The sequence below is a fragment of the Homalodisca vitripennis genome, chromosome 6, assembly GCF_021130785.1.
Source record: "Homalodisca vitripennis isolate AUS2020 chromosome 6, UT_GWSS_2.1, whole genome shotgun sequence".
Lineage (NCBI taxonomy): Eukaryota > Metazoa > Arthropoda > Insecta > Hemiptera > Cicadellidae > Homalodisca > Homalodisca vitripennis.
In genome coordinates, this window is record NC_060212.1 from 121,753,612 (window position 1) to 121,973,038 (window position 219,427).

Genomic DNA, 219,427 nt, shown 5'->3' on the forward strand with positions numbered 1-219,427 from the left:
ACTATTTATATTAGATTCAGATATGTACACCACATTTCCTCCCTTCCAAAGTTGAAAAAACACTGCAAAATAACACACTACATAGTTTAACAAAAAAAAACATTGTTGAAATTCAATTAACACATTAATACAGTAACATCAATAAATTTTCCTTAAACTACAATAAAGCAAATGGTATGAACGCTTTGGTTATCACAACTAAGACAAAATAAAACAATATAATGAAACAAACTAAAATAGAACAAAACAATATAATTTACAAGTTCAGCCTATCCACAGGATTTCTAATCCGCACAGGATAGCGTCTATCATTGTTGTTGTTTGGGAACAGCTGGCGCGGCATGACAGCTGCCGTCGCAGCCGGTGACGTGTTGCCACGATCAGCTGTATTGTTTACCGTTAGAACGGCAACGACACTGAGAGGGGAGGAGAGCGAGCCACACGGGCGCTCGGCGGAGAGTGGGGACTCACTGCTATTGGCTCTCGCCCCACCACCGGCGTCATGACCGGGGGGAAAAGAGGAACTGTCATCGAAAACGTCAGCTGATTCTACCTGTTTGTTTACATCAGCTGGCTCTCCCTGCACGGCTACAATCTGATCAATATGGCCGTCTGAACACAATGCCAGACGTCAATTCAACTTCGTATATAACATTGCTGATCTGCTTAATTACCGTAGCACTAATCCATTTGTCACGGGTGCGATAGTCCCTAACAATTACATTTTGACCAGGATAAAATAGTCTAATTTTAGTTCCAGAGAAATACTCCTTTTGCTTGTCTTGTCTTTTACTAACTGTCATTGACAGGTTAGGCCTTAATAAATCTAACCTAGTCCTTAATTGCCTATTAAACATCAACTTTGCTGGGGGTCTCATTGGTGGTAGCATGAACAGGCATTTCGATAATCAAACAATATTCTACTTAAAGCTATATTTACATCTTTCTTATCACGTAAAGCACATTTGATCTTATTCTTAGCATATTTGACAGAGTTCTCTGCCAAACCGTTACTCATGGGATGGTAATGGAGGACTCAAAGTATGTCTGATACCATTGTTTGACATAAAATTATGAAATTCGAATGAGGACAAATGGTGGACCATTGTCACTGTGGACAGTCTCTGGCAGACCAAAACCTACTGAACAAATCTCTTAAATGATTTATGGCTACATTGGCTGAAGTGGAAGCTACAGGAAACACTTCCAGCCACTTGCTGTGTGCATCAACAATTAGTAGATACATTTTTCCATTAATCGGACCTAAATAATCCATGTGAAGCCTTGTGCCATGGACTTGAGGGATAATGCCACGTATGCAGCTGACACTTGCTAGGGTTATTTCTCTCCATTAAACAGGAAAAACAATTATTTGCCAGGGACACAATTTGATCATCAATATTAGGCCACCAAACATAACTACGAGCTATCGATTTCATTTTGACTATACCCATGTGGGATGAGTGAAGCTCGTCCAGCACATATTTTCTCATTTTGCTAGGCACGACAACTTTGTAACCCCAAACCAATATATTATTTACTATAGACAACTCTTCCCCTCCTTGCAAAATATGGCAACAACTCCTTGTCATCCCCAGGGATGCCTATTGGGCCACCCGTGCCTTACATAACCAATAACTTTGCATAAAATTGGATCTTTTAGCGTTTCTGCTTGTACATTTTTCAAAAGTTAAGGGCACAGAGCTTTCCAAAAGACAATGCAAATAACTGCCCTTCCAGTGGTCATCGTCGCTCACTTCCTGCTCTTTCATTGTCAGTGGTAGCCTGCTGAACGCGTCGGCAATTACCGTGATCAGCTGATTTTATATATTCTATATTAAACTTGTACCCTGACAAAAATAAACTAATAGCGCTGCAACCTACTAGCGCTAAACACTGACAAACCCTTATGAGGACCAAATATTGATAGAAGCGGTTTGTGGTCCGTACATAAAGTAAATTCTCTACCATACAGATATTGGTTAAATTTCTTCACGCCCCAGACAATTGCTAGAGCCTCTCGATCGATCTGGGAATAGTTCTTTTCAGCATTAGTTAGCGTTCTAGACTGGTATGCTAATGGTGACAACACTCAGGACCGCACCTAGTCCAAAAGAACTCGCGTCTACCGCCAGCTTCAACGGAAGTTTGCCGTCATAGTGCGCTAGGATAGTCTCACTACTTAGCAGTTCTTTTACTCTATCGAATGCCTGAACACATTGCCTGTTGAAATCAAATGGAACGTCTTTCTTTAATAAATTGTACAATGGGCTTAAAATGCTTGACAAAATTTGGAAGAAATTTAGAATAATAGTTAATTAGCCCAATTAGCGATTTAATTTCTGTGACATTCTTTGGGATAGGTGCGTTCTTGATTGCTTCTACTTTCTTGGGATCGGTGTGCAAACCGTGTTTGTCAATGACAAACCCCAAATACTCTACTTGGTTAGCAAAGAAAGTACATTTACTCTTTTTTGACAGTTAAAGCCATTCTCATTCAACCTCTTACACACTTCTCTTAACTTCTCATAATGAGCCTTATCATTTTCAGCGGTTATTAGAATATCATCTAAAAATACTGCAATTTGATCTATACCCTGGAGAGTCTGCTCTATTTTCTTTTGAAAAATAGCACTTCCCTGACGTTATGCCAAAAGGAACACGGGAATAACAAAATAAACCTTTGTGTGTACTTATGGTACACAGTTTCTGAGACTCTGGATCTAACTCTAATTGGGTTATATGCTTGACACAAATCGATCTTACTAAACTTTTCGCCCTTTTGCAGGTTTGCGAAACAACTCATCTATTCTTGGTAACGGAAATTTTTCTACTTCTAAACAAGGGTTCAAGGTTACTTTAAAATCGCCGCAAATCCTGACTGAACCACATTTCTTTAATACAGGAACTATGGGCGTACCCCAATCTGAGCTACTTACAGGTATTAACACTTTCTCATCTACTAGCCTAGCTAGTTCGTTTTCAACCTTGGCTTTCAGGGAAAAAGGTATTGGCCTAGGTTTGAAATATTTAGGAACCCGTGTTTTCTTTTACTGTTAACTTTACAGGCTCGCCTTTAAAACAACCTATCTCGTCACTGAATACCTTAGGAAAATTCTTTGAACAACTTGTTCTTAAGTTCAAGACAACTATCGGCATTGGTTTTACTTATCTCAAATAACCTGTCATTAATTTTTAAACGAAATTTCAACCCCTAGAGCACTTAAACCATTCCCTACCTATAAGTGGATGAGCACCGGACTTTATGACATACAAGTCCATTACTTTGTTATAATTAACTTCAACTTTGATCTTGCCTACAGGTTGTGATAGGTTGATCGGTATAAGAGCTGAGTGTCAACTTACTAGGTTCTAATTTACACATCTGGAAATGAGAATTGTAATATTCCTCACTGCACAACACTCACAGAAGCCCCTGTATCAACCTCAAACGTTAAGCTTTTTACCATTAACAATTAAATCAAGCTGAATTGGGTCTACCTTGACCCTGTCAGTCACCTTTTCATTCATTCTAAATAAATTGGCTACAATCATCCACAAATTGATCAGTGTCCCCTGACACCTGATTACTGTCATCAACACCTTCTAGGTAGTTGTGTCTGCGATAATTTTTGAAATTCCCAGTGCTTTTACTATCTCTAAAATTAGTCTTATCTCTATTTACATTTGTACCTTGCCGACCATGCTAACTTAAGAACGACACCACTTTTGCTATGTGGTTTTGTTTACCACAGAAATGACACTTCACACCTAATAACCTGCACTGTGAACGGAAATGCCCTGTGAGGCCACAACATAAAACATTGCGCACTGCCACTGCCACCTGGCGGAGATCGCCGCTAGCCATCCAGAAGGCCCTGGTGACGTGCCGCCGCTGACCTTGGCTGTTTCCCCTGCTCCCTTCCAGGCCGCTCCAGCGTTGTCGCTCCGTGCTGTCTGGGAATGCGGTGCGCCATTTCCGAATCTCCCCCTCCTGGCCACCACGCTGCTCAACTGATGGATCCGCTCGGGTCTTCCGACTGATAGAGCTGCCGCCGATTTTTCCGCTTGCTCCATTGAAAGCACTATTTTGGTCGCTTGCTCGAACGTTAACGAGGCTTCCGATAAAAGTTTTTGTTTGGCACTTTTCACTTCTGATGCCACTTACCAGTCTGTCTCTCAAGTAATCATTTAGCGACGCGCCAAAGTCACAATGGGTTGTCATTTTTTCAAATTTTGCAATATACTCGGCAACCGACTCGCCTTCCAACTGTACTCGCTTACTAAAACGATATCGCTCCGCGATGAAGCTAGGAGTCGGGAATAAATGTTTTTGCACAAGTTGCACCAGTTCATTAAATGTCTTTTCCGACGGTTTATTAGGAGTGCACAGGTCTCTCAAACAAACTATACGTTTTTACTCCTATCACAGTTAAAAGCGTACTGACCTTTTTACCCGCGTCAATGCTATTACAGTCCACATACAGCTCAAAACGTTCGATGTATGACGCCCAGGTTTCAACTGACCCGTCATATTCCCCGATAACGCCTATTTGCGCCATTATATTAGTTACAGGAACCGGTAGTTCGTCTAATTGTACTTGCCACATCAACTAGTAGCTAAAATAATTTTGTTGCACACTACACTTCCTCCCACACTAATTGGTTTGAAACTAAAGAAAATTCGTACTGTTAATCTCCGTGATGTTCACTCGCCATTTTGTGATGTTCACTCGATTAAAACTGTCCTCGTGTTGTTCGCGCACGTGGTGTTCACTGTTGATGTCCAGCGGCGATGTACACTCGGAATTTCGCACTAATACTAATTTCCACAAATCCTCGTCGCCATTTGTGATGTTCGTGGCCAGTGGTAATAATACTGGGTAATAAAATTACACCAATTCAGGAAAACTATTGGACTACATCTTGGTCGGGAGGACGCGGGTTTCATGGACCGTGGTAAAACTGGACTGGGAAGAACACTCGCTGCTGGGAACGGTAAGGTACGTTGGCGGGGAGAAGTGGCGTGACCTCAGTAGCCAATAGGATTTATTCAAACAGTATGGTCTCATATGACGTCACATACATTATAACCGCCAACGGCCAGATCGATAATCAACAATTCCTATCTTAACAAATATATTTTAGATAGCTGACTATTTATATTAGATTCAGATATGTACACCACAGTAACAACAACCTATTATGTCTTCTTTTCAAATGTTTCCTTGGCATACATATGGCTGTAATATGTAAATAAGCATTTTCCGACTACAAATACGTATGCACGTTATTTTCTGTTATGATAATTTTATAAATTTGAGGAACATCCACAAAGTAAGGTCCAATTTCCTTATCAAAAATTAATAACAAATTTAAAAAAATCTTGTTCTATTTTGATTTCTGTGAGTCTTTTCTTTTCTTTAATATAGTTAAATCATTTTTTATTACAACGTTCTACGTGCTTTTGAATGCTGACATTGTAGAAGTCTGCCGCCCGTGTGGATAACCGATCTTGAACTGCTTCTTTCACCTCTTCATCATTGTTGAAGCCTTACTGCTGAGTGAAACTTCTCCCCCCCCCCACCCCCCCCCCCCCCCACCCCCCCCCCCCCCCACCCCCCCCCCCCCCCACCCCCCCCCCCCCCCACCCCCCCCCCCCCCCACCCCCCCCAAACCCTGTCAACTCTATCCGCTACAAAATAAATAAAATAATTAAAAAAATAAACAAAAATAAAATAAATAAAAATAAATTGTTGTTTGGATAAATATCTTATAAACAATCCAGCAAAAGTACTTTTAGATTTAACAAATATTGTGTGGTGAAGTATTGTAGATTGTGGAATATATTACCTACATTAATATATTCCAGGTAGAACGTGTCATACAGAGACTAAAATCAAAAAAAGACCAGTGACGCCAATGGGATGTCAGTGTGGCTACTCAAACGCTGCTTTAAGCATATTTTGAGTCCTCTAACAAAATTGATCAATTTTTCATGGGAGACTGGAAGTTTTTCCATCTCTTTTAAAGACGGCCAAGATCACTCCCAATTTTCAAAAAGGACGATCCTTGTCTCACTAAGCAATTATCGTCCAATCTGAATTCTTCCAGTTTTCAGCAAAATTTTTGAAAAACTTTTCTACGAAAGGCTTGAAAGCTTTCTGGAAAAATTCGAAATTCTGAATCCAGAGCAATTTGGATTTAGAAAAAACAGATCCACAATTGACGCTGTGAACAATCTATTGGACAATGTTGTCGATGGTCTGGATAGGCGAGAACATGTGCTTAGCATATTTCTCGATCTGTCCAAAGCCTTTGACTGCGTGCACCACGAGACACTGTTGCACCAGTTGGAGAAATGTGTGGCATTCGAGGTCTCCCGCATTTATGGATCGGTTCTTACCTTAAGGATCGACATCAGTGCGTGGAGATTTCGAACGTCATTTCAAACAAAATTAAATAGCCCACGGTGTTTCCTCAGGGTTCTATCCTCCGAGCCTCTCCTGTTTTTGATTTATGTCGGCGGATTGAATTCAGTTATCCAGCATGGAAAACTAGTTCAATATGCCGATGACACGACTCTTTGTTTTAAACGTAAATCAATACAAGAATTGGAAATCACATCTTTTATGGAACTGAACACATGCATTCAGTATTTCACTGAAATGAATCTAAAAACAAATCAGTCAAAAACAATAGTAGTAAATTTCGGCCTTCGTCAGCATGATCGAGTCGTGCGTCCGGCCGTATTTAGGACGACAACCTTCTCGAAGAAAATAATTCCACAAAGTTTTTGGGAATGATTCTGGACGAAGGACTGACCTGGAGCGATTCATGTTGACAGAGTCTGTGCTAGAGTTACCTCAGGTATTTTTGCTCTGCGCAATCTAGCAAAATTTTTGTTCCTCAGATGTTTTAAGAATGGCCTACTATGGCTTAATCCATCCTCATTTTGCGTATGGAATAAGACTTTGGGGAAGTTGTGCAAAAAACAAAATGGAGCGCGTCTTTAGACTCCAGAAAAAAGCTGTCAGAATCATTGAAAATTTGGAATTACAGAGAGTCGTGTAGGGAATCTTTCAGGGAGTTGAGATTGCTGACTTTTGCCCTGTCCTCTATATTTTGAGGTGATCATGTACTGAGCAGATCAAGGTGCACCTTGATTCGTGGCGGTGACGTTCATCAATATGAAACTAGAGGCAGGGACAACTTTCGAACGTCATCAACGCAGATTGACATTAGCGCAACATTTACCGCAAGAAGTTGGTGTCAGATTAATCAACAGGCTCCCTGAAGAAATCAAAATTTCCAATAATCCAAAATCAATTTAAAACGCGTCTCAAACTCCTATTGGTGTCCAAGGCTTTCTACTCTGTTGGATGAATTCATGATAAGCCGCTGGGATATTTGAGAGTGCTGGATCTGAGGTCAGTTGCGATTGTGTCTTGAATGATTGTGGGAATTGTGAGTATGAGGTTGCGTGAATGTGTAGATAATATCGTGTAAATTGACAAACTATTGACGATTGCGATACGATGTAAAAATTGTTAAAAGAATGCAATAAAGAGATTATTATTATTATTATTATTAAATACGTCGTCACGTTTGAGTTTAAAATCGTTTGAATATGTGAAAGTTCTCCATTTATGGAACTACAATAGGCGTACACCTAAAATATTTAAAAACTGAAAATAATGTATTGAAAGCATTTGCATTTTCATAGTTTAATACGTCAATACGATTCACCACGCTCGCATTCCGTTTCCTTGCGTCAAACACTCAAACTTTCCAATTAGTCTGTTTTAATGAACTTTCCAGTTGCTGGAGGTGACGTCACCGAAGCGGAATGCTACAACTGTGTTCAGACCAGTGTATTAGTTAGCGTAATTTACACCTTTTACCAGCAGCGTATTACATGAGGCGCCGGGTGTGGCGTAGAAGCTTCTGCGACAACGATGTACCCAATTACTTCAATCCGACACTGTAACAAAATTATATTTTAATATATTTTCTGCACTAGAAAATATATTACAAACTAAAAATTGATATGGAAGTGGTTAGATTTCCAGTGGGTACTTCCACCCATTCTTAAGGCCCACATGAAAACCTCTAAGATAATAGAGATCAGTGGAAATGAGACGGAAGAATTTGCGCTTTGAATTACGGCGCTTATTGTTGTTAATCTTCGTTACTTACAACAACGTTCTTATAGAGCGTACCACAACAATAGTGGTAATTATTCTTCTCCTATAGAATGTAATATGTTCGTAATCATGACAGAACAATCAACAGATAGCCTACTTAGACGACTCGATGCTACGTCATACTCATCACTATTCATCCTACAGAATGTTAATTCTCTAGACTATGATTCTTTTGACTTGAACGCCATTAACTTTTCTAAGACACCAATAAGAGTACGTTCTTGAGTGGCACAACGGTTATCGCAAGATAACCGTATCAAGCAACGAAAGCGTGGTGCTGCTGCTTAGATGGGTGACTGCTGAGTGACCCTGTCCTTGCAAACAGCTCGCTTGCTCGGCCGATGGTGGTAGTTAGGAAGTTACCTCTAAACCGTTAGTCCCCAGGTTAAGTGTTAGAGAGAGCTTCTTAGCCCTAATTTCGCCTGGTAAACTAAGACATCTTTACTTAACTTTTACGTCTTGAATTTTCTTCTTACTCCCAATCACATGATATTATTCCACTATCAGAAGAACTAAGGTCTGATGGTGGAATAAAATTATTGATGTTACCCTCTTAAGTTTGAGGACGTTTTATGTGGTAAACCAAACAATCGGGTTTGAAATGTTATCTTCGTAGTCTAATGGAAGAAAATTATCACTGCACACAGCAGTGCATCAGCATTCTTAACAGATTAGCAGATTAATAGGGTCATCCCATTAACACATCGCTCACATAGTGCAAGATGCCTGGGATACCAGTGATACTGCATTGGGGCCAAGATTTTTGTTCTCTGTAATAATTCTACACGTTGCATTAGCACAGGAGGTAATTTGTGACCAGGTCAATGTACTCATTACTGCACTAATGAAACATTTATACATCATCAACAGTATGTATTACAGCCGTCGCATGGTACTATCCATCTCGTAAATTTAATACAATACAAAGTGGTTTTTATATGATAGATTAAAAACTAGAAAAAGGCGGTAAAAGTTCAGCTGAGGAGTGACGTATACGCTGGCAGTATTTTCTTTACTCGCCTCGGAACGCTCGCTGTTGATTAATATTTTTCCGTAACATTTTATACACAATGGAAACATTAAATCGTGTTTTTTTTTTTTTCAAAATAAAAAATATATCAACCCATCCGGTCATATTTTAGATACTTAGTGTAAAAATTTGAAATCTTATCATCAGTCGTTTTCCATGATTATAAAATGAGCCAAAATGACTACTTAAATGTTTACAATTCCACGCGAAGTGACCAAAAACATGTTTTGTTCTATTTCTGCCTTTAGGAATGGTACCTTGAAGGACTGAGACTATAACATTTAATAAACTTTACTCAGCCCAAAATCGATTGCATTAAGGTGGGTTCAATACACGAGAGGGCTGGAAAACATTTTGTTTCTTAAACTCGTAGACCAATAACCTTCCTGAATACAGAAAAAGTTAAAAAAAAATGTTTTTATCACTCTTAGTGAAATTTACTATAGTATTTAAAATAGGCAATTTAGGTCATTTTGTAATCAGGTATATATAAAAATTGCTGAATAAGAACATTTGGCGGTTTACAGTGTATACATAAGTTATAGCTTCAGCGATTGTACACATTTGTATAGCGAAAAAGATTTAAAAACCTGTAATTATCTTACATTATACGTAATTCCAAAACCCATAAGGCATACATGAATAAAAAACTAGTTACTCCCTAAAGCTATAACTCTATACTGCAAAAAGTCACTTTTTATCTTTAGCAGTTTTTATTTGGACCCGATTTCAAAATGCCTGTAATTTCACGAGGAGTTACCACAAACTTCTTTGCTGCATTATATGGGTTCAGGGAAAGAGCTATGAATTAAACATTAAATTAAATCAAAAATCGAGCCCTAAGACTTTTACCAGCGACTATCTTGGTTTGAGCCCCATACAAAGATTATATTTATGCTATTAGTTTCGGTCGCAGAATTAATAGAGGTATTCCATTTTATAGATGTGATTAATACGTGCTCAAACGCATTTTACGATTTTTTTTGTTCAAAATTGTTACAGTACAAATTCGTTAATCCGGATTTCCGGGAATATCCTATTTATCACTTCACCTGAATTTCCAAAGAATTCAAGGGCTTTTCCAGTGTATTGTTTAAAAGAAAAAAAATTATGGTTGCCTGTAAAGTCGGTTTTACGGGCGAAGATTTTACGTGACAACGTCTTTTTCTCGGTAGAATATTTATTGATATGAATATTATTAAATTGCACAATAGGAACAAGGAATTGAATGAAAATAACAATTGCACAAATTTTAACTATAGAAATATATTTTGTTTACTAAAATATTGTACATAATTTGAAATTAATTAAAATTTGTTATTGTAAATGGTAAAGTTGAATAAAACATTTACTAAAATTGGAATTTGAAATTCTTGCTAAACACAGTTAAAATTCTAACTCCGCGCGTGGTGATTGGTCGGTTTAGTTCGTTTGTTTGGTCGCACTGTTATGACAGGTTAGAGGTTATAATTTGTTATTTTAAATGTTTGACTAGCAATACGCGCTGTTTCTTCTCAATCGACTGAATTACGATTGATTGCAGAGTGATTTAAACTAATAATTTACTTAACACTGTCAACATTTGTCAATAGTATTGACATAACCTATAAACTCAGTTTCTCAACTTTTGTGTCAATCTAACAATTAATCAATCATAGTTTACGATAATGAAATATCAGTGTACAATTATTTACCTTTATTGTTGTAGTTGTTGTAAATGACGAATCTAAGCACTCCACATTTTCACGAATAAACATAGTTATCTGCTTTATCCCGTGCGGCGGACCCACAGTTATCTGCTTTATCCCGTACGAATCCCGTGCGGCGGACCCAATGGACGGGCATCGTAACGTTACCGGGCGTTACACTTTTTCATGAGTGACTCCGAGCCGCAACCTAATTTAAGACGTTGTCACGTCAAAAACAAATACTGTACTGTTTGTGTACGTAATAAAATAAATTACAATAATAACAAACCTAAAAACTGTACGCATTGACGGAATTTCACGATTTGTCCACGGCTCTAATTCGAGGTGTTTTCTTTTTAGAAATGATTCGTGCAACGGCAACAGAGCGAGCAGGCAGAGTACCCATTGCCCAAAAGTCCGAGGGAATAAACAAGATGTGATGACGAATATGATAACTTCATTTTGTGAGTAATGCGTTTGACTTGAGAATAGACTTCGCATCCATGTGTGTGTATTGTGGGGGAAATGTGCCGCTCTGGCCGATCGGTGATGGGTAAATCTTTCATTTCGGACAGCAAGTTTTTAAAAAGTCTTTAAATACCTAAATCAATTCATTTAATACTATTACACTGAAAATATAGTGTAATGTCTTTGTTAGTAGTGCCTGAGTTTACTCAAGGTTATGTAATAGGCCTGGAATGGAAAAAGTTATTATCCCAGGAGGAGCTGTAAGCATTTACAGCAATAATAGAAAACGTGTTAAAGATAACGATAAGGATTTTGTATAGTATGATGAAAGGTGGCAGACGACTGAAAGAAATTACATTTTTAGTTAAGGATTAGACATGTATAATTGTCATAAATCATGTTTAATTTAAAAATGTAGTTTCACTTTTCTCGTAATTTTTTCAGTAAGTATGTATTATTTCCTTAACTAGTATGGTACATATATTTTCTCTTGGTTCTGTTTGCAAAATTGCCAAACAGTTTTATTGTCGTGTTGTCTTGGCTGATTGTCTGCAAACAAATATAATACTACTACATTAATGTTAAGTGAAGAATGTTAATTTTGATTGTATGGAACAACTACACCACAGACGATCAACTGGAAAATCCATCATGTAGAATGCCTAATACATTAACATAAGTACATTTAATATCCTACAACCAATGAGTTTGAACTTTTTGTACGATTCTAGGTAAAGAGCGAGAAGTAAAAATCCCCCGCACTATTTATACTTTTGTTCAAAATCGCTGGCAATGTCGGAATGGTCATTAAAATTTTGATATGGAAATTGGGCAACACCCATAAAAAATATACATTTATTTTTGTTATTGAAAACAATCTAAAATGTGTTCTTATAGATCTAGAACCAAACCAAAAAGACATTAAAACGCCAACTTTCCTTAGTTTAAATATTAAAACATTACGGAAATTTGTTACCAATTCAAATGCTTTTAAAATCAAATAATGTAGACGAAGGTTTCGTAGTTATCCACCCAATAACCTGTATCGCAAATTTCATATAATTTCAATGAAAAATGCCCAATTTTGTGTCAGTCAATTAAACATTTTAGCTTTAAATTATTCCAACACAGAAGAAAAATTAAACTTCTATGAATAAACTACTTACGCTCAAATTGATCTCTGGAAAAGCGCTTCGTTGTTATCCCTTGCTTATTTCCGCGAGCGCGAGCAAGGTTATTTCCTCGAAACACCAGGCGAGATATCTGAAACAAGGATGATAGTATAGAGATAGGCACTAATCGTTATGGAAATATTATACTGGTTCTATTCAAGTAGGGGACCGGCAGAAATCCATAGCTGTAAGCAGGAAACCGCAGCACTGCGATCTAGCGGTCAGTGTTGACTTTACCACAGCACAGGATGGCCTTTATTGGAAAACCTATTTTTTATACATCCGATGAATGTTTATTTATAGGGTGTTTGTAGAAAATATTCTAATTAAAATATTGGCAATATTGGAAATGGTATTACAGACCTTGATAAAACTAGAACAGTCATGGAAACAATATTTTACGATAACAGAAAACAATATGGTAACTCATTCTGTTTTTGAAGTATAAATAAGGAATATATTTGCACATACGGTACATTTTACGAAGTCATAACCAAAATGAATTTAGGAAAATTAGAGCTGAAAACAATTTGCAAAAATGAATCTCCAAGGTTTTTTTACTCTCAGAGCGAAAACCTCCTCCGTCACCTTAAATGGTCTAAAAATATTGTTCATAACTCAATCTTAATTTTTTACTAAAAAAAAAAACAAAATTCGTATGACTTTTTGTATTCAGAATGTGTTGACATTTCACAATCAGCTAGATGTCGGTATTTTTATCACGCGCTATATCAAACAATGCAGCTATTGGCGTGTCAGCTTGTTTCCGAGAATTAAATTCATTTAACACGAAATTACAGTATGAAAAAACAATTCGAGAAAATGATTTTTTTCCAATATGAGTTTAGTTAAAAATATAAGCTTAACTTTAATTGAGAGAACTAAAGCAAACTTTCTTTTACAGGTATTTTTTACTATCTTCAGCGAGTTATTAACGAGGGTCAGCGTCAGTGTTTATAGTTGCAGAAGGAAACTACTGCTCACTTTTCTTCCGTATATAAAAGACTTTTCACATAATTCCTTTGATTTTTGGAGTATATGAGACTCTTCACATAGGTTCTCCTTCTCCTTCCTTCCTTCCTTCCTCCTTTTATGCCTTATTCTGCCCGTCCTCATTGGCCACTGGCCTGTGCGAGGATCTTATCAAACAGAATAAGGGAGAGAGTCCATACAGTACAAGGTCGATGTTACTGATAAAAAGTGCAACAGTCACAGACAGGATTCGAACCTGCGCTTCTTTAACTCAGACTCAAGGTCTAACGTCTTAGACCACTCGGCCATCGGCACTCCCCAAAAAAATAAAAGGTTAAAAATGTCCTGTACAGGAAATCGTCATTTCAAAGAGTAGGGAATTAAATCCTCGGTTACTATGTTTCAGATGAAATCCCTATCTGACAGAATGGGAACGTGTGGCAGGAAAATTTGGGATGATGAATGTTCACAAGCTAATATCTTAAAGAAGATCTCCCCTAGATCATCAGTTGAGTTTGTGAAAGGCTGCCTCAGTGGAAAGCAGCAAGCAACCCAAATTTCCACTCCATTTTATTATGAACTATGAAGTGGACGATCGACAAATATAATGATAACGCGCGGCCCAGTCTGTCGCGATCTTGTCTGAGGAAAATCCGCTATCGAGTACATGTGATCAGTGTACACAAGCGATGTGTGCCGTACGGCGGGTGACGCGCCGTGACGTACTTGAGACTGACGTCAATACACGTGCCGTACACGGCCTCGCGACCTGCCGTCGCCGTGCGTCGTCGCGCCATTTCTCTATCAGCTGATCGCCATCCGCACATGCCATCTCAATACCGTCGCGTTCAAAGTCCAACACTATATAGAATGAGGACAGAACCTAATACTCTTATGTAACGACATGTTTTCCCGTAGCGCCGTAGTTGCTTGCGTATGATAATTGATGTGTTTGTTTTGCTTCAGCAACGTATTGACTTTGCTCGTTGTAAGTCAGCAATGTACTATAGCATAATTATTTCTCCTTACGATATCGGGTGAGTCAGGCTAGTGCAACTAATCGACTAGTACAGTTAATCGGCTTAATCAGAAATGAAGAATGAAATGATTGCTTCAAATCTTGCAATTCAAGCATGCTCCAACAACAATAACCAAAATTAACTAAATACTTCGTAGGTTCATACTGAATAGATTATTTTACACTTCAGCTTTGGCAACGAGAATGCAAGCATAAATACACTTTATTTTCTCCCAGTTATCTAATCTTGTTGTCGTTATGCTTTATGAAAAAAGTACTCAACAAGTATAGGCTAAAACATACCTCGTACAGTCAAAATTTTAAAAAGCAGCATTACGCGTTTTGGTATAAGATACCGTCATAGAGGATTAATGAATTACATAAAATGTACTTTAATAATAAACACTTAAAGCAGTACAACTATTGGAGCGAAAATTCAAAAGACCAAAGTAAGTAGCAGTTTAGCTTTATGTTTGCAAGCATAATACAGTTCCACAAAATAACAATAACAATTTTATATCGTACTATAACTAACTAAATTAATCAGGATGTCCCGTTTTCAGCAAATTAGTGTCAGTGCTACAACGCAAGTGCTTGGCAAAAGATGTTTGGCATCAAATTATAACATGGAATTCCTGATTATTTTTTAAATTTTATATCATATGTTTTTTCTAAACAGTGTATACTGGAGAGGATGAAAACCATTTAAAGTTGAACAGCATTTTCTTAATTACCAGTGAGACTGTTGCTTTTTATTTCATGAATAATAAATTATTACATGTTACAGCGTTTAAATTAGTAAAACGACTTAAACTCCTGTACGGTAACTAACTCTGTAACTAATAATTAACTTACTAGAAGATGGCAAAAAGGAGACTTCAAAGGCAGTGTTATGAAATAAACCTAATTATTCTAATTAAAACTATGTTATATTACATTTAGAGAACACGTTTAAAACCGGAAATTTAGTCTACACCAAACAACAATGAAATTATCTTTTGCTATTATTTATTAAAAGATTAGGTTTACGATTACAATATACTAAATAATGCTTGTTACAAACTAACGGCTAGCGAACTGCAACACACACAATGAACAAATTCAGTCTTAATATAATTGTATTTGTCTAATTCAACTACAGCTAAATTAAATCGTTGTGAAGTAATTGTTGCATGTTAATTAAATATTAAAATGAAAAATAGCATATATTACAATACTTCTGATAGCATATAATAGAGGTGTGAATGTTACTTTTCTTCTCTATCTTCACTTTATATTGCATTTGCGTTTATTTAATATGTGAAATAATTCTATGAAGGATTTTATACAATTTACAATCCAACCTCGTAGATATTTATGGCGTCTTTTGATGCAACTTTTTATTTTGAAACTTTCTTCGCCTATTTTCTTGACAAGCACTTTTAATAAAATAAGCCCTCCGGTTCTAAAATGTAATTCTGTCTTTTGTAATGTTATTTCTTGCACTGCAGAAAGGGCATGTAGGACGTCTGCAGATATTTCCAGCACTTGCCTACTATCGCACTTGTAATAAAAGGACTAGGAGACTGCTGGAACGCCCTGTAGAAACCTGCTTGTCAACGTTGCGGTCAGTTTTTTATGCTGTCAACTATCCATTTATGTATAAGCTAAAACAGTTCCACCTCACCTTGTTTAGTTACTGAGTTGCACGAAACTTATTCTGCAGATAGAATGGACTTTATATTTATTCTATTATAAATTATATTATTTAAAATTCTAGACTTTAGTGTTGCAAACTCAATTGTTTACATTAAGCTCTTTCTCTTTGCTAGCAAAAAACATCAATTTGTACTCATTCCAAAGAATAGACCTAATATTTACAGCAATACGAACTACTATAAGGTTTACAGTTGCAGGTTAAGTGCTGGGGATATATTTTTTTCTTTATCGTTAATAAGCATACAATAAATTAGGTAGTGTCATAACTAACCTAAGAATAAAATAAAATAAATAATCAGAAAAAATATATAAATTAAAATCAAAGGTTAAAATTCACATGAAAATTTGAAGTTTGCTCATCATATGTAGTTTTTTAAAACTCATTAACATCAAACTGATTTTCCAAAAACAGTTTGTGCATATCTTTTTAAATCTATTTTTATTCACAAGATGGGCTGATTAAAGCAGTTTATTAAAATACAATATACTAGTTACATTAAAACATGACATGGGTTTACTAAACCATACTATGTACCGGTTGTGGATGAAATAATTTGATTTGGTGTAACTGTGGATATGGCTAGATAGAGTGAGTTCACTTAAATTAGTTTTAACATGAGATAAACGGGTTAAATTTTTAAGATTTACAATAACTATACTTTTTTAACTTGTCTAAATAATTTGAATAAGTTAAAATCCTGACAGTCTTTTTTGTAATAAAAATATTGTATTTATACCCACATGGAAGGCAGCATTAATAGCACTGTTTCATATAAAAACTGGGTAAAACATCTTTTAAACGTCTAAGCAAATTTATGATCTTCGACAATTTGTTACAAACAACCTCAATGTGGGCCTCCCTTGAAAGCCTAGAATCAAAATGTATAGGTACTAAGAAGTTTTACACTCCTAACTTCATTAATGATATGGTTTCGCTAGCAATTATTGTTAATTGTAAAAGTCATACATTGAGATTTTCCTCTATTAAGTAAAACTTTATTGGCCTACCAATAACCTGCTTCATTCAGCTAAGTTATCCATCTCATTATTTAGCCTTACATTGACACTTTTCAGATTTAAAGAAGATAGCATCGTCTGCAAACTAACCGTTCTAGCTAATATAATATAGGCAAATCAGTAATCATAATGACAAAAATGGATGGGCCAAGAACCGATCCCTGCGGAACGCCGTACTCAACTCTGGCAATGTCTGACATTGAGTTATATAAAAAGATTTTTTGCTGCCGATTGGATAAACTTCAAAGACCATAATTTTGCTGCTAAAATTAACACAATATTCCAGTCTTCAAAAGTATATCCAACACAGCCAAATGCCTTGCTTAGAGCGCACAACACTGCTTAATACACAGCCATCCTCATAGCTCTTCTCAATAACTGAGGACATAAGACTTCCAAATGGTCCACCAGTGGACACACCAGACCTAAATGCATATTGAACTGGAGATATTAAAATATTAAACACAAAGTAGGTACTTACCTGGTCTTTGATGATAATTTCGAAAATCTTGGCCATTACAGAGGCTACAGAGATCGGTCTTTAGTTGAATGCCTCCTTCCTGTCACCATTTTTGTAAATAGGGACCACCTTAGAAATCTTCAGTTTATAAGGGACACACCCACATTTAAACAACTATTTATACATTGATACAAAGGAACCTGATTGCTACAACTATGATAGTTATACTTTCACACTGCCAGCAAACAAACAATTTTCACAAGATAAGTGGAGTGAACTGTAACCCTAAGTGGCGTCAGACACTCTTCTAAGATAACTCTTCTATTGTTGGCTGTGGCAGAATGTTTCACACAGCTGACAGCAGAACAAACCCAGGAATACAACATCGTTATAATGTATGTATTCGTGCAGATTTATACCGTGCGCTTTCACGTTTGCCTAGATTAGGCTTAGGCCATTCTTGAAATACATGAAACTCGCTCTATTCGTGTTTTACTCGTACATGTTTATAAATATGAAGTATCAATATAAATTTTAATGAATCGTTAAAGTCAATATTCTGTCACACAAACACGTCAATCGCCTACTTATAGAGATGTACTAAATTAAATATTTTATTAGATCTTTACCGAATTGCGATTTGAAACGTTATTGGTTATAATTAAAAATAATCAAGTTATAAATATATGTAACTCATTTCAGTTTTTTAATAAATTAGCAAACGACTGAATTACTTCAATATTTTGTGAGATTTAAACCCACATCTTCAGGAAGTATAACTAACAATATATATGTATAAAAGAGACTATACAGAACAATATAACTGAACTATTCCTTGGGGATAATTGTGGCAAATACTTTTTTTTCGGGTAAGCTAATTATGTTAGATAAAGCGTAGACAGCGCCACTGTAGTAATTCTCTACAATTCTCTCTCTGTATGTGGTTTTTGTAAGAAAATTAGTATCTTTAGTACATTTTCTGGAGTGAGTTCAAATTTGAGAGCATACGGGTGTGGACGGGAAGACATGGTCTTAAGCTGAACGGTAATAAATGCACTGTTCTCTTCATAGCACCAGCAGAGCTGAGCAGCTGCAGTGTATCAAAGAGAGCAACGCGTAAACTAGGATTAGCAACGAGAACTTGAGTGTAAGTTGTAAAGAAGCTTGGTGTTGTGCCGGCCCATGTGACGTTAACCATGTTCCTCAGAGAGCGCTGGAGAGACTGCGAGGCATGTTTGTAGACTGTGAGCCATCCTTCCAGAGTCCGTTAAGCTGGGTCTCGTCCTGTCTCTCGTGTTGTGAATTTCTATTACTGTTTCCCTGCATGTGCAATAGCATCTCAAAGGAAGACGCAGAACGAATTCAAAGAATACAAAACACTGCACAATTCAATGTGTGTACGGTCTCTGTAGAAGAGATCGCATGTTATCCTTTCAAGATGCTGCAGGACTCATGACTATGGAAGCCGTGTGTACGATGCAGACTGGCTGCCGTGTAAACAATGTACAGTTCAATGTACAGCCGCGGTACCTGGCAGAAAGACTGCGGTGGAGGCGAGATCGTTTGCCGCAGCACTCGGCAGAATAGTCCCACAAAGTGAGGTTCCAGATTGGTCGAAGGAGTTTTTTCCTCTTCGGTACAAAGTTGTACAACGGTCTGCCTGTGACCTTAAATCGCTCAAAGGTTGCCATTTTAAGGTTAAGCTCAAGAAACATCTTTTTTCACTTGAGTGAACGCTCTGTTCTGGTAATTTTTCTCAATAAGTTTTATATTGTAAAATATATCATATTATGTCGTTGAGGTGAGTTAATATGAAAAACATGTATCTGATAATCGCTCAAAATAAAAAGCATGTTTATTTGTTTATTTAAAAACTAATCAGTTAAATCTGACAGAATTTCGATCAAATTTGTATGGTAACAAGGTTACTACTGCAAAAATATTAATAGCTTTAATATGGCGGCCATTGAAACTTTTAACTTTGAATATATTAAAGACCAACAATTTTACTCAAGAATTAAAAGAAGCTTTCTTAAAAGTTTTCACAAATCTAATGACGCCATAATTACGAGTATTTTAAATCTAATATAATAAATAACTGATTTAGAGCAGATTTACTGTGACAAGATACAGCCCACATTGAGGTTTTCAGCGAACAACCAAGAAAACAAAAATTGAACAAACGGCAGCTTCTGAATATCTAGATATTATATATATATATATACTCGCCTTCGGCTCGCTGGGGGCTACGCCCCCAGGCCCCCAAAGTAAACGCTTGCAAATTCGGGGATAAGCGGAATTCGGTGACTGGTTAAGTCCGGACATTAAGTAAATGACAAGGGATTTAAAAATTGACCTTTTTCATAGATTTTTTTCCGGATTCGTAAAAACTTTTGACTTTGAGGGCATTTTGCGGTTAAACCGTTAGAGATACGACAAAAAGTGACTGGACCTTTCTTGTTGGAAATTTAATTTTGTCTTCCGATTGTGCCCTCAGATCTGAACTACGACCTATGGTTTAGCCAGAAATGAGCTCGGGAGAAAAGTCTGCACGGGTCAGCTATCTTGAATTGTTTAGTATAAACATAATAAAAACCGACCTCAAGGCAGTATTTTAAGTCGAACAGGGGGTTTAATATCACCAGGAGACTATCTAGTCAAGGCGAGAAATTCCCTGGGTGGGTGATTAATGTTAAGGAGGTTAAGACAAGAGGGGGTTTAATTTCGTCAGGATATTGTCTGGTCATATGAACAAATTCCCAGGGGGGGTTAACGTTACCGGGGGATAAGTCTCCAGGGGGTTATCTGGTCATACCAGGATCTTCCCAGGGGGGGGGGGGTTAAGAGATTTGGTGACTGGTAAAAATTCGGACATGAGGTCATGGCAGGAAATTCCCTGGGGGGGTTTAATGTTACCAGGGGGGTTAACACATCAGGGGGTTGAATGTACAGGAGGTTATCAGGTCATACCAGGAAATCCCCGGGGGGGGGGTTAATATTACCGGGGGTTAATGACACACTTGGGCCTTTTTTAGAGGGTAGTGTGTCTGTGAACATAATAAATATTCCTCTGTCCCTATCTACTATTGACGCTTAGCTAACGCTCAGCCAACTCCCGAAGTCACTGAACCTTTTCTGTAGATCACGTGATTTCCTAAATCCCGTTTAAAATTTGTTTTGAGTTACGACCAACCGTTTAGCCGCTATCAAGCCCGGAATGTAAATTTTTAGGCGAAAATGTCCAATATTTTCACTTAATCGCGGTTTGCGGTCAAACTAAGGGAAATATAGTAAAAAGTCACTGGACCTTTTTTGTAGGTCATCTTATTTCCTAAATAAAACGTTAGTCTTATTTTGACCTCCGACCAATGGTTTCGCCGCTATCGACCCCAAAAACAAAAGTTTCGCGTAAAAGTTACAACAAAATTGTACATAATCACGTTTTTCGGCCAAACCAATCGAGATAGGGCAAAAGATTACTGGACCTTTTCTGTAGATCGCGCAATTTGCTAATTTGATGGGTCAATCAGATTTGAGCTACGACCAACGGTTCGGCCGCTATCGGGCTTGAAACATTATTTTTATCGAAAAAATCTCTGGAATTTCAAATGTTCGAGCGTTTTGTCGCTTAACCATGGAAGATAGAGCAAAAAGTCATTAGACCTTTTTTGTAGTTCACTTCATTCCTGACCATGAATTTTCCGTCAGATCCGAGCTAGCTCCAACGGTTCGCCCGCTATCGGGCTTACAAAAAATGCTGCATTTGATACAAAAGTTATTATAAACTTTATTTGGATTTTTTTTGTAAAAGTACAGTTGAATCCAAGCTTTCCAAACTGCTCTACAGTCTCCATAATGGCGTGGTGGTGTAGATACTACACAATATAATCTCTATTATAGCGTCTAGTAACGGAAGAACTTCTTTTTGTCACAGGAGAAGTGACAATTTACAGGGTAGTTTCGTTGTGTAAACCAGTTGTTATCAGGCCAGATCGTCCCCAAAGTCATCACCAGCTATTTCCACACGAGATCAGGTTTCTGTGGCAGGTCACACACAGTGCGTGAGGAGCCGCGGCTACCAGAATAGCTGACATTGGTCCACAGGCGTCCACAACAACAAACTGGTGTCCAAATACAGCGCCGGCGGCTCGCTCACTCAGGGGTTAACACACTGTCAAGGTCCCGTCCCTGGGTCATCTATGTTAATTGTGTCACTCCTCCGCCCACTGGGTAGTTATCCAGTCAACTATTGTTAGACGCGTAGATCAGATTAAGGAGGCCGTCCTACGTCGTAGCTGAGTGGTTTCATTCATAGAACTCCACATTTTACTCCTTGTAGAAATTGAGCTATGCGTGTTGTAGTACGGTTGAAGTGTAAAGGCGATTCTGTCGTTTATCTCTGGTTTCTAATGAACCTTAGAACAAGCTCATCTGCTACACTCAACTTTAATACTAGTATATAAATAAATCACCGAGTCATAGCTAAATATTTGTAAGAAATGAAATTATACCGTTCCTACAGTTAAAGTAATTAACCCATGCGTAGCACTCTGGGAAAGTGACCAAATATATAGATAACCAATAATTAAGACTGGCTTGTCTCAGAAATCCAGTTAAAAAGCCAACAGCATCATCATCTTCTTGTAATGCACTGTCACTTGAAGAATTTCGTTCTCAGAATGGAGTTTGTGCCAAAATGTAGACTATTTTTCAGGGGTTCTTTAACGCTAATAACATTTTTATGAGTTTTTAAGTGAAAACGGTTCAAACCAATTTGCAACATTTTATTTATCACTACGGGAATCGAACTCGTGACCTCTCGGTTAGGTCTGCAACCTTACCTCAACGCCACTATGGAGGACTATTCTGACCACGACTAGAGTTCATCGTCCCTACAACAATGCTACCAGGAACTTCAACAGGCTGATTGACAAGACTGTTTGCTGTCAGAAGCTGTGAAGGTTCAGTAATCCTTCCGCCGTTGGATAAATTAAACAGGGATCATCGTAGATATGAGTTCCTATCCTGCTACTTCTTTCTTTATTGAGTTGTATCCTTACTCAATTTAGTTTTAGCTCATATTAGTTCAATTTACATTAAAAAGAAAACAGACAAAGATGTTAACATCTGTTAGACAACATTTAACACATGGTACGCATAATGCAAAAAAACGATCACCTTCACAGTGGAGGAGCTGTAGAAAGATGTTTACAGAACAACAACTTCTCAGGGGCGTACCGATGGTGGAGGGATGAACGGGAACTGCCCCCCCCCCTCCAGACCCTTTTATTTTACAAAACCGACCGCCTAATATTCTATTTTCGATTAAAAATAACATTTACGTTGGAACTTAGAAATCACAGTCAAATACATAAATTCAAACTTTATAACTAGTTTCATTGACGAAATACTCTAATTCCCAACTTCTATTTCTCAAGACGGTAAACTCGAACAAAACATACGCTTAATCTACTGTTGCGGCAAATATTATTTTATCTTCATGAAATGACACTGTTTTAACCAGGTTGTATAAAAGAATCGATGGCTTAAGTCTATTCCTGGTTGAAATTAATGTTTGAACTTGATTTCTTTTCTGATCTATCCAAACGGAGGAGTTCCCAACGGAAGATTTTGAGTTGGGGAACAACCCTGTTCGGTAATATACCCTCCAATGTTTGAACACACCAAAAAGAAAGTCTCATTAATCTACATGTTTTTGCAGGTTTCATTATTTAAAACCGTTCTAAAAAAATGAGTGAATGGCACACTTTTTAATCGCTCTTTAGTTCTGTAATTTATTAGATTATACTTTCTACTGTGTTTATTGTATGAAAACGTGTCATATTGAGAAATGGTTACAGATCCCTACTAAAGTTTGAAGTTTAAAGTACAATTATTAAAGTAACCGTAAGTAAAGGTGAACTATCTCTTCAATAAAAACGTTTATGTTATATGAATAGAAAAGCTTACGGAATTATAGTCTACTGTAGATGAGAAAATTGAAAATGCAAAACGAAAGTATTTCGCCCAGATCACAAAACAGATCAACTTTTTGGTTGATTTGAGATTTAGTGCATTGTATTTGTATCTAAATGATGTATTTTTCCTAAATGTTCTGAAACATAGACATAGGATTGCGTGAGAGCGACTAAACTGCACCACTGATTATTATGGCTGTTTGCTGTACATCTCTGTGATAAAACTGTTGACAGCTGTTACCACCTGTTGTAGGTACGTTGTCACACAACTTAACCACCAGAGATAAGGTATCTCATCGAGAGATAAGCACACAGCCCAAGGCGCCTCCCGCGCTCTTATCGCGGGAAAACAGCACCGTCACTTCTTGCGATCAAGTAATCCGTTCAGACTGAACAACAAGTAGATTCTACCTGATTGGAGATAACACTAACTTTGTTGCTCAACAATATTCAAAGATACATTAGCACGGTCAGAAGGGAAATTTTAGAGACTAGAATTTTAGAAGTGTTGTCGGTAAAAATAAAAACGTCCTTTGGGTATAAGGCAACGAGAAATAACAATGTCTAGCATTTATCACGATTTAATTTAGAAACTCTACAGCTCAAAAACATGTAACTTGGAAAAGTGAAATTCAATCAGGAGATCACAAAAAATGCGAAAAACCATACTTTTCCCAAGTTTAAACATGATATAAATCTCAATCTCAAAAAGCAAACTTGCAGAAGCCTAAAGATATACATAAGAACCATCACACTACGGTCTGTCCGGCATAGACAGTTATTGTGTCAATCATAAAACTATAGTTTTAGTATTCATTGGCAAAGGTACAGCCAAATAATATTTCATAGTCATTCTAGTTATTAGTTTTTTCAAAATTCGACGTGTTTAGTTTTTAAATAAAATGATAAGTTGAAGACAGTAACTTTTCGAACAGGAGGGAAAGTTCGTACTCAATGGGCGTCAACTATTATTAGTAATCTGGTAATTATTACCAGGAATAATTGAAACGCCTTTGAGCCCATCACGATTACTCTTTTTTACCGGTAAATGTACTCCGCGGCTCACCATTGATGTCAAACACAAGCGTGTGCTGTAAGTGATTGATTGCGTCTGCGTTCTGTATTGACACACACCGCGTTCCACGAACTGACCACGTATCGCTATCCATCCTACTGGTCGTGTCTTTGTACTTAAAACTGGATATTAAAAATCTGACCACTCGTTCAATTCTATAAAAAAGTCTATTTAATTTTGTAAATAATAATTTGTTTTAATTGATTGAATTGATAGTAAGAAAATTTATTATTATGACTTATAGGTCACGCTAAAAAAATATATTCAGAAACACGCATGTTCTGTTATGCGAAGTTTGGTGTTTAAAAAACATTATTCGCAAAATAAAATAGCTAATTTTGTAATTTTTAAAAATAAGAACCTGTTTTAAACACATTGATTTTTAACTTTTTCAGTTTTTAAAATTGGAGCCCAAAATTAGTTTGAAACCCCATTTTTGCAAGAAAACAGTTATAAAAATGTTTTGGAATTTTCTTTTAATAATATTTTGTTGTGCACAATTTAATTTCAATGAATAAGTAATTTCTAAATTCACCGCAATTACGAAGTTTTCTGTTACAGTCTGTATTTATTCGGAATGGCTTTGGGCGTTTCCAACTTCTGAGGATACGATAGAAATGTTGACATAACTGGAAAAATTAAGAAAATGTTTATTGTAACATTAAAATAGGAGTAAAAATACTCGTAAATACTTTACGAGTTGTGGTACAGCTCAGTCTTGAGAAAAATCAGTTTTATATAATACAAGGCTGTCAGATTCTCATCCTAGACGGCAACCGCAGAAAATTAAATGTTGTATACAATTTTAAATATTACAATAACAAAATAATTGTTATGCGCTTAATGTACGTTTTTATTTCTCTCCTTAAAAAGTTTGCGACAAACTCAAAACAAACCAGTGCGGAGCTACAAATGCTGTGGGCAAAATCTAGTTTCTTGTACATATATCCTGGCCGCAAGAACCAAGTTTCATGTTTCAATTATCTTTTTATATTAATAATAGAAAATAATTAATTTGTAAGCTTAGCTTGCTTTTACACTTGGGATACAAAGCCTTAGTAAACCTATTTTCCCAAAAGGCTTCATATTTCGTTACCACCAGATAAAACGCGCCGTTAAACATTGACTACGCCATAATGCTACTATTGCGAAGTACATGCATGTTCTAGGATACCAGCATGACTACCAGTAACTGTTTTCAATCAGTTGGCGGCTTTCTCTGGCAACTTCCGGTGACTTGTGGTGGTTCCTGGTGACGGTTGAAACTTTGGTTGGACCAGAAGTGAAATCATTGTTTATATTGGAATATTTAACAATATTCAAGTTCCAATAGCATCAAACGGTCAGAAAAAAAATCTCTATTTGTATATGCGTAAAAACAATTGTGCACAATTTACTGTGATACGTTTTAGTAAGCATGTTGCTCATTCTGCTGGTAGATGAAATGCTAGATATTAAACAGTCCCCGTGTCGGGTTTTTCATGAGCAACCTCTGGTTAATATTTCGTTTATCTAACAGGGACAACAGTGTTTAGGAAGTTCATCATGTTGCTCATTTTTAAACAATAGCATTCAGAAAGAATTAACGTGAATATAAATTTTAGATTGATGGAGAATATTTATTGGCGTATTCAAAAACTGTATTCCCCGAAAAAGGGCTTCACATAAAATTTTCATTAAAATGACTAACGAATTTTAGGACAGACCAGAGATCTTTTACTTTATTAGTTTTCTGGATATACCATAATGGGGTATATGAAATTCTATCTGCAAAACTATCAGAGGGGAGAACTTGATCGCCCTGTATGTATATTTCATCATGTATACGCTACATTATAAGTGTAAGAAAAGGATAACTGGCACCTCTGTGAGTGACTAATGTACTCCTACTGTAAGGACGAACAAAGGTTTCCCTAAAATCGCACAATGTTTATTTTCACGGGTGCCGAAATAATGATGTAAATTTCCCTGGGACATTTCATGCTCCCAGACCACCCAGTAAAATTCTTGATCCGCCCCTGAATGTAGGGTTGGTCACCGATTAGAGTCTAGGAAACTGCCCCGATTTTTTGCCCCAACAACGGTCCTAAATTATCGTGGCCCGTCTGAAGGGAGAAGAAACCTTTGATACAACGCGCGCACAGCTGGTATCGAGTTTTCGTTCTTTATTCATACAGAACAGCGTTGCCAAATTTCAAAGAAGCGCGAACTTTTCCATTACTATGCACGTACACCAGTATTTCCTAGAATATTGAAACTTTGTTTTCAATAACAATAACTTTGTTTTCATGTTATTAGATGTTATTACTCTATTGAGCAATAACATGTAATCTCTAGACTGGGTAGCTACTGAAAACTGATATCACTACTTTAACCAGAATTATATCAACGAGATTTAGTAGAACCTGCAAAATACGCGGACGAACTAGTCTTATCGACCATCCTAGCTACTTTCTGCCCGCCGGGTATCGATATCTAATTAGAAAAACAAACAATACCGCAAGTTCTGGGATTACCTTTTGTGACGTGTGCGTGCATTAGTCGAGAAATATCGCTTATCACAAACACACTGAAAACAGTCCTCACGTATTTTACTTATAAACAGTGAAGTACGAGTTAACATATTGTACAGAACTTGTCGGTAAATCTACACAACCTCCTTTCATTTATATTGATTGACAAATCTTTCTTACTAATGTACAAAATTTTATGACATGTTTTATACACGTTCGCATCATCTGTTACGTGCTCGCTAAGGAACAGTTTCAAAAAAATCGTAATCTTGGGTAACTGCAGAACTCTGCGAAAGGCGATGATCTTATAAGGCATGCTATACCATAGACATCATTATTGATATTGAAATTTAATAAAAATTTCGAAGGTCAAAACCCGGGGTTATAAAGTACCGAGTTTTGCCTGAAAACCAGGAAACGTGTTCACAAATGTGATTCGGTTCGCCAAGCAGTGTTTTGTTTCTAAATACTACAGGCCGAGTTAACCAGCAAAACCAAAAAGTTTATTTGCGGTACGCAAATAGCCCGTGCCATAAAATATCTGAGGTAACCAAGAAACGAGTACCTTCCTTTGGACCCATCCGTCAATCTTATACGCGTCGTCACGTTTTGCTCTATAACGCCATCTCCCCACTGACATTTAACGTTGGAAATTCAAGGATTCTGGCGTTCCTTTCAAATATAAACAAACCTTGAAATGTCGTTTTTACAGTAACGCTCCGACATCTACTGTATCATTATTTTCGTACGCGAGCAAAATAAAAACTCGAGTAGACACGCTCATAATATCTTTGATCCTTTTAAATCTATGAAGTTGCCTGACTTTTCTGGCCAGATCCGCTTCAATAAAACTAGTTTATTAGTTATGTTGTCATTTTACATAAGAAGGAATTCAGCACGCACGAGAAATTTCCGTATACAAACAATATTTTGGAATATCCTTACCAGACATTATTCAGTATATTACAGTTTGGAGTGTTTTGAGAAGACCATAAGTGCATATTTTAACATCACGTAGCGCCTAGGCGCGGCAGTATATATGTGTAAATCATTGTTCTTAATGAAAAATGTGGGTTCAAAATGAACCTATTTAGAGAGATGTACATTCATTTTGTGATTTTTTTGAAATTAAAGATAAAGTTGAAATTCAATGTCTTTTTTAACTAGTATTTTTGATGATTTGAAATTAATTGTCTGCTTAATCTTATTTAGCTCTATAAAATAGTTTGGTGGTTTATTAATAATTTTAAATTTATCATTATGTGATTTTAGTTTAAAGGATTATTAGTTATATCAAGTTAAATTATACTTAAGAAATTGGACTACTGTGAGGAAAGCGAATATAACCAAGCGAGTCAACAATGAAATAATCATAATCCGATATTTATGCGAGTACTCGAACATCCACTAAACTTTGGCTAGAGACCTTTTGGTTTATTTAAGTGCAGGCAACTTAGGGCGTGGTAAAAGCAACGAACTATACTACTGGAACGCGCGCTGTCCATAAGCCCTGTACTATGTTTTCCGGGCACACACAGCCGTGTGCTGCGGGAGTATCCATAGACTTGCAGGCGCTCGGAGTGGGCAAGAACTCAACCGCACTAATCGACTACACAGGTAAACCCGCTTTTACATGTCACAACATGAACTTTTCATGTCACAACACGAACTCATCATTGGACATACTTTACTTCAGTCTGTCTCAACGTCTGCTACGAGAAGGTCAATTGTTATTTTTAATCGTTTTAAAGTCAATTATTATTTTAATCGTTTTAATAGGTGTTTAAGAGTTACAAAATTTGTTTTATATTTGAGATGCTTTTTAACAATGGTAAAGAGTTGTGCTGCGTACAACTGTACTTCGAGATGGAGTAAAGGCTGCAACACTTCTTTTTCACAAGTAAGGACTTAACATTTTTAACCATAGTAATACATTTAGCAATTATAAATTGTAACATGATATGTTGTATTTTATACTTGTTTCATAAACTTGCAAGATTATTAGGACCTAACAGAAATAGTTCAGTAAGTACGACTGTTGATGGTATATAAATAAATAATTATGTGTAAGACTGATTATCCGCTAGTCAAAAATATATTTTTATATTTTTAAAACTATAATTTGATATTTCTGTAAACAATTTAAAAATCCAATTTACTCAAGAGAGTTGTTCCAAGTTAGCCTATCTATTCTTAAAGTAGATTTTAGCCTTTTTACACTATGCACCAAATTCCAATCCAGTACGAAAACTAAAACATTTGTTTTATGTACTTCAGAATTATTGTTATGTTTTGATTTTTTCAGTAAATTATACAGACTTTTTATGTTTTAGCTTTCCGTTGGATGATGACAAACTTTTAAAAAAATGGATTATTGCATTGAAAAGAAAGAAATTCAAACCAACAAAACATACTGTTCTGTGTGGTAAACATTTCAAAGAAGGACGATTTTCATTTAGTTTTACCAAACACAACTAAGAAAAGACTAAAAAATGAAGCAATTCCGACATTGTTTGACTTTCCATCAAATATCCAACCACCGCCAAAAAAACAGAGGAGGGTTGTCATCAAAAAGAAGTTACCCGTACCTATTCAGCCACCTAGTGCAGATCTTCGATTTGAAGCCAACACGTCTATGTCATCGGTAAGTTTAACATAATTATTTGTGTTGTCAAGAATCAAAAAGCAAATGTGTAATATGATAAACATAATTTTTAAAAGAACGTAAAAACTACTTTGCTCCCCTGCACAGTGTTAAAAAACATAAAATCATTATATTAAATTGTTATTATTCTATTAATACTATTGTAAGTATTTTTTATTTGATATAAAACTAATAAACAAATTTTAAGCCAGCCTTGTTGCCGCAAACCTCAGTTATAATGTTCTATTGTTTTTATTGTCTGCAATTTTGCTGCGATAGGGCTATATTCAACGCAGGTTAATCTAACAGCATTTTTGTTGTATTTTTTGAGGTTTCTGCTGCTGCCGTTGGAAACACGACCAGTCAGTTTCCACACCAAACGAGCAAAAATCAACAGTTGGCCTACATCAAACACCGGTAAGCTGTAGTATAGTTCGTTGGTAGACATAGACACGGACATCACGTAAAAGGTTTTTTTTAGAGGATGCGGCTAGATAAAAATGTCTCATGAATTGGAGTGGGGTTCTTATACAAATGTTTTTTTTAATAAGTTTGGGTTAATAATTTTAATAAATTCACGAATGATAATTACAATAATTTTAATTGTTGTAATTAATTCAATGCTAATGATTCTAGGATAAGCGGAAAACTGCATCACCATCCACATCTCTATCTCCCAGAAAAGTGCTATTGCGCCGGAAGGTTTAAAGCTCTAAAGCAAAAATTTAAAAAGAAGGGACTGTAAATTAAGGTCAATGAAAGAATTGATTTCAAATTTTGAAAAAACAAATTTAAAGCACCAGATTCGTTAATCGAAATTGTAGAGAAACAACTTTACAGGGTTGCCTTTCGAGTTTATTGTTGAGTAGCTCTGAAAAAACAAAGGAAAAAGTAAAAAACAAACATACCTTTCACAGAAAGTGTTAAGGAGTTTGCCTTAACACTATATTTTTATTCACCAAAAGCTTATAGATACTTGCGGGCTTCAAATTTAATTTTACCACATCCTGCCACATTAAGAAAATGGATTTCAAAATTTAATTGTTGTCCAGGGTTTTTGGAGGAGGTATTCATGGTATTTAAGACATACATTTTAAGGAACAGGAGCACCTAAGAAATGTAAGTTTGGTATTCGATTCCATGAGCATATTAAGAAAAGCAGATAGTTTATGACGAGCAACTAGGGAAAAATGTAGGATATGTAGATGTTGGAGGATTCAAAATAGACAACAACGAGGAGATTGCTACAGAAAGCTTTAGTATTTCAAATTGTTTTCTTTGAGAGGCCACTTTAAATGTATCGTAGGTATTTTTATGTAAAATAAAACTTCATCAGTTTTTCTGTCGCAGCTAATTAAAGTGGCTATAGTTAAACTAAGTGAAGTGGGCGTTAATGTACAGAGCGTGACCTTTGACGGAAACCAGCACGAATCTTAGCGCATTGAAACATTTAGGTTGTAAGTTCCCTGAAGCGCCATTTTTCAAACTCGATACTATGAATTACGATATTTGTGCCATTTTGGATCCTCCACACATGTTAAAAACTAGCAAAGAAATGCACTAGCGGACATAAAGGTTATAGACTCCGAGTCAGGGGAGAATTTGTTTTAAGTATATATAGAGGATCTTAATAATTTACAGAACAAAGGCTAGGTCTGAAAATGTGTAACAAATTATCAGACAAACATGTTTTCTACAAAAATATAGAAAAATGAATGTAAAGGTAGCTGCACAGACTATTAGTTCCAGCGTAGCAGACGCTTTACAATATTTGAACATTAAAGAACATCCACAGTTCTCAAGATTCAGATTGTCTAGCAACTGTAGAATTTTTTAAGAATAGTTGACAATCTTTTCGATTTTATGAACAGGTAGGGATCCATTTGGAAGAGGCTACAAGGGCCCGATGAAACTAGAAAACAAAGCAAATGATTGATTTAATGCTTAAAAAAAGCAGACAACTATTTGTCAAAACTTATAAATTGGAGGACAATCAATTTTAAAATCATGCAAGGAAGACGTTTCGCTTTAGGTTTTCTAAGTAATATTAAGAGTTTTTGTATTTTAAGAGACAGATTGTTAGTTTTTAGAGGATTTTAAATACTTGTTGTCATAACAAATTTAGTCAAGACCACCTGGAATTATTTTTCTCTCCTGTATTAGAAGTAGGGGTGGGAATAATGACAATCCTAATAACAAAACAGTTTACTTGGGCAGTAAGGCAACTAAATGTTTAGGAACAGTGTCAGGGCATCTGAAAATTCCAAACTGTCTTGAGTTTTGACCCCAACTCACACTTAGGCCTTCTTGAGTTAGGCCATGGTTTATGTGTTGTAGATGACATAGATGACGAGAGTGAAAATGGAGAGCGCCATATGTGTAATGGAAAATTATGATGACTCTATGTTTTAAGGATGAAATCTTGTATTATATCTGTGGAGTCATTGTTAGATACGAATGGAGAAACAAATCCAAAATGTAAAGATTGTTGTTATTGTACTCCATGCTAATGATTTCTGATCTTAGAACATATACACACGCCTTACTGATTTTAAATCTAAGGGCAAATTAATCAGATCAAGTGAGAGGATGTATTAAAGGTTGTTAAATATGCCTATTTTGCTCCAAGCTATCTGAGACTAATTTGACTACTGTAAATTTAACAATGAGAGTTTGTAACCATTTAACAGGTAGTGTATTCAAAGGACATTTAAGTAACGATGAATTTACTGGAAGGCCATGAATTATCCCCACCCCCCCCCCCCCCCACCCCCCCCCCCCCCCACCCCCCCCCCCCCCCACCCCCCCCCCCCCCCACCCCCCCCCCCCCCCACCCCCCCCCCCCCCATGTGACTATTAATGAATAATTTAGTTACTATATTAGTTAGTTACATTTTTCACTTCAAAGAAAAACAAAGATTTCAAAGAAGGGAAGGTAAACAGTAGAGTTATAGATAAAGTGGATAGATGGAATGACGCCACTCTCACAGGTCACACACTACAGGCACGGATGTCATTTTGCATCCTCCTGATGGGCCTTCCCACGGGGACTCAGTGCCCATAACAAGACAGCAGTTGGAATTACATATAACAATAGATACAGATCACAACAATAGTCACTGGCATCAGTAGGGAGAGAGACAAGTGGTTATAAAGGAATCCACATCCGTCCAGGGCTAAACGAACTCCACAAAATCTAACAAATCCACAAAAGGTAACGGGGGACATTGGGAGTTCTTGAGATACCCCTCACCATGAGTTTTAAATTGTGTAATTACATATTACAAATAACAGAGAGATAGAGATGCACTCTACACACAGGATCACATTTTAGACCATGCTAAGAGAGAGGGAGAGAGACCACCACCCGCGGGATCACATTTTGCATGACTGGGGCTGGGCTGCAGACAGGAGATGTTATACAGACTGATCAGTCCATGTCACATGATCTCGCATAGGTGATGTTAACTTGTTCCGGCCAATGGGGAGCAATCACCTGATTCTATGACATCGTCTATTGCTTACTTTGTTTTGTCAAAAACTAAACAACTCATGCCTACCCCAGGCTATGCTGCCCACGTAGGCATTTCCTTCTAAAATCAGTTTTATCAATAATGTTGATTTGTATTATATAGTATAAAGCTCTCTTGTCTTATTTTAAATATCTGTTCTTATGTATTTTCATTATGTAAGAATGATGAAAGAATCTATTTTATTTTATTAATAGACCTGTAGTGGTAACCCAACCAATGTAGCGACCAATATAATAATCCATGGCTAAGAGAAGAGACTAATTACTCAGCTATGGTATCTCAGATCTGTTGAGCTCATATACAATAATCTATTATTATATAACAAGGATTTTAAAACACATCACTATACTTCTAAACTGATTTAAGATGTTTTAACTTTTAAATAAAAAAAAAATGGTCACTTTTATACACTATTTAGTGTACTTCTAACTTAAAGAAATAAACTTGGACGCCATGATAAAATAATAAAACGAAGATTTTGGAGAACATTCTTTATTTCTCTGCCAATTTAACAGGATTTTATAATTTTAACACTATTTATTAGCATATCTAGTCTAACATATGACTAGCATATCTTAAATAATATTGCTGGTATAAAATTACGCTTAACATGTGACATGGGAATGCATTCTGAATTACAGAACTATAATTGATACAAATATGTACAGTAATACGTACTGAACAAACATTAACAATATAGTAAGCTGAATCTAACAATCTAATAATTCAAGATAAATTCGCAAAACGTAACAATCATTGAGCAATACATGATGAACAGTCTTGTTATCAGAAATACATATTTATTTAATTGTTTTTAAGTTAAATACCAAACAGCATTTAGTATTTTATAAAGATGGCTTTCTGTTAGAAAAACTATATACCTTTCTCTAAAATATACGCCACTGAATTTTAGGGTAATTTGTGAAATGAGATACAGCTATTTATTTCCTATTCAGTTAAAAATACAAATATGGTGTTTTTGAGGCAACAATATTTTACTTAATCACGTTAAAAATAAAATCATAAACTACAAAAAATTATATCGAGTGAATTTGGTTTATGTTATTACATTTAAAATGTAATGAGGCTGGTAGAAAAAAAAGATTAAACGGTTTCCATTCCATAAGGTCCCTATAATTATTTACAGAATCATTTTCAGATAAATAATTAAAAAAATCATAGTTCTTTGTAAAATGCATGAATATTTACAAAGTCGGTTAACACAATAACAATATTTTATTATTCTAAACACAATTACTGTACAACAGATTAACAGAATGAAGGTATAATGTCATACTAACTAGTAAATAAACTACCTGAGTTGATATTTGTGTAAAAAATAAAACTATTCGGTATCCTAAAGATGACTAGAGATTGAAAGCTTACCTGATAAAGTCTGACCTTACACAAAAATCACAAACTACATTACTTGTTATTAAATAAGGCTTACATCCTATATTTACATTTAAACTAAACTCTTTCACTCCCCACCAGTGGCGTATCCAAATTTTGAATTTGAGGCGGGCCAGAACCTATCACGTTATAATTCATGGAAGGGAATATATCACACTCTTTATTTAAAAACATGTTATTTCTTAAAAAAATTTAAAAACAAGCAGCACACTTTAAAGGAGTGATTAAATTGGCTAGAATTTAACATTTAATTATTTCTATAGTATTTGTATTAACATGTTTATGTTGACATGCATTGTGGAAGCCACAAGATATTGACCATAAATTTCAACAAACCCAAGGTGATGTGATTGCTGCTTTAGGATTTTTTGTGGTTTTTTGTGTGGACATTTATTTACTAGCGGAATTCCTTAAACATTTTGCATCCATGAAGGCAACGTAAAAAAATTATGGGTATGTCTGATGGGGTACGTGTCATTAGGTAACGAAATTATTCTTCACTGGCTTTGAGGGCACTGTAAATAGCCACGTCAAGTTTTTGGGGAATATATATCGTGGGCAATGTTCAGCCATTAGCTTGCGACATAGTTCCTTACGCAAGAGTGACGTCAAACTTGGTTTTTGCTATGAGGAGGCGTTCAGAAGCAACTTATTTGGAGCAAGACGAGATTTGGAGTTAACTTGATAAGATGTATGGTAGAGTAAAGCACTTTTGAAGTAGTACAGGAGTGATGGATAAGCTTGAGGAATTCAACCAATATTGATAAGTGGAAGAATCTGGTGATGGTTTTAATGCTAAAATGGAATATCGTTATTGACTGCCAAAGGACCAAAGGTTGGTTATACTGTCAATCAACCGATGATTGTAATAGTCAGGGAACAACCCAAAATGTGGTAATAAATTAGATCCCAAGATTAGTGTAATGACAAATGACAAATCTAATCTAAGGTTGTGAATGTCAACATTTTGTTTTTGCATTACAAAGTTGCTTACAGGCACAAAGTTTGCATCAAACATGATTGTATAATAGAATATTTAAGAGTTTAATTTCATATACTCTGGTATTGCTTCCTAATAAGTATCGTCTTTTAACACACAGTCTGTGTACCTCTGCCTGAACCAATAAAAAATATACAGAGGTTTTTGTCCTAGTCTTAGAGTTGGGTGGAAATTACCACTATATTATTCCTGAATAAATATTCTTGTTTATTTGAATTGTTTAAACTAAAAATGAAATAAAAAGTTCGATTTAAAATTTTTAATTATTAGTAAAAGCATAAAAGGGATCATTATATTCCCCAGACATTTTGGAAGGGTCTAACTCCTGGGCATGAAAGTGAATATGCCCCTCCTTGAATATGCCACTGTTACCTACACTATACAAATGTTTTTATATAAATCTCTGAACATTACTATTTTTTAAATCTAAATATACAAATATACCTGTACTGTCCTGATAAATGTATTGTGTGTGAGTCTGTGTTCCTTTTATTATCGAAATTGGCAAAACAAGTTCCTATTAACATACACAATTAATTCCCATACAATATGTATATTAAATTTGTATAAACGGCAATAGCCTGATTTAATTTTAATAAAGATTAAATCACAAAAAATACTTGCTCCACCAGGATGTGGTGTGGTTTGGGATCTGGGGATTATGTTCAGTGAATTTGTGTAGAAATTAATTATATGTAAGTTCAATCATGACTAAAATTTATTGCAATAGGTTGATTATGTACACAAATCTTCCTAAAAATGTTGAATGGCTGTTAACTTGAGACTTGGGGTGTTGTACCAATACTGTTTATGAGTTATTCAAGACTCACTTGAGTTGAACAAGACTCACCAACTTAGTTAAAACAATTCAGTTACACTCTGTATATAATTTTTTAAAGCTGAAGACCACTTTAGAAAAATATATGGAAACCGTTAATGTTTGATAAACGGTACTTTTCAACATTTAAACCTACCACCACCTCATAAAGTACAATTTTCAAACATTTGTATTTTAAATTAGTCTGCATTACATGCAGTAGTTTATGATTATTTTGCACTCGCCTACTAAATGACATAAATAAATAATGCCAAAATATACTACAATCATCCTCTGTTTACATTTTATATACTGTGTGTTGTTGAATTAACAATAGCTAAAAGTTTATAAAGCTAAGATGGAACATCTTATGGGTCCAAATATACACAGTAACCAGTCGAAACCAAAAGATGATAATTAAAGCCATAAACACTGGGAATAAAATGGGATTCACCAATTTATACATATATCCTGGTACAAAACCTGTTATACATTATTAGCTACGATGTTGTCCCACACATTATAACAAACTAGAAGTTTTAAATACAAAATTACAACTGAAAAAATATATATCCTATACTGGTGCTAATCAACAAAAATCTATTTTACACTCCTAGTAACATCATGTATGTACAAAGCACCCTACATTTATACATAATTACATAGAATAACTATATACACAGTATGAATAATTTTAGGTCTTCCTATTAACAATTTCATCTTAAAATATGACTACAACTAAAAATTAAAGCTAAAACAAGCAAATATTAATATTTATATAGGATTCCAAATGTACATTGATTCTCAAAGAGAAAATGGATATTTTATAAAATATGTACAGATAACAAAAATATGTATCAATATTAATATTAGTCATAATATTCACATTGGGAGACTATATAAACTTGTATATTTATAAAAAAATAAATAAAACTAGAACCAAAATATAAATTACATTAACAGTTACATAACAAATAACGATGGTGCAGCCAATTTACTGTAACATTGAGACACTCTTGACATAGGATTTAAGTCGTGTGAGAGCCCACACCAAAACTAGGAAGAAATACAAAATGGTGATAATGATTTACATTCCTTGACTGATAAGTTCTTGTCCATGATATGAATGATGACATTTCACTACTTCACTTGAAATTGGTGCAAGAAGGGAGTCCCGGTAATAAATGTTGTGTCAAACCAATAACAGTTCTTTTTATTGATTGTAGTAGAGTAAAATGTTATTTTAAGAGCATTTGTAATTGTTATGGTTTCTATTATCTATTGTTTCGAATTTGAGCTCAAAAGTTTTAAATATTTGAATTCTAAAATCATACTTCAGAATTATAACAATGGAAAACAGTATTAATGCATTAAAAAAACACCAATTCATTTTGCAATAAAATCCATTAATAAAATTATCAAATGGTCACAATGAACTCTAAGAATGCACTATAAAATTACCTTTTGCCTTATTTACTGCACTCACACTGAGAAATGTTCGTCCACATAAAGGTAACGCTAAAACATTAACTTTGTTTTATGCTAAAAAAATGTAACACATATCACAGTCTAAGCATTAATTGTAGAGATAACCCATTCCCACAATTTTGGTATCAATTAGTTCTTAAAACTACTTCTCTGATCACAGTAGCGAGTCTTCCTGAGAGGCTTCATAAGCCGTGTAATGATTGGAGGGTGGAGTTTTAACGACAACATACTTGTCTGGGGTGTTCAACAGAGGATGGTTCCACTCTGGGCCTTCCTCTCCCACAGGATACAGCTGACTGGGACTCTCCGGATCTGGTTCCTCCTGGGGAAATTGCTTATGAGTTTGAGAAGTGATATTTTGTCATAGTTATTCGTAGTGTATCTACTGACATTTTAAATTTCATTTGTATTAGTACAAACTTCTAGACAGTTAAATACTTTTTACTTATCAAATGTAAGAATTTGGTCTTAACCGGATCACAAGTTTCCAAGTTAATGAATTTTATAAGTTGCAGTTTGGTTGAAAAACGCCAAAAAGTGGTACCTTTTTCTGGAACCACTTTTTTTTTAACTGGAAATTATGCACACATAATGTAGCTAGGGTGGTTGGGGTTTCAGACGCTGCACAGAACGCAAGGTGAACTATACATTCGCATTGAAAGTTTGTAAATAGTTTGCTTTGTATGTTGAAACTCAAAAAAAAGATTTTAATCTAACTCTTGTATTTTAGCTCTACTAGTTAGTTTACGGTTGACGTTTAAACTCGGGTATCTACAATTTTCTAGGATAGCGGGAAGATGAACAACAAAATATAGTTCTCCTATGGATTCCAACCCTGTTTCAACAACTATGGATAGTTTATCTACATTAAAAATCTTTACATTTTCTTTTGAGAGCCACATTTACTGTAAATTACATCAGTCTAGACCATCAGGAAGATGGAAAATCTTGGTTTGGATATTCCAGTCTCTCTATGTCACATATAATAGTATAATAAAAGTAATACATCCAAGAAGGACTGAACTTAAAACTGTTTTTGTTACTTTCAAGGTTTACAATAATTACCTGGGACCATATGGCTGGTGTCCCGACCCCATTTGAGTTGCTTACTCCTCCCACAAATGGTGAGTTGAACACACCGGAACTGTTTCGCTTACGTAGCGAGAACGAGAATTTCCTCGTTCTCTCAGTGTGAAGCAGATCGACAGAGCCAGAGTCATCTATCTGAACAGAGGCCAGGGGTCCTTCTAGACAAGGCTGTAACAACCTCGGGTTGTTTGCAATAAATTCCACTATCTCCGACGCCTTTGGCCTCTTCTTGTAGTCAACATTCCAACAAGAACGCATCAATGCCTCTCTGCAAAATCAAAATAATTATTAAACTTGTCTTAGTTTAAAAGTATTAATTTTCCTACACCAAGATACATTACAGTTTAATTAATCATCTGAATACTTTATATTACAGAGCCACAATGAATACAGTACCATTCAAAATATGTAGTTAATTCACGGTAAAACAGATAAGTGATACATGATTTCAAATACATCTTCAGAGCTTTCTTTCCAGCTTTTTTATTCAGTTTACTGGTCCAACTAACTTTTAAATGCTTGCTAAAGAGGCTTGCTCAGAATTCTAGCGAATAACAAGAATGAAACCATAATTACTTGCTTTTTTACTTACTAAATGCTGTTATCTGTTGTGTTTTAACTTTTAAAAACTATGTAAAATTCAAGTTTTGACTGTTAACATATAATAAAGTATATTTTATTTTGGTTACTAACCAATGACCAATTATTTAACAGATTGTCCTTTAAAACATTTTGTATAATTATTTAACAATTTTTGTCTACACAAATATGTAAATTGTTAAGATTTCAAAATTGTATAACACTATGATTGCATAATTTTAAAAACTGTATTTTCCATTTTATCTTAATACCAGCACTTTTAAATATTAACAAATGTTACATTATAAACTAATTTAACTAACCTTAGGAAATGTTTGAATGCACAAACTGTTAGATTTGAGAACTAATTATTTCAAAAACATTAAAACTTAAATTATTTTCAGCTATACGAGAAAACAGGGATGGAAGTGAAGTGATTTTTAGTAGCTTTTGGTTTACTAATAATATAAACTTATTTCAGTGAAGAAAAGAAGTAACGAAATTTTAACTTTGTTGTAATTGTGTGTGAAATAGTCATTGAGAAAGCTGTTTTGTGAGTTTAGAAAAGTATTGATGTCTTAGAAGCCAACAAGCTGACTTTGTCATCTGGGTCATTCATTAATTTATCATACATAAATATGTCACCCTTTATATAATACTGCATTTAAATATTATAATGCAGGATTTCCACCAGAGATCTCCGAGGTTTCACAGTTAAATATTTAAATTAAATAAAAAAAATCAACTTAATATTATACACAACTTGAAAGATGACTATCAAAATTCTTTTAGTATAAAATAATTTAGTAAATTTCTATGCGAGCCATGTTAGTGGTACACACCCAAACCAAAACCAGTACCTCATCGATTCTCCCATATTGTTTGAGGTTTTTCATCAATAATTAACAGTAGTACTGTGGATTGTTTATTTCTGCACAGCAGACACTCATTCAGTATGTGCAGTGCAATGGCCTCATCAAAAGGCTCAATGTATTGTTTGGCTCATAGCAATTAGTTCAGTTGTTAGGGGACAGATGAAATTTTGATGCCATTATGGTGGTGATGCGTCTACGGATAAGATTCATTCAGCAATAGCTAAAAGCGTTTAAAGAAAATCAAGTGTGTTGAATCGTGTGATGACCCATAAAATTTGTTTGGCAAGATGTTGGATGTCAAGTAATAAATGAATGGAAATAAATGACATGTAGATTGAGTGAAGATGCCTTTAGTAGCACCTCTGTCAATGCTATATAAGGGCACAAGTCCTTAGACAGAGTGGTTTGATCTAGTGACCAGAAAAGTTATCATAAATAAATTCTTATATACTGATACACAAGGACCACCATTTTTATATGTTTTATTCCTAAACCTATCAATCAATTGTTTTGCTGTACTTTATAAAGCATTTTGAAATATCCTATTAAGACTCGAACTAAAGGAGCTGTAACAAAATGACACATACGCTTGTGGCTTAACACCGGAAGGAATGTCCAAAGAGTTGCCAGCCTTGACATGTTCAAGGACCTGGTTATTCCCCATCCCTTGGAATGGGAAACTGCCGAAAGTGATGATCTCATAGAGCAAGACTCCGTACGACCAAACGTCTGAGGCAGGAGTGAACAATCCCAGGCCAAGACTTTCAGGCGACATCCACCTTACTGGTAACATTCCTGGAAAACAACTCTTTATTTAAAAATATCTTGTATTTTTAGTTTTAATAATAATTTTAGTAGTTTTAGCTTACAAGCACGTCAAAATAATATATTCCATTCAGTCTAGTTTTCACATTGTAAATGTTGTAAAACTTAAATTCAAGTTTCATTTTGTTTTAACATATATATAACATTTTTAATTGTTGTTTTGATTCTAAATATTAGTAGCACAACTACCTTTTGCTCACCATTCTGATACATTTAAGTAGTATACTGTTTACAAATTTCAAACTACAGACTGAGCAAAACATATATAACATGTGGACTTTATGGAATAATTATTATCAAAGTTAATATGTCTGAGCTAAAAAGTTGCAGCTTCAAATTATGTCGGCTAAGACTAGCACTTTTATCAATATCGTCAACTTTGCACTGCTTATTCTATTTGATAAAACCATAACCCAGAGGCCAGGAGCCCATGAGGACTAAAAGGATGGCTTCTCCTTTTTTCAACAATAAAGAAAGCCTAAAAGTTTATCTATTTAAATTCATATAAATCAGAACAATCATCTAAAACATTATATTAACCTAAACGCTTTTGACAGTTCACTTCTCTCAGTGCCACACATTTCTTTGGTGTTTGTGTAGTGTTCTGCTAAATAATTTATAACTTTATCAAAAATAAACATGACGAGATGGTTTGTGTAGTATTATGTAGGTAGAAAACTGGGCTATAATCTAATATATCTCTTTGAATGATAACATAACGTAAACATTTTTAAATACTAAAAATAATAATAACTAATCTATGAGATATCAACTGCAGTACAGCAATGAATACTATGTAATAACAAACTGTGGATACATGCATTTTGTTGTTCATTTCTTTACATTTAATTTGAGACTAAGTACAATGCCATATATCTACAATTAGTAACAGAACAATAAATACTCGAAAAGCCAATCTAATCGGCCCTTGGCACTCAAAGTGTTAAGTGTTTGGTTTGATTGTTTTACCATGTATGATCTCCCCCTAAAGCTGGAATTTGTCAAACAAACCTTACATAAAACACTAAATCCCAATATTTAGTGCTAATTTTGCAGCTAATTTTGGTCAGGTCTTCATGACTTTTCACTCTCGTGACAAAATACTCGTAATGAAGCTCACAATAATATATAACAATATTTTTACTCTGTCATTATTGATGAAAGATTTTGAGTCAACCTGTCCATCATCGAACCACATTGAGACGTCAAAGGTAAAATTAGTATGGAATATTTTTTTTGGATGGATTTAAAAAATTAGCAGAGCATATTTAAAGTTTACTTTCATTAGTAAAATGTGCAAAATTGCATACATATGGACCAAAACAAAGAGATATTGTAGTTGTAGAAATTTGACACACTGATAAAAATGTACATGAAACTCTGTTAATAAATATGGAATGATAAAATATTACTGTATTTGAGAGACAGTTGTAATAGTTTTCATGTATATTATGTCTAAGAAAAAAACCTTAAAATAACATTTTATTTCTATGTAATGCAAAATTACCTTTCCGGCTAAATTTGTAATAGTCCTTCTCGAACATCGGCCTAGTCATGCCAAAATCACCAAGCTTCACCACTCTGTTACCGTTGACTAGACAGTTCCGTGAAGCGACATCTCTGTGAATGAAATATAAAAACTCACATTAATCATATATATATGACTAACAGTGGAAATGTTTTCATACACTGGAGGAGAATGAAAACTAAACCTAAAGAAAGAAATTAACCCTCCACAACCACATGTTAAGGGCACATTGCTGTTTGATGCACTATTTAAAACAGCAGGACATGATAAATTGCCTTTGAACCACTATAATATGTTCTATTAAACAATTGAATGTTTTTTCCTAACATAATTTATTCCATTCTTTTCTGAAAGAATTATTTTATCTTTATAACAGCTGGTACCACTGAAACTCTTCTATTTATTTTTTTCATATAAGCAGTGTTGGTAATGATGAATAGCTTAATTTAAAGAAAAGACAGTGTTCAGTTTTATGGAAAAATTGTGATTATTATAAGTCAGCTAATAAACTATATATTTCTGTATTTAGAAAAATATTAGTTTTTTGTATATGTGAGATTTTGTTTATATTGTAAAATAATATTTCAAGCATTGTTAGAGATTAGAAGACTTTTTTTAGTTAAATATTATTTTTATAAACCTACAGCTGGCATAAAGCGAATTTTCGTCGCCAAAGGTTCCTCTGAATTGGCAACAACGAATATTCGTCGCTAAAGTAGACATGTAGCGTTATTTAAATTTTAGGTATTAAAGGTCATATAAATGATTTTTATTTGATATATTCTGAAAAAGCATTAACCATAGTAACAATTTATTATTCTTATTTCGATTATTGTACAACATCGGACATTGTTCTCAACATACAGGTGACATGAACGTAATACACATCAGCCATGTGTTGTTGTGAAACTGTAAAAATGTGCCAAGTGTTGCATTTGCAGTTACGAATCCAATGGTATTTGTGGGAAAATGATTTTTATAGTGTTTTAGTGTTGTTATTACTGTGGTTTAGCTTTATTAGACTATAATTAGTTGTTTATTACGAGGTGTGTCCAAAAAGTATCTGACCTTGAGGTCTGGCATGAACTGACGTTACTTGGCGGCAATGGCAATCTGGTCCCCTTCAAAGTACTCCCCTCCACAAGCCACTACCTTATTCCAACGCTCCTCCCACTTCCGGAAACACTCCTTAAATTCATTTTGCGGGATGGCTAACAGGTCCTTCGTCGCATTTTGTTTTATTTGTTCAACATCGTCAAATCTTTTTCCTTTCAAAGGAGTTTTTAATATCGGAAATAGCCAGAAGTCACAAGGAGCTATGTCAGGACTGTAGGGAGGCTGTCGTAGTTGGTTGATGTGTTTGACCAAAAAACGCTGAATAAGATTTGAGGAATGAGCTGGGGCGTTGACGTGGTGCAGGATCCAGTCACGGCTTGTCCACAGTTCAGGTCGTTTCCTTCACACTGCATCTCGTAGCCACCTTAGGACCTCAAGATAATACTCCTTATTCACTGTCTGGCCTCTTGGAGCATATTCGTGATGAACAACGCTGTCCTGGTAAAAAAAACTGTCAGCGTTGTATTGACATTGCTTCGACTTTGTCTTGCTTTTTTCGGCCGTTGCTCTTCGCGAGTTTTCCACTGTGAAGATTGAGCCTTTGTTTCAGGGTCGTAGCCATAAACCCATGACTCATCACCAGTAATAACTTTTTTAAATAGCCCTGGGTCACTTTTATCAAATCCAGATTGTCCTGTGCGATTTCAAGTCAACAGTTTTTTTGGTCTTCTGTCAGCAGCCGAGGAACAAATTTTGCCAAAACATGATTCATTTATAAATCTTCGTGTAAAATGTTACAAACTGACGATTTTGGTATTCCTAAATCTTCTTCCAGCTCTCGGACAGTCAATCGACGGTTTTCATTAATTGCTGCACGAACACGTTCAACATTTTTAGCGTTTCTGGCCGTTGAAGGCCTGCCAGATCGGTCATCACTCTCCACTGATATGCAGCCATTTTTAAACTGCCTAAACCACTCTTTTATTTATGTATCGCCAATAGACACATCACCATAAACTTTCCGTATCATAGTAATCGTCTCTGATGCTGAATGGCCAGGTTTTTGGCAAAATTTAATGCAAATGCGCTGCTCAACACATTCAGTCATATTGAAATGCGACACACACACAGCGCGGAACAGAGCGCTGTGACTCACTGAGTGACCTGATCGTATTCATTGCTAATATGTGAATAAGTAGGCTCGCCCCTCCCCTCCAATAACCGGTTCGAGCCGGTCGGTTACGCCGCGGCCGCCTACTGGTCGGCGATCGGATACTTTTTGGACAGACCTCGTATAGGTAAAAGCTTTAGAGACTAATAATTTGATTTTAGAGAGCTTGTTTTAGATCATCCTATTTCTAGTGATGGCAAAGTGTATTCTGACATTGACAGACCATGTAGCAGACGTGATATCCTAGTTAGTGTACTCTTACAATTGTGTGAGTCAGACAGAGAAGTTGTTCTTCCACCTGGTGGTGTATCTGGCCCTGCTCATGACTCACAAAACTCCCCAACTTAAACTGACGCTTGTGTGCTGTATGTGAGTAAAACCTTCAAGCATATTACTAAGTAAATGATGAGAATTACATAATTATTGAAAAATTAAAATTAGTTTGAACTTTTTTACTCCAGTTTAGTTAAAACATTCATTTTCGTTTTCTGAGTTTTCTTGTTTATTTACCAAAGTAATAGGACACATTTTTTTCTAATTTTTACACCTTTATTCATAGTATAGAATTTATATCAGATCCTTAGAGGGGTTCACTTCTCACTGGTATACACCTTCCATTTGAACCTGCACTGGGTATAACCAAATCCAATGTCTCGCTTAAATATGGACAATTCCATGGATGTCCAGGAGCTGTACACCACTAACCTTAATCGTGAAGATATCAGGGTAAAGGGTAGCTCAATAGGTCTAGTCTACTACAGGATAACTGTTGGAGTGGGTCTCGGAGCTTCCTTAGTGTTAGAATCTGGTTCTAGCCTAAACATAAGACTCCTTTCACCTACCCATTTTGACTGGAAGACATTATAGCAGAGCTAGCCTCCACTTCTTCCATGGTGACATAACTTACATTATAGAGCCCGTTGTCCCTAGTATGGAATCTCGACAGGAGGTGGCGTTAGGTTATCAACAACCTTACCCATTCTGAATATCCTATCACTCCGGGAGCAAATAACTTTGCAAAAGAATAAAGAGATCAATGTTCACTCTAACAAAAATAATTAAGGAGGGCCTATTCAAACTCAATTTCAAATAATTGTTCAAATTAAAATTCACTGGTTCATGACATATTACTTTCTCTCTCTCTCTCTCTCTCTATCTATCTCTTACCTATGAACAAATTTGAGTTCAGCAAGGTAGCTGAGGGCCCTGGCAACGTCTAGAGCCATGGTAGTTAATTTCTTGCTTGAGACTTCGTCTGCCTCTTCCCCAATCTTTTCATTCACTAAATGTCTTCTGGCGAGGAGAAATGTCTTCAGATCACCTACAAGATTACACTCTTATGAAATGATTAAAATCTTCATTGCTTTACGTACAGTTCAAAGTACCAGAAGTAATCATGTATCAAGCAGTATACATTTTTCTATGTTTTTAATCTCATTAAAATAATAAGTATTAAATTTAACATAAGAGACAGTTTTTCTAGTAGCCATTTCAATTTGCTCCACAATATAAAACTTAAACCATTGTATTTCATATTTTAAAAGTTTTAGGAGATGTTTTCTTTAAAAGATGTAATTTATATCATAAAAATGTTCTTTAATTTTCCTGAAGTTGACATTACACTTACCCAACGTACAATCTTCACTAGTAATCACAAAGAGAAAAATAAATGTAAAAGTATGCATACTATTCATATAAAGCTTCACTCACAAAACTCTACAATCAAACATAAAGAATTTAGATTGGTTTAGGATTAAATTTGGTTTGTATAGGACAAACTCAAGGTCACTCTAGTATATTACCTTTAATATTGATCTCTAAGGAATCAATTATTTTACATACCATAAAGCATAAACTCCATGACTGTATAAACTGGTTCATTTTTTGTACAAATGCCAAGTAACTGGACAATATTTTTATGTTCAAACCGTTTCATGACCTCAGCTTCACAAAGAAATTCTAACTTCTGCTCAGGAGTGGATCCAATTTTAAGAGTTTTTACTGCGACAGCAACCTAAAAGAATATTTATATTAATTACAAATACAAATTTTTAATTTGAAACACTTTAGAGGAAACAGGTGATTATTATTCAGTTAACAACAAGGAACATGGGAACAGAGAGATGGAGGTCAAATCTACCTCAATAAAATTATCAATTTGGATAGTGCGTTCTTGTACTACAACAAGAGTCCTTTCTCAAAAAGCTTATTTTAGGTGCCACATAAAAGCACTTTTCACTAAAAATAAGCAAAAATATGATAATTTTAATACTACTTGATTTATAATTTTTTAAACACAAATTTCTTAAAGCTTGGTCTCTCAAACAATTTAGAGGAACGCATACTGAAGTAAATTTTATTTTTGAAGTAAACAAGTATGTCAAGGAGAAAAATTACATAGGTAACTAAGAACTTTGGAAGGAAGTCAGATGAATTCAAATAGCATTGATATATTCTACTGTAAGACTACAATCTTACAATCAAATCTTCTAAATAATAATAATATTCAAATTAAAATGTGATATTAATGAAATTTTAAAAATAGTAAAGTGATATTGTATAATTTTTTCAAACTATAAAAACATACCCATCCTTTGGAATCGAAGTAAGCTTCACCTCCATAAACATATCCAAAGGCTCCCTCCCCCAGTTTGCGATTGATAACAACTTTGTCCCTTGGAATTTCCCACTTTTCCAGTGTTCCAACATTCAGAAGGTCGAGTCCTATAGAATGCATGTACTGCTGGGTCAACTTAACCTTTCTGTCATACCTGTTGAAATGATAAAAGTTGTATAAATATCCTTTCATCGCATTAACATTCTAGCTATAACCAAGATATATAATAATACTTACAAAATATTCTCTTTATTCACAAGGACTTTCTGGAAGTATCATTTCCTGTCTAGAGTTTAAAGTAGAAGGCAGCAAAGTAGTACTTTAAAGTAGCTGCATAGTTGTGAAGACTAGACCGCTTAGGGTCAAAACACCCTTACTCAGCAGACAGTAATTTCTCAATTATAATTTAATTAATTACTCAACATACCCATGGAATGTGTGGTGTACCAGAGCCACAGTTTAAATAAAAGCTTTGAACTGAGAAATCTATCCTTACCTCCTTCCCACAGTAAACCTAAAAAGATGTCTTACATCAAAACTAAATTCTAAAATTTTAATACTTTATGCATGTACTGCTGTGTGGTAAACTAACCGTTTAACCCATTGGCCTTGTATCACGGAACGGTTCCATGACAGCTAGTCTGGGCTCAAAATTTATACCACGGAACCGTTCCGTGACAAGTACAGCGCCATCTAAATAATTTTTTTTTTAACTCCTTTTTCAACCAAATGTTAGTATAAATTAGACTAATATTGTTGTAACACATAAGAAAAACTGCAATACTACAATTAATTGAAATTTAAATGAATAATAAGTTACTATAAGAATATTAGTGTACTACAAGAGAAAAAAAATCAATAATTTTCAGTATTTAGAAAAAAACATTTATTCTGAAAAACTATGCATATATATATATATATATATATATATATATATATATATATAAACATATATATATATGCATAGTTTGGTATATAAACAACATATATATGCATAGTTTGGTATATAAACAACATATATATGCATATATATATATATGGTATATAAACATATTCTAGTATTGCTAGGTAGAGAAACACATTTAAAATAAAATAAAAGCAACAATAGGGTATTTTATTTTATATTATTTGAGTAAAAAAAAAATACTTTTTTAATTTAAAAAATTCTAAAACTTTTTTAGTTTGTATAGCATTATTATTTTTAAATTATAACCAAATATATCACTATCTATTTATTATTAAAGCCCATTTCATGTTAATCCAAAAAGATATAAAATATAACCAAATAACTTGAAAAATAAATTTTTTATAAACATATAACAAAACTCTTACGTTTTTAGCATTTTTAATAGGATAACTCCAGTTGAGCTGATGGTAAAAATATGTATAAGCCAATGGGTTAATTCATCTTAAATGTAAACATTTGATAGAATAGTTAACGTTTACATAGTATACTTAGTTAGATTGATCATTCTTGTTAGTTTCTAAACTAATAATTTTAAAGCTTAAATCCTTATCATTATTTAGATGAGGTATATTATATAATTCTTGATACCAATATTAATAGTGTAGTGTATCACATTTTATTTCCATCCATTTTACAGAACAAAGATTCAGTTTAAGCCACTAATGAAAAAGTGATCTGATTGAGACTGGCCTTTTTTATGAAGATGTGGAACTTTTATAATACAACATACTTCCATCTTAGTCTTTATGAGGTGCTTTGAACCAGTGTGTACAATTACTGTAACGTAATGTCTTTTATTATCTGGAAATATCAACAGGTGACCACTACCAAAACATTATTTGCTATCAAAAAATTCCTTAAAATAGATAAAGTTTTCGAACAATGAACATGTTTAAATCTTGTACAGTTTAACATTTGTGTGTTATTACCTATTTTTTACAACAAGGAAGCCACCAATGACGAAAAGGGCAAGGATGCACAATCCAATAACGTTCACTATTGCGAGAAATAAGTTGCAGTCGTAGACTCCAAAATATTCTGCCAACCCTAGGAAACATTGTATAGTGCCATCTTCGGGCTTTGTCTTCTCTGGATTCAGCCAGACAATCATAGATTCATTCAGGTACAGTCTGAAATCACACGCAATACATTATAATATGTTGTTTAATATTTTCATTGCTACCTTAATATGTGTAGACTTTCCTCATGTGATCACACCTTCATCACTCACTTAGGTTTCTGCACTAAATTGAAATAATAACTTAAGTACAATTGAAGCAAACAGTGACTTAGGTTAGTACTTGTCAAACAACACTGTAGAAACCATAACCTCAAAAACATTAACCACTGGCTACAAAAAAGGCAGAAACATTTACACTGTACGAGACTCACAAGTACGTCTGCTGTACACGGGTCAATAATATGCTAAGCGCACTTGTGTATTCATAGCAGTGAAAGTAACAAGTGCAAATAACAAAGATGTTTTTTTTTTTCAAGCAAATTGTCACCAAATTAACCTCCTCAGACCCATGAATTTGGTAGTTAATAATTTTACATGAAACTACTTGTCGTCCACTCGTTATTTAACTAGAAATAATATAAATTTTTTATTCAATTTTAGGTTTATGATTTATATGAAATATTTCATGTGGCCTATAGGCCACATTGGGTTATCCCGAGTTTGTTATTCACATTTTTCAAGTGGCCTATAGGCCACATTGGGTTCTAAATATATCTGAAATAAAACGTTACTTTTATTCAATAAATGATCTTTATTGTGCCAAATATAAACATTTTGGCTTCGTAATCATGTATGAAAATGGAAAATACAATATAATGACTTAATTAGTAATACTGTTAAATCTAAACAAATGTTTTATCGTGATATTGTTTTGAAACAATTGCGTTCAAAATGTAAAACACAGATGCATCTTGCAAGTGGAACAAGTGGATGCATCTAGCATTGTTGCTCGAACAACCGGGCATTCTGCAACGAAAGTTTTTTCCTTTTTTTGGGATTGTAGGCATGTGAAGATCATAGAAGTTCTCAAGTCATGTGGTGGGTGAGGTGTTGTCTTTTATCTTTTCTTCGCTCTTACTTCTTCCTCGTCATCTTCTATGTCTTCATACATAGCAGCTTGAGGTAATGTTGATGCATAAATTAGTCGTTCTGCAATTCTTTGTCGATATTGGAAAGAGTCAAGCTTATCTCGGTTTGGAGTCTGTTGTTGAACTTGTTGACGCCTGTAGGTTAGCCATGCAGCTACTATTGACAAGTCTACCAAATGGAAAAATAAGCCGAATGGTCCATTTCCTTGTTCTACAGCTGATCCGATAGTAACTAATCATTCGGTCTAGGAGATCTACACCACCCATACTACTGTTGTAGTTTTTTACTGCTAATGGACACTGTACGTCTACATAAACTTTTCATTTTTTGTCCCATCTTGTACATACATCACTTGGGATTGCACCCTTCATGAGATGATGAAATTACAACTCCTTTGTTATCAAAACATTTCATGATGGTTACTTGTCCATCATTACGGATGACTTGATCCCATGACCCTCTCCCTTCTTTTCGCTAGTTCTCTGTCACTTTTGAGGGTTACTTCATATGGCAGTTGATTGGCACTGAGAGTTCCAGTGCCTTGCATCCTGCGTTCAGAATGTAGTAAATCCAGGAGGAATATTGAAGTGAAATACCTGTCCATGTACACCAATGAACCTTCTTTGAGATTCTCAGTTAGTTTTCATTACCATTTTCCCACCAGTATTTAAATGAGCCACAACAAGGTTCAGTTGTTATATGAGTCTCCTTTTCCTTGATAAATAAAAAAATCAAGGGAAAGACCATCTACAGCTGTCACAACACAAGGTTTTTTAAACCACAAGGGTTAGGTTTTTTCCCCTCACATACTGTCTGGCAGGTCGACTACCCCAAAATGGGATCATCTGCTCATCAACAGATACTTTTTCTCAGGGCGAGGATTTTGCAAACAAGCATTTCGGACTTTATCAATAAGTGGTGAACTTTCCAAAACTTGTTGGTTTTTTATGTCTGGTTAGAATAGCTGCTAATAATCTCATATACTTCCTCAGGGGTATAGAAATTTTAAAAAATCCATAAGGATTACCTTCAATTGGTGTGTCATCTTCATCGTAAGAGAAAGGAGCAGGTGGTAATGGAAAAAAATCATTGCTGTGCTTCCAGTAAACACGTCTTACCTTCAGTTAGAGGCACTTCAGGCTCTGGAGAATTCTCAGATCGATCCTCTGCAAGTGATTCATCATCTACGTCACTATCTGGTTGGGTTTTATTTTTAGGGATAAATGTTGGGTCAGTATCATCGTCTGAGTCAAATCCATCTAAATCTGAAACATCTCCATCAACTGCGTTGACAAGATCTACGATGTCTTCTATGGATAGTGCAGTGGCAGATTTTTGGAACGCTTCTAGGTCGATCTTCTTGATGTACTTGTATCTAAAAAAATACAACTTTTTATAGATACTGTTAAAATTATTAAATAAATGAAGTTAAAATATTTCAAGTGCATTAATAGAATAGACTAGAATAAACAATTAAGTTAAAATAGGGATAATAAATAGATAGCAGTACAAGAAATATTATTAAAATAAAAAAAGAACTTCATCAGTAACAAAGTAAGCATAGAACCCCAAGACCCAATGTGGCCTATAGGCCACACTCATTATTATGTGTTGTTTACAGTCACAAGCTAGTGATAAATATCTATAAAAATATGATTTTGGGCAGGTTACTTCTTTTACATTACTATTATAGACATTTTAGCTTCGAACTTAAAGTAATTTTAATAGTAAAATAATAATTACCTGGAGTAGACATGGTTCATGTATCACCACAGACATTTGCCAAGTTCAAACCATAACCTAGTGAGCAAATCTCGAACTAAGTTGACAACTGCAGACACTGACATGTGGTGCACTCTCTCTCAGCTGATGAAATAAACTACTTGTAGCATTTCTAAATGAAGATACCATACAGCTGGAGGCAGAAAAATCAAATGTGGGCCTATAGGCCACACCAGGTCTGAGGAGGTTAAAACAAATTGTAATGATGACTTTAGGTACGATAACTAAACCATTTTTTTAAATACTACCATTATAGAAATAAAAGTAGGGATTTCGACACAATTATTTCCAATTCATCATCTACCTATTTTCATATTAAATAATACAATGTACACTTGATAAATCATATCCCTTGTGCAACAATACAAATTTGAAGTATAAGATTATTTTAAACACAGATATCTTAGTTCTTAAGATATGGTATTGATAAATCTTGATTCTTTTTTTTAAGGACATAAAATACATTGGTTATCAATGTTCGTGAATTATAGAGGCTTGTCATAAAATAAGTTCAAAATTCTATAGAACATTACACATGCATAGTAATTATGGTATAATATATGTACAATAGTTACTTTTAGTCATTTAATTCAATTATAGCATTGCACTAGAATACAATGAAGTTTATAAAATTAACAACAAACAATGATTAACTAGTTATGGTTAACAAGTTTATGTTCTGTTGCAAAAAAACAAAACAAAACAAAAACAATATCAGCTGTTATTAGACAATATACGTAAATCAAGTAAACAATATGTGATCATACCACATCATAACAGTAACACCTAGTGGGCAGTGGTAATATGACAACATCACTACAAATGTCATCAGACTACTTAGGCGCAGGTTACAATAATATTATATTAGAAAAGTATTATTTTAAGAAGTTCCTTTCCAGAATCACTCTTCCATGTATCAAAAATATTTACAGCTCCAATACATTTAAGTGTGTTAAGTTTTTATATTAGTTTACACACACTTCACCATCATGTAAAAATCTTAGGTACTCAATAACACAAAATACAACACAGGATTATCACTCTCACTAGGAATACCAAGACATTCTTTATTTTAACTATTTAATAATTCCCAACTATACTGGAGGAATAAATTGTATGACACCACACAGGCTCGAACATGCAAATTTGTAAATACGCCATTCACATCAAAATGTCGATGTTTCCTTTTCAAAACTTTGATTTGTAGAGGTTCCTCTACTTAAAAAAAAATGGTCAGTTTGAATTACTGAGATTTATTACTCAACAGTATGATTATAGAAGTAAAATAGCATGAGAAAAAATGCAAGATCAAAAGGTGCAAAGGTTTTTGAAATTATTAAAACTAACATTAACAAATAAATAAACCATTATTAGTAATACTTACGTTCCGGCCAGAGGATCTTTATTTAATATGGTCTTGTTCGGCTCGAATTTTCCCACTATTTGCGTAACGTTGTCAACCCACTGAATTACCTCCACAACAGAGATCCTGGAGGACCCACCTTTGAATTGAATATGTCCAGAGACCCCATAGAAGTCAGTTTTTTCCAGTATTTCCATGTACCGCCTTTAAAAGAAAAATATTGAAACAGAGTTATGAATACGACTTGAATACAAAGATATGAATTGGTTAGTTATACATTCAGTAAAGTAAAACAATCTCCTCTCTGTTATCATTGTAGTAAAAGTAGACATACCCTGAATTTCTATTTCCAAAAATAGTTTGTATTAGGTGGAGGACTATATAAGAAAACACTCATGTATCATATTGGTTGAGTTTGTTCGGTTGTAAATTGGATTAACCCTTCAAACTATGTTTCACGATAGTCTCGGGCGGCTAACTAACTGCACTGGAGTGACAGTATTCCTATGTGATCTATCTATGGCAGTTGGAACTATTTCTAGCAGTTATTTCTGTTGCTAGATACAGAACAAGTGATTCTATTGGTACTTTGGAATGATCTAAAGGCCACTATTTTTGTAACAGTTTTTCTTACCAGGCACCTAAAAAAACTATAATATTAGAAAGAACAGACTTTATTTGACTTACTGTGAAAATTACATGTCATTTTGACGATTGGCTCTTATTTTCTGGAAGTAATGTCGGCTAGAAGTAGGACACTCTGTTTTTATATACTTTTTATTATTACGAGATATAAGCAGGTTTAGATCAGGTTATCATAAATACATTACTAATAGTACCACAGTTACAGATAACCTTTACAAGCGCTCACATGATCTAAGCTTGAATTTGGGTACTATCTTGAGGGATATTTTTCTTTTTTTGTCAGAATTAAATGCATAGTGGTGCCGTGGCACCATTTAAGCAATCTGGCACGTGATCTGAGGTCAGGAAAGTTTCAATCGGAAATGCCCCCTGCCATCAGTGCAGGCTTTGGTCGACCTTTCAGTAGTCAAATAAAGTCTGTTCTTTCTAATAATGTAGTATTTGTAGGTCCTTGGTAACAAAAACTGTTAAAAAAATAGTGGCCTCCTGATAATACCAAAGCACCATTCTATCTTTTTATAATCTACAGTTTTGTTGGAAATATGTTTAGCTGCATTTTTAACCAAACAGATGATTCATACCAGCTGATCATTCCAATTATAACGCAATGTTGCTGCTGTTTAGAATGGCTTGGATTTATATTGATTTTTTATTAGAAAGTGTTAAAATACATCATTTCAGTCAATACAGATTATAGTATGAGTCTAAATATTTATTAACATACAATAAGTACAAAATGGCATGCAGCAATATCATATTTGTGTAGACTTTAAAGGCCTAGCCCAATTATGATATTTTGTTTTATATAATGTAAACAGTTACTATATTTTGAAACTCAACTTCTTAAACTGACAAATAACAACGATGACAGATAGTAGACTAATGTTGTCAGTGACAGAAGACTTACTGGGTATTGTTGTTTTCATGGATATTAGACAAAGCTGACGGGTCTTCCTTGTTCAATTGGTCCAAAGCCAGTGCAAACATCCAGACAGCGTCATAAGCGTAACCTGCGTAGGTGGAAATTGTCGTTTGATTCGTTATTCCCACCACAGTCTTCTTAAGATTCTCCTTCCACTCCCCCACAGTTTGTTTAGTCTGCATAATGGCATTGTCGAGTGCCCATGCAGCATGTGACAGTGACAAGTGCCCATTTATTGCCTATTTAAATACAAAATTAATTAATTAAACCCTATTACGTTAATACAGCCTGATAGAGAAGGCTTGGTAAACTGAAGTGCCCCAAGAGTGCTTAGCTTGAAGATATTTCAAGTTCTAAAGTTGATGTGGAGTACAATATAACAAAGCAATCATTTAATTTTTTTCTGGTTTGTAATATGTCTAAAACATTGTTAAGGCAGTTAAAAATCTTGAAATTGTTTGGTCTCAACTATCGAAAGCCATATTTAGTCATTAGGTTTGATCTTGACTGGCTTGATTGGCTCTCTTTAGCAAGGCCAAAATGTTAGCAATGTTTTGACTTGTTATGAACCAGAATACTTTTAAGATGATAGGTACAAAACCACTCATTTAAGCTAAAAAATTAAGATTACAAAACTAACATTGCCCAAATATCTGCAAGAACATCTTCTATTTTGTTACATAATGGTGATTATTCAACAAAAGTTATCCTATGTAAAATATAGCCAATGATATTTATATACGCATAAATAGTCGTAATTTACTACTTCCACCAGTGGGAGGGTTAAATGGTGTAATAATTCTTACAATTCTACTTCATTTAAGTTACTTAAAATAATCAAGGAGATATACTTAACTGTTTACGCATTTCATTGTTACATCTGAAAATATCCCGTCAAATTATCATAGAATAAATAAAGTTACTATAAATAATTGACTAACAGCTGAAAGTACACTTGCTATTCATTTTTATTACTAAGTAATAATATATAAATTATTAATTAAGATCTGAAACGACTATTCTTTTACAAAATATTCAAATGAATTCACTTAACATTTTTTAATTAATTTAATATACTTGTAACAGGATGTTTCAGAAAATAATGTTAGTACCTCAAGCATCTCTGCAGTAGAGCAAGGAACTGTCTCTGAGCTGTCACTTTTCTTGTTGTAACGGTCAGTATCGTACCAGTCTGGTGCCAGCCACGCAGGCAGGAACCACACATACGACTGATATGCCGTCATCTGCAGCTGGTAAGCTTGACACATCATTTCACGGGCAGCCGAGTCGTACACATCACCGATTATGATTCGGACAGATCTGCTCTTCATTTCTTCCAAATACTAGAAGAGCACGACTAGATTTTAATCAGTTATACGTGGTTTCGTGGTTAAAATATTCAAAATTAGATACAGGAAATAAAACCTGTTGCTGTGGAATAAAAACAATTATAGGTTACACCATAATTTAATTGTAATTTTTTTAATTCAATATTTTACATTATTTAGTAAGTTTTACTTTTAAATGCTACTCACAACATGAACTTTCACAACTTTTCATTACTACAAACCGAGTTTAACTCTACAACTGGCAGTCGCCTGATTATCAGTCGATATTAATGTTTCTGTAGTGGCAGTCGCCTGAAAATCAGTCGATTTGACACGTGCCCGTTTGACATCTGTTATAATCAATACACGAAATAAACTGCAATGATTCATATACCACTGGAATCAGAAATAGTTGCTGATTTGATCGATGTATTTTGTTTTGTTTTGTATGCCATGATTTAAGTATGACATATTGAAAACGAGAGTTGTTTGTAAACAGTCGGCCATTGTTGTTGTATTGTTACCCGGTCGCGTTATTCTTGTCCATCTAAAACGTAAGTGTATTACATGAAATAAGTGTTTTTATGTAATAAGTGTGTTTATTTATACGTATAAATTCTCGTAGATTGTGTTTTATCAGTTTATTTTGTGATGTTATGAAGAAATATATGTGAAAAAAATATATTAGTGAGCTTTTGTATTCTAGGCTATGTGCAGTGTTGTGATAGTTTTAGTTAGCTTTAGGATCATTTTCATATGCGATGATCATGATATAAAGCTTCTTTATTTATTTTTATAGGCTTACTTTTAATGTATTTTATGAATTTTTCTAGTAATAATTAAGGTTTTGATGAATTTTATAACACAGTCGTATCCATAGCAACGAATTTAGCCGTATTGTACTTTCTTCAGTTTAGAGTATTTCATAATTGTTTTAATAAAAAAAATGTAGTAAACTATACATTTTCTAAAACTATAAAAAATTTTCAACATATTGGGTATTTTGGAAATATTTTTTTTCACACAATATGTCTTTTATAGGTGCACCCCCCCACCACTTTTACATACCTTTTTTATTTTTTTGAAAACAAACTTAGTAAAAAAGTGATAAATTTCTTATATTTTGGGGTTTTTATTTTCATAAATAAAAAGTAAATTTTCTTGTGAAAACAATGATATATAATACATATAGGTTTATAATCAAATTATATTTTAAAAAAATTAAAAACCGATACTACTACTGCAAAACACCTCAAAATGGCCTGCCACTTGAGGACATTTCAACTGCCAGCTCGAGGGTTAAAGCTATGTGTATCCATTTATGGTATCCTAAATTATGCTGTTTCATACATTAGAATACCTTTACTGCTGCAAAGATAAAATCAACGAAAATATATCAGTGTTGAAGCTAAGAACTATTTTTTTCTTGCAACACATCTAATATGTTCTACTTCATGAGAAATATAAGAAAACTTATGATTCAAATTAAACAATAACCATCACATTTCCAATTATTAGCTCATTAATATATTCACTGCAGTACAAGGCCTCTGGGGCCTTGTATCACATGTTACATGGATGTGGGAATAAAATATTCAGTTTTTCCCATATTTGGGTTTGCAATATTTCAGCTACTAATTATCTAAAAAAAAATAATTGGTAAGCCAGAAAGCCTGTTTTTCAAAGTTATTTATCTGCATATTAAGATGTACTGAACTATCTCATCTTCTATGTATCCGAAACAAGATCTCTGGGCCTTGTATAGTATAATTGATCGTCACACGGAGTGCTATTGTCTGGTGTCATCAGCTGACATGTGGTAGATCATTACTATTGTGTTGTTTACCTTATATATACTTCTTAGATTCAAGTATAAGTAAAATGAAACCCATTTTTTTAAAGTATCTGAAGCAGTGTTGCAGTAAAAGAGTTTATGGTTTTTTATGATTGTCCAGTGGCACAAAACTAAAACCTATAGATATTTCTCCAGCATCTGGAATGATAATATTCAGGATGAGGAACTGTTTCTGCTTCCTACTGTGATCCCATTGAATGGACACCCAAGATATTGCTTCGGTTTGATCAGACACTAATTCTGATATCGAAAGGTTTTGAACACCTCATGGACACTGATGAGGAAGGGTTGTGCCCATAAGAAAGGGATGCTTTCTCTCCAGCCTCCACCTGTCCCTCATGTTTAGTTTAAGCTTGCTAAAACCTTTAGTACTACAGTTTGGCTCCTTCCACTCCAACACAGCCATCCTTCGCAGTAAACTAGACCTATCTATCAAGTTACACTTTTACTCCAATAAATAGACATTTGCATTGTGCCACTCTTGGACATTCACTGGTTGCCTCAAGGTAAGTGACATCCAGGGCTCACAACATTCCACTTCTAAAATACAATCAAAGAGAAAAATGTATTGAGAAAATGAATTCATGCTATGGCAATAAATCCAGTAGACAAAACCCTGATTTAACTGGATCATGAGGTTTTACTGAGGTTGTGAAATTTTCTGTATTTACAAAATACCAGTTAATTGCCATTTTAAAAATCTTGGCTGTGTCAGTGAATCACACGTTCTAATAGTTTACATAGTTGCTACTTTGAGAAAAATATTGTTTGTACAAAATTTGGAGGACCCTAGCTGTGAAGTGGTACATTAAAAATGTTGACCAAAAAGTTCGAGAGTGGTGCCTGTAATATACACACTATACAAGTTCGTCACATGAGATCGTAAATGTTCTGTATAAGTACTCTACATCCAACAATATTATATGGAACGTTCCAAAAAAACAACTCACACTTCTCATAGCCAGCTTGTCCCTGACAGCAGGGAACTTGCGGTTTATGACGAAACTGTAGTTCTTGGACGTGAGCAGGTCTTGCAGGTGTGACAGGTACTCCGTGTACTTCTGGCCATCCTCAGTCAGAGCAGCCACTCTCCTCCAGTTCAGCTTAGTCAGCATCTGGAGGTACACCTGTCTACCAAACACTTTCATTACTGTAGGTGGTACGATTCATGATCAAATTAATCGTAATTTGAAATCAAAAGCTAAAATAAAGATTTTACAATATTTTGAAACTACCAGTTTATGAGGCCAAGGACACACCACTACTACCAGTAACAACTGTCCTAAAGTTTATTATTATATAGCAAGGTAAATAGTGCTTACTGATATTGGTTGTTCTCTCCGATGGTCCGGAAAAAATAAGGGTACTTTTTGCGGTCAGAGAAGCTGGAGCCCTCTGCACTGTAACTGATGACCATGGTGTTGTAATGGTTGGAGACTCCAGCCAGAGGTTCCAGTGCATTGGAACAGGCAGGTCCTGTTAGAAAGGATTTATATTAGATCCAATGGCTACCTACAATATGCTAATATTTAGGTAGGCTCCACAGAAATTTGCCTGTTGCAATCACCCTCAAGATGGAATTTCTGAGAGATTTCTCAAATTGTTTCCATTCACGGCCCCCAGTGAATCCAAAACCAAAATAATTAGAAAATGTATGATAATATATCCTTTTAATAAAAGATCTTTATTTTGTAACTTATGTTTAGTTTTTATGTTTTAAAGTTTTTGTTTTGCATTAAACAACCATAAATAAGATCAGAACAAACAAAAATGTTATGTGAACATATGGTCTACCTCACTCCACTTTTGTCTATTTTTGTATGTGATGTTTACAAAAAGCTTAATATATGAGACATAACTTAAGATAAGAGCTTAAAACTTTGTATGTTTTTCTGTGATGATTTGTGTTAGTGTTTTAATTGTTTTCGATAGAGTTAATTTTCAATTACTACTGCTTGTTATTACTACTATTTACCTTTAACCCTCCAAGTGATAGCGGCTCAGACCGAGCCGTTAGGGACCCCGTCTGAATCGATAACGGCTCGGTCCGAGCCGTTCGTGAAAAACGACGTAAAATAATAACTAATATCGGAGTTCAGCTATATTTTATACTAAACGGTTTAGAAAGAGTTCCTTTACTTGATACTCTATGTCGTATATTTTCAAGCAGATACAAATAAACATTATATGGAACTTGTTGATGAAAAGTACATTTTTTGGCAGTTTTCGATTTGTTTATGCTGGTGAAAAACATATTCAAAATCAATTTTCATGTAAATATAAACTACAAGTGTTATACATCTTTGTGTTCAAACTTAAATTGTGAATCTTTTGTATATAATTAATTTCAAATATGTTACTATGGAAATTGTGAAAAATAGCCTCAAAAATATAATTTTTATTGGAAAAATTTGTTTTTCAAGGTCATTAGTAAATAATACAATGAAAAAATTTTCTTGGTAAGTTTTTCTGTATCATTACCATTTAGTACATATTATAGTGAACATTTTAATATATAATATGTTATATTTCAGGTATATTTGATATGTTTTATGAATTAAAACAAAAAACACTGCGTATCATCATAAAAAGGCCTATCACTGTAGAGTAATATGAGTATCACTTGGAGGGTTAATATGGTATATAATAATATAAGTCTTGAGTAGGTTTAAGGGGAACTTACATTTTTTCTACAAATTAAGACCAAAAATGGCAAAAGTATGTATTTATGAAATATTTGTTGAGTTCTAAAACACAAGTAAATCTTGACAAATCAGTTTATATACAATAATTAGTACATGCTGTTACATATAAAAATAAAAATAAAAATTACACCAAATTAAAATAATTGGAATTATGAGCTAAAGATTTTTAATTTTTTTTTACTCCCAATTCAAAATAAAAAATGTTCATTTTTAGTTTTTTTTTACAGTACCTGGAAATTTGTGCTCAGCATTATGCCTAGACAGAATTTATAAGCAAAGCATAATTATTTGGTAGTTCAAAAACACTATTTTATTTAAAACCATGAATTCTCCCTAAAAAATAAATGTAGGTAAGTATAATGGAACAACAGTTTCAAAGAAAGTGATTGCTAAGGGTTAAGGGTACAAACTTGATATACAGACTGTGTATATCAAACTTAAGAGTACACAAACTTAATAGTATACCATGCTTATCAGACTTGAGGATACACAATGTACATCAAAAGAGGTATCTACCTAGAATGCCGATGAGACTCTTGTACTGCTGACGCAGAATGAGGTCTATGAAGGCCTTAAGGACAGCATCCGCCTCACAGCGCCCGTCGTGAGCTTTCAATTCTAGGCGGTAATCACGCAGCACTGATTTGTTGTTGTTCACTGCCTCCTGTGCCAGTTGCGCAGCTGTGCAACACTTCAATTTCAATTTGTTTAAATATAGAAATTCTCTTATTGTGCCAGTATTAGCACTTTTAAAATAGCTCATAGCATTGTTACTTTTTGTTGTTGGTGCACATTACTTGCATCTTTTAAAACTCAAGAGGCATTGTGATGGCTATATAACAAATTAATTACTCTGGGACATTTTAAAAATGTTAGCCCTTTCACTACATAATTTTAAAATGTTCTTTAAAAGTGACCTGTAATGCAACATACCTATAATAATACTTGAGGCGTCGTAGGCAACACTCCGGACTGGGTGCACTGGGAAGATGCCGCCGATGTACAGCACATTCTCCTCATGGTTATTCCAGTACCTTCGGGTCTCGGGATTATTTTTAAGCCAATCACAGGCCACCTGTATCACAGCTTCTGTACTATTCTGTGAGATCTCCATAACGGCTTTGTACTTCATTAGGAGGTCTTTGAACTCCGACTGGTTAAAGTGCATTTTTGTGTAAGCCTGTGGAGGAAACAAATGCATTATTTTCAATTGCTCTTTTATTATGTTTAGTAATTTGTTTCTTATTAAGTTATGTACCTTGGAATCCAACTTGTTTTTTAAGACTGTAAATGAGGTGAATTAAGAGTATAATCGCTTTCTGAATGTTGTTACTACAATTAATAGATTTCAAACATTTTTTATCAAAATCTCTTTACTGAGTCTTCTAGGCTACCAAGTCAATCTTCTCCTGGTGCTTGATAAAAGTACCACAAGTGCATATTTTATAACACCATGCATCTAAGCTTGCTCTGGAGACTGTCATTTTAGGGAAACATGCTAAAAATTAAACCATATTAAAATTGTAATTTATACTTTAAATCATCATATAAGATTGTTTCATCAGAAAATTTAAAGCTTAGCATAATATTGGAAAACTGTAACCATTTTGAAAATGTATAATATCTTTACTATAAAGAAAAAAGTAGGTGCAGTTCCTCATTTGAAGTTTACTGTAACTCTGCATGTTAAAAATATTCTAATATCACTACACTTATAATCATTCTGTTTACTTATGGTATAATACAATAACCATTGACTAAAATTTAGAAAATGTTTCACATATTTAGCAAGTTATTGAGATTTACTTATAAAAGCTGCAGTAGATCTTATATTGAAGGGATTACAATTAAGACCAAAATACTAAAACAACATTCCTTCCAATTTTCAGAACCACTTTAGTCAATAAGACTTACATAAAAAGCAGGGACCGCACCGCTCTCGAACAAAGTGGCATACAACTTTGTGAGCGTGTGGAGATCGTATTTGCATCCAATGTCCTGGGAGAAATCATCACATGGGGGGAAAGCTACTGTGACGTAGTTCTGGTCGTCAGGAGGCACTATTATGCTAGGTGTGAAGGTGAGGAATACGAGAGAGCGTGTGGTGGAGGCGAGATTAGCAGTCAGTGTGGTGACAATGTTGTTGAGGTGTGGCCCCACCCACACCACACGCACCAGCAACTTCAGACGTTCTATGTGCAGCACCACAAACTCCGTAGAGTCTGTGAAAAGTGAAAAACATACAGTCATCAATCTTTTACATAATGTTTTTAACACAGTCTATACAGCTCACCCATATCAAATTAAATTATTTTATTGTGTTGTGATAATTTATCTATAAGCACTGTAAGAGGTGCAAACATTCTTTCTGCAGTTGTAGTATGTTCTAAAAGCAGTCACTACATGTGATTCTTATGTTCAAAATTAACATTTTTATTTTCCACTCTTTTAGAAGGTTTTCAAAAAAGCTAGTTTAATATTTTTGTATAATTTAGTTCCTATATATACTCTAGTAAACACACAAAATAATGATGTTATTTTGCCGAGAAGTTACTGCACTTGCAAGCCACACTTAGGAAATGAGATTTCATTTATAATGAATCTTGATACTGAGTAATACAGTGGACTAAACGTAGTGGCTTGGTGAGCTTAACTGTAAAATAGTGGATGGGAACCAGTCAGTGTGGCTGTCAGACAGGATATTATGATAATCCTCCGATCTGACAGAAAGAGCTGCCATGGTCATCAAAGCTTAGAATACAATTATATAGATAAGATCTAACTCTAAGGGTTTACATATGGTTAAATATCACCCTAAAATGAACAATTACTTTGCACTATACCATTCCCATAAGCTACCTTCCTCCTGGGCAAACCTGAGGTTGTGGCAGTGTATTCAAGATGGAAGGTTTTTTTTTGAAATAATTAAATAAAGAAAACAAAAATTAATCCCACAAGTAATGAATGAACTTCAAAGAAAAAAAACTTTTGGTAGAACCAGAAATGTGCACAATTTTATTATTTCTGATTCATCTTCCTTAAATATAATAATATTTACTAAGTGATGGCTTGAATTTAAAGACTCACTCTTTTATAAATAACACTTAAGAAAAAAATTACAAATAATAATGTTTAAATGACAGTAATAAATTTAAGATAGAGAATGATTTAACACAGTTAATTAGAATTTCTCTTGAATGCTCATTGCCCATGTCTAGTTTAACAACTCCAACAGCGACTAGTCAATTAACAACTCCAACAGCGACTAGTCAATCAACAACTCTGTAGCACTCAGTGAAAACAGAATCAGTTTCACACCAAAGTAGCACAATGTGTATGATTTAAGGTTTTTTTTCTTGTAAGCTATATCCAACTTGGCCCATAGATTATGCTGACCTGTGAATCCGGCAAGAAGGACAGCACATGTTTGTCTCTCACACTGTTGTGGTGTGTAGATCCCATTGTTGCAAAAATCCTCATTGCAGAAATAACTGGAAGCAATAATCTTGTTAAAAAAGTAGAACTGGATTACTGCAAAGCATTTTCAGGAGGATAGGTAGTTAATTACAAATTAGTGTGAATTATTTATTGTAGGACTGACACACACTGATACGTGCCATTGAAACAATTGTATTTTAATACCACATAAATATTTCTGTAACAAAATAATTTGTTTTGTTTATAACACATCTAATTATTTATTTAATTAACTTTGAGGTTTTGTGTACAATTTGAATCAAACTGAAAGAAAATTGAGGCATATACTAGTAGAGTTATACATTGACATTGACTTTTATAACTATTACTTGACGAACATTTGAACATGATCTGGCACTAAATAAACATGACAGAACATACTGTGGTCCTACATTATTTTGTTTTAACCTATTTAAAAAAGTAATGATATATGTTTTCTACATGAATGATAAAGGCTGGAACAGCAATAGCCTCCTAGTATAGGGCCTGTGTCATATTACATGGTTTTGTCACCGCTTTTGGGGAATGTGCCAACTGAGTTAGAGAATGCTCACCATTATAATAAAGGAGCCGATCACTTGGTGTTCAGTGATAGCAACAGCATTTTACAGTCGCTACAACAAATATGCTCACCATGTTAATTTATGGAAGCTGTCACTTAGCATTCTTGTAGCTACAAATCAACTCCCTGTACTACTCCCCATTCTACAAGTTAGACAGTCTACAAAATCTACTGTTCTCTTGTAGACTCTTTGATTTTTGTACCGATTATTGTTTTCTTCTATTATCCGAACTGTTTGTGCAAAGCTCTATATAGTCATTTATCAATCATTATAAAATAATTTATACATGAAATTACTAGAGTAATATTAAATTTTTACTAAAAGCAAAGTGTTTTTTTTTTCTTTTATCCATGATGCATGATGAATCCAGTATCAACCAGAAAAGCAACAAGCCAGAAAAAAATTAAGTGATACAACTCCACCAAAGGAGGAGTTAACTCATTGGACCTAATGTGTGGTCAAATTTCAACCAACAGAAAAACAGGACGCTGGCCTCTCTGCATCTTTTACGGAATTATCAATATCATTTTGGTTAATTCCTATGTCATATGTGTGCATAACAAGGTATCCAAAGGAGATGGTCCTCTTATAAGATAAATTGCAAAGGAACTCAGAGAGCTCCTTCAAGCTAGGATGCAATGTCGTTTGCAAATGCCCAACAGGAGCAGCAAACCTTTTGGCAAACAATTGCGAGAACTCAGGTATTATACCCAGCAGCTTATCCATCCCCAACCAACAGAAAGACCAAAAACTATGCAGCTTCTGTCCTGAAAAAATGTTAATGACAACTCACTTCTGCAGCTATTATTTTCAAGCGATATGTTGAGAGCATCAAGGACAATTTTGCAAAGAATGTACAATCTAGCGCAAATTTATAAATTTATGTGCCTAGTATCACATTTAAGTTTTGTAAGCAATAAAGCTCTTATTTATAAAAAAAACTGTTGATTTTAAACTGTAAATACAACATCTTAAATTTAGAATAGTAATTTAAGACTTTTATTCTTGCAAATTTTTAGATTTTCCTTAACGGAGATATGAGAACTCAAAGTGTTGAGATTCCTTATGGAGTTTAACATTGAGAAAACAACTTTACAGTAGGCATCAATTTTCATATTCTTTCTCAACTGTAAATCTAAAATCTGACATACAGGAATTTCCACTTAGTTCTAAAATATTTATAATATTTATGGTTGGTTGGAACTGAGGTGGAAAGTGCCATGGTATGACCAAAGTGTGGAGATAGAGCTAGCAGGGCATTGTTTCTGAGTTGTGTTAGGATGGTGGCAAATTCCACCTCCTACCTCATGAAATCTGTTCAGGTTGTTCAGAAAAAATGTTCCAAGATTTTGGATTTTGTTCTACACATAAAAATGAGCAAAAAAGTTCATATAAAGGTATGTCCTAAAACCTTTAATTTTCCATCCATCTGTGTGAATGTGTTTTTATAAACAATTATATATTTTGAACCAGTTATGAAACTTGAGAATTAATATATAGATTATAGCTTTAACATTAATATATAAAATTATATAAATCAATATACAAATGCAATTACATACATAAACCTACAACAAATTACAAACGTGAATGAGTTTTAGTGAGAAATTCCTCAATTGATTAAAATGGAGTAGGACAACATACTAGGACTAAGTGTAAAAGTTTTAACAAATCAACATTTTTATTAGAATATGTAAATCTTGTATATTTAATACAATTTTACACTATAAACTTAGATGGAGACTAACTTAAACTATACTATAATGCGTAATTGTTACATAATAAATAAAGCAATATTAACTTAATTTAAAAACAACTTATATTTTAACAATTCTAAATTCTTGTTGAAAGATTAAAAATGTACACCTGCAGTGTATTTTTGAACTTAAGAAGTTATTGCATATCCCAAGTTTTATACGAGAAACTTATGAAGAGAAACTCTCGTATCTTATGAAGAGACTAATAACACAGGACAGAGACATTTCTGTTTGAAAACAGAAAATTATCTTATATAATAGTTGTTAGTAAATGTCGGTTAATTTCTGAAGCTACAGGCCAAGAAAATACAACATAGTTCAGATGGCTTGAAATAGAATTTCTGAATTTGAGGTAGGCTATTCTGAGAATAATGGTTACTAAGAAAATGTAATTTTTAATTATCATTTTACAACTCCACACTCAAATTGAGAAAATTATGGTCCCTAGAATGAAAAACACGCTTACTGATTTTCCTTTTCAAAAAAGCAGTTACTTTTCATCACTCAATTACAGAACCTCTTTTAAATATATTCTAAATCCATATAAAATAATATATTAGCTAGAGTAAGAAAAAGTTAGCTTAAACATTGACACAGCTTTTTCTAACCATTGACATTATATTTTTTTATCTTCTCAAAATGGAGATGTACTTTAGTACAGAATACCAATATAAATCTCTCAGCTTTTCTATTTTTGGGTTAATGCAGATTCAAATTCTACCTGAATCATAGCCCATTTTAACAGTACTGTTCACATTAGACTGTACCCTTTCTGCATGCCAAGTTTCCTGTGCAAATCTGCAGTCTTTCAGGAATGAACATAATAAGGTCAAAAAATATTGCAGCATCTCCCTTTTATGACATAAAACAAACATACATACCCTGAGTCATCATCCTTACTGAATGTCTGCACTAACTCCATCTCAGAGTCTGTCAGCGCAAATAATTTTGCCTTATCCGGGGAAATGAAGGTCTCCCAGTACGCCAAGAGATTCCGGTTATTCAGGAGTGTCTTGGGGATAAACCACCCAAACCTGAAAAAATGAGTGTATAAAATTATGTTGCTTTTTGTAATAAAAGGTCTAGCCTGTATGTTTTCTTTGGTAGTTCGAAAGTATACATTGTGCAAACACATTCTCATTCTAAAGTGTTTGGATTATAGAAAACAAATCACAATACAGTATTTTCTGTATGATTACATTTTTAAATATTTCTTAATGAAAAAAATATTTTTATTAATTATATTTAAAACGTTTCTTTTGGATGTATCTATTTAGGAAAAGCTTTTTGAAAATGAGCTTTTTTGAGATACCTGAAATAGCTCAAAAACACATTCACAAAAAATAGTTTTATTTAATATGTCTATTAAAATAATATTTTTACATACCAGTAAGTATGATAAAAAATAATAATCAATGCCACAAAAATATTTTTTTTTTAAGTTCAATTAACTTTCATTATGAAAATTGAGACCTGACATTTTTAAATGGAAACTATCTCTAATCAGGAAGAGTAAGCATTAAAGTCAAAACAAGTTTAGTTTTTTAAGATTCATTACAAATCACCTGTCATAAAATATTATAATGTAATGAGTTGCTTAAAAACACACACAGACTTTCCGGAATTGAAGTTTTTTATTATTTTAAAACATTAGTAAATGTCATAATGTATTCAATGAAAATAATTTTATAAAAATACAACAATAATAAGCATAGGGAAAATTTAATTAAAGTAAAACGCATATTTGCTCTACTTTTTTGAAATAGTACTTGCATACTGACTGAACAAGGAGCAGTAACAAACTTACTTTCTTACAACATAAAATATGACTGTAGACTGTAATAACTACTGATTATTTAATATGAGTCACTGGTAGTGTACTGTACTACCATAATCTCTAAGTGATTAATCGACTCACGGTATAGTTTCTGTAACATATAGTGATCAGTCACTTATCTAATAGTGGTGCATTCAGTCACTTGAGTTGTAGAATAATGTGTGTCAGTTGTTTATCACTTGTTTACTAGTGCTGAAACATCACTATTGAGTAGTAATTATATCTTTTAATGATTAATATCTTGTGATGAAGTTTAAATGTAATGTCATTCAATCACTCTGGTAGTTTTTGTTGTAACCTTTCATTGACTAATAATTTATCACTTGCAGATTCCTATACTCTCTCGATGATTATTGTAATTGTAACCACTCAGTGAATAATTACATGCTGGGCACCGTAGTGAACTTATTACACATTTGGTCTGGTTTGCTTTAATCTCTCAGTGATTAGTAATTTGCAATAGTACTGAAATTTCTTATTAGTCACCTGTGTTGTATTGAAGGAGGAGGTCTTCTTATTGGAAAAAAAACTGTTTTCTATTATTTTATAAAAGAAAACTCACAATTATCCAATAATTGTAATATTTTCACACGAGGCTTTTCAAAATTAATGATGCCATCTTTCACACCTGAGGATGGCATCTTTGATGTCGAAAGACCTTGTGTGAAAATATTAAAACTATTGGATAATTGTAAGTTTTCTTTTATAAAATAATAGAAAATACCTGTGTTGTAGTTTATATAATCTCTTAGTGATTAATCATTGTGTACTATTACTCTTGATTATGAAAAATGGAGATACATCATCCTTACAGGATGAGTGTGAACAGCCAGTGTACATGATATGACGTAGTTCGCGAACTTGCCACCAGAGTTGCAACCATCGCTTCCCCAAAAGGTTTCATAATCAAGGGTAGTACTTAAATCTTTTAGTGAATACTCATTTGTGGTGTACTTTAAAGTGATTAATCACAGAGATACAGAAAACTGAAACACAATTGATTAATTAATCACTAAGAGATTTCATTACTCAGATCAGTGGCGTAGCGAAGGGGAGGGTCCAGGGGGTCCGGACCCCCCCCCCGAAATTTTAAGACATATTAAAAAATAAAGCATGGAGCAGGCGAAAAAAGGAGAGTTATCATTACTCTTGTCTACAAACATTAAATTGATTGAAGTGACCGTTTTTTAAAATATAATTGTCCTTTCGTTTAAATCATAAAGTATCAAACGATACTTTTGGGCTCGGCTTTTCGGATAGTGTAGTGTAATCACGGTATTTCTATAGGGCGTGGTCACGTGACGTCGAACCTGCACCGTAACACGGCGAACAGTTTAAATTAGCGACCACTTCATTCAAATTCGTCTTGGGGACGTAAAATGACTGCTTAGAATTAAGTTACGACGTTGATTTTAGGTGTCATTAAATTGTAAATGTGTATATAATTATCGAAAAAAATATAAAAAATCACTTTCAGTCGGAAAATACACTTGAAAAACTCTACTGATTAGAACTTCAACTAATTTGGACTTCAGTGATTGAGGTAAACGTGGTGTTTTCGATTGAGTTAGGACGACGATTTTTGTTATCATTAAACTGTACACTCTACCTATATAATTATCGAGAAAAAAAATCACTTCCAGTCGGTAAATACCGAAGAAAAGCTCTCTACAGATTCAAGTTTTGACGATTTTGGATTTCACTGCTTGAGTGGTTGAGGTAAAAGTGGTACTTAGAATTACGTTAGGACGGTGATTTTAGGTATTAATTCAACGCCGACTAATACATATATAATTATCGAGAAAAAAAAACAATTAAATCACTTCCGGTCGGAAAATACAGAGGAAAAGCTTTACTGATTCAGATTTTGACGATTTTGGATTTCACTGGTTGAGTCGTTGAGATAAACGTGGTACTTAGAATTATGTTAGAACATTGATTTTAGGTATCAATTGAACGCCGACTAACTTAATACCTATATAATTATCAAAGAAAAATTGAAAAACTCACTTCCGGTCGGATAATACACCGGAAAAACTCTACTGATAAGAAGTTCCGACTACTTTGGATTTCACTGACTGAGGTATTATTTCATTTTTCTTAGTATATTCCGATCGGAAGTTATTATTTTTTTTCTCGATAATTATATATTTATTAGTCGGCGTTGAATTAATACCTAAAATCAATGTCCTAACATAATTATAAGTACTAATTTTACCTCAACCACTCAACCAGAGAAATCCAAAATCGTAAAAACTTGAATCAGTAGAGAGCTTTTCTTCGGTATTTACCAACCGGAAGTGATTTTTTTCTCTATAATTATATAGGTAGTCGAGTACAGTTTAATGATAACAAAAAATCTTCGTCCTAACTCAATCAAAAATACCACGTTTACCTCAATAACCAAAGTCCGAAGTAGTTGAAGTTCTAATCATTAGAGTTTTTCAGGTGTATTTTATTTCCAACCGAAAGTGATTTTTTTGATTTTTTTCGATAATTATATACTCGTCTACAATTTAATGATACAAAAAAATTGTCATTATAACTCATTCATAAATACCTCAATCAGTGAAATCCAAAGTAACCGATTTTCCGGTCCATTCTCTGACCGTCAGTTTGATCTGTACCCGAGCAACGCTCGAAAATTGCCCTCCTTTTTTCGGCCGTCAGTGGCCTAATGTCCCCGAAGGGGTATTTCATTTTCTCCACAGAATATAGTTGTGTCAATTATACGCTTGAATGAAGCTCTGTTTTGTTCTTTTTCTTTCTTATCCAGTGAATCCAACATCACTTTGGTCCCTTCTACTCGGCCAGAATCAAACTTCGTAAAATTTCTGTAACCATACAAGAAAATTTGTGGTACTAGAGTTGCTGTGAGAGTTGAATTTGCCTATTACATTATTCCACTTTCTATAAGGCGTAGTTACTAAAGCTCCATATTTTTGGTATTTACCTTTTACCAGTGAACTCATTGGCAAATAACACACAAAACGTCCCCCGGATCCCCCGGTTTCGGACCCCCCCCAGAACGAAATTTCTGGCTACGCTACTGACTCAGATATGTATGTTAAGTATCATGTAATCTCTTTTATTACATGTGTATGAAAGCTTGATCTTTCTGTATAAAGACTGCAATCTCTAAGTGATTAATCTGTAATGGGGAAATATACTGATATATACTTCTATTTATATTTCAGCTATGGCTATGCAGGAGGGTTCATAATCACATAAGGTTAGATAGAATCTAAAGATAATCAATGTTTTTAAAACATCAATGATTTTAGTTGACTCGAAACAAGTACTTTACTACTAGAGAAGCATTTTGAAAGAACTTTAAACTAGTGTTTTACCACTTTTAGGGTGCATGAAAAGGTTTAAGAATTCCTGCTCTAGAAGTTTGAATTTATGACATATTTATAAAGGAAAATATTTACAGTGAAATTACCTGCCAGGAGGTCCTACAGGACCACACTGTTTGACTCTATGTTCCTCGAACAATGCTTCTGGATCACCTTCAGGGGATAACCAAACTTCGTTGTTCAAGACAGTTTCTGGGGGCCTGGAAAAAACCATAATTTAGGTTTGAATGCTATAGTGATCACCACACACATGAAAGTATTTTTCATTCAATATGTATTTTTTATCAACACGAGATAATGACTTACATTTAAAAGTTGCATAAACCTATAATCATGGTAATTCGGGGTTTCCTAATTCAAGATAAATGGTATGTAATTAATATACTACAATGACACTTGTTTTCCTTGTTTGTGTCTATTATTATTTCCAAATGTTTAGCCAAGGTTTTGCAAAACATTGTGTGATCATATTATTTGGAACAGGACATTATTTAGGGTCAGGTATCAGGTGTAGCCTATCAGTAAATATATGTAAGATTCCCCCAGAAATTCTCTTATAAGGTTTGTACTTTCCCTATGAAATCTACATGGGAAGGGGGTGGTGTGACAAAGAATTGTTTTACACAAAGTGGCAAAATAGCTAGTGCCGGCTTTTTTTAACCATGCCAAGGTCTTTTCGGTTATGAAGGCACGAAGAACCTGAGGTGACCATGCCAAATGATCATGAAAGATGAGAAGATTATGTTATTGGTGTAAACACTGCGAATGGTTATCTCAATACTTGGCCACTTTAGTAGCAAGCCACCACTTAAAAACAACAACCCTACAAACCAAATGAGTTCAGTAACATCTCTGTATCAAGTGATCAGCAGTCCCCAATATACGACAGCCAGTTTGTCACTGAAGATTCAATTTCCACCTACATCTTGTCATTCGTAATCAAAATTAAGCAAAATTTGATTTGAATGTGACAAAATAAACACAATCTCAACTCAGAATTCTGAGGAAAGCAGTAGTTATCCGTGCAGTGACACTTGGATTCTCTTTAAGTTCAAAACAAGATCCAACTCAGTGGCTCTAGCCCACAACTTCTCAGTAAGTATTATGTAACACATAATTGTCCTACATGATCACAGTGAAGAATATTCATATTCCGAGCAATTTGTTCTTGACCCACCCAGAAACATCATGAACACGCATCAGCAAGCATCAAACAATGGTTGATGAAAATCAAAAATGTACGCCTAAGCCGTCAACCCACATGGTAGCATTAAAACTACAGTCATCACATCACAACTAAGACAAGCCAAGCCTATTAAGCCATATCACCTTCTCGACTTTACTTTACCGAGGACAAAATTGTGGTAGAGAAAAAAAGTAGAAATGAGTTTGAACTTCCATACCCTGTAGGAGTGTTAAGGGAGCCTGCATTTACAATTAAGATACAAGTGAGTGTCTCCATTGGTCTCCTTTGTTCCTGACTTGATCTTAAAACAAAAAAATGCCATCCTCCGGATACATACATCTAAGGAAAAATACACCTCCTATCAAGAGAAAAAACAATATACATATTCAGTTTGAAGGTAAGCTCCTGCACTGAGATTATCTGAAGTTCCCAACCAAGAGCTATATGAAGACTTCACTTTGACTCAGAAAACAAGAAATCAGCAGTAAAATCAAAAGAATTACATCACCAGTTCTCAATTTATAAACCAGCACCTCTTGGGACTGGTCTTAAAAAAATCCAATGCAATTCAGCATGACGCCAACAAATCAATCAATACTTTAGTTCTGCCAAAAACTGATTATTGTTCCAGCTTTGATCCACAGATGTTGCTTTTAAATTGTTGAATACAATGTACAGAATATAACAAAAATCTCTACACAAGATTTAGTATATTGTTTCTTGTTGATGCAAAAAAATGCAATGCAATCAACCAAAATATTGAATCTTTTTTGTGTGACGAATGTCTGCTTGCTTTTTTTAAATTAATGTTTTAAAATCTAATTAATCAAATCCAACCAAACTTCGCTAAGCTCTTTATGTTATCAGGGTCTCCAATAACATGTTTTGTCAAATCTACAAATTAAATTGTGTTTGGTCGTCAACTAGTCAAATTAAAGGTATAGTGTCGAAATACAAGGGATCGTAACACTTTAAAATAATTAAACACCTACTTTTTCTCAGATATTTTAGCTTGACACATTTAAAACCAACCATCAGATATGTTAATAAAGGTTAAATCAGCGTTAATCAAGAATATGAAGAACAACTATTTGACAGAAAATGATGAATTTCCGGCTCTTCATTGGCTTGTGGTGATGAAACTATTAATGTTTGAGAACTGTTTTTAAATATAGCTGAAAAATATGATTTCTTCATATTTATAAATCAAGTTAACAAAAGGCTATTTGCTTATACAATCCGAATTGGTTCCTGGCTCCTAGACTGACACAGGTAATTAATGACAATTTATTGATCAAATACGATAATTTACTAAAACTATTAATAAACATAACAACAAGGTTGCTATATATATATGTGTATTTTTTTATTTTTTTATTTGGCCGTATCTGTTACATATGCGTTTAAATAAGCAAACTAACATATGATCGGAAGACCAAATAACTGTCAAATGACTTTTATTTTCGTTAAACTTTATAAATGGCAATAGCCTTATTACTTTTTGCGATTCAATGTTTATTGAAATTAAATAAGGCTATTGCCATTTATAAAGTTTAACGTATATATAAATAAAACAACATTAATCTTTTCATTATCAATAGGACTAACAATTGCTTACTGTACGATTTAAGATGTAATCATGATTAACGGTCAAGGTGGTTTCGGATAGGGGTGATTCGATACCACTTAACTTAAAATACCAATAGTTTAGATTCAATAACAGCATTTATCATTATTTTTAATTCAACAACAGTATCATACATACTAAAACCTGTTTTATATGATATTACATGAAATAAAATTACTTCGAATGCATTCCAGTTAATTTCCATTAAACGTTTCACATATGTGACAGATTTCTGGTAACAGATAAACAACAGCTGGATAAGCAAGAGTTCAGTTAACTTACCTGTCTTTTTCACCTACTCCTGCCTCCAACCTACTGCGAGTCTGTTTAGATTGGTTAAATCTGTCGTTGTTCTCCACAATGAGAACATCATTGTATCCGAGTTCTTCCTCCAAGAAAATCTTGAAGATGTACGACGTGATCTGGTGAGTAATCCTTCGGGACACGTCCAGAATGATAGGCATCTTCTTAAAGTCGTAGTTAACCTTCATGTACCTCTTGGGATTCACCTCTGGAAAAAAACTTGCTTGTTATATAAAATTAAATCAGTCTTATCAGACTTTTGAAGGCATAAAGACACAAAAAAGTACATTCTAGAACTTTACAATCAGTTTGAACTTGGACCTGACCGATACAGCTCCATTTGATTAAAAAAATGTTGATAATAAAAGTCAAATTAATAACACCAACGTTGGCCTGTTTCAAATATTTTGCATGCTAACTTAGTTTTACCTCTAAGTACATAAGTATTTAATTTTATAAGAAAAATTTTCAGGACCTTTAATAATACATTAGAAAGTAAATCATGGGTTAGTTCTGCACAAACAATACTAGGGATTTAATATTTAGATGTTTCATTCAGTCGCTATTCACCTCCAATAAGAATAGTTCTAACATGCATATTTATCAGCTATTCAATATTCTATTAAATGTGGTTTCTCTTAATAATTTAAGTTAACTGACAGTGAATGAAAAGCACATTTAGTTACGGTTATGGTATTTTATTTACAATAATTCACTGCCAAACAAATTGTCAGAAATTATGATAACAAAAAAGGTTCATACCGAAATCATAAAAATCATTTCATACGTAATTAGCTGACTAACAGAGATTAAAACGTACATTAGAGTACAATTTTTTGGAAACTACACATATGTAGGTTCTATTAAAGTATACATTTGTAAGATTTGTGTATTTTTTATATTAGAGCATATCGCTCACTTTATATTGGAACGCAGGAATTTGGACTATATGAGTCTGCGTCCATGCAGATATAGTAGACTAGCAGACAACCTGTACAACCGTGGGGGTGAGTAGGGTAACTGATCCATAAAGGTATAAGCAGATAAGGACACATGGAGGTAGAGCCAATAATGTTCCATTACCATCAGCCGACATCCTTTTTTTGATCAAAGAACACTGCACTGAAACAACCGTGATTTACAATAAGACAAAGGCTAACCCATCTACCCCCAAAGGCTAACCCATCTACCCCCAAAGGCTGACCCATAAATCATTTACCCCTCTGTTTGGTAGAGGGATTTTGCAAAATGTATGTACCTCTTTTGATAAAATTGGTAAGCCCATTGCTTTAAGATTTTTAATATGTGTATGACCATATTTTATATTAAACCATTAGACAGCTAGAAGCCTGTACCATCATAGAGGAATCTTTAATTACTTCACATTCAATCCTGAGCTGCCTATCACCCCAACCTCCCTACTATCCGGAGACAACTTCAACTATTTCATATCCTATCTTGAGCATTTGTCAGCTTGTGGGCTCTACTAATTTGCTGGTATTTTTAACTACTACAAATTCCATTTCGAGCTGCTTGAATACCAACCTCTATATAAATAACTATATTTTCATTCCAAAATAAAAAAAACTCATCCATTATTACACATAGTATGATCATCTGCACAAAGGTATGTGACAATACATAAAAATACTTTGTAAGTTGTAATATAAGTAGTGTAATGATAATATATAATATAATAATTAATGTTATATTATGCTGTCTTAGGGTTCATATTGAGGTTTTCATGTTAAATATTATCAACAATTTCTTGTAAAAATGAGTCTCCTATATGCGTTTCTATTACTTTCATAATGTATAACCCTCATTCTTAACTATTAATTTTAAGAAGTTTTTAGGACTATAGGACTTGAAAGAATCATGATTGCTATAACATCGGTTTTAATCTAATTATCCCACAATTTATTGGATGAATGTCTGTACAATGTTCAAGAGTATTATGACATAAACTTTCTTAATTATTGACTGTTATTAATTGTTGTAACTTATTAATTTATTGTTGTTGTTGTTGACACTTGTCCTGCATTCTGTAATGTGTAATGACAAATAAAGGAATCTGAATCTAAATCTGAACAATAAAAACTAACATTATGGGTTTTCATGTATATTAAAGCAGTATATACAAAATGTTTTAAATAAATTTGTATAAAATAGCAGGACATTGTTTAGTGGCCAACATAATTTTTGAATCATCTTTACTATAGAAATAATTTTGTCAGGGTAATTCAGGTAAACACCCCACTGTGCGCCTGTCACCCCACGACCCTAAACAGCCACTTTAAAATTTTAATAAACTTAAATGTACGAACAAAAATGTAAATTATTGTACAACGGTTAAGAGGTAGTGGAGTGTTTTACCTGGTACGTCTCGAAGACATCTCTCAGCACAGTTGCTATGAATGAGGCAAAGCAGTGTGGCCAACAACAGTCCCCAGTGAAATTCCATCACATCTGTTGGCAACAAAGGTGATGAGTTATTGTTGAACACTGCAAAAATTCCATGTCACCAAAGTGAGATTTCAGTAAATAACGTTGAAAAGACATTTTAATAAAAAGCGTTGCTCTTTTCATCTGGATGTTTTATGGTATATTTCTTATCGTTCCTTTCTTCCATTTAAGGAGCAATATTGTCAAATCCAAATTAGTAATAAAACTCACTAGCCATATTAACAGCTAAAATAAGTATATTAACTACAGTCAAATAGATGTTTGCCCTTTTACCGAACAAAGTTATGTTGTGACTGGCTGTTATTATTGCTTTCTACTAACAAAGATAATAGTGATAAGAGTTCAATAAGGGACACTAGAGAAAAATCCATACAGTTCTGGATACATGCGTATGATATTGCCAAAGTCTAAAATGCCGATAAAGGTGGCAGAATGAACCAGTTACTCCAGACATAACTGGAAAATTCAGCTGGAAACTCACATTGAAGTTTTGCACAATCAGACAATTAGCCTCTAAATTTTTCATTCCGAGCATGGTGAATAGAAGATGAAACTGAACGAAATGCTCCTGCCAATTCTAATTAACATGTGTTCTTCGCTTCAAAATGTTTTGTTTTTTTTCAACATATCAACTTAACAACATTAGAGAACATCCCTATCCACTTCTTGAGCCAGCCTGGCTCACTAATTTTGAAAATGTTATATAGTTGCAGTAATTCAGAGTTGTTAAGTTCCATGTGTTAATATTGTAGTGATACACAAACTTTTACACACGAGCCTCTGAATAAGACATTATATAAACAAATAAATTGAACCAACAAATATTTACCATGCCACCCATGGAACGGTTATCGCCCCGTATATTTCTCGCCTAGGGAAGACATCCTATAGGGCACAGCGTGATTTGGCACAGGCCTCCAGAGGGGTGGGTTCGACTCCATGAACCAATATTGCGCTGGTGTCGCCAATAGGTTATACATTGGAAACTATAGTAGTCGTTCACCAGTAGGGTTGTTATAAATCCAGATTCTCCCGGATACCGAATTTTGAAGATAAAAATATACATCCGGAAAAAAATATTTAAAAAAAATGTTGTTATGAAACTGCCTTAATTTTTGTGTTGAGATAGGTAATAAACGTATTTGATAGTAACAAAAGCTACTTATGTGTACAGCTTTATTACATCATGTAATAAAATTATTTCCAAAGCTAAACCCAGTCTCCATTTATACTTTCCTTGGTTTTGTTTCGGTGGGAAACTGCATTAGTTTGCACCTCATTAAATGTTGTCGAACGCCGAGGATAGGAAGATTTGCAAGCCAGCATCGACGAAGCGATCGAGTGAACCAAAACGCATTGAGGACCAAAGGAACCAAGACGCCTGTGCAAGTGCAATGCCAAATTGCTTATGACGGAAATTAGCAAACGTTGTAAGGCTTAATGTTTGTAACGTTTAATAAGAATTCTTTGTGACTGAGATGGAAGACAAAGAAAGACCCAAGCAATAAATATACAAATTAATACAGTTATTTTTAAATTCTATTTTTACATTTAATATTTACAAGAAAATTATATTTATTAAGAGGTTAATTAGTTTTAATTTTGTACATCAATATAGAATATTTATTAAAGACTCATTTGTTTTGCTCAATAGTATTTGAAGCTAATTAAATTACAACTAAAAAATATGTTTTTTATAAATTTTAGTTAAATCTTTTCTACAGTATTTTTGTTATTTAAAATTGAAATATACCAACAAATAATAAAAACATTTGAAAATTATAGGTATAATATTGGTAAATAATTTTATTTTTCTAATTAATTGTTTACGTTAAAATGCTATAAAAAGCAATAAACAGTAATGTTTCAGGAAGGTCACTCTCGGACCTCCTTCTCTCATAGTAGCGGTATGTCATCTGAACTCTCCTCCTTTTTTTAAGTACATTTCTGTCATGCAGGATAGCAGGATGTATACAATATATCCTTTGCGACTAATACATTAGTCTGTATACAATTCGCAAAAAGGTTTTACAATGTACAAAATTGAAAACAGCATTTCGCTTATTTATTTTGGGATGATTGTAAATAAATATTAGCTTGCAGACATTCGTAAATTCGTTTATTGGCCGAGCGTTAGCGAAGGGCTGGAAAAATTGTATTTATGTATCTGTCCGTTCACACTATATATCGCTAACAACCAACCTATTTCTCTTTTGTCCGCCGTTACTGTCCATGGTATGTATTTCTACACGTATACAAATTAAATGAGCTATAGACTTGAAATTTGCATGCAACATCAGCGAATCCTGTTACGTGACACGTGGTGTAGCGTATTCCTACGCCACCTGCGTACTCCCGGTGTAGCGTACCTTTTGATATTTGATTACACTGTATAAATACATTCCAATCGGATAAAAAGATCTACAAATTCTGCTAGTATAAACGTGTTATAATAAGAATAAGAATATATTTATTCATAAAAGTGTTACACACATATTTTTAAACAAAGCATAATTGTATGCTTAATTTTCAAGCATAGTTAAGATAACATTTACACATGTTACTAAGTATAAGTTTTAGCATCATTCAAAATCCCATTAATTCTTGACTGTAGTGTAAGATATTTAATCTTTTTAGTAAGAGTATTAACAATGCACGTTTTCATATTATGCTTTCAAGTTTGACAGAACAAAAAGGTTATTTTGACTGATCCGTAGGTGGCAACCAAAATAGTCTGAGGCGGTACGGTCATTGACTCTGACACAACAATGTACTAGTACTACGCTACTTACTACTTAGTTCACGGGGTTACATTTGATAGAATAATCTCAAGGCACGGTACTTTACTCGGCATAATTTCATAATCTCTTTATTGCGTGTTTGACAATATGTAACATTGTATTGCAATAGTCAAATGCATCATAAAATATATCCTAACTACACATTCACTCACAGTCATACTTACATCTCAGCATTCTCACGACACAATCACACAGACTTCGGATCCATGATTTTCAATCATCCCAACGGCTCGTCATGAATTCATCAATCGAGTAAAACGCTTTAGACACCAACAGGCGTCTGAGACGAGTTTTGAATTGATTGAGGTTGTTGGAGTTTTTGATATCCTCAGGAAGCTTGTTGATTAGTCTGACACCCACCTGCTGAGGGAGGTGTTGCGATAATGTCAGTCTGCGTTGATGAGTTCGCAAGTTGTCCCTGCCTCTAGTTTCATATTGGTGAACGTCCCTGCCACTTATCAAGGCACATCTCGATCTGCAGTACACGATCACCTCAAAAACGTAAAGGCAGGGCAATGTCATCAATCCCAGCTCCCCGAAAGATGCCCTGCACGACTCTCTATAATTCAGTTTTAAAATTATTCTGACTGCTTTTTTTTGGAGCCTGAAAACCCGCTCCATTTTGTTTTTGGCACATCCTCCCCAGAGTCTTAATCCATACACAAGATGTGGATGGATTAGGTCGTAATAGGCCGTTTTTAGAACTTCTAGGGTACAGAACATTGCTAGGTGCCGTAGGGCAAATATGCCTGTGGTAACTCTAGCAATAACGTCATTGCAGGCCATGGAGTAGTGGCATATGATTTTCAAAATTGAATAACTCCGTAAAGTCCATTGATCTTAGATTGTTATTCAATAGGTGGTTGGTAACAGTTAGATTGCAATTGCATACAATATATGTTTCGTAATTAATTAGTTGTTTATCTTATGAAGATAAACATTTTTATCTTCGGGTGCCTATGTAAGGTTTCAGAAAGGAGTTGTAACTCCCATAACCCTACCTTTGGAAACACCGCTGGTTGTGGGAAATGTTTACAGTTATGACAAGGCTATAAAACGTAGGAAGTAGAGTTAAAGACTAGGCTTGGATTGGTCCAGTTTTCAGCATAAATTAAAAGTTATCATCTTACTGAATGATTATGACGTTAAGCGTTAATTTGAACTCGTACACAGTGTTAAATATAATAATTGCGTCCTAGAAATAATTCCCGGAAATTACAGATGTGATATGAAATCAAGATTAAATCTAAACATAACTTTTTCGACTGATGATCTCATTGTTAGAACGTTTTTTCAATTAAAACTCCTCATACAGCAAATACATCATTTTACTATACAACCGTCACAACATCTAAGATAAACCCTAAACAAATGAGTGCACGTTATACTTCAATATAACGAAGACGTTATGGGGTTTACAAATAGCTTTAAAAGGAAATCCAGTTTCTTGATCTACGTGTTTTGACAAACAACGTTTTGGTGTGATTTTTTTAATTTTTTAACACCTGAGGAAGAGATCAGATTTTCATTTTTCACATTTAGGTTGTCACTAAGAAAGTGTCTCGCTTAACGACCTCATGCATCCGACACTCAAACAAGAACCCCAATAAATCGGAAGTACGCAGATAGAGAATTAATCTCCGGGTGACCAACGCTTTTCACAGAAATGCTTACGACGTAATTTAAAAGGCACCGCCTTCACATCCCTATTGTACTGGGCATGAACGTAGCCAGGATAAAATTTGGGGGGTGGGTCCAGACAACTGATATTTTACCGTAGTGGTCAGATAGTAAGGCCCCATTTTGTTCCTTAAAATGTTCTTGGCCGTTTCTTTGTTGAGAACGACTTTCAGTAGTGTGTATCAGTAATACTGAATCATTCAAATAACAATAATTGTTTAAAAAAAAGTAATTTAAACTTGTGGGGGGTTGGTCCGGACCCCTTGGATCCCCTTGCTAGCTTAGTCCTTGATACTGGGGATAAATTCGTCCGAAAACGAGGATACTAGTCATTTGGACCATTTGCACCAATCATGTTTGCGTAAATTTTCTGCTGCGAAAATATCTCATTTTCTTCATTAAAACCCCCTACTAATCAAACCGTTGGTTTGCAATTAATTATACAGACCTGCAAACTACTTTGTGCCTAATAATTCTATATTTGTCTTTCGACTGGTTAAACCCTTTATAGGGTAACTGTGTGATAGTTTGTCACATACAAACCCATAGACTGTACATTTCATTTTCAGAGGTTGGTAGTGCAGTCACCAGTTTCACTATGTACGATGTCACCACGTCCTAGCGACGATCTGTGAAAGTAAGTCTACAGTATTGCCACATAAGGCCATCAGCCGCGTACGTATTTAACTACTGAATACCGAAATAGCTTCAAACATTCTGCTGTGATAACGACTTTAACTTCCACATGCAAAAAATTCCTGAATGAATTATGACCTTTTTGTATATGATCTAATAAGAATAAAACGTTATATACTTTACGTCATTAGAATGATCTCTTTACATGACTTCAGATTTCAGGAGTCAAGTCTGCAACAGCATCAGATTTTAGACTCAAAATTCACATTGAATCAACCCTTCCCACCATAGCTGCGTTATGTGTAGAAGACTCGGTTGCTCCGCCGTGCTTTAGGATCGTCATCGCAGTGCACTTAATTGTGCACCTGATGAGACAATGAAATTAATGTTTATGGATTCCTTCAGATGAACATGACCAGATTTCAGGAGTCAAGTCTGCAACAGCACCATATTTTAGACGCTGCACGTAAGAGGAAGGGGATCCAACCATCGAGGAAGGACGTAACCATCGAGGGGATCCTAGGGGTCCGGATGGTATTTCTGTGAAAAGCTTTGGTCAACCCGGAGAATTCTCTATTTGTGTACTTCTTCCGATTTATTGGAGTTCTTGCTTGAGTGTCGGATCATGCGATCGTTAAGCGAGACACTTTCCTAGTGACAACCTAGATCTGAAAAATGAAAATCTGATCTCTTCCTCAGGTGTTTAAAACAATTAGCAAAGTTAATCTATTTTATATATATATATATATATATATATATATATATATATATATATAAACATACATACATACATAGATATTAAAGTATAAATGTGCCGTTAGAGGGAAGTTTCCAGAGCGTCGCGTCGGTGTGCAAAGCCTACTGAACAGTAAGGAAACTAATCCATCCATTGTAATTAATTAACGAACCACCTATGGAACTCTCAATTTCACAACAAAAACTTTTGCTGTAAATAAATACATCAGTAAATATAGCGTTATCTATTATTTCCTACATAATATATAAGGTGGTAAAATGGTATAGGTACATCAGCACATAAAATAACATATTGTGTTAAAGCTTATTTCTTAATTGGGTAATGATGTAAACATTTATTTACCCAATCAGTTTTATATGTACATATCGATCAATTACTTATAGCAAGTTACTTATAGTCAGTGGTTTACAAGCAATAGAAATCTCAAAAATTAAACCATATACTTCTGAGTAATGCTTATTTTTTTAATACGGTTCGACTTTACAATATTTATAAATACGAAATTGCCGAAAATCGATTAATTTATTTCAATAGTGACTCGGACTAATCACATCAAATGCAGAAACACTCACCCTGAAATAACTGTTTTATGTCTTAAATTTGCAGCAATCACAGGTGATTTATACTTGAATTTTTATATTTGATCAACTTCAAACATATACAGTGCTACATAGAGTAATAAACAACATACAGTACCCTTTTTATATGTATAACTTGTAATTAATATATAGATCTCAAAAAATTAAATTATGCTTTGTGATTTAATCACAAGTACTGCCCGTACTTTCAGAAATACGACTTGCTCTCTTTATGTTTGGGCTGGCAGTTAGTTACTACAGTAACGGAGTAAAGTTGAAGCAGTAAATTTGAAGCTCAATCGACGGAACTTGGCGCCGCCAGTCTAGACTGAGACCGTTTCTCCCGTTTTTGAAACATTCTTTAGTCTTTGAGTAATTTATACTAAAAACATAACAAGGCATTTCATCAATTTATCATAGAATAATTGTGTGCTGCAATGTTTTACAGGTCTTAAAAAATGTATATGGTGAAAATCAAATTGGATAAATCAATTTAAAATAGTAGCTTAAAAAACAGTTATGTTAAAAAAAGGAGAATACAAATATTGACCTGTTTTTAACAATTTTAGTACAAAAACAAAACAACAATAAAGAGTTTAAATTTATATAGTACGATCGATGGGTCCGTCAAGCGTTCGTTATGACGAGAGAATAGCCAAAAAAGCATGGTGCGAATGTTTTCAAGCCCAAGTCAACGAAGTTCTTTCTGCATTTTAGGGGGCTCAACAATTTAAAATTTTAGTCATCGTATAGATATATGCTACAGATACAGGGGTATATATATATATATATATATATATATATATATATATATATATATATATATATATATATATCTGTAGCACTGGAAGCTTTGCACTCCCCATTAGCAAAATACGAATGTCCTGTGAATCAGCGACAAACCCAAAATAGCAAGATTTTTCTCAAACTCCAAAAATATCTAAAGATCAATCTTTGAAAAACAACTCCGTGATCAGCTTCCAGAGGGGTGTTTCTATGCAGTCTTACAACTTATTGTGGTAGGTACTAAACAAATTAATGTTTAACGTTAATAAAAACCAACACACATCGTATCAAATGCAATTCACAATTAAACACACGGGATTAGCAAAAATGTATTTCTTGTTATTTTTAATATGGTTTAAATAAATACGACACCGAACTTTTTTCGTTTTATGATCTCTACCTTTTTGTGCTACTCTGATGTTTGGGTAATTTGATGAAAACGTTTAAAACCCGCAATTTTACAACTAATTGAAATAATTCCTTTACGTTTACTTGTAAAAGTCAAGTCTTCTTAAAACAAATAAAAATACAAAATATCAATTTTGCAATTCCAAGCGTTTATTAGTTAAACATTTTGAAGCCAAAATACAGACAAACAGATATACGGAAAACCAAGAACATTTGTACTTATTTTGATGTAATCACCTTAAAAAGTTAAACGTAATGTCACGAAAACACACTGTAAAGCGCTTTGGCTTCTCTGAAGTGTTTCTGCGCCATGCCAGGAACAGTACTGAAGTGTTTCTGCGCCATGCCAGGAAGTGTTTCTGCGCCATGCCAGGAACAGTACTGAAGTGTTTCTGCGCCATGCCAGGAACAGTACTGAAGTTTTTCTGCGCCATGCCAGGAACAGTACTGAAGTGTTTCTGCGCCATGCCAGGAACAGTACTGAAGTGTTTCTGCGCCATGCCAGGAACAGTACTGAAGTGTTTCTGCGCCATGCCAGGAACAGTACTGAAGTGTTTCTGCGCCATGCCAGGAACAGTATTGACAGTAAAATAGTTCATAAAGCCCACACGAGTTCCTGTTGTATCCGAACAGCATCCGGCTTTATCACAAATATTTTATCTGTCGTAAGTTAAGTTACGGGCAATGCTAGCTTCCGATATGGTTTCCATCTAAAAATAGAGAATGCAGACTGCAGACCGTCACGTGGTAGGGAACGTTAAATTGTAACCCACGCACGTTTAAAATAGATAGAGAACTTGTTTACGTACATGTTTACCTAACCACCCACAATCAAGGTAAGTACACACATAGGAACTGCGTAAAGTACGAGTCGATGCAGTATAACATGTTTTGAGTAACCGTTGGAAATACCGATTTAAAACAAAGTTGTGATAAATATCTGGACACAATTATACGAACAACATAAAGATTTATTTTAAAATTTACCTAATTCAAAAGGATATATTTAGTAAAAGACCTTCGGCCTCAATCCCTAACGATTTTAATTGTTTTCGCTATTAATTTCGTATTTAGCCCATTAGACTCTTTGACAAAATGGCAAAAAATGCATACATAAATACTAGTTCAAAGTTTATAAAAGATAAAATATTAATTTTGAATAAAATTTTATTAGGCTAAAATCGTGATGAATACTGTACCATACAATAAATTTTATTTTGATAAAATCCAATCGTTAACTCTTATTTATAAAACTATCTTCGGAAATTTTTAATTTTTTATAGTATCACAAAGTCTTAAACAGAGGTTATTTAAACTAAAACGAATCATGATTTTTGTAAACAAAATTATTTTTATAGACAACGATTTTTAATAACATTGTTACTCTACTTTATAAATATCTTCAGAAAACTTTTAATTTTTTATAGTATCGCAAAGTTTTAATCAGAGGATTTTTGAACAAAACCGAATCATGATTTTTTTCAAGAAACTATTTTTAGAGACAACGATTTTTAATAACATTTTACTATTTATAGCAAAAAAAGAGGTTAACACTCCCAAGGATAATAAACATTGGAGGCCTATGACAGGAAAATTTAAAAAAAAAATAAATCTAACACTAACATTACAAAACAACAAAACCAACTATGGCCTAGACCTAGTGTGGGGATGGGATTCTAGTGTGGCCTTGCCTAGACTTAGACATCAAAGAAATCTTACAATATTTATAACTTGCCCAGCTTGATATCGATGAGTACGGTAACCGCTATTATGATATGGAGGAAAGAATTCTCCTTATGTGTTACCAGGAGCAAACCCTACATGTTGAAGCCACTAAAAACTAATCTCGTCACTTATGAGATAATATCTCACATATTTTCCTTATATTCATCGCTATTTTCAAAGTCTCAAAATATTGGTTACTTCTTGCTGTTTATTGTTTACATTAAAATTATTATGACCAATGAGTTGCAATCCTAAGTTAAATAAATTGTAATATCGAATTATTCCTTTGGATAAAAACATCGAACCGTTCGAGAAAAACAACCGAATAGCGAGTGTAGGCCGCTTATTAAAGTCTACCCAATAACAGATACTGCGCAATACAAATGTAACAATGTCTGTAAACATCGCTTTAATAAATGTTTAATGCGGTTTCAGTTAACTCGATTGTTTTTCTGTACGAACGTCATTAAACCCAACATCAGTCATGGTTATAAAGTATACACAATACTCGACGCAGACGTAACTGCGGTAAGAATTAGTAATCCGAAATACTAGTATATGCCTACACTAGCGTGCAGTTGTGCCGCACGTAACCTTAGCCTAGAAACAAACAAATAACCTTAGAGCTATTCCTGGAACTCTTGTAAACGTTTACTTACCGCTTGCTTATTTCGGAGACCGTTCGCTGAAAGTCATTATCGTTTCATGTGGACTTCTTTGAAGCTATGTTAATATATTGAATTAAAATTCGCGCCTTCAGTCAACATCAGGTCCAGATTAGCTTTGAGGTTAGGTGGGCATTACAATTACCATGCGACATTATTTCAATTTTGATGTGTTAAATGTGTCCTAATGCGATGTAGGCTACTGTTACTGTTTAATTGAAGGCTAACTAACACTGTGAATGTGTTAATAGTCAGTGAAAGAGACTCCAGCATATCTATCGGTTAACGAATATACCGACTTAAATGGGTGCCCAAGTCAGATGGGCCACGTCAGATCTTATGTATATTACGGACATGACACACCAACATGGCGCTGCTGAAGCGCCATCTTTAATGGCAGTTCAGGATAAGTCCAACTACATACTTTGCTGGCACTATGTGTTTTTTTAATATTTTCTAAGGCCTCATGATTGAGATTCAAATGAGAAACTGTGTCCGAATAGCTTTGCATACTCGTGCGCCACTAAGACCTGCTCTGGTAGAGGCAAGTTCGCCCCGCCTTGAATTAGAAGCCAATACAAGCTGAATTTAAAATGTGTGAAAATTATTGAATTAGTTTAATCCACGCCATTGCACAGTTATAAACAACTTGTTTAATGTGTCCATGGGTTTTATTGACTAAACAAATAATATTGTTGTTCTCATCTTTCCACTTTAATGACTACTGTGAAACAAAGCTGCTGTCACTAACTTATACAGTCGGTCGAGTATTGTACCATATCGTGTCTACATCGTTTGTTTATCGGAAATATCGCATGTCCAAAATACTGTATGTACTACCTAGTATTGTTTAAACTATATATCGTCTGTCCGAAATACTGTATGTCAGAGTATTGTTCAAACTAAATATTGTCTGTCCGAAATACTGTATGTCCTAGTATTGTTTAAACGATATATCGTCTGTCCGAAATACTGTATATCAGAGTATTGTTTAAACGATATATCGTCTGTCCGAAATGCTGTATATCAGAGTATTGTTTAAACTATATATCGTCAGTCCGAAATACTGTATATCAGAGTATTGTTCAAACTATATATCGTCTGTCCGAAATGCTGTATATCAGAGTATTGTTTTAAACTATATATCGTCTGTCCGAAATACTGTATGTCAGAGTATTGTTTAAACTATATAAAGTCTGTCCGAAATATTGTATGTCAGAGTATTGTTTAAACGATATAATCGTCTGTCCGAAATATTGTATGTCCTAGTATGGTTTAAACGATATATCGTCTGTCCGAAATACTGTATATCAGAGTATTGTTTAAACTATATATCGTCTGTCCGAAATACTGTATGTCAGAGTATTGTTTAAACTATATAACGTCTGTCCGAAATACTGTATATCAGAGTATTTTTAAACTATATAACGTCTGTCCGAAATACTGTATATCAGAGTATTGTTTAAACTATATCGTCTGTCCGAAATACTGTATGTCAGAGTATTGTTCAAACTATATATCGTCTGTCCGAAATACTGTATGTCCTAGTATTGTTTAAACTATATAACGTCTGTCCGAAATACTGTATGTCAGAGTATTGTTCAAACTATAATATCGTCTGTACGAAATACTGTATTTCAGAGTATTTTTTAAACTATACATCGTCTGTCCAAAATACTGTTTATTAGATAGTTCCAGGAAGAAGGGAGAAATTTCGAACCTATCAATAACAACCTGTTGCTCACAAGATATAAGAGAGGGAATTATTTTACTGGTTGGCTCCTCCTTTAAACTGAAAAATGTCCAAACAATCTTAAAAAGTACGCACATTCTTTATTTATTGTACTTCAATAGAAAAGTACATTCGGTGGCGTAACTACGATTTGACTTTGGGAAGGTGGTGTGAAGCTGATTGAAGAGCACGCCAAACCAGGGGCGTATGGATTAAATATGAATAAATTTAAATAATTGAGTACAGTATTGAATACAGCCTAATTACAGTAAGTATTCGCTGTATTTCCAACAAGTTGGATTTCTTTTATACGTATATTGTTTAAATGTTAGGCTTTTCGTGGGAGGGGGAGGGGCTTCCTACCCCACTCGTCCCTTCCATAGTTACGCCACTGGTTTATATTTAGAATCTTACACAGTTTATTACACAATGTATTATTATGCTTTCGTTCAGAAAATATGGAAAAATATAATTGGTTATACTTGTTTATGTGATTAAAGAACTAAACTAGTTAACACTGGTTAAAAAATTGTTTAGTAAAATTTTAAAACTACATATAAAAGTGTTAAATTTTATAACAAATATTGAAATTTATCAAAACTTTAACTTGTACACGTTTACTGGGATTAAAACTTGATATAGTTTACCATTTGTTACAAAGGATAAAATGTGTTTTGGATACGGGTGGTTTATAGTTTCACGGTAAGTTTAGTGGATACGTTTTAAAACGCTCTGTCCTTCACGAAATGTGCAATGTATCCAAATACGTAGTACAATTAAAATTTTACTAAGTAAAGGTATATTTGATCAACATTTACAAGAGAAACTATACAATATAATATATAACGGGTTGGATAAGTTATGGTTGGGGGATACTATTTTCCCCATCTCTACTACGTACAGGTTACAATAGTCTCGGACAAACGATATGTTTCGTATAAACAATATTTAGGACAACTGATGTGTTGGAAAAACAATCGATATATCGGACAAGCAATATTTAAGTTAAACGGTATTTCGGCCAAGCATTATTCCCCAAAATGGTTTATAACATGTGCCTGAAGTAAGAGGTTATAATATAGAGTTTACTGAGCGTTATTAAAAAAACACAACTGTCCAAAGTCAGGTGCTCATAAAGCACAAGTTACTTACAGAGTAGGTCATATTACAAACAATTATTATTATGCCTACAGTAAGCGACAAAATAATATACAAACATCTTTGTATTACTACTACGTGATAACGTGTTGACTATGGATCACTTTTAGGAACTATAGCTGGAACATATTTGACTCAGAAGCAGACTTCTTAACAGAATGTCAATTTATTTTCATACCATATATCTTTAAATTGATTACTTACTTAAGATTAAATAATATTTCGGATATTACAAAATGTAAACAACAAATATGCAGACTACCCCAAAAATATCAACACATACCACACAAAACACTTACAAAGTAGGTACTAATTAATTAATTAACAATAACAAAAATATATATATATAAACAAAAGTAAATAAACATTCTTAGAATTTATTTAAAATTTGTTATTGGCGATAGAAGGTTTAAAAAAATAATACGATTTCGGAAATTTGCCTTCGTTATGTGATACAAAAGGTATAACACAACATTTCGAGAATTGGAAAGATGAGGGAAATCAGCTTTTGGGCATGTTTGAACCTTTTTATTTTCCTTCTTTTCTTCTTTCTGTTCTTCTTTTTTGTAAGTACGTATTACCTAACCCACCTGACGAAAAGGATAGATTCCAATTCTCGAAATGTTGGGCTATACCTTTTGTATCACATTAGATAGCAAATGTCCGAAATCATGTTATCCTTTCAATATAATTTATATGTACTGTATTGTCACTTTATGATACATAGCCTAATTTTTCATTTTCATTTTCAATTTTGGTGTTGATTCAAAAATGTTATCACTGTCCATATTTAATATACATCTTTTTATTATTTTAGAATAAATACAGCAAAACTATTTCAGTGCTATTTCTTTTACAAAAATTTAATAATTGTATGGTAACTATTTCCATGACGCTCGCGTATTTACTGTACCGTATATTCTTTTATATTACAATTATTGATATTCTTGTGTATATGAGTCACTAAAAATGGTTAAATTTGGTATTACGCGTTAGGTCCAGCCCAACAATACAATATTGAGGGTAACACCACTTGATTCTCCCAAGGGAAGGGCATGCACGCATGGCCTTGACGCGCAATCTGGATGTCTGAGCACTGTCTGTTGGTTTATTAGTCTGGACAATGCAGTCAAGGTTACTGAGAGAATCTGCGACTGAATAACAACCAAATGAACTTTAGTATCTAACTGATTCCAGGGCTGCAGGTGCTGCATGGAATCTGTTTCGTGCACATCTGCAAGTATGAGGCAGCGTGAGGATGTTCTGACTCACGAAGAAAGGCAAGTGTGAACGCTATTTCCAGCCTATCTATGGCTATTCTATGTTTCAATCCTTTCTCTTTAGTCTACTCCAACAGTTTCCGCAACCACTTAGGGTCGATGCTCCCTAAATGCCGGTCCCGGCGAATCACCCAACTCGAAGGGTGTGGTCGCTAATGCGGCAAGACATTGTAAGGTGACACCTTTGAGATAGGCTATCAAGGCCGCTCCCACTTCTCTCTCCGGTCAATGTTGGTGTTGTCTAGTTTTTGTACAGTCCGGGGACCGTATATATACATGACGTTGCCGGAGGAGGAAGCAGGTCGAACCGGTCGCGGCCCCGCCTTGACCACGCCCTCCTAACTAACCTTTCTCACTGCAAACTGGTCTGTTAATAATAAACCCGCGAAATTATACTTGTTATTTTATTTCTGTTTACCACGGCCAACAGTTGGTATGGACCTAGTGCGTTGTAAACAAGTCTGACAATCGAGATCCTGATGATCACGGGGTTGCCTTGTTCTTCAGGCACATCAGTACAGCCTGGTAAAAGACAAAACGTTAATGTTTTGGGTGAGAATAAGAACCTTTCCAGGAAGATTAGGGGTTTACGGAATATTCCAAAGAGCAAATTTTGGAATTCAAGTACGAGGCATTCTAGACTAGAGATCACAGGTTTACCATGTTCTTCGGGCACATCAGTACAGCCTAGTAAAAGACAAACAGTTGACGTTTTGGGTGACAATAAGAACCTTTCCGGGAAACTTGGGGGTTCCCTAGACTAAAGGCTAAGATTACCTTCGCGAGATTAGAGTTTTATTTTTGGATAGACTGAAGCTCTTGTTCGGGGAAGCTGAAGCACCAACTGTCTACTGCGATAGAAGCTGAAGTGGCTCATTTTCCTCAAAGGAATATACCAATGTGATGCAAAATGTCAAAACCCTTACGGAATCCTTCTGGAGGTTCTAGTCACGGCAGAAGAGTAAGGCCGCGATTCTAATAGAAATGTCACGGGATCGATTTCCGGGGAGGTTAAGGAAAATTTACAACCGGATTAAAATTATTTACCTTGAAATTGTTTAATATAAATAATTAAAATGCTATTGGTATAGGAAAAACACCCTTTAGACAAATTTGCCCATGTACAAGCAAGACATAAGTTTAGCTTCGGAGAATTCTTGCACTTTTGCTTACGTGTGTGTCCCTGTAGAGTGCACTGACCCTCCCCCTGAGGTAGCTACGGCCCTGAGTGGCAGATGGCCACGGAATGTCGCAGTGTCTGGGTTCCACAGCCGAGCAGTTCTGTGCCGAGCTATTTGTACCGATGCTCTCGGGGCCGTTGTATTTACAAACATGTAGGAAGAGTTGACGGCGTGGTCGGCCTTGGCGTGGCCTTGCCCCCCTCTCCCACCCATCGCTTTACCCATCATTACCCAAGTACGGTTACATCCTTATAGCGTCATGACCCGTTGTTTATCGCCCTGCTGTTGTAGAGTTACACGCGCACTGCGCATAGCTCACATTCTAACCTTTCGGATTCTTCCGCTCACTTTCACGACTGTCTTTACTGCACTTCTACATACATTCTACGTTATAAATAAATAAATCATTACAGAAAGAGTGTTAATATCTTAATAAGTAAGGTGACAGTTCAGGACCTTGCGACGTTTCCGTCTTCCCTTTTATTAAATTATAGGTTAATTAGTTGCCGACTAGCTCAGTTAATAATCACTACAGGAAATTACATATGAACTCAGAATCACAGTTTTATAATATTTGTTTTCTGTTATAAACAACCAAATATTATTAGCCTATACTAATTAATTTACAATTTTAATTTAACGAATCTTTTGTATCGTTTTGAAATAATAATCGACTTAATTGTATTAACAGTACCAACTAATTATTAATTAAAAAATCAAATATTATGAAACTTAGCTTAATAGTGGGTGACATCACAGGAGCCAGATTCTTCGATAGGCGGTCATGGCGAATCCCAGGTGTGTATGGCCTTAATAAGGGAGGGACGACACTGTAGATTAATAGAATTTCGTTAAGCCAATAAAATCAGAACGAAGCTACTCAATTCACCTCGATTGTTCTGTTATTTCGAGTTCCGACACACATCACTTATCAGTATCCACTTAAAATTTGTTCTCGGATAATCGAACTTGCTTCGTGTCCTCTGTAGCTAACACTCACGCCGAGGTTCTTTACGTGTACTATCCTCACACTCGGCCGTTCCAGTTACGACTCTAGCACCGTACAATACCGATAATTTGGTAATCCGATACACGGTCCTTTCGCCTCGAAGGTTTGAGCTAAGACTGACTTTTCTTTGTCGGGTCAAATTCCGTCATCCTAGAATGTATGTTGCCCTTTAGGATTTATTGCAATTTAACTGCTTCTAATAACCACAAGGTTAATTTGTATTCTCCCCCAACGCATTTCTTAGAAATGTTTGGACATCCGAATGCTCACGGCAGCAGGAATGACGTATCGCTGGAATTTCCCAGGTAGGTGGCCTGGGATCATTTTATGTCCGCGCCTCACGCTGAGAGCCAATTTTTAGTTTATAAGAACGCGACCTACTTTTTCTTGATATCGATAAAGAAATTTCCTCTTAGAAATAAATTGATCGGCAGCCACGTTAGTTTGTGAGGAAATCGAAATAGAAAGGTATCGAGAGGTTAAAAATATGTAATGATCAATTAATTTTTGTAAGCATGACACAATTAATGCCAATCATCAGACACGTACATAAGTGTTAAATCATCACAGACCCTTAAAGTATCGACTTTTAGTCCCTTTACTTAACTTGTCTGACGATTATATAATTATTATTTACGTGTCGGACGATCGGTGTTACGTATATCAAGCTAGGAAACATATAATCTGACAAAAAGTTATCGCTTTATATTTTTAACCCTTTTGATACCCTGCCATTTGAACTCAACCAAAATAAGATAAGCGTGGTTAACGAACGATTTCTTGTTATAAAAATTCCTCTATCTATTTCAAGAACACCCAGGTTGTGAGCTTTTACAATGCAAACTGGCTTTCAGCTCCTGGACTATGAACTTAAAGCCAGTGTATCACTTTAACTTACATGGTAATAATATTTGTACTTTAACTATGGACTATTTTCTTTAGAAACAATTTAATTTCCTTAGGGAGTCAAGACAATTTGATGTGACGTTAACAAATTAAACAAGAGTTATAACTAATTGGCTGAGCGGTAGCGAAGCCTATAACTCATGGGTTTGGAAAAATTAATGTCACTTCTGTCTGTCTGTCTCTCCGCACGATGTCTCGATACGAACTAACCTAGAGACTTAAAGTTGTGTGTCAACCTTTATTTCAATATGAAGAACATAAGTTCAATTATTTGCATGTCATTCCATGGAATTTGACTGAGCATTAGCGAATATTTTTACATTGGTCTTTTTGTTAACCATGATGACAACGATAAAAAAGCAGAATAAATGAATTAGTCAAAATCTCTATATACTCATAAATAAACGCGTGACATATTAACACATGTAGCCTAACTATCCCAACAAATACAAATGCATTTTATGGTATGTAGACTTTTAAACACTGATTTGAAACACAGTTTATTGGACAAAACTGTGAATGTATCATGTGGCTGGATATATCGAGAAAGCCAAATTTTTCTCTACTTCACAGATTAGTGAGGCGTAGTCCGGAGGAGCAATAAGAATAGGCCTATATTCATCCCAGGGACCGTACGAATGTACACGAAAATATTCAGTACAATCGGTTGAATAGATTACGCGTGAAAGCAAAACAAACAAACAAAGGCACTTTCGCATTTATAATATTATTAGGATGGTTTGCATTTTTCAGATGTTTCAGTTTCTTACAAATTTGCTCAGTGTGTCAAATCGAAATTTTTATTTTGGTATTTAAAACGATTTTTGATTTCGTGGAAAACAAAGATAAGTAAAAATTGCCTGCAGTGAAGTTCAGTTTGAAAATGCTAAGTTGCAGGGTGCTTCCTTTCAAGACGTCTAAAAATTTAAACACACCAAAACCATTGAACAAAAATTAATCCCTAAGCCTTCCTTATATTCGAAATTATCTAAAAACTAACAGGGATAGCTAAATTTTTTGATTGTGCTTTGTTGTTTTTCCAGGAGCAAAGTGAGAAGGAGGTGTGTGAGACACTATGTTGGAGTATTTATTAATATTGTAGCTGTTTTTACTAGAAAGGTCTTTTTTCTATAAATAGAATTATAAACCCATTTACTATCTTATTTTTGGTTGCGGAACTTCGAGACATCTCAATTTAAAGGTACTGCTTACATGTAGAATGCCTTTGTATTTTTTAAATGTATAAAGTTTTTTTCCATAATTAAGAGTTTTAAAACTTAAAATTTTTTTAAAGTTAGTATTTTGTTGAATGTCTAGTGGAAAAGTCGGAGAATATAAAGGGCATTTTTATTTATGTTTAAGTTTATCGTCAAAATTGGACATCTTAATAACTGACCTTTTGGAATTTTTATCATACGCCTGAAACTAAGAGTTTTATTTAAAAACAAGGGCGAAGTCTAAATATGACACACCTAAAATAAGGCAATAAAATTGTGTAAGATTTAACAACGTCCTTACAGGACAGCATTGGCAGATGGCTGCCATCGCTCTTGCATAACCATATTGATATAAGATTCCAGCTGATGAATAATTCATATCAGGTCATCGACAACAATTAATTTTAGAATGAACTCTGGAGCCCAACTGATGAAGGCAATGTGTAGTTACAGCCCAAGGTACACAAATTACAGAGCTTGTAATAATAATTGTGTACCTCCTTCCCTCCCGTACTTAGCTTACCATTGACGTAAAATTCCAGGAAGCTAAAACTGAACCTGTACTGCGGGTAGTGTCCGAAAATATTACCAGCCATTATTATATTAATTTCAAAAAATCTATTACTACTTTGAAAATTTTTTATTTATTTTTTAACAAAAACTAAGTGCTTAGTTTAGGTGTACATGTGCCATATTTAAATTTCCCCATAGTTTTCAAATTTAAATAAAGCTTTTAGTTTCAGGTATGTGATCAAAATTCCAAAAAACTTAAGGACAGTTATTTTTTTATTCTTGTACATTTTTATATTTGAGAACACAAAATATTACTATTTGTTATAATCTGCCGACTATTGTAATCTAATAATTTATTCAAAGATACATTAATATAAGTGAGTAGTATTACACAGTTTACACTATAAACCAAACAGACTTCCCTAAAATTTCGAAAAAGTTCACAAATTTGTTATTTTCATGAATTTATATTTTTTATACGGTGAAAAAACAACGGAAAATAACACATAGGCTATTACATGCTGTCTCTCCCAATTAAATTTCTCCGGCACATTTCACTAGACGTAGGGCTATTTGGATATTAATTAATTCAATATGTTTTATACAACTGAATTAACATTGACCGTATATGAATAAAAATAACAGAAATGTCAGATCTTAAAATGTTTTTTAACAAAACATTTATAGTTATAATAACATGCTGATACTGTGAAAATAAACATTTTATATGGTTTTTAAATTGTATAACTATAAACTGATTTATCTAAATTATAAATTAAAGATATCGTTCAATGGGGAATGTACTTACGTAAAAATACCAAAAATTAATGACTATAATAGCAAAATAGTTCTCTAAACATCTTACTTAAATGGCCCAACATATGAATTGAACTTCTTAAAATATAGCAACTATCTTAGAGTTAACTGTGTAAATGTATTTACTAATTCCAATTTTTGAGAAAGTTTATAACCCAAAAAAGTTTGATTATTTACGATTTTCAACTTTAGCTACTACAATATTATACCGACTACATTGTATACCAACCACAATGCCGCTATTTTATGGGAAATAAAAAATACTTATTAACCAAATGCCATTACAATCAGATTTGTTACAAATTATACGAAATATCCTAAATAAGGTATCTCACCGAAGCTAAAACCTATGAACCGATCAAAAGAATTCGCTGGTATATTGCGCTAGGCCTTGTCAATGCCAGTACTTCGTATGACCTTCAAATCGCGCTGTTAACAGCTGTTCCGGTTAAACTTATGTGTTTTAATTTTAGTGCGATTAAAATCTATATCTAAGAATAAAGCTTCATTAGTAAGTACGCAAAATTAATGCAAAAAATATGAAATAGTTAATCTAATAATTGTTACTTCAATAATTTGACAGAGCAAATTCTTTTTTCACTATAATTAAATAGTTAATGTTGAAAACAAATACAGAATTTTTCCTTATTGAAAGAGGCTCCAATTGACAACTCTGAGCCTCTAACATCAAAGAGTATCACAACGGAGAAGGCTGTAAACGGCTAATTAGTTGATAATTAATCTTATTTGATGTGCTCCCTTAATTCCGGTGATAGATCTCTCCCTTTGAGGGAGACAATTACTTCCGGTACGCGAAGTCCAATTATTGCTGAATTATTTACTGGATCAAATCTTGTACTTAGAAACTTATTTGTGGAACGGTATTGTGGTGTGTCTGCTAGGAGTTTTGCTGATGTTGGAGTCCCTCAAGGCTCCAGTTTGAGACCTTTCATTTTTCTATTTTTCATTTATTCCATTCATTGACACTCAATCATAAGATTTCAATGATACACACAGGTTATCGCCTATTTTATAGACCATGCCAGGCTTACAGTATCCCCAATCAGTACCAAACGACTACATACAGTGGCATCAGACACACGAGAACAGACTTAGGATGGGTCTTCCTCTTATCTTGTATGTTCCTGCTGAGAAACAGACAGTTCATATGAACGTGAAGGAATTGACCATTATTCCTACCTTATATTCAACGACAGGCAGAGCCCATCCGTACTCCACTATCAAACTTTGAAGTGCTCTACACCATCATTTTTTCCGTAGCTATTTGATAAACAATTAATGGAAACCATTTTCATGAGTAAAAGCCCTAGCATGACCCAGAACGGGACCGAAATAACATGTAATAAATATCTAACCAGAGTTTGTTAGTGTATAAAAGGCGACAATCAAAAGTTTGCCATGGTAAAATGTATAAACCATTCATATGCACATCCTTTAACAGTCATTGCTGCACCAAATGATCTAGCTATCTTAACTTTCCCATCGTTATTTTAATGGTACAAAACTATGATAAATACGGCACAGAAGAATGAGTGTCTCTTAAGAGTGAAATCTCTTAAGAGCTGTCTGAACTTCAAAGGAGTCTTCGTTATTCGAACATAATACCGATGAATGTTCTCTCCCATCTTCTTCAGTCCCGACTCATTCTATAATAAGACCATGCCGAGGTGATGCTATTGTTGGATACTTTTACGTGTTATAAGTAGGAGAGGAGAGCTGAAACTACCTTGGTCCTCTGGATATTTTGGATAGAACAAAATACAAAACACTGCAATTGGCTGGATTGAAGATAAAAGTTCCAGCTTTGATGCCATCTGCTGCACCCAATTCAGAGTTGCCTGAAGATCTCACTTCGGCTCGACAAACAAGAGAAGATCGTCAGTAAAAGACGAACGATAGACCCACACGATATCAATCGTAAGTCATCATCAACTCAAAGCATGGCACTCTAAACGACATTTATGACGAAATGACAATAAATCGACGGCATTCCTCACGGCTCAGTCCACACAAAAAGCGCACGATTCCTTGACTGCCATTCCAAACATCATCGAACTCCACTCAGAGAGGCTCATCACGTACTGTGAAACCATTCAGTACTCCTAACCCTGCCACAACGTTATAAACGATTAAGTGACTCACACAGTCATGCATTATCTTTTGAGGACTGTATTTGATCTTGGACTGGAATTTTACACAGCACGCAGTGTATAGCCAAATCCTTTATTTTTGCTCCAAAGTTAGAAATAAATTACGGCTGTTTTAGTTAATAAAACACCTGGTAATGGGAAAAAGCGATATTATTCGACATTAAAAATAACCATGAAGTTACGTAATAGATCGACAGTTATGAATCTTGTAATTGTAACTCTCAATAACATGGTAATTTGTAAACAACAACTCCAATTGAACAGTGTAAACTGCGCCTATCAAGTTTCTGGGAGATGGCACAGATCACGTACTAGCTACAGTCAGGTGACTCACCAGCCGGAGATTTATCTCTGACGTTGAAGGCTCTGTAAATCCTGCACGTGCTACACGGCCAAGACAAACATGACCGATGCATGCTTGGAGTTGGCAGTTGAAATTGTCTACAAGCCTACGAGCAGAGTCAGCTCTGCATGATTCATATCCCGGACCTAACTGGTCACAAGAGAAGTTCATTGAGAGGTCAAAGGCTAATAACATGCGTATTTGCTTAGTTAGCCTGGCCCGTAGGAAGTGAATCAAGTGTGATTAAGTAATATCGTAGCTTATTCAGCTCTTTTACGGTTGTTTGAAGGTTTATCGTTTTGAAAAAGGAAATCATTCAATGTTTGACTCGAGTTTTGGACAACGCCTGCAGCCGAAATGCTAGATTGAAATGTTGTACAATTTGTCGCTCCACGACTTTCATATTTCGTTCTGAATAAACATCCGTAATGCCCTCACTCGTGAAATGGAAGATATAAATATTTTCGAAAGACTTAGTGGTTAACAAATTTTAATATAATTATGAATAGAGGCAACTATGAAATATGGTGTTTGGCCATAGAGAATGTATAATAACGACATGTTACAGGGTTTTGTGCTAGACACTTTCTTGTTCTCAGCGGAGTGATTTGTATCGATAAAGCAAGATCGCACTGGCATGGCGTTGGGCCGACCAAAAGGGGTCTAATAAAGCACGGCGGCCACTGCGAGAGAGTCCGGTTCGGCCCGGCGGTTTTTTTTTACGATGAAATACACGCAATCAAAAGGACTCCCGCCCACTGCGATCGGCCCGAACCAGCCCAACCTGGGACCGGACTTTTGTACTCTGTCTAAATGCACGCGATCTAATGGACACTCGCCCACTACGTCAGGCCCGGTCCGGCCCGGGCGGACTTAGCACATGAGGCATGGCACAGTCAACCGAGGCCGGATACGCGCGGGCCAGGCCTGTCGTAGTGGGCGAGTGTCCATTTGATCGCGTGCATTTTGACAGAGTATAAAAGTCCGGTCCGTGCCGGGCCGGACTGGTCCGGTCGCAGTGGGCGTCATACTTTACAGTCCACCTAGTAACTTAGCCTAACCGGTTTTATAGTTTTAAAAGAAATACAATTTAAAAATATTAACTTTGGGGTCAAAAGCACCGAAATAAAGCAATTACGACCACGTTCATAGAAGAAAATGTATTTGACCCTCCAGATTACACTCCTAAGATATTTTGCATGTATTTAGAAACATTTTATATTACTTCAACGTTTTCAACACTGCTGCAGTGCTAAAAATAAATACTTGAACTACGAGGTTTTATTGTACCAACGACATTTTAAGAAGGGCTAAGTTTTCACTTTAAATGAATTTTAAAACAATATGTCGAATACGAACTGAGACTTTATGTATAATGTAGTTAAATATTTACCCACTGTTTAACTCACCAAGCTTGTAGATTATGGCGATATCAAAGTCTCATCTTTCTGATATTCCTGAAACAAAATATTTAATTTATTATTATGACTCAAAACAATATTGTACTCGTTTAACCCAACTAATATATTTTTGTAACTAGTATCTTAGTCAGTGACATTCAGAATAATTACATACTGTACCTTGCTGATCACGACAGATTCATGCGGACATTCCGACATTCCAGAATGAAGTATACAGCTATTCGCTGCATCTTTTACTTAATCAGTGCAGTTGTTAATATATTTAATTTAATTCTTTAGTTATTATTATTTGTCTATCTGAACGGAAGAAAATATAATGCCTAAACTGAAATGTCCAGAAATTGATCAAGATAATTATCTACAATGCTCAGTGAAACAAGCTGGAAAAGTTTGGTAATTTCTGACATCTTTTGTTGAATCCCAATTGAGAATTAATAATGTGGGAAAACAATGTTTGTCTAATTGTCATAATTGATGGATGACTCAACCAGAAATAACATCCTGTGACTGCCAACAGAGGCCACACATTAATTTATTCATCAAGAGTACGAACAAGGCCGAGTTTGGGTAACAATGGCAGGAACAGGTTGTTCTTAGATGGCTTCGTTGTTAACAACATGATGAGTACGCTAAACTGGTTGTCATTCTCATTTAAGAGCAGAGGAAGTACTTCTGGATGTGGACTCCTTCATCCGGTATATAAGTTTTTTTTAATATTTCAACAAATTCACAACCTCTAGAGTACACGAATAATATTACTCTTGGCTAATAATAGTGAGTGAGACTTTGGCATTATTAACGTACTAAAGTTCTTCCTTTGAAGGTATCATAATGAAATTGACGCACTTTTAACTGGAGATACAGACATATCCAAAAAGAATATAAATGAAAGAAGAAGCGAAAGAATAGACGTAGTAGACAAGGTGTGTAGACTTCTTTCTGGCTAAAACGACTTGAAGTGTTATTAATTACGACCCAATGAACAATGACAACCAAAGCTGTCTATGTGAATTCCAAACCACGTGGATTCCTGTCTTCCCTACATCACAAGGATAGTGGATACATCGCACGTCAAACATTGCAATTTTACATTACAAGGATGAATTGGTAATCTCTACATTGTTCGAGAGTTTAGTTCGAAGGTTTAGTGTGGTATGAGATACAGAACTAAACCATCACTCAATATAGTGGCGATTCGCAGAATCTTGTATAGTGGTGGTAGCCGTAGCGTAGTGGTAACACTGCGTCTCTAACTGAGAGGTCACAGGTTCGAATCTCGGGCACGTCAATAAAAATTATCTAATGTATATGGACAGTTATTCCTTAAAAACGTTACGCATAATGAATAAAAAATACCTTTAAGGCAGGAAGAACTCCCTTAAAAGTCGGGAATCAGTCACTAGTAGAAATAACATATTAATAGTAATACCGTTGAATAAATTTAATTCAATCTAACAGTGAACACCCCTGCCCGCTTTCACATATAGCACTCGCTAACTTTCTTACTTTAGGTACATACTGTAATTCCTAGTATGTAAGACTTTAATTGGTGCGATGGAGATTCATAAGCGTGTAAGACATGAGATTTAAGCTTTTAGGTATTAATAATAAATTTATTCGCAATTTGCAACACGTGAATATTTACTTGGAATTTTCTACTTCTTTAAATATTTTAACTCCAAAAACTTTATTTTTATACATCCTAAATTAATCAAATGAATAGAAAGTTACAATGGAGTGATTTTAAGACATGATGAGGTAGTCGTAAACACAACAATATAAGAAAATAGAAGTTTTACAATAAGCACCTAAGATATTGTTTTCGTTAGTTTTATTTTAATTGCTGGAGTTCCAGATTGAGACCTTCACTATGTTCGTAGTGTGCTATAAAATAACTATATACATAGTTACTGACATTTGTGTCAAGTTAATAAATATAGCTACCAAATGTTACGTATTAATCAATGACATTTTATAATAATAGTGTTTGACACCACTTTATGACACCACTTTGACATTATCCTACTAGTGCCTATATAGGACACTCATGATAGTCTCTTCAAAATACAGATGTCAGTTAATTATGCAATAGTAATTAATTTTAATTAACCTTATTATTTTCTCTTACATTTTCTCCCACCTGTTGTTAAATTGTATAACTGATTCGTGAAAATAATAAAGCATACATCTCCAAATACTGACAAACAATGGTAGAGACTAAGCAAAATTCAAGTAAACAGATCTGGTTTTTTATCTTTGTTCTTTGGCTTACGTGACCAGTGTCAAAACTGTCACTCACAGACGAATAAAGTAAAGTTTTGTATACTCTAGAATCCTTTCCAAAGGTAGAAAAATGTGAGAAGATGAGTGTCTTTAACTGGAAATTAGAGGACGAAGCCGCTTAAAGGATTCTATAAACAATTCAAATTTTGAAATATTTGGGCCTCGCAGTTGAGAGTCTTCTTAATTTAACAGATGACAGAATATGGAGTTTGTTAACTTAATCGTGATTCTCAAACAGCGAGCCAGAAATACTCGTATTTATTTTTTTTTTAATTGTGTTACTAATGTTCCGAAGCTGTGTGAACAAGAATACATACATTTACGTTGTTATTTCCTTATCGATCTAGCATCATTAATCTAGCTTTGTAAACTAGATTCTGCATGCGATGTCAACATGCTACAGTATCTCAGTTTTATTACAACGGGACCAGTTCGCTGAAAACTTGCCAAACGCCGACGCTTGGCAAGAGCCTCGCGTCTCTTTGCCGACATCGATTTATAAAATAAACAAAGTCGTAATTTATTCGTCGCTTCTATACAAGGAAATGACGGCGAATCTATTACACCAGACATATAACCCGGTGAACACTAAAGGGCAGGTGTCTGAGGTTATTTCTTCAACCCACAACGATCTTTAGATGAGGTTTGACCGCGTTATTATTAAATGCCTAAGAGAACAATTAAATATTAAAATATGTAGACACCTATAAAAAAGTTGGATTAGGTTGGAGTTGGTTTAGTGTGGGCTAACAAAAAATACCTGTTTTGGTTAAAGCGTATGCAGATGAATATTCAAGCCCTAGAAGACCTTGTGGCTCCTGGCATAATCAGTCCCAAACGCTGGAGACTTCTACAGTAAAAGTTAGGTAATCCTAGTTCCAGTAGCCAATACAGGTTACCACTACTAGAGGTTTGTAACTGTTAGGGTTCGCAATGAACACTTAGGGACTGATGTTTTAAAGAGCCAAAGTGGATTTGTAACTGAAGATTTCCCAACGCCAGATATTATATAATTAAGGAAATCAACTTTAATCTAGAGGAAATCAGCAACGAGGCTTGTTCCAAGTTTCTTGCTGCTGACCTCTTTTCTAAGGAAAATTGAACAATGAAAACAATGCGTTTTAGACGTAAAGCAAAACAAAACCTTCCAAGAATTAGTAACTTATGATTCCTACAAATCTATAACATATGCTTCACCAATTATACGGATAACACACAGCTACTTTAAAAAAGACTGCAAATGAAACTGGCGTTGATAACCATATTATACGCTGTTGTAGATACGATTAATAATAAATTGAAGCTGAACAGCCTACACATTGTACTAAGGAACGGCCTACGAGAGATTACTACGACGCAGCTACACAGACGATCTGATAGACCGGAGATAATGAGACAGGCGTCGCCGTTATCTCCTGTACAAGTGGGAGGCGCAGTTATCTCTAGCGCTGCTTGGAGTTCCCTGACTACCGTCCAACTATCTCATCTTCCTGTCATCAACTCAAATTCTGTTGATTCTATCAGCTTACATGGCAGATTGATAGAAATCACTTGTTTAAAATGTAACAGCGTGTTTGTTTTCACATTAAGTTTTAATTGGTTTACACCAAAGTACAGGGGGTACCAATAAATAAATCGCAACCTTTAGAAGGGGAATTATTGTAGTAATTTATTGTAATTTATTGTAGTAATTTATTGTAGTAATTAAGAAAAGTAATTTATTGTAACACCCTATATAATGTACTGGATACACTTGTCTGGGACGAATCATTGACTGGCTTTAAAATTTTCACAGCCTTTACAACGTTGTCCTATATCCCTGAACACTTCCTTTACATTGACGCTAAATTCCCAAATAAATGTCTTAATAAAAATATTTCCATTTAACTTGAACAAAATTACTAGCTTTACGAAGTAATGATGCTGCTACGAAGTCCTGACCACGAACCCACCAAAAACGATCCCAAACCCATTAGCTATAAGCTCAGACATTAATTAATTAATACAATAAAAACTGCTTCACTAGAAGGGTTAAGCATGCAAATTCGTTACTGACTTTAATCGTCTACACAAGAAGGTAGAACTCAATTGCTTGTATTATTTACTATACAATATGTTAATATCAATATTTACAAGATGTTTTTGGTTTGATTTGTACTATATTATGTAAAATTAATACTTACGGACACAGCTAGTACGAATTCGGTTCCGTGGATAAAAGATGTACCGGAAATGGATGTTTTAATAACTCAGCTACATATAAAAAATCGAAGGTGTTTAGTTGTATTCGTTTTCCTAATATATTATATTTCAGTACAGATTGATGATATTGTACCTTACAAATATAGTGTTTTAACGTCTAGTAAGTACAATTACTTAATCAAATGTTACATTGTCGTTCAATATAAGACCTAAATCTAGCACATCGCCAATTTCCTCACTGTTGTCGTACCATGCTTTACTTGTACCCGTTCACTTTGTTACTAGGGCCTTGTAGGACACATAATATAGGGGAGTATGCTGCATCTAGTTTTACACCATTTCCAATTCACCACTGGTTCATACTGCGAAGTTCAAAGGTGGTTTGTGACAGTCTCTTCTATCTTCACAGGTAGAAGACAAGTTAATTTAACAAACATTTGAATGCCTATACACTAATGGCACAAACTACTGTTGATTTGAAAATATGTAACAAAATAGGTTCAAGACTGTTACCCTGAGGAACACCTTCTGGTAAGAACCAACGTTAAGAAGACCAATTTCCCTTCGTTAAGCATGCAAGATGTCTAATATAATATATAATTTAATTTCAATAACAGAGTTTATGTACTTTTGCCATCAAAGATTTACTTGAAGTAATGTTTTTGGGATCTAGTAATTTAAACGTTGCAGTCGTGTTATCGCTATAATTCCCACGTTGACGAGGCCTAGACGCCAAGAAATGCCGGTGATATAGTCAGTAGGGAGGTCAATTTTGACAATAAACAAAATTAGCATTATGATTGTACTACAAATAGGCTACTGTTCCAAAAATAGAAGGAGCTGGTGGTATTTCTGACCATCCATTATTTATATATATGGTGGTTCTAGCTCACTTCTGGGTGCACGAAGCAAGACCACGAAGCCAGCTCACGAAGAAAGAGTTTCTGTTGCACCCAAAGTGCGCTAGAACCACCATATTACTATATACTTATATATACAGTATATATAAGTGTGTATGTATGTATTGCATACATGTAACAGGTCTTTAGCTAGTTGAGAGTTCCGCTCTCAGCCACTTTAGTAGTATTGGAATTCGGGGATAATCAAAACTTGTTTTTTATTCAATCCGGACGAAGGTTCGCCAGTGAGTGAAGCAAACCATGTCACAACACCCATGTTAACTATCCTTATCTTTTCCCTTCATTTGTTCGACAAAAGTACAGTAATTTGTAGAAGTTTAAAAATTATACAAGCACTTCAATTTATTTTTAGTTTTAAAGCACCCATTTAGTTTTAAAGCGAAAGATATTTCTACTTTACAGTCGTAGTAAAAAGTTATATGCGTTCAAGATATAACGTTTTGTCAGATTTTACAAGTGTTTGGTTTTGTGACTTAACCATTGGAGATACAACAAAAAACCAGATTTGTTTGTACGAATTTCAATTACCTGCCAGATTTGAGCTGGGAATTCTAGATTTTCAGGAATAATGCTTTACAAAACATACTGCAAAGGAGGTAATTTGTCAGCCACTTTGAATCTTCTTTGAAAGGTCTTGAAAGTAAAATGTTTCTACATTTCAAATGTTTACCTGTGGCCACACGACCAAAGATACAACAAGTAATATCACGTGTTACGTCTTAGTGGCTTCTCCGAGATTGCATGCTAATTTCAAATCCTCGAGATGTCTTGTGAAGATATTTACAGTCAGGCATACAGAAACTAAATGTTTCATCCCCCGGCAGACAAAATAGATACAGTGTCACCCCACTGAGTGGTAAGCCTCAATGACGCTTAGCCAAATTCCATGGTTGAAATGCACCATCATAAAAACCCATTCTTATCTATGTTTCAGAGGTGTACAGATGAAATATTTCTCGAAATATCTTGCAACATCACACATTCACATTACGTTTCATTGCAGTGTTCAAATAATATTCAAGTTCCGTTGATCTAGGGAGATACAACGCAAGAGTGCGCTGAAATCAAATCTTTACACCGACTTCGACTTTTCACTCTACTTTTTTTTCTCAGAATAAAAATGTTACATGTTCATATCTCATATGATTGTACTCAGTTTTTTTTTTTTTTTTTTTTTTTTTTTTTTTTTTTTTTTTTTTTTTTTTTTAATTCTGCTACTTTATCTCTTACTCATGAGACCAATGTACAAATATTCGTTAACGCTCAGACAACACTCATGGAGTGACCTGCACCATAATTGAACTCAGTGTTGCCTATACAAAAATGAAATATTTTAATATTTCAAGTCAATTAATCACTTAGTTTTCTAGGTATCGTGCGGACGGATAAACATAAATTAAATTTCTCCAGCTCCTCGAATTCGCTAACGCTTAGCCAGCAAATTTTAGGACAGCTTTAATCATATTACACTTTTAGTTTTATTTAAATTATTGCACTATCTAATAATGACGTGGTTCTGAATTTGACAATGAGGTAAGTTCCTAAAGAGATTTAATAAAAAAAACACTATTTGGTAAAATGAATTTAAAACCACTCTGTCTATATCTACTGGATATAAGAATTTGACAAAAAAATTAGTTTATAAAGAATTTGATAAAAAATGAATACAGTATTTGGTAAAATAAATTTAAAATCTTTCAGATCCTAATCCTATCTATTAATGTAGTAATTATCAGAGTTAGACAAGTAGATTATATTCATAAAGAGATTCAATTATCCGAAATGTTTTATCAACCACATGCCAATCCTATGCTGCGTGATATTTTAATATTTGCATAAAATTGTGGATAACTTAACCACAATTAAGATAATTAATTAATAAATAACAATTAATTCAAGATAAATGTTGAATAACTCGTTCTTAACGAGTCCTCAACAAAATATTAATATGTGTACCCCAAAATGTATATTTGTTTTTTTTTATAACTTGGTTGATTTTGACTACCATTTTATTTGTTTTATAATATCTTTACGAGACTTTGATTTACATTTTTTTCGAATTTAAGCCATACCATTTGCCATAATTTCAATACCTAAAAATGTTTTAGGTTTATTTTTATATACAACGCTGTGACCCTTACCTTAAGGGTCTTATCTATGTACAGCGATGTTTACATTACACTGTCCAAAACGTACACAAATGCTAACCTACATAGATAAGAGGTTACATTTAACGAGAACAGACAGCGTCCTTCGACAGATAACACAACAAAAGCAGCAATGTACTCGCATAGCCATTACACATATATCGGTCTCTACATTTTCAACCGTTAAGACGGGACGAAATTACACACAATAAAATTCCGCTGTTTTAAATCAATATACAATAAATTATTCATGGGTGTTTTTCAGAACAAGTACTGTTGTTCATTTAAATAACTAACGCTAAAGTCATGTTATCCACAAATGTTGTTAATGTACGAGTATACAGCAATAAATAAGTACTGATAATACAACTTTCAAACACACAACAAGTATATGTGATCAATAGTTTAAATATATGAAGCACAATAATTGTAATTCAAATTTTGAAACTGACAAGTTACAATGATAAACTTTGAATATCATTAAACGATATACAAAAATGTTTAACTAAGAAAATCAAAACATATTAACAATGCGAATTATTTAAGGTGAAAATAGTAAATTATATTTGTGCGTTTGAGACAATGTGCGCTTGTATATCGAAAACATTAGAAGGCCTATTCATCATAATGCTGAGCTCCTCCTTGTGTCAAAATCAAAATCTAGCACTACACAGATGAAATATTCAAATGGCAATCAATGGACATGACAATGCTATGCATATCGTGTGGACACACGAGACTCCATACACTCTTAACAGATTTAGGGCAATCCAGGAATACATGAAAAGTGTGAAATGACTAACAGATAATATAAGTTTTGACCGTAAACCAAACCGTTTTTTTAGTCTAAATACTCATTCTAGATTTTATTTATCATGGCTGTTTATAGTGTGAACTTAGATCTATATTCGACTTATTTTAATACCAAAGAAATTCATCTTCAAAACCTGAAGGGTGTAAAATCTTGCCCACCAATATTTTATTTACATATACACATATATGCCTGAGTAACATAAAAATGTAAAATAAAATAAAATAAAAAAACTGTAGAATATACGATGAGTACATGGTCATTCCAGGTCAAACCTATGGAATGTTGGTTAGCCTGTCCCCAGGAACCTCTCCACTCCTTCAGCATGCTCCAAAATGGCAGATTATTAACTATTATGTTGCAGCAGTATGATTTTTATTTTAATGCAGTCTTATACAGAAATATGACAGTGGAGTTGGCATTGTTTTCAAGTTGATCTCAGTCCAAATTCTCTTATGTGAAAAATGTTATACTAAGAATCGTGTTATCTTTCAATGAGTGATTGATTATCTGCCGAACAAATGCCATGACAACAGACATAGCTACTGGCAATCCCAGTTTTTTTAATATTAATTTTTATTGTTATACATTATTTAATTAGTTAATTGTTTTTAATACTAGGGAAATTTGTTAAGACCGTACAAATTTAGGAAGACGGGAGTACTGATTTGTATCTAGGTTCAGTTGGTACAATCTTTTAGTGGATTCGACATCAATTTTCAATTAGATTGAATATGAAATATTTGTTAAGTACTCACGCGACACATTGAAATTAAAAAGTTACTGATACTCATTCCTTTTAGTAATTTCACCTTAACTGAACGAAATTTCTTCTCAGCCAGCAACATTTCTTGTGGACAGATAATTTGTCTGAGGAAACCACGTATGAAAAATAGAGTAGTCTTGGGTCTCATTAAACTTTTTACTTTTAGAATTTCAGCGCTACACATTCCTTTCCGAATCAGTAATAAAGGTTAATCACATTCAGATACGAGCTCTTTTCCCTTTTCTGAATCGTGGAAGACCTTTATTACTTACATACATACAGAACCAGCACTCGAATCTTTGTTATCCTAGCAAAAGAAACAGTTCGTCTTTATGTGGACTCTCATCTGGGGATTCAATCCTATAACTATTGTTTATCTCGTCTGTAGTAATAAATCAAGTATAAAGAAGTTAAAAGCCCTTTGGATGTATCGAAACAGCTGTATAGGCTCTGTTGTTCTTGGAATCATCACGATATTTTCTGGAATGATTCCATGTTTTGGAAATCACTCGACGAACATGTTTCAAACTAGTGACACACAACAATAATCTATTACGGCTGCAATTCGTAGTAACTATTCCAGAAGATGACTTCAACTGAAAATAGCGTCGTTACTCACCAGTACTGTCATCTCTCTGACTTTACACCGATTTATGAAACCGTCCTCGGTAGAGACCAGAGCCTCTAGGTTTGAAATGTTATACGTTGTTAATTTAACTTGAATTGATACAAAGTGGATAACTGAATTTAAATAGAACTTTGGATAATGACCATAAGCGTATGCTGCCAGGAGCCCAAAGCCAATTTGAATTTTATAAGCACATTAACGTTCTGTGAAATGGATAGAATAAATCAATTCACTCAAGACAGAAGTTGATTTAAACCACGCCATTTTCATTTGATACATTTTACCACATGTCATATTCTTTTAGAATTTATATAAACACATATTAACTGTCATCAAATAAATAATCAGCGTTTGCTAAGAAGATACTGATTAACTACTTGGTTGCAAATTGGAACTATCAGCATATCCCCATGTCGTTGGCTGACGGAGGTATAATAATATTTAGGTGTCTGACGACTGGTATACGTAGACTTACAAAATTTATCATTTGTTATTTTCTTACACTCTTCATAGCCTTCTCTTTCTAATCTCACCATAAACTAGAACGGATCACGATCTTTTACTTTATCAAGGGAAACTCTTTTATCGATATTACGATAAACTAAGTCGGGTGCTTGTACAATGCAAATTGGTTCTTGAGTTCTTGATTACGTTCGTAAGTAAAACTAGCACTCTTATTTGTAAAAAACTTTAATTTTGTCTTCATTTAATTTTTATTTTGTAAAATGTTTGACGGTTAAACAATATTCACAGTTTTGAAATCGTGGTTCTGAAGCGCAGAATTCTGATATGAAACGATACATCATTTACAAAAATCCTGAATCTTTTATGCAAGTCTTTAAGTTCTCTTCTTAATGGACACATTCCGAAGAAAGGTAGACCGGAAACATAACTTGGCGCCCACGACCACAACAGCGCTGCGCATGCGCCGTGCTGCCTATAAACTGCGTATTGTCAATGCCCAGCAGACTAATCCATGAAGAGGTTCCATTTCTTTCTCTTAGCCAATAACACCCAGTCTGTAGCAAATAACGACAAATAAGTTAGGACGTATGTGTTTCTTGTTGAAATGTATGATGAACTCCTGTAGCTCTCGCCTCACATTGTGATTGTTGTGACTCAAATGTTTTCATTTTATGTATTAATAAAAAGAAATAGTAATGAGGCATTAAAGCACATTTCTACAACGTTTTATAAGTTTATACTCTTTATATAATGCAATTACATTAAACTCATTTTAGTAGTTATTCAAATGGGTTTTGAAAATAACACCTTCTAGTTCTTAAACAGCTTACTATTGTTTCTTATAACGTGTTTTATTGATAATTAACGTTTATTAGGCAAAACATGTATTTGCAAAAAGATTTCTATACTTACAAACATTTTTATTTGATTTATTTATATTTTAAATGTTATAAAAACATGTTCTTCTTTACTCATGCTATTTATACCAGTTCCTCGTATGTAGAAAAAATGTTTTTTATCAAAGAATTGTATGAGGAAAATGTTTTGAAAATCAAGTTATAACTGTAGTAAAGAAGGTCCGTTATGGAAGTAGGCATCTTAGATTTTTTAATTTGTTATCGACAAATAAACAGAAGTTTGTACATTTGTTTACTCTTTAATCCTAAGTTTTTCTAAATGAGAAAGCTCCACAAATGGGCGTCCTGCTGTATCTGGAGAAGAATCCATAAGTACCAATTTTTTCTTCGCTTTGTTCTACAAGATCATCGGACCAGATGACTCGCATATAGGTTACCATCAGACGCCGTTGCTGGATGATCACCAAATATATCTGAAGTTAGCTGTGACCACTGGAAGTAATTACCTAATCCTATTTTCTAATCCACCGGACAGGCCCTTAATCTCATCGCATCCAAGAAGGATAAAGTTAAGGCTTCTTCCTGTATAATGAGACACTTTAAAAACTCTGCGGTCAGACACAATGGAGATTAAGGCTAATACTCACCTCTACAGTTACCTAGTACTGGTATACTTGTGTCCTTCGACATGAGAATTGTCGTGCTTCCTTACTTGATGGTCATGATCGCGAAGAGGAATCTCCGTCTTATACTGAGATCTCACTTCTTTGTAATAAAGTTTCTTCAAGAAATCGATAGATGGATACCTCCTAAAATATGAAATCAATCGTGTGCTGCGCGCTAATTTTGGTGTGCGTTACAATGAGAGATACCCTTACAAACGTTATATCAGCGACTTGAATTGAGCATAGGCTATATAAAATATCGAACATGTTCACAGCGCTACATTTGATTAATTTACTATGAGAAATACTATATCTCAAACAAATCTAAATTGATTTTTCAAAGCAAGGTTTTCCAAATACTGCTACTTCGTTAATTACACTTTATTACGAATAGCTAGGTGTAACATGGTCGGTCACAGAATTTAGCACACACAAACAGAAGAAGAAGACAGAACAAACACAAGGCAGCCTCGGTAGTCTCCCCTCTTCTTCTCGTGCTCTCTCTCTCTTTACTAGGTTCTAATTACACACAACACAATATATATATTCCAAGTTACACACAACACAATACTTGTATCACTTGGATTAATTACCACACAATCACAACTATTGATTTTCACAACACAGCCACTTGTGACAGTTTAAACAAAATATAGGAAAACACAATATGGATAGGATAGTAAATTGTAAATGGATAGTTTAGTATTTATTTTTGATGAATTATGTCACTGAGTATCCAGAGTGACGCCGGCTAATGCATGACTGAATCAGGCACAATTTGGACAAACCTCTGTCTGAGAGCGAAACTGAACTTTGCTCTCTGAGCAGGTTAGACAACCAATGAAAATAAAATCACTGTTGGCCGGCGTTATTCAACAATATTTGGATATTCATAGAAACCTATCAGCTCTGGTACACGTCAGTAGTATTAAAAAAATAAATAAAATAAAAAGAAAACACTACAATTGGAGGCTCGATTTTAAATAACTACATAAGTTGCTGGACTCTAGATTAAGTGTATTAATATTATTAATAGATTATATCACTGGCCACACTACTGGTAATAGTGGTCAGTAAATTCCGAAAAAGTTATTGTGAATTATACTTTGTAAATTATTGATGGAATAAAATTATTATTATTATTATTATTATTATTATTATTATTATTATTATTATTATTATTATATCATACTATACGAATAGCTAGGTTTAACATGGTCGGTCACAGAATTTGACACACACAAACAGAAGAAGAAGACAGAACAAACACAAGGCAGCCTCGGTAGTCTCCCCTCTTCTTCTCGTGCTCTCTCTCTCTTTACTAGGTTCTAATTATATCATACTATACGAATAGCTAGGTGTAACATGGTCGGTCACAGAATTTGGTACACACAAACAGAAGAAGAAAACAGAACAAACACAAGGCAGCCTCGGTAGTCTCCCCTCTTCTTATCATGCTCTCTCTCTCCCTCTCTCTCTCCCCTCACTCTCCCCCTCACTCTCCCCCTCACTCTCCCCCCTCCCTCCCCCCTCCCCTCCCCCTCCCAACTACCCTCCCTCCCCCTCTCCCCCCTCTCTCTCTCTCTCACTCTATTAGGTTCTAATTATATCATACTATACGAATAGCTAGGTGTAACATAGTCGGTCACAGAATTTGGCAAACACAAACAGAAGAAGAAGACAGAACAAACTCAAGGTAGCCTCGGTAGTCTCCCCTCTTCTTCTCGTGCTCTCTCTCTCTTTACTAGGTTCTAATTATATCATACTATACGAATAGCTAGGTGTAACATGGTCGGTCACAGAATTTGGTACACACAAACAGAAGAAGAAGACAGAACAAACACAAGGCAGCCTCGGTAGTTTCCCCTCTTCTTCTCGTGCTCTCTCTCTCTTTACTAGGTTCTAACTATATCATACTATACGAATAGCTAGGTGTAACATGGTCGGTCACAGAATTTGGTACACACAAACAGAAGAAGAAGACAGAACAAACACAAGGCAGCCTCGGTAGTCTCCCCTCTTCTTCTCATGCTCTCTCTCTCCCTCTCCCCCTCACTCTCCCTCTCCCTCTCCCCCTCACTCTCCCTCTCCCCTCCCCCCTCCCCCCTCACCCTCCCTCTTCCCCCTCCCCTCCCCTTACTCCTCCCCTCCCCACTACCCTCCCTCCCTCCCCCTCTCCCCCTCTCTCTCTCCCTCTCTCTCTCTCACACTCTATTAGGTTCTAATTATATCATACTATACGAATAGCTAGGTGTAACATGGTCGGTCACAGAATTTGGCACACACAAACAGAAGAAGAAGACAGAACAAACTCAAGGTAGCCTTGGTAGTCTCCCCTCTTCTTCTCGTGCTCTCTCTCACTCTTACTCTACTAGGTTCTAATTATATCATACTATACGAATAGCTTTGTCATTATTATGTTATGAGCTACATCTTTGTAGATGGACAGCACAACTTCAGAGCGTGCAATAGAGTATTACAGAATGTCGGTGCTGAAGTGAATAATAAAAAATTAAGAATCTTTCAGCGTTAAGAAATTTTTTTTAATACGTTACTGTTTATAACAAACCTACACATTTTATGCATTTTAGTGTAATCAATTTTCAATTGTAGATTTATAAATTTATTTTGCTTTGAATTAAAATTGAAGAATGTTTATAAGAGAGAGCCGTTCTAAATTGTCGATACAAATAGAGAAAGAGAGAGAGCAAGGTCGTAGCGAAGTTACGATTCACATCTCCTCTCTCCACCAATATCCAAGCTAATAATATTAATGTTAATATAATTACATATATTAATATTACGCTGGGATTTCTTAATACCAAGAATCTATCACCATTATTTTCTGGGTACGGCCTTAGAGAGAGTAGACATTTTATTTCTCAAATTAGGTAACTGCTACATAATAAACAGGGCCTGATACAAAGCAAGGAATATATGGCGTAAGAATGTTTTAAATCTAATTCAAATAACAATTCCTCGAAAATTTGGATAACATTTTTCCCAGCACGTTTTATACGTATAGTTTCTCATTTCGAAGAGAAAATAACTACCCCCTCCCCCCTTTGATGGCATATGAGACTGTGAATACCCCCTCCCTCCCAGTTTAACCTTGAGGTATACTTGTACGTCACTGCCAAAACGAAACAATTCATTAGCAGGGGGCGTGTGAACAGACCACACATAGAGTCTCGCTATCACAACAATACTCCTCGTCCTCCTCGCTGCTTGACCTTCAGACCTACGTCATACATTAATAATGTCATTAACAGCTTAAGACGACCAAATTCCTAAATTATATAGTAAATTTTAAAGCGAATATGACAGAGTGTCGAGACATTTTAAAAACTAGAGGTGTTGCTTTGTAATTATCCAAGATAAATTCTTCTAAGCAAATGTCAGAAATAATGTAATAAAATGGTAACTGACGAAGTTCTGACGTTTCATATGGAGTTCAAACGATGGGAATTCGGATTTGGCTATATTGCTCAGATTCCATGTTGAATTATCCGTACTTTCTATCGCACAAAGATAGCCTCATGAACTAGGGACTATAGCAAACTTACGTGGTAAGCACAAAATGCAAATAAAGATTAAATCGGCGTCACCTAACCGCATGAAAACCGAACATTTAAAACAGTAAAGCTGGAAAAAAATGTATTCAAAGGTTAAATCGACGTCACCTAACTACATGAAAACCGAATATTTTAAATAGTAAGGATGGAAAAATGTATAAAAAGGTTAAATCGGCAACAACTAGCCATATGGATAACCGAATATGTAAAATAGTAAGGTTGGCTCGTAGACTGATCACATCACTTTTTACGTGTTTCACGTTTGTTTTAGGAATGTCCAGCTAAAAACATTACATAAGAACAGAGGTTTGTATGTTATCTTTGATCACTTCGATGCCCTCCCGTTTGACTTGGGTAAGGAACCAAAACTAGCGCGGATGTTGATTGATTTCTTTCAGACGTGAAATTCGTTTGTCGATTTCTCGAATATGTCATTGATGAACTCTCTAGAAATGTGGACTTCTTTGGTTCATCCTTTCAGCCTTTCCCCAGGAGCGTACTCAAAATCATGTGTAGTGCTAATCCGTAGGTGAGCGAGATTTAATCATAGTTTAAATTGTTTGCGAAGACAATTTGCCTATTGGGTTATTAAAATTGTATTTTAAAATTCAATTATCTGGCTATACTCGTACTTGTTATAAATTCTGTTAAATTTGTTTACCGTTAACTGTAGTTTTATTGCTTTATTTATTGTTGAAACTTTATAGTTTATTCTTGTTACATATTGTTATGGTTTATTTATATCTGCACTTCTATACATAGTTTATTCACCTTGTTATCTACCATCTATAGTTATTCTCCTTGTTATTTTTGTGAATAATTATTCTCCCTGTTACTTACTGTTACATAGCTTTTTCTCTGCTACGCTGCTATAAATAGTTTATTCTATGTTACTTTGTTAGGCACTTAATTTATGTTCAGGTCTTTTTTTTAAGCGTGAGGAAATTGTTTGAAATTGTCATAAATTTGAACGTGTATGCTTAGTGTTAAGCGTTATTATTCTATTTGTGTTGCAACTGATTTACTTTATTATGGTGGGTATCACTTGTTAATATTATAATTTATATTTATAGTTTAGTAAGTATGTTTTTGCAGTCTTTCTGGTCAGCTGTTTCTATGTCATGTATTGTCATCTATGCCATCTTATTGTGTCAAATGTGTTGTAAAATTATAATGGTTTACTGTTGGAAATAAATAAATAAATTGTATTAACATGCTCATGCTTCCTTTTATCTTTAGTTGCGTGTTGCTCATTGTAAAACAAAAATATATTTATTTAGAATTAGAAAATGCTATGAACATAATTAGATAGGACAACACTTATTTAGGTTATGAAGAATATATTTGAAATAAAACTCCAAAATAATAAGCAAACACTACACAAGTGAGATTTATTAATACTTATTAAATCCAAAGACTTACTCTTCACTGGATGAAAACGTTTTATTTGGGTAAAGTAAGGACTTCGGTAAAATCCTGTTAAACTTCAACAGTGATGGAAGTAAAACAAATAAATAAATACTGGTATGTACATACTGTGTTGGGTATTTAAGTGTTAACAGGTCTGAAAGGAAAACCCCGCTTTCAACTTTGTTAGTTATATGAAAAATTTCAGGTTAGGCTAATCGTACAGCGCTTATATGCCTGTCTCAGTAAACTTCGGAACACTGAATTTAACGTGATCAAAAACAGTTTCAAAATAGATGGATAATACACAGCTGTTTAAACGAACTAATTAAAGGCGACGAATTGTACCTCGTGTCCATTTAGAGTGGCTGGTAACACACTTTTTTTCGTGAGGTGGGAGCAGGTGGATTCAGATGGGCCGGGTGATCTTGGGAGACCTGCAATATGTAGGGGGGGGGGGAGGAATGAGAAAAGAATTTAAGTGCTGCGAAGGTTGATGACCCGACCAACAGTCCAGTAAAGATAAGGAAACGACGGAATTTTTACTTTCTGGTCAGAAAAGGGATTTTTAAAGTTTAAAATGTCATTGCGTTAGCGAATAGAATGCGTTTTACTAGCCATTAGCCCTGCGTTCATCATTTGAATTAAAAATAATATAACATATCTAAAAAAATACAAGTTTATTTTCACACATTTTGTGAATGTTTTCTCGAACAAATATTTGTATTACTCCTCTGTATTTGTAAAAGATTTCTCAAACTAGGAAGTATTAAGGTCCTTTAGAGGTTTGGACGTAGTACGTAGGTTCATCTTGGTCTACCGAAGAAGTCTAATTATTTTGGGGTAAAAAGCAACAAATTTGCAAGAAACTTTGTAGAGAAGTTGTGTGTTATTTTTATTTACGTTCTGTCGGACTTACGAAACTCACATAGCTGTGTATTCCATTTGTAAATAAATTAATATGTACGATCAATATACGGTATAAACTTTTTGACTTAACATTCAGAACCTTGTATTTCCTGAGTTAGGAAATTAGTTTAGACTGAATCTTATTTTTTTAAATTGATGTTCCTTGTATCAAATTAAAAGCAACTGAAAACTTCAACATCCTTGTAATTGTGTACGTGAGCCTTGTCCAACAACAGACCTGGATGTGATTGTTAGTTTAGACTGAATCTTATTTTTTTAAATTGATGTTCCTTGTATCAAATTGAAAGCAACTGAAAACTTCAACATCCTTGTAATTGTGTACGTGAGCCTTGTTCAACAACAGACCTGGATGTGATTGTTAGTTTAGACTGAATCTTATTTTTTTAAATTGATGTTCCTTGTATCAAATTAAAAGCAACTGAAAACTTCAACATCCTTGTAATTGTGTACGTGAGCCTTGTCCAACAACAGACCTGGATGTGATTGTTAGTTTAGACTGAATCTTATTTTTTTAAATTGATGTTCCTTGTATCAAATTAAAAGCAACTGAAAACTTCAACATCCTTGTAATTGTGTACGTGAGCCTTGTCCAACAACAGACCTGGATGCGATTGTGGGTGTACGGCGTACCCTAAAACGTGGCAACGTCGAACTATGACTAAAAATACTCCAGACTATTCAAACTTTTTTGAACCTTTCCCGAAGATATTAATTACAAAATTACAACCATTTTTTTGTTTGCTACAAAAAATCGTGTCAAAAATCGATCTTACTTTTAGAACCCACAAAATCTTTTATTTCGTAAAGTAGATTTTGAGTTCGGCAGGAGAAACGAATAGAAGGGAGTTTGTGAAGTTTTTATAATCCACTTGAATCTCTCCTACCACCGCGAGTAAAAGTTATTTGTGAGCTCGTACGAGAAGGTGAATTAGCTCAATAACTCAACTTGTTTACAACTTCGCGCACTCAGGATTGTTGCACGGTTACGTAACCGCAATGCTTATGTAAAGAGCAAGAGCGACCTGCTGGCCTTCCTAATACCGGCGCAAGCAAATATTAAAAGCGCTCGCCTCTTCGTTTAAAATCAACTCCAAATTCTACTATAGTACTAACGGAATAATGAAAAGTTATTCTTTACTAATTCAATTACTGTTAATTCGAATTTATTTCCAAACTTAACCCAGAACGCTTAATTAATATTGTTGATAATGTCAAGGTAGGAGTAGAACCATGCGCCGTATCGCGTAACAGGCTTCACTGAGGTTTGCCTGCAAATTTCTAGTTTATAGCTCATTTCGTTCGACCACAAGCATCCCTATGTCGAAAATTGTACGTTTGTTGACAAATTTTTTTATCCTGCGAATTTCTCTTTCCATCAAGATAATCCCATAAGACCTATTTTTAAATGTTCGCTGGCCCTCAGTCAACGTGGAAGGTGTGGCAAGCACCACCATCGAATCGATGCTGCTTAAATGAACCTTCAAAACTTCTAGGTTTGCTCGTTCTCGAAATATCGTGGGGAGAGATAGACAAAAATTAAATTTCAAGCTCCTTGAGTGATAAATTATTATGAAATATAACAAATATAATGATTTAATGTTAAGTAATACTAATAAGATTTTAATTAAATATGTATTAATGGAGGACCATTCTACTCAGTAGCCGTAAAGGTCTCGGATAATCGAGTTCCCAAAAAGGTTCTGGACATGCTGACCTTGAAAAATTACGTCTTAAAACTGACTTAGGCTTAGTGGCATATAACGGAATTTCACGAAACGTTTCATGTGGCATAATCATAATTCCTATACCATATTTCATAGAGTTCAGTGAATTCCTTTCAATTTTCTATGAACTTGAAAGTTTCCCACTGTACTTACTCGTATCTCTTAAGATAGTGAATCGTGTTTTGTTTGGGGAAATATTTTGTATTTTGATTTTATTGCTCTCTAATTAACATTCATGTAAACACGGTTCTCAAAAATTGCTTTTACTTCATAAGGAATTGCAGGCATTTCAGTTGAAAATGTAGGTCCAAGTTATTATCAGACACAAAAAGTAACCTGGGCTGAACCAAGATGCAAAATTGAAAATGTTACATTATTAGGGAAAGAAATGTAATTTATTCCTTTGTGAATCAAAGAAATTAAATTTGTAAAATAAAATGTTGTTTAAGAACGTAGCATGTTTTTTAATAATTTTTCTTGAGGAAAGTTTTTTTATTGTTAAAATATGTCACTCCCTCCAGTTATATGAAACCCGTGAATACTGTAAAAAGTCACTTCCTTATCTAGAACCGTTTTTATTAGAGACAAGATGCCCTTATCCAACCATTTCTCGTAAAGAGATTTAAAAAGTTGCTTCTATGTCCTGTGTTCAGATATTATACCTTAAAAAGCAGAAGCTAAAATTTCGGTCTGTACTACCAGCCGCGGTACGGTTATATTGAATTTTTAGTCCCTCAAAAACAAAGTCATAACTTATCGCTGTTAGGCCCTTATTTTTGGTCGTAAAGTTAAGGGAAGATGTTTCATTTTTTAAATATGATTAAAAAACAATTTTTGAGATCATTATTGGTTGTTTTTATTGCGCCAGTTTTTTATTAAAAAAGTATCCGTGTAAGAAACAATTATCAAAAGTATACGTATACATATACGTATTATTCACATATTTTACATAAGTCAAATTTCACATTTGTTTAAATACAAAAATAGATTCACATTTTTGTGGATTAATACAGTTTATAATGTTTTTATGAGTCCAAAATCAAGATGATCGCTACAGCTGACTTGATGTTGGCGCCATAATATGACAACGATTGATTGACACTTGTGTAATTTATCTCTCTTTGCAACACACCCATGCTCATTTGTTGTTCAGAGTTCAATAATAACCCAACCTAGAATGTTTGTTTAAGTGTTGATGTATTAATAGAAACGCTGAAAAGAAAGTATTTAAAAGTCAAACTCGATTTTGTCGTAAATAAAATATCTTTGTTTATGTCGGATTTAATTGCGATAAACTTTGTTTTGACCCGGTAGCCAAAAATGATTTAATTTTAACTAGCCATTTTAATTGTTATAATTTATATTTTAATTGTCTTTTTAATAGTAAATATTATGTAAATAGTGTTGTTATTACTTTTTTTAATTGCTCGATTTCGGTTCCGATACCAATAATTTAGATACAAAATAATAATATAGGTTACTGATTTGCCTAAATTGTCACTTTTTGCACACTTTAGGTATCTAGTTATAAACTTATTTCACTCATAGCTATAAGATTACTCAAACTGAAACCTCCAGGTAACGTTGTTAGTAACACAGAGCAAAGTAGTATTTGTAAAATGTGGCAACACAAAAAATGTCTACTTCATGTTTAACATTGTAACGGAAAACTAGTTATTTCCTTTACTAATACTTTTAACGGTTTGGATTACTCTTAAGCAAAATAAGTTAAATTTGTGAATAGACTAGTAAAGTGTGCGCTATCGATACAATTAATAGTAGTATTCGTTCTTCTACTTATGGGGGGGGGAAGGGGTGCTACCTGCCTCCCGAATTTTATGCTAAATACTTCACTGCTCTAAACTTACTAATATATTTCGTTTCTAAATAAAATGGTAGGTGTGGACAAAATGTTTCTGCAAACTTTCATTTTTTTCAAATTTACTAAATTGCATTTATCACCTACTTTTGTATATTTCTAATGTTCGTAGAATTTTGCCCCTCCTATTTAAAAAGTACGTAAATTAGTAAGCACTTGTAATTTTTAAGCATATAAGTAGCAATATCTGTGTTGATACATGACAAATATCTCGAACATACACGTTATTTTTGCCTTTATTACAAATTTAAACCAGGAAAATGTTAAGGTTATGGTATTTATTACACTTACTAGGTAGAGTTTATAAATTATCGTTATTTGTTACACAATTAAGTATTACAAATGTTATATTACCCCCGTTGTACTATACATTACCAGTAATTGAAGGACGATAATTATCAACAGAATGATTTATTTTAATGGCTGTCTTGACATAGCCTACATTTTCCCGCGCAATCTGAATGCTTTATAAAAACTGTTTCGTGACTATCTGTGTTGTAGTAATCTTTTTAAATTTATATCTCTCAAACAATAAGAATGAATATATAATAAAAGACTATGAAAACTATGCAGATCTCAACAAAATGTTTGCCTCTCACATACCTGCGCGTATACGTCAAGGTTGAGTGTGGAGGCCTTGTTTTCTAGGTAGTATTGACAGAGTAGCCCACTGTTCGTGACGTCACAGTTTACCACCTGTTGCGCCCACTTGACATAACGTTTCGCTCCTGTTTGTAGAGAACATAGTGACTACATCAGCTGACAATTCCGTCAGAATGACATCGGCAGTGTTGCCGTTCATATAGTTACATTACAACAGTAGGTTTCGGAGTTTCCTCGGAATAGAAAGGGTATGGGGTATGGGTGTTTCCTCGGGTTGGGGTGGGTATGTCTACTGAATACCACGCCAACTTAAACGAAACTTCGTCACCACAGAGAACATATTTGTGGAGGCTGCCAAAGATAAATTACGATAAGTATTCATTCGCACGCGAACCCACACACCGCGCGTCACTCTCGTGGTTATTTTTACACTCACACTTCCACTGTCTTTGACAATGGATATAGCTGTGAAGGTTTAACCGATACACATACCAGTTAAGAGCCGGTTGTATTGTCGGCTTTTAGGGATTTTACCGTCAAAAGAAGAATTTAAACCTCATGTATTTTTATGACCTTATTATTGGTAGTAGTAGAATTGTGTGATAAAAGATCTCATTGATAAAATACAAAAAAGTATAAACTCTGAGAGAAAAACTAAAAAGCGTTTGGATGCGTGTTAATGAGAACTTAAAAATGATACATCTCATATAATTGTGCACCTGATGAGACGTTGGTAAACCTCCTCAACTAGATTGCGCTGCTTTTATATGTTGTAGTCTATGTGTCTTTGATGGCGAAACAATGTAAAAAGATCGATTTGACTTTCTTCGTCGCCGACATTCTTTATCGCTTAAGACGGACATAACTCCAGATTCCAGGAGTAAGTCTGAGACAGCGTTGGATTCCAGACGCTGCGCTAAGAGGAAGGTGAACTGGAGCTTAAGTTAACATTCACATTGTTCTTATGTGGAAAAACTCAAGGTCGTTTCACTATAGTCGACTCTTAAAGCTCAGGCGCTTATAAGTCGTTATTCAATTCTTTTCTTTGTATGTTCCGCATTCTATTACTATGCACTATGGCATACTCAAAATTGATTAGAATATTGAAACTATTTGTTCTCTATACATATTCGTAAAGTGCGTTAAACGTAATTTTCAAAATTTATGGTAAAAATATTTCTTTCGAATTATAACAATAATTTCAAAACTTATTGAATTAGCTTTCAAGATAAAGAAATGAATCGTTTAAATCATAGAAAAGATTGAGTTGAGGTTGAGTGGTAGAGAGGGCTAAATAGCCCTAACTCCGCCTCTTGAATACAGGCATATTTCATTTCATTTCATTTTCATTTCAAAAGATTGCAATTTTACATTTTACAACTCATGCTTTTAAACGATGGATATGCAATGCAAATTGCGGCCTTTCACTGTTTAAGCAGAAAATTTCAAGATTTTTCGTATGTATACAAAGGATAGAGCGATATTTTCAAAATCAACGAAATAGGTTCATTAATTTTCTGTATTTTTATGAGTCCTATGTAGTAACGGGCATTGACGTTCGCGCCTAACATGACGTAATAAATAAATCTGATCCTTTGATTCTTGTTATTGTAGTAAATACATACAAAATAACATTGCAAATAAACACTATAACATTAACAGGTACTCCAATTTAACATAATGTAACAAAGAACATGATAACCTGTAATGCAAATATGAAAACATGAAGCAATCTTTTTAATATCCAAATACATTACGCTATACTTAGGCAAGTATTAATATTAACGATATTATTTATTAATTTATTCATTGAGAATGTATTTAATAAATAATAATATTTTTATTCAAAACAAAAACTGAGAGAAAATAAATTGTTACATAAATTTCTCCATATCTTGTTATAGTGGGAAAACAATTTGTTATACAACTATAGTCGTGTACTAGGCTTCGACGAAGATAAAATGAGGAATATCCCATTTCATGCCTCATTATCGAACTCACTCATAGAATTGAAGTTTCATGCCAAACTCTAAGTCAATTCGTTCACAAACTTTGACATACATAAAGTTCAATTGATAGAAGTGAAATTAGCCTGGGTGTATGCTGCTCTAATCCTACGTAGGTGGTTGCGTGGGCAGTTTATCCAAATGGTAAAGACAGTTTATATGGATTCTTACAACATATGAATGACATACATCCAACATTGATTTTCCCAAAGACGTTGAAAACAGTAGATGCAGGTGCTAATTGACGTAGACACCGAAGTAATTTGACGGGAATACATTACTTAATTGAGTAATTGACTTTGTATACAGAATGCAATTCGATTCGAGTAGGAGTACCTATGTTATCACTAGTATATTCTTATTGTATTTGTCATGCACGCTGTTATAATTTATTCAATTGTTACTGATCTATAAATAGTTACTATCATTGTTATCGTATTTAATACATTAGTCCAGAGCTAGTTAGTTTTTATTCTGTTGTACCACTTTTTTTTTTTTTTTTTTTTTTTTTTTTACAAATATTAGTATAACTGTTATTGCTTTGTTGCTATGCTCTTGTTATTATTTTAATTTGAACTTTTGCTTACTCCTAAACATTTACTGTAATTGTTCAGTAATTTCGATACTATTATTTAAGTGTGCATGAATTATTACACACAATTAACATATTATTGTTTCTTTCTATTACTAATGCTAGCATGATTTTCTTCGCTTGTTTGTTTTTCAATGCATCAGAATTTTTTTGTTATTTACTTTGTCAAGATTGCTGTGTGTAAGATTGAAACTCCGTTGGGATAATAATAATAAGAAAAACACCAATAATAATAACAATAAAAAAGACATAATATCAAAACGAATTCAAGCTGATTAAAAGTGAACTTTTTTTGAAGCCTATTAAGGACAGAATTCTACTATAGACGCTTGAACTCTAGGTAGTTCCAAATAGTTTGTCTCAGTCTACATTAGGAAACGACACATATGGAAATCGTCCATGTCGAAACACTGTTACAACACTAAACATGCAATAGAACCCGACAGTACAATAGTACTTGTAAAAATGCCATACTACTTTCCACGAACAATATCATAGACCATATAAGTAACAACAGAATAAAATGACTTCAGCAAAGAAGATAGCATGAAGTTATCAAAAAGTTTCCATCCTGTATTGAAGGAGTCATGTTGATCACGGTTTTGTCACAATGGTCGTTGATTGGTTACATTATAGTCAACCACGTTATAGCCCCGCCCCTTCAATTCACCGGTACAGATGGGTGCGTATTATAGGCAGTTTCGGTTTAACATATGTGCTCTTAAAAAACGATATTCACCGTATAGTACATCTCAAGTACTTGTAACAAGTAATTTCAATTAAATATGAGCAATATTTTAATAGAAATACAGTAATTCGCAAGAAACAAAACGGTGAAGTGTGTCAATATCTGAAGTAAAACACAATCAGGCCTTCAGGCCAACATAAACTCTAATACGCAAAGAAATAAACACAGCCACTTGGAGTCAATTTTTTCACTTTATTGTTGCATTTTGGGTATCGTGGGTGCGCAGTTGTACGTAAGCGGAACGGGCCGCATTACCATTGAATAGTGTCTTCCGGTGTCAGATGTTTATTAATGAGCAGTGTTGCCAACGTCTGGCCGTTAAATGGGGATTTTTATTGTTTAGTCTGGCGATACTGGTAACTTTTTATGCAGGTGCCTGCCCTGCCAGGGATGCCCATGAATATCTTCGGTTTACGCTTAAATACTGTCCAAAGCTGATTATCATGATTTGAAAAAAAATGATAATAGGTTAAAACGTTGCTGTTTATGTGGTTTTGTTCAGTAACGTACATTTAAGTCTCAAGTAAAATCAAGTATCTTCATTTGAAATCGTTATTTAGGTATTTAGGCAAAACAACTAGTGTGTTATGGTATCATCAGAATGTTTGTTCCTTGTATAAAACACTGGAGTAAAATTAACGATGTATATGAGTTTATTTAAGTCAATATTTTTGGTTCTCAACGAAACGTTAAAATTAGAGAGACCATCGCAGTTACAGCTGTTGATTGGAACTATGGTTTTTATTGGTAAACATTTTAAACCAAAGAAAGGCATGTCAGGTTTGCTAGGTTGTAATAACAGAAATTACACCTACAATAAAATATGTCCAATCTTATGTGGGCCAGAACCTAAATTATCCCAACTCAAGTACACACTAGTTTAACCTCAAACCATTCATATAGCAGCCTCGAGGTAGCTGGATAACAGAATGAAGCAACCATCCCCTGTTCCTTAATGGGCAGTCAGTTGGTTATGGGTGGTTCCTTAAGATTCTATTATATATACATATTATTATATTACATATAAGACCTGTATATATTATATTAAATTGCAGAATTTATATACACAGTAAAAAGTAAGTCGATCCAGAATTTTGGCAATTACAACGTTGAAAGTTGTCTTTGACAATTGAGTTCTCTTAACTCTAATGAGGTAATAAATCCTGAAGAAAGAGAAAGTTTGAAGCGCAAATGTCACTGCGTAACACCGTCTGGTTTTTATTAGCAATATTCAAATCATATAAGGTATAAAAGAGAAGGGAGGGTCAACTTGCAGGTCTCTTTTACAGCTTTTGCCATTCCAGCGGGACCTGTTGAGCCAGAATTTTATTCAGTTGACTTTTGGGCTTTTGCCAAAATGTCTGTCCGGATCGTTTACCCGATCGCGACCTGGATGTGGTTGGTTGCCCCTTCAGTCAGTCCCCGATCAAAATACATTACAGAATCAAAATAAATATTATTTAATTTCCATCCGTAAAAATGGAGCATTCAGAAATTAAAACTATTCTTGTTATTCTGATAATAATCTAAAACCTTCTGCGCACTTGAATATAAAACAGGAAAAGCTCTAGTCTTTAACGTTGGGGTAGGGAATGACATGATATTCAAAATTAACTTGGACGTTTCCTGTGAAATCTGATGGAAGATAACAAAAATACAACTATAAGGACGGTGGTGTCATTTTGGTTTTAGCCTTTATCCATTTCCTTAAATTTCACTTGATCAATTCGGGCACTGATAAGATCAGCTTATTTCTTAAGCGCTAAACTAAAGTAGATCAATGTCTATTGTGGCCTGTTGACTAAATAAAGAATTGCGGTGGCACGTCAAAGATTTGGCAAACGAGAGTATACAAGTGGAAAAGACGAACTTTATTATGTGGGATGAATGAAAAGCATCGTTGCATGGTTGAGACGCATTTCATTTTTCAAAGGTACAGTGAAAATGACTAGGCAATTAGGTATTCCGTAATCTCATAGTATAGTCCGATTTATACTTAAAAATAATATGGTTTAATCAATATTTTGACTGATTTTCAGTTCAAGCAATATTTATTTACGTTGCCACCAGGCCACCTCAGATATTACATGCCGATAGTGCGTCAAAAAGGCGAATTAGCGGATAGGACAAGTCGACCAGCCAGTCTGCCAACTTTCGAAAAACAAAAGCAACCGCGAATATAGATGGTGACCGGTGCGAACCGGTTTGCTAAAACCAAAGTTGGCGCCAGACGCAAAAGAACTGGCGATTGGTTCACGCGGAGTCAAGTGGCAACAGAACTGATAACAACTGATGGGACGCAACAGGCTTGTAACTTTCAACAGATGCGGTGCTTGCCGTTAACAAGGCCATATGTTCATTTATCCATCGTGCACGGAGAGATTGTTACTGTATAGTACAATAATAATGTTGTCAGTTGTTGAAAATAACACAATGTTATTGACGGATTGATACCGTTTTTACTCAGCTCGAGACTTTGAGAAATCGACCCTTCAACACTGTGATTTGGTGGGAAATAATCTAGTACAGTAATTTAAATCACATTGAAGTAACAACCATCAAGTGATGAGAATGTTCTCCAGTTCATTGTTTTTGTCTAGTGCCAGTGAAGGTGGTTTGAAAAAAACAAAGTACTTCAGTATTTTGAAAAAGTTATGAAAATTATAATTATGTAATAAAATCACAGCCCGTTAATGGAGGTATATATATCATGTCGAGCAGCAGAATGTAAGTAAACAAAATTTGCTGAGAAACTTGTTAAAAAATAATTTATTTCAAGTTATGGGTAATAATCCATATACAGATTTACTTCTCACTTACATAAAATAAAGCACAAAAGTAAAAAGTATAAACACATCAAACGTGAACTTTCCTAGTATTCAGTTTGATACCGAGCGGAGACATTTACAACAATAATCAAATAGAGTTAACGTCAAAAAATAAACAAGTATCATGTATATTTTTAGAAGCAAAAAGTACGTTTTGTTGTTATAAATAAAATAAAACTAATCTACTATTAAAAGGCATGAAGACCTTGGACCGTGAAATGCCAATAGAGATGCACAAGTCATATAATAAGAGGAATGAAAGCAGACCAAGCTATTCTAGGTAAGATCAAGATGGCACCTTGGCAGCAGCTGATTCACTGACTGTTTACCCAGTGTTGCCAATTACAAGAGGCTCGGACTGTTCTATATTTTTAGCTGCTGCCAACCAAAACAGGCCAATGTCTTAGCTAACTTGCGTGCGGAGTCAGCGTTGGTTTAATTCGTAAAATTGTTACATAAAGCATTGCGGGTACCAGGAAATTGTGAAATTCACAATTGGGTTTGTCCGAGAGGTACCATTCTGTAACTTCAGTCTTTGGTCAATATTTTCAGTTGCTTGTTTACTGTCAGCACCATAAATAGATCTATTGGAGAAATATAACATCGGAGAGGAAATGAATGAAATATACTTGCAACCTTGACACGTCCTCTTAAAATGCTCAAGTTCAACTTAAGATTGGTGAGCGAATACCTGAGACTAAGCGTATCATGTAACTCTGGTGGTAGTTTTTTTCCCACATACGTTCGTATATTAGTCTCTAAAGTTAGAGCTAAAATATCGTGTATGAGGAAAACCTACATTAAACACCTAACTCTGTTACAATTCCGTCTCCTGATTAATTTGATTTACTTTACTTCACTATATCTAAGCGATCGTGTAGGAGGAAAACCTACATTAAACACCTAACTCTGTTACAATTCCGTCTCCTGATTAATTTGATTTACTTTACTTCACTATATCTAAGCGATCGTGTAGGAGGAAAACCTACACTAAATACCTAACTCTGTTACAATTCCGTCTCCTGATTAATTTGATTTACTTTACTTCACTATATCTAAGCGATCGTGTAGGAGGAAAACCTACATTAAACACCTAACTCTGTTATAATTCCGTCTCCTGATTAATTTGATTTACTTTACTTCACTATATCTAGACGATCGTGTAGGAGGAAAACCTACATTAAACACCTAACTCTGTTACAATTCCGTCTCCTGATTAATTTGATTTACTTTACTTCACTATATCTAAGCGATCGTTTAGGAGGAAAACCTACATTAACACCTAACTCTGTTACAACTCCGCCTCCTGTTTAGTTTGATTCAAATTACTTTAATTGCACTAAGCGATCGTGTATGAGAAAACCCTACATTCAACACCTACCTCTGTTACAATTCCGTCTCCTGATTAATTTGATTTACTTTACTTCACTATATCTAAGCGATCGTGTAGGAGGAAAACCTACATTAACACCTAACTCTGTTACAACTCCGCCTCCCGTTTAGTTTGATTCAAATTGCTGTAGTTTAATAGAGCTCAAGCATTATTGAAATAACATTGAAGTAATTACCGTAAAGTGGTGATAATATCCTGTCAGTTTATTTCTTTTTTGTCACGTACCTCCAGTGCTTTGAGAAAACAATTATTCTAAACAAACTATTAACAGTAATTTAATCCCGTAATCTTACAAAGACCTTTGACGTGGCAATTTTAAATCCGTGGTGTACGTAGAATCATACATGTCTGGTTTAAATACTACCCAATCGGATATGTTCACTGTATCTAAAAACAACAGTAACATTACCGTTGAGATTTTGTACCAGTTACTTCGTAGACTATCAAGTCTCTATACCGAGTCCCCATCTGTTTCTCTTTTCGCCTTTCCTGTCATTAAATTTATCTTATGTTAATGGTTCTTGTTTGATATTATCCCTTACTACGTTTTTACTAGGTTCATTGTTAATCATAACAGTTGCCAATCTTTCTGAACCCTCAAACTGCCAGACTTCTGCACCAAACAAAATGCCGGCCAGTAACCCATTATTTTGAATATGAAACACCGAAAATATAGCAATGAGGATATAATTAAACTCTTGGGCATTCATCTAAAAATAATTAAAGCTAAAGATCTACCAACTTTTGGAAATAAATTGACTTATTCGTATAAGTTAAGTGGTTTGTTTCTCTTGTCCATCAACATGTTCTCAGGCATTAAGCCTTGAGTGCTGTAATATTTACTCAGATTATGCCACGTGTGTAATAAATACATAATAATGTATTATGTATAATCCACATATTTAACGATTTGTTCAATTCACGACTGGATTTGCAGTCATTGTAATACTAAGAAATTTCAAAGACTTTGCCTTCTCCAAGATAATTTCTTGTGGTGTTTGGGACTAGAATAACTAGATAGCAGTCAAATATGTGGTTTAGGTCCTTGGCATTTATCACACATTGTTTTTCGTATTGAATGTATTTATTAATTTTCTGTTCTGAATCGCACCGAGAATAAAATCAATATTAATTTATCACAAACACTATATTTGTTTTTGAAAAAAAAAAAACTCAATTTTTATTATGTTCTTTCATCAGATCATTTAGTTATTTAACATTTACATTTAGAGTGACAATATATTTAGCTGTAACTCTTTCTATAGTTTTAAAGAGGCCACTTGGGAACTCATAAAAGTCAGTATGTATTTTTATACTGTGCTCCTAATGAATCATTATTGATGTGTAAACTACAGTTTAATTTCATAACTCTCAAGATTAGCGTATGTCACAGGATTTTAATATAATGAACGTGTGTAAAAAGTACTAAAATACATGCGGTTGCCAATATATAAAGAGGCTATAAGCACTACACGACGCTGGTATCTTCTCACTGCAGCAGGTATTCTTGTAGGAGGTGGTTAGTAGGAGGCCCTCAGGGGCGGTCTTACTTTCAAGGCCGTACGGGTATTGGCGACCCCGAGGTTACCCTAGCTAATGCTCCAGATCCCTTCTCTTCTTGTTCTGGAGGCCTATGGCTGGCACACTTCTCTATGTGTCAGCCTATCTCTCTTCTTCACTCTCTTCTATCTGAGGTAAAGTTTCCTCAACTCTTTCGATCTAGTTTCCCTTTCATTTCTCCCACATAGGGGCCAAGCCACGGTTGGAACAGCGTAGGCCAGGGCTGAATGGCTGTGTGGCAAACCAGTCTATACTATGCGGACTCTGGACACCGGCGACCCTTCCAGTTTAAAAGCAGCTTACCCAGGCATGCGGGGCTCTGTCTGGGCGGACCTTCCATTCCCTAGCTTTCTCGTGGGAACAACATGGAAAGAAGCAAACACAAAAAACAAAACAAAACCAACCCTTGAAACAGCTCCTGAAGCTGTTTTCTAACCTACCTCTTCCTGCTGAGGTAGCTCCTGAAGCTACCTCGCACATACCACCACCTGGCCAAAAACACAACTCAAGAGGTTGTTATGCCAACAATCCCATACCTTCTCCTCAACAAAAGTGCCTTAGGAACACAGGAGGTTCCATTGCACACTGAAGCTCCTATACATGGCAAGGCTTTATCTGAGGAAGGCAGTACAAGCGCTGCTGAGGAAGTAAAATCCCTTCAAGATATAGAAGATCAGCTCCTCAACAGCCCAAGCACTCCCAGTCTACAGGTACGCTGGATGATGCCACAGAGCAACTCGGCAACCTCAGAATGAAGAGGCCCAATCTCACCACTGCTCAAAGAAGAGAAGCACTAAAAGGCTAAACTTCTTGAAAAAGGGGGTGAAGCTTTTGACCCTTCCAAGTGGAGGAGGGGAAAAAGAAGAAAGAAAAAGAATCCCGAACGGCAGGGTCTCAACTCCGGGCCCAACTGCGGGTACCAAGGCGGGGGGTGGGGTCGCCAAACGCCCCAGAGGCACCTTGGTCACCCCGCCCTCCGCTGAGGGACCCGCAAAGAAAGGCTAGGAGGGAAAACCAAAAAGCCCGAAGCCCACGATCCCGAGCCTCTGGTAGCACACCCAAGGCTACCTACAGAGAGGTCGCAGCGATTAAAATGGCCATACCCTCGAAGGCTACCCGGAAGCGAAGCTTAGTGCAGAGCAAGGAGAAGCCATCGAGGACGCAATTATGGAAGAAATCCAACCCCTGGAGGATGGTTCCGTTCCATCGTTTGCGGGCACCTACCTAGAGAAAGGTGTTTTAATTGCTTCCTGCATCAACGAACACACCAAACGTTGGCTGGAAGAAGTTATCCAAAGAATAAACCTCTGGGAGATGATTATCTCTCTGAGAGAGTGGGTCTGCGTAAGGACATCTTGAGGTCCACCAGTGTGTTTTTCAGAGCTCACCCGAAGCTTCTGAAAGAAGACACCTGAAAAGGTACTTGAGATGTTCAATAAGCAGAACCCCAACCTGAAATGTAAACGAGTGGAAAATCCTTCCATCCAAGCCAGACCCGAAAGGTTACGGATTCGTCTGCTTCCTGGACGAGGTCTGCTACAAGGCTGTGAAGGCTTCCAACTGTAGAGCCAACTTAGGACTCTGGCAGGTCTCAATTGTCTCCTCGACAGTCAAGGACAATGCCACGAGTTCTACAAATCAACCTCCAGCACAGTAGGGCTGCCTCGGCAGCCTTCTGCCAGTTCTTCCTCCAGGAGGGATTTGATCTGGCACTGATTCAAGAACCATGGCTTCACCAAGGGAGAGTGGCGGGCCTAAATGAAACCAAAGGTAAGTTAATTTACTGTACCTCTCTAAGGAATGTCAGAACCTGCATCCTGTTGAGGAGAGGCTTGGATTTTCTAACCCTCAACGAATTCTGCTTCCAGAGATCTCACTGTGGGCACACTGACCTGGAAGAATGGAGGTATAGTGGGCAGAGCACAATTGTAGGCTCCGTATACTTGCCATATGATGCCAGGGAACTCCCTCCATCAAGAGACCTAGAGCTCCGGTGGAAAGAAGCACAAGCCAGACGTCAACAACTTCTTCTAGGTTGTGACGCCAACGCCCATCACACTCTGCTGGATGGGGCAGCACCAACACTAACCCTAGAGGTGAGGCACTTTTACAATTTCTTCTAAGTAGGGACCTATTTATATGTAATAAAGGTAACCGCCCTACGTTCGCAACACGAATTAGACAAGAAGTTATTGACATAACAATCTGCACACAAGGAATACTTGGAATGGTTGATAAGTGGCACGTAAGCGAAGAGGCCTCATTATCGGATCACAGGTATATCCTCTTCAACTTGCAAGATGAGGCTGCAGAGGTCCTCTATCGTAATCCCAGGAGACTGACTGGTTGGGATATATAAGTCTGACCTTCAGTCACAGTTGGGATCGGTAGGCGGAAGGGTGGCGATGCTTCACAGACATAGATCAGATAGCTTCTGACCTGCAGAATGCTATAATCAATAGCTTCCATGACAATTGCCCATTGCGACGGGGGAAGAGTCGAACCAATAGTAAGTGGTGGACTGCAGACCTCGCTCGCAAAAAGGGCTAATGTCAGGAAGCTGTACAATCAATGCAAAAGGAGCCGTATCTGGGAGTCCTATCATAGAGCTCTAACAGAATACAGCCTAGCAATTAAAAAAGCAAAACAAAGTTCCTGGAGGCAGTTTACACAGAAGGTAAATGAGTTAAGCGCGGCAGCTAGACTGCAACGCTTGCTAGCCTCAAGTCCAACCGGTCACTTGGGATCTTTAAGGTCCCAGGGAGGTCAACACACTTCCGGGTCTAGTGATAGCCTCAAACTTCTCCTTGAGACTCACTTCCCTGATTGTATCTTTGAGAATGACGACACTGAACGTCTGGTAATCACGAGGCAGGCTCACGGCCAAGAGCTTGTCGTGGTAGCTGGGCCATTGCCAGAAGGATTGTCACTCTCTCTAAAGCCAAATGGGCAATTTCTAAATTTGCCCCTTTCAAATCTGCAGGGAGGGGATGGAATCTTTCCGGCCCTGCTTCAACAAGGGCCGGAGAATCTCCTTACCCTTCTATGTGAACTATTCAGGGCGAGCCTAGCCTATGGGTACATACCACAAGTCTGGCGTCTCAACAGGGTGGTCTTCATCCCTAAAAAAGGGAGAGCGGACTACTCTGTCCCTAAATCTTTTCGTCCCATCAGTTTTATCTTCGTTTCTACTGAAAACATTAGAAAGACTGGTGGAGAGGCACCTGAGAAAGGGAGTTCTCTCAGACACTCCCCTTCATCGCAACCAACATGCATACCAGCAAGGCAAATCCTGTGAATCAGCACTGCACCAATTAGTCAGTAGGATTGAGGATAGCCTGTCCGCCAAGGAATTGGCATTGTGCACCTTCATAGACATTGAAGGAGCTTTCGACAATGCCAAATTCACTGCAATGGTAAGTGGAGCACAGCGACGTGGCCTCGAGCCAGCTCTGTGCCGGTGGCTTAGGGCCATGCTGTGCTCCAGACGGATCAGGGCCGATCTCAATGAAGTATCGCTTGTGATCGCACCCACAAGGGGATGTCCTCAAGGAGGCATCCTGTCACCTCTACTGTGGAATCTAGTAGTAGATGGTCTACTTGAGGACCTTACTAACAACGGAATCTATGTCCAAGGATATGCAGACGACATAGTCCTTATGGTACAGGGAAAATACACAAATGTTGTTGTTGATATCATGAATACCAACCTTCAACATGTACACAACTGGTGTCAGGGAGAGGGACTGAAAGTAAAATCCCTCTAAGACAGTAGTTGTACCATTCACTAGAAAAAAGAACCTAGAGTCCTCTTTCTAGGCTGAAACTCGCATCCACTCAGCTGGAGTGGTCAAAGACAGTCAAATATTTAGGACTGACTCTAGACCATAAGCTTACGTGGAATGATCATCTTAATAATATCCTGCACAAAGCAAAGTGGGCGCTCATGACGTCCAGGAGACTTGCAGGAATCTCATGGGGCGTAAAACCCCATATAGCACTATGGCTTTTACAAAGCAGTTGTAAGGCCTCAAATCACTTATGGTTCATTATCTGGTGGACAAAGGTGAATCAGGTAACTGCCAAAGCCAAGCTTGAAAGCTTACAAAGGCTTGGCACAATCTTTGTAATCGGAGCATTCAGGAGCAGTCCCTCAGCGACCCTCGAGGTGGCTTTAGGACTTCTACCTCTTGATGTTCATATAAAAGCTGAAGCGCGTAAGTCAGCTTATCGGCTGATGGTTGCTGGCTTGTGGAGGAATGGCGCGTCTAACGCGAGCCATGGCGCCATCACTGAAGCTGTAAACCCAAGCGCTATTCTCGAATATGGTCTCCGACACAATGAGAACGGAGTTCGTATTCAATAAGCCATTCTCTGTTGACTTCTACTCCAGAGATGAGTGGAAATCGCAAGATAACATCCCAACAATAAGAAAGAGCTTTGTCTGGTACACGGATGGCTCGCTTATTAAGGGTAGAACTGGATATGGAGTGTTTAGTCAATCCCCTAGAACTGCCCTTAGCGGCAGTTTGGGTCGGAACTGCTCCATATTTCAAGCCGAAAATCTATGGTATCCTAGCCTGTGCCAACCTAGGCCTCACCAGAAGGTACCAGGAAATGAACATCTGTATAATGTCAGGACAGTCAGGCAGCTCTTAAAGCTCTTGACTCCAACAGCATTTCATCCAAGCTTGTGTGGGAGTGCTTTAACACTCTCTGCAAGCTTGGATCACGCAACTGTGTGCGTCTGGTTGGGTACCGGGCCACACAGGCATAGGTGGCAACGAATGCGCCGACAGAGCTTGCCAAAAGCGGAGCAAGCATGCCATACACCGGTCCAGAACCGAGTTTGTGGTAAATAAGGCAAGTCAGCCGCTTATCAAAGTATAAACAAATGGTCCAGGAAGACACACCGCTTGCGGTGGCAGAGTCACCAAGGACAAGCACTCGGCAAAAGACTGCTTGCCGATTCTAGCTCCGGATTCACCAGATGGCTGATGGGGCTGGGGAGGGATCGGGTTAAGCAAGTGATTGCCTTGATCACTGGACACGGCCACTTCAGGAAACACCTAAACACTCTAGGTTTACGAAATGAGGACTCGGAGTGTAGACTCTGCAATAAGTCTGAAGAGACTGCAAAACACATAATACTGGACTGTGAGAGACTGGGGAGCAAGGAGAAGGGCTCTTTTCGGTGATAAACAACCAGGCGACGAACCAGATGCTAGTATCGGGAAAAGCTTCTTAGCCTAATTAAGGGCACGAAGATAGGCTTACCCCTCTAACATCAAAGGGGCACACAATAAGCTCAGGTTGACGTGTGAGGATCTAGGAATCCACCCCAATATCCCAAAGGAAAAAAAAAAAAAAAAAAAAAAAAGGAGGTGGTTTATCCGAAATCTCAGTTCAAGGGAACATAGCAAATTAATAGTTCTTTTTACTACTACTGACAATGTTCTCTTCATTGCGGAATCGAAATTGTCTCACATTATGGTAAATATGATGGAGGACGAGATGATTTGCAGTTACCCAGCTAAGTGCATTGTTTAATTCGCATCCCGGCGGTAAAGTAAAGAATGCCAAGGACGTTACTACTACTACTATGTTCATTTTACGTCATATTGAGGTTTTTTTCTTTTATTTATCAAAAAAGGAGTGCCCGATCCCCTTTTAAGCCTTGTTCTGTACGTCCTCATGGGCCTCTGGCTTGTGCGAGGATCTTATCAAACAGAATAAGGAGGAGAGTCGATACAGTACAAGGTCGATGGTACTGATAAAAGGTGCTGCGGTCACTGACAGGATCTAAACCTGCGCTATCTCTTAACTCAGGTCCAAAATCTGACATCTTAGACCACTCGGTCATCGGCGATACCGAAGAAGCTGAGTGAGAACATTGAACTGTACCTTGAGAGAACTGGAAGGCTCCTTTGAAGATTCAGCAGCACTGAAATGTTACCGATTATTCTCATTTCTCATTTTTATCACAGTTGTGTTTGATAAAGCTCGGAAACTTGTAATCATTACATGCTTATGCTTCGGCGGTGAATCCGGTTGGCCAAAAGTCTGGGATTTTTCACGCTGCAGCGTGCGACGGAGGTGTTGCTCCAGCAGGTTGCACAACTTGTAAAAGTCATAATTTCTCATTTCGTTGAAGCAGTTTCCCATTCCGAATGAGTTAAGAGGCAAATCAAAGATGGGAGGGAAACGATGGAAAATAATATTTACTAAGGACCTGCAGGTAGTGAAGGTACAGAGCATTTCAAAATATAGTGAACCGTTTTAAACCCTAACAGAATCCATGTCCTGAGAAACGATGGAAAATAATATTTACTAAGGACCTGCAGGTAGTGAAGGTACAGAATATTTCAAAATATAGTGAACCGTTTTAAACCCTAGCAGAATCCATGTCCTGAGAAACGATGGAAAATAATATTTACTAAGGACCTGCAGGTAGTGAAGGTACAGAATATTTCAAAATATAGTGAACCGTTTTAAACCCTAGCAGAATCCATGTCCTGAGAAACGATGGAAAATAATATTTACTAAGGACCTGCAGGTAGTGAGGGTACAGAGCATTTCAAAATATAGTGAACCGTTTTAAACCCTAACAGAATCCATGTCCTGAGAAACGATGGAAAATAATATTTACTAAGGACCTACAGGTAGTGAAGGTACAGAGCATTTCAAAATATAGTGAACCGTTTTAAACCCTAGCAGAATCCATGTCCTGAGAAACGATGGAAAATAATATTTACTAAGGACCTGCAGGTAGTGAAGGTACAGAATATTTCAAAATATAGTGAACCGTTTTAAACCCTAGCAGAATCCATGTCCTGAGAAACGATGGAAAATAATATTTACTAAGGACCTGCAGGTAGTGAAGGTACAGAATATTTCAAAATATAGTGAACCGTTTTAAACCCTAACAGAATCCATGTCCTGAGAAACGATGGAAAATAATATTTACTAAGGACCTGCAGGTAGTGAAGGTACAGAATATTTTAGAATATAGTGAACCGTTTTAAACCCTAACAGAATCCATGTCCTGAGAAACGATGGCAAATAATATTTACTAAGGACCTACAGGTAGTTAAGGTACAGATTATTTCAAAATATAGTGAACCGTTTTAAACCCTAACAGAATCCATGTCCTGAGAAACGATGGAAAAATAATGTTTACTAAGGACCTGCAGGTAGTGAAGATACAGAGCATTTCAAAATATAGTGAACCGTTTTAAACCCTAACAGAATCCATGTCCTGAGAAACGATGGAAAATAATATTTACTAAGGACCTACAGGTAGTGAAGGTACAGAGCATTTCAAAATATAGTGAACCGTTTTAAACCCTAACAGAATCCATGTCCTGAGAAACGATGGAAAATAATATTTACTAAGGACCTGCAGGTAGTGAGGGTACAGAGCATTTCAAAATATAGTGAACCGTTTTAAAACCCTAACAGAATCCATGTCCTGAGAAATGATGGAAAATAATATTTACTAAGGACCTGCAGGTAGTGAAGGTACAGAGCATTTCAAAATATAGTGAACCGTTTTATACCCTAACAGAATCCATGTCCTGAGAAACGATGGAAAATAATATTTACTAAGGACCTGCAGGTAGTGAAGGTACAGAGCATTTCAAAATATAGTGAACCGTTTTAAACCCTAACAGAATCCATGTCCTGAGAAACGATGGAAAATAATATTTACTAAGGACCTGCAGGTAGTGAAGGTACAGAGCATTTCAAAATATAGTGAACCGTTTTAAACCCTAACAGAATCCATGTCCTGAGAAACGATGGAAAATAATATTTACTAAGGACCTGCAGGTAGTGAAGGTACAGAGCATTTCAAAATATAGTGAACCGTTTTAAACCCTAGCAGAATCCATGTCCTGAGAAACGATGGAAAATAATATGTACTAAGGACCTGCAGGTAGTGAAGGTACAGAATATTTCAAAATATAGTGAACCGTTTTAAACCCTAGCAGAATCCATGTCCTGAGAAACGATGGAAAATAATATTTACTAAGGACCTGCAGGTAGTGAAGGTACAGAATATTTCAAAATATAGTGAACCGTTTTAAACCCTAGCAGAATCCATGTCCTGAGAAACGATGGAAAATAATATTTACTAAGGACCTGCAGGTAGTCAAGGTACAGAATATTTCAAAATATAGTCAACCGTTTTAAACCCTAGCAGAATCCATGTCCTGAGAAACGATGGAAAATAATATTTAGTAAGGACCAGCAGGTGGTGAAGGTACAGAATATTTCAAAATATAGTCAACCGTTTTAAACCCTAGCAGAATCCATGTCCTGAGAAACGATGGAAAATAATATTTACTAAGGACCTGCAGGTAGTGAAGGTACAGAATATTTCAAAATATAGTGAACCGTTTTAAACCCTAGCAGAATCCATGTCCTGAGAAACGATGGAAAATAATATTTACTAAGGACCTGCAGGTAGTGAAGGTACAGAATATTTCAAAATATAGTGAAACCGTTTTAAACCCTAGCAGAATCCATGTCCTGAGAAACGATGGAAAATAATATTTACTAAGGACCTGCAGGTAGTGAAGGTACAGAATATTTCAAAATATAGTGAACCGTTTTAAACCCTAACAGAATCCATGTCCTGTTCAAGAACTCTGCTGACCTCGAAAGCTTCAATCGGCATTATCCTCGGTTTGTTCATGTTCGGAACAAATGTCAATCCACAAGTATCCAGTGTGGTGTTGAGTATCCAGTGCCAAGTTCCTGAGACCGCTGCACATGTAGTATAAAGCTACCATAGACCACATGGTAATCAGATGAATCGTCATGGTGATATATGCGACACGGAAGCGGCGGCTTCACTCGTTGTTGTCAGGAGAGTGGAATAGGGGCACCTATTCAAAATTGGTTGACTTCGTAAACCCAATATGGCCCGCAAAAGAAAAAAACGACCTGTTTTATTTAACTGGTAGTGACTGAGATTCGTACCCTGAGTGATTTGCACGCCACATTAGCGCAAAGTACAGACAGAGTAACTTATCGATGAGGTGGCCTCTGACCTTAAATCACAATAAGTACGCTGAAACTGTGTATTTTTCACGATTACTTGAAGCGGAGTTTTGCTCCCTGAGAGTTGATAAATACGGGTCTCATATTACGCTGATTTAGGAAATCGCAATAAGCGTTTTCCAAGACAGCCACAAACATTTTTATATCTGGAATGATATGTTCGCCAAAACTGCAGAGATTTTTGCGGGACCGCGTAAATCACCTAAATTATAGTTATGGAGTTAAGTGGAAGGTATCAGCGCCTTACCTATCATTCTTAACCTCACTTATTAACCTCATTGTGAGATTTGTAACTTAACTACCGTGGTAGGGTCTTATTTGACCTTATTTTTGCATTTAACAAATAAAAAACATCCATTACAGTTTAAAAATATTTAATGCCTCTTTTAAAAAACGTCACTTTATTCACGAATAAAACAAAATAATACAAAATAAAAATTGTATCTAATGTTTTGCAAATTAAAACTTAAATTTTCTTGTTTAAAAACCGAGTAAGGTTTTTCTAAAAAACGCTTTTCTAAAACGAATTGTTGTAATAAACATGTAAAACAAGTGGAACTGTTCGTGGTTTTTTATCTTCAAAGCTTATACGAGAAACTGTACTACACTATCCAAAATAATCCCACTAATATTATAAATGCGAAAGTTTGAATGTTTGGATATTTGGATGTTTGGAGGTTTGTCCTCGAATCACGCTGAAACTGCTATACGGATTGTGCTGAAATTTGGAACAGGTATAGCTTTTGGTCTGAATTAACATTTAGAGTGCTTTTTACCACCCATAACACATTCATTTCACCAAATAAAGTCGAATTCAAATTGAAAAATTAGTTTGTTTACATTCGAATGTTATGATAAGAACAAAACGTATTTTGACAGCTGTTGACAACTATAGTTCGACAAACTTTCTGAAACATCTGTTTACATTTGAATTTTATCAATAATGAGTAAACAGTGCTTGATCGGTAGTGTAATGCAGATAGTAAATAAAACATTAATATATAAATTTTACTCCAGATTGCGCCAGTGACGAATTAAAATCATCTAATGCATTAAATACTGTTATCAAACTAACCTTAATGAACAAAGTTATGAATGTTTCACATAAGTTACTTTAAACTGGTGGGCTTCCTTGACATTATGATATTACATTTTAACAATGGCTTACGGAAAAAACAGAGAAATGAATACTAACATACCTTAACGATTCATTGTTTCCCTGGGTACAGTCCAAAAAACAAGTAGCAAAACTTTAATAACGATTATTTTGGAATGTTGCATAACCTTAATACAGTAAGGATTTCCCCCTTATACCGGAAGTACATAAGAAGTAGGTAGGAATTCCCCCTAGGTCGTAATAGGGTGTTCAGTCCTAGCGAACTCAAATATGCCAACACGATTTTGGCCAAAATAGATTTCCGAGAACTATATAATCGAACGTATATAGTATTTTAACCGAGGCAATATGGCAAGCTAACCTGTGACATAGTAGGTAAGTGAATTTTAAAACGGTCTTAAGTAGGCACTTTTAACCGAAAATAGGCATCTCGGTCCTATGTAAATATATATTTTTTCTTCGTCAGAACAACAAGGCAAACTCTACTGTGGTACTGGAAATATCTTAGACCTGAAATATATGACAAGGACTGGAAATATACGCTTTTTGACCAAAGTAAGTTTCCGAGACCTGTGTGATCCGAGATTTGTGTTTTCTTGATCGGGATTACAAGGCAGATTCAGATGTGACGTTATCTATATAATTAGTTAGAACCGGAAATGCTCCTACACGTGCCAAACATGATATAATAATTAAGTTAAACTCTGATACTATTTACCACGTACTTAAATAATATCTACCTGACGTAATCCTACTTACGTTTTAAAATGTTTGTAGGACTCCCATCATATTACATCATAATTGCTTTTTATAAGGACTTCGGTTCTAAAAATTGCGTGCGAAGCCGCGGGTAACAGCTAGTATTACATAAAAGCTGAAATCTTGAAGTAACTTGTACAAATTTGCATTAAATTTTATTGTAATTTTTTTCTGTTTATTATGAATGCCAATCGAACAATTAAAAAAAAACATTTTATTTAATATGTTATTCCATGCTTCGTGGACATAAGGTGACATCTTTTCATGTTAGGTGTACTCCTCGAAAGTTAGGGCTCCGCAATTTCGATGAGCTCTTCATCGTTTCCACAACACATGATAATAAGTGATCGAAGTTCTATTAATATACAATTATCTTTTTTTATTATCATAATTAATTAGGGTGATTATTCCTTCAGAATCCAGCTTCCAAAAAACGAATAAGCATAAACAGAAATGTAAAATAATAAACCATAAAACCATAATAAACCATAGAGGGGTCAAAAAGACCCCAACTTATAGTTTAGTTTGGAAACTATAAGATACAGAGGTCTGAGTACGCATCTTGCAATGTAATATATAAATAGAAAAGAATTCATAAATTTACAATCTCCTGGCTCATACTGTTGATAGCACATTAAAGCAAAGAGATTGACTGGGATCAAAAAGTCCGGGCCATAGTAGTTAAGGATTCATTTCCCGTTTGTTTCCTTAACGTCCCTGGTAATATAAAACACTTTGGAACGATGTGGAGCCAATGTTGTGAGACAAACTAAACCAAACTCTCACCTGAAGAAAAAAGGAAGCTTAGCTGATAAACTAACTTACAACGTAGTTTACAGTAAAGACTGATGCAGCGTAGTAAAACACCCAGCGCTGTCAGTGATAGTGATAACACCGCCCTACATCGTTATCAGCAGGCTGATTACCAGCGACCACACAGTGCGCCACTGCCGAGCTATGTTGGCTAGGACTAGTATTTTTAGTTATTTATGATAACTCTATCTTATACTTCAATGTCAAAAACTCCGATAAGGAATATGTATTTTTATGAACCGCAACATTGTTTATTTCCTTCTATATAAAGATAAGGAGGGACATAAAATCTCCGTAACAATGCACTGACTATTTTTATCACACGGTCAACAATCAAGGCTAGTGATAACAACGTATTATCTCCAGGGGCGTGCCCGGAGGTAGAGAAGATGGGGGGTGGATACCTCTCCGATTTTCTGAAACTTTACTACATTATATAAATATGAATGAACAACAGTACAGTATATATGTATACTTGTTGTAAAATGGCAATGAAGAACACATAATAGAGTAATAATAATAGTGTAACTATTAATAATTATAACAAATATTAAATGCACTGGAAGACATGAAGGTATAGTAACGCCACCCTGCAAAAATGAAAACCGCCCCTGACGTTCGGGTATTCTATTTCATTGATACTTTTGTTGTCTGTCAACACTGCTTCTATTGATTTAGGCAATTTGCTTATGTTTTCCTTCAATAACAAATACAATAATAACCGAAATATTGAAATATTTAATTTAAATTGAAATAAGTGTAAATAATGCGCACGATCCCGATTGAGTTAAAGAGTGTGAATAAAAACACATATAGGTATTACCTTATATCCATATACAATACAGAGTTACCAATATTATTGATTAATTTGCAAGCATTGTCTGATCGCTGCATACATATTTTATTTGATTAAAATTAACGTGTTTGCGCCTTAATAAAATATAACATTACAAATCGATTTTGAAAAATAATTTGAAACAATATTTCTGGACGGTACATTAGCACGATATACTTACTAAGTTATTTACTACTGTTTTTAATTATTTGATAATTACGTGATAATTTATTTTAAGCAAACAGGATTTTTTACGAACATTTGCTATTGGTCAATAATTAAAAAAAAATCAGTGACACTATGTTTTGAGATCTACAATCTGATCTCGTCATCAGGTGGATGCTTTAATTTATTTACTAAAACATTAATTACTTTTATACGCTCAGTTTTCTAAAAAGATAATCTTAACTAAAACGCGCAGACTGGGGAGTGTAATCTATCCACTTTAAACTAAATCATTTTATCACACTAAAATGGCGTATTACATACATACAAAGTACGATACTCAGTTTTATTTGAATTACTGTTCAGAAAATAAAAATACAGCGACAGTGATGAGTAGCTAGGAGATGCACTGTGACGTAATAGTCGAGATGTGAGTGTGTGGGAGACTCGCGGAGCACGTGCAGTCTACAAAGATACGGCGAGCAGACTGAATTTCATTGGTTTTATCAGTGTGCAACAATGTTGTAGATCATTGTTCCATAACCATTCCAAACGTAACTACAATAATATCAAAACATTTATTTTCGAAACTAACGAGTAAAACCCCACCCCCCCCCCCCCCCACCCCCCCCCCCCCCCACCCCCCCCCCCCCCCACCCCCCCCCCCCCCCACCCCCCCCCCCCCCCACCCCCCCCCCCCCCCAGAACGAATTACGAAACAGTGAAACTAAAATTTTGGCAATTTTGCAAACAGAACCAAGAGAAAATATATGTATCATACTAGTTAAGGAAATAATATATACCGTACTTACTGAACGAATTACGAGACAGTGAAACTAAATTTTTGGCAATTTTGCAAACAGAACCAAGAGAAAATATATGTATCATACTAGTTAAGGAAATAATATATACCGTACTTACTGAACGAATTACATGACAGTGAAACTACATTTTTGGCAATTTTGCAAACAGAACCAAGAGAAAATATATGTATCATACTAGTTAAGGAAATAATATATACCGTACTTACTGAACGAAATTACGAGACAGTGAAACTAAATTTTTGGCAATTTTGCAAACAGAACCAAGAGAAAATATATGTATCATACTAGTTAAGGAAATAATATATACCGTACTTACTGAACGAATTACGAGACAGTGAAACTACATTTTTGGCAATTTTGCAAACAGAACCAAGAGAAAATATATGTATCATACTAGTTAAGGAAATAATATATACCGTACTTACTGAACGAATTACGAGACAGTGAAACTACATTTTTGGCAATTTTGCAAACAGAACCAAGAGAAAATATATGTATCATACTAGTTAAGGAAATAATATATACCGTACTTACTGAACGAATTACGAGACAGTGAAACTAAATTTTTTGGCAATTTTTGCAAACAGAACCAAGAGAAAATATATGTATCATACTAGTTAAGGAAAATAATATATACCGTACTTACTGAACGAAATTACGAGACAGTGAAACTACATTTTTGGCAATTTTGCAAACAGAACCAAGAGAAAAATATATGTATCATACTAGTTAAGGAAATAATATATACCGTACTTACTGAACGAATTACGAGACAGTGAAACTAAATTTTTGGCAATTTTGCAAACAGAACCAAGAGAAAATATATGTATCATACTAGTTAAGGAAATAATATATACCGTACTTACTGAAACGAATTACGAGACAGTGAAACTACATTTTTGGCAATTTTGCAAACAGAACCAAGAGAAAATATATGTATCATACTAGTTAAGGAAATAATATATACCGTACTTACTGAACGAATTACGAGACAGTGAAACTACATTTTTGGCAATTTTGCAAACAGAACCAAGAGAAAATATATGTATCATACTAGTTAAGGAAATAATATATACCGTACTTACTGAACGAATTACGAGACAGTGAAACTATATTTTTGGCAATTTTGCAAACAGAACCAAGAGAAAATATATGTATCATACTAGTTAAGGAAATAATATATACCGTACTTACTGAACGAATTACGAGACAGTGAAACTACATTTTTGGCAATTTTGCAAACAGAAACCAAGAGAAAATATATGTATCATACTAGTTAAGGAAATAATATATACCGTACTTACTGAAACGAATTACGAGACAGTTGAAACTAAATTTTTGGCAATTTTGCAAACAGAACCAAGAGAAAATATATGTATCATACTAGTTAAGGAAATAATATATACCGTACTTACTGAACGAATTACGAGACAGTGAAACTAAATTTTTGGCAATTTTTGCAAACAGAACCAAGAGAAAATATATGTATCATACTAGTTAAGGAAATAATATATACCGTACTTACTGAACGAAATACGAGACAGTGAAACTACGTTTTTTGGCAATTTTGCAAACAGAACCAAGAGAAAATATATGTATCATACTAGTTAAGGAAATAATATATACCGTACTTACTGAACGAATTACGAGACAGTGAAACTACATTTTTGGCAATTTTGCAAACAGAACCAAGAGAAAATATATGTATCATACTAGTTAAGGAAATAATATATACCGTACTTACTGAACGAATTACGAGACAGTGAAACTAAATTTTTGGCAATTTTGCAAACAGAACCAAGAGAAAATATATGTATCATACTAGTTAAGGAAATAATATATACCGTACTTACTGAACGAATTACGAGACAGTGAAACTAAATTTTTGGCAATTTTGCAAACAGAACCAAGAGAAAATATATGTATCATACTAGTTAAGGAAATAATATATACCCGTACTTACTGAACGAAATTACGAGACAGTGAAACTACATTTTTGGCAATTTTGCCAAACAGAACCAAGAGAAAATATATGTATCATACTAGTTAAGGAAATAATATATACCGTACTTACTGAACGAATTACGAGACAGTGAAACTACATTTTTGGCAATTTTGCAAACAGAACCAAGAGAAAATATATGTATCATACTAGTTAAGGAAAATAATATATACCGTACTTACTGAACGAATTACGAGACAGTGAAACTAAATTTTTGGCAATTTTGCAAACAGAACCAAGAGAAAATATATGTATCATACTAGTTAAGGAAAATAATATATACCGTACTTACTGAACGAATTACGAGACCAGTGAAACTACATTTTTGGCAATTTTGCAAACAGAACCAAGAGAAAATATATGTATCATACTAGTTTAAGGAAATAATATATACCGTACTTACTGAACGAATTACGAGACAGTGAAACTACATTTTTGGCAATTTTGCAAACAGAACCAAGAGAAAAATATATGTATCATACTAGTTAAGGAAATAATATATACCGTACTTACTGAACGAATTACGAGACAGTGAAACTACATTTTTGGCAATTTTGCAAACAGAACCAAGAGAAAATATATGTATCATACTAGTTAAGGAAATAATATATACCGTACTTACTGAACGAATTACGAGACCAGTGAAACTACATTTTTGGCAATTTTGCAAACAGAACCAAGAGAAAAATATATGTATCATACTAGTTAAGGAAATAATATATACCGTACTTACTGAACGAATTACGAGACAGTGAAAACTACATTTTTGGCAATTTTGCAACCAGTACTAAGAGAAAAATATATTTATCGTACTAATTAAGGAAATAATATATACCGTACTTACTGAAAAAATTATGAGAAAAGTGAAACTACATTTTTAAATTTAACATGATTTAAGATAATTATATATGTCTAATCCTTAATTAAACATGTGATTTCTTTCAGTCGTCTGCCACATTTCACCATACTATACAAAATCCGTATCGTTATATTTAACACTTTTTCTATTATTGCTGTAAATGCCTAAAGCTCCTCCTGGGATGATACGTTTTCTTCGTATATTACATAACCTAGAGTAAACTCAGGGACTACTAACAAAGACATTACACTATATTTTCAGTGTAATAGTATTAAATGAATTGATTTAGGTATTTAAAAACTTTTTCAAACACTTGTCCGAAATGGAAGATTAAACGCATCACCGATCGGCTAAAGCGTCACATTCCCCCCACAATACACACACATGGATGCGAAGTCTATTCTCAAGTCAAACGCATTACTCACAAAATGAAGTCATCATATTCGCTATCACATCTTGTTTATTCCCTCAGACGTTTGGGCAATGGGTACTCTGCCTGCTCGTTCTGTTGCAGTTGCACAAATCATTTCTAAAAAGAAAACACCTCGAATTAGAGCCTCGGACAAATCGTGAAATTACGTCAAAGCGTACAGTTTTTAGGTTTGTTATTATTGTAATTTATTTAATTACGTACACAAACAGTACAGTAACTGTTATTTTCTTTTAAACAATACACTGGAAAAGCCCTTGATTCTTTGGAAATTCACTTGAAGTGATAAATAGGTTATTCCCGGAAATCCGGATTAACGAATTTGTACTGTAACAATTTTGAACAAAAAAATCGTAAAATGCGTTTGAACACGTAATAATCACATCTATAAAATGGAATACCTCTATTAATTCTGCGACCGAAACTAATAGCGTAAATATAATCTTTGTATGGGGCTCAAACCGAGATAGCAGCCTTAGGGCTTGATTTTTGGTTTGAAAAACATTGTTTTATGATTAATTCATAGCTCTTTCCCTGAACCCATATAATGTCGCAAAGAATTTTGTGATCACTCCTCGTGAAATTACAGGCATTTTGAAATCGGGTCCAAATAAAAACTGCTAAAGATAAAAAGTGACTTTTTGCAGTATAGAGTTATAGCTTTAGGGAGTAACTCATTTTTGTCCATTTATGACTTAGGGTTTTGGGATTACGTATATAATATAAGAAAATTACAGGTTTTAAACATTTTTTACGAAATAAACCTTTTTCGCTATACAAACGTGTACAACGCTGAAGCTATAACTTATGAACACTGTAAAACTGTCAAAATGTTCTTATTCAGCAGTTTTTATATATACCTGGTTATAAAATGACAAATCGCTCTATTTTAAATACTATAGTAAATTTCACTAAGAGTGATAAAAACATTTTTTTTAACTTTTTCTGTATTCAGGAAGGTTATCGGTCTATGAGTTTAAGAAACAAAATGTTTTCCAACCCTCTCGTATATTGAACCACCTTAATGCAATCGATTTTGGGCTGAGTAAAGTTTATTAAATGTTATAGTCTCAGTCCTTCAAGGTACCATTCCTAAAGGCAGAAATAGAACAAAACATGTTTTTGGTCACTTCGCGTGGAATTGTAAACATTTAAGTAGTCATTTTGGCTCATTTTATAATCATTGAAAACGACTGATGATAAGATTTCAAATTTTTACACTAAGTATCTAAAATATGACCGGATGGGTTGATATATTTTTTATTTTGAAAAAAAAAAAAACACGATTTAATGTTTCCATTGTGTATAAAATGTTACGGAAAAATATTAATCAACAGCGAGCGTTCCGAGGCGAGTAAAGAAAATACTGCCAGCGTATACGTCACTCCTCAGCTGAACTTTTACCGCCTTTTTCTAGTTTTTAATCTATCATATGAAAACCACTTTGTATTGTATTAAATTTACGAGATGGATAGTACCATGCGACGGCTGTAACACATACTGTTAATGATGTATAAATGTTTCATTAGTGCAGTAATGAGTGCGTTGACCTGGTCACAAATTACCTCCTGTGCTAATGCAACGTGTAAAATTATTACAGAGAACAAAAATCTTGGCTCCAATGCAGTATCACTGGTATCCCAGGCATCTTGCACTATGTGAGCGATGTGTTAATGGGATGACCCTATTAATCTGCTAATCTGTTAAGAATGCTGATGCACTGCTGTGTGCAGTGATAATTTTCTTCCATTAGACTACGAAGATAACATTTCAAACCCGATTGTTTGGCTTACCACATAAAACGTCCTCAAACTTAAGAGGGTAACATCAATAATTTTATTCCACCATCAGACCTTAGATATACTTCTGGTAGTGGAATAATATCATGTGATTGGGAGTAAGAAGAAAATTCAAGACGTAAAAGTTAAGTAAAGATGTCTTAGTTTACGAAGTTAGGGCTAAGAAGCTCTCTTTAACACTTAACCTGGGGACTAACGGTTTAGAGGTAACTTCCTAACTACCACCATCGGCCGAGCAAGCGAGCTGTTTGCAAGGACAGGGTCACTCAGCAGTCACCCATCTAAGCAGCACGCTTTCGTTGCTTGATACGGTTATCTTGCGATAACCGTTGCACCACTCAAGAACGTACTCTTATTGGTGTCTTAGAAAAGTTAATGGCGTTCAAGTCAGAAGAATCATAGTCTAGAGAATTAACATTCTGTAGGATGAATAGTGATGATGAGTAGCATCGAGTCGTCTAAGTAGGCTATCTGTTGATTGTTCTGTCATGATTACGAACATATTACATTCTATAGGAGAAGTATAATTACCACTATTGTTGTGGTACGCTCTATAAGAACGTTGTTGTAAGTAACGAAGATTAACAACAATAAGCGCCGTAATTCAAAGCGCAAATTCTTCCGTCTCATTTCCACTGATCTCTATTATCTTAGAGGTTTTCATGTGGGCCTTAAGAATGGGTGGAAGTACCCACTGGAAATCTACCACATATCAAATTTAGTTTGTAATATATTTTCTAGTGCAGAAAATATATTAAAATATAATTTTGTTACAGTGTCGGATTGAAGTAATTGGGTACAGCGTTGTCGCAGAAGCTTCTACGCCACACCCGGCGCCTCATGTAATACGCTGCTGGTAAAAGGTGTAAATTACGCTAACTAATACACTGGTCTGAACACAGTTGTAGCATTCCGCTTCGGTGACGTCACCTCCAGCAACTGGAAAGTTCATTAAAACAGACTAATTGGAAAGTTTGAGTGTTTGACGCAAGGAAACGGAATGCGAGCGTGGTGAATCGTATTGACGTATTAAACTATGAAAATGCAAATGCTTTCAATACATTATTTTCAGTTTTAAATATTTTAGGTGTACGCCTATTGTAGTTCCATAAATGGAGAACTTTCACATATTCAAACGATTTTAAACTCAAACGTGACGACGTATTTAATGTAGGTAATATATTCCACAATCTACAATACTTCACCACACAATATTTGTTAAATCTAAAAGTACTATGCTGGATTGTTTATAAGATATTTATCCAAACAACAATTTATTTTTATTTATTTATTTTGGTTTATTTTTTAAATTATTTTATTTATTTTGTAGCGGATCGAGTTGACAGGTGTTGACAGAAGTCAAAAATATGGAGAGGAGTTCGTGAGAAAAATAATTTAGGTGTAAAGGCTCCTAACGTTAGCTTTCTTTGTTAAATAATATTTAGTAGTTGTCCGAAATAAATCGCTGATCCGTTGTCGTTCTTTAGGTTTATAATAAATCGTATACGTGCATTTTGATCTTATTTTAGTTCTGCCTCCAATTAAACTGTCCTATAGTTAACGGTGAGGCTGCTGTAGTAAAAATGGGGAAATATGGGTCCAATAAGCATCGATCAAAAAAACTGAAAAGTATAACAACTACGCGTGAATGGACTTACAAGCTTTTATCGTCCACGTTATTCAAGAGTCTATTCCAGCTTAAGTGTCTGAGGACTAAACAAAATTTGTAACATATACAGAGTAATTAATTTTATTTTAGAAACATTACTACTATGTACAGTGTAAAGGTGGGATTAACCAATTGTAATTGACTGTGTGTTATTCTCATTCATATAGAGGCCCTGATTTGCAGACTACGCTTAGCATTGCGATGTCATTCTTGTTTATAGGTGTTACCCTGTTCACAGATCAGTTGTGGCACGGTACAGTATATCTTCAAGTCATCGCCGTATAAATTATACTTGCTCGTCCTATAGCTACATACGTCGCGAACGTATTTTAAAACAACAAAGGGCCAAGGTATAATCCCTGTGGTACTCCATACCGATACGGAGCAAACCAATAATTGTTTCGGTTACAATGTGTATAACATATTCCTCCATGTCATGTTTGACTCTTAAGAAATAAAAAAAACTTCAATGTCGTAAAAAATACATAAATGATTTCTGAATCAAATGATTTTGGACGTTAAATAAAAACTATAATAGTAACTTCTCTGTTGTCATTTGCCATGCGACTATCACCGACATTGTAACTAATAAACTGGCATCGTGAAAGTAATTGCAATGTGTACATTTATTTAAACTTTACTAGGCTTCATTAATTAAGAAATAATAATTATACGGTACTTTAACTTCATTGATTACAACAAATGGTCATCAAACCTTTTGAAATGTGTTCTGAGCGTAAAAAATAACCGAATTTTCGTAAAACGGATTTTACGGATGTTATACAGGTAGAATGAGAATTCTTTATCAATTGCCTTATAATTTGCAAATAGTCGTCGGATAATATTTAAAACTCTAATATTAGTTACGTTGCTTCCCAATTAGAATATTGTTATAGATTACAGTTTGATCAACATTCTGCGCGGCGAAAAGGGAGCGCTGTGCGCCAATTATCTGCTGAACTCGATCCCCAATAGAAACCGACAATGGCATTGAGTACTGCAGCACACGTGTTGTGTTGTTAGTACTGCACATAACGAGCAGTGTTGCCACTACATCTGCCTACACGTGCCAGTGACTATTCAGTTTACACCTGCAGTTAAAACCCAATAAACTATAACTGCTAGACAAGGTGAACGTTACGATTGTTAAAGTTGTTAGTGTTACTGCTGTATTCAAAAGGAAACAACAGAGTTTATCTTCTCACTTTGTGAAGTTACGTTAGCCACCAGAGCTGTAGCTGCTGTTGTACTTATCTATTGCGAGTAATATCAGTATCAGTACTTACTCTACTTCTAATCTATATTCACATTTATTTTATTTTGTTATTACAGTTTTTTCAAGACATTCTCGTGTTATAAAAATGTAAATTGAATTGTAAATGTTGAAACTGAATTTGAATTTCAACACAGTATTGGTTGTGCTAACGTTTTCAAAAAAAGTGTGGTCATAAACAATTGGCAAATATTTTGTCACCACATGTTTTGCGGAAGTTTGCCGTCATTTTGTGATTCTACAACGAAAATTGTAATTACGGCAAAAACAGTCACTTACGGCCGAAGCCAGAAATATTTTCTGAGTGAAGTGCGGTAGGGAATGGAAGGCTTACTATACTTCTACGAAATTACGAAGCAGATATTTTTAAAATATACACGGCATTATATACATACATGAAAAATAAAAATAGGGAAATTCAGTAATGTAAATTTAATGTTCTTGTAATGCTATGGAAGTTACTTGTTTTCTGACGTGGATGTTTACTTCTTATTTACCAAAGGCCTTTATGATAAACACCTGTAATATTAACTCATATTATCTCACGATGTAAATGTAAAACAAATAACATTGTGTAATAACGAAATACGTGATTCCGTTTGGAGTCGCAATAACCCAAATGAAAGAAATGAAAAATATACTTTTCTAACAATAATTGTGAAATGTACGTAACAGACTACGAAGTTAAAATGTGCCCCACGTACATTAATGATACTAAAATACCCCTAGAGCCGGCCAGCACATATACAACTAAACAGTTTATTGTTTGGTGACTTGGTGAGTGAAGTGTTTGACTATCGGAGGAAATCGAATCAAAGTTCCCTTGTTGTTTGATCAAAAGACACGACTTCCCTTTGACACACGGTATACTATCGTGCTCCGAAAATGACGCTGTTATCCTAGCATCGAAATAAAATATTATCCCCCAAACATTATTTACTTTATTAATATTAATAAGTAATCTTAGGCAACGGTATAGGATTACGCTTGTATATATAGTTTATTTTGCCGTGCTCAACAACTTTTACAATTAAACTTTCTATTCACATGCTAAAATCAATTTTAAATTGTTCGATGCTTGAAATGTCTAAAATAACTTTTTAAATCTATTTTTACAAGCACTAATCTTAAGTCCTACATGTGTTTACTCGTTAGTTTCGAACATAAATGTTTTGATATTATTGTAGTCACGTTTGGAATGGTTATGGAACAATGATCTACAACATTGTTGCACACTGATAAAACCAATGAATCAGTCTGCTCGCCGTATCTTTGTAGACTGCACGTGCTCCGCGAGTCTCCCACACACTCACATCTCGACTATTACGTCACAGTGCATCTCTAGCTACTCATCACTGTCGCTGTATTTTATTTTCTGAACAGTAATTCAAATCAAACTGAGTATCGTACTTTGTATGTATGTAATACGCCATTTTAGTGTGATAAAATGATTTAGTTTAAAGTGGATAGATTACACTCCCCAGTCTGCGCGTTTTAGTTAAGATTATCTTTTTAGAAAACTGAGCGTATAAAAGTAATTAATATTTTAGTAAATAAATTAAAGTATCCACCTGATGACGAGATCAGATTGTAGATCTCAAAACGTAGTGTCACTGATTTTTTTTTAATTACTGACCAATAGCAAATGTTCGTAAAAATCCTGTTTGCTTAAAATAAATTATCACGTAATTATCAAATAATTAAAACAGTAGTAAATAACTTAGTAAGTATATCGTGCTATGTACGTCCAGAAATATTGTTTCAAATTATTTTCAAAGTCGATTTGTAATGTTATATTTTATTAAGGCGCAAACACGATAATTTTAATCAAATAAAATATGTATGCAGCGATCAGACAATGCTTGCAAATTAATCAATAATATTGTAACTCTGTTTTGTATATGGATATAAGTTAATACCTACATGTCTTTTTATTCACACTCTTTAACTCAATCGGGATCGTGCGCATTATTTACACTTACTTCAATTTAAATGAAATATTTTTAATATTTCTGTTATTATTGTATTTGTTATTGAAGGAAAACATAAGCAAATTGCCTAAATCAATAGAAGCAGTGTTGACAGACAACAAAATTATCAATGAAATAGAATACCCGAACGTCAGGGGCGGTTTTCATTTTTGCAGGGTGGCGTATTATACCTTCATGTCTTCCAGTGCATTTAATATTTGTTATAATTATTAAATTATTAATAGTTACACTATTATTATTACTCTATTATATGTTCTTCATTGCCATTTTACAACAAGTACACATATATACTGTGCTGTTGTTCATTCATATTTATATAATGTAGTAAAGTTTCAGAAAATCGGAGAGGTATCCACCCCCCATCTTCTCTCCCCGGGTACGCCCCTGGAGATAATACGTTGTTATCACTAGCCTTGATTGTTGATCGTGTGATAAAAAGAGTCAGTGCATTGTTACGGAGATTTTATGTCCCTCCTTATCTTTATATAGAAGGAAATAAACAATGTTGCGGTTCATAAAAATACATATTCCTTATCGGAGTTTTTGACATTGAAGTATAAGATAGAGTTATCATAAATAACTAAAAATACTAGTCCTAGCCAACATAGCTCGGCAGTGGCGCACTGTGTGGTCGCGGTAATCAGCCTGCTGATAACGATGTAGGGCGGTGTTATCACTATCACTGACAGCGCTGGGTGTTTTACTACGCTGCATCAGTCTTTACTGTAAACTACGTTGTAAGTTAGTTTATCAGCTAAGCTTCCTTTTTTCTTCAGGTGAGAGTTTGGTTTAGTTTGTCTCACAACATTGGCTCCACATCGTTCCAAAGTGTTTTATATTACCAGGGACGTTAAGGAAACAAACGGGAAATGAATCCTTAACTACTATGGCCCGGACTTTTTGATCCCAGTCAATTTCTTTGCTTTAATGTGCTATCAACAGTATGAGCCAGGACATTGTAAATTTATGAATTCTTTTCTATTTATATATTACATTGCAAGATGCGTACTCAGACCTCTGTATCTTATAGTTTCCAAACTAAACTATAAGTTGGGGTCTTTTTGACCCCTCTATGGTAGTTATGTTACATTTCTGTGTATGCTTATTCGTTTTTTTGGAAGCTGGATTCTGAAGGAATAATCACCCTAATTAATTATGATAATAAAAAAAGATAATTGTATATTAAGAGAACTTCGATCACTTATTATCATGTGTTGTGGAAACGATGAAGAGCTCATCGAGATTGCGGAGCCCTAACTTTCGAGAAGTACACCTAACATGAAAAGATGTCAGTTATGTCCACGAAGCATGGAATAACATATTAAATAAAATGTTTTTTTTTAATTGTTCGATTGGCATTCATTATAAACAGAAAAAAATTACAATAAAATTTAATGCAAATTTGTACAAGTTACTTCAAGATTTCAGCTTTTATGTAATACTAGCTGTTACCCGCGGCTTCGCACGCAATTTTTAGAACCGAAGTCCTTATAAAAAGCAATTATGATGTAATATGATGGGAGTCCTACAAACATTTTAAAACGTAAGTAGGCATACATCAGGTAGATATTATTTAAGTTCGTGGTAAATAGTATCAGAGTTTAACTTAATTATTATATCATGTTTGGCACGTGTAGGAGCATTTCCGGTTCTAACTAATTATATACATAACGTCACATCTGAATCTGCCTTGTAATCCCGATCAAGAAAACACAAATCTCGGATCACACAGGTCTCGGAAACTTACTTTGGTCAAAAAGCGTATATTTCCAGTCCTTGTCATATATTTCAGGTCTAAGATATTTCCAGTACCACAGTAGAGTTTGCCTTGTTGTTCTGACGAAGAAAAAAATATATATTTACATAGGACCGAGATGCCTACTTCGGTTAAAAGTGCCTACTTAAGACCGTTTAAATTCACTTACCTACTATGTCACAGGTTAGCTTGCCATATTGCCTCGGTTAAAATACTATATACGTTCGATTATATAGTTCTCGGAAATCTATTTTGGCCAAAACCGTGTTGGCATAGTTGAGTTCGCTAGGACTGAAAACCCTATTACGACTTAGGGGGAATTCCTACCTACATCTTATGTACTTCCGGTATAAGGGGGAAATCCTTACTGTATTAAGGTTATGCAACATTCCAAAATAATCGTTATTAAAGTTTTGCGTTACACTTGTTTTTTTGGACTGTACCCAGGGAAACAATGAATCGTTAAGGTATGTTAGTATTCATTTCTCTGTTTTTCCGTAAGCCATTGTTAAAATGTAATATCATAATGTCAAGGAAGCCCACCAGTTTAAAGTAACTTATGTGAAACATTCATAACTTTGTTCATTAAGGTTAGTTTTATAACAGTATTTAATGCATTAGATGATTTTAATTCGTCACTGGCGCAATCTGGAGTAAAATTTATATATTAATATTTTATTTACTATCTGCATTACACTACCGATCAAGCACTGTTTACTCATTATTGATAAAATTCAAATGTAAACAGATGTTTCAGAAAGTTTGTCGAACTATAGTTGTCAACAGCTGTCAAAATACGTTTCGTTCTTATCATAACATTCGAATGTAAACAAACTAATTTTTCAATTTGAATTCGACTTTATTTGGTGAAATGAATGTGTTATGGGTGGTAAAAAGCACTCTAAATGTTAATTCAGACCAAAAGCTATACCTGTTCCAAATTTCAGCACAATCCGTATAGCAGTTTCAGCGTGATTCGAGGACAAACCTCCAAACATCTAAACATCCAAATATCCAAACATTCAAACTTTCGCATTTATAATATTAGTGGGATTATTTTGGATACTGTAGTACAGTTTCTCGTATAAGCTTTGAAGATTAAAAAACCACGAACAGTTCCACTTGTTTTACATGTTTATATTACAACAATTCGTTTTAGAAAAGCGTTTTTAGAAAAACCTTACTCGGTTTTTAAACAAGAAAATTTAAGTTTTAATTTGCAAAACATTAGATACAATTTTTATTTTGTATTATTTTGTTTTATTCGTGAATAAAGTGACGTTTTAAAAGAGGCATTAAATATTTTTAAACTGTAATGGATGTTTTTTATTTTTTAAATGCAAAAATAAGGTCAAATAAGACCCTACCACGGTAGTTAAGTTACAAATCTCACAATGAGGTTAATAAGTGAGGTTAAGAATGATAGGGTCTTTTTCGTTTAAGGGCCAGCACAAAAGACCCTAGCTTGCCTATTCAAAACTCAGATCACGCAATGCTTGCCCGCTGCGCAGCGCGTTGCGCTGCTTGCTCTTTTAGAAAAAAAATTATTCGAGCTTGCAAAGTCCAAGCCCAGATCAACTCACCACGCTACACAAACAGCCTAACGCAGGTTTCATTCCAGGCAAAAGATAAGCGGCGCGCGTTTATCACTGATAAGATCAGACGAGTTTATACTAGAAGTAGTACCTGGAATACTGCCCTACGTACTAATAACACACACACAAAAAAAAATAAAACGATTAAATGCACTGTCAGTCAGGTATAGTATGTTTGTAAGGTGCTGGCCCTTAAACGAAAAAGACCCGAATGATAGGTAAGGCGCTGATACCTTCCACTTAACTCCATAACTATAATTTAGGTGATTTACGCGGTCCCGCAAAAATCTCTACAGTTTTGGCGAACATATCATTCCAGATATAAAAATGTTTGTGGCTGTCTTGGAAAACGCTTATTGCGATTTCCTAAATCAGCGTAATATGAGACCCGTATTTATCAACTCTCAGGGAGCAAAACTCCGCTTCAAGTAATCGTGAAAAAATACACAGTTTCAGCGTACTTATTGTGATTTAAGGTCAGAGGCCACCTCATCGATAAGTTACTCTGTCTGTACTTTGCGCTAATGTGGCGTGCAAATCACTCAGGGTACGAATCTCAGTCACTACCAGTTAAATAAAACAGGTCGTATTTTTCTTTTGCGGGCCATATTGGGTTTACGAAGTCAACCAGTTTTGAATAGGTGCCCCTATTCCACTCTCCTGACAACAACGAGTGAAGCTGCCGCTTCCGTGTCGCATATATCACCATGACGATTCATCTGATTACCATGTGGTCTATGGTAGCTTTATACTACATGTGCAGCGGTCTCAGGAACTTGGCACTGGATACTCAACACCACACTGGATACTTGTGGATTGACAGTTGTTCCGAACATGAACAAACCGAGGATAATGCTGATTGAAGCTTTCGAGGTCAGCAGAGTTCTTGAACAGGACATGGATTCTGTTAGGGTTTAAAACGGTTGACTATATTTTGAAATATTCTGTACCTTCACTACCTGCAGGTCCTTAGTAAACATTATTTTCCATCGTTTCTCAGGACATGGATTCTGCTAGGGTTTAAAACGGTTCACTATATTTTGAAATATTCTGTACCTTCACTACCTGCAGGTCCTTAGTAAACATTATTTTCCATCGTTTCTCAGGACATGGATTCTGCTAGGGTTTAAAACGGTTCACTATATTTTGAAATATTCTGTACCTTCACTACCTGCAGGCCCTTAGTAAATATTATTTTCCATCGTTTCTCAGGACATGGATTCTGCTAGGGTTTAAAACGGTTCACTATGACGATTCATCTGAAATATTCTGTAGCTTTCACTACCTGCAGCGGTCTCAGGAACTTAGAAAATATTAACAGTTGTTTCCATGCCGATTGAAGCTTTCGAGGTCAGCAGAGTTCTTGAACAGGACATGGATTCTGCTAGGGTTTAAAACGGTTGACTATATTTTGAAATATTCTGTACCTTCACTACCTGCAAGTCCTTAGTAAATATTATTTTCCATCGTTTCTCAGGACATGGATTCTGCTAGGGTTTAAAACGGTTCACTATATTTTGAAATATTCTGTACCTTCACTACCTGCAGGTCCTTAGTAAATATTATTTTCCATCGTTTCTCAGGACATGGATTCTGTTAGGGTTTAAAACGGTTCACTATATTTTGAAATATTCTGTACCTTCACTACCTGCAGGTCCTTAGTAAATATTATTTTCCATCGTTTCTCAGGACATGGATTCTGCTAGGGTTTAACCAACGCATATATCACTATTATTCATTGAAATATGTGGTCTATGGTACCTTCACTACCTGCAGCGGTCCTTGGCACTGGATACTATATTATTGTGGATTAACAGTTGTTCCGAACATGAACGAGGATAATGCCGATTGAATTCGAGGTCAGCAGAGTTTCTTAGGACATGGATTCTGCTAGGGTTTAAAACGGTTCACTATATTTTGAAATATTCTGTACCTTCACTACCTGCAGGTCCCTTAGTAAATATTATTTTCCATCGTTTCTCAGGACATGGATTCTGCTAGGGTTTAAAACGGTTCACTATATTTTGAAATATTCTGTACCTTCACTACCTGCAGTTCCTTAGTAAATATTATTCTCCATCGTTTCTCAGGACATGGATTCTGTTAGGGTTTAAAACGGTTCACTGTATTTTGAAATATTCTGTACCTTCACTACCTGCAGGTCCTTAGTAAATATTATTCTTATTTTTCTCAGGACATGGATTGGCTGCTAGGGTTTAAAACGGTTGACTATATTTTGAAATATTCTGTACCTTCACTACCTGCAGTTCCTTAGAAAATATTATTTTCCATCGTTTCTCAGGACATGGATTCTGCTAGGGTTTTAAAACGGTTCACTATATTCTGAAATATTCTGTACCTTCACTACCTGCAGGTCCTTAGTAAATATTATTTTCCATCGTTTCTCAGGACATGGATTCTGCTAGGGTTTAAAACGGTTCACTATATTTTGAAATGCTCTGTACCTTCACTACCTGCAGGTCCTTAGTAAATATTATTTTCCATCGTTTCTCAGGACATGGATTCTGTTAGGGTTTAAAACGGTTCACTATATTTTGAAATGCTCTGTACCTTCACTACCTGCAGGTCCTTAGTAAATATTATTTTCCATCGTTTCTCAGGACATGGATTCTGCTAGGGTTTAAAACGGTTCACTATATTTTGAAATGCTCTGTACCTTCACTACCTGCAGGTCCTTAGTAAATATTATTTTCCATCGTTTCTCAGGACATGGATTCTGCTAGGGTTTAAAACGGTTCACTATATTTTGAAATATTCTGTACCTTCACTACCTGCAGGTCCTTAGTAAATATTATTTTCCATCGTTTCTCAGGACATGGATTCTGTTAGGGTTTAAAACGGTTCACTATATTTTGAAATATTCTGTACCTTCACTACCTGCAGGTCCTTAGTAAATATTATTTTCCATCGTTTCTCAGGACATGGATTCTGCTAGGGTTTAAAACGGTTCACTATATTCTAAAAATGCTCTGTACCTTCACTACCTGCAGGTCCTTAGTAAATATTATTTTCCATCGTTTCCCTTCCATCTTTGATTTGCCTCTTAACTCATTCGGAATGGGAAACTGCTTCAACGAAATGAGAAATTATGACTTTTACAAGTTGTGCAACCTGCTGGAGCAACACCTCCGTCGCACGCTGCAGCGTGAAAAATCCCAGACTTTTGGCTAACCGGATTCACCGCCGAAGCATAAGCATGTAATGATTACAAGTTTCCGAGCTTTATCAAACACAACTGTGATAAAAATGAGAAATGAGAATAATCGGTAACATTTCAGTGCTGCTGAATCTTCAAAGGAGCCTTCCAGTTCTCTCAAGGTACAGTTCAATGTTCTCACTCAGCTTCTTCGGTATCGCCGATGACCGAGTGGTCTAAGACGTCAGATTTTGGATCTGAGTTAAGAGATAGCGCAGGTTTAGATCCTGTCAGTGACCGCAGCACCTTTTATCAGTACCATCGACCTTGTACTGTATCGACTCTCCTCCTTATTCTGTTTGATAAGATCCTCGCACAGGCCAGAGGCCCATGAGGACGTACAGAACAAGGCTTAAAAGGGGATCGGGCACTCCTTTTTGATAAATAAAAGAAAAAAACCTCAATATGACGTAAAATGAACATAGTAGTAGTAGTAGTAACGTCCTTGGCATTCTTTACTTTACCGCCGGGATGCGAATTAAACAATGCACTTAGCTGGGTAACTGCAAATCATCTCGTCCTCCATCACATTTACCATAATGTGAGACAATTTCGATTCCGCAATCAAGAGAACATTGTCAGTAGTAGTAAAAAGAACTATTAATTTGCTATGTTCCCTTGAACTGAGATTTCGGATAACCACCTCCTACAAGAATACCTGCTGCAGTGAGAAGATACCAGCGTCGTGTAGTGCTTATAGCCTCTTTATATATTGGCAACCGCATGTATTTTAGTACTTTATACACACGTTCATTATATTAAAATCCTGTGACATACGCTAATCTTGAGAGTTATGAAATGAAACTGTAGTTTACACATCAATAATGATTCATTAGGAGCACAGTATAAAAATACATACTGACTTTTATGAGTTCCCAAGTGGCCTCTTTAAAACTATAGAAAGAGTTACAGCTAAATATATTGTCACTCTAAATGTAAATGTTAAATAACTAAATGATCTGATGAAAGAACATAATAAAAATTGAGTTTTTTTTTTTCAAAAACAAATATAGTGTTTGTGATAAATTAATATTGATTTTATTCTCGGTGCGATTCAGAACAGAAAATTAATAAATACATTTAATACGAAAAACAATGTGTGATAAATGCCAAGGACCTAAACCACATATTTGACTGCTATCTAGTTATTCTAGTCCCAAACACCACAAGAAATTATCTTGGAGAAGGCAAAGTCTTTGAAATTTCTTAGTATTACAATGACTGCAAATCCAGTCGTGAATTGAACAAATCGTTAAATATGTGGATTATACATAATACATTATTATGTATTTATTACACACGTGGCATAATCTGAGTAAATATTACAGCACTCAAGGTTTAATGCCTGAGAACATGTTGATGGACAAGAGAAACAAACCACTTAACTTATACGAATAAGTCAATTTATTTCCAAAAGTTGGTAGATCTTTAGCTTTAATTATTTTTAGATGAATGCCCAAGAGTTTAATTATATCCTCATTGCTATATTTTCGGTGTTTCATATTCAAAATAATGGGTTACTGGCCGGCATTTTGTTTGGTGCAGAAGTCTGGCAGTTTGAGGGTTCAGAAAGATTGGCAACTGTTATGATTAACAATGAACCTAGTAAAAACGTAGTAAGGGATAATATCAAACAAGAACCATTAACATAAGATAAATTTAATGACAGGAAAGGCGAAAAGAGAAACAGATGGGGACTCGGTATAGAGACTTGATAGTCTACGAAGTAACTGGTACAAAATCTCAACGGTAATGTTACTGTTGTTTTTAGATACAGTGAACATAACCGATTGGGTAGTATTTAAACCAGACAAGTATGATTCTACGTACACCACGGATTTAAAATTGCCACGTCAAAGGTCTTTGTAAGATTACGGGATTAAATTACTGTTAATAGTTCGTTTAGAATAAATTGTTTTCTCAAAGCACTAGAGGTACGTGACAAAAAAGAAATAAACTGACAGGATATTATCACCACTTTACGGTAATTACTTCAATGTTATTTCAATAATGCTTGAGCTCTATTAAACTACAGCAATTTGAATCAAACTAAACGGGAGGCGGAGTTGTAACAGAGTTAGGTGTTAATGTAGGTTTTCCTCCTACACGATCGCTTAGATATAGTGAAGTAAAGTAAATCAAATTAATCAGGAGACGGAATTGTAACAGAGTTAGGTGTTGAATGTAGGGTTTTCTCATACACGATCGCTTAGTGCAATTGAAGTAATTTGAATCAAACTAAACAGGAGGCGGAGTTGTAACAGAGTTAGGTGTTAATGTAGGTTTTCCTCCTACACGATCGCTTAGATATAGTGAAGTAAAGTAAATCAAATTAATCAGGAGACGGAATTGTAACAGAGTTAGGTGTTTAATGTAGGTTTTCCTCCTACACGATCGCTTAGATATAGTGAAGTAAAGTAAATCAAATTAATCAGGAGACGGAATTGTAACAGAGTTAGGTGTTTAATGTAGGTTTTCCTCCTACACGATCGCTTAGATATAGTGAAGTAAAGTAAATCAAATTAATCAGGAGACGGAATTGTAACAGAGTTAGGTGTTTAATGTAGGTTTTCCTCCTACACGATCGCTTAGATATAGTGAAGTAAAGTAAATCAAATTAATCAGGAGACGGAATTGTAACAGAGTTAGGTGTTTAATGTAGGTTTTCCTCCTACACGATCGCTTAGATATAGTGAAGTAAAGTAAATCAAATTAATCAGGAGACGGAATTGTAACAGAGTTAGGTGTTTAATGTAGGTTTTCCTCCTACACGATCGCTTAGATATAGTGAAGTAAAGTAAATCAAATTAATCAGGAGACGGAATTGTAACAGAGTTAGGTGTTTAATGTAGGTTTTCCTCCTACACGATCGCTTAGATATAGTGAAGTAAAGTAAATCAAATTAATCAGGAGACGGAATTGTAACAGAGTTAAGTGTTTAATGTAGGTTTTCCTCCTACACGATCGCTTAGATATAGTGAAGTAAAGTAAATCAAATTAATCAGGAGACGGAATTGTAACAGAGTTAAGTGTTTAATGTAGGTTTTCCTCCTACACGATCGCTTAGATATAGTGAAGTAAAGTAAATCAAATTAATCAGGAGACGGAATTGTAACAGAGTTAGGTGTTTAATGTAGGTTTTCCTCCTACACGATCGCTTAGATATAGTGAAGTAAAGTAAATCAAATTAATCAGGAGACGGAATTGTAACAGAGTTAGGTGTTTAATGTAGGTTTTCCTCCTACACGATCGCTTAGATATAGTGAAGTAAAGTAAATCAAATTAATCAGGAGACGGAATTGTAACAGAGTTAAGTGTTTAATGTAGGTTTTCCTCATACACGATATTTTAGCTCTAACTTTAGAGACTAATATACGAACGTATGTGGGAAAAAACTACCACCAGAGTTACATGATACGCTTAGTCTCAGGTATTCGCTCACCAATCTTAAGTTGAACTTGAGCATTTTAAGAGGACGTGTCAAGGTTGCAAGTATATTTCATTCATTTCCTCTCCGATGTTATATTTCTCCAATAGATCTATTTATGGTGCTGACAGTAAACAAGCAACTGAAAATATTGACCAAAGACTGAAGTTACAGAATGGTACCTCTCGGACAAACCCAATTGTGAATTTCACAATTTCCTGGTACCTACCCGCAATGCTTTATGTAACAATTTTACGAATTAAACCAACGCTGACTCCGCACGCAAGTTAGCTAAGACATTGGCCTGTTTTGGTTGGCAGCAGCTAAAAATATAGAACAGTCCGAGCCTCTTGTAATTGGCAACACTGGGTAAACAGTCGGTGAATCAGCTGCTGCCAAGGTGCCATCTTGATCTTACCTAGAATAGCTTGGTCTGCTTTCATTCCTCTTATTATATGACTTGTGCATCTCTATTGGCATTTCACGGTCCAAGGTCTTCATGCCTTTTAATAGTAGATTAGTTTTATTTTATTTATAACAACAAAACGTACTTTTTGCTTCTAAAAATATACATGATACTTGTTTATTTTTTGACGTTAACTCTATTTGATTATTGTTGTAAATGTCTCCGCTCGGTATGAAACTGAATACTAGGAAAGTTCACGTTTGATGTGTTTATACTTTTTACTTTTGTGCTTTATTTTATGTAAGTGAGAAGTAAATCTGTATATGGATTATTACCCATAACTTGAAATAAATTATTTTTTAACAAGTTTCTCAGCAAATTTTGTTTACTTACATTCTGCTGCTCGACATGATATATATACCTCCATTAACGGGCTGTGATTTTATTACATAATTCTAATTGTCATAACTTTTTCAAAATACTGAAGTACTTTGTTTTTTCAAATCACCTTCACTGGCACTAGACAAAAACAATGAACTGGAGAACATTCTCATCACTTAAAGGTTGTTACTTCAATGTGATTTAAATTACTGTACTAGATTATTTCTCACCAAATCACAGTGTTGAAGGGTCGATTTCTCAAAGTCTCGAGCTGAGTAAAAACGGTATCAATCCGTCAATAACATTGTGTTATTTTCAACAACTGACAACATTATTATTGTACTATACAGTAACAATCTCTCCGTGCACGATGGATAAATAAACATATGGCCTTGTTAACGGCAAGCACCGCATCTGTTGAAAGTTACAAGCCTGTTGCGTCCCATCAGCTGTTATCAGTTCTGTTGCCACTTGACTCCGCGTGAACCAATCGCCAGTTCTTTTGCGTCTGGCGCCAACTTTGGTTTTAGCAAACCGGTTCGCACCGGTCACCATCTATATTCGCGGTTGCTTTTGTTTTTCGAAAGTTGGCAGACTGGCTGGTCGACTTGTCCTATCCGCTAATTCGCCTTTTTGACGCACTATCGGCATGTAATATCTGAGGTGGCCTGGTAGCAACGTAAATAAATATTGCTTGAACTGAAAATTAGTCAAAATATTGATTAAACCATATTATTTTTAAGTATAAATCGGACTATACTATGAGATTACGGAATACCTAATTGCCTAGTCATTTTCACTGTACCTTTGAAAAATGAAATGCGTCTCAACCATGCAACGATGCTTTTCATTCATCCCACATAATAAAGTTTGTCTTTTCCACTTGTATACTCTCGTTTGCCAAATCTTTGACGTGCCACCGCAATTCTTTATTTATTTTAGTCAACAGGCCACAATAGACATTGATCTGCCTTAGTTTAGCGCTTAAGAAATAAGCTGATCTTATCAGTGCCCGACTTGCTCAAGTGAAATTTAAGGAAATGGATAAAGGCTAAAACCAAAATGACACCACCGTCCTTATAGTTGTATTTTTGTTATCTTCCATCAGATTTCACAGGAAACGTCCAAGTTAATTTTGAATATCATGTCATTCCCTACCCCAACGTTAAAGACTAGAGCTTTTCCTGGTTTATATTCAAGTGCGCAGAAGGTTTTAGATTATTATCAGAATAACAAGAATAGTTTTAATTTCTGAATGCTCCATTTTTACGGATGGAAATTAAATAATATTTATTTTGATTCTGTAATGTATTTTGATCGGGGACTGACAGAAGGGGTAACCAACCACATCCAGGTCGCGATCGGGTAAACGATCCGGACAGACATTTTGGCAAAAGCCCAAAAGTCAACTGAATAAAATTCTGGCTCAACAGGTCCCGCTGGAATGGCAAAAGCTGTAAAAGAGACTTGCAAGTTGACCCTCCCTTCTCTTTTATACCTTATATGATTTGAATATTGCTAATAAAAACCAGACGGTGTTACGCAGTGACATTTGCGCTTCAAACTTTCTCTTTCTTCAGGATTTATTACCTCATTAGAATTAAGAGAACTCAATTGTAAAATACAATTTTCAACTTTGAAATTGCCAAAATTCTGGATCGTAAATTTAGACTTACTTTTCGCAATGCTTAAATTGTGCAATTTTGTGTGTGTGTGTGTGTGTGTGTGTGTGTGTGTGTGTGTGTGTGTGTGTGTGTGTGGTGTCCTATTATGTAACTAACTGACTGCCCATTAAGGAACAGGGGTTGGTTGCTTCATTCTGTTATCCAGCTACCTCGAGGCTGCTATATGAATGGTTTGAGGTTAAACTAGTGTGTACTTGAGTTGGGATAATTTAGGTCCCAACCCACATAAGTACTGGACATATTTTATTGAAGGTGTAATTTCTCTTATTACAACCTAGCAAACCTGACATGCCTTTCTTTGGTTTAAAATGTTTACCAATTAAAACCATAGTTCCAATCAACAGCTGTAACTTCAATGGTCTCTCTACTTTTAAAGTTTCGTCGAAAACCAAAAATATTGACTTAAATAAACTCATACACATCGGTAATTTTACTCCAGCGTTGCACACAAGGTACAAACATTCTGTTGATACCATAACACACTAGTTGTTTTGCCTAAGTACCTAAATAACGACTTCAAATGAAGATACTAGATTTTACTTGAAACTTAAATGTACGTGACTGAACAAAACCACACAAACAGCAACGTTTTATCCTATTATTATTTTTTTTTCAAATCACGATAATCAGCTTTGGACAGTATTTGAGCGTAAACCGAAGATATCCATGGGCATCCCTGGCAGGGCAGGCACCTGCATAAAAAGTTACCAGTATCGCCAGACAAAACAATAAAAATACCCATTTAACGGCCAGACGTTGGCAACACTGCTCATTAATAAACATCTGACACCGGAAGACACTATTCAATGGTAATGCGGCCCGTTCCGCTTACGTACAACTGCGCACCCACGATACCCAAAATGCAACAATAAAGTGAAAAAATTGACTCCAAGTGGCTGTGTTTATTTCTTTGTGTATTAGAGTTTATGTTGGCCTGAAGGCCTGATTGTGTTTTACTTCAGATATTGACGCACTTCACAGTTTTGTTTCTTGCGAATTACTGTATTTCTATTAAAATATTGCTCATATTTAATTGAAATTACTTGTTACAAGTACTTGAGGTGTACTATACGATGAATATCTTTTTTAAGAGCACATATGTTAAACCGAAACTGCCTATAATACGCATCCATCTGTACCGGTGAATAGAAGGGGCGGGGCTATAACGTGGTTGACTATAATGTAACCAATCAACGACCATTGTGACAAAACCGTGATCAACATGACTCCTTCAATACAGGATGGCAACTTTTTGATAACTTCATGCTATCTTCTTTGCTGAAGTCATTTTATTCTGTTGTTACTTATATGGTCTATGATATTGTTCGTGGAAAGTAGTATGGCATTTTTACAAGTACTATTGTGCTGTCGGGTTCTATTGCATGTTTAGTGTTGTAACAGTGTTTCGACATGGACGATTTCCATATGTGTCGTTTCCTAATGTAGACTGAGACAAACTATTTGGAACTACCTAGAGTTCAAGCGTCTATAGTAGAATTCTGTCCTTAATAGGCTTCAAAAAAAGTTCACTTTTAATCAGCTTGAATTCGTTTTGATATTATGTCTTTTTTATTGTTATTATTATTGGTGTTTTTCTTATTATTATTATCCCAACGGAGTTTCAATCTTACACACAGCAATCTTGACAAAGTAAATAACAAAAAAATTCTGATGCATTGAAAAACAAACAAGCGAAGAAAATCATGCTAGCATTAGTAATAGAAAGAAACAATAATATGTTAATTGTGTGTAATAATTCATGCACACTTAAATAATAGTATCGAAATTACTGAACAATTACAGTAAATGTTTAGGAGTAAGCAAAAGTTCAAATTAAAATAATAACAAGAGCATAGCAACAAAGCAATAACAGTTATACTAATATTTGTAAAAAAAAAAAAAAAAAAAAAAAAAAAAAAGTGGTACAACAGAATAAAAACTAACTAGCTCTGGACTAATGTATTAAATACGATAACAATGATAGTAACTATTTATAGATCAGTAACAATTGAATAAATTATAACAGCGTGCATGACAAATGCAATAAGAATATACTAGTGATAACATAGGTACTCCTACTCGAATCGAATTGCATTCTGTATACAAAGTCAATTACTCAATTAAGTAATGTATTCCCGTCAAATTACTTCGGTGTCTACGTCAATTAGCACCTGCATCTACTGTTTTCAACGTCTTTGGGAAAATCAATGTTGGATGTATGTCATTCATATGTTGTAAGAATCCATATAAACTGTCTTTACCATTTGGATAAACTGCCCACGCAACCACCTACGTAGGATTAGAGCAGCATACACCCAGGCTAATTTCACTTCTATCAATTGAACTTTATGTATGTCAAAGTTTGTGAACGAATTGACTTAGAGTTTGGCATGAAACTTCAATTCTATGAGTGAGTTCGATAATGAGGCATGAAATGGGATATTCCTCATTTTATCTTCGTCGAAGCCTAGTACACGACTATAGTTGTAAAACAAATTGTTTTCCCACTATAACAAGATATGGAGAAATTTATGTAACAATTTATTTTCTCTCAGTTTTTGTTTTGAATAAAAATATTGTTATTTATTAAATACATTCTCAATGAATAAATTAATAAATAATATCGTTAATATTAATACTTGCCTAAGTATAGCGTAATGTATTTGGATATTAAAAAGATTGCTTCATGTTTTCATATTTGCATTACAGGTTATCATGTTCTTTGTTACATTATGTTAAATTGGAGTACCTGTTAATGTTATAGTGTTTATTTGCAATGTTATTTTGTATGTATTTACTACAATAACAAGAATCAAAGGATCAGATTTATTTATTACGTCATGTTAGGCGCGAACGTCAATGCCCGTTACTACATAGGACTCATAAAAATACAGAAAATTAATGAACCTATTTCGTTGATTTTGAAAATATCGCTCTATCCTTTGTATACATACGAAAAATCTTGAAATTTTCTGCTTAAACAGTGAAAGGCCGCAATTTGCATTGCATATCCATCGTTTAAAAGCATGAGTTGTAAAATGTAAAATTGCAATCTTTTGAAATGAAAATGAAATGAAATGAAATATGCCTGTATTCAAGAGGCGGAGTTAGGGCTATTTAGCCCTCTCTACCACTCAACCTCAACTCAATCTTTTCTATGGTTTTAAACGATTCATTTCTTTATCTTGAAAGCTAATTCAATAAGTTTTGAAATTATTGTTATAATTCGAAAGAAATATTTTTACCATAAATTTTGAAAATTACGTTTAACGCACTTTACGAATATGTATAGAGAACAAATAGTTTCAATATTCTAATCAATTTTGAGTATGCCATAGTGCATAGTAATAGAATGCGGAACATACAAAGAAAAGAATTGAATAACGACTTATAAGCGCCTGAGCTTTAAGAGTCGACTATAGTGAAACGACCTTGAGTTTTTCCACATAAGAACAATGTGAATGTTAACTTAAGCTCCAGTTCACCTTCCTCTTAGCGCAGCGTCTGGAATCCAACGCTGTCTCAGACTTACTCCTGGAATCTGGAGTTATGTCCGTCTTAAGCGATAAAGAATGTCGGCGACGAAGAAAGTCAAATCGATCTTTTTACATTGTTTCGCCATCAAAGACACATAGACTACAACATATAAAAGCAGCGCAATCTAGTTGAGGAGGTTTACCAACGTCTCATCAGGTGCACAATTATATGAGATGTATCATTTTTAAGTTCTCATTAACACGCATCCAAACGCTATTTAGTTTTTCTCTCAGAGTTTATACTTTTTTGTATTTTATCAATGAGATCTTTTATCACACAATTCTACTACTACCAATAATAAGGTCATAAAAATACATGAGGTTTAAATTCTTCTTTTGACGGTAAAATCCCTAAAAGCCGACAATACAACCGGCTCTTAACTGGTATGTGTATCGGTTAAACCTTCACAGCTATATCCATTGTCAAAGACAGTGGAAGTGTGAGTGTAAAAATAACCACGAGAGTGACGCGCGGTGTGTGGGTTCGCGTGCGAATGAATACTTATCGTAATTTATCTTTGGCAGCCTCCACAAATATGTTCTCTGTGGTGACGAAGTTTCGTTTAAGTTGGCGTGGTATTCAGTAGACATACCCACCCCAACCCGAGGAAACCCCCATACCCCATACCCTTTCTATTCCGAGGAAACTCCGAAACCTACTGTTGTAATGTAACTATATGAACGGCAACACTGCCGATGTCATTCTGACGGAATTGTCAGCTGATGTAGTCACTATGTTCTCTACAAACAGGAGCGAAACGTTATGTCAAGTGGGCGCAACAGGTGGTAAACTGTGACGTCACGAACAGTGGGCTACTCTGTCAATACTACCTAGAAAACAAGGCCTCCACACTCAACCTTGACGTATACGCGCAGGTATGTGAGAGGCAAACATTTTGTTGAGATCTGCATAGTTTTCATAGTCTTTTATTATATATTCATTCTTATTGTTTGAGAGATATAAATTTAAAAAGATTACTACAACACAGATAGTCACGAAACAGTTTTTATAAAGCATTCAGATTGCGCGGGAAAATGTAGGCTATGTCAAGACAGCCATTAAAATAAATCATTCTGTTGATAATTATCGTCCTTCAATTACTGGTAATGTATAGTACAACGGGGGTAATATAACATTTGTAATACTTAATTGTGTAACAAATAACGATAATTTATAAACTCTACCTAGTAAGTGTAATAAATACCATAACCTTAACATTTTCCTGGTTTAAATTTGTAATAAAGGCAAAAATAACGTGTATGTTCGAGATATTTGTCATATATATCAACACAGATATTGCTACTTATATGCTTAAAAATTACAAGTGCTTACTAATTTACGTACTTTTTAAATAGGAGGGGCAAAATTCTACGAACATTAGAAATATACAAAAGTAGGTGATAAATGCAATTTAGTAAATTTGAAAAACATGAAAGTTTACAGAAAAATTTTGTCCACACCTACCATTTTATTTAGAAACGAAATATATTAGTAAGTTTAGAGCAGTGAAGTATTTAGCATAAAATTCGGGAGGCAGGGAGCACCCCTTCCCCCCCCCATAAGTAGAAGAACGAATACTACTATTAATTGTGTGGATAGCGCACACTTTTTTAGTCTATTCACAAATTTAATTTATTTTTCTTAAGAGTAATCCAAACCGTTAAAAGTATTAGTAAAGGAAATAACTAGTTATCCGTTATAATGTTAAACATGAAGTAGACATTTTTTGTGTTGCCACATTTTACAAATACTACTTTGCTCTGTGTTACTAACAACGTTACCTGGAGGTTTCAGTTTGAGTAATCTTATAGCTATGAGTGAAATAAGTTTATAACTAGATACCTAAAGTGTGCAAAAAGTGACAATTTAGGCAAATCAGTAACCTATATTATTTATTTTGTATCTAAATTATTGGTATCGGAACCGAAATCGAGCAATTAAAAAAAGTAATAACAACACTATTTACATAATATTTACTATTAAAAAGACAATTAAAATATAAATTATAACAATTAAAATGGCTAGTTAAAATTAAATCATTTTTGGCTACCGGGTCAAAACAAAGTTTATCGCAATTAAATCCGACATAAACAAAGATATTTTATTTACGACAAAATCGAGTTTGACTTTTAAATACTTTCTTTTCAGCGTTTCTATTAATACATCAACACTTAAACAAGCATTCTAGGTTTTTTTTTTTTTTTTTTTTTCTTTTTGCCTGTTGGCTGCCTTTATAATCTTATAATGCCGCCACGTAGTTACACTTGTTATGTCTTCTTTCTAGTTTATTTGCCGTATTCACTTTTTACATATGAACCTTGTGGTTGCCGGCCAAGCTATGAAACAATTAGTTAGTCTTTGCATTTTCCAATTCATGTGTTTTTTTTCTTTCTTTTTTTGTAATTTACTATATTGCTATTAGCTTATCAGATGTTTATTTCATTTTGTTTGTTTTTCTATGAAGGTTATGTAGAGTAAAAATCCATTACCCTAGAACCATAATTTCTAACATGTTCTGTGTAATTTTATGGTTAGTTAGGAGAAGGAAAAAAACTAAGGAAATCTCTTTGATTGGATTATATGATAGTGATTTTGATATTTTTCACTGCCACTGCATGTATTCTAAGTGTTCCACAACCTAATCAAATTTACATGGTTCTACTTACTATTTTTTAAAAAAATCATTAATTTCTTTATAAATTTGAGTGTCTGCTTTTCGCAGCAAATCGATTAATATAATATTCGAATTCTGTTGATTGGCTTTGTATCTTGATTGATTTACTTTCTTGTAACTAAGTTGCCTGGCATTAGAGTACTTGGGACATTCCAGCAAAACATGGTTCCATTGTCTCTATCTTAGCCATTGTGCAGTTTAGGCATAGCGGAGTGAAGTATTTTTTTATTCTGTATAGACATGAATTTACATTGCCCATGACCAAGCCTCAATCTACTGATATTAATGATTTCCCACCTGCTAAAATTACATGATTTAAACCATGGGTATTTTGTAAATTGGCTCTGTATCTGTTTAAACCACCCAGCTTTTGAGGATTGTTGTAAGAGGTTTGTAAAATTGTAAACCATAAAATTTTTTTCTGGAAGGCTTTAAAATCATCAATAGGTACTGGCAGGTATTGTGTTTCCACTCCATCATTAGCTGCTTCCTTAGCTAATTTATCCACCCTTTCATTATAGTGGATTCCTATATGTCCAGGTATCCACTGAATATATTTCTTTTCTGTGTTTCCACCAACAGTTTAAAAATCATCATGATAATACATTTTCTTTATGGTCCCTTACTGCAGTTTTCCAATGCCATGATGGCTGATAAAGAGTCAGTGCATATAACTATGCTGACTTCATTTAATGGTAGAACAAACTCAACTGCTAAATAAATTGCATATATTTCTGCAGAGAGTAACTCGACATATACTGGCTTAGCTTAAATTTGTGTTCTATTTGTAGTGATGGAATATAAACAGCAGCTCCAACCTTTTCATTGCATTTTGAACCATCTGTGAAAACTGCCAAACTAATCTTTATATTTTGTTACAAACATTCTATTTATTCCCTGATGGATTACCGCCGCATTACAGGTCTTTTTACTGTAACTTTCATTATCTATTAATGTATTAAATACTACATTTGGATTAGTCAATAAAATTGGACAGTCCAAATCCCAGTGGTTTGGTATTTTAAGTTTATGGTCAAAGTAATTATGATCCACTTCACCAATCTTATGTATGGGCTTTTATATACAGAGGGATTTTTCCTATTCTTCCAATAACTTGACATGCTGATTAATAGATTGAGATAATTAATTTTATAGTGTGCTGGATGTTCTTCATCATATATTATTTTGTATATGACTCTTTCTGCAATGGCAGTACGCCTCATACTTAATGGTAATGTAGAGGTTTCGGTTTGTAAAGCTATGATAGGTGTAGATTTAAATGCATCCATGGTTATCCTCAAGGCTTAATTTTGTATAACTTCAAGTTTATTTTTAGTAACTTTGCAGATACATGACCAAACAAAAAAACTACAATAATCCAGTTTAGCCAGTATGAGGACTTCTGTATACTTTAATTATGAAGTCCGGATGAGATCCCTGTCTTCCACATGCTAACAGTTTAAGGATATTTAAGTCTTTTTGACATTGGTTGCATAGGTTATTATATAGGATCTGAAAAATGACAGTTTATTATCTATTGTCACACCTAACAGTTTGATTAGTATTTTTAGGTGTTACTTTGTGACCATTAACATAAAAATATCCGTACTGTTCATTATCATTATTTCTTTTACTTGAAAATACTGTAATATTACTTTTGGTGGCATTAAGCTCAAGATATAGTTTATCAAAGCTTTTTAACAATGTTGTTGAGTGCAATTTGCATATTGTTTGAATGCTGTGTCATAGTTCTTATGACAAGTGTAAAGAGATATATCATCAGCAAACTGTACTGTCTGTATTTCTTCAGGAAGGATGTTCTTTAAATCAGAGACGTACAATGAAAAAAGAAGAGGACTTATTACACTTCCTTGAGGCAAACCTTTGTAGGCATGTCTGGTAATTGTTTCATTTGGAAGAATCAGATGTAGACTTCTTCCTATGAGCCATTTACTAAAATGATGTATAAACTTTGTTGGTATACCTTGCATGTATAATTTTCTCAGTAGGAGTGGAATAGCTACATTATCATAAGCACCTGAAATGTCAAAGTGCTGCAACAATAACATTTTCTCTTTTGAGTTAGCGCAACCTGTATATCTGTGGTTAAGGTAAGTAAATAATCTGAGCAGCCACGCTTCTTCCGAAATCCAAATTGATTTTCAGGAATTAATTTTTGCTTGTTAATTAGCCACTCAAACCTATTCTTGATCATTGTATTCATGATCTTCATTAGACAGGAGATTAATGAGATAGGCCTATATGACTGTTCATTACCTTTATTTTTATTAGGTTTAAGAATAGCTATTATTTTAATTTCTTTCCATTGTTTAGGTAATTCCACTTTATAGTTCCATATATTATTGTAACAATTTAGCAGAATACAGAGTGCACTCATTGGGAGGTTCTTTATCATACTATATGTGACTCCATCTAATCCTGGGGATGTATCCTTTTTCTTAGAATAAATAGCATTATGAAGTTCTTTCATATTAAAAACTATCTTCAAGAAAGCTTCCTTGACTGGTAATATTGATTATGGGGTAGTTAATTTCATTGACTTGAGCTACATAATCTGGAACAATATGACTCATAAATTTTTCTGCCAATTTCAGTATTATTATCAAATTCATGATTGTGGGCCATTGTGTTGTTCCTTAGTTTGTTAATAATTTTCCAAGCATAGGTTGATGACTTTCTGTCACTAATCTGATTGCATAGATTAGACCAACCCTGTTTTTTCGCTTGTTGAATTACTACCTGAGCTTTGTGTTGAGCAATTTTGATTAATTTCTATATGTAAGTGCAGTCATATTTTGTTTAAATATTTTAAAAGACAGCCTCCTCTGAGAGCAACTGCCAGAGAACACTGTTCAGTCCACCAAGTTTTAGGAAACAAAAACCTAACTTTTCAGCAATGTTTGCCTTTCTTGCACAAGGAGTTGCCATATTTATTGCCTCCGTCATTAAGTTATAAAATTTATTTATATCTACCGATGAATGGTCAGGGATATCCGCTAACACCTGCTCTATGTAGTTTGTATACACTTTCCCAATTAGCTCTCTTAACATTTCTAGTATAATTCTGGTTTAGATTTATGTTAGAATACAATTGACTAATTTGAAAGCTGATTGTAATTGGAAAATGATCACTCCCCATTGGATCATGCAATACATCCCAACTGAGCATCGTTGAGTATAACTTAGGTGAAACAAATGTTAAATCTATTATAGACTGTTGATGGTATAAAGCTGGAGCTGTGGTTGGATTATTTGAGTTTGCAAGTATGAATAGGGAGTTATTGTAATGGTTTGTATATATCATTACCTCTACTGTTAGCTTTATTGCAACCCCAAAAAGGGTGGTGGGCATTGAAATCACCGCACACTAGAGTATACCCTTTGTCATCAGAAAATAAATTTTCAAACCAAAATTCCTTGTTTATTTTCTTCTTGGTGCTATACAAGTTTTATGATTTTAATTGGATACTTCAAATTGGTGGTGGTAATACTAAGGGAGTTGGGTAGATTCTGTATTAATTTCTCTAACTACTTGAGTAGTTATGGCTTTGTGTACTATTAGTGCTATGCCACCATATCCATCAAAATCTGTCTAGTCTTAGTAGATAATAATTGTTGTCAATCAACTTGTCATGATTGGTTAGCCAAGTTTCTTGTACCGCACAATATGAATGCCCTGATTGGAAAAGAATTGCATTACCTCAGGCCATTTATGTTTCAATGACCTGGCATTCCACTGAAATACTTTTAAATTATGTATTTCCATTGTTGCTAATATTGTTAGTTTTAATAATTTAGTTTCAGTGTTCTCAAAATAGATTGATGAAGGTTAAGTAAGGATGACATTATTTATTTTTAGTAAAGCTATTGCCTTTACTATTTATACCTAATTTGTTCGGTTTTTCAGGAGGTCTTACATTTTCACCTTTGCTTGTGTTATCTTTATTTATGCCTATAAGGTAAGAAGAAAAGATCTCTTCAATTTGTTTTTTTGCTGTGTTAGTATTTGATAGGTTAATTTTAAGGCATTTACCCCTTAAACTCGTAAATTTTATCCTGCAAAAGGGTTTTTTAATTGCTCTCTATTACTTTCATTGTCTGTTGATAGCGTAGAGTATGTTTCTTCGATGTTGTCTGAACCTGTACTTTGATTTGGCTTGTTTGTGTTACCAAATCTATTTGAAGGGATTTGTCTGGAGTTCATGTTACTACTGTAACTGAAAGGTATTTACTTTTGATTTAGGTTTTCTGTATGTGTAGGCACTATAACTAGCACTATTATCATTTTCAACTAAATTACTCAGAGGTGAAAATCTATTATTAGGATGGTAGTAAGATGGTTTGTTATTGCCAGTTACAGGTAGTTCTGGATAATCCGAATCATTGTTTGTTTTTAATTTTTTCTGCATAAGATTGTTTTATAAAACGGTTATCTCTTGTTATTTTTATAGGTTATAGGATAGTGTGCACTAGCAGTAAAAAATAATCTTCCTTATTGACGCTCATTCTGTTTTTAATAAGTTTCTGCCTTTTGAACTCCGGACAAAACTTCGATGAACTACTATGTGGGACCATAACAATGTACACATTTCTTAGGTTGTGAACAAGGTTCAGATTCCGAATGGAATTTGTCTCCACAATCTCTGCATAATCTTTCATTTTTACATGGTGAATTAGCCACGTGTCCGTATTGAAAAGCATCTGTAGCACTGTTTAACAGGAATAACAAAAGTTTTCAACCTTCATTTACGAACATAATTAAGTTTAATAAAATCTGGAAGATTATCTGATTCAAATGTTATTTTTACAAAGTTTGTATCAACCAAATTATTGTTTACCCTTCTTTTAATTCTATGAACTTGAATTAGAGGGTGTTCACTTACAGATTCATTTAGTATTTCATCCTCGCTTATTTCAGGTTCTACATATACAACTCCTACAGAATAAATTCTGATGGTGGGTACAAAAACATTGTAGTTCATTAATTGATGTGAATCAATTAAGTTATTTGCAGCAGTGTAATTTTTGCAAATGACTGATAGATTATTACCAGCACGTGTAATAAAATCTATATCATTGTGGTGTTGTTTGATTATTTTTCCCACTTGAAATGGATTTAGTTTGTGATTATCTTTATGTTGAATAATTATTTCATATGGTCCTTTATTTTTAGCTGTGTAGTACCTTTTGATAAAACTTTTTTTAGCATTAGTTTTGGCAGCTAACCCATATTTATTAGAATTATACTCCTCATTGGCCTGATCTTCTTTTCCGTTTTAACTCTTTACTGTCAATGTTAGCATTACTACAATAAGTGTGATCTAAATCCATATTAATGGGGTCATTTGGATTCATAATAGATTCCACGGCTTTTTCAAGCTCCAAATCATTAGTAGCCATTTGGCTTGGATTGGCTGACCTGATTCGGACATCTCAGGTCCAGCCTAAACGTGCGCGGAATAAACTATTCTATAGGTTAAATTTGGGTGGACAGGATTAGATTATAACAATGTTTCTAAAAATAATGAAAGAAGGTTAACGAAAGTAAACTATGGAAGAAGAAAGTTTACAATGTAAACATAAAACTAAAATACTAGAAATATAAATATTTGGATAACGGTCTGTGAGGTTAGGTATGGATAACGATAGTTGGCAACCACAAGTTAATCTCACTAACACAAACGTCGATCTTATATCTTACACATAACCCATATTATGCTAGTTCAAAACGATGAGCTATAATTTATTGTCTGAACAAAAATAATATTAATTTTTTAAATGAACACCACACGTCACCCTGTTTCACTTTGTTTTGTTGTTTCAGAACTTTTGAGCATTCTAGGTTGGGTTATTATTGAACTCTGAACAACAAATGAGCATGGGTGTGTTGCAAAGAGAGATAAATTACACAAGTGTCAATCAATCGTTGTCATATTATGGCGCCAACATCAAGTCAGCTGTAGCGATCATCTTGATTTTGGACTCATAAAAACATTATAAACTGTATTAATCCACAAAAATGTGAATCTATTTTTGTATTTAAACAAATGTGAAATTTGACTTATGTAAAATATGTGAATAATACGTATATGTATACGTATACTTTAGATAATTGTTTCTTACACGGATACTTTTTTAATAAAAAACTGGCGCAATAGAAACAACCAATAATGATCTCAAAAATTGTTTTTTAATCATATTTAAAAAATGAAACATCTTCCCTTAAATTTACGACCAAAAATAAGGGCTTAAAAGCGATAAGTTATGACTTTGTTTTTGAGGGACTAAAAATTCAATATAACCGTACCGCTGCTGGTAGTACAGACCGAAATTTTAGCTTCTGCTTTTTAAGGTATAATATCTGAACACAGGACATAGAAGCAACTTTTTAAATCTCTTTACGAGAAATGGTTGGATAAGGAACGGTCTCTAATAAAAACGGTTCTAGATAAGGAAGTGACTTTTTACAGTATTCACGGGTTTCATATAACTGGAGGGGAGTGACATATTTTAACAATAAAAAAAACTTTCCTCAAGAAAAATTATTAAAAAACATGCTACGTTCTTAAACAACATTTTATTTTACAAATTTAATTTCTTTGACTCACAAAGGAATAAATTACATTTCTTTCCCTAATAATGTAACATTTTCAATTTTGCATCTTGGTTCAGCCCAGGTTACTTTTTGGGTCTGATAATAACTTGGACCTACATTTTCAACTTAAATGCCTGCAATTCCTTATGAAGTAAAAGCAATTTTTGAGAACCGTGTTTACATGAATGTTACTTAGAGAGCAATAAAATCAAAATACAAAATATTTCCCCAAACAAAACACGATTCACTATCTTAAGAGATACGAGTAAGTACAGTGGGAACTTTCAAGTTCATAGAAAATTGAAAGGAATTCACTGAACTCTATGAAATATGGTATATGCCACATGAAACGTTTCGTGAAATTCCGTTATATGCCACTAAGCCTAAGTCAGTTTTAAGACGTAATTTTTCAAGGTCAGCATGTCCAGAACCTTTTTGGGAACTCGATTATCCGAGACCTTTACGGCTACTGAGTAGAATGGTCCTCCATTAATACATATTTAATTGAGATTCCCATTAGTATTACTTAACATTAAATCATTATATTTGTTATATTTCATAATAATTTATCACTCAAGGAGCTTGAAATTTAATTTTTGTCTATCTCTCCCCACGATATTTCGAGAACGAGCAAACCTAGAAGTTTTGAAGGTTCGTTTAAGCAGCATCGAGTTCGATGGTGGTGCATGCCACACCTTCCACGTTGACGGAGGGCTAGCGAACATTTAAAAATAGGTCTTATGGGATTATCTTGATGGAAAGAGAAATTCGCAGGATAAATAAATTTGTCAACAAACGTACAATTTTCGACATAGGGATGCTTGTGGTCGAACGAAATGAGCTATAAACTAGAAATTTGCAGGCAACCTCAGTGAAGCCTGTTACGCGATACGGCGCATGGTTCTACTCCTACCTTGACATTATCAACAATATTAATTAAGCGTTCTGGGTTAAGTTTGGAAATAAATTCGAATTAACAGTAATTGAATTAGTAAAGAATAACTTTTCATTATTCCGTTAGTACTATAGTAGAATTTGGAGTTGATTTTAAACGAAGAGGCGAGCGCTTTTAATATTTGCTTGCGCCGGTATTAGGAAGGCCAGCAGGTCGCTCTTGCTCTTTACATAAGCATTGCGGTTACGTAACCGTGCAACAATCCTGAGTGCGCGAAGTTGTAAACAAGTTGAGTTATTGAGCTAATTCACCTTCTCGTACGAGCTCACAAATAACTTTTACTCGCGGTGGTAGGAGAGATTCAAGTGGATTATAAAAACTTCACAAACTCCCTTCTATTCGTTTCTCCTGCCGAACTCAAAATCTACTTTACGAAATAAAAGATTTTGTGGGTTCTAAAAGTAAGATCGATTTTTGACACGATTTTTTGTATCAAACAAAAAAATGGTTGTAGTAATTTTGTAATTAATATCTTCGGGAAAGGTTCAAAAAAGTTTGAATAGTCTGGAGTATTTTTAGTCATAGTTCGACGTTGCCACGTTTTAGGGTACGCCGTACACCCACAATCGCATCCAGGTCTGTTGTTGGACAAGGCTCACGTACACAATTACAAGGATGTTGAAGTTTTCAGTTGCTTTTAATTTGATACAAGGAACATCAATTTAAAAAAATAAGATTCAGTCTAAAACTAACAATCACATCCAGGTCTGTTGTTGGACAAGGCTCACGTACACAATTACAAGGATGTTGAAGTTTTCAGTTGCTTTTAATTTGATACAAGGAACATCAATTTAAAAAAATAAGATTCACTCTAAACTAATTTCCTAACTCAGGAAATACAAGGTTCTGAATGTTAAGTCAAAAAGTTTATACCGTATATTGATCGTACATATTAATTTATTTACAAATGGAATACACAGCTATGTGAGTTTCGTAAGTCCGACAGAACGTAAATAAAAATAACACACAACTTCTCTACAAAGTTTCTTGCAAATTTGTTGCTTTTTACCCCAAAATAATTAGACTTCTTCGGTAGACCAAGAGGAACCTACGTACTACGTCCAAACCTCTAAAGGACCTTAATACTTCCTAGTTTGAGACATCTTTTACAAATACAGAGGAGTAATACAAATATTTGTTCGAGAAAACATTCACAAAATGTGTGAAAATAAACTTGTATTTTTTTAGATATGTTATATTCTTTTTAATTCAAATGATGAACGCAGGGCTAATGGCTAGTAAAACGCATTCTATTCGCTAACGCAATGACATTTTAAACTTTAAAAATCCCTTTTCTGACCAGAAAGTAAAAATTCCGTCGTTTCCTTATCTTTACTGGACTGTTGGTCGGGTCATCAACCTTCGCAGCACTTAAATTCTTTTCTCATTCCTCCCCCCCCCCCTACATATTGCAGGTCTCCCAAGATCACCCGGCCCATGTGATCCACCTGCTCCCACCTCACGAAAAAAAAACTCGTGTTTTACCAGCCACTCTAAATGGACACGAGGTACAATTCGTCGCCTTTAATTAGTTCGTTTAAACAGCTGTGAATTATCCATCTATTTTGAAACTGTTTTTGATCACGTTAAATTCAGTGTCCCGAAGTTTACTGAGACAGGCATATAAGCGCTGTACGATTATCCTAACCTGAAATTTTTGATATAACTAACAAAGTTGAAAGCGGGGTTTTCCTTTCAGACCTGTTAACACTTAAATACCCAACACAGTAGGTACATACCAGTATTTATTTATTTGTTTTACTTCCATCACTGTTGAAGTTTAACAGGATTTTACCGAAGTCCTTACTTTACCCAAATAAAACGTTTTCATCCAGTGAAGAGTAAGTCTTTGGATTTAATAAGTATTAATAAATCTCACTTGTGTAGTGTTTGCTTATTATTTTGGAGTTTTATTTCAAATATGTTCTTCATGACCTAAATAAGTGTTGTCCTATCTAATTATGTTCACAGCATTTTCTAATTCTAAATAAATATATTTTTGTTTTACAATGAGCAACACGCAACTAAAGATAAAAGGAAGCATGAGCATGTTAATACAATTTATTTATTTATTTCCAACAGTAAACCATTATAATTTTACAACACATTTGACACAATAAGATGGCATAGCTGACAATACATGACATAGAAACAGCTGACCAGAAAGACTGCAAAAACATACTTACTAAACTATAAATATAAATTATAATATTAACAAGTGATACCCACCATAATAAAGTACGGTAAATCAGTTGTAACACAAATAGCATAATAACGCTTAACACTAAGCATACACGTTCAAATTTATGACAATTTCAAACAATTTCCTCACGCTTAAAAAAAAGACCTGAACATAAATTAAGTGCCTAACAAAGTAACATAGAATAAACTATTTATAGCAGCGTAGCAGAGAAAAAGCTATGTAACAGTAAGTAACAGGGAGAATAATTATTCACAAAAATAACAAGGAGAATAACTATAGATGGTAGATAACAAGGTGAATAAACTATGTACAGAGGTACAGATAGAAATAAGCCATAACAATATGTAACAAGAATAAACTATAAAGTTTCAACAATAAATAAAGCAATAAAACTACAGTTAACGGTAAAAAAAATTTAACAGAATTTATAACAAGTACGAGTATAGCCAGATAATTGAATTTTAAAATACAATTTTAATAACCCAATAGGCAAATTGTCTTCTCAAACAATTTAAACTATGATTAAATCTCGCTCACCTACGGATTAGCACTACACATGATTTTGAGTGCGCTCCTGCGGAAAGGCTGAAAGGATGAACCAAAGAAGTCCACATTTCTAGAGAGTTCATCAATGACATATTCGTGAAATCGACAAACGAATTTTACGTCTGAAAGAAATCAATCAACATCCGCGCTAGTTTTGGTTCCTTACCCAAGTCAAACGGGTGGGCATCGAAGTGATCAAAGATAACATACAAACCTCTGTTCTTATGTAATGTTTTTAGCTTGACATTCCTAAAACAAACGTGAGACACGTAAAAAGTGATGTGATCAGTCTACGAGCCAACCTTACTATTTTACATATTCGGTTATCCATATGGCTAGTTGTTGCCGATTTAACCTTTTTATACATTTTTCCATCCTTACTATTTAAAATATTCGGTTTTCATGTAGTTAGGTGACGTCGATTTAACCTTTGAATACATTTTTTTCCAGCTTTACTGTTTTAAATGTTCGGTTTTCATGCGGTTAGGTGACGCCGATTTAATCTTTATTTGCATTTTGTGCTTACCACGTAAGTTTGCTATTGTCCCTAGTTCATGAGGCTATCTTTGTGCGATAGAAAGTACGGATAATTCAACATGGAATCTGAGCAATATAGCCAAATCCGAATTCCCATCGTTTGAACTCCATATGAAACGTCAGAACTACGTCAGTTACCATTTTATTACATTATTTCTGACATTTGCTTAGAAGAATTTATCTTGGATAATTACAAAGCAACTAGTTTTTAAAATGTCTCGACACTCTGTCATATTCGCATTAAAATTTACTATATAATTTAGGACTTTGGTCGTCTTAAGCTGTTAATGACATTATTAATGTATGACGTAGGTCTGAAGGTCAAGCAGCGAGGAGGACGAGGAGTATTGTTGTGATAGCGAGACTCTATGTGTGGTCTGTTCACACGCCCCCTGCTAATGAATTGTTTCGTTTTGGCAGTGACGTACAAGTATACCTCAAGGTTAAACTTGGAGGGAGGGGTATTCACAGTCTCATATGCCATCAAAGGGGGGAGGGGGGGTAGTTATTTTCTCTTCGAAATGAGAAACTATACGTATAAAACGTGCTGGGAAAAATGTTATCCAAATTTTCGAGGAATTGTTATTTGAATTAGATTTAAAACATTCTTACGCCATATATTCCTTGCTTTGTATCAGGCCCTGTTTATTATGTAGCAGTTACCTAATTTGAGAAATAAAATGTCTACTCTCTCTAACGCCGTACCCAGGAAATAATGGTGATAGATTCTTGGTATTAAGAAATCCCAGCGTAATAATAATATATGTAATTATATTAACATTAATATTATTAGCTTGGATATTGGTGGAGAGAGGAGATGTGAATCGTAACTTCGCTACGACCTTGCTCTCTCTCTTTCTCTATTTGTATCGACAATTTAGAACGGCTCTCTCTTATAAACATTCTTCAATTTTAATTCAAAGCAAAATAAATTTATAAATCTACAATTGAAAATTGATTACACTAAAATGCATAAAATGTGTAGGTTTGTTATAAACAGTAACGTATTAAAAAAAATTTCTTAACGCTGAAAGATTCTTAATTTTTTATTATTCACTTCAGCACCGACATTCTGTAATACTATATTGCACGCTCTGAAGTTGTGCTGTCCATCTAGCAAAGATGTAGCTCATAACATAATAATGACAAAGCTATTCGTATAGTATGATATAATTAGAACCTAGTAGAGTAAGAGTGAGAGAGAGCACGAGAAGAAGAGGGGAGACTACCAAGGCTACCTTGAGTTTGTTCTGTCTTCTTCTTCTGTTTGTGTGTGCCAAATTCTGTGACCGACCATGTTACACCTAGCTATTCGTATAGTATGATATAATTAGAACCTAATAGAGTGAGAGAGAGAGAGGGGGGGGGGGGGGAGAGGGGGAGGGAGGGAGGGTAGTGGGGAGGGGATGAGTAAGGGTAGGGGAGGGGGAAAGAGGGAGGGGAGGGTGAGAGAGAGCATGAGAAGAAGAGGGGAGACTACCGAGGCTGCCTTGTGTTTGTTCTGTCTTCTTCTTCTGTTTGTGTGTACCAAATTCTGTGACCGACCATGTTACACCTAGCTATTCGTATAGTATGATATAGTTAGAACCTAGTAAAGAGAGAGAGAGCACGAGAAGAAGAGGGGAGACTACCGAGGCTGCCTTGTGTTTGTTCTGTCTTCTTCTTCTGTTTGTGTGTACCAAATTCTGTGACCGACTATGTTACACCTAGCTATTCGTATAGTATGATATAATTAGAACCTAATAGAGTGAGAGAGAGAGAGAGGGAGAGAGAGGGGGTGGGAGGGTAGTTGGGAGGGGGGGGGGGGGAGGGGGGAGGGAGGGGGTAGAGTGAGGGGTAGAGTGAGGGGGAGAGTGAGGGGGAGAGGGAGAGGGAGAGAGAGAGCATGATAAGAAGAGGGGAGACTACCGAGGCTGCCTTGTGTTTGTTCTGTCTTCTTCTTCTGTTTGTGTGTGTCAAATTCTGTGACCGACCATGTTACACCTAGCTATTCGTATAGTATGATATAATTAGAACCTAGTAAAGAGAGAGAGAGCACGAGAAGAAGAGGGGAGACTACCGAGGCTGCCTTGTGTTTGTTCTGTCTTCTTCTTCTGTTTGTGTGTGTCAAATTCTGTGACCGACCATGTTAAACCTAGCTATTCGTATAGTATGATATAATTAGAACCTAGTAAAGAGAGAGAGAGCACGAGAAGAAGAGGGGAGACTACCGAGGCTGCCTTGTGTTTGTTCTGTCTTCTTCTTCTGTTTGTGTGTGTCAAATTCTGTGACCGACCATGTTACACCTAGTTATTCGTAATAAAGTGTAATTAACGAAGTAGCAGCATTTGGAAAACCTTGCTTTGAAAAATCAATTTAGATTTGTTTGAGATATAGTATTTCTCATAGTAAATTAATCAAATGTAGCGCTGTGAACATGTTCGATATTTTATATAGCCTATGCTCAATTCAAGTCGCTGATATAACGTTTGTAAGGGTATCTCTCATTGTAACGCACACCAAAATTAGCGCGCGCAGCACACGATCGATTTCATATTTTAGGAGGTATCCATCTATCGATTTCTTGAAGAAACTTTATTACAAAGAAGTGAGATCTCAGTATAAGACGGAGATTCCTCTTCGCGATCATGACCATCAAGTAAGGAAGCACGACAAGTCTCATGTCGAAGGACACAAGTATACCAGTACTAGGTAACTGTAGAGGTGAGTATTAGCCTTAATCTCCATTGCGTCTGACCGCAGAGTTTTTAAAGTGTCTCATTATACAGGAAGAAGCCTTAACTTTATCCTTCTTGGATGCGATGAGATTAAGGGCCTGTCCGGTGGATTAGAAAATAGGATTAGGTAATTACTTCCAGTGGTCACAGCTAACTTCAGATATATTTGGTGATCATCCAGCAACGGCGTCTGATGGTAACCTATATGCGAGTCATCTGGTCCGATGATCTTGTAGAACAAAGCGAAGAAAAAATTGGTACTTATGGATTTTTCTCCAGATACAGCAGGACGCCCATTTGTGGAGCTTTTCTCATTTAGAAAAACTAAGGATTAAAGAGTAAACAAATGTACAAACTTCTGTTTATTTGTCGATAACAAATTAAAAAATCTAAGATGTCTACTTCCATAACGGACCTTCTTTACTACAGTTATAACTTGATTTTCAAAACATTTTCCTCATACAATTCTTTGATAAAAAACATTTTTTCTACATACGAGGAACTGGTATAAATAGCATGAGTAAAGAAGAACATGTTTTTATAACATTTAAAATATAAATAAATCAAATAAAAATGTTTGTAAGTATAGAAATCTTTTGCAAATACATGTTTTGCCTAATAAACGTTAATTATCAATAAAACACGTTATAAGAAACAATAGTAAGCTGTTTAAGAACTAGAAGGTGTTATTTTCAAAACCTATTTGAATAACTACTAAAAAATGAGTTTAATGTAATTGCATTATATAAAGAGTATAAACTTATAAAACGTTGTAGAAATGTGCTTTAATGCCTCATTACTATTTCTTTTTATTAATACATCAAATGAAAACATTTGAGTTACAACAATCACAATGTGAGGCGAGAGCTACAGGAGTTCATCATACATTTCAACAAGAAACACATACGTCCTAACTTATTTGTCGTTATTTGCTACAGACTGGGTGTTATTGGCTAAGAGAAAGAAATGGAACCTCTTCATGGATTAGTCTGCTGGGCATTGACAATACGCAGTTTATAGGCAGCACGGCGCATGCGCAGCGCTGTTGTGGTCGTGGGCGCCAAGTTATGTTTCCGGTCTACCTTTCTTCGGAATGTGTCCATTAAGAAGAGAACTTAAAGACTTGCATAAAAGATTCAGGATTTTTGTAAATGATGTATCGTTTCATATCAGAATTCTGCGCTTCAGAACCACGATTTCAAAACTGTGAATATTGTTTAACCGTCAAACATTTTACAAAATAAAAATTAAAGGAAGACAAAATTAAAGTTTTTTACAAATAAGAGTGCTAGTTTTACTTACGAACGTAATCAAGAACTCAAGAACCAATTTGCATTGTACAAGCACCCGACTTAGTTTATCGTAATATCGATAAAAGAGTTTCCCTTTATAAAGTAAAAGATCGTGATCCGTTCTAGTTTATGGTGAGATTAGAAAGAGAAGGCTATGAAGAGTGTAAGAAAATAACGAATGATAAATTTTGTAAGTCTACGTATACCAATCGTCAGACACCTAAATATTATTATACCTCCGTCAGCCAACGACATTTGGGATATGCTGAAAGTTCCAATTTGCAACCAAGTAGTTAATCAGTATCTTCTTAGCAAACGCTTATTATTTATTTGATGACAGTTATTATGTGTTTATATAAATTCTAAAAGAATATGACATGTGGTAAAATGTATCAAATGAAAATGGCGTGGTTTAAATCAACTTCTGTCTTGAGTGAATAGATTTATTCTATCCATTTCACAAAACGTTAATGTGCTTATAAAATTCAAATTGGCTTTGGGCTCCTGACAGCATACGCTTATGGTCATTATCCAAAGTTCTATTTAAATTCAGTTATCCACTTTGTATCAATTCAAGTTAAATTAACAACGTATAACATTTCAAACCTAGAGGCTCTGGTCTCTACCGAGGACGGTTTCATAAATCGGTGTAAAGTCAGAGAGATGACAGTACTGGTGAGTAACGACGCTATTTTCAGTTGAAGTCATCTTCTGGAATAGTTACTACGAATTGCAGCCGTAATAGATTATTGTTGTGTGTCACTAGTTTGAAACATGTTCGTCGAGTGATTTCCAAAACATGGAATCATTCCAGAAAATATCGTGATGATTCCAAGAACAACAGAGCCTATACAGCTGTTTCGATACATCCAAAGGGCTTTTAACTTCTTTATACTTGATTTATTACTACAGACGAGATAAACAATAGTTATAGGATTGAATCCCCAGATGAGAGTCCACATAAAGACGAACTGTTTGTTTTGCTAGGATAACAAAGGTTCGAGTGCTGGTTCTGTATGTATGTAAGTAATAAAGGTCTTCCACGATTCAGAAAAGGGAAAAGAGCTCGTATCTGAATGTGATTAACCTTTATTACTGATTCGGAAAAGAATTTGTAGCGCTGAAATTCTAAAAGTAAAAAGTTTAATGAGACCCTAGACTACTCTATTTTTCATACGTGGTTTTCCTCAGACAAATTATCTGTCCACAAGAAATGTTGCTGGCTGAGAAGAAATTTCGTTCAGTTAAGGTGAAATTACTAAAAGGAATGAGTATCAGTAACTTTTTAATTTCAATGTGTCGCGTGAGTACTTAACGAAGATTTCATATTCAATCTAATTGAAAATTGAGGTCGAATCCACTAAAAGATTGTACCAACTGAACCTAGATACAAATCAGTACTCCCGTCTTCCTAAATTTGTACGGTCCTTAACAAATTTCCCTAGTATTAAAAACAATTAACTAATTAAATAATGTATAACAATAAAAATTAATATTTAAAAAACTGGGATTGCCAGTAGCTATGTGTCTGTTGTCATGGCATTTTGTTCGGCAGATAATCACTCATTGAAAGATAACACGATTTTTGTATAACATTTTTTTCATAAGAGAATTTGGACTGAGATCAGCTTGAAAACAATGCCAACTCCAATTTCATATTTCTGTGTAAGACGGCAGTAAAATAGAAATCATACTGCTGCAGTATAATAGTTAATAATCTGCCCTTTTGGAGCATGCTGAAGGAGTGGAGAGGTTCCTGGGGACAGGCTAACCAACATTCCATAGGTTTGACCTGGAATAACCATGTACTTATCGTATATTCTACAGTTACTCAGGCATATATGTGTATGTTTTACAAATAAAATATTGGTGGGCAAGATTTTACACCCTTCAGGTTTTGAAGATGGATTTTTTTGGTATTAAAATAAGTCGAATATAGATCTAAGTTTACACTATAAACATCCATGATAAATAAAATCTAGAATGAGTATTTAGACTAAAAAAAACGGTTTGGTTTACGGTCAAAACTTATATTTTCTTTTAGTCATTTCACACTTTTCATGGATTGCCCTAAATCTGTTAGAGTGTATGGAGTCTCGTGTGTCCACACGATATGCATAGCATTGTCATGTTCATTGCCATTTGAATATTTCATCTGTGTAGTGCTAGATTTTGATTTTGACACCAGGAGGAGCTCGGCATTATGATGAATAGGCCTTCTAATGTTTTCGATATACACGCGCACATTGTCTCAAACGCACAAATATAATTTACTATTTTCACCGTAGATAATTCGCATTATTAATACGTTTTGATTTTGATTATTAAACATTTTTATATAGTTAATCATATTCAAAGTTTATCATTGTCACTTATCAGTTTCAAAAATTTTAATTACAATTGTGCTTCTTATATTTAAATTATTTATCACATATAATTTTTGTGTATTTGAGAGTTGAATTATCAATTTCTTATTTATTGCTGTATACGTTCATAAAACTTTTTAATGGATAACATTACTTTACCGTTAGTTATGAAATGAACAACAGTACTTGTTCTGACAAATGCTCATGAATAATTTATTGTAAATTTAATTTAACACAGCGGAATTTATTGTGTGTAATTTCGTCCCGTCTTAACGGTTGAAAATGTATAGAACGATGTATGTGTAATGGCTATGCGAGTACATTGCTGCTTTTGTTGTGTTATCTGTCGAAGGACGCTGTCTGTTCTCGTTAAATGTAACCTCTTATCTATGTAGGTTAGCATTTGTGTACGTTCTGGACAGTGAAATGTAAAACATCGCAGTACATAGATAAGACCCATAAGGTATGGGTCACAGCGTTGTATATAAAAATAAACCTAAAACATTTTTAGGTATTGAAATTATGGCAAATGGTATGGCTTAAATTCGAAAAAAATGTATATCAAAGTCTCGTAAAGATATTATAAAACAAATAAAATGGTAGTAAAAATCAACTAAGGTATAAAAAAAACAAATATACATTTTGGGGCACTCATATTTTGTTGGGACTCGTTAAGAACGAGTTGTCCAATATTTATCTTAAATTAATTGTTATTTATTAATTAATTATCTTAATTGTGGTTAAGTTATCCACAATTTTTATGCAAATATTAAAATATTATGCAGCATAGGATTGGCATGTGGTTGATAAAACATTTCGGATAATTGAATCTCTTTATGAATATAATCTACTTGTCTAACTCTGATAATTACTACATTAATAGATAGGATTAGGATCTGAAAGATTTTAAATTTATTTTACCAAATACTGTATTTATTTCTTATCAAACCTCTTTATAAACTAATTTTCTTGTCAAATTCTTATATCCAGTAGATATAGACAGAGTGGTTTTTAAATTCATTTTACCAAATAGTATTTTTTATTAAATATCTTTAGGAACTTACCTCATTGTCAAAGTCAGAACCACGTCATTATTAGATAGTGCAATAATTTAAATAAAACTAAAAGTGTCATATGATTAAAGCTGTCCTAAAATTTGCTGGCTAAGCGTTAGCGAATTCGAGGAGCTGGAGAAGACTGATGAAGACTTGAAATATTAAAATATTTCATTTTTGTATAGGCAACATTGAGTTTAATTATGGTGCAGGTCACTCCATGAGTTTTGGCTAAACGTTAGCGAATATTTTTGCATTGGTATTATGAGTAACAATAAAATAGCAGAAATGGATAAATTTGTAAATAAACTGAATACAACCATATGAGATATGAACATGTAACATTTTTATTCTGAGAAAAAAAGTAGAGTGAAAAGTCGAAGTCGGTGTAAAGATTTGATTTCAGCGCACTCTTGCGTTTGTATCTCCCTAGATCAACGGAACTTGAATATTATTTGAACACTGCTAATATTTGAATGTGTGATGTTGCAAGATATTTCGAGAAATATTTCATCTGTACACCTCTGAAACATAGACAAGAATGGGGTTTTATGATGGTGCATTTCAACCATGGAATTTGGCTAAGCGTCATTGAGGCTTACCACTCAGTGGTGGTGACACTGTATCTATTTTGTCTGCCGGGGGGATGAAACATTTAGTTAGTTTATGTATGCCTGACTGTAAATATGTTCACAAGACATCTCGAGGATTTGAAATTAGCATGCAATCTCGGAGAAGCCACTAAGACGTGACACGTGATATTACTTGTTGTATCTTTGGTCGTGTGACCACAGGTAAACATTTGAAATGTAGAAACATTTTACTTTCAAGACCTTTCAAAGAAGATTCAAAGTGGCTGACAAATTATCTCCTTTGCAGTATGTTTTGTAAAAAACTTTACCCCTGAAACTCTAGAGTTCCTAGCTCAAATTTGGCAAGTAATTGAAATTCGTACAAACAAATCTGGTTTTTGTTGTTGTATCTCCAATGGTTGTCACAAAGCCAAACACTTTTGTAAAATCTGACAAAACGTTATATCTTGAACGCGTATAACTTTTTACTACGACTGTAAAGTAGAAATATCTTTCGCTTTAAAACTAAATGGGTTATAAATTGAAGTGCTTGTATACAGTGGCGGCTCCTGATAAGTGGTCACGGGGGTGCACACAAGAAAATAACAGTAGGATTAGATAATTAACTTACGTCTCCAACATAGTTATCGTCTCAATATAATAGTAAACAAAATATTTCAGTCCTTTTAGGCTCTTTATAGCACCAAATTGATTTGTTTGTAAAAGGTGTACAAGACTGTGAGTTATTTCGTGCTGTGGAATGAATAATTTGTAAAAAGAAACCCCTTAAAATTTGCAACGATATTTGACTACTTGCATTTTAATAATTGCTTATAGCCCAGAAAGTAATTAGCAAATATAACTGATTTATTGGCTAACAAAATGTTTATGAACATGGAAATAAAAGAAAGATAATGTGAATACAATCTTATTTTTTCTTGATACAAAGAAAAATGTAAGGTTTATAAGTAACTTTGAAAATAGGTTAAATAGGCTAATTGAAAATTAACTAAATGTTTCATGAAATCATAGTTCAGCATTTTATACACAGTTTTTCTCCAAAAACACTCTTTGTAAGATGATTAGTTCATGTACAGTTTTTAAAGTTGAAGTCCATCCTTCTTTCTTTTTGCCTAGCAAAAACATCGATTACACGCTCATTAAAGTTAGGTATACTCCTGATCATACCCTTTTCCACAGACAACATAGCCAATGCTGTTAGTCTTTCTTGCCCCATGGTACTTCTCAAAAATGTCTTGATGCGTTTTAAGGTCGAAAAGCACCGTTCCGCTTCCGCAGTAGTCATAGGGATGGTAGAAACAATGGTCAAAATTTTGTGAGTTTCTGAAAATGAAGTCTGTAAGCCATTCTCAATAAACGAACTGTAAACAACGGCACAGTCCCGTTCATGACTTGAAAATCTTTTCGTTTGTAGATCACTGAAAGTTCTGTTTTCAATAGTTCTTTATCTAAAAATGAATACACCTGCACTGTTTCTTCCAAAAGTTGAATGGGAAACGTTTTCTCATAGTGCGTGAACTTTTTTGAATCAAACAGAGAAACCGCTGAATGGTGTGTCAAAAAAGAGTATCTCTCTTTTATTTGATTGGAAATAACATCACACACCTCTTTTGCGGCAATTGTCCTCGTCACATGAATATTTTCATCACGTCGGGCTCTTTTCACAGGCATAGGTAGTTTATCAACATCAATTTTGACACTATCCATGTTTTGCCTTTCTTTTTCGACGCATTCAATAAATGTTTCGACATTTTTCTTTGTGTTCGCACAGCATCGGTGTATGTAAGCTGTAGTTGATTATACAAAATGTCAACATGGGGCATGATTTTATGGAACACTGCGAGCCAAAATATAAAGTTGGGATCCTCTAACATACGTCTGATTGCCCCTGCTTTGGTGATAGTGATTGCTTGATGTGATGAGGCCTCTATTTCCTCCATGCAAGCAATTAAATCTTCTCTGTATTCATACACAGTGTTGATTGTACGGCTCTTGAAGTTCCATCTAGTTGCGGAAGCACGAGGGATTCTTCTGCCAACTATTGTGTCTAAAACTGCAACTCTTTGTGGAGAATTGCTAAAGAAGTTGGTCAAATCACTCAAATTTGAAAAAAAAAAATTCTCACTTGTTGGTTTTGGCTTGTAGCCTGTCCAACTACCAAATTTCAGTTGGTGTGCATAGCAATGAACATAAAAATGCGTGGGGATACATTTGCTTAACAAGAGTCTGTACCCCTGCATGATGTCCACTCATTACACTAGCGCCATCATAGCTTTGTGATATAAATTTGCTTGGATCGTCTACAACACTTTGTATTGCACTTTTAATACATCTAGCTATTGAGTCAGCATCGTGACCAGTGGGTTGAACAAACTGCCAAAATCGTTCTACAGGTTGGCCATCAGGCAAGACATAGCGGAAAACTATGACTAATTGAAATGTTGATGAAATGTCAGTAGTTTCATCAGCGATCAACGATAAAAACCTAGTAGTTTTTATCTCTTGTTTTATGTTGTCCTGGCAAACGGCAAGCATGCAATCAAGCAATTCGTTTTGGATACTTTTAGATGTACCTTTAAACACTGTTGCATTGTCCAGATGTTCTTTCAATGAAGCATCAAATTCTGCTGAGAAATTTACTAGTCCCCTAAAAACGCCAGGATTTGAAGAACCATCTTGCTCACGATGGCCTCTGAGTGCTAACTCAAACGCCCCACAAAAATTAATACAATCAATTAGTTTGGAAAGCACATAACGATTTTTTAGTAACCTGTTTGTTGTGCTTTTTAATATTTTTCCCTGTAAGCACAGTCTAGCTGCTGTCGAATGTCTAACTTGCCCAAAATATTAAATTCCAAAACTGAGTTTAAGTGTGACTGAGAACATTCATGTTTTCTGATTTTTGATTGCAAATGGGAAAGATCAGCAACCCCATATTTTACCCAGTTAGATTCACCAGTTTGCTTCGAAAAAAGTAAACAGGGGAAGCAATAAAATCTATTGCTTTGTTCACATCCACAAATCCACGGGGTTCTGGCATATACGTTTTGATTGAATTCCCTCTTAAAGTCTCTATTCTTATCTTTGGTTTATGTGAACAATGTTAAGTTGGGGGGTCGGTTTTCCACTTACTTTAATTTCAACCTTTCTTTCGAGAGATAAGTTTAGAAAACCTAAGTTCTTTAAGTTCAGTTACTGTCACTGCCATATTAATCAAATGAATAATAAAATATTACAAAACACTCACATACAAATCTCTGTAACAAAAAACAACACAAAAGAGACACAATATTCACAAACAGCGGTCATTACGACATTCACACACCAGAGACGCAACGAAATGAGATTATGTATACATCAGCTGCGACTAGCCGTCGCACTACACGAGATCCTCCCGTGTGTGTTCAATGGGGCGATCATGCCAGGTGGTGAGAAAGAGTGGGGGCAGAGCCGAGCAGTACCGATAAATCCCGAACATTCCTGACAAACCCTGTACATGCGGCTGATAGCGACCTCAGTTCGGAACGGTTCTGATTTCTATTATCTTACGAATTAATGAGTCGTTTTATATCCGAATTAATGAGTCGTTTTATATCCGAACATATCTGCAAAACATAGAAATTATATCGAATTAATTATATTAAATATTGAACTTTCTTTTATAAACTCCAAAGATACTTTACAAAATGTGAGATGGTGCACAACGAATAAAATGTTCATAATCTAGAATAGAATAGAAAAATTATTTATTTTCTTGAAAATATGTACAATAGTAAAATTATATAAACATCATTTATACCTTAAGCATAAACACAAACATTGCTCCTTAGGTGTAGACACAATTGACATGAGAATAAAAATAAAACAATGTTACTTTTTGTTAAAGAAATATGAAAATGTCTTTTTTTATTTTAATACAGCTAGGGTACATCAATAAACAAAATTCAAGAAAACAAAATAGGACCTCAATAAGGCAAGGAACTGCCTGTGTAGAGGCTCCAACTTTCTTAGAAAAACAAAAGAAAACAACACTCAAGCAAATGAAATTAACAAATAAATTCAAATACGATAAATCTTCCCATTTTAAACTAAGCTTTAATAAAACAAATTTGAATAAAAAAACACATTATATAATTTTCAAAGTCTAAAGCTAATTCAGTAGGCTACATAAAATGCCATAAATATAAATTATAACCATATCCAGTTATCTTTTTGTGATATTGGAATATATTCAAATTAATAGGACAAAAGCAACATATTATAATGTGCAGTCCTTTAATTGGTAGTAAATAAATTAATAATTACTTAACCAAAAACATAATTATAGAAATATGACAAAAATCAATGACAACTACCTGACTTAAATACCTAACATAGCACGTGACATCATTAATAAATACAAAATTGTCCTAATTATATTATATTACTGTACAGATTTATGATACAATTACACAAATTTATATATTTTATTGAAGTCTGCCATTGTCACTCAGAAGGCTTAAGTCTAGGCAAATCTCCAACTTTTTCTCCTCTGTGAGGCTTCTCTGCGAGGATTTTTTTCTTTTTCGTGGAAACATAACTCCTTTGTTTAGTAATATTGGTATTACCTGGTTGCCTTCTGTTACACTCTTCTTCCTAAAACATAAATTCGATAAATTTGACAGAATTTTCCGTGGCATAGTTTTGAGCTACTATTACTTGTTTTAAATTTAATTCAATTTAAATTTTACTACTAAACAATAAATAGTGGTTTAATTAAAACTGGTCATAAAGTGATTGGACTTACCTTAACTGGTATCTGCGCAGTAGTGGCCATTGCCTCTAATGTAGTTAACATTTGTGTGAATAGTGTGATAAGTGTCATGTGTCGTCTGGCGTACGCGATTATAATGCTGATCTGATCTATAGTACATGGCAATTATCGAATAATTTCTAACTAATAGTAATGTAACCTACAAATTATATTCCCCCACCCCCCCCCCCCCCCACCCCCCCCCCCCCCCACCCCCCCCCCCCCCCACCCCCCCCCCCCCCCACCCCCCCCCCCCCCCACCCCCCCCCCCCCACTAGAATGTAAGCTTGATGAATATTACCAGTCAATAATAGAGTATTAGTTGTGGACATTAGTGTAGCACCTGTCTGTAGATACTTGAGTATGTATGTGTAAAGGAGAAGTAAGGAAGGGTGTTGGTTAGTAAACAGTGTTTATTGAGAGGTATAAGATTAAGAACCATAATTTCTCTCAATGGATCTCCAGCACACATAATTTCAATAAACATTGAAGCACAAAAAGTGCTTGCTCCGCCAGGACTCGAACCCAGATATATATACAGGGTGATTCATGAAGTTCTCCCCCCACTTCTACAGCACATTGTACTAGTAAAAATAATGAAAAAATGTTATATAAACATAGGTCCGAAAACGCTTCGTTAGCGAGTTACAGCTAGCGAAAGATTTCGCCTGAATTCCTGGGTAAAGAGTAAAATAAAAGCCATACTGAACTTTTGGAAAGGTTAATTAAGTAAGAAATATCGTGGATTCTTATGTATTTTTACCTGATAAAGCTAATAAAATAGGTTTCAGAACTGTACCTGTAGTAGTTTTTGAGGGATTCGGGGTTAAATGCAAAAAATTGGGGCACGAAACAATGTTTTTTTTAAGTTTGATGTACAATAACTTTGTTAAATTGGTAATAAATACATAAAATCAACAAACATTAATTGTAGAGAATTTAATTCTGAGAAATTTGATATAATCAAAGTCTAAAATAAAACAGAAATAAGTACCAAAAAATCGATTTTATTCAGTATAATACATTACTAGTTTTAAGCAAAATTAATCAGGTTGGGCCAACCGTACGCACCTTTTTATAATAGATGTTCGAAAATGAGGCCATAATTATCAATACATTTTGCAGCACGTTTGTGTATTGCTTTTGTTGCATTTCTTAATTTTTCAGGACTTCCCTGTATCTGCACAGCCGAATCCATAATACGGGCAATTAATTCATCACGAGAATTCACTTTTGTCTTGTATACAATGTCTTTCATCCATCCCCAGATGCAATAATCCAATGGAGGTAGATCTGGTGATCTTGGTGGCCAAGGGTGAGGTCCTCCACGACCAATCCAGTGTCCAGGAAATTGATGATTTAAGTAAGCAGAAACGGCACGTGAAAAGTGGGGAGGTGCTCCGTCATGCTGGAAGTACAAATTTTGTCTGAGATGTAAAGGAACATTCTCTAACAGCTGCGGCAACTCTTCTTGAAGGAAATGCAAATAGAACTCAGCATTTAGGCGTCCAGGTAATATGAAAGGTCCAATCAGCCGATTGTGCAAAAGGCCACACCAGACATTGACGCTAAATCGGTGTTGAAAGTTCTGTTCCACTACCTCATGTGGATTTTCTTCTGCCCATGAGTGTTCATTGTGCAAGTTATTGACACCATCCCGAGTGAATTGTGCCTCATCCGTAAACAAAATACGCTTGTAGAGTTGATTATTAATATTCAAAAAGTTGCAAAACTCCAAGCGAAGCGGACCATCCCCTAGCTGTAGATGTTGAACCTTTTGTTTATGAAACGGATAAAATTTGTTTCGATTAATTGACCTCCACACCGTTGACTGCGAAACTCCTATCCGCCTAGAAATACGTCGTTGTACTTACACCTGGACTGCGATGAACAGCATTAATAACAATATCATCATCAAGTTGGACAGGTCGTTCATAATTGGTTCTAGTACTTGGTAGTGATCCTGTTTCCCGAAGAGTACGAAAAGTTCCTGAAATTGTTTTGGTATCTGGAATCCTCCTATTAGGGTAACGTAGTTCATATTCTTCTACAGCAGCTCTAGCATTACCATTACACTAACCCAAAATAAAAACCATATCAGCGTATTCCTCTGATGTAAATAAGTAAGGCATTTTTTCGCTAAATAAACAATCGAATTATAACTCACAGAAAAATTGCATTTAATAGCACGATTCACAGAACCCGATCTCCTGCTGTAGCTTGCAAAACACCACTAATACACAGTTCTAACGTAACAGTACAGAATACCATTGTTGATCAGCTGTTATTCGTGCGTTACCAACTTAGAAATTAATAAAACAAAAACTGCATTTCGATGATTAGTAAACAATAATGGGAAAATGTTTGCTTCATTTATTTTCGAACATTTGATGTAAATTTTTATAAAAAAAAAATACAACGTAATAAAACATGATATTTTTATTTACAATCAAATTTATATAACAGTTAATCTTGTTTTCTCAATTTATCTCATCATTAAGGAACAAACATTTTGTTTTTGTTTTATTTTAACTAAATACCGTACGGTATTTCTTTACAGCTAGTAATGTATTATACTGAATAAAATCGATTTTTTGATACTTATTTCTGTTTTATTTTAGACTTTGATTATATCAATTTTCTCAGAATTAAATTCTCTACAATTAATGTTTGTTGATTTTATGTATTTATTACCAATTTAACAAAGTTATTGTACATCAAACTTAAAAAACGTTGTTTCGTGCCCCAATTTTTTGCATTTAACCCTGAATCCCTCAAAAACTACTATAGGTACAGTTCTGAAACCTATTTTATTAGCTTTATCAGGTAAAAATACATAAGAATCCACGATATTTCTTACTTAATTAACCTTTCCAAAAGTTCAGTATGGCTTTATTTTACTCTTTACCCAGGAATTCAGGCGAAATCTTTCGCTAGCTGTAACTCGCTAACGAAGCGTTTTCGGACCTATGTTTATATAACATTTTTTCATTATTTTTACTAGTTCAATGTGCTGTAGAAGTGGGGGGAGAACTTCATGAATCACCCTGTATATATATATTGCACTTTAGTGAAATGGATCTGTATTGGATCAAAACATCTAACAATACCAAACCAATTTCAGGAACTTTTCGTACTCTTCGGGAAACAGGATCACTACCAAGTACTAGAACCAATTATGAACGACCTGTCCAACTTGATGATGATATTGTTATTAATGCTGTTCATCGCAGTCCAGGTGTAAGTACACGACGTATTTCTAGGCGGATAGGAGTTTCGCAGTCAACGGTGTGGAGGTCAATTAATCGAAACAAATTTTATCCGTTTCATAAACAAAAGGTTCAACATCTACAGCTAGGGGATGGTCCGCTTCGCTTGGAGTTTTGCAACTTTTTGAATATTAATAATCAACTCTACAAGCGTATTTTGTTTACGGATGAGGCACAATTCACTCGGGATGGTGTCAATAACTTGCACAATGAACACTCATGGGCAGAAGAAAATCCACATGAGGTAGTGGAACAGAACTTTCAACACCGATTTAGCGTCAATGTCTGGTGTGGCCTTTTGCACAATCGGCTGATTGGACCTTTCATATTACCTGGACGCCTAAATGCTGAGTTCTATTTGCATTTCCTTCAAGAAGAGTTGCCGCAGCTGTTAGAGAATGTTCCTTTACATCTCAGACAAAATTTGTACTTCCAGCATGACGGAGCACCTCCCCACTTTTCACGTGCCGTTTCTGCTTACTTAAATCATCAATTTCCTGGACACTGGATTGGTCGTGGAGGACCTCACCCTTGGCCACCAAGATCACCAGATCTACCTCCATTGGATTATTGCATCTGGGGATGGATGAAAGACATTGTATACAAGACAAAAGTGAATTCTCGTGATGAATTAATTGCCCGTATTATGGATTCGGCTGTGCAGATACAGGGAAGTCCTGAAAAATTAAGAAATGCAACAAAAGCAATACACAAACGTGCTGCAAAATGTATTGATAATTATGGCCTCATTTTCGAACATCTATTATAAAAAGGTGCGTACGGTTGGCCCAACCTGATTAATTTTGCTTAAAACTAGTAATGTATTATACTGAATAAAATCGATTTTTTGGTACTTATTTCTGTTTTATTTTAGACTTTGATTATATCAATTTTCTCAGAATTAAATTCTCTACAATTAATGTTTGTTGATTTTATGTATTTATTACCAATTTAACAAAGTTATTGTACATCAAACTTAAAAAAACGTTGTTTCGTGCCCCAATTTTTTGCATTTAACCCTGAATCCCTCAAAAACTACTATAGGTACAGTTCTGAAACCTATTTTATTAGCTTTATCAGGTAAAAATACATAAGAATCCACGATATTTCTTACTTAATTAACCTTTCCAAAAGTTCAGTATGGCTTTATTTTACTCTTTACCCAGGAATTCAGGCGAAATCTTTCACTAGCTGTAACTCGCTAACGAAGCGTTTTCGGACCTATGTTTATATAACATTTTTTCATTATTTTTACTAGTACAATGTGCTGTAGAAGTGGGGGGAGAACTTCATGAATCACCCTGTATATATATTGCACTTTAGTGAAATGGATCTGTATTGGATCAAAACATCTAACAGTTAAATTTGACTGACTTAGTTTAAAATAAATTGCCACTTTCATGTAAGTAACACATTGTATATTGCTCTTTCAGGCATATGAAAAAGGAATTGCTCTCTTCAAGTGGCCTAACGTCTATGACATATGGAACACCTATCTTACCAAGTTCCTGAATCGCTACGGTGGCACCAAACTGGAAAGGGCGAGAGATTTATTCGAACAGTGTGTAGAAAACTGCCCTCCGAAGTTTGCTAAAGGTAACTCTTTTTTAGTTTAGCCATCTTAATGTTGTATATATATAAAATTAAGTCCTGATAGGCCTGGGTATATTTCAAACTGATTGAGATGTCAATGTACAATCTTAACCATACCTATTAAATTGTACTTTTGTGGACTTTTTGAAGGATAAAAATATTTTCCCCCCTTTTTTGAAAGGGGGTCACTTTAGATTCTAAAATTGCAACCCCTATCTTGTGACATGCCATTTGAAAGGTAAATTCAAAAGAAACTCAATCGCACAAACAAAATATCTCTACAGAAATCCTAGCAAAAGTTATGGGCAAATAACTAACATCATAGCACTAACGTTAAGGTTTCATCTGGCGTGGGACTCGTGTAACCTGCTTACATCAACTTGATGTAGGAGGTACAGTCAGTGAGGCCTTATTTTTACTTTATTCTCTAATGCATTGGCATTAATGGAATGGAAAAGGATAGGCAGTGAAGCATGTTAACATCGGCTCTTCTTTATTCACAAGATTTTTTTATATTTTACCGATTTGTTAGCGGTGAAACAAAGTTGTGCCTGTAACAAAGGTTATTTTATTAGCTTAAATTTAAAAATAATTACTAGCAGTACTACTAGTGTTATTATTTATAAATTAACTATTAAATGTTGATATTTCCCTGAATTAGGGTCAGATTGTATTATCTGAAGATTGAAAATCTTCCACTATATATACAGGGTTTGTCCGGAAAGTAATAGGACTGATTTTCTTTTGCCGAGACTGTACTTCGGAGCGTGCGCGCACTGACTGGATTCGGTAGAGGGCGTTCCTAGCTAACGAACAAGCGGCTGGTAAGTTGTCTCCGAGCACCTGAAGAATCAGTACAGGCATTTTCGCGTGACGTGTTTCCGTGAGTGGTGCAAGCCGAAAATGCAGCGTTCGTTAGAGCAGAGGTACGCGATTAAATTCAGTGTGAAACTCGGTAAATCTGCGACAGACCCACTTGATATAATCAAGCAGGCTTACCCAGATGTTGCTTTAGCAAAAAGTGGTGTGTTTCGGTGGCACCAGAACTTTTTGGAAGGCCGGGAAGAGGTTACTGATGAAGACCGTGCTGGAAGACCTTCGACTTCGACAAACACCGACAATGTGACTCGTGTGCGCAAATTTTGAACTCAGACCGTCGCCTAAGTATACATTTAATTGCCCAGATGTTAAATTTACCGAAATCTGTGGTTCATGAAATTGTGACGGAGCATTTGAACATGCGCAAGGTGTGTGCGAAGATGGTCCCAAAAGTGCTCACTGACGACCAGAAATTGCGGCTCACACCTCCTTTCTTGTGAACAACTACCTGACCAAGGCCGGCATCCCAACTCTTCCACAGCCACCCTACAGCCCAGATGTGGCCCCCCAGACTTTTTTTTGTTTCCTCGCCTGAAAAGGCCGATGAAAGGCAAGCATTTTGAGACGACAGAGGGGATCCAAGCAGCATGCACCGCGGCTCTCAAGGCTATTCCGGAGAATGCCTTCTGTGACGCCTTTAATGCTTGGAAATCGCGCTGGCAGCGCTGCATCAACGCAGAAGGAGCCTATTTTGAAAGTTTTTAAAGAATTGTAATGATTTGCTCAATACATTTCGTTTAATCGACTCGGTCCTATTACTTTCCGGACAAACCCTGTATGACTGATAAAAGGGTCAAAGAAAGTGCTCTTTATCTTATCAACTACCCTAATTTGATGACAGCTGATACTGTAACTTGAATCCCACTTCCTGAATCCTTGAAACTAAGGCAACAAGCAGCCAACAAGAAGATTTGCCATCACAGAGAAGAGATGGTGAGGTTCAGGAGGATGGTGAGGAAAATAGTGAGTTGTGGCAAGAACAGATGTGATGTGGAGCAGTACAAGAGTCAGAAAAACATCCTTGTTTATGGCCAGAAAGGACAGTTCTCTGTGTGACAAGAGACTTTGTAGGACTTGTCTGTAAAGTAATGACATTGGATCTGATAGAAAAAATCCAGTATTAACCGGATTAAAATTACCTAACCCTACTGTAATTTGCAAAGTGCTATTTGTTTATAACACCATATATGTGTTTACTGTATTTCAGCTCTCTACCTGCTCTACGCAAAACTGGAGGAAGATCATGGTCTAGCCAGACATGCCATGGCAGTTTATGAACGAGCAACTGCAGCTGTTCTACCAGAAGAAATGTTTGAGGTAATTTTAATGAGCTTAGGACTACAACTTCTATTGGTTTTCATTTGATAATTTGTAAATAAAATAAACTTTTATATATTTTGGTCTGCTGAAACCATCGATGCTACAACCATCGAGGATGTTTCTATTCAACCTATTGGTACCAATCTTCCATTGATTTTGACCTTTGAACTCATTTAAATGTTTGTCTTTAACTTACTGAACCCATTTGCACCGCATCTTTCCATGGAATTTTCCCCCCTTAACCCTTCATTATTATTATTTTCCTTGAAGTTTGGAAGTTAATTTGTCAAAGAGAAAATAAATCTTAATGTTATTCTATTTTTTATTCTAGAGTTTAAATTCTACATATATTGTGTCTTTAATTCAAAGAAGTGTTTATAGAGTCCTCAGTTTTGGGCATAGATTTTCTTTATTTTTTAATTAGTGATTTACAGACCTTAAAAATCTGTTTTACTTTTGATTACTCATCATAAAAGTGGTTTTATGTTACTCTAAGGGCGGCTACTTCTCTAGTTCTGTATATGTCCTTCCATTTTGTGATATGGAACTGGTTAAGACACCCAGCACTAACATACTTTGAATTAAAGTTAGTTACTATTTAAGTCAGTTAGTTTGGTTTTCTTTAGCAAATTGAAATATTTATCCACTCCCTCTCCCTCGTACAACGAACAATTGTTAGACAGTAACGCTTTTGCCAGTACACCATAAAAAGATAAATATCTTTAGTCTTTGCTTTTTTTCAACAAGTGACTATCAGAAATATTAATTCTCATCTTTTTGTTGTATTAGCTGTTCAATATATACATAAAGAAAGCAGCAGAGATCTACGGGGTGCCACAGACTCGACAGATTTATGAGAAGGCAATAGATGTGCTGCAAGAGGACAACTGCAGAGAAATGTGTCTACGCTTTGCTGAAATGGAAACGAAACTGGGTGAAATCGACCGAGCGAGAGCGATCTATGCACACTGCAGTCAGATCTGTGATCCAAGGGTATGCAGATAATACAGTGTGTTTATAAACCTAGGATAAAATGTTAGTAATAAAAGTGAATAAATAATGAAATCGAGTAAACGTTTTTGAAATTAAAATTGGAATTAAACTCTAATCGATTTATCTTGATTTATTATTATAAGAAAATAGTAGACTACAAGAACAAGGTTTGCTTGCGTCAATATTTTGATAATAAAAAAGTAGAAATCTTATTATTTACTAGTAGTGAAGCAAACTTTACCATATCAAATACACTTTATAATAATATTAAATTATGAGTTATTCCAAAAACCTGTATTAAGAGCTTTTATAGAAACTGTTGACAGTAGATCTATTCACCTAACTATAATTACAGTTTTAGAAGGTACACTACCTCTACTGTGAACTCTGGTAGTGAATGTGTAATAAATTTCATGCCAATTTCGGTTCAGGAGTACAGTTAAGCCAAGATAAATATTACATGAAAATTCTTTTCACCTCTTACTTATCGGGCACCCAGCATTCTGTTCTGTTGTGTATGATGCAGTCAAGCATGTTACAATGTTATATGTGTTTCTAGGTTACTGCAGAGTTCTGGCAGACTTGGAAAGAGTTCGAGGTCCGCCATGGAAACGAGGACACGATGAGAGAAATGTTGAGGATAAAACGTAGTGTGCAAGCGACGTACAACACACAGGTACTTAGGAGTATTAATATTGAACCCTTACAAGTAGTATAACTCTGCATGTGCAACACCTACAGGATTTTTAAACCTAATCAATGTGGCATACAACAAGTGTTGACATTCTTGCAGTGACACCCGTCAAAATTGATATTTAAGTTGACAGTGGCATCTTGAGTCATTTCATTATTTTGCCACTAGATCATAGGCAATGAGTTTTGCATTTTTGAATTTGTAAACAACTCTTTGATGATTTTTTTAAATGTTTCGTGTTATCCTTGGCTTTTTCTCCTTCTCTATATATTCCTCCATACAGCATATGGTCGAAGCTGTAAAAATGTTACTTTTTATCATATACAATAGCTCTACATAATAGCTTTATATTTTTATTCACTGATGTAATTTGCTGTATACATTTGTTATTGCCATCTAAGTAGAAATAAAGCATACTAGTGGCTTGTATAAAACATTAATAAAAATGTTTTTAGGATTATTTATTATGTTTGTAATATTGAAATATACAATATTACTTAGCGTGCAAAGTGATGTGCAGTGTACAGTAATATTGATGTGTACCTTACATAGGTGAACATGATGTCGGCCCAGATGTTGTCTGCTGCTAGTAACGTGTCAGGCACTGTAGCGGACCTGGCTCCAGGAGCCAAGGATGGCATGCGGATGCTTGAGGCTAAGGCGGCGGAAATGGCATTTGAAGAAAGATCAGGTAAGAACAAAATTTTGTTTCTTCGTTTCATGTTTTCTGGTGTTCTATTGTTTTTGTTACTCGCCCAACCTAGTGTTGGAGAAAGTAATAAGATGGTCTAAAAAAAAATCAAATTTGGTATTTCAGTGAATTATTTCTTTTGAGAAACCTGAATAAAAAGTGGGTGTCACAAAAAGTTTTGTCCATAAAAAGTATATTATTTTCCTACATAGGTGTGCAAGGATGTGGTAATAACTAACATTGAAGTTTTCTGTTCCACACTGCATCAAAACATTTCTTATACAATTAAATTCTTTAAATGTTTTGGCCTAACTACAGAGTTCCATTGTTCGTCAACAGATGTTAGACCTGTCTAGTATAAACTTAACCCTTTGAACGCCGATATAAATTTAGTCATTTTTTAGATTACGCTCATTTAAGGTGAAAAAATAAAAATGAAAATTCCTTAAAGCTAATTTTTGTATTCATTCCTAATGACTAATAGTCACACAAAAAAAAATAAATTTTACAATAATGTAATACTTGTATTAAAATAATCACATTTTTTCATAATAATGAAATATTACAATCAAAATCAAATTTAGGTTACAGAGTAATCAAATGCATGAGATGAAAAATATGAAAACTATGTACAAGGATAAGAAAACAAATAAAGTGTAATATGCTGATCTTGATTAGTTTTATAAGTTCTGATAATATTAGATTTAGGCAGTTGTACGGTAAACTTCAAAACAAAAATCGGGATGAAGCCATGGGGTCTCGGGACGTGATTTGCAGCCATAATTACTCAACAGAAAAGAAACAATAAAAACTTTATTATAACACCTAAAACATGGTAACAATAACTTTTTACAACTGTTTGTATAAGGAATGACAACGCAAGAACACTCCCCAAGGCACAATGCGTGCTCCACTGACAGTCAGTAATGGCGGATAGTATCGTCATCGGCGTACAAATGGGAGTGGGAGAACAGCTGCCGGCAAGAAAACAATTTACTGTTTACCTACTGCGGCCAGCTGACAGCTGCAACTGGATTATTTGGTCAAGCCAGTACATTACTTTGTATTGTGGCCTATGTATTGAACTTATAAACGTCAAAAACAGTAAAAAAATATATTTTTATCGATCGGCGGATTATTTCGTCTTTGGCGTTATAAGACCAAACAACATCGCGGATTATTCCGTCTACGGCGTGCTAAGGGTTAATTTTAAATGTTTCAGTTCAAAATTTATTGACTGTAGATGGCTTTTCACAATGAGGCAAAAATATTTCAAGAATGTAATTGTGTAAGCAATTTTTCAACACGGTCAGAACCCGAAAACTTAGATGTTAGTTAAAGTGTACTATGTATGTGTAAAAGTGGCCTTGGTGAAAAGTTTAGTAATTAAGTGGCACTGTATAAGTAGTGAGAATAAAAACCACCAATAACTAATAGCTAACAAGCACAACAAATCTTCTATTATCAAACAAACAATATAAATACAAAATTAAAAGTATCTAAATCAGGATAATAATTAGCACGCAGGATGTTCTCACTGTGAATGATAACAAGAAATCAACACTGAAATTAAAAACAACTTTTATAAAAACAATAAATTCCTTTACTACTTCTATTTTTTTACTGAATAACGTTGAAGAATTCCTAGAATAACATCTGTATACTCAATTCAAAAATATTTATCTGTTCTCTACTAAAATACAATACAGTCACTAATCAGTGCTTACACAACAATGAGACTTTGAGTATCAGAACCGGGTATAAGTATCTGAAGAACCAGAGTCAACACCGATTGATTCTGTTTAACATACTGTATGAACATATAAAATAGTTTATTTGATTGAACTCGTACTGATTGTAACCAATGATGGTTTGTTGCAGTGCCGCAGGTGAAAGGAGGAAACATCCTGTTTGTCCGAGGGGAGACTCAGGGGCAGGAGAGAGACGGCACGGACACCACTAGAGTTGTTAACCCTGATGAGATCAATATTGACGAGGATGATGAAGATGTCAATGACTCATCTGAAGATGAAGATGGTAATGTCAATTTCAATTATGCACATGCTATTTCTTCATCATTTTCACTTTAACATTTGCTTTAATTTTGATTTATTAGTAATTTTATAATCATCATGTTGTGGTTGGATTAATATTGGCTGATGAACAAAGCTGGAGTAAGATGTTTGATTTTCCTGGTTTGCGGGGTGGATCGATGCTTCTATGTGTCAAACGAGGCAACTCAAATAGGGATTCCCTCCCCTTAATAAGGGGGTTCTTTGATAAGGTTCAAGTAATTAATATGTCTGATTGACTTGGCAGTAGTAATTGGTTTGCACTCAGCAGAGAAAGTTGGTTTACTAGTGGCCCTTTTGTGTTTTAATCCTACGAGAAAAATCTGATTAGTACTAAATTGCCTTAGTTATCAAATAGAAAAATTACCTTAACATTGGGATTTTAAAATTTAAATTTGCAAATCAATTACAAAAATATGCATACTTTAGTTTGATAAATAAATAAATGAAAAGTTTGTCAAATTCATTCTCTGGACTGAACAGTTTAAGTTTTGTTTCTCATCCTTAGATGTTACTTTCCTTACAACTCTTGCTTTAAATGCAGACAAAGTGAAATTTAAAGAGAGCTTTCAAAATGAATTTAGAGTTTCTAAAAAAAGGAGCAAATAGCATTTCATTTACTGTGTTTAACTGAAAACTCAGTGTAAAATTAAAACTATTCTTTTGATTTTCAGACATTTATACAATTGTTTGGTATTCAAGCCATCCTTTATAAAAAAGTTGTTATTTCATATGAATATTTGTGCACAAACTAATGTGTTACATTATTTACTGCATATTTAAAGGTCCCTAGTAATGACAGGTGTATCTTTTTACAGAAGAAATGCCGGTCCAGAAACAAATCATTCCATCTGAAGTATTTGGTGGCTTGAAAAAGGACGATGAAGATGAATCACCCTAAATAAGAAGTTTTTATAATTTTATAAATAAATATGTATATAGCCTAGTATTTATTGCAACGTTTTGATTTCTTTTGTTTCCTTTCTGATATCTCTGAAGTCAGTTTAGATGTTAGAACATGCATGGTCACAACTTTGCCCCTGGGAACAAATGTATCTTTTAATTTTTATTTTATTTAAGCCTCAGCCTTGCTTTGCTCTGTGGCCAGTGTTAATGTTCTGTAACAAGCCAATACAATTCTAGAACCATTACATTATATGACCTTAACCTGTTGAAAGGATAACAGAATTTATGGAAACAAGTTACCAATATTTAAACCATGATTCAATAAATGGTATATGTCCTCTTCTTCAGGTATAAAATACCTAAAAATATCATGATTAAGCATGCACAACAAATTAATAAATCAACAAAATTAGGGGATCAAATGCCAAAGGTTTTCTCAACAATGGAAAGGTTGTACATAAAAAAAATCATCAAACCCATCTGATAATTAGCACCAAAGACAAGAGTGGCACAAACAAAACCACAATAGACATAGAGCATAGACATCATTATAATAGAAGTGTTCATGCAGCATCTTGACAAATAAAAGAAACAGGATAGCAAGGGTTGAGAAAGCTCATTGGTTTTATTTTCAATAATATTGTTTCTATTTACAAATTTTATTGAGATTTCTTTGATTTTTATATCTTAGTTAATATATATACATATTAATATATGTTTTTGTAATTTAATATCAACAGAAGGTTGGCTTAGCAGTTGGTGTGCTATTTTTATGTACTTCCAATAGGTTTTGTTTCAAAAAATTCTTACCAAATGTATTATATCAGCTTTATCCCATCTCACGTGATGATTTTCATTGTTGAGCAACTTTAAACAATGTAGTCTCCACTTACCTGCTGTGGTGGGTGTATCGTGTTGCCAAGTGATTTTACTCACTACTTTCCTCCTCCCCCTCACCTCTAAATGGTGCGTGTTATTGAATAAGTGAAAAAGATTTATTTCAACCACATTGATACAATAGTCCTAACAGAGAATAACAAAAACATTTGTGTTGTGTTTTTTAAAATAGCAATTGCTTTAGAGACACTGGAACAATGAGCTTCTGTCCAATTGTGGCACTGGAGGCTCCTGCATCTATGTCTGGACAAGAGGTGAGGAGACCAATTACTTTAATAATAAGTAAGAAGTGTAATTATGCTTCTGAGTACATATGTGATAAAGCCTACTTTCTCAAATTACAAAGGAAATTCCTGATGCCAAAGTAACTAATGTGTCCGAGAGTGTGTAATAAAGGAATAATCCTATATTTTAACATCCCTAGTTATAACGCATTACGCAATTCTCCACTCTGCCATAGTCTCGACTTTTGTCCTGTTGTACGCTCAACACTGCCTGTTTTGCACAACAGTTAAAACTCAATAATTGTTACAGAATAACAGTAGACACCCCATCTTTGTTGAATATTTAGCCAATAGTCTAGTTTCTGCTAGACAAACATGTGTCAAGGGGTAGTATGAGAGTGCAGGCATGCTCTCAGTAAATTACCAGAGAGGATCAAAGTGATCCGTGGTCGGATGACAGTTCATATTCATTCCTGGAAATCAAGTAACTAAAAAAGCACTATAAGAATTTGGAGGGGCCAGAACCAGACTGTTCTTTTAATACCTCCAGTACCCACATCAGAGTAACTTATGAGTATCCAGGTCTTTAAGTAATATCAGTCAGTCCTAGATCTCTAGGGACACAAAGGTGCAGCTGCTAAGATATGTCAGTGCAGTTTAAAGGATAAGAGATCTAAGCCCCTTTCAGTTTCCTAGAGAAGTTGATCCCAGCACACAGAAGTACTGCAAGCATTTCAGCTTGAAAGATGGTTAGGAAGAAATCCTGTGCCTTAGAGGTCCAGGAGTTTGATCCATTGACCTCCAGACCCACCTACAAGAATTGCTTCCTTTTCAAGGGAGGAACCAAACTCCTACCATTCTTAAAACTCTGGTATGATCACCTGGAAAGGGTGATCAAAGCAGATTTGTTTTAGCAATATAACAACACTGGCTGGTGTAAAGCTTAAATTGGACCAATTTTCATTACTCGATCGAGCTGAAATTTTGCATATAAACTCAAATACTGTGACATATTTTTTTAAATATTTAAAACAATTAAATTACCCAGACTCCCTAAGAAATGCACCACTGAATAAATAATCTGAATTTTAGTCACATGTTCAAAGTAAACTTTGAATCACTACACAGGTTTTATTAATATCTGCTTTAAATACCAGCTGTTGTGAATAAAGGCTGATGTAAAAAATGTGTATATTACTGTTTATTGATTTTTCTGATCTGCTTGAATTGTATACAATGCTACTTTGAGTAAGATTATTTTTATATTTCCATTACATATATACATATGATTTTGATTTTAAGAAAGATGTCAAATTATGGTCTATGGTCAAACGCCAGCATATAGTAAACTTCTGTTAATCCGGCACAGTCAGGACTTGAGGCATGCCGAATTATCAAATATGCCTTATTATTTGATACACATCAGGAAAATAATGTAGAGATGATGAATAAATAAACAATCACAGTAAAACAAGTTTTTATTATTCAAATACAACCTTAAGGCAGTCTTCGTTTAATGTGGATCTATAAGAACTATTTTTTAAATGGTCTATATACAGTGTATAGTTTACACATCACAGCAATCAAACAGGGTCAAGGTCGAGGGTGCGTTCATCACAGTGTCATACCGTACTCCCACTGCTTGTCTATTTTAGAAAGCAATGGCAAAATGTCAGTCTTTTAGAGTCGTCCTTCCAACACATACCTGTGCCTAGCACATTAAGTTTGAAATTGACCTACCATTTTTAGACTCAGTTGAATTGATACGAAAGTTCAACTGGTTACACAGGCTGACAACCGACAGCCATTGTCGTCACGTAGCTCGAGTCTAATCTATATCACTCGAAATTGGCCGAATATGATGCCTAGTCTCTTCTTCACGCCCACCTAAACGCTGTATCCAGATACGGAATAAACGGACCAGGAGTTAAAATGACTGTTCCCCGGCAAAGACATGCCACGGTTTTTCAGGCTGAGATCATGGCAATAGACTCATGTTCCAGAAGGCTCATACAAATGAAGACAAAAGGATTAAAATACTTAATACTTTCTGATAGTCAGGCTGCACTTAAGGCACTCGATACCTGTTCGTTTGACTCGAAAGCAGTCTGGGAATGTAAGAATGCTCTAGTTGAGCTGGCAACGAATAACAGAGTAACACTCAGTTAGGTGCAGGGTAATGAAGGCAGACATCCTGAAAAAGCAGACATCCTCGCCAAAAAGGGAGCGGAGTCCATAATGGTGGGGCCTGAGCCAGATTGCGGGATAACCTTCTCCAACAGTAAAGCTGTGGTCAAAGATTGGGAAAAGAGGATAAGAAACATTAATTGGAGTAGAGCCTCAGGATTAAGACTATCCAAAATGTTCATCTCTCCTTAAGTTAAAGAGTGGACAGCTCTCTTAGATCAAAATAAGGAGGATATAAGACTAATATTAGGAATGTTGACAGGACATGGCCCCCTAAGGAAACATCTTATGAGGGTTGGCCTTAGCCAGACTGATGAATGTAGACTCTGTGGAGAAGAGGAGGAATCAGCAGAGCATACTGTATCTGGTTAGATTGTCCTCCATCTTAGAAACTTGAAAAAGATTCCTGGGAGCATATCTCCTCAGCCCCAAGGATATCAGAGAACAGGAGCCCTCAAATCTGATAGGCTCCTGCAAAAGCCTTAGACTTTGAGGACACAAAATTAAAGTAAGGGAGGCGCAAAGGTCCATTTACGACTAAGCACGGGGAAAACTGTCCTTTTCCCTCAGGAAGGGGGGAAAAAACGCTGTATCCACCACGAACGGAAAAAAACATTGTTGTGTATTAAATGATTGATATTTTGTGTTTTTCAGGAAAATGTTACTTTTTCCAAAAGGTGTGCCAGACTAACAAGCATGCTGAACTATAGGATGCTGTATTACCAAGCGTGTCAAACTAAAAGATGCCAGATTAATTAAATTTTACTGTGGAAACTGCTAATCACACAAATAAATTTATTTAAGTAACATGTTTCCATTTTTCCCGCCATAATGTGTGGGATGTGGTATTAAAATGCATTCAAATAATGAACTCGGATTAACAATAATGATTTCAGCTACTTAAACGGACAATGAGAAAGGAAAGCAGAAATAAACTACAACACTATGCAAGCAACATTTAGAAAAAGAGAATTAAAAGCACCAACAGAAGCTTGCAAATGAAACAGTAGTTTAAGCTACGATAACAGTAAAATGTGCATACAAAATTAATTACAAACAAACACGAAGATTAATTTTTTTAATGATATTACTTGTATAAGTATTGCCGACCTGTACTGTACCAACTCTCCTCTTAATTCAGTTTGATATGGCCTTTGCACAGACCAAGGGCCCATGAGGACGGGCAGAATAAGGTTAAAAGGATTGGCCTTTCCTTAAAAAAAATATATCTATATATCACACTTCACATAAACATGGAGGTGAGGCAACACATATGAGGCTTCCATAGTTGCCTTGGGACTGGAGTGCATCACTCTACTAATACAGAGACAGCGTAGGTGCTGAACACGCTGAAGTCTAGCCATCACTGTGTTTCCTCCACCTTTGGCCACCAGATAGACAGCCATAGCCCTCATGATAGTTTTGTAGAGCCAGCAACCATCTTGGTTCTACTACAGATATGCTGCTAGTATGGAGAGAGACCACTGCTCGATGCAGAAGCGACTTTAAGTGCGGATTCCACATCAGTCTCTTTATCGATCACCAGATATTTGACTTCACTGGAAAAACCTACACTAGTACTCCCTAAGGACAGATGCTGTAATTTAAGTTTTCTCTGCCTGATGAACGAAACTATATGGGTGGGTTGACAATAGACAATATTCTTTATTTACATATTCATAGAGAATAGTAACAGCGTCCTTAAAACTAACAATATTAAAATTTGTATGCAATAAATTGGTCTTGTTTTTCCCATCAAAAATCTCTTTCTAGATATTCTTCAATGGTGTGGTAGGGATTTTCTAGTAGCCACTTCTTTACTTCACTCCTGAAAGCCTTTGTGTTACTCTTTTTCAGATCTTCTGGTAAATAGTTCCACAGCTTCATACCCATGTATGATGGCTTCTCCTCAAACAGGGCCATTCGATGCACAGGAAGATGAAAGTTTTCTGCCCTTCGAGTGTTGTAATGATGGATGTCACGACCTCTTGACACAGTCCCTCCTTCTCATACCACTCCCATACCAGATTCAAGGCTTCCTGATGAGTTTAATACAACCTCGTGTTTACTACTAACTATAATTACAAGGTCTTCTGCAAAGCCCTGTACTACGAACCCATCATTGCTGAGTCTAGCAAGTAGATCGTCACCAGCTACACAATACAGAAGAGGCGATAATATTCCTCTCTGAGGACATCCTTTAACTGCAAAACTTCACAGTAACGAACTCGCCACAGCCTAGACTTTACTCTGTGTCTGGACAGCATCGACCTGATCTTTCAAACAGTGACCATGTCTATGCCCTTCCTAAGCACCGCTCCTGTAAACAGAGTCCACAGCGGTGTAATCGAATTGAAGCACAGTCATTCATAATGCTGGAAATCTTTCAAACAAAAGATAACACTTTTCTGACCCTGAATGATGAAGCTCAGTTACATGTTTGTAGAAAACCTACTCATTAACATTCAGAACAAGAGATACTCTGTATTTAAAAAATACATAACGGTTGTTAGAGTAATACGCAATACTTTTCTGACAATAATTTATTAAACTTTTAAATAATTTACAACATATTTTACACAAGGCTTATAAAATATGAAAAAATAGTGCTCATATTATATTCTAAAACTACTAAAATATTTTACATAAAAATGTTCTTAACATGAAAGCACTCTATGTTTGTACATAAGTTTTATTCGATTTCTGAAATATTGCAATTACTTATAATGATGTATAATCTAAACTTGTAATTAGTTTTTAAGAGACTGTCATCCATAGTAATTATGTTCTTTTAAATTTATTTTTGTGTTGGAACAATTAAAAATAAAATTAACAACTTTTTTGTCTTAAAATTTCTTTTATAATTTTAATTATATATTTTTTCACAAGAACATTATTACACCTTAAACCATGCTGGTTTTGTCTTGATCTTTCATAATATTTTTGTGTGTGTACAATTGGTGCACTCCCACCTTAAATCCAAACATTTCAAGGTAAGATATTTTATACAAAGATTGCTGAATATCATAAAAAGAATGAAAATCAACTTTAAATGAAGCGCTCAGAATACAAATGGCCTAACCCACAATTTTTACCTTTTTCTGTTATGCACTTCGGCATATTTCTCAAATGGACTTTTATAAAAAGAATTTTGGCCCAAGCCATGTTTCAATGAAATACCCTACATAGCAGCACTAGTTTGTTTGCTTTTTGAGGTCTTTGTAAACTATAAAGTGGCCCAACCCACAGTCAACTGTTCTATTTTGGGTTAGGCTAAATGTTTAACAGATTCCTACTCTGTTTATCAAGTCGACAACGTGCTGAAGGCAGGACATTAATACTCTTATTGCCATTTCTAGACTTCAAATGCACAATGAATGAAAGAAAGATATGACTGTTTTCATTTAAATTTCACAAAAAAAAACATATGGTGTGAAAATTCAAAAGGTAATTGAATTTATTAACAAGTTTCTAGCTTACTCATCCCTCGAGGAAGAAAAACCCAAACCGAAAATATCCATCACCCAGTCTCAACAAGACCATTTTGTACAATTTGAATAAGGAACAGAACCCTGATGACTATGTTTCGTCATACATATTTTCTGAAAATTTTTATAATGTTTAATTTGCATTTTCATGCTCCAATTATGAATAGCTGCAGAAAATGTGATCATTTTAATATGAAGTTAAACGCTACCCCAACGTCAGAACAAGGTGTTATTAAAGTCCAACAAGAGTTACATTGACGACAAGCCGAGTCAGCTAGAGCTGGATGAAAGGAGGATGCTGAAAAAGGTGAGGATCCTTTGAATGACCGGACTGTAATAAGCTTTGATCTAATGAAGACATCACCCATACCAGTCCTATCTACAGATGAATGATTTTAGCTGTGCGCACGGAACCCAAATACTACTCTTTCAACAAATAAACACTATCTATGTGGCGGGTTGCATTTACATGCTAGCCGCTGAGATGAAGGCGCAATAATCTTTTTAACAACAGTTTAAACTCACAATTTTGATTTGCTGATTAGTATCAAATAAGTTATTTTGAAAAACATGTTAAACGAGACTATGCAAATTTAATAAAAAAAGAACAAAACAAGTATATGTCTTATTATTGCTAATATTTTAATTTCTCTAATTATTTAATTTGTAGTGAATTCAATAATATTTTACTATATATATAATAATAATAATTATTATATATATACATATACTAATATATTATTTATGTATTTATTTTTATATTTTCAAATAAATACAATTATATAATAACAAGTGTAACATAAAATGATTGTTTTTCATTGGTGTTCTTTAATCCCCTACAAATGGTCCTCCTCTTCTAGGCCACTGCCACTGCTGTCTGTATCCGAATCATCTCCAGCTGATACAATAAAGGATTCTATAATATTGTCAATCTGGGGTTCTGCGGCTGCAAAGTCATTTTCGATTTTCTCCATGTGCATGCAGTTTACTGACCACTCTTCTGTGCCCATACTTGGTACTTGTCTTCCCAGAGATCTTTAGCTTGAGACATAGATATGATGTATTCCTTTCAGCTACATAACCTTTGACTTTGACACAAATTAACTTAATAGGATCCTTATCAATTTGTTTCTTGTGGTAAGGCATGTTGTCGACGATAAGTAGTAAATTTTGTTCTAAATTCAGCAACACTTTTTCCTTCATCGACTTCACAAGTATTTCCCCATTCATGTTGTCATGGTAGTCCCCACTTTGGTTGCTTATTTCCAAGAAGTAAAACCATTATACAACACCTCTTTCTTTCCACC

General features: G+C 34.9%; 2 protein-coding genes across 2 annotated transcripts; one reads left to right on the forward strand and one right to left on the reverse strand.

The window, feature by feature from the left end:
• Positions 1-33,949: 33,949 nt before the first annotated feature.
• LOC124364863 (receptor-type guanylate cyclase gcy-4-like) lies at positions 33,950-102,020 on the reverse strand. The gene is made up of 22 exons (XM_046820656.1): positions 101,955-102,020; positions 78,094-78,186; positions 75,697-75,925; positions 72,688-72,801; positions 68,287-68,439; positions 65,005-65,099; positions 63,523-63,830; positions 62,542-62,788; positions 62,125-62,289; positions 60,226-60,379; positions 59,854-60,034; positions 56,833-57,063; positions 55,706-55,959; positions 54,175-54,357; positions 49,828-50,028; positions 47,902-48,085; positions 47,157-47,328; positions 46,482-46,635; positions 43,067-43,179; positions 41,322-41,529; positions 39,257-39,548; positions 33,950-38,513 (listed from the first exon to the last, which is right to left on the reverse strand). Exons 2-22 carry the CDS (start codon positions 78,179-78,181, stop codon positions 38,346-38,348), a joined length of 3,894 nt encoding a protein of 1,297 aa, XP_046676612.1. The 5' UTR covers positions 78,182-78,186; positions 101,955-102,020; the 3' UTR covers positions 33,950-38,345.
• LOC124365544 (pre-mRNA-splicing factor syf1 homolog) lies at positions 101,433-211,367 on the forward strand. The gene is made up of 8 exons (XM_046821534.1): positions 101,433-101,519; positions 203,610-203,772; positions 205,856-205,965; positions 206,758-206,961; positions 207,521-207,637; positions 208,208-208,346; positions 210,228-210,383; positions 211,237-211,367. The coding sequence occupies exons 1-8, from the start codon at positions 101,433-101,435 to the stop codon at positions 211,317-211,319; spliced, it is 1,059 nt and encodes a 352-aa protein (XP_046677490.1). The 3' UTR covers positions 211,320-211,367.
• The last annotated feature ends 8,060 nt before the right edge of the window (positions 211,368-219,427 follow it).

What these genes read in the sequence shown, in the direction of transcription:
- LOC124365544 (XM_046821534.1), top strand. Translation starts at nt 101,433, where the DNA reads ATGGCACAGTCAACCGAGGCCGGATACGCGCGGGCCAGGCCTGTCGTA. An exon ending in CCCTCCGAAGTTTGCTAAAG is followed by an intron (nt 203,773 to 205,855) that starts GTAACTCTTTTT and finishes ACTGTATTTCAG; the next exon opens with CTCTCTACCTGCTCTACGCA. An exon ending in AAGCGACGTACAACACACAG is followed by an intron (nt 207,638 to 208,207) that starts GTACTTAGGAGT and finishes TACCTTACATAG; the next exon opens with GTGAACATGATGTCGGCCCA.
- LOC124364863 (XM_046820656.1), bottom strand. Translation starts at nt 78,181, where the DNA reads ATGGAATTTCACTGGGGACTGTTGTTGGCCACACTGCTTTGCCTCATT. An exon ending in AGTAAGGATGATGACTCAGG is followed by an intron (nt 65,100 to 68,286) that starts GTATGTATGTTT and finishes TATTGCTTCCAG; the next exon opens with TTATTTCTGCAATGAGGATT. An exon ending in ACTTCGATTCCAAAGGATGG is followed by an intron (nt 47,329 to 47,901) that starts GTATGTTTTTAT and finishes ATATTCTTTTAG; the next exon opens with GTTGCTGTCGCAGTAAAAAC.